The following is a 279,615-nucleotide window of genomic DNA, read 5'->3' as shown; positions in this document are numbered from 1 at the left end:
TAAAGGCGTGCGCCCCCCATGCCTGGCTTCCTTCTCTTAAGGTGTATATGTATGTGGTGCAGGCACGACACAACATACATGGAGTCAGAAAACATCTGGTCCTTCCCTTTAACCCTTTTTTTTTTGAGGCAGGATCTCACTTTGATTCGGCTTGACCGAGAAGTCACTCTGTAGCCTGGGCTGGCCTTGAAGTCACGCGGCATCTTCCACCAGCCTCTGGAATGCCAGGATTAAAGGCATGAACCAACATGCCTGGCTTTCTTTTTTGGTCCCTGAGGAGGTCACTGTAGCAGGACCACAGGTTTCAGGCTCTCCTGGCTCTGCCTTCTGCTACCACAGACGCACTGGGGTTACAAACACGTGTGCTACTTTGCGCACGCCTCTATGTGGCAATAGGAGTCAGGTGGGCAGGCTTGCACTGAGCCATTGTCCCTGTCCCCAGATTCTTTTGTTTTTCAAGTAGTGTCTCACTCTAGCCCAGGCTGACCTGGAATTCACTATGTAGTCTCAGGGTGGCCTCGAACTCACAGCGATCTCTCTACCTCTGTCCCCCCACCTTCTCCCCCAGTGCTGGAATTAAAGGCGTGTTACCACCATTCCTGGAAGATTTTTTTTTTTTTTTTGAGTCAGAGTCTCATGTAGCCCAGGCTGGCCTGGAACCCACTCTGTATTAGAAGATGATCTTGAACTCCTGACCCTCCTGTTTCTGCCTCCCAGGTGCTGGGGTAGTACCTGGCTTCTCAGCTGCTCTTGAGCAGAGCATGGAGTAGGCGCCATGCTTCTGCAGGGGATCCACCCCATGTTCTGCCCTATGTATTTGAGCCCTGGGCCTTTGTACAACCAGTCACTGACCTAGAGGGTCTCTATTGTCTACTTTCCTCCTAGCTTGGCTACGCAAGCTCAGCATTCCACTTTGTTCTTGGAGGAGTCGTCCCCAGCTCTACCTGCTGGCCTCCATACACAGGATATGCCGTGGGGTTATCTGTTCCCACTCATGCATCGGCTCCAAGAGACAGTCTGGCACTCTGCTTGCCTGAGGCTCAAGGACACCATGTCACGTTGAAACAAAAGCAATCAAAGACTGGGTGACTGGTGAGTCTCCTGTGAGCTGCTTGCAGCCCCAGACTGCGTGGACAGCTGGACGGGGCGGGCCAGTGGCAAGTGGTATGCCAAAAACTAGATGACCCGAGCCAGAATAATAAGGTCCTAGAGGTTGCAGACCTGAGGTGTCCTGGTGGGTCAGTTGGCATAGCCCCATTCAGATGCCCACTTGGGACCTCAGGGAAGTTGAGGCAAGGCTCCCAGGGCTAGAGACCTCTCCGGCAACAGGGTCTTCTTCCCTTTGAGGTTGGGACCCCAAACTTTCCTGTTCCCAGATGCATTCAGACTAATTTCTTCTGAAAATCTTCCAGAGCAGGTGTGCGGCAGTCCATACCTGGGAATCCCAGGACTTGGGAGGAGCAGGCAGGAGGATCAAGAGTCCAAGGTCATGCTTGGCTATATGTCAAGCTGGCCTTGAGCTTGGTTTTTTTCTCAAAGAGGGGAGTGCCTCCCTTCTTAGGAAGTGAAGTTTGGGCTGGGTATAGTTTTGCCCTGCAGGCCTTTCTGGGCCGTAAGACAAGTCCTGATTCCTGGCAGGGTGAAGGCCCCGAGGGCTCAGGGGAGGGAGTACTGCTCAGGGCCCAGAGGCCACATATGTAAGCCTGCTCCTTTTGGAGTGGGCTCTGTGTGACTCCCTTCATGGCTATCCTTCCACTCAGCCTCTGATGGGACTGAGAGATCGATCATTTCCAGACACTCCATGCTTCGTGGAGTCATGATTTTCTGTCAAGTGATACTTATCAGTTTCTCACTCCTCCCCCCTCTCTCCTCCCCTCCTCCCCTCCCACACTCTCTCCTCTCTGTATTTATTTATGAGAGAGAGAGGGGCAGATAGAGAGAATGGGTACAACAGGGCTCCAGCCACTGCAAACGAACTCCAGATGCATGTGGGTCCTGGGGAATCGAATCTGGGTTCTTAGGCTTTGCAGACTGTCACCTTAACCACTAAGCCATCTCTATAGCTTCTTTTGTTGTTGTTTTTTTGGAGGCAGGGTCTCACTCTAGCTCAGGATGACCTAGAATTCACTATGGAGTCTCAGGGTGGCCTTGAACTCCCAGTGATCCTCCCACCTCTGCCTCCCGAGTGCTGGGATTAAAGGTGTGCACCACCATGCCCAGCCCTATGTATTTAAGTTTTTTTTTTAAATTTTTTTAAAAATTTATTTATTTGAGAGCAACAGACACAGAGAGAAAGACAGATAGAGGGGGGGAGAGAGAATGGGCGTGCCAGGGCTTCCAGCCTCTGCAAACGAACTCCAGACGCTTGCGCCCCCTTGTGCATCTGGCTAACGTGGGACCTGGGGAACCGAGCCTCGAACCGGGGTCCTTAGGCTTCACAGGCAAGCGCTTAACCGCTAAGCCATCTCTCCAGCCCTGTATTTAAGTTTTGATACAGGGTCTTTTTCTGTATCTCAGGCTGGCCTGGAACTCATGGCAATTCTCCTGCCTCAGCCTCCCAAGTGCTGGGATTACAAGTGTTAGTCAATTCACCTGACCCTTATAGGATTCCTTTAGGACTCCTAACCTAGAAAGAAGCTTATAGTCTTGCTTCAGAGGTAGAGAGGAGAGGAAGGAAGGAAGGAGGAAAGGGGAGGGAAGGAGAATGAATGGGTGTGCTAGGACCTCTTGCTCATGTGTAGTGGAAAATCAAATCCTGGGGCAGTAGACTTTGCAAGCAAGTTTTATAAGGTTCAGGAGTGACCAGGACCATGCAAACCTCTCTGAGGCAAAGATAAAAGCTTTTATTTGGCGGGGGCGGGGGGAACATGAGCTGCTAGGACTGGCTCTCAAGAGCGGAGCACAGCCAACCTGAGATTCCAGATAGTGCGCTTTATAGGGCTCTTCATTTGGGGAAGGTGAGGAAGGGAAAAGAACTCCTGTGTTCTTTACATCAGCCATTTCAAATAGCCGGGGTGTGAGAGCAGAACAGTGAGCAGGACTTACGAGATAAGGGGGCAGGAAACCATGACCTGGGGGCATTGTGAGGCAAGGAAGGGCTAATGGCTGGGCGGTTTCTTGAGGAATGTGGATAAGTCTCTGTCACCATCCTGCTGTCCTTGGTGACTCCATTTTTGGGAGCTTGTCCTAACCTAACATTCCAGGCTTCTGTTAATGATAAGAGACGAAGGTTAATTTCTTCATGCTGACCATAGGGTTGATGAATTGTTTCGGGAGAGGCTGGATAATGTGGTCAATGGGTCTCTCTTCAGGGCAGGTGATGAGGAGGCAGTTTCATGGTGGCTAGAGGTGGCAGAATGATGAGATCAACAGTGCCAGTGTGGCATGTTGTTACGACTTGGTCCTGAGTGAAGCAGAGACTTCTCTCGTGCCATCCCTGTACTGAGCTGACTTTGGGGCAGTTGTGGGCAGACACCTGTTATAGAGAAGGTGAGGGAGATGGCTCTGTGCAGCCTGTGAGACAGAAGGGAGAATAAAGGAGCTGGCTACTCTTGTCAACAGCTATGACATCAAACCACCAGGTGTACAGGGATGATGAGCATTCAGGGGCAAGGAATAGAGGGCTTGGGCAAGAGAGAGGATGCAGAGGTGTATTTTGGAATCGGGGGAAGAGTAGGAACAGAAGAGAGTTTAATTTTGAGAGTGCCCATTGGGGTGGCTGTGTACTTATCCCTGGATGAGATAGGGTAAGAACTTAGGAAGGAGGGGGCCTGAGGAATAGCTCTGATTCTGGCTAAGGCAAGTGGAGGAGCTGGGGTCAGGGTAGGTGAAGTTAGTCAGAGACAGGCAGAGGCAGAAGACATGAGTTAATGTTCGAGTCTAATATTGTAAGTCAGCATCAGACGGGGAGCCTATTAGTCTGAATCATTGTTTATATTGTAGTTATATATTTTTTTTTTACTGGGTGATTAAGACCATGTAGGCTGCCAGAATTAACTGTATATTTTGGAGGTTAATAATGGTGCTGTAGGAGAGTCTTTCAGGGACCTGTGAAGAGTTCTACGACTGTCAGCATTGTCATCTGCTAGGATAAGTCAAGGCTGTGCTGGCCAAGTGGCCCTCTCTCTTTTGGGAAGCCTGGAGGACTGACTTCCTCTGATGTGACTCTCCTGTTGCAGATACACTGGCTTGGAGTTCATTTCTGGGTCTCCACATCCTCTCTGATCAAGAAGACAGGTAACTTACCAGAGGCTAAAAGTTCAAGAGTCCCATCATCTCCTGTGGCCTTTTGACCCAGGAGCAGGAACCAAAATATTGGTTATCCTTTTAACTCCAATGTTTCTGATTGATTTGGGCTTCAACATATGTTATTAATCACTCAGAGAGACTGTACATATCTGATTAGCAAAACAGATTAGTTAAAAGGGTACAGAACATATCTGGTTAGCAAAGCAGATCTGGTTAGAGAATGACACAATAGTTTAAAATCATTCTGACTAATATTTAAGTTTAGTTGTCAGATGACAGTGTAAGCTATATCTGGGACATGGAAAGCATACACATTCTATCTTTTAAGTATCTGTCAGTTATAAGTATAGGCAGAACATGTTAGTAGCCCTAAAAACTATATATAGGTTTTTAAATATTTTTATTTTTATTTATTTGACAAAGAAAGAGGGAGAGAGAGAGAGAGAAAACAGGCACACCAGGATATCCAGCCACTGCAAATGAACTCCAGATGCACGTGCCACCTTGTGTGTGTCTGGCTAATGTGGTTCCTGGGGAATTGAACCCGGATCCTTTGGCTTTGCAAGCAAACACCTTAACCACTAAGCCATCCATCCAGCCCTATATTTGGTTTTCTGAGGTAGGGTTTCACTCTCACTCAGGCTGACCTGGAATTCACTCTGTAGTCCCAGGGTGGCCTCAAAGTCATGGTGATCCTCCTGCCTCTGCCACCTGAGTGCTGAGATTAAAGGCATGTGCCACCATGCCTGGCTAAAAACAATTATTTTATCAATAACTTTAAGGCAATTGATTTAATCTAGAAATTGTATACCAGGAAAAAGACAAGACAGTATAAAAACTTGGCATCTGTGTTTGAAAACAACTTTGGTTAATCTGTTTAACAATGTAAGCACCAATTACCCCTCCCCCCCAACTGGAAGCAGAACAGCAATTTAAGATTATTTTTCTAGGGCAGGAAACATGTCTCAAGTATCAACATCTCTTTCTTTCTTTCTTTAATTATTTGAGAGAGAGAGAGAGAGAGAGAGAGAGGAAGAGACAGAGAGAGAGAAAGAATGGGTACACCAGGGTTTCCAGCCACTGCAAAGAACTTCAAACCCATACACCCCCTTGTGCATCTGGACTACTTGGGTCCTGGGGAATTGAACCAGGGTCCTTAGGCTTCACAGGCAAATGCCTTAACCTCTAAGCCATTTCCCCAGGCTAAGCATTAATGTCTCCATAAGCAGTGAACTTAAGAAACCAGAAATTAAGTGAAGTCTTGGCTGAGGCTGACTATACGTAGCTTGAGAATGAAATAAAACCCGGTCATTGTTGAGCTAAGCAAGCCCGGTTTTAACACACATTAGAGACAATATGGCAGACACAGAGTAATTTCTTAAATAAGTACCTTTTACCATTGTGCAGACAGCTTCAGGTTCACTGAGATGAACTTCCAGACCAGGCACAGTTATGGAGGAAGGGATATTTATTGAGGCCTACAGATCCAGGGGAAGTTCCGTAAGTGGCAGAAGAAGCCGGCCTGCCTTCACAGATCTAGGCAGAGAGAGAGAAGTACAAGCCTAAAGCCAAAAGCCATACAGCACAGCACACTTCAGGAACTCCAGCTAGGCACACTTTGCATAACTTTAGATTGAAATCTGAAACCCACCACCACACCTTAAGAGCCACCCAGTGACACTGCCTCCAGCCAGGTGGCTGCAGATGCAAACCACACACAAATGAAAAACTTAATATACTGAGGGCCATCTATTCAAACCACCATTCAACCATTGAACCATTTTAAGGCTTAACTAAAGAAATACTTATGATTGTTACATGAAGCTTAGGCAAACCCTATTGACATTGTTTACAGTGAATTTTCCTAAGACATGGAGAGCTTTTTCAGTTTTTCTAAGAACAGAATCTGTAAGACTTGGATTATAATCTCAGTGACAATCACCCAACAAAACCAGCAAGAATGATCCGAGAACCATCTTTAAAAAAATATTTATTTATTTGAGAGAGGAAGAGAGGGAGAGAGAGAGGGCATGGGAGAGAGAGAGAGAGACAGAGAGAGAGAGAGAGAGAGAGAGAGAATGGGCATGGCACGATCTATAACCACTGCAAATGAACTCCAGATGCATGCGTCCCCTTGTGCATCTGGCTTATGTGGGTGCTGGAGAGTAGAACAGGGTCCTTTGGCTTTGCAGGCAAATGCCTTAACCACTAAGCCATCTCTCCAGCCCCCAAGAACCATCTTAAAATTACAGAGTTTTAGCCAGGCATGGTGATGTAGGCTTATTGATAGCCAAACATCATGGAATTTGTATAAAACTAAATTACAATATTCTGATATCTGGAAAAGTCTGATATTAATAAAAAGTAGAGCTTACATATTTAAGGCACATGAGGCCACAGAGAGTAAACTATGAACAAAAGTTCTGCTGACAGAATTTAAAATAAATAAGAAATCTATATTATGTAGTAATGTTTATGGCTTAAATATGAAGACATGAAAAAAATTTATAATTTTTAAAGCTCATAAGAATTGGGATATTTATATATATATGGAAAGAGAGAGAGAGAGGAGATTTTATGAGGAGATAATGAGCACTTTTTTAAGATTTATTTTTATTTATTTATTTATTAGAGACATGGGGTTGGGGGAGAGATAGAGAGAGAGAATGGGTGTGCCAGGACCTCTAGCCACTGCAAATGAACTCCAGGTGCACACACCACAATATGCATCGGGCTTATGTGGGACCTGGAGAATCAAACCTAAGTCCTTAGGCTTTGCAGGCTTGCACCTTAACTGCTAAGCCATCCCTCCAGCCCAATGAGCACTTTTAAAAGCTAAATAATGTCTGGAGGGATGGCTTAGTGGTTACGGCATTTGCCTGCAAAGCCAAACGACCCAGGTTCAATTCCCCAGGACCCACGCAAGCCAGATGCACAAGGGGGTGCACACATCTGGAGTTTGCAGTGGCTGGAGGCCCTGGAACACCTATTCACTCTCTTTCTCTCTCTCCCTCTCTCTCTCTCTCTTTCTCTGTCAAATAAATAAATAAATAGAAAATATTTTTAAAAAGCTAAATAAGATGTCCACCCAGCTGGGCATGGTGGCACACACCTTTAATCCCAGCATTTGGGAGGCAGAGGTAGGACGATCACCATGAGTTCGAGGCCACTCTGACACTACATAGTGAATTCCAGGTCAGCCTTGGCCTGAGTGAGACCCTACGTAGAAAAAAACAGAAAAAAAAAGATTTCTACCCAATCTATAAGTTAGTTTCTGGAGTTAATTCAGCTATATGTAACATGCCCAAAGAAGAGAGGAATTGGACTAAACTGCCATAATCCAGTGAAAAACAGGAGGCAGGTCTCCCGGAAAAGGGAGTGAGGGAGCCGCCAGGGCCGCTTGCCGCTGCGGACAGTCTCCCAACGCGCGCTCCGCTATGTGCGTCTGGCTTTGCAAATAAACACCTTTAGCTGCTGAGCCAAAAAAATATTTTTAATCTCCTTCAAATAAATTTTATAGAAATATATTGAATTCCAGACATACAAAAAATTTTATGAAACAATCTATAACTATTCAAACCTTAACCGATTCTATAATTCTGCCTGTGATATTTTGAGAAAGACAGACAGAGAGAAAGAGGGAGAGAGAGAGAGAGAGAGAGAATGGGCGCGCCAGGGCCTCCAGCTGCTGCAAAAGAACTCCAGATACATGTGCCCCCTTGTGCATCTGGCTAACGTGGGTCCTGGGAAATTGAGCCACGAACTGGGGTCCTTAGGCTTCACAGGCAAGCGCTTAACCGCTAAGCCATCTCTCCAGCCCAAGGTTCCACTTCTTAAAGGCCCCACAACCTTCCCATAGCACCAAGTTGGGGTCCAAGCGTTTAACACATGGACCTCTGGGAGACGCTTATCCAAACTGCAGCGGCGATATATATATATATGTATATATATATTTGCATTGATATCCAGGCTGTCTATGTCCAACAACTTTATTCCCATTACTAAACCCCTCCACCCTCTTTCTCACCATCCCACGTAGACGGCAGTCCTTCCATTTACAGAGCAGAGATGACGGACAGACCTCCTACACTCAAGCAAGCATTGAGACTCTGGGCCTGTCACTTTTAAAGGGGGACACTGTGCATATTCAGTGACCGATATAAGCTGAAGAGGACTTGGGGGCTGGCTGAAGCGAGGTTCTGTGACGCCTCCTGTTTGCTGGCTCCTTTGCCTGGAGCATTTGGGTTGCTATTGTGAACCTTCCCTTAGAGCTCTTTTGCAGCCAGCCCTCCCCCGCTTTATGCAAATTTGAAAAACCCCACATCACCTGCTGGTGATAGGGACAGGGATCGCGAATGTCCCAGTCGGGCTCTGGGTTTAGCGTTCCCCATGGATCATCACCCAGTCTTCACTCAGCACCCACCCCAGCACAGCACTGGGACACCCCTTGAGACACAGGGTGCCCTGGAACAGGTCTTTGCTGGCTTGCTGAAAGTCTGACTGTGTTTTGTTGATGACTGTAATGATGTCACGAGGGAGAGCTGCAGGACAGCACCGTGACTCTAGAGAGGAGCTGTGATAATGTCTGTGTGTGTGTGTGTGTGTGTGTGTATTTTTATTTGAGAGAGAGAGAGAGAGAGGCAGATAGACAGGAAGAGAGAATGGATGCTCCAGGGCCTTTAGCCCCTGCAAACAAACACCAGACATATGTGCCCTCTTGTGCATCTGGCTTACATGGGTCCTGGGGAATCTAACTGGGGTCCTTAGGCTTCGCAGGCAAATGCCTTAACCACTAAGCCATTTCACCAGCCCGACAATGTCCTTTTGAAAGTTAAAGCTTGGGCTGGAGAGATGGCTTAGCCATTAAGGTATTTGCCTGCAAAGCTTAACGATCTGAATTCGATTCCCCAGTACACGTAAAGCCAGATGCATAAGGTGGCACATGTGTCTAGAGTTCATTTGCAGTGGCTAGAGGCCCTGGTGTGCCCATTCTCTCTGTAGTTGGGCATGGTGACACACACCTTTAATTCCAGCATTCAAAGGGCTGAGGTGGGAGGATTGCTGTGAGTTCGAGGCCAGCCTGATACCACATAGTGAATTCTAGGTCAGCCTGGCCTAAAATGAGACCATACCTTGAAAAACCAACAAAGAAAGAAAAAAAAAGAAAGAGGTAAAGCTTGTACATGCATGCGTGTGTGTGTGTGTGTGTGTGTGTGTGTGTGTGTAAGGGCATGCTTGTGCATGTGTGAACGTCAGAGGACCCAGAGCTTCTGGGTGTTGACCCTCTCCTTCCATGTTGTTTTTGAGACAAGGTCCATCTTACTGGGTTTTCTTTCTCTGCTGGGAAGGCCAGTCTAGCCAGCCCACCAGCTTTGGAGTTCTCCTGGCTCTCCCACCCACTGCTGTGGGCACATTGGGATCACAGACGCCGGTGCCACTTTGCACTGGCTTTATGCGGGCACTGGGGATTGAGCTTGGGCTGCCAGAGCAAGTGCCTTTGACCCCTGGGCCATCCTGCCAGCTGTAGACTTAAAAGGTTTAGCAGGAGAGTTGGAAGTGCTATGCCAAGGTGTTGTAGTGGGGTCCTAGGCCACAGTGGGGGTGGGCCAGGCTCCAGCAAGCCAAAGAACAAAGAGAGGTGGTCCTTTTATGAGTTCTGAGGGAGAGGTGTGTGTCTGGACACAGTCTGAAAGAAGTCACAGAGGCAGCGGAGGGGAGGGGAGGAGATAAAGAAGGTCTCTAGTCCTGTGAGGTCCCCAAGGAGGAACAGCTGTTCTGTTGCCATCCTGATCTCAGATAGGACCCAAGACCATAGTTCAAGTGGTCTTGGTTTTCCCTGGCAACATGGAGTTGGTCTTACCCTTCTGGCCTTGAACCATAGGCAACAGGCCCTCTTTTTCAAAAAAAAATTAATTTATTTTAATTATTATTTTTGGTGGGGGGGTTCGAGGTAGGGTCTCACTCTGGCTCAGGCTGACCTAGAATTAACTATGTAGTCTCAGGGTGGCCTCGAAATCACAGCGATCCTTCTACCTCTGCTTCCCAAGTGCTGGGATTAAAGGCGTGTGCCACCATGCCCGGCTAATATTTTATTTTTATTTATTTATTTATTTGTTTGAGAGAGGGAAAGAGGGAGAAAGAGAGAAAGAGAGAATAGGCATGCATGCCAGAGGGCTTCCAGCCACTGCAAATGAACTCCAGATGCATGTGCCACCTCGTGCATCTGGCTTATATGGGTCCTGGGGAATCAAACCGAGGTCATCTGGCTTTGCAGGCAAGCGCCTTAACCGTTAAGCCATCTCTCCAGCCCCAGAAGACCCTCTTAAAGGGACCATATGTGTTCTAACAATTTGATGTGACTCTGCAAAACTCTCACACGTAACAAGTGAGAAATTGCTATGGTCCACCCAATCGGTTGGTGTGGTCCATGGTGCGTTCACTCATCATGTCTTGTGTGCGGTACTCTGTATGGAGAGATCGAGACAGCCATCTCCTCCCTTTAGTCTGTCCTGACCTCACTTGTCATGACCAAGAGAATGAAGACATGGTGACATTTGGGAAGCTCTGGTCCACGTTTATAAGAAACCTGGCAGTTTCTCTATCTAATTCTTAGAAGTCAGCAACCATTTAAGAATCTAGCTGACAGGGGCTGAGAGATGGTTGAGCAGTTAAGGTGCTTGCTTGTGAAGCCTAAGGACTCATGTTTGACTCTCCAATCCCATGTAAGCCAGATGCACAAGGGCAGGGCAGACAAAAGGTCGTATATGCCCACTAGGTGGTGGAAGTGTCTGGAGTTCAGTTGCAGTGGCTGACGCCTTGGTGTGCCAATTCTCTCTCTCTCTTTAAAAAATAAAGGGCTGGAGAGATGGCTTAGTGGTTAAGGCATTTGCCTGCAAAGCGAGAGGATCTTGGTTTGACTCTCCAGGACCCATGTTAGCCAGATGCACAAGGGGGTGCATGCATCTGGAGTTCTTTGCAGTGGCTCAAGGCCCTGGTATGCCTATTCTCTTTCTCTCTCTCTGCCTCTTTCTCTCTCTCCAATAATAAATAAAAATACGTTAAAAAACTTTTTAGGGGCTGGGGAGATGGCTTAGCCATTAAGGCATTTGCCTGCGAAGCCCAAGGACCCCAGTTCAATTCCGTAGGACCCACATAGCCACATGCACAAGGGGGCGCATGCATCTGGAGTTCATTTGCAGTGGCTGGAAGCCCTTCTGCCCATTCTGTCTTTCTCTCTGTCTCTTCCTATCTCTCTCTCAAATAAATTAATAAATAAAAATTTAAAAAAATATTTTTAATCTTTTAAAAGGAAGAGTCTGGCTGACTGGATGCCACCATGTTGGGAGGAAACCCAGGCAGTTACATGGAGACAGGGATACCTGGGTGATTTGTGGCTATGCTGGCCAAGTGAAAAAAGAACATCCATTTTTTTCTACATGTATATGTGCATATGGTGTGTGTGTTTGTATATACGCATGCTCGTATGTACACGGGTGCACATGCATGTGCAGGCATGCATGATGCATGTGTGTATACGTGCATATGGAGGACAGAAGTCAAAACTGGGCATGTGAATTTTTTTTTTAGGCAGGGTCTTACTCTAGCCCTCTGTATTCCCATGCAGGGTGTGTACCCAGAGCAGGAGACGGTGGTGGCTGGCACATGCGCAGGACAGGAAGAAGGAGGCAGAGTGGGCAGGAGGGTGCCGTGGCTCAGGCTGAATCCGAGCCTGGTTTCTCTTTGCCATTTAGGGCTGGAGGGCTGCAGCCTGCCTTTTGCCTTATCCATGACAAGCAGGTGGCCAAGGCCACAGCCAGCAGCTCCCTGAGGGGCAATGCTAGGTGGCGCGTAAACAAATGATAAATTAGGTAGGACAGTTTTTTATCGGCCAGCCTGTGTGTGACCTTACAGAGTGGGAATTGTCTGATTCTGTCATCTGCCGTGGGAGGAGATGGCGTCCCGCACCCAGAGGGTCACCTCCCGGAGCTGCTGTTGTGATGTCTGTGGCGAAGACCCGCCCTGCCGGCTTGTCACGGTCACGGTCACAAGAGGCAGCGCCCGGGTCTCCACACGCTTTGCTCAAGGGCTACGAGCTGTGAGGAGCTGTGGGGCGGGGACCTGAGCAGTCCCCCTCCCTCTCCACATGAAAGGAAAGTTCTGGGGATCCCTGCTAGACCCATGTTCCATGACTTCTCCTGCACAGACACACATCTCTTCACCCCAAATAGAGCACTGACAACAGGCCGAAGAAATTATTCCACCCACAAAGGAATAAATAAAGAAGCTATTTTTTTCATTTTAAAAAAGGTGGGGGCAGGGAAAGTGGCTCAGCAGTTAAAGGTGCTCGCTTGCAAAGCCTGCATGTCTGGGTTTGATTCTCCAGTAGCTATATAAAGCCAGATGCACAAAGTGGCACTTTTGTCTTAAGTTTGTTTGCAGCAGCAGGAGGCCCTGGAGTGCCCATACTCACTCTCCTTCTCAAATAAATAAAAAAAAATTGTTTATGCAAGTCTTAAGATGGGCCAGCCAGGCCAAATGAGCCAATGGGTACAATAGTGACATATCTGGTGTGGGGGAAACCTGCTGCTCTCTAATTGGACTGGAGGCCCACTCCATGGAAGGAATACATGCCTGGCCCTGAAAGTCTATGATGAGGGAGGTCATGAGCCCTAGAAGTGCGACACCTTCTGGTGTCTGGCTAAATGCATATATTATGCTCATCAATCTGCCCAGTAAGCACTTCTCTTAATGTTTATATTCATATATTAACGCTACTCTCATGTGTTGTTAGAGAAGCTGCTCTTTTCAGATGGCAGTGACCTCTGGGATGACTCAAAATGCACCATAATGCTGAGACGAAGTGACAGAGGAGTGCTCAGCACTGAAACATCTCTATCCCACCTTCCAAGGCTCAGGGTCCACTGTGAAAGAGGTGGCAGAAGGAATGTAAGAGCCAAAGGAAGGGTAGGTCTCTTTACAACGTGCTCCTCCAGACACAAAATGGCCTGGATATCTATGACCTCACAGTGCCTGGTACTACCTACATAAGACCATCATAATAGGAGGAAAAGATGACATCAAAATAAAAGAGACTGATTGAGAGGGGGAGGGGACACGATGGAGAGTGGAGTTGTGAAGGGGAAAGTGAGGGGGGGAGGGAATTATTTTGGTTTATTGTCTATAATTATGGAAGTTGTCAATAATAAAAATAAATATATAAAATTGTCTAGAAAAGAATAATCTGGGGTTGGAGATTTGGCAAAGCCAAAGGACCCAGGTTCAATTCTCCAGGACCCACGTAAACCAGATGCACAAGGTGGCACATGTGTCTGGAGTTCATTTGCAGTGGCTAGAGGTCCTGGGGCACCCATTCTTTCTCCTACTTTCTCTGTCTGCCCCTCTCTCTTTCTCAAATAAATAAATAGAACTAAAATATAAAAAAGAAAGTTACTAATTTTTTTTTTTTAAAAAAAGAATCATCTGGGGATGTAGAGGTGGCTCGGTTAAAGCTACTTGCTTGCAAAGCCTGTTGACCTGGGGCTTGATTCCCCAGTACCCATGCAAAGCCAGGCGCGCAAAGAGGGTTGTTCATTTGCAGTGGCAAAAAACTCTGGCATGCCCATACTCTCTCTCTCTCTCTCTCTGCCTCTCTCCAATAAATAAATAAATAAAAATTTAAAAAGGAATGATCTAGCTGGACACGGTGGCGCATGCCTTTACTCACAGCACCCGGGAGGCAGAGGTTGCAGGATTGCTGTGAATTGGAGGCCAGCCTGGGACTACGTACTGAATTCCAGGTCAGTCTGGGCTCTCTTGAGACCCGACCTCAAATGACAAAAAGAGTGATCAGTTTCGGAGATGGGGCATAGCTCAGTTGGTGCGGGTGCCTCCTTAGCTCGCATGTTCGGAACCCCTGCAGCTGATCACCCGCGCTGCTGGGTACAGTGGCGTGCACCAGCAATCCCGGCACTTGGGAGGCGGAGGCAGGACGATTGTGATTTCAAGGCCAGCCTGGGCTATCTGAGAAGACCTTATGTCAAAAGACAAAACAGCCAGGCCTGGTGGCGCACACCTTTAGTCCCAGCACTCGGGAGACAGAGGTCGGAGGATCATCATGAGCTCGAGGCCACCCTGGGATAGAGTGAGGTTCTACCTCAAAAAGCAACAAAGGGCCAGGTATGGTGGCGCACGCCTTTAATCCCAGTGCTTGGGAGGCAGAGGTAGGAGGGTCGCCATGAGTTCAAGGCCACCCTGAGACTACATAGCTAGTTCTGTAATTGTAGGTCAGCCTGGGCCAGAGTGAGACCTAACCACAAAACCAACCAAACAAAAAAGGACAAGCCAATGCAGGCGTGTTGGTGCGTGAATCCTAGCACTGGGGATGTGGAGACAGGAAGATCAAGAGCTCAAGGTTAACCTTGGCTACAGAATGAGTTTGAGACCAGCCTGGGCTACATGAGACCCAGTCTCAAAAAAGTCATAATAAAAAATAGTAACAGGGATGGAGAGATAGCTTAGCAGTTGAGGCACTTGCCTGCAAAGCCCAGGGACCCCTGTTTGACTCCCCATATCCCACGTAAGACAGACACACAATGTGTGATGCAACAGTGCAAGGTTGCGCATGTGCACAAGGTGGTGCACGTGTCTGGGGTTCGACTGTAGTGACTGGAGGCCCTGGCAAGCCAATACTCATTCTCTCATAAAAAAAAAAAAAAAGAGGGCTGGAGAGATGGCTTTGCGGTTGAGTGCTTGCCTGTGAAGCCTAAGGACCCCAGTTCGAGGCTCGGTTCCCCAGGTCCCACGTTAGCCAGATGCACAAGGGGCACACGCATCTGGAGTTCGTTTGCAGAGGCTGGAAGCCCTGGCGCGCCCATTCTCTCTCTCTCCCTCTATCTGTCTCTCTCTCTCTGTCTGTCGCTCTCAAATAAAAAAAAAAAAGAAAAAAGAAACAAAACATCAAAGAAACAGGGAATGCAAAGGGACTGTGTTTTCCTATTTAGTCATGCTGATCCTGGGCAGGTGGTCTTAGTGAGGATCAAGAACAATGTCATCAACCTTTAGTCTCCACCACAGGAGTTGAGTCTCAGAAAGTCTGGACAGCAGAGGGAGGTGGTTCAAGGTAGAGGAGTGGTCAAGGTTAGGCAGTCCCTGGCCTAAACTCTGTAGTTTCAGGGTGGCCTTGAACTCATGGTGATCCTCCTACCTCTGCTTTCCAAGTGCTGGGATTAAAGGCATGTGCCACCATGCCCAGCTCTCACACCTGTTTTTTTAAAAATTTTAAATTTTAATTAATTTATTTATTTGAGAGAGAGAGAGAGCGCATGCTAGGGCCTCCAGCCACTGCAAACAAATTCCAGACACATGTGCCACCTTGTGCATCTGGCTTATGTGGGTCCTGGGGAATCGAACCTAAGCCCTTTGGCTTTGTAGGGAAGTGCCTTAACCACTAAGCCAACTCTCCAGCCGCTCCCCCTCCTCCAGGCCCAAACTCCATGCTTAGTGTGCAGTTGCACATAGTCACTCACAATTGACCTCTTCACTCAGCCTTGTCCTGAACTCCTCCAGCCATCTGGGCCCTTTATTCACAGTAACGTGTCTAAAACACCACTGTCTACGGGATAACAAGGGCAAGCCACAGACATTCACGCACACTCACAGACCATGTGCTCCACACATGCGTGCACGCAGACACATGAACAGAGGCACACACAAACCACCCAAACACGTCATGCACACACATGCGACACAAGCCACGTGTCGCGAGCACTCTCTAGATTATCACTGCACAGAGAGGATTCCGCAGATGAAGGCACAAGAGACGCTGGTAAGTTTGCAAGAGAGTTTACTGAAGTTGTTATAACACACAAGCAAGACCATATCATGCAAAAGGCAACTAAAGCCAACAACACATAAATCCAAATACTCATCCTAACATAACAATATCTTGATTAGGTCTAACATCATACGACCTGATCCCGAGTGAGGTTCGAGCTGCGACGTTCACTGTCGATTTCACCGTGGCGATGCCTCCGGCTGCGGTCTTGACCCGCCGGAGTAAGTCTTTGGATTGACTTACGGACGATCTGGAGTTTGCGTTGGTGAGCGTTCCGGATTTGGCTCGCTGATGTTGTTCTCAGTCTCGGACTAATGAGCTGCGTGTCTCAGTCAGTCATCGTGGCGAGAGAGAGAGACGCTTTCGGTTCTTCGGGTCTCTTTTTATACACTTTAAGACTTATCAATCTTAATGCACACATGTCTGTTTATCTATTATTACGTCACTGCAAATCGTCACTCATAATTTCTAACTTATCTCCTCTGGACAGGTAAGCCTGTCCTTACATGCTCATGACACCATGTATCAAATGCATACGTCCCATGTGCACACACCTCTTGCACACTAGTTGTTGACTATGCACACTGAGGCCCACATACAGATTAGTCACAAACACACGCACTGGTGAACCACATGTTGCGCATACCCCCACGGGTGCTGGGATGTGCTGGGATCCTTTCCAACTAGGTGGGTACCACATTGGCTCCCATATGCTCACTGGTAGCCCCAGGCCTTTGGATATCACCCATCCTTCTGTCACTCAGTAGCCATCATTATAGCTGCCTACATTTTTCATATGTGTGCTTGTTCTTGTGTGCATGTGTGTGTGGTGTGCTGCTGTGCACGCGTGGAGGTCGGAGGACAACGTTCAGGTCAGCCCTCGCTTTCCACCCTGTTTGAGGCAGGATCCCTAATTGTTCTAATTGTTCACTGCTTTTCCCCCAGGCTAGTTATTCTTCAATCTTCTAAGAAAGTCTGTCTCTGCCTCCCATCCCCCCCTGTTGTTTTGGGTTTATAGAAGCCCACCATAGCTTCTGGCTTTTAGGTGGTGGGGTCTGTGGGCCCAGACTCAGGTATCCATGTTTGTGTGACAAACGCCTTACCCCCTGAGCCATCCCCCCAGCCCTGTTCATTTTTTTTTTTTCCTGAGGCAAACTCGTGCATCTTAGGCTGGCGTGGACCTTGCTCTGTAGCCAAGGATGACCTTGAATTCCTGATCCTGCTGCCTCCACCTTCCGGGTGCTGGGATAGGCGTATACTGCCACACTCGGCTTTGGGCAGCCCCTTTTGCCCAACACACAAATCCTTTGTCAGAGAGTGGATTCCAATTTGGGCACTGAAAAAAAAAAAAAAGATCTTCATTAATAATGCAGAGAAAGCATAACGCCGACTGCGGAGCTGCACGCTAGGTTAGGCAGGCAGCTCCCCACGCCGGCTCTGATGGGAAAGTACCGTACACGTGCACGATCGCGTAATCCCGCGTCAGCTCGGAAGGTGGTCTGTAGCCCAATCCCTAGTTTTTCAGATTGCCTCCCCTTCCTTTTCTTCTTCTAGATTTTGGATGTGTGTGTGTGTGTGTGTGTGTACATGTGCGGGTGTGTGACGGTCAGAGGACAACCTTTGATGTCGGTTCTCCCCTTCCATCTTTTTTCTTTTTTTTTGGTTTTTCAAGGTAGGGTCTCACTGTAGCCCAGGCTGACCTGGAATTCACTATGTGGTCTCAGGGTGGCCTGGAACTCATGGTGACTCTCCTACCTCTGCCTCCCCAGTGCTGGGATTAAAGGTGCGCGACACCACGCCCAGCCCCACTTCCCTCCTTCCCTCCCTTCCTTCCTTTCTTTTTAATTTTTTTTGTTTATTTTTATTTATTTATTTGAGAGCGACAGACAGAGAAAGAAAGAGGCAGATAGAGAGAATGGGCGCGCCAGGGCCTCCAGTCACTGCAAACGAACTCCAGACGCGTGCGCCACCTTGTGCATCTGGCTAACGTGGGTCCTGGGGAACTGAGCCTCGAACCGGGGTCCTCAGGCTTCACAGGCAAGCGCTTAACCGCTAAGCCATCTCTCCAGCCCTCTTTCTTTCTTTTAATTCAGCAGAGACAGAGGAGAAAGAGACACAGAGGGAGAGAAAGACAGAGAGAGGGAGAGAAAATGAATTGGTGGCCCAGGGCCTCTTGCCACTGCAAATGAACTCCAGATGCATGTGCCACTTTGTGCATCTGGCTTGATGTAGGTATTGGGGAATCGAATCTGGACTGTTGGGCTTTGCAAGCAAGTGTCTGAACTGTAAATCCAGCTCTCCAGCCCCCTTCCACCTTTGCTGAAGTGGAGTCTCTGTGGCTCCCTGCCGTGTGTACCGGGCTCGCTGCTTCGCCGGTGCCGGGGGAACTAAGTAGCCTTCCACCTCGGCAGAGAAGCCCGGGGCTACAGATGCTCTCTCTCTCTCTCTTTTTTTTTTTTTACATTGATATTTATTTATTTATTTTTATTTTTTTAAATTTTTATTAACATTTTCCATGATTATAAAATATATCCCATGGTAATTCCCTCCCTCCCCACCCCCACACTTTCCCATTTGAAATTCCATTCTCCATCATATTACCTCCCCATTGCAATCATTGTAATTACATATATACAATATCAACCTATTAAGTATCCTCCTCCCTTCCTTTCTCTTCCCTTTATGTCTCCTTTTTAACTTACTGGCCTCTGCTACTAAGTATTTTCATTCTCACGCAGAAGCCCAGTCATACAGATGCTCTCTTATCTCTGAGCTGCCTCCCCACTCCCTCCATCTTGTCTTTTAATGACAGGGTTTCTCACTGATCTGGCCAGATGAGTTAGCCAGCCAGCCTTAGGGATCCTCCTGTCTCCACCTCCCCAGAGCTGGAATGGCAGGTGTGCGACACCACATTTCAGTTAATGAGGTGCTGGGATGAGCCCAGGGCTTCACGTAGCAGATACACTAAGCAAGCACTCCAACTGAGCTCTGTCCTCGGCCCACCTGTTTCAAAATCCTTGCCTCTCCTGGAAGGAGACTTCAAGCCCATTAGCAACGTTCCCGTAACTCCCACCACTGTGACCCACCGCCCTGTGGCTGCCGGTCGGTCCATAGCGGTTCACTTTTCTGGACATTCCACAGATACAGAATCACTCGGCATGTGGCCCACGTCTGGCTTCTTTGAGATCAGTGATGATGGTTCACTCACGTTGTAGCATGTGTCAGAGCTTTATTCCTCTTCTGTGTGTGTGTGTGTGTATGCAAGTGTGTGTGTGTGTGTGTGTGTGTGTGTGTAGCACATGTATGAGTCTGTATGGAGGCCGAAGGTCAAAGCTGATGTCTTCCTTATTTCTCCACCCTTTATTCTTTTTTTTTTTTTAAAAAAACTTTTTTTAAAAGTTTTTTTGTTCAGTTTTATTTATTTATTTGAGAGTGACAGACAGAGAAAGAGGCAGATAGATAGATAGAGAGGGAATGGGTGTGCTGGGGCTTCCAGCCACTGCAAATGAACTCCAGACATGTGTGCCCCCTTGTGCATCTGGCTAACGTGGGTCCTGGAGAATCGAGCCTCGAACCGGGGTCCTTAGGCTTCACAGGCAAGCGCTTAACTGCTAAGCCATCTCTCCAGCCCCACCCTTTATTCTTTTGAGACAGAGTCTCTTCTTGAATCCAGGACTCATCAATTTATTTATTGGCAGTGCGTATCTTTATTTTTTATTTTTATTTTTAAATTAAATTAAATTTTTTCTCAATTTTTTAAAACATTTTCCATGATTATAAAAAATATCCCATGGTAATACCCTTCCTCCCCCCCTTTTCCCTTTTGAAATTCCATTCTCCGTCACATCCCCTCCCCATCTCAGTAAGTCTCTCCTCTATTCTGATGCCATGATCCTTCCCTCCTCTTATGATGGTCTGTGTAGGTAGTGTCAGGCACTATGAGGTCATGGATAACGAGGCCATTTTTTGTCTGGAGGGAGCACGTTGTAAGGAGTCCTACCCTTCCTTTGGCTCTTACATTCTTTCCGCCACCTCTTCCACATTAGACCCTGAGCCTTGGAAGGTGTGATCAAGATGTTACTCAGTACTCCAGTCACTTCTTTCCAGCACCATGATACCTTCTGAGTCGTCCCAAGGTCACTGCCACCTGAAAAGAGAAGATTCTCTACCCAAAGTGAGAGTAAGGGTATGAATATTAAGAGAAGTGCTTACTGGGCAGTTTGATAAGCATAGTATATACACTTATCCAGACATCAGCAGATGTTACACCCCTAGGGCTCATAACTACCCCTGTTTTAAGTTTTCAGTATCAGGGATGTATTCCCCCCTATGGAGCAGGCCTCCAGTCCAATTGGAGGGCAGTTGGTTTCCACCATGGCAGATGTGCCACTATTGCACACATTGGCTCATTTGTCCTGGCTGGCCAATTATAAGGCTTACAGTGTCCACTGTTGAGTGTCTTCCCTGGTGGTATCTCTCTCCCATTGAACTGCATGCAGAATGGCTTCTTCCAGCTTTCTGTCAGCTGGTCTACATGGAGGAGGTTATCAGCTCAGTTCCAGCAGGATTTCTCAGTGGCCTTGCAGCCCAAGTATGTGGAGTCTTCAGCAATAAGGACTCATCAATTTAGGGAGATTAGCTAGCCTTCAGACCCTAGGGATCCTCCTGTCTTTGCCCCCCGCCAGCTCTGTAGTTATCGATTTTCACCACCATGCCCAGCATTTTAATGTGAACGCTACGGGTATGACTTGGGTTCTTGTGTTTGTGTGGCAAGCACTTTACCAACTAAGCCATCTCCCTAGCCCTCAAGACAGGGCCTCTCATTGGCCTGGCGCTCACCAGGTAGGCTAGATGGGCTGGCCAGCAAGTCCCTGGGATCCTCCCTTGTCTGTCTCTCCTTGCCTGGGGACAGACTTGGGTTCAATCCCCAATGACCAGAACAACAAGAACAACAACAACAAAAAACACCAAATACCTCATACCATTCTGTGTACAGGACCATGTTCTCTGTCATCTTTGGGAAGCCAGAAGTCTCCATCCTGCCCTGGAGACAGGCCGTCCAACGTGTTTGAAGGCACAAGGGCCACAAGGCCAAAAATAACAGAGCAGGCACTCCCCGGAACACAGACTTGGGGGCTTGTTTGAACAAGCTGGGTTTTCTCACAGGGTGCTGCAGCCATCACCGGCCCCGGCCCTGTCTGCTCTCTGCTTCAACAAACAAAATGACTTCGCTGGCCACAGCAATAGTTAACATTTAAGTGCTGATGTAAATGAAGACATAAGTGACCTGGGCTGGCAAGAAGCAGCCTGAGGGAGGACGAGGCACAGCCAGGGTCATCCTGGATCGGCTGTGCTCCTCTCTTGGGAGCCATTTGTCAGTGGAGCCTGGGCCAGGGAGGGTGAGGTGTCTGGGGCGGGAGGCAATGTAAGGCTACAGCTCTGGGGCATTTCTGGGTTACAGGAAGTGCCAGGGAAGCCAGGGCTGGGGGGTGGGCAGCAAGGTGCCAGCTTCCTGCTGAGGGTGGCAGGGTCTCCCTTGTGCTTCTGAGCCCAAATAGAGGCCTCCTGGCTGGTACTCCAGCTCTCCTTCCCAGCACCTCTCACCCTGCCCCTGCACTGGACACTGAGAACCCCCCCCCCCTTCCTAGGCCCTACAAACCAGTGACTCCCTGCGTTACCTTGCCTAGGAGGGCAGCTGTGTTTCTACCACCTCTCAAAATAGCACCACCGCTGGGACCAAGTGTTGAGGCTGCACAGGACACCCTAGATCAAATCCTCATGTGGGTGAAGCGCTGTAGTCACACCGTCCCCACCAACTCTCCCCAGAGGACAAAGCGTCCTCGGAAATTTAACCCTTGCGGAGGACGAAGTGTGAGGTAGTGAGGATGCAGTTGCAGAGTGCTTTCTTCTTGGGAGTTTCCAGACCAAGTTTCAGTAAGGTTCCTGAGGCTCGGCTCCCCAGCTTTGAGGATACCTGCCTGGCCAGGGGAGCCCTAATTGACAACCCAATCTCTCCAAACACAGGCAGTGAAACTTGCCCCACCTAATGGCTGTCGGGGTAGGGGGGAGTAGCGTAACCAGTCCACTCACCCTGAACATGGACTTGGGGACCCCTGGATACTTGCTTCCTCCTGAAGTGTTGGTGTCTGTCGAGAAGTCAGTGGTACTGAAGTGATTACATGACCTGGCCACGTCCTTACTGAGCACACTGCAACCTAGCCTCCTAACCCAGGGCTCTGCACCAGACATGAAGGATCCCATAGGACCCCAAGGACGACACACCCTGCCACAAGTATGCGGGTCACTTAGCCCAGCATATCCATATTTCCAGATGTTAGCATGCTTTGTCTAATTTTGGGCTGGAGAGATGCCTTAGCAGTTAAAGTGCTTGCCTGTGAAGCCTAAGGACACAGGTTTGATTCCCCAGTACCCACACAAGCCAGCTGCACAAAGTGGAGCATGTATCTGGAGTTTGTTTTCAGTGGCTAGTGACCCTGGTACACCCATTCTCTTTCTCTCTCAAATAAGTAAATCACACTTTTTTTTTTTTTTTTTTTAAGAAGCTCAGATTAAGACAGGCATGGCGGCTCACACTTTTAATCCCAGCACTTGGGAGGCAGAGGTAGGAGGATCGCCATGAGTTCAAGGCCATCCTGAGACTAGAGTGAATTCCAGGTCAGCCTGAGCTACAGTGAGACCCTACCTTGAAAAATCCAAAACCAAACCGAACAAACAAACAAACAACCCAGGTTAAAGTTCTAGCACCACATAAACTAGACAAGGTGGAGGAAGGAAGACCAAAGTTCAAGGTTATCCTTGTATTTGTAGCTGAGTTCAAGACTAGCCTGGGTTACGTAAGATCCTGTTTCAAGAAGTCAAAAACAACAACAAAAAATTTTCCTTTTTTAATATAGCAGAGGGCGGGCCACCCACTGTAACACAGCAACTGAAGTGACACACATTAGAAGCAGATGTTACATGAGTGACTCCTCACACAGGGTAGTGGCCAGGACAGACACTCAGGCAGCAGGGAATCTGCACCAGGTGCTCCTGGAACAGCTTGCCTGTAAACCACATGGCAGGCCACAGACAGATGCCACAAGCCTTTGATGCGTGGGAACAATCGCTTCATGCTGGAAGGGCATTTGTGATGCGTCAAGGTGGCGGGCAGAGGGAGGAGGTCCTTCTGGAGGAAGGCAGCGCTGCCATGGAAATCACTTTAATCAACCTTGGCGTGGCCCGAAGTCAGACTGGGTTGGTTGGGCCTTGTTCCACCTAGCTCAGGCTCCATCTTTTGGCGGGAGGACAGAAGACTCATCTGCAGAGCCTATCCTGCTAGTCAGAGCTCACACTCCTTTTGGGGAGGGCGAGAGAGGAGGAGCCTGTCATCGGTCCATGAAAGACAAGTCAATTCTGTAGGTAATTATACAAATTCAAGGTTCTACTCCTCCCCCTGTGTTCCCTGTAGGATACAGCTTGAACTTTAGTGCTCCTACCTCAGCCTCCTGAGTGCTGCAATTGCAGGCACGAAAAATCATGCCTTGCTGGGCATGGGGGTGCACTTGGGAGGCAGAGGTAGGAGGATCACAGTGAGTTCCAGGTCAGCCTGAGCTACAATGAGACCCAACCTCAAAACAGACAAAAAGACACTTTGTTCTTTTTTTTAATTTTTATTTTTTCTTTTTTACAGAGATAGAGAATTGGTGTGCCAGGGCTTCAGCTACTGCAATAGAATGCCATATGTTTGCACCACCTAGTGGGCATGTGCGACCTTGCACTTGCCTCACCTTTGTGTGCCTGGCTAATGTGGGATCTGGAGAGTTGAACATGGGTCCTTAAGTTTTGTAGGCAAGCTCCTTAACCACTAAACCATCTCTCCAGACCTTTTTTTTCTTTTCTTTTTGGAGATAGGATCTGAGTTGCCCATGCCAACCTTGAAAGTGAAGTGATCCTCCTTCCTCAGCCTAAAGCATGTAATCCAGGTATGCACACTAGCCTGGCTGGGCTTTAAACAGTGAAATTTACGTACTTATGAGCACAGAGTAAGGGAGCAGGGAGAGAATGAGCGTGCCAGGGTCTTTTGACATTGCAAACAAACTCCAGATGCATGTGTCACTTTGTGCATCGGGCTTTATGAGGGTATGGGAGAACCCTGGCCAGCAGACTTTGTAAGCAAGCACCTTTAACTGCTGAGCCATCTCTCTGACACAAGGTTTTAATATTTTTTTTTATTTGCAAGCAGAGAGACAGAGGAGAGAATGGGCATGCCAGAGCTTCTAGCCACTGCATATGAACTCCAGATGCATGTGCCACTTTCCGCACAAGGCTATTAATTTCTTCATGTAGTTATACAACGCTCACAGCAGCAGGGCATGGTAGCACATAGCTTTAATCCCAGCACTTAGGAGGTATAGGCAGGAGCTCAAGGCTATATAACAAGTTTGAGTCCAGCCTGGGCTACATGAGATCCTGTCACAAACAAGAAAGCCACTTGGAGTAAAATGCTCCAAACAATGAGTTTTCAGTCACATTTGATATGGGAAGTTTTGTTGTTTTTGAGATAGAGTCTCATGTAGCTAAGGCTGGCCTTGAACTTCTTTCTGATCTTCCTGTTTCTACCTCCCTGAGTGCTGGGTTCATGGGCATGTGCTGTTACCATGCCTGGCTCTGATAAGAGAATCTGTTATCAGTCAGCATGCCCACTGTGGCTCAGGGTCTCTCTCCCCACTCTGCAGCACCTGCCATAGCTTCACCTAAAAAAGCAATGTAAAGGGCTGGAGAGATGGCTTATCAGTTAAGCGCTTGCCTGTGAAGCATAAGGACCCCGGTTTGATGCTCGGTTCCCCACGTCCCACATTAGCCAGATGCACAAGGGGGCGCACGCGTCTGGAGTTCGTTTGCAGAGGCTGGAAGCCCTGGCGCGCCCATTCTCTCTCTCCCTCTATCGGTCTCTCTGTGTCTGTTGCTCTCAAATTAAAAAAAAAAAAAAAAAAAAAGCAATGTAAAGCCGGGTGTGGTGGCGCACGCCTTTAATTCCAGCACTCGGGAGGCAGAGGTAGGAGGACCACTGAGTTCGAGGGCACCCTGAGACTACATAGTGAATTCTCGGCCAGCCTGGGCTATAGACTCGGGCTGGGGAGATGGCCCATTGCTTGCAAGCCTGCTGGACCAAGTCCCATTCCTCTGTACTCATGTAAAGCTGGGCACAAAGTGGAGCCTGAGTCTGATCCCAATGCACCCCACAATGGGAGATGGAATCAGGAGGACCTGGGAGCTCACGGCCGGCTAGACAGGCGAACAAGAAGTGGCAAAAACAAAACAACGAAGACGACCCTGTCTCAAACAAAGAGGAAGGCGAGGACAGGCATCTGGAGGTTGTCTCCATACTGCACACGTGCCACGACACACACCCACATCACTGTTTAGGTGACCACTCAGTGTGACAGTAGAGGCACGAGGGTTCAAAACAACCCAACAATTGGAGCTTCAGAAAACTTACTCTTCCGAAATGATTTTCCTATCCCCACCAGGGAAGGAGAAGAGCTGGTCATGCCTATGAATCCAGTGGCATTTTTTTCCTTGTGCTTCACAAAATCCACAGGATGAAAATGGTGCAAGATGGGCCAATGATTATGATAGGGCAAGAACTTCACAATGGAATCTTCATGAAGCATGCCTCCCACACACCGATGGCTTCAGACCACGAGCTCCTCCCATCTGGAACCAAAATGGAAATCAGATGCTCCCACACTGTGTCCACCTTGGACAGAAAGACGAAGTCCATCTGTAAAAAGGCCTTTGGGGTTTCAGCTGATCAGCATCAACTGTGAGGCCAAACCATCCAGTCATTCCCTGCATGCAAAAGGAGCGCGCCACAAAGATGGAGGGGACAGAGGACAACCCCATCATGAACATCAGAGGAAGAGCAGGGTGTGGTGGTTCATGCTTGTCAGCACAGCACTTAAGAGGCTGAGGCAGGAGGAGCACGGATTTCAGATCAGTCTGGCCTACATGCAACTGTCTCAAACAACAAAAATTCCACAAGCAATGGGAGTGAACAAGAAACAAACTTCCCACGTGCTGAGCTGTGATTGACACATTCTGCCTTATTCTCAGTCCACTGCTGCCAACTCTGGTCTCCGTATGCGACCGTGAGAAGGCAATTACTCCAGTTTCGACTTTTCTTGGCAGGGAGTGTCAGCCTCGAAGCTCTCTTGTCCATGAAAGGAGCAGAGCTCCGGCTGGAGGTGGAGAAGGCAAGGGCCAGGCCCTCCTGGCCGAGCAGGGCTCTGGGATGAAGGAAGGTGGCCCTGATGGTGGCCTCAGACCTGTGGAGAATGGCCTGCACCTGGTGACTACAGTTAGGGCTAGCCGTAAGTGGCTAATCTTCCACACCATCATCTCAGGACTGTTGTTTTCTGATCTTTATTTTTACTATTAGGGAGCAAGACCTAAGGGTCAGATTTCCACTCATACCCATCCCCATTTCTCCTCTCCCACCTAGCTTTGCAGGCAGAACGCAGAGAACAGAAACATGCACTCCATTCCACGAGACATTTTTTTAGTGTTTATTGGTGCCCGCTGCTGGCCAGGCATGGTGCTGCACTCACACACCTCACAACAGCCCTGTGAGGTAGGGTTCCTCCCTCTGAGGGCCCCAGTCTGCCACTAGCTCACTGCACTAGTGGGGGGCAAGACCAGGGCCTGAGTACAGTTCTTGAATCTACACCAATCCAATTCCTGGTTCCATTATTTTATACAAATGGTTTGGTCCCAGTCCATACACACACGTTAAATTTCAGGGGTTTGTTTCCTATCCTTTGCCCCCATAATCTTAAAAAATATTTTCTTCCTTTGGTATTTTTGAGACAGGGTCTCACTCTGAAACCAGCCCAGGCTGGCTTCAATTCAGAGCAATGTTCCTGCCTCAGTCTCCCAAGTGCTAGGACTACAGGTGTGTCCCACCACACCTGGCTCCAAAATCTTCTCAGATTTGGGAAAAACTTAATTAAAAAGAGAAAATAACTTCTAGTGTAGACCTGGAGGTCACCCAGGGAGAATTCTGCTGATCCAGAGGCCCTCTTCAATTGGCCCAGGCATGGCAGTGATGAAGTGGCTCCCCTTCTCAGTATGAAGAAGAGGGGTTTCTCAACAAAGAAAATCAGGCCAGTGGTCAGCAGACAGGAGTTCTTTACACAAGTCCTCTTCCGAGGGGTGCAAAAGGTAGACCTGAGCCAGGACAGTGAAGCATACCTTCTCTGACCACATTATTTCAAGGTAGGCTCTCACTCTAGCCCAGGCTGACCTGGAATTCACTATGGAGTCTCAGGGTGGCCTTGAACTCACTGTGATCATCCTCCCTCTGTCTCCCAAGTGCTGGGATTAAAGACGTGTGCCACCACTCCTGGCCCTGACCACATTTTTAAGTAAGGAAACCAAAACCCCAAGGAAAGACGAGCAAAACTTGGCAAACTGAGCCAAGTCCCATACCCAAGTCAACAGATAACCAATCACATTCTAACCAGGTTTCAGCTCTTTGGTTTGAGGAAACCCTTGTCCAGGGCTTCAAGTCTACCCTGTGCACTGCCCAGGTCTCTTCTCATCAGCACCTCAAGTTCAATGTGGGGAAAGGCCCGTCTCATTCTTCCTGCAGAGTGCTTGCTGCACCAGCCTGCAGGGCTGCGGTCCCACACTGCCAGAGACAGGACACACAGGCAGGTTGAGTTCAGTGCACCTGGCTTCAGTCCTGCCTCACAACATACTTGGCATGACTGCTCAGTGGATCTTGCCTCCAAGCCATCTACGTGGTAGGCAGGAGCGTGGGACTTCAGGCTGTTCAGCCCCTAGATCCTGTGAACTCTCCACCTGGGATGAATGAACAGAGCTGACCTGAAGATGGCCACCTCATCTGTTCAAAGAGCCACAGGTCTGAGCCAGCTGGGTAGACCCAGTGCGTCTGACTTTTCACTTCCATCCTCAATGATCCATGTTCCAAAAGCCCTGAAGCCACTGTTCTGTGGCAAAGCTTCATCTGCAAGCCCTCAAACTGACTGACTGCGGTCTGCTTGGAATGCAGAGTCTGAGGTATGAGGTTGTCTGAGTTCTGTAAAATTGAAAAAGGAGCGGGTGTAGAGAAGCAGACTTGTAATGGCAGCTCTCGGGCACTGGGGCAGAAGGGCTGCTGCAGTTCAAGGCCAGCCTGGACGAGAGACTTTCCCACTCCTCCCCAGACAGAAAAAGAACACAGAGGCGAGGCAAACACTGCAGCTTCCAGTCACACCCTCTCGCCACCTTGCTGTACTACTTCGTGAGACTGAAGTAGAAAAGGCACATGCTCCCTTGGTAAGGGAGTGTCTATCAACTCTCTCTTAGATCTCTTCCCTCTGCTACTCATTCTGGAAAGGGGAGCAGAGCAGAGCCCATCAGTGACACTTGTCACAGCCAGCCAGGTGCCAGGGCACCTTACCTGTGCTTCCTCGGGCACAGAGGAGCCGCTAAGCTCTCCTTTAAAAACAAAACAAGCCACACTCGGGAGAGCAGTAGTGGGGCCAAGATCCTTCAGTGACCAAGTGGAGCAAGTCCCCTGGCTCCAGGTGACCCATGCATGTGAAGCTTCAGACTCACCTGCTGTCAGAAAGAAAGGCACAGAGTATCAGAATCCTCTCCTCTTTCCGATATCCCCACAGAGAGTAAAACCAGAAGCAAAGGTCTACCATGGAGGACAAGTCCCACAATGGTCCAACTTGGAGTTTAATTAACAAAATAAGATGCAGGGAAAATGGTCCATGTGGGCTATACTATCCAAGGCCGCTGTCTGCTGGTACCATGGCAGGTCCCAGAGGATGGCCCTGTCCCTGCAGAACCAGCCTCAACAACTAGAACCACTGCACGCCATGTCTTCCTCACGCATACCATTGTGACACTGTAGACATCAGACCAGACAACCGCAGTTTGCTGTGGAGTGGCTGCTGGCGCCCAGGCTGGCTTGGCACATCATGCATGCAAAGCAAGGGGACTCCATGGACTTCACCGAACAATTAATTTTGGCAAAAAAAGGAAACAAAAAATAAAAAGCTAAAATTCATAAGCAGGATTAAAAGCAACTGAAGTGAAAATGGTGTATTTTCTCAACAGTATGGAATTAGACTATCACTACAATCTTTTTTTAAAGTCTCTGCCATCCTCTCTCCCAGTTCAGGTCAAAGTTCATAGCAGCAGTGCACCAGTCCTTGGCCAGGCCGGCATCCCTGCCAGGGCTGGTCAGTCCGTCCGCAGGATCATGGGAGGGTGCTCGCTGTCTTCATCTAGGCGCAGGGCACTGGCCTCATCCTCCAGACACACACCGCCCACAGCACCCAGGTCATCTGTGTAGGCTGCAAAGAAACAATGGAACTATCTTAAGATCCGGGACAACTCCAGGCTGCGCTCAGCAATCAGCATACGGAGAGCTGTGGCCACACTAAGGCCTCCAGACTGGGAGTTTCTCAGCTTCAGGAGCCCAAGGCCTCTGCATGAACAGCGGGTGCCGAAGGCACAAGCTCGCTCTTTTGGGACCAGGTACTAAAAAGGGCTCAAGCTGGTGACACATCACTGCAGACAATGTTCCACGTGGCTGAGAGGCTGATGCACTAAGAGCAGAGGCAAGCGCAGTTTCTCCTGCGAGCAAACTCCTTTCGCGTGAGAAGCTGGCCTGCACGAGTGGAGGGGTGATGCACGGTGAGTGCGGCTGTGTGCTGCAGGTGTGGCGGGGGCCCTGAAGGCCTCTGCCCTCCCACAGCCGAGCGTCTGCCGGGGCCCGCGGACGCAGGCAAAGGTGCAGCAAGCATGGGGCCAGGTGGGGAGGACTTGATCCCCACTGGCCCCAAAGTTTCTTGCTCTGCCACCCAGCCTCTCAGGCCTCAGAAGCAGAAGTGGACAAGCATTCTAGGAAGACTGCTTCTTTTCCATGGTCAAGGGGGGTAGGAACCCCAGAAATAGCACAACACGAGGGACCCCACAACCACTGCTCAATTACCTTCTAGGTTGGCGTCCTGCCCCTTACCAAGTCTTGTCGGGGACGAGGGCACATAAGAACCTTTGGCTGCTGCTGTGCCATACGTTTGAGTTACTAAGGGGCAGTCGTGAGAGGCGGAATCGACAATCTCATTGGTTGTCTCCATACTCCCATCCAGCCTGGAGAAAAGGAACAAGGTCAGACTCAGTTTCAAGCTAGATGTGGCTCATGGAGCCACGGCACATGGGAGGCTGAAGCAGGATTCCCCTGAATTCAAGTCCAGCCAGGGCAACAGAGAAACATGTCCTGTCTTAAAACACGTCCTGCAGGTCAGCATGAGCAGTCACAGTACGGCCTCGGTGGGGTCTGAGGTGTCTGTCTAGTGGTAAGGTTTCATCAGATGGCTACTGCTACCCTCCCCCACTCCAGCCACCCAAACGACCTGCTGCCTGGGATTTTTTTTCTCTGAGGCAGGGCCTCACTCTAGCCCAGGCTGACTTGGATCTCACTTTGTAGCTTAGGTTGGCTTGGAATCCATGACAATCACCCTACCTCAGCCTTCCAAGTGCTGGGATTAAAGGTACGTACCACTATACCTGGCCCCTCTGGGATTTTTACAAGATGACTTCCTTTTGGAAGCCAGGCATGGTGGCAATGCCTTTAATCCCAGCACTTGGGAGGCAGAGGGAGGTGCATCACTGTGAGCTCGAGGCTACCCTGAGACTACATCGTGAATTTCAGGTCAGCCTGGGCTAGAGTGAGACCCTACCTCGAAAAGAAAAAAAAAAAAAGTTGTTTGGGTTGGAAAGATGGCTTAGCAGTTAAAGCTTGGCAAAGCCCAAGGACCCAGGTTTGATTTCCCAGTACCCATGTAAAGCCAGATGCACAAGGTGGTGCATACATCTGGAGTTCATTTGCAGTGGCTTGAGGTCCTGGTGCACCCATATCCATTCTCTCTCTTTCTTTCAGTGGTTAAAGGTGCTTGCTTGCAAAGCCTGCCAGCCTGGGTTGATTCCCAATACCCATGTAAAGACAGATGTACAACATGGAACATGCACCTGAAGTTCATTTGCAGTGGCAAAAGGCCCCAATGTGCCCCTCCCCAAATAAATCCAAATATTTTAAAAATGCATCTATTAGTAGTGTGTAGTGTGTGTTGTATGCCGTCTCTTGCTGCTGTAACTGAACACAAGATGTAAGCATCACCCATTATGTCAGGCTTTACAAGGATGCTGGGGAATCAAGCCCGGGCTGGCAGGCTGCGTAAACAAACACCTTCAATGTCCGAACCATTTCCCTAGCCTGAAGTTTTTTTTTTTTTTGCATAGGGAACTGGATGACAGAAGTCACACGCTCACCTCCCAACTGACATGTGAATTTCCTCTTTAAGAGGACATTGGGATCCCGAGGCAAGCAGCAGGTTCTCTAGAACATGCACTGCCCATGAAGACACTGCTGTGGCTTCTCACTGTGTAAATGAGGGGCCTCATCCTCAGGTAGGAACTGGGCACCTCTCCTCCCTCTGGATAGGGTGGGAGAATAGGAGGCATCTTGGCACCAGGAGAATGGACCTCATTGGTTAAGCAAAGTTTACAAATGGTGCAGGCCGGCAGGTCAGTGTCTGCATTACTGGTCTCTAAGAGACTGTAAGGCTGCCCACCTGCAGAGGGGCCTCACCTGTGCTGGCGCATCAGGGCACACTCGCCACCCTCCTGGGGGTCCAGGTTGTACATGTACAAGTAGCCGTCAGATGCTCCCACCAGCAACCGGGGAATCTTCTGGATCCTAAGGAGAAGAAAAAGTGTCAGGTTTAAGGCCAAGATTTCACAAATGTAGCACGGATAATAACCCACCCACAGCCAGCACAAACTGTTTACTGTACTTGGGAGTATAAACCAGGGCTAAGTGGTCTGGGTCTGAAAGCAAGTGCCGAACGGACGGTTTCTCTCTCTGGTCACCTGGGGGGCGCTGAACCGAACTTTCCGAGTGTGCTCGTACTTGCTTCAGCACCACAGGCTGGGGCTCCCTCAGCTGAGTGACTCAGGCAGCAAGGACGGAAGGTACTGCTAGCGAGAGTCACAGACCCAATGATCTGCTGCCACTGACTTTTACAGGCTCAAGCTCTGCTGCAGACGATCCCAATGCCACATGAGCCTTGTGTGCTAGGAACTGTGCTCTGGATCTCAGGATAGCCCCCACCGTGACACTGCTCCTGTGGCTCACAGGACTGGGTGGTGACATTTCCTATATCTGACGTACAAGGGAGATTTTGGGGAGAAAATGCCACAGAGGAAGCACCCAGGTCTCAGGTCTGTGGGTCGTTCCACTCCAGGCAAAATGAGATGGAATCCAGGCACGGATGTGCTGGGTAGGGTCACATACAACTTCGCAGCCCAGAAACCAGCACCGTGGCTTGGCTTCCTCACGCAGATGTGCATGGGGCCAGGGTCAGGGACGCAGGCTTCAGCCTTGCTCACGTACGTTGCTAATGAGCAGATGTTCTTGTGGCCACAGAATGGCAGGCGGACAGTGGCAAAAGCTCTGCCCTGGTTAAACATCTCGGTCACTTGTGAGGGCAGGTAGCTAGTGGATGCCATGAGCACCTTCCCAAAGTAGCCAGTCCAGGTAGTGGGCTCCTCTGGAGGTCTGGAAGGAAAGAAAACATCCACCAGCAAGCACATGAGGCTGGCTTCTCACTAGAATACCACATAGGCAGCCTGGACCCAGCCCAGCAACTTCCCACACCTCACCAAAAAGGAGGTCTGAAGAGCAGCCTCTGTGAAGGGTCAGGTGGGCACTGCTAAGCCTGGGAGCCAAGAGGCCATGTGGTTAGGGGCCACACCCTGCTCTGTAGCAGAAGTCTCCTACCGCCTCGAGTATTCACCTCAACTCATTCTCCCCTGGCCCACGGCTGCTCACCTTGCGCATGCTTGCAAGAGTGCATCAGGAGTACCGACCCTGTGTTGTAGGTGCTCCTCCTTGAACTGGGGACGGGAGGGTGAAGAAGTCTCTCTACCACGCACTCACCGCAGCAGCTGGGGACTGAAGACAGAGGCCGCCCACCTCCTTGCCTGCCTATGGGCAGGCTGGAGACACCGTATCATTCCAGGCCTCACTATACGGGGTGTGGAGACACTACCTATAAACTGCCTCAGTGGGACGGCTCTGTGCTGCACTTTGCCAATGAGTGGGGAAATTTATCAATCTCACACTTACTGTTTAGGAAGTGTGGGTCACCTAGCTCAGGGGAGACTACAGCTGTGCATGCATGAGGCCCAGGTTTGATCTTCACACCCCACGAAGGAAGAGAAAGGAAAATGTGTCTTTGTCACTCACTTCTCCCTCACAGCCTCAAGCTTGAAGATGTGCACGGTCTCAGTGTTGCTGGATGCAGAGAGGAACATGCCGTCCATGCTGAAGGCCAGCGAGCAGATGCTCACACACCTGAGGGCAGTGGGCATGAGTGGGACCCCCGCTCCACCATCATGGACACTGGTGGGGGTAGGTGCTCACACATCTGAGGGGCAGCGGGCCTGAGTGGGACCAAGCTTCATCACTACATACACTGGTGGAGGGAAGCGGAAATCCCCAGGGATTTCTAACTACAGCTAAAACACTCCTGTTCTCCTGTTGTGAGCACACGTGGACCTACTAATATCTTTTTATTTCTCTCAGCCACCTCTGTAGAAACTCTGTTGATAGAGAAACCTGTTCAAGGTGACCATCTTACTTCTGTGAGACAGCCTCTAGCATCTCACTGTGTAGAACAGGCTGGCATCAAGCTTGCAACCATCCTACCACCTCTGCAAGAGCCATTCTTTAACATGGCCTGAACCAGTCTGTCTCCCCAAAGGATTCCAATTATGAAAGGAGTAAGGGTGGAATGAGACCATTTTTAGGTGGGCGAGGTGGAGTCCATTCTCTCAGGTTGGAGAATTCCTGGTGAGGTTTTGGAGCAAAGCCGTCAGCTGGAGTCTCTACAGTGTGCCCCACACGTCACTAAAATTCTCAAAACCACTAAATAAACAAGCTTCCCTTTTACCCTTTTACTTAAGGGCAGTGTTCCCACTGTCCCCAGACTTATGGAAGCATGTACAAGATCGAGAAGGTGAGGGACAACAGACGGGCACACACACACAGCGTGGTTTGGCCAAGCCTGGGGCTTACGGCAAGGGTGTGCAGAGACCCCCAGCAGGCACTGTGCGTAGATGAGGCTGCTATCCTGTATCTTGAAGTGCTGGGCACAACCTGGCTGTTTGGTCTTGTCACCCTCCCAATGTCCAGCCCTTTTCTGTCCCCTGCTTCAGGCAGGATCAATGCCTCTTCAGAGAGATACCTGCCCTGATGAGACTTTAGGTGCAGCCTGACAGCAGTGGATGGAGGACCATGCACTTCACTGTGTTTGGCCACAGGTACAGAAACCAAAATCTAAACATCACCTCCCGGGTTTGTGTGGAGACGTGGGTACTTTACCTTTTTACTCCTCTCCGGAACTCAAAGAGTTTCTGTCCCTCTGGAATGGAAAATACTCTAATCACGGTCCCCTATAGCAAAAAAAGAAAAGAGGGAAGGAAATAGAATTTTAGCTGAATAAAAACAGGCCCTGTTTCTTTCCCATCACACTACAACTGAAGAATGTGTTCTGTTCCCAGTGGTTGCTTCCTGGCCATTCTCCTCTGAGCTCCGGCTCTGGGGTTCTGCACCACACTGCCAACGTGCCTCAATATCCCCTCATCACACTACCTGATACCACAGCCCTTCCTTAAGCACAGACCACTGTAGTTTACAGCTATTTTAGACATATCCAGCGGATGTACTGCATAACAGTCAAGGCTTAAACAAAAAGCCTCTGGAGAGTGAACACTAAGAAAACCTAGGAACTTCCCGGCTCCAGTCCTGCCGAGCACCTTCCTCTCCGCTGCAAACTGATGCAGTAATCATGGAGGCTTAGTGGGAGATGATCTTACTAATGACATAAAGGGGAAAGTCCACCCTTACATGATGATCTCTTGAACTTCTATTTCTTTCTTTTTTTTTAGTTAAGGTTTCACTCCAGCCCAGGCTGACCTGGAATTCACTATGTAGTCTCAGGGAGTCTTCGAACTCACACCCAGCTGACTTCTTGACCTTCTGATCCTCCTGCTTCCACCTCTCAAGGACTGGAATTGGAGCCATGCAGCACCAGACCTGGTCTATTTGTACTGGGGATGGAACCCAGGGCTTTCTGCAAGCCCTATCAATCAGCTCAGCTAAGCCACATCCCTAGCCCTAAAGACATACATTAATTTTAAAAATACTTATTTATCAGAGAGACAGAGTCAGACAAAGCATGGGCACTCCAGGGCCTACAGCCACTGCAAATGAACTCCAGATGCATGCACTACCTTTTGCATCTGGCTTACATCAGCACTGGGCAATTGAACTTGGGTCATTAGGCTTTGCAAGTGCATGTTTGTTTCACATGTGAGGGTGTATGTATGTGGACACATGTGGAGGCTAGAGAACAACCTCTGATGTTGCCCCTCAGGTACACCTGCCCACCATTTTGAGACAGGGCCTCCAACTGGCCTAGACTGGCTGGCCGGGATCCTCTGTCTCTGCCTCCCCGGTGCTGGGTACAGTGCGCACCACCACTGGCACTTTCATGTGAGTTCTGGGGGCTGAAAGGAGGCCTTCATGCTTGCAAGGCAAGCATTTTACTGACTATGCCACCCAACATATTTTCATTTACTTGCGTGCGTGCAACACACACACACACATGCACCAGGGCTGTTTGCCACTACAAAGGAATGCCAGATGTATGTGTTACTTTTTGTGACCTGGCTTTACACAGATAGGTACTGGGGAACTGAACCTGAGCTGTCAGGCTTTGCAAGCAAGTGTCCTTGAAAGTTGAGCCATCTCCCCAGCCCCACATGTAATGTTCATGGTGTATGTACTGGGTCACATCAGCCAGGAGTCATTTCCAGACTAGAGACAGCATCTCCTCCAAAGACTGAGTCCCATGCCCTCAACACAGTGGTGCTGGAAAGGCCATGACGGAGTAACTCAGAGGATTCTGTTTAAGTGCAAGTGAAGCCTTTGTCCTTCAGGGCACAGAGAAATAATTCTGTTTTAACTGCTCTTGATAGTCCATCAAGTGCTGTGGGAGTTTTCTAAGAGTTAATATAAAACCTAACGGAGCTGGAGAGATGGCTTAGTGGTTAAGGCACTTGTCTGAAAAAGCCAAAGAACCTATTTTTGATTCCCCAGGACTCACTTAAGCCTGATGTGCAAGGTGGCACATGTGTCTGGAGTTTGTTTGCAGCAGCTGGAGGCTCTGGCCTGCCCATTCTCTCAAATAAATAAATAAATAAATAAAGATAAAAAACCTAACACTAAACTCTCCTCTAGCCCCAGGACATTTTTTCCCCTCTCTTGAGGTAGGGTCTTACTCTAGTCTCCCAGGCTGACCTTGAACTCACAGAGATCCTCCTACCCCCACTTCCTGAGTCTGAGTGCTGGGATTAAAGACATGTGCCATCATGCCCCACTGCCTGAGGAGTTTTGAGTGCAGTGCTTGCTGCTCTAGCTCACGACGTGCACTGAGCTCCTTTGAGGATAGAAGACTCTTATCTAACTGACGGGCTGGGTAAGAAACAGACTGATAGCAGCGTCACCTGTGAACATGAGGGAGGCGTTGCCTTTGCGGTCTCGAGTCAGACTACTGGCGTGGGTACAAACAACGGCATTGACAAAATCATTCCTAAAATCTTCACAGTTCTGCAGAAATGGTTTTAACAACTGTGCTCTATTATTTAATAATAGGCTTGTGGACTGAAACATACCAGTGCTATATACAATCAGGCAGATGTGTTAAATCAGCATGTCTACTTGTCATCAGCTTGAAGAAACAGCTCTCTTAAATTGCTATTTTTTTCCCCCCAAGGTAGCATCTCACTCTAACCCAGGTTAACCTGGAATTCACTATGTGGTTTTATGGTAGCCTTGAATCCACAGGGATCCTTCTACCTCTGCCTCCCATGTGCTGGGATTAAAGGTGTATGCCACCACATCTGGCCGTAAGTCGCTATTTTTCATCAACCTATTCATTTGCACGTGTGTGTATGTGCGCGCACATTAGGGCTTCTAGGTACTTCAAAGGAAAACAAGGTGCTTGGCTACCTCTTATGTCTAACTTATGTGAGTGGCTTGGGAAGCAAACCTTGGCTAGCTAGATTTGTAAGCAGGTGTCTTTAATCATGGAGTCAAGCTTCCCAGTGCCTTAATATCCTGATTTTTTCTTTTTTGGGGGGCAGGGTCTCACTTTAGCCCAGGCTTACCTATAACTCACTCTGCAGCAAAGCCTGGCCTAGAACACCCATGGATCCTTACCTTAGCCTCCCAAGTGCTGGCACTGTGGATGTACATCACCATGTTTGGCCCAGGTTGTTTTAGAAAGCACCTGAGTGTGCTGTATTTGGAACAGCAGCTATTCAGTGAAATAGTGCTAGAAATGAACTGGACCCTACTGCTGGGTCCCAGCAAGCAACCACATCCCAGGAAAGGCTCCAGCCCAGTCATGCACACTGCAGAAGTCTCAAGGAAGCCTGAATGTTAATCAAGTTGCATTTTCACTTGACTAGAAATACAGACAGCTGGGGATGGTGGCCCTGCCAAGAGCCTGGCTACGTCCAAGGTTAGCCTGGGCAACACAGGAGATCTTAGTTAAGGTGCTTGCCTGCAAAGCCAAAGGACTCAGGCTCAATTCCCCAGGACCCACCATAAGCCAGGTGCACAAGTTGGCGCATGTGCCTGGAGTTTGTTTCCAACAGCTGAATGCTCTGGTGCACCCATTTTCTTTCTCTCAAAAAAAAAAAAAAAAAAAAAAAAAAACAGGGCTGGAAAGATGGCTTAGTGGTTAAGGCACTTGCCTGCAAAGCCAAAAGACCTAGGTTTGATACGCCAGGACCCACATAAGCCAGATTCACAAGGTGGCACATGTGTCTGGAGTTTGTTTGCAGCAGCTGGAGGCCCTAGTGCGCTCATTCTCTCTCTCTCTCCCCCCCTTGTCCCTCTTTCCTTCTCAAATAAATAAATAAAAATAAAAACCCCACAAACTCTTACAGCAGAAAAAAAAAAAAAAATCCCCTAACTTCAGAGACAAAATACCAACTCCACCCTAAAAATCCCAAACACTACATCCTTAGAATCAAAAAATGCTTACTGGAATTGTTTGTATTTACCATCAGAAATCCATATAAGAGATTTACATGAAGCCGGGCATGGTAGTACACGCCTTTAATCCCAGCACTCTGGAGGCAGAGGTTGGAGGATTGCCATGAGTTTCAGGTTACTCTGAGAATACATAGTGAATTCCAGGTCAGCCTGGGCTACAGTGAGACCCTACCTCAAAAAAAAAAAAAAAAATTTTCATGAAGCCAGGCGTGGTGGTACACGCCTTTAATCCCAGCACTTGGGAGGCAGAGATAGGAGATCACCATGAGTATGAGGCCACCCTGAGACTGCATAATGAATTTCAGGTCAACCTGGGCTACAGTGAGACCCTAGGTTATGACAGACATACCTTTTCAGAAGCAGTGGCAAGCTTGGTTCCACTTGCATCAAAAGCCAGTGCTGCTAAAGGACTGTCATGAGCTGGGATCATGTTTGCAGCTCTCTGAAACAAGAAAACCAGTAAAATGTGACTTCCACGAGGCAAGAGCCTGAATCAACCTGTTTGTTACCACTTGGCCATCACATAGAAATGGCAACTGCTGCTATTAAACACCATTACAGTCATTACAAGTATCAGATCCACTTGACTGACTGAGGAGAGGCCCAAGGAAGCTGTGGTGGTTTGAAGGCGAAACGTCCCCCCTCGCCTCAAGGCTCGGGCACCTAATCCCCAGCTGGCAGTGCTGTCTGGGAAAGGTGTGGCTCTCTGGGAGGTGAAGCCTTGCTGGAAGAAGCGTGTCATGGGGAGCGGGCCTTGGGGGTTTGGAGCCAGCCCTGCCTGCTGTCCTCAGCTCCCCACTGGTGAGATGTGACACTCTGTTGTGTGCTCCTGCCCATGCTTTCCCCACCACAATGGAAAGTCCTCGTGAAATGTAAGCTGAAGGATGTCCTTTCGTACCACGAGTTGCAGTTGGCTGTTTTGTCCCAGCAACAATAAAGGTACAGAAACACTGCTCAGACTTTACAAAAAGCAGAGCAAGTCATCCACAGTTTGCTACATTCCTGCTGACACACAGGACTGGAGTTCAGCACTGGGCACGCTGACAGGCGTGGAGGCAGGCTTAACTGGACCTGCTCTGCCACCAAGAAGGGAACGGTGGGGAAGGCTATGCTGTAGGGCCGGGGAAGCTAGAGGGCCAAGGACATTGCTGCAGTCCTTTCTAGACAACAAACATTTCCAAAAGCTGCCCAAGTACACAGGGCACCTCACCAAATTAATGGTGTCGAAGACCTGCACCTCTCCGATGGTCGCACTCCCTGGATATGCCAAATAGCAGTTGTCATTGTTTATGGACAGTGCGCACAAGCCTGTGACAAACACAAACAAGAGAATGCACATCAAGTCTGAAAGGATTTCCCTCTAGGTTGTGAGACAGAATTTAGCATTTACTTAACAAATAACGAAAAAAAATAAATAAATAAAGGTAACTTTGATAATCTCTCACTGAATTGTTTTAAGTTCATACTCCCAAGGTACCACACCCTGGGTGATGCCACTATCAAAGACAGATGAAAGGGTTTTGGTTTGAAACCATCAGCAGAAAGCCACCAGGTGTGGTGGCATGTGCCTTTAATCTCAGTACTCGGGAGGCAGAGGTAGGTAGGTATCTGTGAGTTCAAGGCCACCCTGAGACTCCATAGTGAATTCCAGGTCAGCCGGGGCTAGAGTGAGACCCTACCTTGAAAAACCAAAAAACAACCAGAAAGCCAATAAAACCAATGTGATTACATGGCCATAGCATCACGGAAAGGTAGCCCCGCCTACAATCATGGTGTTTCTGCACGCCTCATCTGTGCACAGACAGGAGGCTCTCTAACCTACAGCTGTCTTCAGTAAGAACAGACACAAAAAACCAGCACCTCTCTTTGCAGCGGCTTACCTGCAGGGTTTGGGGGTGTCTCCCGGATAGTGTGCAGTACCTTCATGTCCCTGATGTTGTGTATATACAGTGACTCTTCTAGACACACAATGAGCCTCTAGAACAGTGAGAACAAAGACGACAGTAAGAACCCAGGTCGTCTTCACATGTCCTCTACTCTGAGGACAGTACAGGCTGACAAGTGAGGCTCAGTTGGCTTCCCACTGACAATCAAGTACCATCTAAAGCCACAGCACCAGCTCCCATGACTGTACGTGTAAGAGAAACAAGGAATTCTAACTAAGAGACTTGACTCAGTACCTTGTACTGGTGAACTAGAGCTGAGCAAAGGGGGATAACAAGATCTGTAAGACAAACTGCTTAAAAAAAAAAAAGCCAGATGTGGTGGCACACGCCTTTAATCTCTGCACTCAGGAGTCAGAGGTAGGAGGATCACCGTGAGTTCGAGGCCGCCCTGAGACTACACAGTGAATTCCAGGTCAGCCTGGGCTAGAGTGAGACCCTACCTTGAAAAAAAACAAAAACAAAACAAAACAGGGGCTGGAGAGATAGCTTAGTGGTTAAAGGTGCTTGCTTGTAAAGCCTGTTGACCCAGGTTCAATTTCCCCAGCACCCACCTAAAGCCAAATTCACAAGGTGGTGTAAGTGTCTGGAGTTCACTTGTAGCAACAAGAGGCCCTTGGTGCCACCATACACACACACTCTCTCATAAATAAGAAAGACTACTTACGCAAACAAACAAATGGACAAAAAACTATGAGTCGGATCAGGTAACAGTAGCCTACTATCTATTATTCTGGCAAAAACAAACAGGGAGGGGCAGGCGACATAGTTCAGTGTAAATGAGGCCTGAGTGAGCCAAGTATTCAAGCCCAGAGTATGGGAAAAGCACAGCCTTACTCTGCACACTGCTGCTTTTGCTGCAGCGCTGGCTTGTGTTAAAGACAGGCATGCAGATCCTAGATGAACCAGCAGGGAAAACTCTCACACACAGGCTCTGCACGGTGGTTGCACATGAACGTGCACCTGGATGTCTTGAACTTAAACACTGTTCAAGCTGTTAACCTGCACTGTTGGCTGACAGGCCATTTTCCAGGTTTAGTCAGGTAAGCCAGGTGCACCTGCAGCTGACTGCTTTATAAAGCTCCCCTCAAGAATCTGGCCCCCTACTCTAAGGGATACACAGCTGCTGCCCAGGCAGTGTTCTCTGCAGGGCCAGCACACTGCTGCCACAGAAAAGGTCACAGGCCATGGCTGCCTGTGAGCACATCAAGGCCAGGAGACAGCCTTGTTAGCTTTGGAGAAAACACTAGTTAACAATTTAAAAAAGGAAGCCGGGGTGGTGGCGCACACCTTTAATCCCAGCAGAGGCAGAGGTAGGAAGATCACTGTCAGTTCGAGGCCACCCTGAGACTACAAAGTGAATTCCAGGTCGGCCTGGGCTAGAGTGAGACCCTACCTCAACCCCTTCCCCTGAAACCCCAACACTTTAAAAAAGGGAAACAGTCTTGTCTTAAAGTAATTTTATAAAGCCCATGCTATTTCTGGACGAATGTGTGGACAGACACACAGTGAGACTTGCTCCCTGGAACATGAATGGGAAGGGCGAAGACAGTCATGCATGGACTTGTCTGAACAGCAGTCAATGTGAGGTGACTGGCAGGCGGCCAAAAGCCTGACCCTCTGAGTCTTGGTAGACAACAGGCAGTGCACACTTTTTAGTGTGTGTGACAGGTTCTCATGTATTTCAGGCTGGCCTCGAACTCATTATGAAGCCTAATTCTAAGTTCCTGATCCTCCTGCCTCTACCTCCCCACTGCTGATGGCGTGCAGCGCTGGGGACCCAACCTCGGGCTTCTGGTCTGCTGGCAAGCTCTGCACCCACTGAGCCACTTCCCCAGCCCAGGCAGAGTTCACTTGCAGTGCGAGTCAGCACAGCAGCTCACCTGCCTGTTGAGCTTCACGGCCAGTATTGTGTTGGAGTAGCTGTAGTTGCAGATCTCGGTTCCCTTTTTAAAGTGGCAAACCTTCAGCTTCCTGGGCGCTTTGAGGCTAACGATTGCTACTAAGCTGCTCGAGAACAATCTTTCTACAATGCACACATCTTCAGTATCAGCTGAAATTAGGAAGGGAAAATGCACATGAGGCTCAGACATCTCCAAGTCAACAGGCACAATCTGTCCACAGATACAAGGGCATGCACACCTAGCTGGCACAGGACAGAGCACCACAGGGCATGTGGGCTGACATGCCCCCACGAAGCGTAGGGACAGTGGGGGATGAAGTTCTGATCATCTGGAGCGACCACGGTGCTGCCACTATAAATATTCAGAGATGCCAAATGACAGACTTACTCGAAGGGTTCCTTTAAATAAGCTTGACTGCTGAAGTAGATGGTGTGGCTTGAAAGCCTGCTTGTTAGTTTGGAAAGCCAGGCTACCAGATAAAGTGAAAGAACAAAGTCAGGGCCAGGTTAGGGCCCAAGCCACAGCTGGCGGGCAAAAGCCATATTCTGATTGTGAGTTTGGATCTTTCCCTGGGCTGATGCTATGCCATGCAGGATGTCCTTGTGGTGACACTGGGTGGTGGCAGTGAACCTCTGCTCCCAGTCAGCCCACCATCACCAGGTAGAAAACCCAAGCTGTTGTGAATTAAACTCAGTGGGACGGACACACACACACACACACACACACACACACACACACACACAACACACCCAGTATAGACACAGGGGTGGGGACTGGGAAGACGGCTCAGCAGTTAATGGTGCATGCTTGCTTGCAAAGCCTGTTGGCCTGGATCTGATTCACCAGTGTCCTCATAAAGGCAGATGCACAAAGTGCGCATGCATCAAGTTCGCCTGCAGCAGCAACAGGCCCTGGCATATTCGTGCTTGCTCTCACTCCTTTCTATCACAAGTAAGTAAATAAATGAATACTAGAAAAAAAACCCAAAAAGAAGTAGGACTAGTTGGAAAGAGAGGTTTCAGTGGGAAGGGGACAACAGAAGGTAAGAGGGTAAATGTGACCGAAATACATTATATAACGTATAAAGTTATCAAAACATAAACTAAGAAAGAGAGAAATCAATCAATCAATAAAGCAAGCAAACAACAACAACAAAACCCCAGGAACAATGGGCTGGGAAATGGCTTAGTTATTAAAGGAGCTTGCTTGCAAAAGACTGGTTTGATTCCACAGTACCCATATAAAGCTTAATAATGTAGCCAGGTGTCTAAAGTTCTTCTGAGAGGGCCCTGTCTCTCTCTGTCTCACATAAATAAGTTATTTTTAAAAAAGGAAAGATGGGCTGGAGAGATGGCTTAGCGGTTAAGCGCTTGCCTGTGAAGCCTAAGGACCCCGGTTCGAGGCTCGGTTCCCCAGGTCCCACGTTAGCCAGATGCACAAGGGGGTGCACACATCTGGAGTTCGTCAGCAGAGGCTGGAAGCCCTGGTGCGCCCATTCTCTCTCTCCCTCTATCTGTCTTTCTCTCTGTGTCTGTCGCTCTCAAATAAATAAATAAAAAAAAAATTAAAAAAAAAAACAAAAAAAAAACCAAAAAAAAAAAAGGAAAGAAAAATGCAGGAACCACTCCCCACCCTTAAACAAAAGCAGAAACAACTACTGACGAGAGCTCTGGGATGCAGCTTTTTGTAAGTTGTCATTCATGGTGTGGTGGACTTTTCAGTGATGCATCTGCCTTTCAGTCACCTATGTTCCTGTCACCTCAATAAACTTATTTGTTAAAAAAAGGGGGGGGCTGAAGGCCAGGAGTGGTAGCAAACACCTTTAATCCCAGCACACGGGAGGCAGAGGTAGGAGGATCGCCATGAATTCGAGGCCACCCTGAGACTCCATAGTGAATTCCAGTTCAGCCTGAGCTAGAGTGAGACCCTACCTTGAAACACAAAACCAAAAAAAAAGGGGAGGGGGTCTGGAAAGATGGCTTAGTGGTCAAGGCATTTGCCTACAAAGCCAAAGGATCCAGGTTTGATTCTCCAGGACCCACATAAGCCAGATGCACAAGGTGGCGCATGCATCTGGAGTTTGTTTGCAGTGGCTCGAGTGCTTTTAGTTCCAGCACTCAGGAGGCAGAGGCAGGAGGATCACTGTGAGTTTGAGGGCACCCTGAGACTACATAGTGAATTCCAGGCCAGCTCGGGCTACAGTGAGACCCTTCCTAAAAATAAACAAAATTAAAAAGAAAAAAAAAAGGCACACAGAGACCCAGGAATAGGAAGAAGCAACTTTCTGTTTAACATTTTTCTACTTTCTATTTTTATGTACGCACGCGCATAATGCGCATGTATGTGGGTGCATGTGCCACAGCGCATGTGGGGGGTCAGAGGACAGCCAGCCTCGGGGCGTTGCCTCTCCTTCCACCCTTCTGAGATAGCCAGTGAGCTTCACGATCGTCCTGGCTCTGCCTCCATTAACACAGGCAGGCTGGGGCGCCCTTTGCATTTGGCTTTACAAGTGCCTGCAGCTGCTGAGCCATCTCCCCAGCTCAGGAAGGAGTCAAGGATGTGGTTGAGAAATCTATAGCTAACACTATTTTTTTCCCACGGTGGTCTCACTCTAGCCCAGGCTGACTATGTAGTCTCAGGGTGGCCTCAAACTCACAGCAACACTCCTACTTTGGCCTCCCGAGTGCTGGAACTGTATGGGCCACAACACTCGGCTAACACTATTTCTTTTTAAATCTTTTATTTATTTACTTGAGAAAGAAAATGGTCACGCTTGGGCCTACAGCCACTGCAAAACAACCCTTGTGCATCTGGCTTTAGGTGGGTTATGGGGAACTGAACCTGGGTCCTTAGGCTTTGCAGGCAGGTGCCTTAACTGCTAAGCCATCTCTCTAGCCTCTAACACTATTTTTAATGGTGGAAATCTGAATTCTACCCTTGGAGACTTGAGACAAGGACACCTTCTCAACAAACACTGGAAGTCTGGTGCACTGTGACAGGGCCGGAAGGAAAGCAAGTGGAGGCTGTTAACCAGCTTTACCATCATCGTGACTGGTAAAGCCAAGTGTGTAAGCCAAAACCAGAGAGACAAAGCAGGGCAGATACAGTGGTACATACCAGGGAATCCCAGCCCTCAGAAGGCAGGGGCAGAAGGATGACAGATTCCAACCCAGCCTGGGCTACCTAGTGAAAGCTTGTCTGAAAGAAAAACAAAGACCTGAACAAGAATATTCACAGCAGCTCAATCACAACAACTAACCTGGAAGAGAAGAGCCCAAGTGACCTTAACCAGATGGTCAGCTGCCATGTTCACGTACTGTGTGTGCGTCAGACACGGTACAACAGACCTGCACAAAGTTAGAAATGTTCTCACTAGAGTAGAGGCTGTGCTTACATCAAGTCTGGGACAGGCAAACTAAGTTGGCAGGAAAAACCTAGAACCTGTGGCTGCCTCTTGGAGGCAAGAGCTACAAGCCTGAAAGGAAGGTAGGGTGTGTGTGGAGCTTTCTAGGGCCATGGGAAACCTTGACAGGGGTTCAGCATACAGCAATATAGGCATCAGTGGGCACTCACAGACTGTTCACATGGGCTGTGTGCATTATGTGGCTTGTACATTTTGCCTTACAACAAAAGCACTGAGCTTGAAGCCGGGCGTGGCAGTATGCACCTCTAATCCTAGCACTCAGGAGGCAGAGGCAGATGGATTGCCATGAGTTCAAGGCTACCCTGAGGCTACAATTCCAGGTCAGCATGGGCTAGAGTGAGACCCTACCCAAACAAAAACAAAAACAAAAACAAAAAGCACTGGGTTTGGGTGAGGACTTAGCTCAGTGGTAGAGTATTTGTTTAGTATGTGTACAGCCCTAAGTGCAATCCCAGAAATGAAAAATAAAACTTTAAAAATAAATTTTCTTTATTTATTTGAGAGAGACAGAGAAAGTGAGTGAGAGAGAATATAGCCACTGTTCTCTAGCCAATGCAAATGAACTTCAGATACATGCGCCACCTTGTGCATCTGGCTTACATGGGTCCTAGGGAATCAGACAGGAGTCCTTGAGTTTCACACCTTAACTGTTAAGTCGTATCTCTAGCCCTAAAATAAAATTTTTGCCACTGTAGAGATGGCTCAGTGCAAAGTCTGACGTGCCCACATAAAGCCAGATGCACCAAGCAGTGCATGCATCTGAAGTTTGTCTGCAGTGGTAGTAGGCCCTGGTGCACCCATACTCTGTATCGGTCTCTGTCTGAAACAAAGCAAAAAAAAAAAAAAAAAAATTAGAGCCCGAGATGCTGAATGCCACACAGTCGAGTTTCCTGGGCAGTGTCCTGCAGTGTTCTCTGTCACACACACAGAACAAAAGGTTGATGGGTGTGTGGAGGAGACTGTTCTGGAAGTGTGAATCACTCCCGTTCAGCAGTGGATAGATGGCATCGGAGGGAAGTGTCATCTTCACTGTGTCAGCGCCTTTCGTGAAGACTCCTGGGCGGTGGGGGCGGGGGGCAAATTTGTCTGCTCACCTTTCTTGCCTTGCCATGACTTTCCACGTTTATGAAAAAAAAAAAATCACAGGATATTTCCTCCAGGTTTTGTTGTTTGGTTGGGCTATTTTTTTTAAGACATGGTTTCACAAGTACAGAACAGGTCAGCCTCAAATTGTGATTTTCTGGTGTGCATCACCCAACACAGTTTACCTGAGGGGTCATTAAATATGATGAAGGGACTCTGCATATGCCCATCTAGGTTGAACAAGTAGGGGCTGGGACACGGTCAGCTGCTCAAGCGCCCGAGTTCAGAGCCCCGGGCCACGCCCAGCGGGATGCTGGGCTGTCAGCGCCGGTAGTCCCAGTGCACCGAGAGCGAAAAGGGGGACAGCTAGGCCAGCGCACACAAGAGTGGCCACGGCTGACCCTGACTCGAATGAGCTGAAGGTGAGGAAAAGCACTCAGGGGCCTCCATGACACTAGCACTTGCTACCACACATATAGGTAATCAAAAAGGAAAATCATTAAAAACAAATTGCAGATATCAGAATGTCAGGAAAAAAAAAACGCTAAACAAGGTCAAAATACAAATGGCAGCTCATAAAAAAACATTTGCAACCTACACAAATGACTCATTTGCTTTAAAATCAGTAGGAGACAAGTGATCCAATAACAAACAAAAAACAGGACTGAAGGCATGGCGCGGCGACAAAGCCCTTTCCCAGCACGTGTGAAGACCTAGCTTCAATTCCCAGTAAGGCAACAACCAACCAGCAAAAACAAAAGCTGGAGAGTTCAGTAAGCCGCTGCTGCGCGTGCACGAGGACCTGAGCTTGGATGCTCAGCGCTCACATCAAGACCCTGGCTGTAGCCAGGCATGGTGGCACATGCCTTAATCCCAGCACTTGCAGTGCTGAGGTACAAGACTCGTAAGTTCAAAGCTAGCCTGGGACTACAGAATGAGTTCCAGGTCAGCTTGGGATAGACCTTGCCTTGAGAGATGGTTAAGGGGTACCTAATGGCCCAGGTTCAATTCCCCAGTACCCACCTAAAGCCAGCTACATAAAGTGGCACTGACATCTGGGTTTCAGTGGCAGAAAGCCTTGGTACAATCATTCTCTTTCTCTGCTTGCAAATAAATAATAAAAGTATTTTAAAAACAAAACAAAGCCGGGCATAGTAGCTCATACCTTTAATCCCAGCACTTGGGAGGCAGACGTAGGAGGATTGCCGTGAGTTCAAGGCCACCCTGAGACTACATAGTGAGTTCCAGGTCAGCCTGAGCTACAGCAAGACCCTACCTCGAAAAACCAAAAAAGTAAAAAATAAATAAAAAGCCCCCAAACCAAAGCAAGGCATGCCTGTAATCCCCAGCCCTGAGGAGGTAGTCAAAGGATCCCTGGGGCAAGCTGGCTAGCTAGACTAGCTGAATGGATGAGCTCTATGGTCAGTGAAACCCTATCGGCAGGCAGAGGTCGGAGGATCGCTGTGAGTTCGCACTACATAGTGAATTCCAAGTCAGCCTGGGCTAGAGCGAGACCCTACCTCTTAAAAACAAACAAACAAACAGAGCTAATGAGGGCTGGGGGGATGATAAATCTCTGTGGATAAAGCACTTGCTGTGCATCTCATGAGGACCTGAAGTCATAACCCTGTAAAGTGTTGAAAACTGTGGAAGGCTTTTGTAATTCTACCATGCCTCGACCAGAAGGAAGGAGACAGGAGAACTTCCCAGAAGCTCACAGACCAGCAGCCAGCCTAGCAAACATAGTGACTAGCGAGAGACCAAGCCTCACACAACATAGAACGCAAGGACCAATAGCCAAATCTATCCTCTGGCCTCCACATGTGTGTATGGCATGTGTGTCTTCATTCATACACATCACATGCATGCATATGTAACTAATATGTAAACATGCAAAAGTAATTAAGTATATGAAGAGCAAAAATTCAACTCAATTTCCACTGATTCCAGGGGTCTGGCCTCAACAGAGTACTGCCTAGCATTTGCAACGTCCTACCCAGTAAAAGAAGAAGAAAAATCTATAAATAATCAAGGCAGGGCTGAAGAGATGGCCTGGTGGTTAAGGTGGTTGCCAGATGCACAAGGTGGTACACACATCTAGAGTGCATTCACAGCGGCTGGGTGCCCTTGTGTATCCATTCTCTATCTGCCTCTCTCTCAAATAAGTGAATAACTAATAAATAAATAAAAGAAAATCTCAGCTGGGCTGGGGATATGGCTCAGTGGTTAAAGGTGCTTACTTGCAAAGCTGATGGACCCAATTCAACTCCCTAGCATCCACTTAAAGCCAGATGTGCAAAGTAGCTCATGCCTTTAGAGTTTTTTGGCAGTGCCAAGAGGTCCTGGTGTGTCCATTCTCTTTCTCTCTCTACCTCAGAAATAACAACATGTTTTTTTTGCTGGGTGTGGTGGCTCATACCTTTAATCCCAGCTCCCAGGAAGATGACTTAGCTGTTAAGGTGTTTGCCTGCAAAGCCAAAGGACCCAGGTTTGATTCCCCAAGACCCACATTAGCCAGATGCACAAGGGGGCACTATGTCTAGAATTAATTTGCAGTGGCTGGAAGCCCTGGCACACCCAGTCTCTCTCCCTCTCTCTGTCAAATAAATAAAAATATTAATTTTTTTTTCTTTTGTTTATTTTTATTTATGTACTTGAGGGAGGCAGAGAGAGAGAACGGGCGTACCAGGGCCTTTAGCCACTGCAAACAAACTCCAGATACATGCACCACCTTGTTTCTCTGATTTATGTGGATACTGGGGAATTGAACCTGGGTCCTTAGGCTTTGCAGGCAAGCGTCTTAACCTCTAAGCAATCTCTCCAGCCCATTCTCTCTCTCTCTCTCTTTTTTTACATACAACTTATTTTATTATTACCAATAGCAAAAATACACTGAAGAAAATGTCTTAAGAAACTTTCTGACACATTTTTCATACCTACAAAACACTTCATAAAATTACTGAGACTAAAATAGTATAAAACTTACATAAATTGGGAATATTTTAGTGGTTTCCATACATTTGTTTATATCAACTCTGATTTGCTTATAGAAACAGCTGAATAGATAAACAATTCCTTATGTATAATATTGTTATTAAGCTAGATCCCATTACTTTTACGGGTTTAAGAGGTCAGAAATGTAGTAAGCATTGGCTCAGTTCAGCAGCGGGAACTAAATCTCTGATAACAGTACATGTTCGTGAAGGCTCAGCTGAAATTCTGGGGTGTTTTTACTCAGACTCGGAGTAGAGGCCGGAAGAGGACATGATGAAAACATGCTTGTGCAAATTCTTGTGTTGACTTTTCCCTTCCTCGTTCTTTTGCAGCTCATCCTGTCCAGTTGGGAAGGAGGCTACAACCTACAGTGCCAGAATCTTGACAGCGCAGGGGCAGGTGACATCCAGGTGAGCTCTCAGAAGCATTTCCCATCGCAGGCAGAGGACAGGAGGCTTTCTCCCTCCACAGTGAGAACAGGGCTGGGATCATATCAAGGAATTCCTGTTCTGATGGGAATGCTTGGTACCTAAAGTGTCTTCCATATGTCCACCCAAGAGACTGACTAAAAAAATGTATGTGTGAGATGGCTTATTTTTTTATTAAAGAAACAAGGCAAAAAAAAAAAAAATACCATAAGCTCCTCAAGATAGTTTCTTCTGAGCAGAGGGAACAGACAGGGCAGGATGGAAGCCAGAGAGGAAAAAGGACAGGGTAGGGTGGAAGTCTGAGAGGAAACAGGACAGATTAGGGTGGAAGTATGAGAGGAAACAGGACGGGGTAGGGTGGAAGTCTGAGAGGAGACAGGACTGGGTAGGATAGAAGTCTGAGAGGAAACAGGACGGGGTAGGGTGGAAGTCTGAGAGGAGACAGGACAGGGTAGGATAGAAGTCTGAGAGGAATCAGGACGGGGTAGGGTGGAAGTCTGAGAGGAAACAGGACAGGGTAGGATAGAAGTCTGAGAGGAATCAGGACGGGGTAGGGTGGAAGTCTGAGAGGAAACAGGACGGGGTAGGGTGGAAGTCTGAGAGGAGACAGGACAGGGTAGGATAGAAGTCTGAGAGGAATCAGGACGGGGTAGGGTGGAAGTCTGAGAGGAAACAGGACAGGGTAGGATAGAAGTCTGAGAGGAATCAGGACGGGGTAGGGTGGAAGTCTGAGAGGAAACAGGACGGGGTAGGGTGGAAGTCTGAGAGGAGACAGGACTGGGTAGGATAGAAGTCTGAGAGGAGACAGGACGGGGTAGGATAGAAGTCTGAGAGGAGACAGGACGGGGTAGGGTGGAAGTCTGAGAGGAAACAGGACGGGGTAGGGTGGAAGTCTGAGAGGAAACAGGACGGGGTAGGGTGGAAGTCTGAGAGGAAACAGGACGGGGTAGGGTGGAAGTCTGAGAGGAAACAGGACGGGGTAGGGTGGAAGTCTGAGAGGAAACAGGACGGGGTAGGGTGGAAGTCTGAGAGGAAACAGGACGGGGTAGGGTGAAAGTCTGAGAGGAAACAGGACTGGGTAGGATAGAAGTCTGAGAGGAAACAGGACGGGGTAGGATAGAAGTCTGAGAGGAAACAGGACGGGGTAGGATAGAAGTCTGAGAGGAAACAGGACGGGGTAGGATAGAAGTCTGAGAGGAGACAGGACGGGGTAGGATGGAAGTCTGAGAGGAGACAGGACGGGGTAGGGTGGAAGTCTGAGAGGAAACAGGACGGGGTAGGGTGGAAGTCTGAGAGGAAACAGGACAGGGTAGGGTGGAAGTCTGAGAGGAAACAGGACGGGGTAGGGTGGAAGTCTGAGAGGAAACAGGACGGGGTAGGGTGGAAGTCTGAGAGGAAACAGGACGGGGTAGGATGGAAGTCTGAGAGGAAACAGGATGGGGCAGGGTGGAAGTCTGAGAGGAAACAGGACAGGGTAGAGTGAAAGTCTGAGAGGAAACAGGATGGGGTAGGGTGGAAGTCTGAGAGGAATCAGGATGGGGCAGGGTGGAAGTCTGAGAGGAAACAGGATGGGGTAGGGTGGAAGCCGGAGAGGAAACAGGACGGGGTAGGGTGGAAGTCTGAGAGGAATCAGGATGGGGTAGGGTGGAAGTCTGAGAGGAAACAGGACGGGGTAGGGTGGAAGTCTGAGAGGAAACAGGACAGGGTAGGGTGAAAGTCTAAGAGGAAACAGGACGTTGTAGGGTGGAAGTCTGAGAGGAAATAGGGCGGCGTAGGGTGGAAGCCAGAGAGGAAACAGGACGTGTTTGGATGGATGTCGGAGAGGAAACAGGATGGGGTAGGATGGAAACCAGAGTGTTTTCTATGTATCCTGTCTGTACCTGATTTATGAGTATTCATTTTATATAATTATGAAATAAAAGTTTTTTAAATGCACAATAGGTTTTCTCTCTAAAAAGTTGAAACCTAGCTAAAATTAAATACACACACACACAGTTAACTGTTCGTGTTAAATAAAAAAACATGGTGTTTTTCAATAAGGAAGTGTTTTTCTCCTTATGAGACAGTGTTGGACACTGCAGGAGAAGTAAATGGTGACGAAGCTGTGCTTCATTAGTGAGGATGAACACCTTTCATTCACTCACCTCATCTGAGGGAAAGTCTTAAGATTTACCCAGTATATATTAGGTAACACTATAGTGTAAGATAACCTAATATTTATACTGCCTATTATATATTAGGTAGTGATACAGCTACACAACAAAAATTGCTTCAAGTGGCTTTAAAGCCCAACATTTTTTCCTTTTTTTTAAAAAATTTTTATTAACATTTTCCATGATTATAAAATATATCCCATGGTAATTCCCTCCCTCCCCACCCCCACACTTTCCCATTTGAAATTCCATTCTCCATCATATTACCTCCCCATCTCTCTCTTTTTTTAAAAAAGATTTTTAAAAATATATTTTATTTATTTATTTGAAAGAGAGAAAGAGAGAGAGAATGGGCTCACTGGGGCCTCCAGCCACTGCACACGAACTCCAGATGCCTGTGTCACCTTGTGCATCTAGCTTATGTGGGTCCTGGAGAGTAGAACTGAGATCCTTTGGCTTTGTAGGCAAATGCCTTAACCACTAAGCCCACTCTCCAGCCCCCCACCCCCTCTTTTGAAAAACGTATTTTTAGGGGCTAGAGAGATGGCTTAGTGGTTAAGTGCTTGCCTGTAAAGCCTAAGGGCCTTGGTTCGAGGCTCAATTCCCCAGGACCCACCTAAAGCCAGATGTACAAGGTGGCACATGTGTCTGGAGGTTGTTTATAGTGACTAGAGGCCCTGGTGCATCATTCTCTATCTGCACCTCTCTCTCAAGTAAGTAAATAAATAAAATATTTTCTAAAAAGGAAGGGCTGCTGGAGAGATGTCTTAGAGGTTAAGGTGCCTGCCTCTGAAGCCTAAGGACCTAGGTTTGATTTTCCAAGTCCCACGTAAGCCAGATGCACATGGTGGCGCATGCATATGGGGTTCATTTGCAATGGCTAGAGGTCCTGCTGTACCCATCCTTTCTTCTCAAATAAATAAATAATTAATTTAGGGGGGGAAGGGGTGGAGAGATGGCTTAGTAGTTAGGGTGCTTGCCTGCAAAGCCAAAGGATCCAGGTTTGATTTCCCAGGACCCAATAAACAAGATGCACAAAGTGGCACATGCACCTGGAGATCATTTGCAGTAGCTGGAGGCCCTGGTGTGCCCATTTTCTCTCTCTCCCCTTGCAAATAAATAAATAATAAATTAAGAAAAGGGGGAAGCTGGACATGGTGGTACTCATGTTTAATCCCAGCACTTGGAAGGCAGAGGTAAGAGTGAGTTTGAGACCAGCTGTGGGTTATAGAGTTCCAGGTTAGACTGAGCTACAGCAAAACAACAATGGGGGCTGGAGAGATGGCTTAGCAATTAAGCTTGCCTGAGAAGCCTAAGGACCCTAGTTTGAGGCTCGATTCCCCAGGACCCACATTAGCCAGATGCACAAGGGGGCGCACACATCTAGAATTCATTTGCAGTGGCTGGAGGCCCTGACGTGCCCATTCTCTGCTTCTTTCCCTCTCTGTCACTCTCAAATAAATAAACAAAAGAACTAGGTGTTTAAAAACAACAACAACAATGGGCTGGAGAGACGGCTTAGCAGTTAAGGCACTTGCCTGCAAAGCCAAGGGATGCATGTTTGATTTCCCAGGACCCACGTAAGCTAGATGCACAAGGTGGAGCATGTATCTGGAGTTCGTCTGCAGTGGCTGAAGGTCCTGGTGCATCATTCTCTCTCTCTCTCTCTCTCTAAGTAATATAAAAAAATTTAAAAAAAATGGAGAAGTGAATCCATCTGTAAACTGAAAAGAGCTTAAGACAGCTGAGGCTGTAGAGATGGCTCAGCCGTTAAGGGTGCTTGCTTCCAAAGCCTGATAGCCTGGGTTCAATGCTCTAGTACCCAAGTAAAACACATGAGTCTCTATTTGCAGTAGCAGGAGGCCCTGGCGCACCCTTCCTATTCTCTTCTCAAATAACTGAAATTTAAAAAAGAAAAGAAAAACAGCTGGGCATGGTGGCACACACCTTTAATCCTACCACTGGCAAGGGTGGGGAAGAGGGCTGAGGTAGAAGAATTACCACCAGTAGCCATCCTGGTCTACAAGAGGGATTATACAGGTCAGCTTCAAAACAACAACAACAAAAATACAGATAACAACACAGTAGCATGCACATGAATGTCCAGAGCAGTGCTATATCCAGCACCCAGGGAATGCAAACAGGGATGAGCTGTAACAACATGTCATGTGAATGAAGCCAGCCATACAAGATTGCATTTATCAGCAACATCCAGACAGCAAATCTACAGAAGCAGAAAGATGAATAGCCACGTGGGGGTGGGAGGAACGAGGAGGGACTGCTAATGGACTCAGGCTTTCTTTGGGGGATGATAAAAACGTGTTAAAATTCTATGATGGTAGGCCTGTAACTTAGCAAATACACTACAATCCAGTGGTGTCCACTTTAAACTGATTTACACATACACAGGTACATAAATTACATCCCAAAGAAGCTGATAAACACACACACAGCACAGAAACGCCTCACATGACCTACTGCTTCAGTCTGAACTCTGGCTGATGTACTCAGCTGTGATGCAAGCAGAAAGGAACTCCAAACACCAAGCTGTATTGTCCCTGAGAAAATGGGCCACAGGGACACAGAAGCTCACAGAAAACCCTATCCTTGGACCCAGGGGGAAGTCTGGATGGGTGTCAGGGGGTACTCCAGCTAATGAGTTTTCTAGGGATATAACCACAATTTTCATCTGATTTCCACAGAAGCCAATAATGAGGAAAGGTGAGGCCCTGCATAGGCAAGGGAACCACCTTCCCAACCCCCAGTGACCACAGAGATAAGGTTTTTTTTTTTTTTGTTTTTTTTAAATTTGAGAGAGACAGAGGAGAAAGAGACTGATAGAGAATAAGTACACCAGGGCCTCCACCCACTGCAAGCCAACTCCAGATTGCATGTCCTACCTGTGCATTTAGTTTACATGGGTACTGGGGAATCAAGCCTCAACGTCTGTTTTTTTTTTTTTTTTTTGAGACAGGGTCTCAATCCAGCCCAGGCTGACCTGGAATTCACTCCGTAGTCTCAGGATGGCCTCGAACTCATGGCGATCCTCCTACCTCTGCCTCCGGAGTGCTGGGATTAAAGGCGTGCACCACCATGCCCAGCAATGTCTCATTCCAAACACTCCCAGCACACCCAGAAAGATCCTTTTCCCACTCAGCTCAGCCCTCCTGGACCCAAGACGGTGGTCCAGGGGAAAGCAGAAGTAGGGCTGTGCACTCTCAGCACATCAGAGCCAGAGCACACCGGGATGATGTAGACAGGGAACAAACTTGGTGACCCCAAGAGCCATGGCCGGCCCCCTTCAGGTGGCCTTGGCCACAGTTCTGCAGGCTTCCGTCCTGGAAGTCAAGACTGGGCCCTGTAAACCGTGCCCCAGGAAACAAAGCACCTGATAGGACAGAACTCCTCCCCAGCAGTTTCCCTGGCAGCAGCAGCGCTGACCCTCCAAGGGGGAAGCAAGAACAAAGCCACTGAGTGGTTGCTCGCATACACTTCTGCACCAGACTGCAGGCTGGGCCCGGGGAGCCCAGGGGTGCCAGTGAGGAGCCAATGCTCCATTACCACAGGTTCAGACAAAGGGGGGCTACTGGGGTTTCTCCATTACCGTAATGGAGATTAACACTGCGACCCGCGCATGGCCTGTCTCACAGAAATGAAGTCAGAAAGCACCACTTCCCAGACCCGAGGTGCAGATGACAGCCCTAAGTAAACGACGATCTGTTTCCTGCCTGAGCAGAGGTTGGAAAGAAGTGCTCTGTCCACGGACGCACCTCTGACGCCAGGGCCTGTTTCCCAGGGGCACTCCCCAGTTCAGGGGCTCCCCCATGCACTGCGCCTCATGGTGGAAGGTACTGCTGCAGTAATGGGCAGTAATGGGTAAGGGGGCCACATACGGGCGCACTCCAAACCCTAACAATGAGTGTGCAGGGCAGACCTAGACACCTGCAAACCATACTCAACGTTCTTGCAGTTTTCCTTAAAGTGTGAAGCCATGCTGTTGGGAGGCAAGGCTAGAGGCGAGCGAGTTCCAGGCCAGCCTAGGCTACATAGCAAGCCCCTGTTTTAAATATGTAAACAAATTTGAAATTAGCTGGGCATGGTGGTGCACACGCCTTTAATCCCAGCACATGGGGGGCAGAGGTAGGAGGATCATCATGAGTTCAAGGCTACCCTGAGACTACATAGTGAATTCCAGGTCAGCCTGAGTTAGAGTAAGAGCCTACCTCAGAAAGCAAAAAACAAAAACAAAACAAACAAACAAACAAAAATTGAAATCACAATATTTAAGGAGAAAATTAACAGTGCTGCCAGGCAAAAGTTCGTTTTTTGTTTGTTTTAAAGCAAGGAAAAACAAGCAGTTGGTGATCTTGTTCCAGGGACTGGCTCAGGCTCATTCTTCTGATACCAGTGGCAGAGACTAATAGCAAAGATGATTTCATGCTGGGCTGCTGGGACTCATGAGGGTGTGAGCCAACCCCAGCAAGAGCTTGCACGCTGAGATGCGAAGTCGGGTTCCAGTCCCAGTCTCCCGGCAGGAGGGTGCTAGACAACTGCTGGTGCTCGGAGCTGGCTCCTATCCTGGAGCCACTTTTCATCTACTCCTGTGAGAGGGGAGAGGTTCGGAACGCTTGACTCACTGCACAGGGAATTCCAGGTCGGCGTTAACGCTATGCTCCTCTCTGTCCATTCATCTACTTAAGAGCCAAGACTCACCAAGGGGACACAGAAATCATGGTGTGGCCTTCCTGGGATGGCCAGTAGAAAAATATTCAAACCTTGAATGATGTCAAGACATCACATTCTCTCCACTAAAAACCTCTGAAAATTAAGCTACCAGAAGCCAGAGGCAAGCTCAGGCTGAGAAGGGTCAAGGGCAGGCTCAGTATTTCTTATTTCCTTTATGCACACTAGGCCTCCAAGTGGGGAAAAACTGGATGAATTTCAAAACTGAGGGCTACAGTGAGCACAACTGTGTAACAGCACAGCTGGAGCCCCCCCCCGGGATGCAGTCACTTGGGTCCTTCTTCAGAGTAGGGCCTGTGTGGAGGCGCCAGAACATGAGCCTGCACCTGAGATCAGTAAGTGCAGGTGACCCCACTTTACACCTGGAACACTGGCCTGCACCCAATATCAGCAAGCACAGGTGCCACCTGGCCACATGTCAGTTTGGCTTTGGCACGTGTCAGGAAGAGGACATCGGACACAGCACAACCTAGGAGTCAGGGAGGAGGGTCCAATCTCCCAAAAGAGTGGTAGCTACAACCCACACACCCTGGGTGGTCAGACACGCTCCACTATGGAAGCCAGGGCCTACAGCTCACCTGAACCAGGAGGCTGGGGCCCTTCCCTTCCTGTGGGCAAACCTCGGGAATTCCAAGTATGGGGACATCCCAGTGTCCTCACCAAGGGAGGGGGTGGGCAGGCAGGCAGGCATGAGCTCACCACTGAATCCCCAGCCTAACACTCCATTTAGACACAGGTGTCAGTCAGGAGGGCAGGAATACGACACTCCTCTCTAGCAACCCAAACGGTCAAGAATGTGGTGGGTCCTCAAGACTCAAGATCCAGCTAGCTCTCCTAAACTTCATGCTCACAGAGATAATCAGAAGCAGAGTCAGTCCTGCCGTGGCCTCACAGCCTGCACAACGCATGACCAGAGCACACTGGAACACTGGGCTCCTTTCTTCCCAGAACAAGGATCCTTCACTGAGATCAGGGCCACAGGCAGGTTAAGGTCTGCTCAACCGTTACAAGTCACAAACCCAGCCGAGGACTAGTATGGGTGACCCATAACTCCCAAAGGTCACCACGCAAGAAACGAACATGCTGCCTGTGGTGGTGTTCACCTTTAAGCCCAGCACTTGGAAGACCAAAGTATAAGGCATGTCCTAAGTTCCAGGCCAGCCTGGGCCACACAGTGAGTTCCAGGTCAGCTGGGGGTAGAGTGAAACCCAGCCTCAAAAAAAAACAAAAGCAAGCCAACAAGTAAGCAAGACCCAGCCTGTATGTCTTTCAGTGGGTCACTGTCACGCTGCAGAGTTCTGATGTCATTTCGCACTACTCAGCAAGAAAGAGAGGAAACTAGTGACACACTTGGATCAATTCCCAGGGCATGTGCTGGCCTAAAGTGCCAATTACAAAGTGACAGGCTTCCACTGCAGGCTGGGTATGGTTTGAGTGTGCCCCATAGGTCCCCAGGGTGGCACTACTGGGAAGTGGTGGAACTATCACAAAGTGGAGCCTGTGGTGACTGGGGGGAACCCTGGCCCAGGCAGGAACTGAAAAGTTGTTTGAAGCAGGCACAGGCCTGGCTCCATTCAGCTCTCTGGCTTCCACCACAATGTGATAAAGCAAGGACAGTCTTCACTGAACACAGAAGATGCAGGCTTCATGCCCTCACACATCCCAAACTGAGCTAAATAACCCCTTTCTTCCTAAGTTTGCTTGTCTCGGGTATTTCAAAAAACATCAACGAAACACCTGACTAATAAAACTTTAAACTTGAGGCACGGTAGCTGTTGGGTTAGCTGTGCACTTGGCAGGCTGAGGCGAGATTGAAGCTGCTCAGAGGGAAGTTAGAATAGGGCAGATCTTTTCTTTTCGGTTTTTATTTTTTATTTTATTTTTCACCACAGAGCCATAGAGGATAAAAAAAGCTTTTCTTTTCTGTTTTCCTTTGGCTTATTGAATTAGGGTCTTGCTCTAGCCCAGGCTGACCAGGAATTCACTATACAGTCTCAGGGTGGCCTCAAACTCACAGCGATTCTCCTGCCTCTGCTCCTAAGGGCTGGGATTAAAGGTGTGCGCCACCACACCTAGTCCATAAATTGTTGGGTTTTTGTTGTTGTTATTACTTGTATTTTTTAATTTTTATTTATTTTTTTTTTAATTTTATTTATTTATTTATTTGAGAGTGACAGCCACAGAGAGAAAGACAGATAGAGGGAGAGAGAGAGAATGGGCGCGCCAGGGCTTCCAGCCTCTGCAAACGAACTCCAGACACGTGAGCCCCCTTGTGCATCTGGCTAACGTGGGACCTGGGGAACCAAGCCTTGAACCGGGGTCCTTACGCTTCACAGGCAAGCGCTTAACCGCTAAGCCATCTCTCCAGCCCACTTGTATTTTTTTTTAAAGAGAGGAAGGGAGAATTGGCACACCAGGGCTTACAGCCATTGCAAGTGAACTCCAGACGCATGCACTACCTTATACAAGCATGTGTGACCTTACATGCTTATGTCCCTTGTGTGTCTGATTTGTGTGGGATCTGGAGAGTCAAACATGAGTCCCTAAGCTTTGCAGGTAAGTGCCTTAACTTCTAAGCAATCTTTCTAGCCCCATAAGCTTTTTTTTTTTTTTTTTCGAGGTAGGGTCTCACTCTAGCCCAGGCTGACCTGGAATCCACTATGTACCCTCAGGGTAGCCTCAAACTCACGGCGATCCCCCTAAGGTGTGCACCACCACGCCCAGCTTGTTTTGTTTTTTCAAGGCAGGGTCTCAGTATAGACCAAGCTGACCTCAAATTCTACATGATCCTCCTACCTCAGCCTCCCAAGTGCTACGACTAAATGCATAAGCCACCATACCTAGTATTTACTTTTTAAAGAGGTTATTTGTTTAATTCAAGCAAAGAGACAGAGACAGAAGAGAGACAGACAAGAGAGAATGGGCACACCAACGCCTCAAGCCACTGCAAATGAACTCCAAATGCATGTACCACCATGTGCATCTGGCTTACATGGATCCTGGAGAATCCAACCTGGGTCCTTTGGCTTAGCGGGCAAGCACCTTAACTGCTAAGCCATCCCTCCAGCCTTAGCATTTACTTATACAACTCCCAGGAGTCATCCTGCCTCAGCCTTCCAAGTGCTGGGATTATAAACCTGAGTCACCATGCCAGCTGCACTCTGCAGCTCTTTCTGGTGCTGGGACAGTTTGGTATTGTGATTGTGGAGATGCAGGGATTGTCACATGTGTGATGCTTCATAGAACTCAGACACACACATGGGTTCAAGTAGAGCAGAACCGTGAGCAGAGAGATGGTGTCACTATTCGGGCTGTGGGAGCACACGAAGGCTTTGCAAGATGTTACCACTGTGGACACCGGGCAAAAGGACTGTATGTGCATCCATGGTGAGCTCAGTTTGAAGTTAATGCAGGGCTTCGGAGATGGTGCAGCCTTTAAAAGGCATTTGCCTGCAAAGTCCAATGGCCCTGGTTCAACTTCCCAGTGCCCACATAAAGCCAGGTGCATAAAGGGTCATATGCATCTGGACTTCATTTGCAGTGGCAAGAGACCCTGATGTAGCCACTCTCTCTGTCTGCTTGCAAGTAAATAAAAATTCGTAAGATAAAGTCGATACACATAGGAAGAGTCCCTCCGTCATCTTACCAAAGGATCTGTAACTACTAGTGCTTTTATTTTACAGCCATTAATTTCTAATTCTGACTGCTAGCCAAAAGAAAAGCATGATTTGCTTTGCAAACAACACAAGCGAGGTGTATAGATGGAGCACTCCACCCACAGCAGTACTGGTAGGAGGCCCGTATGCTATCCCACACTGCCTGTGACATGTGGACCACTCAAGACACCATAAATGACAACCCAGGAAAATAAATTACTGCCCCAGGAGCACGTTTCAAGTTTATGGAACCTTTATCACAGTAACCCAAATTACTTAAATGACATTAGGAGGGAGAAGAGTACAGAATAATGCATATGGCAAGATACCACACGGTGAAAGATAGCCCATGAACAAAAATCTGAACGTGTATTTGTATGTATGCAAATTCACAAGCAATCTGGAGGTCCTCCACAGACTGACCTTCTGGGACAACTAAGGGAAGACAGGAGCTGGTCCAGGGGTGTGGGCATGAACCATCCACAGGTTTGAATTAAGATTTATTCCAGTTGAAGTACAGTTGGTCTATTTGGTTTTTAAGAAGGGGAAAATAAAGCAAACACTTACTGCATTCATAGATCTGTTCCAGTTTATCCACAGAAGAAAGGGAGAAAAACTTATAACCGGACTTACTACCAACAGCTAGGGACCTGCAAAAAAGCCAAATGCAGAAGTAAGAGCTGATGTACACAGACAGTGACAATGCACAGGTGGCTCCCACCTCACCCAACACCAGCAGTCAGCCCCCTCCCAGAGCCCACACTGGTGTGGCAGAGGGGCACAAGACCCCCAAGAAGAAGATGGTCACTATTCTTACTGGGTCCTGCAGACCTCTGTCCATGGGCTTGAAATGTGGCATGGCCACTAGTTAACAGAAAGGTACTATGCCCATGGACCACTGTCACCACAGACAGAGCAGGTGAGCACGTCGGGTGAGGGTTAGGCTGTTAAGCCTGGCTGTGGGACCATCTCCTGTGTGTATTAAAAGATCCTGTTGTATACCTTTATTCATTCCATCTTGTCAATTTTATTTCAAGAAAGCTGGGGAAAAGGTTAAGCTGATAGTGAAATACAAACAAAAAACCTTACAAACTTTTAGAAGATAAACATGAGACAAATGAAAAGTCATCAGCCTAAGTCAGAGTCTCCCTCAAGATGAACTGGACTTTCCCAGGAACAAGTCTGGAAGTAAGCCAGGACAGTGTTCTGAAAGTGGGAGAAAGACACTTTCAACGCGGATAGACTCGGCGTCTCTCTTCAGCTCAGTAAGTTCTCTCACCACCATGTCTCCACCACTTCTGCTGTGCTGTGGCTGAGCAGCGGGGCTACTTAAGACTCCAGAACCACAGACCAGTGTTTTTGGCTCCCACCGGACAGTCCTTGCTTGAGGTGCCACGTTCATCAACTACTTGATTTTGCTAAGAGGCTTGGTGACACCAAATAAAGGAGTTTGGGGCCAGAAAATTACCTTGCCAGAACCCAAATGACCACGGAGCAGGAATGGGAAGCCCAGCTTTCACTAGTGGAAAGGCCATGGGAAGTGGGAAGGTGTGAGGACACTGTGGCCAACTTGGGCTTTAATGTCTGGAAGGCCATGAAAACAAGCAGGCAAACGCAAGACCAGAAAGCACGAGGACAGACATTTCATCCTGCGTGTATTTGTGGATCAAGATAAAACCAGGCCCTTCTCAACAATCACATCATCATTAAAAACCAGAGATTGTGGCAGGACATGGTGGCTCATGCCTTTAATCCCAGGCCAGTCTGGACTAGAGAGAGTTTCAGGTTGGCTGGGCTAGATAATAAATAATCCCCCCTCCCTCCAGAAAACAAAACAAACAAACAAACAAAAAGCAAAAAAGCAAACCTTGGGATTGCCAGTCCCTCTCACAAATGTATGTGGAAGGAACCTATCACCAGGAGCTAGGTGTGGTGGTGCACACCTGTACTGCCATCACTTGGGAGGGAGAGGCTGCTGGAGGATCAGGTTCAAGGCCAGCCTGGGATACAAGAGACCCTGACTCAAGAAACCATGGATGGGGCTGGAGAGATGGCTTAGCAGTTCAGGCGCTTGCCTGTGAAGTCTAAGGACTCAGGTTCAATTCTCTAGGTCCCACATAAGACAGATGCACATAGTGATGCATGTGTCTGGAGTCTGTTTGCAGTGTGGCTAGAAGCCCTGGTGTGCCCATTCTTACTCTCTCCATCTGACTATAATAAGTAAATAAAAAATAAATAAAATGTTTAAAAAAAACATGGATGGGAGAAAACCAAAACAAAACCCAAGAAAACAAAGCAACATATGCCTGCAAGGAGTTCCTGGCAGCAGGGCACCAGCTTGTCTCAAAGCTGAAAGAACACAGTAGACCGTTTCTAACAGCTCCTTTAATGTCTTGTGAAAAGTAGCTCACCGCACTGACTTCTCTCAGCAATATAATCAGGTGCTGATACCTGCTAACATCTTTAGTAACAATGAAAAAACCAGTACAAATACAGGATTTTCCAGGAAGGCTAAAAATAAAATCTCAGTAACTCAGGACTTTTGGGAAATTGATGTTTAAGAAAATATTTTCCAGATAACTACAGTTTGCTATTTTAAGCAAATTTAATCCCCCTTTCCAAACTGTTTGAGTTTAACAAACAACCTAGCCATGGTGATGCACATCTGTAATGGGAGCATTTGGGAGGTGGGAACAAAAGTAAATTGTGCACTTTCCATAGTGATTTAGGTTAGCCTGGGCTATTTGAGCCCGTCTCAAACTCAAAAAACCAACCAATTATGGGGAGGTAATATGATGGAGAATGGAATTTCAAAGGGGAAAGTGTGTGTGGGGGGAGGGAAGGTATTACCATGGGATATTTTTTATAATCATGGAAAATGTTAATAAAAGTTGTGAAAAGAAAAAAAACCCAACCAATGAGACAAAGACGTTATACACACTTCCTGTCTGCATCCTCATATATGTTCTAGTTCACACATACTGCAAATAGGCTAGAGCATAGGGGAGGGGCACTGGGCTGTTTGGGAGTGTCTGTTGGGCATGGCTGAGGGCTGTTTAAGCCCTACAAACACCAATGGTCTAGTTTACACATACCACTTTGGAGATTCTGACTTCACTAATTTCCCATGGTTCTCTTGACCAGAATGTGAGAGGGGAAGCAACATGTATGCATGAATGAGATCTGCTCTAAAAAATAATCCTTTTATCATTGTTGTTGTCTGAATCAGGGTCTCACTTTAAGCCCAAGCTCACCTGGAACTCACTCTGTAGCCCAGCCTGGCCTCAAACTCATGCAATCCCCCTACCTCAGCTAGGATTAAAGGTGTGTGCTGCCATGCCCAGCTTTTAATAATCTTATTAGCAATATGTGTTTGTGCCTTAAGAAAAATAAAAAGGCTGGGACAATGGCTCTGCAAAGCCTGCGGCCTGATTCAATCCCCCAGCACTATGTCAGGCTGGATGAAGGGGAGAGGAAGAGCCAGAAGAATCCAAGCAGGTCAGCTAGTCTGTCCACCTGCACAAGCCTCTGTGACACACACACACAAACACACACACACACACACACACACACACACGCATGTGGCGCATGCCTTTAATCCCAGCACTCAGGAGGCAGAGGTAGGAGGATCACTGTGAGTTCAAGGCTACCCTGAGATTACACAGTGAATTCCAGGTCAGCCTGAGCTAGAGTGAGATCCTACCTTGAAAAACCAATAAATAAATAAATAAATAATAAAAAGTTAGAAGATAACACAGTGAAATCTTATTACTGACAAAGGCCAAAAGCAACCATTACAACAAAAAATAATAGCCAAGGTAAATACCTATAATCCCAGCACTTGGGAAATAAGGCAGAAGGATGGAGTTCAGAGCAGCCTAAGCTACATTAGACCATATTAAAAAAAAAGAAATGCTAGGGGGTTGGAGAGATGGCTTAGTGGTTAAGCACTTGCCTGTGAAGCCTAAGGACCCCAATTCGAGGCTTGATTCACCAGGACCCACGTTAGCCAGATGCACAAGGGGGCGCACACGTCTGGAGTTTGTTCGCAGTGGCTGAAAGCTCTAGCGTGCCTATTCTCTACCTGTCTCTGCTCCCCCCCCATTGCTCTCAAATAAATAAAATAAAATAAAATAAAATACTAGGGCTAAAGAGATGGCTCAGTGGTTAAGGAGCTTGCACATAAAGCCTAATGACCAGAGTTCAATTCCCCAGTATCCACATAAAGCCAGATTCACAGTGGTGCATTTGTCTCAAATTCATTTGCAGTGGATGGAAGACCTGGTGTGCCCATTTTCTCTCTCTCTTGCTGATGGGCATGATGGTATAGGCCTTTAATCTCAGCACTTAGGAGGTTGAGGTAGGAGGATCGCTGTAAGCTAGATCAAGACCCTACTTCAAAAGAGAGTAAAATAGTAATAATAATATCAAAGTTGAGTGTGGCACACACCTCTAATTTGGCAGGAGAACCAGAAGTTCAAGACCAACCTTGGCTATATAGCATAGAAAATTCAAGGCCAACCTGGGCTATAGGAGACAGTCTCACATAACAAATGCATGTGTTCAATTCTCCCATTAAGCCTGCCGCACCTGTGCCTAGTGTCCAAATCCAGAGACCAGGGAGAAGTGCCTCGATTTCTCAAACATGACAAGTGATCTTGTTTCCATCCCACCCCAGTTCCCTAGTGCTAGAGCTGTCCTGGACTGGCAGTTCCTGCCTCCACCTTCTCCACAAGCAATTCAGGATTTAGTTCTCTCTATGACTTGCTAGAATCTCCTTTCTCATTCCTCCTTTCCCGTAATGTGACCATGTTGCAGTACCTTTTTGTACTGAATGAGGATATGAGAGGAGGGACCCGCCATCTTTGGCTGGCATCTGTTACTGAATTTAAACTTCAACAGCCAACATCTCAGGCAGCCATTTCTACCTAAAACGGAGCATGTAAAGCATATGTATCTACCCTTTAACTTCCTGGCCTTCAGTCCATAAAGGCCTCCCCTTTCATCCCTCCCCCACAGAAGTGCCACACCTGATTATGAGGTTGCAGGACCAGGACCCCACCATAAACAGCAAGCAGCCTGCCCTGTGGCTGTAGCCACCTGGAAGCTCCTGGTGCCTTCCCTGCTCCATGTGCCAGGCAGGGCTTCTCCACTTCAGACCTGCAGCTGGATAAGCCCAAAGACCCTCAAGCTCATCAGCACCCCAAAAGCAGGCGTCCTTTCTTACAAACTTCCTAGGTTATCATGTTTCCCCCAGAAACCATGCCATAAATTGGGAGTCACCAAACTTTGCCTTGAAATGCATCATGCAGGTCCTGTGAGTCACTGCGAATGGAGTGCGGAGACCCTGCTGTCAACCACATCCTCCGTACAGCAGGCAAGAGGAAGGAGACTCAACTATCTTTAGGGCTGGAGAGATGCCTGAGGTTAAGGCGCTTGCCTGAGAAGCCTAAAGACCCAGGTTGATTCTCCAGAACCCACATAAGCCAGATGCACAAGGTGGCACATGCGTCCAGAGTTAATTTGTAGTAGCTAGAGGACTTGGCACACCCATTCTCTATCTGCCTCTTTCAAATAATAATAAACTTAAAAAAATATATATCTTTAGTTTCTAGGTGAGGACAAACTGGAGAGCATTACTTCTGAAATAGTTCCTCACTGGATGGAAGAGCACTGGGAGGAAGCCATGGATACTGCAGATACTCCCTAACAGCTCTCCAAAGGGAGCCCGGCAGGCCAGGCCTTTCTTCACACTCTCCCTCAGAGGAGGTTAAAACAGACATGGCCACCTCACTAACTTCCTATAATCCACCGGCCACAGAAATGACCACCTCACAGGCTTCAATCCACTGGAAAAGCTGAGTCCCTGGTGTGTCCATTCCAGAGACCAGTGAGCCTCTGCCCTAGTCACTGGTTAAGTCAACTTTGAAAAGCTTAAGTATGCACCAATATAAGCCTTCCTTGGTGTCACTTTCAGAAACAGTCTGGGCAAAAGCAAGATGACCACAACCAGCTGCTCTTCTGGTCTTTTTCACTGCTCTAGCTTAAAAACAAAAACAGGTGGTAAAAAGAAAATCAAACCAGTCACACTAAACACAGCCACTGAAATCACACTGCCAATACAAGGAAGGATAGATAAGAGAGCTATAGTTTGGTGTACAATGAACATTGTGTTGAGTATTTCAAAGGTAAACATGAAATTACTGCAGAATATACATATGTTCCATGAAGTAAAGTGACCTCTGTATGTATGTCTCTGAACATGGTAAATGTGATTCAGAAATGTTCTTTGGGGGAGGGAGAAATGGATTAGTGGCTAAGGCATTTGGTGGGAAAGCCTAAGGACCCAGGTCTGATTCCCCAGTACCCCAGTAAGTCAGATGCACAAGGCGACGCAGGCATCTGGGGTTCATTTTCAGGGGCTGGAGGCTCTGGAGTGCCATTCTCTCTCCCCTTTTCTATCTCAAGTAAATAAGTAAAATTTAAAAAATACAATAAATGTTCTTTGCTGTGATAAAAACTGCATTCCTGTTGTAAAATGAATTCTAGCGGGGCATGGAAGAACACCTGTAACCCCAGCATTGGTGAGGTCGAGTCACGAGGGTCAGGGGGCTCAAGCCAGCATTGGCTACACATGAGAATTTGCCTCAAAAACAAAACAAAACAAAACCCTAACAAACAAACAAACAAACAAACACCTTCTAAGGCTCAGGGTCCACTATGGAAGAGGGGGCGGAAAGAATGTAAGAGCCAAAGAAAGGGTAGGACTGCTTACCTTTCCAGATGCAAAATGGTCTGGATATCTGTGATCTCACAATGCCTGGCACTACCTACACAAGGCTCTCACAATAGGAGGAAAAGATGATGACATCAAAATAAAAGGGAGATTAGGGCTAGAGAGATGGCTTAGTGGATAAGGCGCTTGCCAGTGAAGCCTAAGAACCCAGGTTCAACTCCCCAGAACCCATGTAAGCCAGACGCAGAAAGTGACACATGTGTCCAAGATGGCACACATGTCTGGAGTGTGACTGCAGTTGCTGAAGGCCCTGGTGTGCCAATTATCTCTCTCTCCCCTTCTCTCTGTCATAAATAAAATTTAAAACCAGAGAAACTAATTCAGAGGAGGGGATATGATGGAGAGTGGAGTTGCAAACGGGAAAGTGAGGGGGATTGTCATGGTTGTGTGTCTATAATTATGGAACTTGTCAATAATTATTTTTTTAATGTAGCTGGGTGTGGTGGCACACACCTTTATTTCCAGCACTTGGGAGGCAGAAGTAGGAGGATTGCTGAGAGTTCAAGGCCAGCCTAAGACTACATAATGAATAGACTACATAGGTCAGCTTGGGCTAGAGTGAGACCCTACCTCGAAACAAACAAACAAACAAACAAAAAATTAAAAATCTGGATTCAGAAAAGGAGGGCAAGGTATAAGACACAAACTTTACCATTTTTTATAGCTGGAGAGATGGCTCAGTAGTTACAGGTGCTTGCCTGCAACGTCTGGGGCCCAGGTTCAATTCCCCAGCATCCATGTAAAGCCAGATGCCAAAAGCTGGAAAAGCATCTGGCATTCATTTGTGGCAGCAGAGGTGTGTACCCCCAACAAATACAAATAAAAAATATATTCAACTTTTAATATTTCCTTTATTTGCAGCTTTAAGCCTAGTTTCACAGTCCTATCAATCCGCTGAATTCTCAGTAGAACTCTCAGTATTCCTTCCAATTTATGTTTACACTGTCAAAATCTCTTGAGCAAGCCAAGTGACACAGAAACCTTGGTTTTGAACTAGTCAGTCAGGAATGAGAAATGGGTAGCTCTAAAAAGACCCCATTTCAGGCCATAATGACAGCCTTACTACATAAGGAACTTTGTAGCCTGCTTAAAATAGGAAGCAAAGGGAATGCTTTCCTCAGTTTTTTGTTTGTTTGTTTTTGAGGTGGTATCTCACTCTAGTGCAGGCTGACCTGGAACTCGCTCTGTAGTCCTAGGCTGGTCTTGAACTCACAGCGATACCCCCTACCTCTGCCTCCCAAGCGCTGGGATTAAAGGTGTGTGACGCTATGCCCGGGTGGTTGTTTTACTTAGTTTTGAGGAAGGAAAAGCTGGAAAAGACATAGAAAATGTTTTGGAAATTCTCTGGTTCTCACAAGGCATTAACACTCAAATAACTACCAATTCCTACTGGTCTCAAAACACTAAGGACTTCGAGACCAAATCATAATTGGTGTGAAATGTCTTCCTCCCCAACTCCCTTTACAACAAACCGCAGCAAGTTCTCTCCACACACGGGGTTGTGCCGGCTTGGGGCACACACAGGTGGTAGCTTTAACCTTACAGAGGGCTGCTCTCTGGTGAGACATGAACCCAGCCTCTTCAGACTGTGCTGGGGGAGCACAGAGGAACCTGTGCGCTGGAGTGGAAAGAATGCTGGGACAGGACTCTGGAGACAAGACCAACTGTCAAGCTCTGGAACTCTCTGGGGCCTGCCACCTTCTGACCCTCAAAGACACTCTGGTGCATGTCTTTGCCAACCTCGGGGATTTCGGAAGGTGCCACTGAACACCCGTTTGCCACCCTACCATTAAGTTTTTTAAAAAATAATTTTTTTTCTTTTCTTTTCTTTATTTATTTGAGAGTGATGGGGGGGAGGGGGAGAGGGAGGGAGAATGGGCGCGCCAGGGCCTCCAGTCACTGCAAACAAACTCCAGACGCGCTCGCCCCTTGTGCGTTTGGCTAACGTGGGTCCAGGGGAATCAAGCCTCGAACCGGGGTCCTTAGGCTTCACAGGCAAGTGCTTAACCGCTAAGCCATCTCTCCGGCCCTACCAATAAGTTTTAATTAGGAAAAAGGGAAATCTCATTTTCTACCTTGCTAATTCCATTCTGCCAGTGACAACCGACTACTCCGTGCCATGCCAAGTGACCCCACTACTCCTCTCTTACATCACTTCCTCTTACTCACTTCCCAAGATGGCTCTGCTCCCTTCCAGTCCCATAACTCATCCTTCCTTCTCTAGAAACCTCATCCAGGAACTATTTTCCCAGGCAGGCAGGCAGGCAGGCAGGCAGGTCATCAAGGCAGCCTTGGAATCATTAGCTTTGAAGCAAAGCGTTATGAGTTTGGAGGGAGGAATAAAAATAAATAAACAAACAAAAACTCAAACAAGCCAGGGTTCGGAGCCCACGGGCTGGCATTCAAGTGTTCTTTTGCCCCAGGGATAGGGCACCCCTCTCCTGGGTCACCAGGACTTTTTGGGCCAGGTCTAGCTCTTTCTCTGAGCTCGGTTTAGCCCTAGGGTTAAGTTGATGACATCCAAGTTACCTATCCAAATAGCACAGCCGGGGGGAGGAGAAGCCAGGGAAGGGAGAGCAAGGCCCCTTTAGGAGAAGCAGAGGCTGAGGGACCGCCCACGCCCGGCCAGGCGAGGCGCGCCGGAGGCGGAGGGCGCCGTGCCCACCTCCATCACCCCCTGCCCCGGCTCCGAGGACCCCAGCCGTGACCCCTGACCCCGGGCGTGCGTGCGTGCGTGCGTGCGTCTCCGGCCTTACGTGTTGTCCTGGTTGAAGTTGGCGAACAGCAGCTGGCCGGCGCCGGCCTCGCCGCTCTGGCTCGCCAGGTTCATGGCTGCGCGCGCGCGCGCGGGCAGGCGGCGGGGTGCGTCCGGGCCCCGCGGGCAGGCGGACGGGCGCGCGACGGCGACGGCGGGTCACGCGACGCTCAGGGTCGGCCGCCGGTCCCGCTCGCCGCTCTCACGGTCGCCGCCACTCGCTGCTGCTGTGGGATCAACCGCCGCCTCATCCCGTCCCCGCTCTCTTGTTTATGCTTCGGAGCCGGGGCGCCCTACGCGCCTGCGCGGCCCCGCCCCCGCCCGCTCGCTCCCAGAGGCGCACGGCGCAAGCGCAGTGCTCAGGCTCCGCCTCTTCACCCCGGGGCTCTGGGCTAGGGTTCCGGTTGAATACGCACGCGTGGGAGCGCGCTGTGAGTGCGCGTGCGCGGGGCGGGGAGGGGCGGGGCCTGCCTTGCGCGCTGACTCCTCCTCCGGAGTGTGCGTGCTTCCCGCTCTCTCTCTCTGCCATGGCGCGTCCCCACTTTCTCCCTCTCCCCCTCCCCCCTCTCTCCTCTTGATTCCCTAGAACAGGATTCTACGTCATCATCATTATTCTATTTAAAGTGGGGTGCTGGGGAGATGGTGCAGTGGTTAAAGGTGCTTGATTGCAAAACCAGCTGGCCTGGGTTTGATGCCTCAGCGCCTGTGTAAAGCCAGAACTCAAAAAGTGGTTCAGGGCTGGAAAGATGGCTTAGTGGTTAAGGCACTTGCACGTTCCACTCTGCAGATCCCATGTAAAGGTGAGGCAAGCGCAAGGTCACCCATGCCCACTAGGTGGCACAAGCGTTTGGAATTCAATTTTAGTGCTTGAGGCCCTGGCCTGGCAATTCTCTCTCCTCTGTCTCTCCTCCCCCACAAAAGAAAGTGGTGTATGCACCTGCAGTTCATTTGCAATGACTAGAGGTCCTGACGTGTCCATACACGCACATATGTGTAAAAATAATTGAAGACATAAAAATTAAATTAATTAATTTATGAGAAAGAATGACTGTGGCCATGCCAGGGCCTCTTGCCACTGCAGATGAACTCCAGATCAATTTGCTACATTGTGCATCTGGTGACTCGAACCCAGGCTGGTTTTGACAGCAAGTGCTTTTAAACACTGAGTCATCTTCCTAGTCCAGGATTGTAGCTTAAATTTTCCAACATTATATAGGAAGCACCCTTTTTTCTGTATCTTTTCTCTTTTTTTTCCTAAATTTATTTATTTGCACGTGGAGGCAAAGGTAGGAGAATTGCTGTGACTTCAAGGCCAGCCTGAGATTACATAGTGAATTCCAGGTCAGCCTTGGCTAGAGCAAGACCCTACTCCGAAAAACACCACCCAAAAAAAGGGCTGGAGAGATGGCTTACTGGTGAAGGCACTTGCCTGCAAAGTCTAAGGACCCATGTTCTAAGTAAGCCTACACACACAGCGACGCAAGCATGTAAGGTCACACATGCACACAAGGTGGTGCACATGTCTGGCATCCGATAGCAGTGGCTGGACACGCTGATGTGCCAAGTCTTTTTTTCCTCTCTTTCTTGCTGTCTTGCATTTAAGAAAAAAAAGGCCAGTCTCTTGGGCTTGCCTCAAAAAAAAAAATGGGGGGGGAGAGGAGACATTATTTTGAGTCATTGCTCATGGTGACACCCTTTGAATATTCAAAGCTCACCCGTTCTCCTTTTGGAGATAAGATGCCAGCTGCCTGCTCCTGCCGTGCTTACCCCGCCACGGTGCAATTTTTTCAACTTTACAGCTCCTGTTGAGCTTACCAGCCCATGTCTTGTAAGCTCATCCAATAAATCCCATTTTAAATTTTATTTATTTTTTGTTTGAAAGAGAGGGAGTGATGAACAGAGTGTGTGGACATGTCAGGGCCTCCTGCCACCACAAACAAACTTCATATGCATGCAGCACTTTGTACATCTAGGTTCATATGGGTGCTGAGGAATTGAACCAGGCTTGACAGGCTTTGCAGGCAAGCACCTTCAACTGCTGAGTCATCTCTCCAGCCCTACCCCTTATCTCCCCCGTTTTTAAATGGATTATTATTTCTTTAATTTTTATTTATTTATTTGAGAGTGACAGAGAGAGAGAGAGAAAAAAAAATGGGCACGCCAGGGCCTCCAGCCACTGCAAACGAACTCCAGACCCCTGCGCCCCTTGTGCATCTGGCTAATGTGGGTCCTGGGGAATCAAGCCTCAAACTGGGGTCCTTAGGCTTCACAGGCAAGCACTTAACTGCTAAGCCATCTCTTCAGCCCCCCTGCCTTTTTTTCTTGTTTTTTTGAGGTAAGGTCTCACTCTAGCTCAGGCTGACCTGGAATTCACTATGAAGTCTCAGGGTGGCCTTGAACTCATGGTGATCCTCCTACCTCTGCCTCACAAGTGCTGGGATTAAAGGTGTATGCCATCACACCCAACCCCTTCCCTTTTCAATACATATTCATTCCACAGGTTCTGCTCCTGTAGAGAACCCTGACTGATACACCTATTTTCTTTGCTCTATCCACTCACCGAGGCCTGTTTGTTTTTGAGTCTGGGTCTCACTAAAGCCCAGGCTGACCTGGAACTCTGTGCTCCAGAATTCATGATGATCCTCTTAAATGAGTGCTAGCATTGCAGGTGTGAGCCTCTAGTCAAAGCTTTTTTTAAAAATTTATTTGAGAAAGAGAAAGAGGCAGAGATGGGGGCAGAGAGAGAGAGAATGAATGGCTATGCCAGGGCCTCCAGCCACTGCAAACGAACTCCAGACGCATGTGCCCCCTTGTGCATCTGGTTTACATGTGTCCTGGAGAATCGAACTGAGATCCGTTGGCTTTGCAGGCAAATGCCTTAGCCACTAAGCCATCTCTCCATCCCCTCAAAGCTTTTTTTGAGGGTGTGGGTGTTATGAGTATTGAATTCAGGTTTGAATGCGAAATGACCCCCCATAGTCTCATGTGTTTGTGATTAAGCCTCTTATTCAATACCTAGATGGTGGTAATTTGAGAGGTGGAGCCTTGCTAGAGGAGGTGTGCTGGGTGCAGGCCTGGAGGTCATTAGTCCAGCCCACTAGGTGTTCAGAGCTTGCTTACTCGATTTTTTGTTTGTTTGTTTGTTTGTTTTTTCCAGGCAGAGTCTTACTCTAGCCCAAACTGACCTGAAACTCACTCTGTAGTCGCAGACTGGTCTCAGGCTCACAGTGATCCTCCTACTCCAGCCTCCCAAGTGCTGAGGTCAAAGATGTGCGCCACCATGTCTGGCTCTGAGAGAGCTTACTCTTGCTGCTGTCTCCCAGCTGCTGTGACAAGATGCGATGCCAGCCTCTCCTTTGCCATGCTGAAACTTGCCCTCGAAGCTCTAAGCTGCAATATGCCCTGTCCTCCCATGAGCTGTTTCTGCTTGTGTGTTTTGTCCTAGCAACATGAAAGCCATTGCAACCCCAGCCGCCCCGCAGAATCTGTCACCTCAGTGGTCACCTAGTGAACAGTGAGAGAGTTTCCTGAACCCCTGAGCACGAGGGCCTCTGTGTGTTGGGGAACTGCCTTCACACTGTGTTGGGGGGCTGCCTTCAGTACTCTGGCATGCAGCTTTTTTTTTTCCTAGCTTCATCTTAGCCTTCACTTTCTGCCTTGAAGCCTGGGTATGTGCGTCCCTGCACATATACATAGGCTTCTAGATTCTCAGGAACATACTAGAACCATCCAGGACCTCCTGTGGATATTTCACTCCCCAGTTCTTTTTTTTTGACTTTTTTTTATTTGTGTGTGTGGTAGTTGTGGACATGTGAGCCACAGTACATGTGTGGAGATCAGAGAGCAACATGGAGGTGTCTCTCCTCTACTTTCTTTGAAACAGAGTCACTTGCCACTGCAAGCACACTGCTAGTCTAACGGACTGTCAGACTAGCTGGCCTGGGAGCTTCAGATGCTCCTGGCTCTGCTGCCCATTGCCGCAGCTGCGCTAGGGTCACAGATGCACGGCCACGTTGTACCCAGTTTTATGTGCATGCTGGGAAATTGAGCCTGGGCCAGTACGCTTTGCAAGTAAATGACTTTAAATGCTGAGCTATCTCTCCAACTAAGTTACTCAGTCCCTTCCTTCCTTCCTTCCTTCCTTCCTTCCTTCCTTCCTTCCTTCCTTCCTTCCTTCCTTCCTTCCTTCCTTTTCTCCTCTTCTTCCTCTTCCTCCTCCTCCTCCTTCTTCTTCTTTTTCTTTTGGTAAATTTACTTGCTTATTTGAGAAAGAGAGAGAGAGGCAGAGAATGATGCACCAGGACTTCTTGCCACTGCAAATGAACTTCAGATGCATGTGCCACCTTTCACATCTGGCTTTATGTGGGTGCTGGGGAATTGAACCCAGGTCATTAGGCTTTGCAGGCAAGTGCCTTAACTGCTGAGCCATCTCTCCAGGCCCTATTTTTTTTTTAAGTTGAATATGCTTAGAAGATCTCCATTCAAGGAAAGAGTTAACTGGAACATTATAGAATCTAGGGAGCAGTTCAGACCAAAGGAAGACATGTGGGAGCCAAAAATATGGTGATATTTAAAGCCCCAGGATCAATCCAGTGCACCTGGGAATTGGTGGGGAGAGAGAAGGCACAACATTGCCTGAAACTGAAAAATGGAAGTATTCTAGAGATCCACCAACTGGGAGATTCCACTTTAAGCACAGGGAGACATCCATGCAGTGAAACCCTGTGCGAGTGCGAGGAAAGAATGCATTCAATCCAAAGTGCCTTGGTGGGCTGGAGGGGGTAGCTCAGTGAATAGAGTTCTTGTCTACATGCATGAAGTCTTGGATTAGACCCCCAGATGGAACAACACGCCATTTTGACCCAGAGGTGTGGCATACAAAGTTAGGCTGTTTTTTCTTTTAATTTAAAAAAATTAAAAAAAAAATATTTACATTTGAGAGGGGGAGAGAGTCAGATATATATAGAGAATGGGTATGCCAGGGCCTCTAGCTTCTGCAAATAAACCCCAGCAATGAGCCACCTTGTGCATCTGGTTTACGTGGGGACTGGGGAATTGAGTCTGGGTTCTTAGGCTTCACAAGCAAGCACCTCAAATACTATGCCATCTCTCTAGCCCCTTTTCTTTCTTTTCTTTTTCCTTTTGATGGTGGTTGTTTTTCAAGACAGGGTCTCAGTGTAGCCCAGGCTGACCTGGAATTCACTATGTAGTCTCAGAGTAGCCTTGAACTCACAGCGATCCTGCTACCTCTGCCTCCTGAGAGCTGGGATTAAAGGCTTGTGCCACCACTCCTGTCTCCAGCCTCTTTTTTGATTTTGATTTTCTTAGTTTTTTGATTTATGAGGTGAGAGAGAGAGAGCGGGGGGGGGGAGGAAGGAAGAGGGCATGTTCTGCAAACAAACTCTATATAGTCTCAGGCTGGCTTCAAACACACAGTAATCTTCCTGCCTCTGCCTCCCAAGTGCTGGGATTAAAGGCATGTACCACCATGCCCAGGTGCAAACAAATTCAAAATGCATGTGCCAATTTGCGCATCTGGCTACATGTGAGTTCTTGGGAATTGAACTCCAGCCAGCAGCAGGATTTGCAAGTAAGTACCTATAACCACGCAGCCATCTATCTCCTCAGACCTTTCTTTTTTGGTCTCATGTAGCCTACACTGGCTTCTTCAAGCCTTGTAGCTAAGGGATGACCCGAGTGCTGGAATGACACATTACATTTTTTTTTTTTTTAGATTCAATGGGAGACTCTATCTCAAAAAAATAATGTAGGGATGGAGTGATGACTTAGCGGTTAAGGTGCTTGCCTGTGAAGCCTAAGGACCCATGATCATTTCCCCAGACCTCACATGAGCCAGATGCACAAGGTGATGCACGCACAAGGTGGCACATATATCTGGAATTTGATTGTAGTGGCTGGAGGCCCTGGCGCATCAGTTTTCTCTCTCCCTCTCTCTCGTTCTTAAAAAAATAAGGTAGAGATGGCCGAGGAGACAGCTCAGTGGTTAAGAGTGCTTGCCAACGAAGCATGAGGACCCGAGAGGGCCTGAGTGGGGTTCCCCAGAACCTAGGGATGTGGCCATGCAGATTTGTAACACCAATTCCAGGGTTGGAGACTGGAGTAGAATCGCTGAGGCTCACTGGCCAACAACGATAGCTTCAGGGTGAGGGAGAAAGTCTGTCTCAAGGAAAACCATGCATGAATGACAGAGAAGGGCATCTAAATTTCTCCTCTGGCTCCCACATAGGCGCATCACACCCCACCCCACACACTACAAAAGAAAGAAGATTGAGAGCATTTGATGCCCTACCTCAACACTTTGTACACACACACACACACACACACACACACACACACACACACACGAAGGCTCAGGTGTGTCCTGACTCATGGCTGCTGGTGCAGGGCATCTGGAAGTGGCTAATTGGAAGTGGATCATCCTAAACTGGCATAGTGACATCTGCCTGTAGTGCCAGCATACAAGAGGCTGTGACAGGAAGATCATCATGGGTTTGAGGCTAACTTGGGCTATATGGTGAGACACTGTTTCGAAAGAAAAGAAAGAAAGACAGGGAGGGAGGGAAGAAGGGAGGGAAGGAAGGGAGGAAATTCAAATATGCTGGAGAGAAGGTTTAGTGGTTAAAGGCACTTGCTGCAAAGCCTGCTGGACAGGGTAGACTCCCCAGTACCCACATAAAGCAGATGCACAAAGTGACACATGCATCTGGAGTTTGTTTACAGTGGCAGGAGGCCCTAGTACACCCATTCTCTCTCTCTCTCTCTCATAAATAAATAAACAAACAAACAACTATCTTAAGACCCATGAATTTGAGACCACCCTGGGACTATATAGTGAATTCCAGGTCAGCCTGGGCTAGAACCTACCCAGAAAAACCAATAAGTAAATAAATAAAAATAGGGCTGGAGATATGGCTTAGTGGTGAAGGCATTTGCCTGCAAAGCATAAGGACCTAGGTTCCAGTCCCCAGTACCCATGTAAGCCAGATGCAGAAGGTGGCACATGCATCTGATGTTTGTTTGCAGTGTTTGGAGGCCCTGGCATGCCCATTCTGTCTCTCTCTCTGTCTGATAAATAAATATGAAAATATTTCTAAAATATAAAAATAAATAAATGGAATTCTGGTGGGTGTGTTACACAGGTAACACTCATGTTGAGCACCCAAACTATGAGAATACTCCTTCCGTATCTATAATCACCTTAACATGTGACAATTCTGCCTGTGGCCACCAGAGGCCACCATGGTCCAGGACATGGATGCGGGGGGGCTGCTTCTTGGATAGACAGCTTGGCCTATGGCTTCCCTCTCAGGTGGAAGATGAGGGGGCTGTTCAAGCAGCCATGCCAGCCTACAGCTCAGGGTACACAGACAGGAGCAGCCGAGGTGTCAGAGAAGGACCCAAAGAGTGGAGGGCTTGATGTCATCGTGCCTGGACGGTTCCTGGAAATACAAGCACTGAACATCCTTGTGATTAAAAATGCACAGCCAGGCGTGGTGGTGCACGCCTTGAACCCCAGCACTCTGGAGGCAGAGCTGGGAGGATCCCTGTGTGTGTGAGGCTAGCCTGGGACCAAAGAGTGAGTTCCAGGTCATCCTGGGCTAGAGTGAGACGCGACCTTGAGAAACAAACAAGAAATAATAATAATGCATGGTAGGGGGTGGGAACATGGCCCAGTGGGTGAAGTGCTTGCCACACAAGCCTGAGACCCAAGTTCTAATCCCTCCCATCCATGGAAAAAGAAGACATAGTAGCATGTCTGTAATCCTAGCATTGGGGAGGCAAAGAAAGGGGGAGCCCTAGAGTATGCTGACTAGCTAGTCTAGCTGTGTAGACAAAGTCTAGGTTTAGTGTGGGCCTAAGTCTCAAGACATAAGGTGGCGAGAGATTGAGACATTTGACCTCCATGTCTGGCCTTGACACCCACACCTACCCCCCCCAACACATATATGCATGAGAGGAACAGGGACTGATGGTGCAGATCTGCAAGCCCAACTATTTAGAAGGCTGAAGCCAGAGGATCTCAAGTTTAAAGCTAGCCTGGGCGACTTAGTGATACTCTGCCTCAATGAAAAAAAGGAAAAAGAAGGAAGAGGGTGTGGCTCAGTGGTCGAGCACTTGCCTGGAATCGCCCAGTGAGGGGCTGAGGATGTGGTTCAGCAGTAAAGTGTCGGCCTTGCATGTACAAGGCCCTACGTTCAATCTCCTATGCCACAAAAAGAAAAAAGAAAGAAAAGACAATATATATATATATATATATATATATATATATATATATATATATATATATAATTAAGAAAATTTTATGTGTTTATTTTGTTGCTCATCTTACTGCTGCTGGCCTGGAAGTAAATGCCAAAACATCACATATATGTGTATGTGTATACATATATCAATGCAGCCATATTTTTTTAAAAAATTTATTTTTATTTATTTATTAGACACATACACATATACAGAGAGAGAAGGAGAGAGAGAGAGAGAGAGAGAGAGAGAATGGGCATGCCAGAGCCTCTAGCCACTGCAGACGAACTCCAGACATATGTGCCATCGTGTGCATCTGGCTTATGTGGGATCTGGGGAATCAAACCTGGGTCCTTAGGCTTTGCAGGCAAGTGCCTTAACCACTAAGTCATCTCTCCAGTCCATACAGCCATCTTTGAGATCTGCCAGACTTCAGTCCCTGGACTCCTTCTTTCCAACTAGTCCCTCATCTATTTTGATGGTATTATCATTATTTTTTTTGCCCTCATATTATGCAGGTCTTGTGTTTGTAGCATCAACCACTGGGATATCATGAAGGCAACAGCCACTTACTGTCAGGAAGACAGTGTTGTATCATCCCTTTCCTTTGGTTCTTGCTTTATTTTCTTTTTTTTTGTTTTTGTTTTTCTTTTTTGGCTTTTTCAAGGTAAGGTCCCACTATAGCCCCGGCTGACTTGGAATTCACTGTGTAGTGTCAGGGTGGCCTCGAACTCATGGCATTCCTCCTACCTCTGCCTCCCAAATGCTGGGATTAAAGGCATGTGCCACCACACCCAGCCTAAAAATTATTACTTATTTAGAGAGAGAGAGAGAGAGAGAGAGAGAGAGAGAGAAAGACAGAGAGAATGGGCGTGCCAGGACCTTCAGCCTGCTGTGAATGAACTCCAGATGCATGCATCCCCTTGTGGTGCATGTGCGACATTGCAGGCTCACGTCACTGCATCTGGCTACATGGGACCTGAAGATTTGAACATGAGTTCTTAGGCTTCTCAAGCAAGCGCCTTAACTACTAAGCCATCTCTCCAGCCTTCACTGCTTTAAGAAAAATTTTCATTAAAATTTTTTTTACTGACAACTTCCAAAATTGTAGATAATCCATGGTAATTCCCTCCCTCCCCTCACTTTCCCTTTGAAACTCCCCTCTCCATTATACCCCTTCCCCCTCTTAATCAGTCTCTCTTTTATTTTGATGTCATCATCTTTTACTCCTATTATGATGGTCTTGTGTAGGTAGTGTCAGACTCTGTGAGGTCATGGATATCCCAGCCATTTTGTGTCTGAAGAAGCATGTTATAAAGAGTTCTCCTGGGCTGGAGAGATGGCTTAGCGGTTAAGCGCTTGCCTGTGAAGCCTAAGGACCCCGGTTCGAGGCTCGGTTCCGCAGGTCCCACATTAGCCAGATGCACAAGGGGGCGCACGTGTCTGGAGTTCGTTTGCAGTGGCTGGAAGCCCTGGCGCGCCCATTCTCTCTCTCTCCCTCTACCTGTCTTTCTCTCTCTGTCTGTCGCTCTCAAATAAATAAATAAATAAAAATATTAAAAAAAAAAAGAGTTCTCCTTTTCCTTTGGCACTTACATTCTTTCTGCCACCTCTTCCGTGATGGACCCTGAGCCTTAGAAGGTGTGATAGGGATGTTTCAGTGCTGAAAACACCGCTGTCACTTCTTCTCAGCACCATGATGCATTCTAAGTCATCCCAAGGTCACTACCATCTGAAAAGGGATGCTTCTCTAACCAAAAGTGAGAGTAGCATTAATATATTGGTATGAACACTAGGAGAAGTGCTTATAATGCAGTTTGGTGAGCACAGTATATACATTTAGCCAGACACCAGCAGACGTTACACCCCTAGGGGTCATGACTACCCATGTTTTAGGTTTTCAGCATCAGGGATGTATTTCCTCCATTGGAGCAGGCCTCCAGTCCAATTAGAGAGCAATTGGTTTCCCCCATTATAGACCTGCCACTATTGCATTCGTTGGCTCATTTGGCCTGGCTGGCCAAATTTAAGGCTTGCAGTGTCCACTATTGAGTATCTCCACTGGTGATTTCTCTCTCTCCCATTGAGCTGCATGCAGAATGGCTTTTTCTGGCTTTCTGTCAGCTGGTCTACATGGAGGAGGTTATCAACTCAGTTCCAGCAGGGTTTCTCAGTGACACTGCAGCCCAAGTATGTGGAGTCTTCAGCAACAGGGTCTTACCATCTATTCCTGGTGGGAAACCAAGGGCCTTGGCTATGGCCTGTAATTTTGGGGCATCAGGGACCTCCCTGGCCAACAACTCACCTGAAGGTATCCCATTCCTGGCACTGAAAAATTTTTAGTAACAATCTGTAGCTTCAGGTTGTTTCATTGCCCCAAAAAGTAGGCTTTCACTGCTTTTTGAAATAGGGTCTGTCATTGGCCTGGAGCTAACCAATTAGACCAGACTAGCTGGCCAGCGAGCTCCTGCCTCCACTTCGCAGCACATTATTAACACGCACCACCATGCCTGGCATTTACGTGGGTTCTAAGGATTGAATGCAGGTCTTCATGCTCACAGGACATGCATTTTACCAGCTGAACTATCACTCCAGCCTTCCTGTGGCATTTTAAGAAGTGGGGGAAGAAGGAGGAAGTGTGTGTGTGTGTGTGTGTGTGTGTGTGTGTGTGTGTGTGTGTGGTGGTTTGATTCAGGTGTCCCCCATTAACTTAAGTGTTCTGAATGCTAGGTTCCCAGCTGATGGAGATTTGGGGATTAATGCCTTCTGGAGGGAGTGTATTGTTGGGGGTGGGCTTATGGGCTTTATAGCCAGTTTTCCCATGCCAGTGTTTGACATACCCTCCTGTTGCTGTGGCCTGCCTTATGTTGGCCAGGGGGTGATGTCCATCCTCTGCTCATGCCATCGTTTTCCCCTGCCATCATGGAGCTTCCCCTCGAGCCTGTGATCCAAAATAAATCTCTTTTTTCCCAGAAGCTGCTCTTGGTTGGGTGATTTCTACCAGCAATGCGAACCGGACTGCAACAGTAAAGTGGTACCGAGGAGTGGGATTGCTGCTGGACACCCGACTGTGTGGTTTTGGCCTTTTGGAGCTGATTTTCAAGAGGAATGTGGGAGGATTTGAAACTTTGGCCTAAGAGATGCCTTGCAGTGCTGTAAGTACAGCTTGATGGACTATTCTGGTCTGAGCTGCAAGACCTGAATGCAATAAGTACCATGGATTGTGAGGTTTGGCTTATGAGGGTGAGAAAAAGCTTTGCTTGGACTGGGCTAGCAGTTTGTGTGAGAAGCTTGCTCTTATGCCCATGTCCTGAGAAGTTGTGCAGGGTTGCTTTGCGTAGAAATGAACTGGTGCAGAGGGATATGGCACAGATAGAAAAATCTTTGGGTGAACTGTTGCCCATTCAGCTGCAACTGAAAGATTACAACCTCTGAGATTGGGCCAGCTGACCTGCGCTGGGGTAACAGGAAGAATGTAGACTCTTTTGAAGGGGTCTGAGTGCTCAAGGAGTGTCCTGTTCTTCAAAGTCTGCTTTATTCCCCCCTGGATTAACAAATTGGCACCCTACCTGGTATCGTGGAGTATAAGAAATGCTGGAAAGAGGGTCATTGAGTTTGCAACACGGTCTTGTGTTTTGGAAATGGCCATGGGCAGTGTGAAGCGGGTTTGCTGGTTGCCTGCATAGAGACCCCATGGGGCCATGAGGATGAACCGCGGCTTGCAGTGGAGACCCAGTGGAGATGCCGGGACCATGATGGCTGCCAAGGAGATGCCGGCCCCCATGAAGTTTTCCAGGACTGTGAGTAGCCTAGCTGGAGGGGCAGAATTGGAATGCCAGAGACTTGTTGCTGGTTGGAATTATCGGACTTGGAGATTTGTCACTGGCTAGAGTTGTTGGATTTGAAGATACAGAGTTTGGTGTTTGTCCCTGGTGTTTAAATCTTGTATTGGTTGAATGTTTCTTTGCTATGCCCAATGTCATCTTTTGCAGTGTGAATATTTATTCTGTGCCATTATGGGTTTTTGAGGTTATTTTTTGGTATTGTGGCTCAGTTAAAAGATCTTGGACTAGGGCTGGAGAGATGGCTTAGCGGTTAAGCGCTTGCCTGTGAAGCCTAAGGACCCCAGTTCGAGGCTCGGTTCCCCAGGTCCCACGTTAGCCAGATGCACAAGGGGGCACACGCATCTGGAGTTCGTTTGCAGAGGCTGGAAGCCCTGGCGTGCCCATTCTTTCTCTCTCTCCCTCTATCTGCCTTTCTCTCTGTGTCTGTCGCTCTCAAATAAATAAATAAAATTTAAAAAAAAAAAAAAGATCTTGGACTATGGGGATGTATGAACATCATTGGGATTAATAAAAACTATGGGGACTTTTAAAGTCAGACTGAATGCATTGTATTTTACATCATGTGTAGGTATCAGTTTATGGGGGCCAGGGGAGGAATGTTGTCGTTTGATTCAGGTGTCCCCCATAAACTTATGTGTTCTGAATTCTAGGTTCCCAGCTGATGGAGATTTGGGGATTAATGCCTCTTGGAGGGAGTGTATTGTTGGGGGTGGGCTTATGGGCTTTATAGCCAGTTTTCCCATGCCAGTGTTTGGCACACCCTCCTGTTGCTGTGGCCCGCCTTATGTTGGCCAGGGGGTGATGTCCACCCTCTGCTCATGCCATCATTTTCCCCTGCCATCGTGGAGCTTCCCCTCGAGCCTGTAAGCCAAAATAAGTCTCTTTTTCCCAGAAGCTGCTCTTGGTTGGGTGATTTCTACCAGCAATGTGAACCGGACTGCAACAGTGTGGCTCAGTGGTAGAGTTTACCTAACATGCCTGAGGCTCTGAGTTCCATCCCTAATATTGCAAAGGTCACCTTCATATGAATTTAGGTGTGATTGAAAGGGGCTTGTCACAAAGAATAATGACCTTTCTCCTTTATCACTGCTGAGAATCACAAGAGTTTTAGGGGATCTGTGCCAAGGGCCAGGAAAAAAGAGCAAGTGTATATTTCTTACCCGGGTATGATATTTCAGATCAAAGGAAGGTCTGGCTTTTACCCAGTTCCCCTTTGGGAGTTAAGGAGCTGGGCTGTGGCTATAACTCAGAGGTCCAGCATTTGCTTGGCATGCACTGTGCCCTGGTTTCCACCTTCAGTCCTGGGGGCAGGTAGGAAAGTTTTCTCCAAAATATTAAAGATAGGGATGAAGAGGTGGCTTAGCAGTTAAGGTGCTTGCCTGTGAAGCCCAAGAAGTCATATTTAAATCTCCAGATCCCACGTAGCCAGATGCCCAGTGACACAAGCACGCAATTTTGAACAAGCGTCACAAGGGGGCGCATGTTGCTGGAGTTAGTTTGCAGCAGGCTGAAGGTCCTGGCACATCTATTCTCTCTCTCCCACACACCCACCCCCCAAATAAAATAAATAATATAGTCAAATTAGGGAACTCCTGTTTTCACATCAGCCAGTCTTCCACACCTGCAGGTTGTTTTTTTTTTTTTTAATTTCTTAGGAGAGAGAAAGAGGAGGGAATGGGCATGCCAGGGTCTCTCACTGCTGCAAACAAACTCCAGATGCATGCACCACTTTGTGCAACTAACTTTGCATGGGCACTGGGGAATCAGACTCAGGCCGACAGGCTTTACAAGCAAGCGCCTTTATCGCTGAGTCATCTCTCCAGCCCCACCCTGCAGGTTTTATGAGGTGGGATCAACCAGCTTCAGGTTGGGAGGTTGAAGCAGGAGCAAGTGCTACAAGTGCTTTCAGGCCAGCCTGGGCTACATATTGAGGGTTTGTTTGTTTTTTTGAGGCAAGAGCTCATGAAACGCAGGGTGGCTGCAAACTCCCTATGTAGTCAAAGATGACCTTGAACTTGTAGATGTTCCTTCCTCCCAAGTGCATTTACTAATACATGTGGTCTACATGTAGGTACTGGGGATAGGACCCAGGCTTCATAGGCAAGCACTCAATTACTGAGCCACATCCCTAGCCCACACAGTCAGTTTTAGGCCATCCTGGGCATTAGAGTGAGAGCCTGTATCCAAAACAATTAAAAAAAAAACAAAAACAAAAACAAAAACAAGGGCTGGGGAGCTGGCTTATTGGTTAAGGCACTTGCCTGAGAAGCCTAAGGACCCTGGTTTTATTCCCCAGGACTCATGTAAAGCCAGATGCACAAGGTGGCACATGCATCTGGAGTTCATTTGCAGTGGCTGGAGACCCTGGGGTACCCATTCTGTCTCCCAAATAAATAAACGAATAACATATTAAAAAAGTAAAGTGGGGCTGGAGAGATGGCTTGGCAGTTAAGTGCTTGCCTATGAAGCCTAAGGACCCCGGTTTGAGGCTCAATTCCCCAGGTCCCACGTTAGCCAGATGCACAAGGGGGTGCACACATCTGGAATTCCTTTGCAGTGGCTGGAGGCCCTGGTGTGCCCATTCTCTATCTATCTTCCTCTTTCTCTCTCTGTCTGTCGCTCTCAAATAAATAAATAAAAAACAAAAAAATTTAAAAAAAATAAAATGTATGATTCCATTCCTATAGTCTTAGAAGGCACATATCTAGAGCTGGGAGTGGTGGTTCATGCCTGTAATCCCAGCACTTGAAACGCTGAGGCAGGAGAACTGCTGTCAGCTCAAGGCAACCTGGGCCACATACCTGGGATCCCCCCTGCCCACACACAAACAAAGCAAACAAAATACAAAACAAAGCACAAAGAAAAAAGAACGAAAAAGCAAAAGACTGTGAATATTTGATAAAGTTCAAAATAAAACACCAGCAAAATTCATGGCCAGTGTGATCTGTCTTGTTTTTAAATGTGTGTGTGTGTGTGTGTGTGTGTGTGTGTGTGTGTGCAGGCACACGTGCTACAGCCTCAGGTGTTGGTCCCTGCCTTTCACCTTGTGTGCGGCGTAGTCTCTTGCTTGTCCCTGCTGCGTGCGTCCAAGGCCAGCTTCTGGGGATTCTCCTGTCTCTGCCTCCCATCCCACCACAGGCACATCTGGTTACAGACACTTGGGTATCCTACCTGGTTTCGCATGGGTGCCGTGCAACTCACACCTGCATGGCAAGCGCTTTGCCCGCTGCCTTGTCTCCCTGGGCATCTTAGAGTTGATGGTTAAATGTGACCAAATCGGGTGTTGTCCTTAAAAGGTAAGTCTTGGTCAACAACCTGGACAATCCCTGACAACTGTCCTCTACCCTTCTCTGGAAGCCTTCAAGTGCCTGCTCCCTGCAGGGCCTCTGTCCCCTGGCTCAGATGGGACCCCTGATCCTGCTCCAAATGGTAGCCCCATCTTCTCCCACCCCATTGCCACATCTTGTAGCTGGACTGAGTGTGGGCTGGCTCCCTCTCTCGCTCTCTCACTCTTTTCTCCAAAGCCCAGAGGAAAGAGGCCAGATGTGGATTTCAGGAGTCTGCGGGACCCCACCACGCTGCCCCATGCCTCTGACCTCTGCAGAGTTACCGATGCTGGGCCCTCTAACTAGAACAAGGCTGGTGCCGCCCCTCCTGACTCCTCCTCTATGGGCCTGTCTCCTCCCCTCCATGACTGCCCCACGCGCTGACCAGCCCCTTCCTCCCATGTCCTTCGAGCCTGGCTGCTTCCCCACCTTGCTGCTTCCGTCTCACCTGTCTAGCATTCAGCCAGGTTCCTGGCTTCAGCGAGAAGACTTCCTGATTTCTTTCCATCGCTAACATCAGGGAAGTTGCTCCTCTCTCCGAGGTCAGCCCCCAACAAAATTCGCTGATGGAAGCTGGGGTGTGGTGGGTGGCTCACACCTTTAATAATCCCAGCACTCTGGGAAGCAGAGGTAGGAGGATCGCTGTGAGTTCAAGGCCACTCTGAAACTACATAGTGAATTCCAGGTCAGCCTGGGCTAGAGTGAGTCTCTACCTCGAAAAACTAATAATAATAATAATAAAATAAAAATTCTCTGATGGAACCCCGGCCAGACTCTTGCGAGCCTCTTCCCAGCTCAGCCTCAGCCTTGCCTTACACTCACAGCTGCTGGCAGCTCTAGGCCTCATCCTAGGATGACTGGAGAGCCTCTTAACGTGCCTGCTTGAGCAAGGTCAAGGCCAAACAAAGAACTCACAATTTGTTCCATCGGGCATGGACAGCAGGAGCCTGAGATTGACCAGCGGGATTGCACAGACTCATGTGTGCTTTTCTTCTCTTTTCCCTGACTCTACCAAGCCCCTTCCCACCTACCCTGAGGCCCAGATTTTTTTCCTCAATTTTTATTAACATTTTCCATGATTATAAAAAATATCCCATGGTAATACCCTCCCTCCCCCCACTTTCTACTTTTAAATTCCAGTCTCCATCATATCCCCTCCCCATCTCAATCAGTCTCTTTTATTTTGATGTCATGATCTTTCCCTCCTCTTATGATGGTCTTGTAGGTAGTGCCAGACACTGTGAGGTCATGGATATCCAGGCCATTTTGTGTCTGGAGGGAGAACATTGTAAGGAGTCCTACCCTTCCTTTGGCTCTTACATTCTTTCCGCTACCTCTTCTGCATTAGACCCTGAGCCTTGGAAGGTGTGATCAAGATGTTACTCAGTACTCCAGTCACTTCTTTCCAGCACTATGATATCTTCTGAGTCATCCCAAGGTCACTGCCATCTGAAAAGAGAAGATTCTCTACCCAAAGTGAGAGTAGCATTAATATAAGGGTATAAATATCAAGAGAAGTGCTTACTGGGCAGTTTGATAAGCATAGTATATACATTTAGCCAGACATCAGCAGGTGTTACACCCCTAGGGCTCATGACTACCCCTGTTTTAAGTTTTCAGTATCAGGGATGTATTCCCCCATGGAGCGGGCCTCCAGTCCAATTAGAGAGTGATTGGCTTCCCCCATAATAGACTTGCCACTGTTGCACCCATTGGCTCATTTTGCCTGGCTGGCCAATTATAAGGCTTTCAGTGTCCACTGTTGAGTATCTTCACTGGTGATTTCTCTTTCTGCCATTGAACTGTGTGCAGAATGGCTTCTTCCAGCTTTCTGTCAGCTGGTCTACATGGAGAAAGGTTATCAGCTCGGTTCCAGCAGGATTTTTCAGTGGCCTTGCAGCCCAAGTATGTGGAGTCTTCAGCAATAGGGTCTTACCATCTATTCCTGGTGGGAAACCAAAGAGGCCCAGATTTTTTTTTTTTTTTAATTTATTTGAGAGTGACAGAGACAGAGAGAAAGACAGATAGAGGGAGAGAGAGAGAATGGGCACGCCAGGGCTTCCAGCCTCTGCAAACGAACTCCAGATGCGTGCGCCCCCTTGTGCATCTGGCTAATGTGGGACCTGGGGAACCAAGCCTCGAACTGGGTTCATAGGCTTCACAGGCAAGCGCTTAACCGCTAAGCCATCTCTCCAGCCCAAGGCCCAGATTTAATTTTTTTTTTTTTTACACTCAGGAGGCAGGGTAGGAGGATCGCCAACCTGAGACTACATAGTGACTTCTAGGTCAGCCTGGGCTAGAGTGAGATCCTACCTCAGAAAACCAAAAATAAATAAAGAAAAAAAAAAACAATTTAATTGAGAGCAGAGCAAGAGAGAGGAGAGAGAATGGGAATACTAGGGCCTCTTGTTGCTGCAAAAGAACCCCAGATACATGCACCACCGTGCACCTGGCTTTACATGGGTAGTAGGGCATGAAACCTGCACAGCAGACATTGCAAGCAAGATCCTTTAACCTACGCTAAGCCATCTCCCCAACCTCCTCCTCCTCCTCTTCTTCTCTTTCTCCTTCTTCTTTTTCGAGGTAGGGTCTCACAGTAGTCCAGGCTGACCTGGAATTCACTCTGCAGTCTCAGGGTGGCCTTGAAGCCACAGTGATCCTCCTACCTCTGCCTCCCCAGTGCTGGGATTAAAGCTGTGTGCCACCACGCCTGGCTCCCTCTTTTTTGAGATCCAGTTTCATGTGGCCCAGGTTGGCCTCAAGCTCATTACATAGCTGAGGATGACTTGAACTCTTGATCCACCTGCCTCCACCTCCCAAGTGCTGAAACTACACGCATGTGACCCTATGCTTGGCTCCCCTGCTCCTTACTTTTAAAGTGTTTAGAGCTAGCCAGGCATGGTAGTTCACACCTGTAATCCCAGCACTCGGAAGGCTGAGAGGCAGCAAGATTTCAAATACAAAGCTAGTCTGGGCTACATAGTGAAGTCTTAAAAAAAAAAAAAAAAAACTGGGGTTGGAGAAATTACTGGATGCCTAAGAGTGAGAGGGCCTGGGCAGGAGAGATAGCTTAGTGGTTCAGCTGCTTGCCTGCGAAGCCCAAGAAGCCATGTTCTACCCTCCAGATCCCACGTAAGCGAGACGCACAAGCTGATGCAAGCGTGCAAGATCACACATGCACACAAGGTGGCTGGAAGCGCTGGCACACCAATTCTCTCCCATTAAAAAAAAAAAAAAAAATGAAGCCAGTCTGTTGGACTTGCCTTAAAAAAAAAAAAAGAGAGTGAGAAGGCCTGAGATTGAGTTAGATTCCCACAACCAGCTGAGAACATCTGTAACCCCGGCCCTGTGAGGAACAGATCAGGGCATTTCTGGGGTTCATGAAAATGACAAGCTCTGGAATCAGTGAGACAGACCCCCAAGTCAAGGCAACACATGGATGAATGATGAGGGAGGACACCCCACATTCTTCTCTGGCCTCTGCACGCGGGCGCATGAGGTAACCCATCTATACATACGTGTACGCACATACATGTATGCACACACCATACCACACATACTACGCACATGCCAAAAATAAATAAATAAAATAAACAAGGGCTGGAGATGTAGCTCAATGGTGAGTGCTGACTTAGCATGTTTAAGCTCCCAGGTTCCCCTGCAAATAGACAAATGCAAAACAAGACACCCGGACACCTGTGCATGGCTTCGGGATGAGCTCAGTTCTCGCTGGACTTCGCCCTGTTGCGGTAGCTGCTGCTGATTAAAATCTGTCCTGCCCACAGTGCCTTTGTTTACTTTTGATACTCTCCCCCACCAAGACCTTTCGTGGCCCTACATTGATGCCAGCTCTTGTCTTCCCCATTCACCTGTGAGCCCCTCAGGAGTGCCCAGCCGGAGACCTCACCCACACAGGCGGCTGGGACGCAGCAAGGGGAGGTTTTGTTGTGTTTGTGGTGCTGCGGATGGAGCAGAACGCCTTGAGCATGCTGGCAGCCACGCTGTCACCGAGCCACATCCCAGCACCTGCAAAGGCCTTGTGAGGATGAGTTAGGCAGTCTGCAGGGAGGCAGGCTGAGGGGCCAGACATGGCTCCTTTTTCATGTCAGTAGTCGTCTCTTGGAGCCTCAGTTTGTCTTTCAATCAAATGGAAATCATTGTCTGGTTGTTGAAATGATGAATGAGCTAACGTCTGTAAAAGCCTATGGGTGGGGCTGGGGCTCAATAGTAGATAGAGCACTTGCTCACACTTTCCCAGTGAGGGGCTGGGGGTGTGGCTCAGTGGTAGAGCTCCTGCCTAGAATCCCCCAGTGAGGGGCTGGGGGTGTGGCTCAGTGGTAGAGCTCCTGCCTAGAATACCCCAGTGAGGGGCTGGGGCGTGGCTCAGTGGCAGAGCTCCTGCCTAGAATCCCCCAGTGAGGGGCTGGGGTGTGGCTCAGTGGTAGAGCTCCTGCCTAGAATCCTCCAGTGAGGGGCTGGGGGTGTGGCTCAGTGGTAGAGCTCCCGCCTAGAATCCCCCAGTGAGGGACTGGGGTGTGGCTCAGTGGTAGAGCTACCGCCTAGAATCCCCCAGTGAGGGGCTGGGGTGTGGCTCAGTGGTAGAGCTACCGCCTAGAATCCCCCAGTGAGGGGCTGGGGTGTGGCTCAGTGGTAGAGCTCCTGCCTAGAATCCCCCAGTGAGGGGCTGGGGGTGTGGCTCAGTGGTAGAGCTCCTGCCTAGAATCCCCAGTGAGGGGCTGCGGTGTGGCTCAGTGGTAGAGCTCCTGCCTAGAATCCCCCAGTGAGGGGCTGGGGTGGGGCTCAGTGGTAGAGCTCCTGTCTAGAATCCCCCAGTGAGGGGCTGGGGGCGTGGATCAGTGGTAGAGCTCCTGCCTAGAATCCCCCAGTGAGGGGCTGGGGTGTGGCTCAGTGGTAGAGCTCCTGCCTAGAATCCCCCAGTGAGGGGCTGGGGGCGTGGCTCAGTGGTAGAGCTCCTGCCTAGAATCCCCCAGTGAGGGGCTGGGGCGTGGCTCAGTGGTAGAGCTCCTGCCTAGAATCCCCCAGTGAGGGGCTGGGGCGTGGCTCAGTGGTAGAGCTCCTGCCTAGAATCTCTCAGTGAGGGGCTGGGGGTGTGGCTCAGTGGTAGAGCTCCTGCCTAGAATCTCTCAGTGAGGGGCTGGGGGTGTGGCTCAGTGGTAGAGCTCCTGCCTAGAATCCCCCAGTGAGGGGCTGGGGCGTGGCTCAGTGGTAGAGCTCCTGCTTAGAATCCCCCAGTGAGGGGCTGGGGCGTGGCTCAGTGGTAGAGCTCCTGCTTAGAATCCCCCAGTGAGGGGCTGGGGGCGTGGCTCAGTGGCAGAGCTCCTGCCTAGAATCCCCCAGTGAGGGGCTGGGGGTATGTCTCAATGGTAGAGTTTTTGCCTAGAATCTCTCAGTGAGGGGCTGGGGGTGTGGTTCAGTGGTAGAGCTCCTGCCTAGAATCCCCCAGTGAGGGGCTGGGGGTATGTCTCAATGGTAGAGCTTTTGCCTAGAATCTCTCAGTGAGGGGCTGGGGGTGTGGCTCAGTGGTAGAGCTCCTGCCTAGAATCCCCCAGTGAGGGGCTGGGGTGTGGTAGAGAGCTGATTTAGCAGTGTGGGTGCCATAAATTGCACTGCCAAAGAAAAAAACAAAAGGAAACAGGAAAGTGACAGGGACTCAAAGTCATTGACAGAACCAATGAGCAGATAGTTTGCAGCTGTCCCAGCCACAACATGACGTTGTTATGAAACTATTGTTGAACTACAGGGCATCGGTTAGCCCTTTCCTAGAATCCCTTCGTGAGGGGCTTGGGGGAGCGAGCTGGGTTCCATGCCCAGCCCTGTCAACATAACCATCTCTGTAAGGTCACATGGTAGTTGTTGCCAACAAACTGGACTTCACTGGGTCAATTACACTGGAATGATTCTCCCTCTGTGGCCAGGTCTATGTGGTCCTAAAGCCTGTTGAACACACATTGATTTTGCCCTGACTGTATTCTGGGATCTGGGGAGAGAGGGAAGGCGGGAAGCAGGTGTTTAGATAAAGCCCTCTCTGCCGCCCCAGCTTCCCAGCTCCTCTCTGGGACCCCTATCATGTCCTCACTCTATTGTCGTGAGGCCAGACTCCGCCACCCTAGGACCTCACGGCACCCTCTAGCGCGATTCTCCTCCTCAGGTGGCTTCAATCTCCAATCAGCAGATACTAAATGGGTGTCTACTATATTCCTTCCAGTATCTGGGAACTAGAACAGACCACAAGAGGCCCAGCCCATGGCCACCTGGAGATTAGTATCTAGAAAGAAGAACATGGTGGTAATGAGCATTCAGCAGGGCTGAGGCAGGAGGATTGGCACAAGTTCAGGGCCAGATTGTGCTACCTAGGGAAATCCTGACTTCAAACAAAACAAAACACCAAGATATAGGGGCTGCAGAGATAGCAGGCACAGAGTTTAACATTCCAGGTTCAACTCCTTAGCACCCATGTAAAGCACCCATGTTTTGATGTACAAACTATAGCATTGTCTGAAGTTCATTTGCAGTGGCCGGAAGCCCTGTTGCGCCCTCTCTCTCTCTCTCTCTCTCTGTCTCTCTCCCTGGCAACAAATAAATAAATAAATAAACCATTAAAAATATATATAAACAGGGCTGGAGAGATGGCTTAGTGGTAAAGGTGCTTGCCTGTGAAGCCTAAGAACCCAGGTTCAACTCCCCAGATCCTCCATAAGCCAGGCGCACAGGTGGCACATGGGCATGGCCGTACCTGTGCACAAGGGGGCGCACACGTCTGGAGTTCTATTGCAGTGGCTGGAGACCCTGGTGCACCAATTCTCTCTCTCTGTGCCAGGGCCTCCTGCCACTCAATCAAACTCCAGATGCTTGCACCACCTAGTGGGCATGTGTAATCTTATGCTTGCTTCACCTTTGTGCATCTGGCTTACATGGGATATGGAGAGTAGAACATGGGTCCTTAGGCTTTGCAAGCAAGTGCCTTAACTGCTAAGCCATCTCTCTAGCCCTATCTTGTTTTTGTTTGAGGTAGGGTCTCATTCTAGACCAGACTGACCTGGAATTCACTATGTAGCCTCAGGGTGGCCTCAAACTCACGGTGATCCTCCTACCTCTGCCTCCTGAGTGCTGGGATTAAAGGCGTGCACCACCATGCCCGACTCCATCTTGTTTTTTGAGTGGGATCTCTCTCTGAACGTGGTGCTCGCTGATTTGGCTGGACTAGTTAGCCAGCAAGCCCCAGGGACCACCTGTCTCCGCCTGCCCAGCTCTGGGGTTACAGGTGCATTACTGGCGTTCCTGTGTGAGTGGTGGGGACCTGAATTTGGGTCCTCATGCTGGCATGGAAAGCAACTGAGCCCTCCTCCCAGCCCTTCTCATGACTATTCTGCCCTGCACACCATGTGCCCTCAGGAAGGTTTCTTACTCCCTCACTCTCAGTTTCCCTTTCCCGTACCAGAGTCAGGAGAGACTGCCACTGATCCATAACTCACTGTTTTTGTTTGAGGGGGTAGGGAGTTTGAAATAGGGTTTTGCTTTGTAGCTTTGGCTGGACTTGAACTCATGATCCTCCTGCCCTGTCTCTTGAGTGCTGGGATCATAAGTCTGCACCACCATACCTGGCCTCCTCACTCAGTTTCAGCTGTGAGCTGATGCACGAGCCTCCCTCCCAACAAAGACAGACACACGGTGGAACACGCCTTCTCCTCGTGTGTGCAGACACGGTGTAACACGCCTTCTCCCCGTGTGTGCAGACACACGGTGGAATACGCCTTCTCCTCATGTGTGCACACACGGTGGAACACGCCTTCTCCTCATGTGTGCACACGCGGTGGAACACGCCTTCTCCTCATGTGTACAGACACGGTGGAACACGCCTTCTCCTCGTGTGTGCAGACACACGGTGGAACACGCCTTCTCCCCGTGTGTGCAGGCACACGGTGGAATACGCCTTCTCCTCATGTGTGCACATGCGGTGGAACACGCCTTCTCATGTGTGCACACACGGTGGAACACGCCTTCTCCTTGTGTGTGCAGTGCTTCCTAGCCGGTCCTTCTGCATCGCTGTAGAAATTGTTTTTTAAAATTTCATTATATTTATTTGAGATAGAAGGGATAGAGAAGAGAGGAGAGGAGAGGAGAGGAGAGGAGAGGAGAGGAGAGGAGAAGAGAAGAGAAGAGAAGAGAAGAGAAGAGAAGAGAAGAGAAGAGAAGAGAAGAGAAGAGAAGAGAAGAGAAGGGAGGGAAAAAAAAAGACAGGGTCTGGAGAGATGGCTTAGCGGTTAAGGCACTTGCCTGTGAAACCTAAGAATGCATGTTTGAATTTTCAGATCCCATGTAGCCAGTCACATAGTGATACAAGCATGCAGTGTGTGCACATGCTCACAAGGGAGTGCACATGTCTGGAGTTCATTCACAGTGGCTGAAAGGCCCTGGTGCACCATTTTCTCTCTCTCTCTCTCTCTGCTCTTTCTCTCTCAAAAAATAAAGCAATAATAAAAAGGAGAAGAGAGAAGAAGAGAGGAGAGGAGAGGAGAGAATAGTGTGCTAGGTTTTCTTGCTGCTGCAAACAAACTGCAGATGCATGTGTCACTTTGTGTGTCTGACTTTACGTGGGTACTGAGGAATGAAATCTCTGCCAGCAGGCTTTGTAAACAAACACTTTTGACCACTGCTCAGTCTCCCCAATCCACCCTGTATGAGTTAATTTTTTAAGATATATTTTATTTATTTATTTGATAGAAAGAAAGAGGGAAAGAGACAGAGAGAGAGAAAGAGAGATCAGGTGCACCAGGGCCTCTAGCTATTGCAAAGGAACTCCAGACCCATGCGCCCCTTTGTGCATCTGGCTTACGTCAATCCTGGAGAATTGAACTGGGAGCCTTCGGTTTTTCAAGGAAGCTCCTTAACCGCTAAGCCATCTCTCCAGCCCATGAGTTAATTTTTTTTTAAATTTTTATTTATTTTATTTATTTGAGAGCGACAGACACAGAGAGAAAGACAGATAGAGGGAGAGAGAATGGGCGCGCCAGGGCTTCCAGCCTCTGCAAACGAACTCCAGACGCGTGCGCCCCCCTGTGCATCTGGCTAACGTGGGACCTGGGGAATCGAGCCTCGAACCGGGGTCCTTAGGCTTCACAGGCAAGCGCTTAACTGCTAAGCCATCTCTCCAGCCCCCATGAGTTAATTTTGAATAGCATTCAAAAGGATTTTTTTGTTTGTTTGTTTGTTTTCAAGGTAGAGTCTCACTCTAGCTCAGGCTGACCTGGAATTCACTATGTAGTGTCAGAGTGCCCAGAACTCATGGTGATCCTCCTACTTCTGCCTCCTGAGTGCTGGGATTAAAGGCATGAACCACCATGCCCGGCCTTCAAAATGAATTGCATTATGACATTTTCATAGATTCATTTTTATTCCTGTAGACTAGGGATTGAACACAGGGCCTCATGCATGCTAGGCTAGTGTTGTACCACTGAGCCACACCCCCAGCCCCTCACTTGGGGGTTCTAGGCAGGAGCTCTACCACTGAGCCACACCCCCAGCCCCTCGATTCTAGGCAGGAGCTCTACCACTGAGCCACACCCCCAGCCCCTCACTGGGGGGTTCTAGGCAGGGGCTCTACCACTGAGCCACATCACAGCCCCTCACTGGGGAATTCTAGGCAGGGGCTCTACCACAGAGCTATACCCCCAGCCCCTCACTTGGATGCTAGGCAGGAGCTCTACCACTGAACCACACCCACAGCCCCTCACTGGTGGATTCTAGGTGGGAGCTCCATCACTGAGCCACAACCCCAGCCCCTCACTGGGGGATTCCAGGCAGGGGCTCTACCACTGAGTTATATCCCCCACTGAGTTATATCCCCAGTCATTTACTTATATTTGAGACAGGATCTTGCTAAATTGTCCAGACTGGCCTTGAACTAACTGTATTCCAGGCAGGTCGTGGGCTTGAGCTCCTCTTACCTGTCTTCCCAATGCCAGGATGACCATGCTGGGCCTTGTACTTCTGATTCAACATGCAGGGCTAGGGGTCTTAACTTCTAAGTACCCCTGGGTCCTTCCTCTGGCCTCCACCTCCTGCATCTTCCCCTCCTTCCTCTTCTTCCTCTCCTCCCCCAGCACCCTGCCACACTCTTGCTGACAGTGTCCTCTGGTCATCTGGAGTCCTGATGTTCCTCACCAGCCAGGATTATGTATGTGGCCAGCTGGGGCCATATCTACTTTTTGGAATGCAGAAACACATTAGATGGCTGGGCTGGAGCCATGGCTTATAGGTTATGATGCTTGCCTGTGAAGCCTAAGGACGCAAGTTCAATTCCACAGTACCCACATAAGCCGGATGCACATGGTGGCAAATGTTTCTGGAGTTTGTTTGCATTGGCTAGAAGCCCATTCTCTCCCTCCCTCCCTCCCTCCCTCTCTTTGTTTTTATGTTTTTCGAGGTAGGGTCTCACTGTAGCTCAGGCTGACCTGGAGTTCACTCTGTAGTCTCAGGGTGGCCTTGAACTCATGGTGATCCTCCTACTTCTGCCTACCGAGTGCTGGGATTAAAGACATGTGCCGCCACACCTGGCTCTCTTTCTCTTAAGTTAATTAATTAATTAATTATTTTAAATTAGATGCTGCCTTTTGTCTTTTTGCTTCTTGTTCCAGCTCCCTTGAAGCCAAAGGTGTAGATGGCAGTAGTTTCCCAGTGTGCAGCAGAAAATCAAACAAGTATTGTTTACTTTTTTTTTTTTTTTCCGAGGTAGGGTCTCACTCTAGCCTAAACTGACCTGGAATTTTTTTTTTTTTTTTTTTTTTTTTTTTTTTTTGAGAGTGACAGACACAGAGAGAAAGACAGATAGAGGGAGAGAGAGAGAATGGGCGCGCCAGGGCTTCCAGCCTCTGCAAACGAACTCCAGATGCGTGCGCCCCCTTGTGCATCTGGCTAACGTGGGACCTGGGGAACCGAGCCTCGAACCAGGGTCCTTAGGCTTCACAGGCAAGTGCTTAACCGCTAAGCCATCTCTCCAGCCCTGACCTAGAATTTACTATGTACTCTCAAGGTGGCCTCAAACTCACAGTGATCCTCCGGCCTCTGCCTCCCAAGTGCTGGGATTAAAGGTGTGCACCACCATGCCTGGCTCTACTTTTTAATTTTTATTTATTTATGTATTTGTAATGAGAGAGAGAGAGAGAGAGAGAGAGAGAGAGAGGGGGGGGGGAGAAGGAGAGGTCTGGTCACTGCAAACAAACTCCAGATGCATGTGCCACCTTGTGCATTTGGCTTTACGTGGGTCCTGGGGATTCAAACTCAGATGGTTAGACCTTGCAGGCATCATTTGTCTTAACCAAGCCATCTCTCCAGCCCACTTATTGCTATTATTATTTATTTTTGCTTTTTCCAGATAGAGTCTCACTCTGGCCCAGGCTGACCTGGAATTCCCTATGTAGTCTCAGGGTGGCCTCAAATTCATGGTGATCCTTCTACCTCTGCTTCCCGAGTGCTGGGATTAAAGGCGTGTGCCCCCATGCCTGGTTTATTTATTTATTATTTATTTATTTGAAGAGGGTCTCACTGTAGCCCAGCCTGACCTGAAACTCACTTTGTAGCCCAGGCTGGCTTTGAGCTCATGGCAATCCTCCTGCCTCAGCCTTAGCCTCCAAAGTGCTGAGATTAAAAAGCGAGTGACACCACACCTGTTCAAACATTCTACTGAAAAGATCCGAGTGTGATCTGGTGGCACAGATCTGCAATCCCAGCTACTCTGTAGGCTGAGGTAGGAGGATTACAAGTTCAAGGTCAGCGTGGACTACAGAGTGAGTTCAAAGCCAGCCTGAGTATTTTTTAATATTTTATTTTTATTTATTTATTTTACAGATGGTGGGGGGAGAGAGTGTGACAGAGAGACAGAGAATGGGTGCACCAGGGCCTACAACCACTGCAAATGAACTCCAGATGTGTGCACCCCCTTATGCATCTGGCTAACGTGGGTCTTGGGGAATCAAACCTGGGTCCTTTGGCTTTGCAAGCAAATGCCTTAACCACTAAGCCATCTCTTCAGTCCCAGGCTGAGTAATTTGACCAGACTGCCTCAAAAAATAAAACATGAAAGCCGGACGTGGTGGTGCACGCCTCTAATCCTAGCACTCAGGGGGCAGAGGTAGGAGGATTGCTGTGAGTTTCAGGGCACCCTGAGACTACATAGGGAATTCCAGGTCAGCCTGGGCTAGAGTAACACCCTTCCTCGAAAAAACCAAATATATATTTAATTAAAAAATAAATAAACTAGGGCTGGAGAGATGGCTTAGCGGTTAAGCGCTTGCCTGTGAAGCCTGAGGACCCAGGTTGGAGGCTCGATTCTCCAGGACCCACGTTAGCCAGATGCACAAGGGGGCGCATGCGTCTGGAGTTCGGTTTGCAGTGGCTGGAGGCCTTGGCGCACCCAATCGCTCTCTCTATCTGCCTCTTTCTCTCTCTGTGTCGCTCTCAAATAAGTAAAAATAAAAAAAATAAATAAATAAAAAAAATAAACTAAAACATGAATAAAGGTCAGGGCTGTAGCTCCATCACAGCGGACTTGACTAGCATGTCTTGAGGCCTTGGCTCCCATCTCCGGTATCAGGAAACAATAACTAACTACACTGAATGAATGAATGAATGAATGAGTGAATGGGATCAGGGAGTTGTGGTCTTAAGAAGGGCAGGTGTAAGCATGTGGTGGGAGAGGCCTTCCAACTTGAGGGCCAGACCTTGGGTCTCTCAGGTGGAGCAGACATTTCTTCCACTTTAAGGCCATTTTCCCTCCAGCGTCCTTCCCGTCCGTCCGTAGCAGACTGATTTCCCATAGCCCACAACCGGCCAAGGTTCCTCCCCCCCCGCACCCCGACACCCCGAAAGGAGAAAGGTGGATTTTGTAGAGGATGCCAGGATGGGGTAGAGAACGCAGATCCTGGTCACACTGGAATGTCGCTCCCTGGGGTGGGGGCGATCTCGAGCGTGCCCAGAGCCGCCCGGGACAGAGCAGGGGAAGATCCCGGGCCTACGCTCCAGGCCGGGCCGTACAATGGGCAGCGCGAGCCACAAGTGACTGGGGGACACCACGGGGGGGGGCGCAGGGCGGAGGCGCGGGCGGGCAGCGCCCCCTGCGGCTGGCAGGAGGGGACAGGCGGCAGTTCGGGCAGGTCCAGGCTGTCTTCTGGTGGCTGGAAAAGCTGTGGGGTGGCGGGGACTGGGAGGGAGAGAAGGAGGTAGGCAGGGAAGGAGGGGAGGAACCCGGGGGCCCGCGCGGTTGGTGGCGCGCGCCCGAGCCCCCCTCCTCCTCCCCGCGTCCCGCCCCCGCCACCATCTGCTCGGGATTTGGCATCCGCGACTCCAGCGGGGCTCTTGGGCACGGGGCTCCCTCCGGGAACCTATCGGATCTGCTGTGCTTCGGAGCGCCAGCCCACCCCTTCATCCTCCCCCCCCCCCCCCCGCTCCCCAGCCCCGGAGCCCTCCAACCTGCTGCGCCTCCGGCCGTGGCCCGCCAAGTTCCCGCCGCGTCCCAGCCCCGGGCCGGGTGCTGATGGAACCGCCGAGATGTTCGCTGTGGCCCGGCTGCTGGATTTCCAGAAGACCAAGTATGCCAGGTGAGCTGTGTGGTCACGGGGGAGGGGCGGGGGGCATGCTGGGGGAGGGGCGGCCCGGGGCACCGGGATCTCCAGCTCCTGTCCCCGTTGCCTGTGGGTGACACTGGGACTCCGCTGCGTCCAACCCTTCCCCCCGCCCCCCCCCCCCCCCCGGTCCAGAAACCAGCCTGCATCTCCCTCGTTACTGACTGGTAATCGACACCCGGCTGGAGCGCGCCGGACTTGGTAGCAGCAGCCGCCGCTCCCCAGCGTCTCCCCGTTCTCCCTCCGGCGAATCGCTTCGCCTTTCCAAACCCCACGTTTCCACGTTTGCAACGCGGGGGATCGTGAGAGTCCCCCACGGCTAGGGGTCATGGGAGGATTAAGACAGCTGATCCCTAGACAGCACTCTGCGCTGTGCCCCGGTGCTGATGATCGCTCCATTGCAAGCCGTGCTTAACCTTAGAGGGTCTTTGCGCACCAGCTCTGTCCACCCTCCAGGCAAGGCAGAGGGATTATCAGGTGGGGAAACTGAGGCTTAGGACACGAACCTGTAGGACGGGTCTTCTCCGGGGTGTGAACTCAAGGATTATGTCTGAGACCTTCTCTCTCTCTCTGTTTGCACAGCGTTATGAATTCAACATGTAGTCCATACAAATTACTTGTGAGATATTTTGCTCTTTTTCCATTAAAAGTCTTTAACATCTGGTGTGCATTTGGTACATACCAGTCATCTGAATTTGGGACTAGTAGATCCCACATGCCCGCTGTGTCTACCATGTTGAATGGCAGGAATATCCTCAAATGAAGAGATCGTAGTCAAATGCTGTGTGACCCCACCACAGATCGTCTCCCTTTCTGGCCTTCTGTTTCTCAATAGATGGTTACAAGGCAAGAATGGTTTCTTGAATGAATGGGGTAAACAACTGATTATCCAGATAAAATTGGAGCTGTACCTCACACAATCCAGAAATGACGTTTCCAGGCACATTAATGATTTAAAAATGAAATTAAAAACAAAAACTATGGGTGGCACATGCCTGTAATCCCAGCACTTGGGAGGCAGAAAGATGAGAGTTTAAGGTCAGCTTCTGTTAAATAGTGAGTTCTCAAACTCACATTTAACCACCCTGAGCTACATCAGACCCTTGTCTCTCTTTTTTTTTTTTTCCTCTTTTTGGCCAGGCATGGTGTTGCAAGCCTTCCCAGCACTTGGGAGGCAGAGGTAGGAGGATGCTGTGAGTCTAAGGCTAGCCTGAAACTACAGAGTGAGTTACAGATCAGCCTGGGCTAGAGTGAGACCCTACATTGAAAAACAAACAAACAAAAATGCCCCCAACCCCAAACAAAACAAATTAAAAAAAAAGTCATGACTCATGTGGTATCTCAAACCGTAATCCCAAAACTCAGGAGGCTGAGGTAGGAGGATGGTCAGAGTTTAAACCAACCTGGGCTATGGAGAACTGTCTCAAACCAAAACCAAACCAAACTAAAAAAGCTTCCAGTAACAGCCAATAGTATGGAAATAAATCTCATGGACATTTTGCATGGCTGCAAAACACTCAATTTGGCATGTTCCAGGCCCATGAGAGACCCTGTCTCCAAAGAGGTGGATAGAGCCTGAGGAATGTTACCTGAGGTTGTCCTCTGACCTCCCCATGGGTTTGCACCCGTTTGTGCTTACCCATGTGCATCTGTGCACACACACACACACACACACACACACACACACACACACACCACAATTTATTTGCATCTTCAGTTTAATGTAGCCCAGTGGTCCATCTCATTGTTGTACCCCACCTGATTGTATTATTTCCTACTCTTGGCTGCCAGGCACACCTGCACAGCCATGTTCGGGAGAATTTGCTGTGTGCTGACATACATATTACACTGTTGATTCTAGGCGTGATGAGTCAGGTCATGGGGTCTCCAAGTTGCATATCCACTGTGACCCAGCTTGAAATGACCAGATCAAGTGGCCCCACAGTGGAATTTTTTGGTGTGTGTGTGATGGTGCATGTGCATGTGTGTGCTTGTCTGTGTGTGTGAATGGGGCATGTGCGTGTCAGTGTGCATGTGGTGAGAGGGTGACTTTTGGGTGTGGGTCCTCGAGTTCCACCTTGTTTGAGGCAAGGTCTCTGGCCTACAAGCTTCCTGGGTCGTCTCCTATCTCTGCCTCCCATCTTGCTTCAGGATGCTAGGATTACAGATCCATACTACAGCATCCGTCTGTGTGTGTGTGTGTGTGTGTGTGTGTGTGTGTGTGTGTCACATGCCACAGCGTGTGTGTGGAGGGGGAGGTCCAATGACAAACCTCAGGCTGTCAGTCTTCTCCTTCAAGCTTGTTTGAGACAGACAAGGTTGTTTCTTGTCATTTGACACTGGGAAAGGCAGATCACTGGTCAGCGAGCTCCAGGATTTTCTTACCTCCCTCGGCTGTGGACGTGTTGGATTACATATGTGGGCTCCGCTTTGCTTCCCGTGGCTGCTGGGGCTATGAACTCTGGTTGGCAGGCTTGCAGAACAAATGTCTTTGACCACTGAGCCATCCCATAGCCCTAGCATCCAGCTTTTTTTTTTAATTCTTTTTTTGAGGTCGGGATTTCACTCTAGCCCAAGCTGACCTGGAATCCACTATGTAGTCTCAGGGTGGCCTCCAATTTAGGGAGATCCTCCAACCTCTGCTTCCCAAGTGCTGGGATCAAAGGAATATGCCATCATGCCCAGCTTTTTAATTTTTGAAAAATTTATTTTATTTATTTGACACACACACACACACACACACAGAGAGAATTGACATGCCAGGGTCTTCAGCCACTGAAAACAAACTTCAGACACATGTGTCACCATGTGCATCTGGCTTACATGGGTTCTGGGGAATTGAACTTGGGTCCTTTGGCTTTGCATACAAGCGCCTTAACCTCTAAGCCATCTGTCAAGCCGGCATCCAGCTTTTTAATGTGGGTTCTGGGGCTCCAAACTAAAGTTGCTCAGGCTGGCACTGCTATATCTCCTGAGCCATTTCCCCACCCCTTGGAATTTCACTTCTGGCCTCCCACAGGTCAGGTCCCAGGCTGCGCCACAGAGGGATGGACGGGGGAGTTGGGAGCTGGAGTCACCTCTGCCCTCACTGTGCAGTGTTTGTTCACAGAGCTGCTGCACGCGGCTGGTGGCACTCATGGCAGCCCAGGTCAGGCCTCTGTAGATTTACGTCCCCACCTTACACCCCAAATTCTTCATTACCGCTTTGATGTGGGCTGGGTTTGCAGCTCAGTGACTGGAGTGCTTGCCTAGCATGCGTGAAGGCCTGGGTTAGCCCCAGTAGTGCACAGGCTTGGTGTGGGGGTGCACACCCGCAACCCAGTAGTACACAGGCTTGGTGTGGGGGTGCACACCCGCAACCCAGTAGTACACAGGCTTGGTGTGGGGGTGCACACCTGCAACCCAGTAGTGCACAGGCTTGGTGGGGTGGTGCACACCTATAACCCAACACGTGGGAGGATATGTGACACTCTTGATTTGCTTATTTAACATTTTTAAAAGTTTTTTGTTTATTTTTATTTGTTTATTTGAAAGTGACAAAGAAAGAGGCAGAGAGAGAGAGAGAAAGAAAGAGAGAGAGAGAGAGAGAAAGAGAGAGAGAGAGAGAGAGAGAGAGAGAGAGCGCGAATGGACGCACCAGGGCCTCCAGCCATTGCACATGAACTCCAGACGCATGTGTCCCCTTGTGCATCTGGCTAACTTGGGTCCTGGAGAGTCGAACCAGGATCCTTTGGCTTTGCAGGCAAACGCCTTAACCGCTAAGCCATCTCTCCAGCCCTTATTTAACATTTTATATTTATTTATTTGAGAGAGAAAGAGAGACAGAGACAGACAGACAGATATATAGAGAGAATGGGTGTGCCAGGGCCTTCAGCCACTGCAAACGAACTCAAACTTCAGGTGCATGCGCCACCTTGTGCATCTGGCTTACATGGGTCCTGGGGAATTGAACCTGGGTCCTTTGGCTCTGCAGGCAAGCACCTTACCTGCTAAGCCATCTTTCTAGCCATTTATTTATTTATTTATTTATTTATTTATTTTTGCATTTGTGTAGAGCTAGAGTAAGACCCCCACTATTTAATTTTGAAACAGGATCTCTCTTTCTCTCTCTCTTTTTTTTTTTTTTTCAAGGTAGGGTGTCACTCTAGCCCAGGCTGCCCTGCAATTCACTATGCAGTCTCAGACTGGCCTCGAATTCACAGTGATCCTTCTACCTCTGCCTCCCAAGTACTGGGATTAATGGCGTGCGCCACCACGCCTGGTGAGACAGGCTCTGTTTATGTGGCTAGGAGCTCACCCTGGAGCCCAGGCGGGCTGTGCTCTTGCATTCCCCTTGCCTCAGCCTCCTGGGTAGCTGGAACGATAGGCCTGAACCACCTGTCCTGGCCAACAGAAAGGTTATTTATGTTATTATCGCTTACAGCCTGTCTCTTTCCAGAAGTGACAGGCGCAGTTTGCGAAATGCTACTTTGTCAAGGTCAGTGGGCCATCCGAGAGTGAGAGATCCTTTCCTCTCGGCAGGCATGCCCGCCCGGTCTGGAGTCTGCGGGTTTCTGTGTGTGTGGAGAGCAGGTAGCAGCAGGTGGAGGTCACCTGCCTGCCTCGCTAGCTTGTTACAGTTGGTCACACACAGGGCTTGCTGGCATCAAGGTAAGATGCAACATCACCATGTGCCCTGCACTTGCCAACATCACCCTGTCTAATTCTTTTTTTTCAAGGTAGGGTCTCACTCCCAGGCTGGCCTGGAACTCATAGCAATCCTCCTACTTCTTGCCTCCTGAGTGCTGGGATTAAAAGTGTGTACCACAATGCCTGGCTCTAATTTGGTTTTTTGTTTGTTTGTTTGTTTTTTTGGTTTTTCAAGGTAGGGTCTCACTCTGGCCCAGGCTGACCTGGAATTCACTATGTAGTCTCAGGGTGGCCTTGAACTCATAGTGATCCTCTTACCTCTGCCTCCCGAGTGCTGGGATTAAGGACGTGCGCCACCATGCCCAGCTAATTTGTTTTTATTTTTGAGTGTACATATGGTGTGTGTGTGCAGGCATGGGTGCACATACATGTGTGTACATGGGGAGGCCAGAGGTCAACATTGGGTGTCTCCCTCAGTTGTTCTCCATCTTATTCTTTTTAAAAATATTTTATTATTTATTTATTTGAGAGAGGGAAAGAGGGAGAGAGAGAGAGAGAGAGAGAGAGAGAGAGAGAGAGAGAGAGAAAGAGAGAGAATGGGTGCACCAGGGCTTCCAGCCACTGCAAATGAAGTCCAGATGCATGCACCACCTTGTGCATCTGGCTTATGTGGGACCTGGACAATCAAACTGAGGTCCTTTGGCTTTGCAGGCAAACACCTTAACCACTAAGCAATCTCTCCAGTGCCCCCCCCCCACACACTTAGAGAGAGAAAAAGAGGGAGAGATGGAAGGAATGGGCATATCAGAGCCACTTGCCCCTGCAAATGAACTCCAGACACATGCACCACTTTATGTATCTGGCTTTTATGTGGGTACTGGGGAACCAAACCTGGGCCATAAGGCTTTGCAAGCAAGCACCTTTAATTTCTGAGCCATCTCTCTAGTCCCCATTTTATTTTATTTGAGAGAGAGAGAGAATGGGCACGCCAGGGTCTTCAGCCACTGCAAACGAACTCCACATGCATGAGCCCCATTGTGTGCATGTGTGACATTGCGCGCGTGTGCCTGGCTTACGTGGGACCTGGAGATTTGAACATGAGTTCTTAGGCTTTGCAGGCAAGTACCTTAACTGCACGGCCATCTCTCCAGCCCCCCGCCCCATTGCATTTTTTTGAGCCAGGAGCTTGTCGATCTGGCTAGCAAGCTCTAGGGATGCCTCCGTTTCCACCTTCTCAGCCCCGGGGTTACCCGTCATGCACCACGACCAGCGTTTTCCACGGGCGCTGGGGATCTGCACTGAGGCCCTCACGCTTGCGTGGCAAGCCCTTCCCCCACCGTGCCGTCTCCAAGCCCCATCCAGCCAATCTTTCCAGCCGTTCTGCTGCGAGGTGTATTTTTGAAATCACCATTTGGTTTGCCCGGTTCTCAGAGCAGGCGGAGGGACTCACATCTGGCTCCCCTGCTGCTGCCCTTTCTTTTCTGCTTCCCACGTGCATCACCCCCCCCCCGCCCCCCCGCAACCAGCAGCAACGCAGCGCCCGGCGCAAGGATAGATAATAGCAATCCCCATGACGGAGCACGTGGCCCACGCGCCAGAGCTCACTCCCTGGGCACAGGCATTCAGAATTGGGATCAGAGTCTTCCTCCGGGCCCATGCCTGGACATGGACTGGCAGTGTTCCCAGCTCAGATGTCTGCTGGTCAGCCCTTCATTCATTCATCCACTGCTGTCTGCTGGTCAGCCCTTCATTCATTCACTGCTTTTGGTCCAGGTCAGCCCTTCATTCATTCACTGTCCTGAGGGTCTCATTCTTGCTGCCAAGTCGCTTGTCCTTTTTTTGCAGCTGGCACAAATGTGCCTATGTTTTTGCTGAGCTTCTGTTTCATAAATAAAGTAAGTTTATGGCAAAAGATGAAAAATGATCTTAATTTACTGTATATATCTCATGTGATTTTTAAAAAATTTTTTATTGCATGGATATTGAACCTAAGGCCTTATACATACTAAATATGATGGTTAATACTGGTTATCAACTTGACAGGATGGGATATCAGCTAGGGGACAAATCTGTGGGCATGTATGTAAGGGACATTCTAGATTAGGCTACTAGAGATGGGAAGACCACCCTAACTTGATGGCACCATTTCATGGTCTGGGGTCCAAGCCTGAATCAAAATCAAGGTGGGGACAAGCCCTCATCTCTTTGCTTCCTGACTGTGGACGCCACGTGGCCAGCGGCTTCTGCTCCTGTCACCAGGCCCTCTCCACCAAAGTGGATTGTAGATCCCCTAACTTCAGGCTGAAACAAACCATTGCTATCCCAAGTTGTTTCTTAAAAAAGTATTTATTTCGGCTGGAGAGATGGCTTAGTGGTTATGGCGCTTGCCTTTGAAGCCTAAGGACCCAGGTTCAGTTCCCCAGTTTATTCATATAAGCCAGATGCACAAGGCAGTGCATGCATCTGGAGTTTGTTTGCAGTGGCTAGAGGGCCTGGTGTGCCCATTCTCTCTCTCTCTCTCTCTCTGCCTCCTCTCTTAAGTAAATAAATAAAATTTGTTATTTACGAGAGAGAGCAGGGTGGGCGGTGTCAGGTGTCAGGGAATGAGCATGCCAGGGCCTCTTATCAGTGCAAATGAACTTCAAATGCATGCACCACTTTGTGTATCTAGCATTATATGGGTCCTGGGGAATTGAATCTGGACCAGCAGGCTGTGCAAGCAAGTGCCATTAACCACTGAACCATTTCCCTAGCCTTTAACTTGCTTTTTGTGAGATATTTCATCATAGAAACAGGGAAACAAATACAATGGGACCCTCCCCGCCCCCTCCAGTGAAAGGTTCTGGCATGGCTCAGTGGTAGAGCTCTTGCCTAGAATCTCCCAGTGAGGGGTTGGGGGTGTGACTCAGTGGTAGAGCTCCTGCCTAGAATCCCCCAGTGAGGGGCTGGGGATGTTATTCAGTGATAGAGCACTGCCCAAGGCTGTGGGTTCTAGCCACAGAACTGCTAAGATTGAAAGCACAAGTAATTAAATAAACAATCTAAATAAAGCCAAAAGATTTCTCTGACACCCCTATTGGGTCTTGGGAATTGAAAGTGCTCCACACGGAGCCCTGCCTGTCCAGTTGGTGTGAAGGAGGGAAGTGCTTTCCTGAATGTTATGTCCTTCCTGCACACCACCCACTCAGAAGTGAAGGCATGTGGTTATCACAGTGTTCCGGGCAGTGCACCTCTTAGAAGTGACTGGGGCTCTGCGTGAGAGCCTCTGACCTTTCGACTGCGATGGGAAGAGGAAGAGCAAGGATTCCAATCCACAGGCTCACTAGGAGGTGACATGTTCTTGAGCAGAGAAACCCATGGCACTCATTCTACCCAGGAAGGTCTGACCGAGAAATCAGCTGGTCATCACTTTCCCAAGTACTTCCGTTGCTCAAATCCCATCTCCAAAGTCATCTGGGGTACATCCCACAAGCCCACACTGCATTTGGGCTGTTATTGTTTTATTTTGTTTTTTTTTTTGTTATTGCCATGAAATGTATACAATGCAAATGGATTAGCTTAAACATTTAAAAAAACATTTTTATTGACAGCTTCCATAATTATTATTAACAATAAGCCATGGTAATTCCCTCCCCTCCTTCACTTTCTCCTTCACAAATTCACTCTCCATTATATCTCTTTCCTCTCTCAATTAGTATCTCTTTTATGTTGATGTCATCATCTTTTCCTCCTCTTATGACGGTCTTGTGTAGGTAGTGTCAGGCACTGTGAAGTCATGGATATCCAGGCCATTTTGTGCATTGTAAGCAGCCCTACCCTTCCTTTGGCTCTTACATTCTTTCCGTCACTTCTTCCACAATGGACCCTGAGCCTTGGAGGGTGTGATAGAGATGTTTCAGTGCTGAGCACCCTTCTGTCACTTCTCAGCACTATGGTGCCTTTTGAGTTGTCCCAGTGGTCACTGCCATCTGAAAAGAGAAGTTTCTCTAACCAAAAGTGAGAGAGTAGCATTAATACATGGGTATGAACACTAAAGAAGTACTTACTGGGCAGTTTGGTGAGCTTAATATATGCATTTAGCCAGATGGCAGCAGGCATTACACCCCTAGGGCTCCTGACCTCTCCCATCATAGGTTTTCAGTACTAGGCATGTATTCCCTCCTGTGGAGTGGGCCTCCGGTCCAAGTAGAGAGCCATTGGTTTCCCCCATAACAGACATGCCACTATTGTACCTGGTGGCTCATTTAACCTGGCTGGCCAAATTTATGGCTTGCAGTGTCCACTGTTGCTTATCTCCACTGATGACTTCTCTCTCCCACAGGGCTGCACCTTAAACATTTTTAAGTGCTCAGTTCAGCGGCATTAAGCACATTCAGACCATGCTACCATCCACTTCCAGAACTTCCATCCTACCAAAGTGAAATGTCCTCATTAAGCACCAACTCTCTCTCACCCTTCTTTTTAGCCCTTAGCTCTCTCCTTTTCTCCTTTTTTGATTTTGTGTTTGTTTATTGAGGTAGGATCTTGTTCTAGCTCAGGCTGGCCTGGAATTCACTATGGAGTCTCAGGGTGGCCTTGAACTCATGGCGATTCTCCTACCTCTGCCTCCTGAGTGCTGGGATTAAAGACATGCGCCACTAGCTCAGCCCTTTTCTCTATTTCTGTCTCTCTGTCTATCTGTCTCTGCCTCTCTCATGTGCATGGATGCTATCTCTGTCCCAGATTGGTCTCTAACGCCACCCTCCTGCTGCTGCCTGCAAAGTGCTGGGGGTACAAGGGTCCACCACCACGTCCAGCCTCCGTTATGTCTTTATGATCTTTTAAAAAAATATATTTTATTTATTTATTTATTTGAGAGAGAAAGAGGGGGGGAGAGAGAGGGAAAGAATGGGCATGCCAGGGCTTCCAGCCACTGCAAACAAACTCCAGACGTGTGTGCCCCCTTGTGCATCTGGCTTATGTGGGTCCTGGAGAATCAAACTGGGATCCTTTGGCTTTGCAGGCAAATGCCTTAACCGCTAAGCCATATCTCCAGTCCTTATGTCTCTATGATCTTTACGACCCTGGGGACCTCATGTGAAAGGAACCATGCAATATTTCTTCACTCATGTTCTGATGCATGACAGAATTATGAGTGTTTTCAAGCAAGTGCCTTTAACCACAGAGCCACCTCTCCAGCCACACCTGCTTTCTCAAAGCTGAATTATATCCCACTGTGCAGATGTGTGGTCTTTTTTGTTTCAAGGACAGAGGACAGAGACATGGGGAAATGCTTCCTTGGCTGTGCCTCGTGCTGGTCATGGAGTGGTGTTTAGGGATGCACGTCCGGCTGTGCTAGTGAAGGGTACAGGGTCCCCAGTGACCACAGTGTGCAAGACTCTTTTTGTGTATTTGTATGTGTGCATGTTCAAGGGTGTGTGCATGCTAGTGTGCACATGCCTGTAGATGCTAGAGGATAACCTTGGGAATTGTTCCTCAGATGACATCCATCCTTTCTTATTTTTTGAGGCAGGGTCTCTCTGTAACCCAGGCTGACCTGGAATTCACTGTGTAGTCTCTGGCTGGCCTCGAACTCACAGTGATCCTCCTACCTCTGCCTCCTGAGTGCTGGGATTAAAGGTGTGTGCTACCACACCCGGCCATCCATCCTTTTTTGAATGTGTGTGTGTGTGTGTGTGTGTGTAACACACAAGTTATGTGTGGGTGGGCATGTTCCACATGTACGCGTGCATAGCCACGTGTTTGTGCAGATGGGTGTGTCTCACATGTGTGTGCAGAGGCCATTTGCTTTTCTGCCCCACTTCCCTGAGTCAAAGTATTTCACTGAACCAGGAACTCTATTTTTTAAAATATATTTTATTTATTTGTTATTTGCAAGGGAAGTGGGGGAGAGAAAGAGAGTGAATGGGCACACCAGGTCCTCCAGACACTGCAAACAAACTCCAGATGCATGTGCCACCTGGTGCACCTGGCTTTCTGTGGGTACTGGAGAATCGAATCTGGGTCCTTAGGCTTTGCAGACCTTAACCATTTAGCCATCACTTCAGGTCCCTCCCTATTATTATTTTTTTTATTAGACTGGCTGACCAGTAAGCCCCAGCAATCCTCCTGTCTCCACCCACCCCTTAGTTCTTGTTAGAGGCATGGGTGGCCATGCCTTTTTCTTTACGTGGGTGCTGGGTTCGAGCTCAGGTTTTCATTCTTTTTTTTTTTTTTTTTTTTGGTTTCTCGAGGTAGGGTTTCACTCTAGCTCAGGCTGACCTGGAATTCACTCTGGAGTCTCAGGACGGCCTCGTACTCACTGCGATCCTCCTACCTCTGCCTCCCGAGTGCTGGGATTAAAGGTGCGCACCACCACGCCCCGCAGGTTTTCGTTCTTATTCAGCATCTGCTCTTACGCACTGAACCATCTCCCCAGACCCTACGTTTTTTTAGAGACAGGGTCTCTCGGTGGCCTGGAGTTCACCAAGCAGGCTAGACTGGCTGGCCAGCGAGCCCCAAGGATCTTCTTGCGACCCTCTTCACAGCTCTGGGATTACAGGCATTTGCCACCATGCACAGTTTTTTTTTTAACATGGGTTCTGGGGGTCAAATGCAGGCCCTCGTGCTTGCCAGCTAAGCAGTAAGCCATCTCCCCAGCCCTCCAAGACGACCGGCGACAGCTGGCTTCTCTGTACTCTGACCTGCAGTCTGCCCCGTGGACTGGCAGCTTTGATGTCTTTCTGTACGGGCAACACTTTTTTTTTGTTTTTGTTTTAGAGAGGAATTTCTTTAGCTCAAGCTGGCCTCAGACTTGCTATGCGGCTGAGGATGTCCTTAAACTCGCGATCCTCCTGCCTGCGCGCTGCTGACACCCGGGGGTGGGCTTCTCACACATCACGGGTCCTCGACTCGCCGTGGACGCCGTGGTCCTGCAATTCAGCTCAGCTCTGAAAGCTACTATGGAGACTTCCCGCGACTCCGCAGGGTGAGGACTCGGTCCCACAGACTGTTCCCACTCTGGCTGCCAATTCCAAATTGCCAGTTCCCAAATTACCTCTGCCGCGTCCTACTTTGCCACACTTCTAGGGTTTGCAGGGCAGGGAAACGCGTTACTTCTGTCTAGCATTTATTATAAATGGTATTATAAAGGTGTAACTGAATAGCGTGTTCTTTACGACAGGAACCTCTGTCCCCATGCAGTTGGGGTGGCTACCTTCTGGCCATCTTCTCAGATTTATCCTGAGCCCCAAGTGCCAGTGCACCCAGGCTGAAGGTCAGGCCACAGCGCTGGGCCTCTGTCATGTAGACAGGTCCCACTAGACAAACAGAAGTAGCGCCTGGGGTAAGAGGGCAAGTGACAGGGCCAGGGTCCTTGGGGATCCTGTAGGTCAGATGTTAATAATTACTAGTTTAGCAGGTGGGGGAGGGGCGGGAAGGGGAGGGGAGAGAAGTCGGGCCACGCTGCGATTATGTCTGACCTCAGTGAGGACCGTTTAGAAGACAGTCACGGGCTCAGGAGATAGCTCAGCAGCTGAAAACGCTTGCTTGCAAAGCCTGCCAACCCTGGTTCAGTTCCCCAGAAACCGTGTAAAGGCAGAGAGGCACACGGCGTCATACACGTCTGGAGTTTGAAGTGGCAAGAGGCCCTGGCGCACTTGTATTCTCTCTCTCCTCACAAATAAATAAATAAATAAGCATATTTTTAGAAGGAAGAAAGGCTGTTCTATTGGTAAGTGCTTGCCAGCAAATGTGATAACCAGAGGTCAGACCCTTACTGGCCACATCAGTGCTGAGTGTGGGGCTGGGGAGATGGCTCAAAGGCACTTGTTTGCAAAGACCCCTGGTTGAGATTCAGTTGCCTAGTACCCACGTAAAGCCAGGTGCCCAGCATGGTGCATGCACCTGGAGATTGTTTTCAGCAGCAAGAGGCCCTGGCATGCCCATTCCTTCTCTATCTCTTTCTCATAAATAAATAAAAATATGCTTTAAGGGCTGGAGAGATGGCTTAGTGGTTAAGCACTTGCCTGTGAAGCCTAAGGATCCCGGTTCGAGGCTCAATTCTCCAGATGCACAAGGGGTGCATGCGTCTGGAGCTTGTTTGCAGTGGCCAGAGGCCCTGGCGTGCCCATTCTCTCTCTCTCTCTTTATCCGCCTTTCTCTCTCTCTCTGCCTATCGCTTTCAGATAAATAAATAAAAATAAACAAAAAATATGTTTTTAAAATGCTGGGTGTGGTGATGGTGTGCCTGTAATCCCAGTGCTTGGAAAGCGGAGATAGGCAGGACCTCAGAGCAAGCTGGCTAGCTAGACTAGCTGAAGTGGTGAGCTCTGGGTGCCCTGAGAGACTCTGTCGCAGTAAGTGGTGCGAGAGTTGCGGATCATAACCACTAGATGCCCAATAGGGTGGACAGCAACTGAGGAAGACACCCGATGCCAACTTTTGCTTTTGTAATTTATTTTTTTTAATGAGAGAGAGAATTGGTGCGCCAGGGCCTCCAGCCACTGCAATCAAACTCCAGATGTGTGTGCAATCTTGCGGGCTTGTGCCACTGTGTGAGTCTGGCTTATGTGAGACCTGCAGAGTTGAACATGCGTCCTAAGGCTTTGCAGACAAGCACCTTAACCGCTAAGCCATCTCTCCAGCCCCTGCTTTTTAAAATTGTGTGTGTTAGGCTGCAGGGATGGCTCAGCAGTTAAAATTGTGTGTGTGTGTGTGTGTGTGTGTGTGTGTGTGTGTGTGTGAGAGAGAGAGAGAGAGAGGGGGGGGAGGTGGTGTGGCTCCTCATACACTCGCCTGAGGCTGGTGTTGGGGGACACTTGCCTATGGTGGCCAGAGCAGAACACCAGGTCCTGCTCCATTGCTCTTCCTCGTGGTCTTGTTTGGAGCCAGAATCTCTTTACTCATTCCAGAGTTTGTGGGGCTCCTGTGATCCTCAAGTCTCAGCTCCTTTGTGGGACTGAGGTTACCGGCACATGTGGCCATGCCCAGCTGTTTTACGTGGGATCTGGAGATTCAAACTCTTTCAATCTCGGGCCCCCTCATTTCCTCATGCCTGTGCTGGAAGTGCACTTAGCCACTGACACATCTCCCCAGCCCCCTCACTTCCTTCCTTCATCCCTTCCTCTCTCCCTCCCTTCGTTTCTTTTTTGCTTCCTGTGTGTATGTTTGTGTGTGTGTGGGTGTGTGCACATGCCATGGTATGTGAGGAGATCAGAGGACAGCCTTGGGCGTTGGCTGTCATCTTCCACCTTGTTTGAGGCAGGGTCTCTTGCTCAGCACTGTGCACACCAGGGTAGCTACCCCGTGAGCTTCCAGAGATTCTCCTGTCTCCACCTCCCATCTCCCTGTAGGGGCATTGGGATTATAGGCACCTGCTTCTGTGCCTGGATTTATGTGGGTGCTGGGGATATCAACTTGGGTCTTCATACTTGCATAGCATGTGCTTGACCCACTGAACCATCTCTCCAGCCCTCATATCTTTTTGAGTTCTTGTTACATATCCCAGGCTAGCCTTGAACTTGTGATCCTCAGCTTCAGCCTCTTGAGTGCTGACATTACAGCCATGAGCCACCACACCCACCTTGTGATAGGTATTTTGCCACAATTGCAAATTATTATTGTTATTTTGGTTTAAAATTTTTTTTTGTCTATTTATTTATTTGAAAGTGACAGAGGAGAAAGAGGCAGATAGAGATAGATAGATAGATAGATAGATAGATAGATAGATAGATAGATAGATAGGGAGAGAGAGAGACAGAGAGAGAATAGCTCACCAGGGTCTCTAGCCCCTACAAACGAACTCCAGATGTGTGCGCTCCCTTGTGTATATGGCTAATGTGGGTCCTGGGTAATCGAGCCTTGAACCGGGGTCCTTAGGCTTCACAGGCAAACACTTAACCGCTAAGCCATCTCTCCAGCCTGTTATTTTGGTTTTTGAAGGTAAGGTCTCACTCTAGCTCAGGCTGAACTGGAATTCACTATGTAGTCTCAGGGTAGCCTCGATCTCACAGTGATCCTCCTACCTCTGCTTCCCAAGTGCTGGGATCAAAGGTGTGCACCACTACATCTGGTGCAAATTATTATTTTTAAAAATATATTTTTAATTTATTTGCAAGCAGGGAGTGATACTGAGAAGAGAGACAGATGGAGCAAATGGGCGTGCCAGGGTCTCCAGCCACTGCAAAGGAACTCCAACTGCATACACCACTGTGCGTCTCTCTTTATGTGCATTCTGGAGACTCGAACTGGGGTCATTAGTTTTTGCAGGCAAGCATCTCAACCTCTGAGCCATCTCTCCAGTCTGGGAACAAATTATTTTTAAAAAAATATTTGAAAGTGGCAAATGATATCGCATGCAGGGGCTGGAGATGTGAAAGAAAAATAGTAAAAAAAAAAAAAAGGGGGGGTTTATTTATTTATTTATTTTTTTGACAGAGAAAGAGAGAGATAGAATGGACATGTCAGGGCCTCCAGCCACTGCAAAGGAACTCCAGACGCATGCACGCCTTTGTGTATCTGGCTAACATGGGTCCTGGGGAATCAAACCTGGGTTCTTTGGCTTTGTAGTCAAACGCCTTAACCACTAAGCTGTCCCTCCAGCCCCCTTTTTTTCATATTTTTTCTTTCTTCCTTTCCTCCCTTCTTTCCTCTTTCCCTCCCTCTCTCTTTTTTCTTTTTTTCCATCCTTCTTTCCTTCCTCCCTTCCTTCCCTTTCCCCTCCTTCTCTCTCATACTTTCCTCCCTTCTGTCCCTTTCCTTCCCTTCCTCCCTCCCTCTTCTCTTCCTCTTCTTTTTTTTTTTTTTTTTTAAATAGGGTTTCACTGTAGCCCAGGCTGACCTGGAATTCCCTATGTAGTCTCAGAGTGGCCTCGAACTCAGAGCAATCCTCCTACCTCTGCCTCCCAAGTGCTGGGATTAAAGGCGTGTGCCACCATGCCCGGCTTTTCTCGCTTTTTAAAAAATTGAATCATGTTTAATAGTTCAAGCACCATGCCTCCCCTTCCTCCTGCCCAGGCAGCAGCAGGGGTGGTGCAGTGGCTGGGGCAGACACCCCCAGCAGCGAGGACGGCGGTTCCAAGAATGATTTTCAGGAAATATAAAAGGACCCTAGGGGCAAGAGGTGGTGCCTGATCTCCGAAGACACACCAAATTTCAAGACTTTGTATATAATATCTCTGTGCCCTAGGGGGAGGAAAGGGACACTTGGCAGCGCCTTGGGAGGGGCAAGGCAGCCCCAAGCTACCCTGCCTTGAATTCCAAGTTCTTCACCCTGAGTGCTGGAAGAATAGAACACCCAGCTTCTCTGATTTATTTTTAATGAATTGATATTTAATTAGCCACATGTGGCCAGTGGCTCTCATCTTCATGCTATAAGGCTCAGTGGGATTCAGGACTGACATTTTGGGTGAAAAAGCAAAAAAAAAGAAAAAAAATACATTATAGAATGTATAGTACATTTCACACATATCTCATCACAGAGCAGATAGTCAACCTGTTTCTGATGATGCCACATTGAGGAATGGGGCCTGTGAGATTACACTTGACTCCCTTTAAGTATCCTGTTGCCTGGCAACCTTGCATCCACTGGTCCCTGCGGCCATTAGTTATTGGGGTCTGCATCAACTGTTTCATTAGGAGCTGCAGTCTTGTGATTTTTTTTTTAAATTTCTTAATAAACAGGAGCTAGCTTTCCTCTCCACATCCCTCTTCCCACAAAGTCCCTGCGTTCAATATTCCGACGTGCTTGGGTGCAAGATAAAACTAAGATCACACTTCCTTCAAAGAAAGACCTCAAAGGGAAGTGAATTGATCGAAATGTATTTGGAGCAAGGATATTCTTAGATGTGTGGATGGCGTCTCTGCTTGGTGAAGCCCCTGGGATTCTGTGTCCAGTGTGTGTGTGTGTGTGTGTGTGAATGCGTGCGCGTGCACACGCGCAGTTTGACCTAGAATGTTTGAGTCTGCAGGGAAATCTGTGGCTGCATTGCCTGTCAGCGTAGCTTTATCCTGTCCTAGAACAGCCCTGCTCTGGATTTTTAGTTTTGTCATTATTTTTGCTTGTGCATATGTGTGTGTGTGCAGGTATGTGTGCATGTGGAGGCCAGAGGTTATGTGGGGTGTCTTCCTCAATCACTTCACTGTATTTATCTATTTTTATTTTATTTTTTAAAAATATTTTATTTAACTGGGCGTGGTGGCGCACACTTTTAATCCCAGCACTCGGGAGGCAGAGGTAGGAGGATCACCATGAGTTAGAGGCCACCCTGAGACTACATAGTGAATTCCAAGTCAGCCTGAGCTAGAGTGAGACTCTACCTTGAAAAAACCAAAAAAAAAAATTATTTGAGAGAGAAAGAGGCAGATATATGTATATCTGAGAGGGAGGGAGGGAGGGAGGGAAGAAGGGAGAGAGAGAGAGGGGGGGGGAGGGAGTGAATAGGTGCATCAGAGCCTCCAGCCACTGCAAACAAACTCCAGATGCATGTGCCACCTTGTGCATCTGGCTTACATGGGTCCTAGAGCATCGAATCTGGGTCCTTAGGTTTCACAGGCAAGTTCCTTAGCCACCAAATCATCTCTCCAGACCTGTTTTGATTTCATTTTAAGTGTTTTTATCTATTTACAATGGGGGGTTGCGCACCAGGACCTCTTGCCACGGCAAATGAACTCAGATGCGTGTGCGTCCGGCTTTACATGGGTACTGGGGTCTAAGTGAACCGGGGCCATTGGGCTTTGCAAGCAAGTTCCTTAACCACAGAGCCATCTGTCCAGCCCTCCATTTTGTTTTTTGAGATGGTGTCTTTCACTGAAACTCACGGAATCACCTAGCAACAAGGCCCAGGGACCCCCTCATCTCATCACTTCCGGTATTACAGGCGTGTGTGTCCCGTGTCATGTTAACATGGGTTCTGGGGATCCGAACTCTGAGTCAACTCCTTAATGCTCTGTTTTTTTTTTTTTTTAAATTTTTTTTGGTTTATTTTTTTATTTATTTATTTGAGAGCAACAGACAGAGAAGGAGGCAGAGAGAGAGAGAGAGAGAGAGACACAGACAGACAATGGGCGCGTCAGGGCTTCCAGCCACTGCAAACGAACTCCAGACGCGTGCGCCCCCTTGTGCATCTGGCTAACATGGGACCTGGGGAACCGAGCCTCGAACCGGGGTCCTTAGGCTTCACAGGCAAGCGCTTAACCGCTAAGCCATCTCTCCAGCCCAATGCTCTGTTTTTAAAAATATTTATTTGAGAGAGAGAGAGAGAGAGAGAGAGAGAGGAGAGTGTTTGTGGGGGAGGGGAGGGAGCCAAGGTCTCTTGCTGCTGCAAAGGAACTCCAGATGCATGCTCCATCCAGCGCATCTGACTCCAAATGGGTACTGGGGAATTGAACTCAGGTTGGCGGGCTCTTGCAAGCAGTGCCTTTAACCTCTGAGGCATCTCCTCAGCCCTAGGCTGTTTTGTTTAAAAATTTTTTTTCATTTATTTATTTATGAGAGAGAGTGAGAGAGAATGAATGGGTGTGCCAGGGCCTCTAGCCACTGCAAGCGAACTCCAGACGACGCATGCGTCACCATGCGCATCTGGCTTACGTGGGTTCTGAGTTCTCAAACCTGGGTCCTTAGGCTTCGCCGGCAAACACCTTAACCGTAAAGCCATCTCTCCAGTCCCCCAAGGCTGGTTTTTAACTCATTCTGTAGCCCAGGAAGGCCTTGAACGTACTGTCTTCCTGCCTCAGCCTCCCGAGTAGCTAAGGATAAAAGGCCTACACCCCCAGGTCCTGCTTGCCTGGGGCTTTTGATGTCATGATCAGTCCCAGGTGGCCTACATCCAAGGACTCTTTTCCCAGACACCGAGCCAGGACTCTGTGGACCTCGTGGGAGGAGCCCTGAATTCATGAATGGACACAAAGAAACAGCTCCAGGGCTGCTGCAGAACGGGAGAGTCCTTCCCAGGGGCTGCTTGGCCCTGGCTTTTGTGGGACAGTTGGACAGATCCCCCTTTGTTGGGAGCATGGGCAAATTTCTTTAGTCTCTTGTCCAAGGGACTCAGGGTCGCCAGCGACAGGCACTGGCCCAGTCAGGGAGAGGCGGTGTCCCCAGCAGCTTTCTTTCTTTGGGGTGGAGGGTGGGAGTGGGGAGGCTTCAGATGCCCCTAGTGGCAGGCCAGAGGGAGATGGGGGGACTTGCAAGAGCTAGGTTCAGCTCCTAAACCTTTTCCTTCTTCCTCCCTTGGTCACTACTGCCTCTCTTGGTCTAGGATGGCCACTCCTGGACTCCAGTTGCTTGCTTTTGAAACTCACAGAAGTACGCTTGCCACGTGTGCCCCCCTTCCCCCCGCCACCTTCAGCATCACCTACTGTTCATCACATTTCTGTGTGCAGCCCTCCTTCCTGACACTGAGGAGGCTGTGGTCTGAGCATCCTGTCATTCACCCCCCCACTTCTCCTGTGCATGGGCATCTGAGTGTTTGTGGACTGCATGTTTAGCCAGTGCTTCCCCCTCCCCAGCTCTGGTTTCTGCTGATTTCAAACTTGGATCTCAGGGCTGAAAATGTTTCCGTGTTATTAGCTCTAAAAATATGGCTGTATATACACATACACATATACACATACATATACATGTATATATATATATATATATATATATATATATATATATATATATACATGTCTTGCAATACTGGGTATTGAACCCGAGGCCCTCGGACATGCTAGGCAAGCATTCTACCTTTGAGCTAGAGCCCCAGCCCTGTTTTATTCGATTTTTAAAAGGATCGTTAAGGGCCTGAGGATGTAGCTCTGTGGGAGAACATTTGTCTAGTACGTACAAGGCTCCATCCCCAAGCCATGAGATAACTAAATGCATAAACCAGGAGGAGTTGGGGTGTTGTTCAGTTGGTGGAGTGCTTGCCTAGCATGCACAGAGACTTGGGCCCAATCCCTAGCACAGAATAAATTGGGTGTGGTGGCACATGCCTGTAATCTCTGCACTGGGGAGGCAGAGGCGAGAGGATGAGAATTCAAGGTCATATTCAGCTCCAGCTCCAGGCTAGACCCTGTCCCAAATAGATAGATAGATAAAACTTTAAAAATCACTAAAGTAGCAAAGGAACATAGCTAATCAAGTAACATAGTTATAAAGAAATCAGAGCCGGGCATGGGGGCGTACGCCTTTACTCCCAGCACTCGGGAGGCAGAGGTAGGAGGATCGTGTGAGGTCAAGGCCACCCTGAGACTGCATAGTGAATTCCAGGTCAGTCTGAGCTAGAGTGAGACCCTACCTCAAAAAAAAAAAAAAAAAAAAGAAAGAAAGAAAGAAAGAATGAAGGAAAGAAAGAAATAAATCAGGGCTGAAGAGATGGCTTAGCAGTTAAAGGGCTTGTCTGCAAAGCCTAAGTACCCAAGTTTGATTCCCCAGGACCCACATAAGCCAGATGTACAAGGTGGTGCATGCATCTGGATTTCTTTTGCAGTGGCTAGAGGCCGTGCTATGCCCATTCTCTCTCTCTATCTGCCTCTCTCTCAAATAAAAAAAAAATATATATATACATATTCATATATATACCATATATATGTATATATAAAGAAATCATATTACTCAGTCTATAATGCCAGCACTTGGAAAACAAAAGCTGGAGGGTTGCTCTGAATTCAAGGCCAGCTTACACCCACATGCACATGACTAAACATTCACCTGAACACACATGTGCCTACACACATATGAACACACACACACCACCACCACCACTAGACATAGACTAGCAAAAATAACGAAATGAATGGATAAATCAAAAAAAAAAGGATGTGGCTCCACTGGGCCCCATCTGTACAAATCCAAGTCTTAGACATTTCTGTAAAGGCATAATAATGGATTGCTGAGATCATGGATTGTTTCCGCAGTCACCAGGCTTTACCTGTTGCTGATCTGGCTCTGATGGAGAGCAAGAAGATGACTTTGGATCAGGAGCAGTCCCCAGGCTTGCAGCTCGGGGACAAAAGCAGACTCAGGACCACACAGACGTGAGGGTTGCATGCCCAGCTGTAAGTCTCTGCTGGAAAAACGGGAAAGGGAATTCGAAGCAGGAAGCAGCATCTGGACAGCAATGTTAACTCTGGCCTGTTCTCCAGACCATTCATTGGTTGTGCAGCCGAGCCTGGGGTAATCTGGGAATTCTCATGTGTATAGGAAAGTTGGGTGAAAAATCCAATGGACATCCAAGGGCCATTGATGTAGAGTCTTCAGATTCTCAACAAACCTTATTGATTGCTTTTAAGTTTGCAGACACCTTGTGTATTAGTCAGGGTTCTCTAGAGGAACAGAACTGATAGAATGAGTTGTATTAAAAGGGATTAGTTTACGACAGTCCAACAACAGCAGATCACAGGCCTGAGTGTCAAGGAACCTGGTAGCTGCTCAGCCCACGAGGCGGGATGCCTCAGCTGTCCCAGTCTGGCATTGAAGGCCTGGGGGCTTCCTAGAGAGACACTGCTCTGCAGTCCACTCTGGTCTTCAGTCCACACTGGAAAGCAGCAAGCAGCACCGGCAGCCAGGTGGCGGGGAGGAGAAGACCTTTCTTCCCAGAGCTTCTTTTGATAAAGCCTCCCCTCCGACGGGGTTCACCCACTCTGGGGGCAGGGCTCACCCTGGGAGAAGGATTCCTCATCTAGTTAACCTTTAGCTAATCCTTTCTGGAAACAACCTCAGAGACCCGCTAATGAGGAGTGTCTATGGATTCCTAAACAGATCAAGTTAACACAAATTTAGGCATTTCAGTCTTTCTTGTCTGTCTGGCTGGGGGCAGTGAACTTTATTTGGTGGTAGTGACAGAAAAGGGTTCCTTAACCCCCTCTACTTCTTCAGGGTTATCTGGGATGGAAACTGAGGCAGGGAAAGCTCAATATGTTGGGGGCTGAGTTGAGGCAGGGACTCCCCAGCCGCAGAGGCCTCTCCTGGGGCCTGTCTTCCTCTCATGTTCTTGTTGGGGTGGCTCCTTGCTCCTTGGAGGCCATGTGAACTGTGAGGTCCACCACCCTGTTGCTGTACGCACATTTGCTGTCATACCAGGTAATGAACTTGACAAAGTGGCCACTGGGGGCAATGCCAGCCCCAGCATCAAAGGTGGAAGAGTGGGTGTCACTGTTAAAGCCGCAGGAGACACCCCGGTCCACCGTGTAGCCCAGGATGCCCTTAAGGGGGCCATCCGACGCCTGCTTCACCACCTGCTTGAGTCATCGTATTTGGCCGCCTTCTCCGGGCGGCAGGTCAGACACGTCGGGGGTGGACGTACGGAAGGCTCCGCCAGTGAGCTTCCCGCTCAGCTCTGGGATGACCTTGCCCAGCGCCTTGGCAGAGCCAGTGGATGCAGGCGTAATGTTGTGGGCAGCCCTATGGCCACCATGCCACAGTTTACCAGAGGAAGCATCCACCGTCTTTTGGGTGGCAGTGAGAGCGTGGACTGTGGTCACGAGTCCTTCTACAGTGTCAGAGCTGTCATGGATGACCTTGGCCAGGCGGGCCAGGCAGATGGTGGTGCAGGAGGCGTTGCTGACAATACTGAGTGAGTTGCCATACTTCTCATGGTCCATGCCCATCACAGACATGGGGGCATCAAGCAGCAGAAGCACAAATGATGACCCTCTTGGCTCCACCCTTCAAGTGAGCCTCCGCCTTCTCCACGCTGGCGACGACACCGGGAGACTCCGCAACATACTCGGCGCCAGCGTCACCCGTTTTGGTGGCGGGGTCTGGCTCCCAGAAGATGGAGATGGCCTTCCCACGGGTGACAAGCTGCCTGTTCTCAGCCTTGACCGTGCCGTGGGACTTGCCGCGGGTGGAATCATAGTGGAACATGGAGACCGTGTAGTTGAGGGGTCATTGATGGCAACAATATCCACTTTGCCAGAGTTGGAGGCAGCCCGGGTGACAAGGAGCCCAAGTCGGCCAAATCCATTCACCCCGACCTTCACCAATGTGCCTTGGAACACAGCTGGCACTGCATGGGAAGAACCTGCCGTGGTCGGTGGGATGGGAGGAGCAAAAAAACTCTTTTTCCTCCTCTTCTTCCTCTTTAAGGCAGAGGTTCATTTTAAAAACTTTTTTTTGTTTATTTTTATTTATTTATTTGAGAGCAACAGACAGAGAGAGAGAGAGAGAGAGAGAGAGAGAGAGAGAGAGAGAGAATGAGCACATCAGGGCCTCCAGCCACTGCAAACGAACTCCAGATGCACGTGCCACCTTGTGCATCTGGCTTACATGGGTCCTGGGGAGTCAAGCCTCGAACTAGGGTCCTTAGGCTTCCCAGGCAAGTGCTTAACTGCTAATCCATCTCTCCAGCCCCAGAGGTTCTTTCTGTTTGTTTTGTTTTGAGGTAGGTTCTCACTGTAGCTCAGGCTGACCTGGAATTCTCTATGAAGTCTGAGGGTGGCCTCAAACTCACGGTGATCCTCCTACCCCTTCCTCCCGAGTGCTGGGATTAAAGGCGTGCGCCACCACGCCCGGCTTTAGCTTAGGCTGCTGACCTGGAACTCACTCTGTAGCTCAGAATGGCCTCTAACTCATGGCAAGCCTCCTAGTTCAGCCTTCCGAGAGCTGGGATTACGGGTGTGAGCCATCACACCATCCTCTTCTGGTGCTGGGATCAGGTTCCGGGCCGCGTGCGTGGTCTGCAAGCACTCTTCCATCTGAGCCCCACCCCCAGCCCAACACTGAGGCTTAATTCATCATCGTCTTCCCCAGGCTGGCTTTGAACTTACCAGAGGTCCAAGCAGGCCTTCAACTCATGATCCTTCTACCTTAGATTCCCAAGCGTAGGATGGAGAGCTTAGGCCAGTATACCTAGCAAGACTGCCTTTGCTCTATGCGTGTGTTCATGTCCCAGGTAATTTTCGCCATTGTTGTTTTGAGATAGGGTCTCAAGTAGCCCAGGATCACGTCAAAGTCACTATGTAGCTGAGGCTGGCCTTGACCTACTGATCCATCCACCTCCATCCCCCAAGTGCATCCCACAGCATGTCTGGCTCAAGTTCTTTTTATTTTTTTCCGCACATGGAGTCTTGGTGATTTGTAATGTATGACCAAGTTTGAAAACCAATGGCTTAATAGTTATAGTGGCTTGTTCCAGTTGGGACACTATGAACTTCAGCAGGACGCTACAGGCATTAAGTGAGGCCCTGGATGCAATTACTGCAACAGATGGGGGCATCTGAAAGAAAATGGTGCCAGGGCTCTTTGATGGAACAGTCTGGAGTGAAGTGGAAGGGGAAAGTTTTGAACACCCATTGTGTCTGGTGCCACGTGTATTCTTTTTTAAAAAATATCTATTTATTTGCAAGCAGAGAGAGACAGAGAAGAGAGAGAGATAGAGTGAGAGAGTGAGCCAAGGCCTCTAGCCATGACAAATGAACTCCAGACGCATATGTCACTTGGTGCATCTGGCTTTACATAGGTACTGGGGAATCAAACCCAGGTCATTAGGCTTTGCAGGCAAGCTCCTTAAAAGATGAGCCATCTCTCCACCCCCCATATGTAGTCTTTAAAAAATTGTTTTGGGCTGGACAGATGGCTTAGCAGTTAAGATGCTTGCCTGCATAGCCTAAGGACCCATGTTCAACATCCCAGATCCCACGTGAGTCAGACACACAAGGTGATACATGCACAAGATCGCTCATACTCACAAGACGGCTCACGTGTCTGGAGTTCGATTGCAGTGGCTGGAGGTCCTGGCATACCAACTCTCTCTCTCTCTCTCTTTCTCTCATAAAAAGGGCAGTCTGTTGAGCTTGCCTAAAAAAATGTTCTGTTTTTCTTTTTCAAGGTAGGGTCTTACTCTGACCCAGGCTGACCTGGAATTTACTATGTAGACTCAGGTTGCCTCCTGAATGCTGGGATTAAAGGTGTGTGCCACCACGCCCAACATTTAAAAAACATTTTATTTTTATTTATTTATTTGAGAGGGAGAGAGAGAAAGAGGCAGATAGAGAATGAGCACATCAGGACCTCCAGCCACTGCAAATGAGTTCCAGATGCATGTGCCATCTTGTGCATCTGGCTTACATGGGTCCTGAGGAGTTGAACCTTGGTCCTTTGGCTTTGCAGGTGAGCACCTTAACCACTAAGCCATCTCTCCAGCCCTTTTTTATTTTTATTTTTTTTGAGACAAGGTCTCACTATAACCCAGGCTGACCTGGAAAAAGTCACTCTGTAACCCAGGGTGACCTCAAACTCATGATGATCCTCCTTCCTCAGCCTCCTGAGTGCTGGGATCAAAGGTGTGTACCACATGCCCAGCTTTAAAAAAAAAATTAATGTATGTGCATGTTTATGTGCAGGTGCACATATGTGTGCAGGTACACATGTGTACAAGTGAGTGTGCATGTGTATGTGTGCATGTGTTGATGTGTGTGCATGTGAGTGTGAAGGTGCACACGTGTGTGTGTGTGTGAGTGGCAGCCAGAACACACCCTCAGGCCTCTATCTTCTTAAGCACAGTCTACCTCTCCTTTGAGTTTGATTTTTGTTTTGTCTGGGGGGCAGGATCTCACTGGAGCCCAGGCTGACCTCAGACTCGCCACACTTCTCCTAAATCAGACTCCCAAGTGCTGGGATTAAAGACATGAGCCACCACACCAGCCTCCTCCGCCTTGTCTGAGATACGATTTCAGCTGGCCTGGAGCTCACCAATTTGGTTAGACTGGCTGGCCAACCAGTCCAGGGATCTACTGTTTCCACCTCCCCAGCACTGTGCCCCACCATGCCCTGCATTTTTATTTGGGTTCTGGGGCTCACATTCTGGTTTTCAGCCAGGCATGGTGGGGCACACCTTTAATCCCATTACTCTGGAGGCAGAGGTAGGAGGATCCCTGTGAGTTCGAGGCCACCCTGAGACTACATAGTGAATTCCAGGTCAGCCTGGGCTAGAGTGAGACCCTACCTCAAAAAAAAAAAAAAAAATTCTGGTTTTCATGCTTGTGAGGTAATTACCGAGCAAGCTGTCTCTGCAGCCCCCACGTGGCTTCTTGAGCTGTCTCACGGGAGCTGGAGGCCGAGCACTGTCGCCCCAAGAAGCCGCAGCCCACAGAGGTTTGGTGCTGTGTCAGTCCACGAGGCAGCAGCTTAATGACCCTGCAGACTTCCTATGCTGCTGTGTCCAGCTTTGAAGCCCGACTCCCCGAGCTCAGGAGGGGATCCAGCACCCTCTATTTCTTGCCAGTGTTTGACTCTGGTTCTTGCCTCTGGGAGTTCGCCAATGGGCTGTGGCCACATGCTCACCAAAGCTCCAGTGGTTGGCAACAAGTTGGGGATTTTTTCTTTTTTCGAGGTAGGGTCTCACTCTCGCCCAGGCTGACCTGGAACTCGCTATGTCGTCTCAGGCTGGCCTCGAATTTACGGCGATCCTCCTACCTCTGCCTCCCCAGTGCTGGGATTAAAGGCGCGCACCACCACACCTGGCCAAAAAAGTGGAAATGGTTTATTCTCTAGAGAGGAGGGAGAGAAGACCAGCTTTCCCCTTTACTTAGATTCACGTAAGCTTGCTAGAAGCTTTGGCTCTTTGAGAGAGAAATTCCCAATATCTTTATTTATTTATTTATTTTTGAGGCAGGCTGGATTTGAATGCATGATGCTCCTGCCTCAGTCGCCCGAGTGCTAGGTGACAGGTGGGCACTGCCATCCATCTTCCTGCAGTCTGGGGTTTGTCTCTGACTACCAGGTCTGTTCTGAACCGTCTGCTCTTTGTCTGGGCATTTTGTCTGTTAAAGCTAAGCTCTGGGGCTGGGAAGGGGCTCAGAGGACAAAGTGCTTTCGATACAAGGGTGACGACTGAGTTTGGATCCTCAGAACGCACTTAGCACCAGACCTCCTAGCCCATGGGCCTGTGATCATGGTGTGGTGTGCCTATCCTAGAAGCTGGCCGGCTAAAGCCTGGCATATACAGTGGCAAATGCGAAGACTTTGTCTCAAAACTAGGCGGGAAGCTGGCCTTTTAATTCCAGCACTTAGGAGGCAGAGGTAGGATCGCCATGAGTTCGAGGCCATCCTGAGACTACATAGTGAATTCCAGGCCAGCCTGGGCTAGAGTGAGACCCTACCTTGAAAAACAAGCAAACAAACAAACAAAAATTTTTTTTTCCTATCTCTTTAAATGCCTTTGTAGAGGTTTACGAAGCCAGACATTGAAGCTACAAAGAGTTAAGGGAAAAGTTTGCGGGTCTTTGGGGTGATGGGAACTGTTTCTTGTAGCTTTGCCAGGGCCTTTGGGCCCCGTCTCCAGCGCCCTTTCTTCCCCTTCTCTTGCTTGCATTCAATTGCTGCAGCCTAAAGGAGAGACAAGGGGAGTTTTGTGGAGGCCAGAAATAAATAAATAACTGCCTGTCTCAGGTCGCCACGGCAACCGTGACATCACCCTCAAACCCATGTGGCTGGCACCATGGGTGGCTTGCTGGTGTTCATTAAAGACACAGAGGAGGGAGAGTGGTGCCTGGTGACAGGTGCAGAGGGACTCCCCTCCCCCCCCCCGGCAGCTCAATGTAGGGTTGCCCACCTTGTTCACCCCTACGAGGTGGTCCACTCACCCCCCAGCTTAGGTGATGGCGGCTTCAGGCAGAGCCTATTAACATGCACGCTGTGTGCACTGGGGCCAGTGGCCTCCGGCTGCAGGAAGCAAGTATCCCATACGTGGCAGCTGAGAACATGGGTATTTAGTCTTTCACCTTTCTGACCAGAATTCCTGTTAAGTTATAAACCACAGCGGTTCTTTCTAGAAGCTCTGCAGCTTCTCGCACGCTTGTAGATGCACTGTTTTCAGCTCTGCCTCCATGGCATGTGGCCATCTTCTTTCTTTCTTTCTTTTTCTGCTTATTTATTTGAGTGACAGACAGAGAAAGAGGCACATAGAGAGAGAGAGAGAGAGAGAGAGAGTGAGAATGGGCGTGCCAGGGCCTCCAGCCACTGCAAACAAACTCCAGACGCATGCGCCCCCTTGTGCATCGGGCTAACGTGGGTCCTGGGGAATCGAGCCTCGAACCGGGGTCCTTAGGCTTCACAGGCAAGCACTTAACCGCTAAGCCATCTCTCCAGCTCCCCCCCCCACCGCCCAGCATGTAGCCATCTTCTTATGACCCTGTCTTCCTATGACAGTCTCCTTTCAGCGTCTCCTCCCTTTCAGAACATTTATGGTGGTTGGAGAGATGGCTTCAGTATTAGGTCACTTGCCTGCAAAGCCTAAGGACCCAGGTTCGATTCCCCAGGACCCACATAAGCCAGATGCTCAAGGTGGTGCATGCGTCTGGCGTTCAATTGCAGTGGCTGGAGGCCCTAGTGCGCCCATTCCCTCTCTTTCTTTTTTTTTTTTTTTTTTTTTTTTTTTTTTTTTAATTTTTATTAACATTTTCCATGATTATAAAATATATCCCATGGTAATTCCCTCCCTCCCCACCCCCACACTTTTCCGTTTGAAATTCCATTCTCAATCATATTACCTCCCCATTACAAGCATTGTAATTACATATATACAATATCAACCTATTAAGTATCCTCCTCCCTTCCTTTCTCCACCCTTTATGTCTCCTTTTCAACTTACTGGCCTCTGCTACTAAGTATTTTCATTCTCACACAGAAGCCCAGTCATCTGTAGCTAGGATCCCCATATGAGGGAGAACATGTGGCGCTTGGCTTTCTGGGCCTGGGTTACCTGACTTAGTATAATACTTTCCAGGTCCATCCATTTTTCTGCAAATTTCGTAACTTCATTTTTCTTTACCGCTGAGTAGAACTCCATTGTATAAATGTACCACATCTTCATTATCCACTCATCTGTTGAGGGACATCTAGGCTGGTTCCATTTCCCAGCTATTATAAATTGAGCAGCAATAAACATGGTTGAGCATGTACTTCTAAGGAAATGAGATGAATCCTTTGGATATATGCCTAGGAGTGCTATAGCTGGGTCATATGGTAGATCAATCTCTAGCTGCTTTAGGAACCTCCACACTGTTTTCCACAATGGCTGGACCAGATTGCATTCCCACCAGCAGTGCAGAAGGGTTCCTTTTTTTCCACATCCCCGCCAACATTTATGATCATTTGTTTTCATGATGGTGGCCAATCTGACAGGAGTGAGATGGAATCTCAATGTAGTTTTAATCTGCATTTCCCTGATGACTAGTGACGTAGAACATTTTTTTAGGTGCTTATATGCCATTCGTATTTCTTCCTTTGAGAACTCTCTATTTAGCTCCTTAGCCCATTTTTTGATTGGCCTGTTTGATTCCTTATTAGATATCTTTTTGAGTTCTTTGTATATCCTAGATATTAATCCTTTATCAGATATATAGCTGGCGAAGATTTTTTCCCATTCTGTAGGTTGCCTCTTTGCTTTTTTCACTGTGTCCTTTGCGGTGCAAAATCTTTGTAATTTCATTAGGTCCCAGTGGTTAATCTGTGGTTTTATTGCCTGAGCAATTGGGGTTGTATTTAGAAAGTCTTTGCCAAGACCAATATGTTGGAGGGTTTCCCCAACTTTTTCCTCTAGCAGTTTCAAAGTTTCCGGTCTGATGTTAAGGTCTTTAATCCATTTGGACTTAATTCTTGTGCATGGCGAGAGAGAAGAATCTATTTTCATCCTTCTGCAGATATTTATCCAGTTTTCAAAACACCATTTGCTGAAGAGGCTGTCTCTTCTCCAATGAGTATTTTTGGCATTTTTATCGAATATCAGGTGGCTATAGCTACTTGGGCTTACATCTGGGTCCTCTATTCTGTTCCACTGATCTACATGTCTGTTTTTGTGCCAGTACCATGCTGTTTTTGTTACTATGGCTCTGTAGTATAGGTTAAAATCAGGTATGGTGATACCACCAGCCTCTTTTTTGTTGCTCAGTATTATTTTAGATATTCGAGGTTTTTTATGATTCCAAATGAATTTTTGGATTGTTTTTTCTATTTCCATGAAGAAAGCCTTTGGAATTTTGATAGGGATTGCATTAAATGTGTAGATTGCTTTAGGTAAGATTGCCATTTTCACTATATTGATTCTTCCAAGCCAGGAACAAGGGATGTTTCTCCACTTTCTAGTGTCTTCTGCAATTTCTCGCTTGAGTGTCTTAAAGTTCTCATTGTATAGATTCTTTACTTCCTTAGTTAGGTTTATTCCAAGGTATTTTATTTTTTTTGATGCAATTGTGAATGGGAGTGATTCTCTGATTTCATCCTCTGTGTGTTTGTTGTTAGCATATATGAAGGCTACTGATTTCTGTGTATTTATTTTGTATCCTGCTACATTGCTGTAGGTTTTGATTAGCTCTAACAGCTTGCTAGTAGAGTCTTTAGGGTCCTTTATGTATAGAATCATGTCATCTGCAAATAATGATAGCTTGATTTCTTCCTTTCCAATTTGTATCCCTTTTATGTGTGTCTCTTGCCTTATTGCTATGGCTAAGACTTCCAAAACTATATTAAATAGAAGTGGAGACAGTGGACACCCTTGTCTTGTTCCTGATTTTAGTGGAAAAGCTTCCAGTTTTTCCCCATTTAGTAATATGTTGGCTGTAGGCTTGTCATAAATAGCCTTTATTATATTGAGATATGTTCCTTCTATTCCCAGTCTCTGTAGGACTTTTATCATGAAGGGATGTTGGATTTTGTCAAATGCTTTCTCTGCATCTAATGAGATGATCATGTGATTTTTGTCCTTCAACCCATTTATGTAATGTATTACATTTATAGATTTGCGTATGTTGAACCATCCCTGCATCTCTGGGATAAAGCCTACTTGGTCAGGGTGAATGATCTTTTTGATATACTCTTGTATTCTGTTTGCCAATATTTTGTTGAGAATTTTTGCATCTATGTTCATGAGGGAGATTGGTCTGTAATTTTCTTTTTTTGTTCTATCTTTGCCTGGTTTTGGTATCAGGGTGATGCTGGCCTCATAGAAGGAGTTTGGTAGGATTCCTTCTTTTTCTATTTCCTGGAAAAGCTTAAGAAGCAATGGTGTTAGCTCTTCCTTAAAAGTCTGGTAAAATTCAGCAGTGAATCCATCCGGGCCTGGGCTTTTTTTAGTTGGGAGATTATTGATAACTGCTCGGATCTCCATGTTTGTTATAGGTCTATTTAAGTGATTAATCTCATTTTGATTTAATTTAGGTAGGTCATATAGATCAAGGAAATCATCCATTTCTTTCAGATTTTCATACTTGGTGGAGTATATGCTTTTATAGTATGTCCCTATAATTTTTTGAATTTCTCTGGAATCTGTTGTGATGTTACCTTGTTCATCTCTGATTTTATTAATTTGTGTCTCTTCTCTCTTTCTTTTGGTCAGATTTGCTAAGGGTTTATCAATCTTGTTTATCCTTTCAAAGAACCAACTCTTTGTTTCATTAATTCTTTGGATTGTTCTTTTTGTTTCTATTTCATTAATTTCTGCCCTAATCTTTATTATTTCTTCCCGTCTACTACTTTTTGGTTTGCCTTGTTCTTCTTTTTCCAAGGCTTTAAGACGAAGCATTAGGTCGTTTACTTGCGACCTTTCTAATTTCTTAATATAGGCACTTAAGGCTATAAATTTACCTCTTAGAACTGCCTTCATTGTGTCCCAGAGATTTTGGTATGTTGTGTTCTCATTATCATTTGACTCTATAAATTTTTTGATTTCCTTTTTGATTTCTTCATTGACCCACTCATCATTTAGTAGTGTATTGTTTAGCTTCCATGATTTTGTGTATGCTCTATAGCCTTTCTTGCTACTGATTTGTAGTTTAATTCCATTGTGGTCAGATAGAATGCAAGGAATTATTTCAATTTTCCTGAATTTGTTAAGATTTGCTTTGTGTCCTAATATATGGTCTATTTTAGAGAATGTTCCATGTGCTGCTGAAAAGAATGTATATTCTGCAGCCTTTGGATGAAATGTCCTGTATATATCTGTTAGGTCCATATCTTCTATGACCTCATTTAGTCCAGATGCCTCTCTGTTTATTCTTTCCCTGGATGACCTGTCAATTGATGAGAGTGGGGTGTTAAAGTCACCCACCACCACCGTGTTTGGTGTTATCTGTGACCTTAGTTCTAATAGTGTTTGTTTGACGAATTTGGGAGCCCCCATGTTAGGTGCATATATGTTTAGGATTGTAATGTCCTCCTGTTGGAGTGTGCCCTTAATCAATATAAAGTGACCTTCCTTATCTTTTTTGACTAACTTCGGACTAAAGTCCACCCTGTCTGATATTAGGATAGCAACCCCTGCTTGTTTTCTAGGCCCATTTGCTTGAAACACCGTCTTCCAACCTTTCACCCTAAGATAATGTCTATCCTTTGTACCATTCCCTCTCTTTCAAATAAATAAATAATAAATTTTATGGCACTTGGGCTTGAACCTGGGCACAAGCTGAGCTATACTCCTCGCTACTGGGCACTAGGCAGGAGCTCTGCTGATGAGCCACGCCCCCAGCCCCTCACTGGGGGATTCTAGGCAGGAGCTCCACCATTGAGCCACGCCCCCAGCCCCTCACTGGGGGATTCTAGGCAGGAGCTCTACCACTGAGCCACACCCCCAGCCCCTCACTGGGGGATTCTAGGCAGGGGCTCTACCACTGAGCCACACCCCAGCCCCTCACTGGGGGATTCTAGGCAGGAGCTCTACCACTGAGCCACACCCCCAGCCCCTCACTGGGGGATTCTAGGCAGGGGCTCTACCACTGAGCCACACCCCAGCCCCTCACTGGGGGATTCTAGGCAGGTGCTCTACCACTGAGCCACACCCCAGCTCTCTTTTGACTATTTATTTTGAGACATGCTCTCACTAAGTTGCCCAGCCTGGCCTAGGGCTCACTCTGTAGCCCAAGCAGACCTTGAACTTGCTATCCTCTTGCCTCAGCCTTCAAACTAGCTGGGATGACAGGCCTGTGCCACCAGGTTGGGCTGTAAACTCTGGCTGGGGGGAGGGGGTTGTGACTCAGTGGTAGACTACTCACCTGCAGAGGCACCCCAAATCATGGCATGGGAAACTGGCGGTTGGCTGGCATGGGACCAAAGCACTGAGCCTTGCAGCCGAGGCTCTTAATTTTCTCATCTGCTTAGTGGGACGAGCATGGTCTTGGAGTAAGTGGGCAGGTGTGTGTGAGGACTCCATGCGGTCCTCTGGACTCATCCGGGTGTCAGTAGAGTCAACTCACTTTACAGGGGTCCCCGAGCAATCATGGCATCAGCGAGGGCAAGCCCCCACCCCAACCTTTGTTCCCCTCCTGCCACACGAGCAAACGCGAAGCTACTGTACAGAAGGCACTCCCGAAACTGAGCGCTCCTGGAGCGTTCCTGAGCAGGAATCCAGCACACAGGAAATGCCCAATATGCGTGCACGAGTTGCACCTCACGTGGAGATAGCGCAGAGAAGGCGGCTCGCCCACTCCCCGCCCACTGCGCCAGCTCGGGGCAGCGCCCTAAGGGCACTCCGTGAGTGCTCAAGTGCCCAGGGAACCATGTCGCCTCAAACTCTTTCTTCCGGACACACTCATGTCTTGTTTTGCAGGCGAGGGGAGGCTCTGCATAGTGGCACTTGGGATCTGTGTGCATGCGTGTGTGCATGCGTGTGTGCGTGCGTGTGTGTGTGCGTGTGTGTGTGCGTGCGTGCGCGTAGGGGATAGATGGCAATCTTGAGTGTCATTCCTCAGGCATCGTGCACCTTTATTTATTTATTTATTTATTGGTTTTTCAAGATAGGGTCTCGCTGTAGCCCACGCTGACCTGGAATTCACTATGTAGTCTCAGGTTGGCCTCGAACTCATGGCGATCCTCCTACCTCAGCCTCCCAAGTACTGGGATTGAAGGTGAGTGCCACCATGCCCAGGTGCACCTTTATTTTATTTTATTTTATTTTTATTTATTTATTTGAGAGCGACAGACAGAGAGAGAAAGAGGCGGATAGATAGAGAGAATGGGCGTGCCAGGGCCTCCAGCCACTGCAAAAAAGCTCCAGATACATGTGCCCCCTTGTGCATCTGGCTTATGTGGGTCTTGGGGAATCGAGCCTCGAGCCAGGGTCCTTAGGTTCACAGGCAAGTGCTTAACTGCTAAGCTATCTCTCCAGCCATTAATTAATTTATTTGAGAGAGAAAGAGAGAGGGAAAGAGGCAGATACAGAGAATGGGTGCAACAGGGCCTCCAGCCACTGCAAACAAACTCCAGACACATGTGCCACCTTGTGCATCTGGCTTATGTGGGTCCTGGGGAATTGAAGCTGGGTCCTTAGGCTTTGCAAGCAAGTGCCTTAACCATTCAGCTATCTCTTCAGTCTTCACCTTTCTTTCTTTCCTCCCCCCTTCCTTTCTTCCTTTCTTCCTTTTTGAGAGAGAGAGAATTGCGTGCCAGGGCCTTCAGCCACTGCAACCCAACTCCAGACATGTGCACCAACTTGTGCACCTGTGTGCCCTTGCACGCTTGCATCATCTTGTGTGTCTGGCTTACATGGACCTGGAGAGTTGGACATGGGTCCTTAGACTTTGCAGGCAAGCGCCTTAACTGTAAAGCCATCTCTCCAGCCCCCTATCTTCCTTCCTTCCTTCCTTTCTTTCTTTCTTTCCCTCCCTCCCTCCCTCCCTCCCTCCCTCCCTCCCTCCCTCCCTCCCTCCCTCCCTTCTTTCTTTCTTTCTTTCTTTCTTTCTTTCTTTCTTTCTTTCTTTCTTTCTTTCTTTCTTTCCTTCCTTCCCTCCCTCCCTCCCTCCCTCCATCCCTCCCTCTCTCCCTCCCTTCTTTCCTTCCCTCCTTCCCTCCTTCCCTCCCTCCCTCCCTCCCTCTCTCTCTCTCTCTCTCTCTCTCTCTTTCTTTCCCTCCCTCCCTCCCTCCCTCCCTCCCTCCCTTCTTTCTTTCTTTCTTTCTTTCTTTCTTTCTTTCTTTCTTTCTTTCTTTCTTTCCCTCCCTCCCTCCCTCCCTCCCTCCCTCCCTCCCCTCTCTCCCTCCCTTCTTTCCTTCCCTCCTTCCCTCCTTCCCTCCCTCCCTCCCTCCCTCCCTCCCTCCCTCCCTCCCTCCCTCCCTCCCTCTCTCTCTCTCTCTTTCTTTCTTTCTTTCTTTCTTTCTTGAGCCAGGGTCTCTTACTGGCCTGCAGCTTGCTAGGTAGACTAGACTGGCTGACCAGCAAGCCCCAAAGCTCCACCTGTCTCCACCTCCCAATTGCTGGGACTACAGGATGTCTTTTCTTTTTCTTTTTCATTCTTTTTTTTTTTTTTTTGAGGTAGGGTCTCACTCTAGCCAAGGCTGACCTGGAACTCACTGTGTAATCTCAGGGAGGCCTTGAACTAACAGTGATCCTCCTACCTCTGCCTCCCGAGTGCTGGAACTAAAGGCGTGCGTCACCACGCTCGGCTTACAGGATTTCTTTCATGGGTGCTGGGCATCTAAGAGCCAGGTCCTCATACTTTTGAGGCAAGCACTTTGCCCACGGAGCCAGTCTTCCAGCCCGTGGTAATTGGGATAGTCTTGGTGTGTTCGGGTGGGGTCTGCCTCCCTCTGGTGGAGGATGCTGGGTCAAGCCCCGGAAGGACGCCCCCTCCCCCACCTCATTCTGTACCTGGGTGAGTCACTGTGTGGCTCAGTGGTCCTGGAAACCAGGTGCCTGCGGATGTCGCCTCCCTCTTTCCTGCCCCAGTGGCACACGTGCCCACTTCTTAAGTTTCCTGCGCAGTAATTTCGCGGTACAGCCTGGCATGGAAGTCAGCCAGGCCGGGTTGGAGTCACCTTCTCCTCTACTTCTCCACGCTGTGCTATGGAGAGGATCAAACAGATGCGAGGATTAAAGAGTTCAGACGCTGAAACATGAGGGGTGTTTACATCAAAGAGAAAATCAGGGGCTGGAGAGATGGCTCAGTGGTTAAGGCACTTGCCAGCAAAGCCTAACGACTTGGGTTAGATTCCCCAGTAACCATGTAAAGCCAAATACGCCAAGTGGCACATGCATCTGGAGTTCCTTTGCAGCAGCTAGAGGCCCTGGTGCACCCACTCTCTTTCTCTCTCTCTCTCTCTGCTTGCTAAATGAATGAATGAATAATTTAAAAGTATTTTATTTATTTAGTTGAGAGAGAGGAAAAAAAGAAAGAGAGAGAGAGAATAGGCATGCCAGGGCTTTCAGCCACTGCAAACAAACTCCAGACGCGTGTACCCCCTTGGGCATCCGGCTTACATGGGTAGTGGGGAATCGAACCTGGGTTCTTAGGCCTTGAAGGAAAATACCTTAACTACTAAGCCATCTCTCTAGTTCCAATAAATAATTTTTTAAAGGGCCTAAGAAGTGGCTCAGTGATTAAGACACTTGCCTGAGAAACCTACAGAAAGAGTTTGATTCCCTAGTACCCACATAAGGTCAGATGCACAAGGTGGCACCTGCACTTAGAGTTCATTATCAGTGGCTAGAGGTCCTGCTGCACCCATTCTCTCTCACTCTATCTGCCTCTTTCTCTTTCTCACTCTCTCTCAAATACATTTTTAGTTAAATATTTTTAAAAATAAAAAAAGAAAGCCAGGCATGGTGGCGCACACCTTTAATCCCAGCACTCAGGAGGCAGATGTAGGAGGACTGCTTTGAGCTCAAGGCCACCCTGAGACTTCATAGTGAATTCCAGGTCAGCCTGGGTTAGAGTGAAACCCTACCTTGAAAAACAAACAAGCAAACAAAAATAAATAATAATAATAAAATTAAATTTAAAAGATAGGCTGGAGAATGGCTTAGTGGTTAAGGCAATTGCCTATGAAGCCTAAAGACCCAGGTTCACTTCCCCAGTACCCATGTAAATCAGATACACAAGGTGGCACAGGCATCTGGAGTTCATTTGCAATGGCTAGGAGGCCCTGGCACACCTATTCTCTATCTGCCTCTTTCTTTCTTCCTTCCCTCTCTCAAATAAATAAACAATATACTTAAAAAAAATAAGAGAAGAGTAAATCAGGGCTGGGGATGTGGCTCGGTCGGTAGAGAGCTTGGTTAGCATGCAGGAAGCCCTAGATTTGAATCCTAGCACCCCATAAACCAGGTGGTTGAACACCTGTAATCCCAGCACTTGGGTGGTGGAGGCAGGAGGATCAAGAGTTCAGTATCACCCACAACCACTTAGCAAGTTTGAAGCTAGCCTGGGCAACATGAGATCCTGTCTCAATAATAATAATAATAATAATAATAATAATAATAATAATAGAAAAAAGTTACAACGGAGCACTTACCCCTCAAGTGGGAGTACCCGAGTTCAATCCCTAGCCCCACATAAAAAGCCATGTGCTGGGCTGGAGAGATGGCTTAGTAGTTAAGCGCCTGCCTGTGAAGCCTAAGGACCCCGGTTCGAGGCTCGGTTCCCCAGGACCCACGTTAGCCAGATGCACAAGGTGGCACACGCGTCTGGATTTCGTTGGCAGTGGCTGGAGGCCCTGGCGTGCCCATTCTCTCCCTCTCTCTCTCTCTTTCTCTCTCTCTCTCTCTTCCTCCTCCTCTCTCTGTCACTCTCAAATAAAAAAAAAAAAAAAAGCCATGTGCTGTGCTGGCTTCTGTAATCTGAGCACACTGATACTGAAGATGAGATAGAGGCAGAGTTGAGAGAATTTTCCAGATGCTTGCTGTGAGCACAGCAAAGAAAGCCCAAAGCACCTCACAGCAGGTAGAAAGGCAGAACCCAGAAGTTGTCCTCTGGCTCCATGCAGATGTCTACTCTCTCTTGCTCTCTCTCTCTCTCACATACACACACATGCCCACACACAACCACACACAAATAGATAATAATAATAAATTGAGGACTGGAGAGATGGCTTAGACGTTAAGGTGCTTGCCTGCAAAGCCGAAGGACCCAGGTTCAATTCCCCAGGACCTAAGTAAGTCAGATGCATAAGGAGTTCATTTGCAGCTGCTGGAGACCCTGGTGTGCTCATCCTCTCTATCTGCCTCTTTCTTGCTCTCTCTCTGTCTCTCCCCCTCTCTCTCTAAGTAAGTAAAAGAAATTTTTTTTTTCAAAAATGCAAAGACAAAGTCATCCATTAATTGCACCATGTAGACCACGCAGAAACTGATTACGTGTATTAGTCAGAATTTTGTTACCTGAAAACACACACGCAAACAACTTAAGGAAGACTCACTGGTTAGCTTCTTGTTGCTGAAAACAAGTATCGTAGCTGGTCACAGCTCAGCCAGGAAGAAGAGGACAAACAGGAAGTGAGACCGCACCTATGAAATCTCAAGGTCCACCAGCCAAGGACCCACTTCCTCCTAAAGATTCCACAGCTTTCCCAAACACAGGTGCCAGCTGGGAACCAAGTGTTCAAACACATTAGCCTGGGGAGGACATTTTATATTGAAACCACAATAGGAGGAAAGATTTCTTGTAGCGTCTGTTTCTGGCCATCTTGGTGAGGCAGGTATGGTAGAGAAGAGAGGCTCATACCGTGGTGGCCCAGAGGTGGAGAGAGGTCTGTGCGGGCAGGATTCCTCCTTCTTTCCTTTCCTCTTTCATTCCATCAGAGCTCTCAGGTTATTAAATGCATTTTTGACTTATGATAGGCATTTTTTTCTGCGGGGGGAGATGACACCATGTTGTAAGTCAATAGACTTATATTTAATGAAGCTGCTGTTTTGTGACAGGGTCTCATGTAGCCCAGGCAGTACTTGAACTTACTGTATAGCTGAGTGAATTTCTTTTATTTTTTAAATTTTAGAGAAACATGGGGGGGGAGGGGGCAAGAGAATTGGCATGCCAGGGCCTCAGCCACTGAAATCAAAAGCCAGATGCTGTGCCACCTAGTGGGCATATGCAACCTTATGCTTACCTCACTTTTGTGAGTCTGGCTTACATGGGATCTGGAGTTGAACATGGGTCCTTAGGCTTTTCAGGCAAGTGCCTTAACCACTAAGCCATCTCTCTAGCCCTTAAATACATTTTTGATTTATGATATATTTTTTTTGCGGGGGGATGGAACCATGTTCCATAAGTCAACAGACATCTATATTTAATGAAGTTGTCGTTTTGTGACAGGGACTCATGTAGCCCAGGCAGGACTTGAACTCACTGGATAGCTGAGTGAATTTTTGTGTGCGTGTGCATGCACATGTGTGCTTGGTTGTATGTACTTAGATGCACATGCATGTGTGTTTGTGTATGTGAGGAGTCAAAGAATTGCTTTTTACCTTTTTTTCTCTTTCTTTCTTTCTCTTTTTTTTTTTTTTGTTTTTTGAGCCAGGGTCTCCCACCAAACCCTGAGCTCATCACCAATTAGGCTAGACTAGCTATCAGTAAGCTCCAAGGATCCCACTGTCTCTGTTTCCCCAGCACTGGGATTACAGGCATCCCCCACTGTGGCTGGTTTTTACATGTATGCTGGGAATCTGAATTCAGATGCTTATGCTTGTGGGTCAAAAACTTTACCTGTTGAGCCATCTCTCCAGCCTTATCTTTTTTTTTTTTTTTTTTTTGAGGTAGGGTCGCTCTGTAGCCCAGGTTAACCTGGAATTCACGATGTAGTCTCAGCGTGGTCTCAAACTCACAGCAATTCTCCTACCTTTGCCTCCCAAGGGCTGGGATTAAAGGCATGCGCCACCACAGTTGGCTTTTGGTTGTTGTTGTTTGTTTGAGGTAGGGTCTCACTCTAGCCCAGGCTGACCAGGAACTCCTGGCCTCGAACTCATGGCAATACACTTACCCCCACCTCCAGAGTGACGGTGTTAAAGATGTGTGCTGCCATGCCTGCCTCCCCCCAGCCCCGTCTTGAACTCCTGGTCCTCCTGTCCTCACCTCTTGAGGACTGAGATTACGGACACGTCCCACACGCCTGGATTATATGGTGCCGAGGACCAAACCCAAGGCTTAGGGCATGCTGGGTGAGCACTCTGCCCACTGAGCCGTATCCCCAGCGCCAGTAGTTTTTCTAAATATCTTATTGTTTATTTATAAGAGAGAGAGAGAGAGAGCGAGTGGGTGCATCAGGGTCTCTTGCTGCTACAAATGCACTCCAGTTGCACGCGCCACTTTGTGTGTCTGGCTTTATATGGGTACTGGGAAATCAAACCTAGGCTGCCAGGTTTTGCAAGCAAGCGCCTTCAACTGCGGAGCCATCTCCCCAGCCCTAGTTCTTATTTTCTTTTTAATAAGTATCGCGTTGAGGAATAAACACAGAGTATTTAGTGGCCAAAACATTTAAGACTCAGAAAGCGAGCGAGAGAAAGAAGGAAGGAGGGAGGGAGATGGAGAAGAGGCTGGATGGTTGAGGTGTTTGGGGCTCCTGACTCAGTCTTCCTGAAATTCTCATTGCAGGTTTATGAACCACCGGGTCCCCTCCCACAAGAGGTACCAGCCCACGGAGTACGAGCACGCTGCTAACTGTGCCACCCATGCTGTGAGTTGGCACTTGGGGGGTCGGAGGTGGGCTGATGGCTGGGGTGAAGGCACTTTGGAGTGGGGGAGGGGAAGCAAGTCTTCCAGTCTGTTCTATCCTGTTAGGGGCCTCTAGTAGGGTGGACAGGGTCTAGAGGAAAGGCCAGTGGGGTACCATGCACTATAGTTCTAAGCATGCCTCTCTCGCTCTCTCTCTTTTTTAAAATTTTTATTTTAATTAATTTATTTATTCAAGAGTGACAAAGAGAGAAAGAGGCAGATAGAGAGAGAGAATGGGTGCACCAGGGCCTCCAGCCACTGCAAACGAACTCCAGACGCGTGCGTCCCCATGTGCATCTGGCTAATGTGGGTTCTGGGGAATCGAGCCTTGAACTGGGTCCTTAGGCTCCACAGGCAAGCGCTTAACCACTAAGCCAGCTCTCCAGCCCTCTCTGTCTCTTTCTGATTTTGATCTTTATCTCATTGTTGACAACTTCATACATGTTTATAACGTAATCTGGTCACGTTCACTCCATTAACCTCTCTTATCCCTCCTTTTCCTCCTCCTAAACACTTTCTTCCCAACGAATCCTAATCCCCTCCTACTCCCGTGCCTTTTTTCGCAGCCCACTAAGTTAGATCAGCATGGGTGAGGGAATCAGTCAGGTCTCGGGCCCTTTCAGTTTCTGATGCTGTAATTGCTCTTACCTGCTGACCCATCTCCTCAGCCCTCAATTTTCTTTTTTTTTTAATCTTTTTAGTATTTATTTATGTTTTTATTTTATTTATTTATTTATTTGAGATAAGGTCTTGCTTTAGTGTAGGCTGACCTGGAATTTACTCAGTAGTCTCAGGGTGGCCTTGAACTCACAGCAATCCTCCCACCTCTGCCTCCCAAGTGCAGGGTTTAAAGGTGTGTGCCACCACGCCCGGCTATTATTATTATCTTTAATCAGAGAGAGAGAGAGAATTGGCGCACCAGGACCTCCAGCCACTGTGATAGAACTCCAGATGTGTGTGCCATCTTGTGTTCATGTGTGACCTTGTACACTTGCCTCACCTTTTGTGTCTGGCTTACGTGGGACCTAGAGAGCCCAACATGGGTCCTTAGGCTTTTCAGGCAAGTGCCTTAAGTGCTAAGCCATCTCTCCAGTCCTCAGTTTTCATTTTTAATTCAGAGTGTGGCACTCTGCATCCCAGGCTTATTGGGAAGCTCACTATGTAGCCCATGCTGGCCTTGAACTTGTGGTAATTTTTCCTGCTTTCCTAGTGCTGGGGTTACAAGCATGTGCCACCATGCCTAGCTTGAAATTTCAATATGAATACATGAGACAGGAGCTCAAGTAGCCAGCTTGCTATGTAGCTGAGGATGATCTTGAACTTCTCTTTTCTTTTGAAAGCATTTTAATTTATTTGCCAGCAGAGAGATAGATAGAATGAATATGATAATGGGCATGCCAGGGTCTAGTGCCACTTTGTGCATCTGGCTTGACATGGGTACTAGCAAATTGAGCCCAGACCATCAGGCTTTGCAAGCAGATGCCTTTAACCACTGGGCAATCTCCCCAGCCCAGTGATCTTGATCTTCTGATCCTCCTGCCTCTTTGTCCCAGTGCTAGAATTGCAGACATGCACCATCCCAGTTTCATGTGGCGCTGGGGATGGAACCCAGGGCTTCCCAAAGGCTAGGCCAGCACTCTGCAACTAAGCTGTATGCCCACCCCCTGAATCCATAGGGTACTGCGCATTTCAAAAAGCTAGAAGGGGGCTTGGGGAGATGGCTCCCACGGTTCAGGCACTTGCTGCAAACCCTAATGACCCAAGTTTCATTCCCCAGTATCTAAGTAAAGTCAGCAGATGCACAAAGACGCGCATGCAACCTGGAGTTCATTTTCTGTGGCTAGAGGCCCTGGAGCATCCATTTTCCCCACCTCTCTTCTCTCTCTGCTTGCAAATAAATTAAAAAAAAAAATTCTTCAAAAAAGCTAGAATCGAAGAATGTAAATCAATCGGCAGAGTGTTTGTGTAGCATTACACTCTGGGTTCCATCCTCAGCTCACACACACTTGCTAAAGCTAGAATATAGAGTTTTTTCACCCTAGCAAATGATAACTATTTCAGGAGATAGATATGTTTAACCTGAGGGCTGGAGAGATGGCTTAGCAGTTAAGCACTTTCCTGTGAAGCCTAAGGACTCTGGTTCGAGGCTCAGTTCCCTAGGACCCACGTTAGCCAGATGCCCAAGGGGGCACACGCGTCTGGAGTTCATTTGCAGTGGCTGGAGGCCCTGGAGCACCCATTCTCTCTCTCTCTTTTTCTCTTTCTCTCTATCACTCTCAAATAAATAAATAAAAATAAGCAAGATAAATTTTAAAAAGGCTTGTTTAATCTGAGTTAAACATTATATAAACATCAAAGCATTGCACGGAGGTCAGCATGTGGCCCACACCTGTACTTTCTTGGGATGCAGAAGCATGCAATTACCAACTAGAGGCATGTTATCTCACTAATATGTACAATTATTATGTTTTATGTATAATTAAATTCTTTGAATTTAGTTTTTTTTTATTTTTTATTTTTGAGAGCGAGAAAGAGACAGAGAGAATGGGCACACCAGGACCTTCAGCCTACTGCAAAAGAACGCTAGATGCATGCGCCCCCTTGTGGCACATGTGCGACATTGCATGCTCGCAGCGCTGCGCATCTGGCTATGCGGGGACCTGAAAATTTGAGCATGAGTTACTAGGCTCTGCAGGAAAGCGCCTTAACCGCTAAGCAATGTCTCCAGCCCAGATTTAAAACAAAAGTTTATTTGCAAGTGGGATTGAGGGGGAGGTCATACTAAGGCCTGTTGTCACTGCAAATGAACTCCAGATGCATGTGCCATTTTGTGCATCTGACTTTATGTGGCTACTGGCGAATGAACCCAGGCTGGCAGGCTTTGTGAGCAAGAGCCATCTCTGCTGCGCCACTTCCCCAGGCCCTCCCCAGTTTTTTTTTTTGAGGTAGGGTCTCACTCTGGCTCAGGCTGACCTGGAATTCACTATGTAGTCTCAGGGTGGCCTTGAACTCATGGCGATCCTCCTACCTCTGCCTCCCAAGTGCTGGGATTAAAGGCGTGCGCCACCACGCCCGGCTGCCCAAAAATTTTTAAATGAAAGTAAATTGAATCAGGCTGTAGAGATGGCTTAGCGGTTAAGGTGTTTGCCTGCAAAGCCCAATGATCCCGGTTTGATTCCCCAGGACCTATGTAAGCCAGATGCACAAGGGGGCACATGCATCTGGAGTTTGTTTGCAGTGACTGGAGGCCCTGGCAGGGCCCATTCTTTCTCTCTCTCATATAAATTTTTAAGAAAAGGAAAATAAAATTGAACCCATAATCATGAATAAAATGAGTCAGTTCTTCACTGTACTGCCACCTTTCAAGGGCCTGGTGGCCACCATGTCAGGGCTCTGTGCTGTCCTGGGCACTGCTCAGAAGTCTGGGTCTCTAGCGTCTGCTCTCCTTCCATCTAGTTCTGGATCATTCCCAGCATCCTTGGTAGCTCCAACCTGTACTTCCTGTCTGACGATGACTGGGAGACCATTTCTGCCTGGATCTATGGCCTTGGCCTCTGCAGCCTTTTTGTGGTGTCCACCATTTTCCACACCATCTCCTGGAAGAAAAGCCACCTCAGGTACTTCCTGCACAGCCTTGCGGGGGGGACTCAAGCCCTCGGGAGGGAGAAAGACACTGAGTTTGCTGGGACATGCTTGGCAAGCAGGAGAGTGTCAAGGTTGCGATGGGCCCTGTGCTATTTCTGAGGAGGAGGAGTAAGCCCCGACGTGGGACCTGAGGCTGCGTCCCTTCCTCCACAGAGGAGCCCGGCACAGTGGGTTCCTATCTCACTGAGCGCAGTGTGCACGGCAAAGGAAGAGGAATGGAGGTTTTTATAGGTGTGGTAGGTAAGCAGAGCACAGGAGTTATTTCAAAAATAGTGCCTTCCTGGGAGAAAGGTAGCGCGGGGGATTTTACTCAGGGAGTCTGTATATAGTTATATAAGAAAGCATTTAGGGGCTGGAGAGATGGCTTGGCTGTTAAGGCTCTTGCCTGTGAAGGCTGAGAACTCAGGTTCAACTCCCCAGGTCCCATGTAAGCCGCATGCACAGCAACTCAAGCATGCAAGGTCATATACTCACACCAGGGGACACGGGCACCTGCAGTTTGATTGCAGTGACTGGAGGCCCTGGCATACCAATTCTCTCTCTTTCTCACTCTCTCATAAATGAAAGACAGTCTATTGGGCTTGCCTCAAAAAAAAAAGGAAAGTGTTTGGGAGTTGGGGATGGGCACATTCTTGAGCATGCTCAGTTTAAGGCATGGTTCATGAAGGAAAGATGATGGACACAGTTTCAGTCATGCTTAGTTTAAGGACATAGGACACAAGTTTCCAAGGTTAAAATGGCCAACAGGGACGCCCAGCTTGAGTGGTAAAGATGGCTGAAAAGAAAGCCTCTGTTCATGCCTCAGCTGGAGTGGTAAAGTTGACTGACAGAATCACCTCTTGGCATGCCCAGCTTGTGTGGTAAAGTTTGCTGACAGGAACACCTCTTGGCATGCCCAGCTTGTGTGGTGAAGATGGCTGACAGGAACACCTCTTGGCATGCCCAGCTTGTGTGGTGAAGATGGCTGACAGGAACACCTCTTGGCATGCCCAGCTTGTGTGGTGAAGATGGCTGACAGGAACACCTCTTGGCATGCCCAGCTTGTGTGGTAAAGATGGCTGACAGGAACACCTCTTGGCATGCCCAGCTTGTGTGGTGAAGATGGCTGACAGGAACACCTCTTGGCATGCCCAGCTTGTGTGGTGAAGTTTGCTGACAGGAACACCTCTTGGCATGCCCAGCTTGTGTGGTGAAGATGGCTGACAGGAACACCTCTTGGCATGCCCAGCTTGTGTGGTAAAGATGGCTGACAGGAACACCTCTTGGCATGCCCAGCTTGTGTGGTAAAGTTTGCTGACAGGAACACCTCTTGGCATGCCCAGCTTGTGTGGTGAAGATGGCTGACAGGAACACCTCTTGGCATGCCCAGCTTGTGTGGTGAAGATGGTTGACAGGAACACCTCTTGGCATGCCCAGCTTGTGTGGTAAAGTTTGCTGACAGGAACACCTCTTGGCATGCCCAGCTTGTGTGGTGAAGATGGCTGACAGGAACACCTCTTGGCATGCCCAGCTTGTGTGGTGAAGATGGCTGACAGGAACACCTCTTGGCATGCCCAGCTTGTGTGGTGAAGATGGCTGACAGGAACACCTCTTGGCATGCCCAGCTTGTGTGGTGAAGATGGCTGACAGGAACACCTCTTGGCATGCCCAGCTTGTGTGGTAAAGATGGCTGACAGGAACACCTCTTGGCATGCCCAGCTTGTGTGGTAAAGATGGCTGACAGGAACACCTCTTGGCATGCCCATCTTGTGTGGTAAAGTTGGCTGACTGGAACACCTCTTGGCATCCCCAGCTTGTGTGGTAAAGATGGCTGACAGGAACACCTCTTGGCATGCCCAGCTTGTGTGGTAAAGTTTGCTGACAGGAACAACTCTTGGCATGCTCAGCTTGTGTGGTAAAGATGGCTGACAGGAACACCTCTTGGCATGCCCAGCTTGTGTGGTAAAGATGGCTGACAGGAACACCTCTTGGCATGCCCAGCTTGTGTGGTGAAGATGGCTGACAGGAACACCTCTTGGCATGCCCAGCTTGTGTGGTAAAGTTTGCTGACAGGAACACCTCTTGGCATGCTCAGCTTGTGTGGTAAAGATGGCTGACAGGAACACCTCTTGGCATGCCCAGCTTGTGTGGTAAAGTTTGCTGACAGGAACACCTCTTGGCATGCCCAGCTTGTGTGGTAAAGTTTGCTGACAGGAACACCTCTTGGCATGCCCAACTTGTGTGGTAAAGATGGCTGACAGGACCACCTCTTGGCATGCCCAGCTTGTGTGGTAAAGTTGGCTGACAGGAACACCTCTTGGCATGCTCAGCTTGTGTGGTAAAGTTTGCTGACAGGAACACCTCTTGGCATGCCCAGCTTGTGTGGTTAAGATGGCTGACAGGAACACCTCTTGGCATGCCCAGCTTGTGTGGTGAAGATGGCTGACAGGAACACCTCTTGGCATGCCCAGCTTGTGTGGTGAAGATGGCTGACAGGAACACCTCTTGGCATGCCCAGCTTGTGTGGTAAAGATGGCTGACAGGAACACCTCTTGGCATGCCCAGCTTGTGTGGTGAAGTTTGCTGACAGGAACACCTCTTGGCATGCCCAGCTTGTGTGGTAAAGTTTGCTGACAGAAACACCTCTTGGCATGCCCAGCTTGTGTGGTAAAGTTTGCTGACAGGAACACCTCTTGGCATGCCCAGCTTGTGTGGTAAAGATGGCTGACAGGAACACCTCTTGGCATGCCCAGCTTGTGTGGTGAAGTTTGCTGACAGGAACACCTCTTGGCATGCCCAGCTTGTGTGGTAAAGATGGCTGACAGGAACACCTCTTGGCATGCCCAGCTTGTGTGGTAAAGATGGCTGACAGGAACACCTCTTGGCATGCCCAGCTTGTGTGGTGAAGATTGCTGACAGGAACACCTCTTGGCATGCACAGCTTGTGTGGTAAAGATGGCTGACAGGAACACCTCTTGGCATGCCCAGCTTGTGTGGTAAAGATGGCTGACAGGAACACCTCTTGGCATGCCCAGCTTGTGTGGTAAAGATGGCTGACAGGAACACCTCTAGGCATGCCCAGCTTGTGTGATAAAGATGGCTGACAGGAACACCTCTTGGCATGCCCAGCTTGTGTGGTGAAGATGGCTGACAGGAACACCTCTTGGCATGCCCAGCTTGTGTGGTGAAGTTTGCTGACAGGAATACCTCTTTGCATGCCCAGCTTGTGTGGTGAAGATGGCTGACAGGAACACCTCTTGGCATGCCCAGCTTGTGTGGTGAAGATGGCTGACAGGAACACCTCTTGGCATGCCCAGCTTGTGTGGTAAAGATGGCTGACAGGAACACCTCTTGGCATGCCCAGCTTGTGTGGTAAAGATGGCTGACAGGAACACCTCTTGGCATGTCCAGCTTGCACTATAAAGATGGCTGACAAGCACACCTCTTGGCATGTCCAGCTTGCACTATAAAGATGGCTGACAGGAACACCTCTTGGCATGCCCAGCTTGTGTGGTGAAGATGGCTGACAGGAACACCTCTTGGCATGCCCATCTTGTGTGGTAAAGATAGCTGACAGGAACACCTCTTGGCATGCCCAGCTTGTGTGGTAAAGATGGCTGACAGGAACACCTCTTGGCATGCCCAGCTTGTGTGGTAAAGATGGCTGACAGGAACACCTCTTGGCATGCCCAGCTTGTGTGGTGAAGTTTGCTGACAGGAACACCTCTTGGCATGCCCAGCTTGTGTGGTAAAGTTTGCTGACAGAAACACCTCTTGGCATGCCCAGCTTGTGTGGTAAAGTTTGCTGACAGGAACACCTCTTGGCATGCCCAGCTTGTGTGGTAAAGATGGCTGACAGGAACACCTCTTGGCATGCCCAGCTTGTGTGGTAAAGTTTGCTGACAGGAACAACTCTTGGCATGCTCAGCTTGTGTGGTAAAGATGGCTGACAGGAACACCTCTTGGCATGCCCAGCTTGTGTGGTAAAGATGGCTGACAGGAACACCTCTTGGCATGCCCAGCTTGTGTGGTGAAGATGGCTGACAGGAACACCTCTTGGCATGCCCAGCTTGTGTGGTAAAGTTTGCTGACAGGAACACCTCTTGGCATGGTCAGCTTGTGTGGTAAAGATGGCTGACAGGACCACCTCTTGGCATGCCCAGCTTGTGTGGTAAAGTTTGCTGACAGGAACACATCTTGGCATGCCCAGCTTGTGTGGTAAAGTTTGCTGACAGGAACACCTCTTGGCATGCCCAACTTGTGTGGTAAAGATGGCTGACAGGACCACCTCTTGGCATGCCCAGCTTGTGTGGTAAAGTTGGCTGACAGGAACACCTCTTGGCATGCTCAGCTTGTGTGGTAAAGTTTGCTGACAGGAACACCTCTTGGCATGCCCAGCTTGTGTGGTGAAGATGGCTGACAGGAACACCTCTTGGCATGCCCAGCTTGTGTGGTGAAGATGGCTGACAGGAACACCTCTTGGCATGCCCAGCTTGTGTGGTGAAGATGGCTGACAGGAACACCTCTTGGCATGCCCAGCTTGTGTGGTGAAGATTGCTGACAGGAACACCTCTTGGCATGCACAGCTTGTGTGGTAAAGATGGCTGACAGGAACACCTCTTGGCATGCCCAGCTTGTGTGGTAAAGATGGCTGACAGGAACACCTCTTGGCATGCCCAGCTTGTGTGGTAAAGATGGCTGACAGGAACACCTCTAGGCATGCCCAGCTTGTGTGATAAAGATGGCTGACAGGAACACCTCTTGGCATGCCCAGCTTGTGTGGTGAAGATGGCTGACAGGAACACCTCTTGGCATGCCCAGCTTGTGTGGTGAAGTTTGCTGACAGGAATACCTCTTTGCATGCCCAGCTTGTGTGGTGAAGATGGCTGACAGGAACACCTCTTGGCATGCCCAGCTTGTGTGGTGAAGATGGCTGACAGGAACACCTCTTGGCATGCCCAGCTTGTGTGGTGAAGATGGCTGACAGGAACACCTCTTGGCATGCCCAGCTTGTGTGGTAAAGATGGCTGACAGGAACACCTCTTGGCATGTCCAGCTTGCACTATAAAGATGGCTGACAAGCACACCTCTTGGCATGTCCAGCTTGCACTATAAAGATGGCTGACAGGAACACCTCTTGGCATGCCCAGCTTGTGTGGTGAAGATGGCTGACAGGAACACCTCTTGGCATGCCCATCTTGTGTGGTAAAGATAGCTGACAGGAACACCTCTTGGCATGCCCAGCTTGTGTGGTAAAGATGGCTGACAGGAACACCTCTTGGCATGCCCAGCTTGTGTGGTAAAGATGGCTGACAGGAACACCTCTTGGCATGCCCAGCTTGTGTGGTGAAGTTTGCTGACAGGAACACCTCTTGGCATGCCCAGCTTGTGTGGTAAAGTTTGCTGACAGAAACACCTCTTGGCATGCCCAGCTTGTGTGGTAAAGTTTGCTGACAGGAACACCTCTTGGCATGCCCAGCTTGTGTGGTAAAGATGGCTGACAGGAACACCTCTTGGCATGCCCAGCTTGTGTGGTAAAGTTTGCTGACAGGAACAACTCTTGGCATGCTCAGCTTGTGTGGTAAAGATGGCTGACAGGAACACCTCTTGGCATGCCCAGCTTGTGTGGTAAAGATGGCTGACAGGAACACCTCTTGGCATGCCCAGCTTGTGTGGTGAAGATGGCTGACAGGAACACCTCTTGGCATGCCCAGCTTGTGTGGTAAAGTTTGCTGACAGGAACACCTCTTGGCATGGTCAGCTTGTGTGGTAAAGATGGCTGACAGGACCACCTCTTGGCATGCCCAGCTTGTGTGGTAAAGTTTGCTGACAGGAACACCTCTTGGCATGCCCAGCTTGTGTGGTAAAGTTTGCTGACAGGAACACCTCTTGGCATGCCCAACTTGTGTGGTAAAGATGGCTGACAGGACCACCTCTTGGCATGCCCAGCTTGTGTGGTAAAGTTGGCTGACAGGAACACCTCTTGGCATGCTCAGCTTGTGTGGTAAAGTTTGCTGACAGGAACACCTCTTGGCATGCCCAGCTTGTGTGGTGAAGATGGCTGACAGGAACACCTCTTGGCATGCCCAGCTTGTGTGGTGAAGATGGCTGACAGGAACACCTCTTGGCATGCCCAGCTTGTGTGGTGAAGATGGCTGACAGGAACACCTCTTGGCATGCCCAGCTTGTGTGGTAAAGATGGCTGAAAGGAACACCTCTTGGCATGCCCAGCTTGTGTGGTAAAGATGGCTGACAGGAACACCTCTTGGCATGCCCAGCTTGTGTGGTGAAGTTTGCTGACAGGAACACCTCTTGGCATGCCCAGCTTGTGTGGTAAAGTTTGCTGACAGAAACACCTCTTGGCATGCCCAGCTTGTGTGGTAAAGTTTGCTGACAGGAACACCTCTTGGCATGCCCAGCTTGTGTGGTAAAGTTTGCTGACAGGAACACCTCTTGGCATGCCCAGCTTGTGTGGTGAAGTTTGCTGACAGGAACACCTCTTGGCATGCCCAGCTTGTGTGGTAAAGATGGCTGACAGGAACACCTCTTGGCATGCCCAGCTTGTGTGGTAAAGATGGCTGACAGGAACACCTCTTGGCATGCCCAGCTTGTGTGGTGAAGATGGCTGACAGGAACACCTCTTGGCATGCACAGCTTGTGTGGTAAAGATGGCTGACAGGAACACCTCTTGGCATGCCCAGCTTGTGTGGTAAAGATGGCTGACAGGAACACCTCTTGGCATGCCCAGCTTGTGTGGTAAAGATGGCTGACAGGAACACCTCTTGGCATGCCCAGCTTGTGTGATAAAGATGGCTGACAGGAACACCTCTTGGCATGCCCAGCTTGTGTGGTGAAGATGGCTGACAGGAACACCTCTTGGCATGCCCAGCTTGTGTGGTGAAGTTTGCTGACAGGAATACCTCTTGGCATGCCCAGCTTGTGTGGTGAAGATGGCTGACAGGAACACCTCTTGGCATGCCCAGCTTGTGTGGTGAAGATGGCTGACAGGAACACCTCTTGGCATGCCCAGCTTGTGTGGTGAAGATGGCTGACAGGAACACCTCTTGGCATGCCCAGCTTGTGTGGTAAAGATGGCTGACAGGAACACCTCTTGGCATGCCCAGCTTGTGTGGTAAAGATGGCTGACAGGAACACCTCTTGGCATGTCCAGCTTGCACTATAAAGATGGCTGACAAGCACACCTCTTGGCATGTCCAGCTTGCACTATAAAGATGGCTGACAGGAACACCTCTTGGCATGCCCAGCTTGTGTGGTGAAGATGGCTGACAGGAACACCTCTTGGCATGCCCAGCTTGTGTGGTGAAGATGGCTGACAGGAACACCTCTTGGCATGCCCATCTTGTGTGGTAAAGATGGCTGACAGGAACACCTCTTGGCATGCCCAGCTTGTGTGGTAAAGATGGCTGACAGGAACACCTCTTGGCATGCCCAGCTTGTGTGGTAAAGATGGCTGACAGGAACACCTCTTGGCATGCCCAGCTTGTGTGGTGAAGTTTGCTGACAGGAACACCTCTTGGCATGCCCAGCTTGTGTGGTAAAGTTTGCTGACAGAAACACCTCTTGGCATGCCCAGCTTGTGTGGTAAAGTTTGCTGACAGGAACACCTCTTGGCATGCCCAGCTTGTGTGGTAAAGATGGCTGACAGGAACACCTCTTGGCATGCCCAGCTTGTGTGGTGAAGTTTGCTGACAGGAACACCTCTTGGCATGCCCAGCTTGTGTGGTAAAGATGGCTGACAGGAACACCTCTTGGCATGCCCAGCTTGTGTGGTAAAGTTTGCTGACAGGAACACCTCTTGGCATGCCCAACTTGTGTGGTAAAGATGGCTGACAGGAACACCTCTTGGCATGCCCAGCTTGTGTGGTGAAGATGGCTGACAGGAACACCTCTTGGCATGCCCAGCTTGTGTGGTAAAGATGGCTGACAGGAACACCTCTTGGCATGCCCAGCTTGTGTGGTAAAGATGGCTGACAGGAACACCTCTTGGCATGCCCAGCTTGTGTGGTGAAGATGGCTGACAGGAACACCTCTTGGCATGCCCAGCTTGTGTGGTGAAGTTTGCTGACAGGAACACCTCTTGGCATGCCCAGCTTGTGTGGTGAAGTTTGCTGACAGGAATACCTCTTGGCATGCCCAGCTTGTGTGGTGAAGATGGCTGACAGGAACACCTCTTGGCATGCCCAGCTTGTGTGGTGAAGATGGCTGACAGGAACACCTCTGGGCATGCCCAGCTTGTGTGGTGAAGATGGCTGACAGGAACACCTCTTGGCATGCCCAGCTTGTGTGGTGAAGATGGCTGACAGGAACACCTCTTGGCATGCCCAGCTTGTGTGGTGAAGATGGCTGACAGGAACACCTCTTGGCATGCCCAGCTTGTGTGGTGAAGATGGCTGACAGGAACACCTCTTGGCATGCCCAGCTTGTGTGGTAAAGTTGGCTGACAGGAACACCTCTTGGCATGCCCAGCTTGTGTGGTAAAGATGGCTGACAGGAACACCTCTTGGCATGCCCAGCTTGTGTGGTGAAGTTTGCTGACAGGAATACCTCTTGGCATGCCCAGCTTGTGTGGTGAAGATGGCTGACAGGAACACCTCTTGGCATGCCCAGCTTGTGTGGTGAAGATGGCTGACAGGAACACCTCTTGGCATGCCCAGCTTGTGTGGTGAAGATGGCTGACAGGAACACCTCTTGGCATGCCCAGCTTGTGTGGTAAAGATGGCTGACAGGAACACCTCTTGGCATGTCCAGCTTGCACTATAAAGATGGCTGACAAGCACACCTCTTGGCATGTCCAGCTTGCACTATAAAGATGGCTGACAGGAACACCTCTTGGCATGCCCAGCTTGTGTGGTGAAGATGGCTGACAGGAACACCTCTTGGCATGCCCAGCTTGTGTGGTGAAGATGGCTGACAGGAACACCTCTTGGCATGCCCAGCTTGCACTATAAAGATGGAAGACAAAGACCCCTCCAGTTATGCTCAGTTTTCTCTGAAAGTTTTAGCTGACGGCTGATCAGTATCTTAACTTGTCCCTCATGGCGTCTTAGTAGGCCAGCTCTGGGAGGGACTTCAGGGACCAGTGCTGCTTGAAAGGTGCAGGTCTCCAGGGAGCAGGTTGCACTCTCCTTTCCTGTGCCCGTTCTTCTCCTCTTCTGAGGTCTTTCTTGAGCCCCACTGATGAGTGTCCTGTGGCTGTCATAATAAATGTCCAAGCACCAGAAACATCCCATAAAACCTCAGGACTCCACGGAGCCTGTGGGAAACTGCTACTCCAGTCCCGACCGGGTGGGGAAACTGAGGCTGTGAGGGTCTTGGTATGGTTGGCCCTGGGAAGTGCTCTAGGCACCTCTGCGCTTCCCTGCTACTCTGGGAGTGTGACCCCAACATCTTTCCTCTCTACCCCAGGATGGTGGAACACTGCCTGCACATGATTGACCGCATGGTCATTTATTACTTCATTGCCGCCTCCTACGCGCCCTGGTGAGTACCACGGTCCTGCTGGTGGGGTGGGGCTTCCCCGCTCTCTCTTGCCTTCATGTTTCTCTCGGCCTGATTAACTTGCTGGCTGAAGACAGGAGGGAAGCAGCGCAGAGAGACTCCCTCAGCTCTGCTCTGCTCTGCCGGGGAACAGCCACTTATACCACGTTTCATGCATCCTTCTAGAGCATCAAATGTGCGCTATAATCATATGCAAATGGTATGCACATATTTGCATGTATAAATAAATGTCTATAGGTATATACATATGAATATACTTGCACATATATCCAGAAATAGTTGGGTGGTTTTTGTTTGTTTGTTTTTGTTTTGTTGTTGTTGTTTTTCAAGGTAGGTCTCACTTTTGCCTAGGCTGACCTGGAATTCACTATGTAGTCTCAGGCTGGCCTTGAACTCATGGTGATCCTCCTTTCTCTGCCTCTCCCTCCCCACCCCAGCCCCAACACCCCCTCGGTGATTTGAATGTGACATGTCCCCCACAGCCTCAAATGTTTGTGACTAAGCCTCATACTCAGTCCCCAGCTGGTGGAGCCTTGCTGGGGGAGGTGTCACTGGGGGTGGTCCTTGACGTTTATTCATTAGTCCATCCCATGGGGAGTTCACTAGACATCTTTGCTGACTGCCCCCTGTGGCATGATGTGACGCCCAGCCTCTGCTCTGCCATGCTTTCTCCTCCACGACGAGACTTCCCCTCAAGACTGTAAGCCTGACATGAGCCTCTTCCTTCCATAAGCTGCTTCTGGGCAGGTGTTTTGTCTCAGCAACGAGATGGTAACTGCAACACACACCCTGTGTATGTGACCAACAAGACAGGGCCATGCCACAAACGAAAGGGAGATGTGTCAGAGGCAAGTAGGACACAGAATCTGCCTTCATCTTTCCTTAAGAAAGATAAAGCAGGGCTGGGCGTGGTGGCGCACGCCTTTAATCCCAGCACTCGGGAGGCAGAGGTAGGAGGATTGTCGTGAGTTCAAAGCCACCCTGAGACTCCATAGTGAATTCCAGGTCAGCCTGGGTCAGAGTGAGACCCTACCTTGAAAAACAAACAACAAAAAAGATAAAGTTATGAATATAAAAAGATAATGTTGGGCTGGAGAGATAGCTTAGCGGTTAAGCACTTGCCTGTGAAGCCTAAGGACCCCGGTTCGAGGCTCGGTTCCCCAGGTCCCACGTTAGCCAGATGCACAAGGGGGTGCACACGTCTGGAGGTCGTTTGCAGAGGCTGGAAGCCCTGGCGCGCCCATTCTCTCTCTCTCCCTCTCTCTGTCTTTCTCTCTGTGTCTGTTGCTCTCAAATAAAAAAAAAAAAAAAGATAATGTTATAAATATTGTGAGGGCAAAACCTAAACTCTACCATAAGCTACACAAGGAAGAAGACAGCCTAATGCTGTCTAATGGGAGAGTCAGAAAGTTCTGGAGCAGAGGGGAAGGCCACAGGGTGCATCCTAAACCACCTTGCTTCCTGTACCCATGGAGAGAATTCTCACCAACAACCCAACTCAGTAACCCACACACCTGCAGAGGGAATCCCAGCCTTTCCTCTCCACTGACTGCAGGATACTGGAGAAGAACACCTGGGGAACATGTGAGATGAGATGACCAGAGAGTTGGCTCCATATATGGTGACTTTGGAGCATGTCTGTTTCACTAATTTTCAGTATTTTCGGGAATGGTTCCAAGTGAGAAAGTAGATATGAAACGGCGCCCTCTAGTGCGTCGTATCGGGACTGCTGTTTGCATCCACCGGGCCTATGAAGCGGAAGCAGAACAGCGCCCTCTAGCATGGGTTAATCTCATGCACCGCTTGTGCGGAGTCTGGTTCACAGCTGGTATTCACGTGGGCATGTCTCTATGGCTCTAAGTAACAAATCTTACAGTAGCAGTGTCTTTAGATTGGCTTTGGGGTCAGGCACCATGGGTCACTAGGAGTTAGGCTCTGAATGTTCAAGATATCACAAGTTACTGGGGATCCAAGTAGTTGGGGGGTCTGATGGTTAAAATGTGGGGATTTTTGCTTTTGGTCTTCTTTGTCTCTACATAATGTATTGTGTTTTATACCCACCCTTTCAACCACGGGCCTATTTTAGAGTCTGCTTAGAAAGATCTAGGATTGAGGCTGGGGACATAGCTCGGTTGTTAGAGTGCTTGCATGGAATGCAAAAAGCCCTGGGTTTGATGCCCACCACTGCATAAATGGGTGTGTGGTGGGGCATGCCTGTAAACCCAGCACTTTGGAGGTGAAGGTAGGAGGAACAGAACTGATAGAATGAATATATGTTATAAAAGGAGGTTGTTAGAATTGGCTTACGGGATAGGGCTGGGTAGTTGTAGCAGACAGCTTCAGGTTCACTGAGATGAACTTCCAGACCAGGCACAGTTATGGAGAAAGGGACTTATTGGAGTTTACAGATCCAGGGGACGTTCCATAATGGCAGAAGAAGCTGGCCTGCTTTCATAGGATGAAACACAGAGAGAGAGAAGCGCAAGCCTAAAAGCCAAAAGCCACACAGCACAGCACACTTGAGGAACTCCAGCCAAGCACACTTTGCATATCTTTAGATTGAAATTCCAACTCCACCACCACACCTTAAGATCCACCCAGTGACACCACCTCCAGCCAGGTGGCTGCAGATGCAAACTACAAAATAATAAAAATAAACTGAATATATTAGGGGCCATCTAGTTAAACTACCATAGTAGGCTACCAGTGGTTATCTACAGGCTGGGGAGGCTGAGAACTCAGTAGCTGCTCAGCCCATAAGGCCAGATGCCTCAGCAGTCACTCCCTGGTGCTGGAGGCCTGGGGCTCCCCAGGGAACCTCTGGGGTCCGATCCACATTGGAAGGCTGGGGAAGCTGGAGTCTGTTTGTTGATGATGGTGGTGGCAGCTACAAACCCAGATACTCAGGAGCAAAGAGGCAGGTATCCCAGTGAAATTGCTTCACCTCAGAAAGTGCTGCCTGCCTGGAGGGTGGGTCTCCCCCTCTCAGTAACCCTCTCTGTATCCTCACAGACACACCCAGAGAAGCGTGTCTCCTAGGTTGGTTTAAAGTCCTGTCAAGCTGACAATTAAGACCATAGTGCATACCACTTCTCTTACTACTTGGGAGTCTGAGGCAGGGGGATTATGAATCTGACACCAACCTGGGTTACATAGCCGGACTGTTTAAAACAAAAATCAGGGTGTTGGGATAAAGCGCTTTATGGGCAACCATGAAGACTTAAGTTTGGATCCTAGCACCCATGTATATGCTGGGTGGGCATGGTGGTCACACCTGAAATTCCAGGCTTGGGAAGCCAGGATGGGTTCCCCAGGGCAATCAGGCTAGCAAGATTGGCTGAACTGGTGAGCTCTGGGTTCAAGTGAGAGACCCCACCTCAGTCAGTCAGGTAGGGAGAGATTGAGGAAGACAGACACCTCCCATCAACCTCTTGACTCCATGCATGCCCACCCACATGCACACTCACCCACATGCAAACATACACACGCACACACCACACGCCCATATACACAAGCGTTCTCGTCAGGCTGTGTGCATAGGCTATATAAAGACACAAAAATGAATTTCAAGCTTAAACTTGGGTCTTACCCTCAAGATAATCTCATTATGGATATGCACATACCTCAGAAATCTAAGAAATCCGAAACCCAAAGCACAGAATTCCTAAGTATTTTCAAAGTTTTTTTTTTTTTTTAAGTTTATTTAGTGTGCACCTTTAATCCCAGCACTCAGGGGCATAGGTAGGAGGATTGCTGTGAGTTCAAGGCCATCCTGTGACTACATAGTGTCATTTCAGGTCAGTCTGGACTAGAGCAAGACCCTATCAAAAAAAGAAAAATGGGAATTCCAGGTCAGCCTGGGCTAGAGTGAGACCCTACCTCGAAAAAACAAAACAAAACAAAAAAAGGGGCCGGAGAGATGGCTTAGTGGTTAAGCGCTTGCCTGTGAAGCCTAAGGACCCTGGTTCGAGGCTCGATTCCCCAAGACCCACATTAGCCAGATGCACCGGGGGCGCACGTGTCTGGAGTTCGTTTGCAGTGGCTGGGGGCCCTGGTGCACCCATTCTCTCTATCTGCCTCTTTCTCTGTCGCTCTCAAATAAATAAATAAAAATAAACAATTTTTTAAAAGTTTACTTATTTGCATGTGCACGTGTGTCTGTGTGTATGTGTGTGCACGTGCGCTCACGTGTGTGCACATGCATGGCTGTACCAGGACTTCTCACTGTGACAAATAAACTTCATACACGTGTGCCACTCTTTATGTGAGTACTGGGGAAATGAACCTAGTACGCAAGCAGACGCCTCCAACCACTGAACCTTCTCCGCAGCCCAGTCCCGAGCACTTTGGATAAGGGATCCTCAGCCTACACTTGCTTGCTCTTTCAATTTTGGGAGGATGGTGCTTTGTTGTATATGTAGCCCAGGCTGGCCTAGAACTTGTGCTCCTCCTGCCTCTGCCTCGCAAGTGCTGGGAGTTCCTGTGTATGTGACCACGCCCAGCTTTGCTGTTCGGTTGGTCTCATGCCCTTTCTGCCTGTCCACAGTATTTCTGTGAGAGCCCTACACCCAGCTATGCCAGGATCTTTCTAGGCTCGGCTTCCGGTGACAGGCTGGTCACAAAGGGCTGGGTTGTGATGATCTTCTCAGACTCGCCCTTGGCTCTCTCTGCCCCAGGCTGAACCTTCGGGAGCTGGGCCCCTGGGCCTCCCACATGCGCTGGCTAGTCTGGATCATGGCTTCTGTCGGCACAGTCTACGTCTTTTTCTTCCATGAACGGTGAGTCAGGGCTGGTGGATCTCATATTGGTGGGGTGGGTGCCCCTTAATCCCCCAGTAGGGCATTCTCAGCACCCTAGGCAGGTAAGGAAGGCCCTGGGGTGATGACAGACGCGGGAGGCCGTGATTCTCTCTCCATCTCAACGTGGAGGCCCGTGACCCAGAGGTCCAAGCTGAAGCAAGTTTCACAAAGAGACAACTCGGGCTGGAGAGATGGCTTAGTGGTTAAGGGGTCTGCCTGCAAAGCCAAAGGATCCCAGTTCGACTCTCTAGGACCCACGTAAGCCAGCTGCACAAGGGGGTGAATGTGTCTGGAGTTCGTTTGCAGTGGCTGGAGGCCCTGGCATGCCCATTCTCTCTCTCTCTCTGCCTCTTTCTCTCTCTCAAAGTTAAAAAAAAAAAAGAGAGAGAGAGAGACAACTCAACAGGCAAAGTGCTTGTCTTGAAAGCATGAGAATGCGCGTTCGGTCCCCAGCACCCATGCACACATGCTGCGTGTGGTGGTGTCCCTGTAGTTTCAGCACAGGGTTTGGGGCAGACAGAGATGGATCCCTGGGGCTTGCTACCTAGCTAATTCTAGCTGAATTAGTGAGCTGGAGGTTCAGTAAGAGATTCTGTCTCAGGAACAGGGGAATGTGGGCTGGAGAGATGCCTTAGCAGTTAAGGCACATGCCTGTGAAGCCTAAGGACCCAGGTTCAATTCTCCAGATCCCATGTAAGCCAGATGCACATGGTAGCACATGCATCTGGAGTTTGCAGTAGCTAGAGGCGCTGGTGTGCCCATTCTCTCTCTCTCTCTCTGTTTCTCTCCTCCCCCACCCTTTCTCTAATAAATAAATAAAATGCTGGGTGCAGTGGCGCACACCTTCAATCCCAGCATTCAGGAGGCAGAGGTAAGAGGATAGCTGTGAGTTCAAGGCCAGCCTGAGACTACATAGTGAATTCCAGGTCAGCCTGGGCTAGAGTGAGACCCTACCTCAAAAAGCCAGTAAATAAATAAATAAAATATAATATAAATTTTTTTTAAAAGATTAAGAAAAACAGGGGGTGTCACTACTGAGAGAGATGCCCGAGTTCACACTGTGGCACTCACATGTATTTGCACACACTGCACACACAGTTGCACACGTAGGAACATGCATTCACACACATGTTAAAGTAGGGAAGTAGAAACGTAAGACATCATAGCTTAGCATCACCTGTCTTCCCTGGGAAAGATCTGAGAGAGCCACAACCCCTGAATCCTTTTCTTTCTATGGGAATAATTAAAGTGGGAAGAAAAGGTGGCTGCAGAAGCAAAAGGAAATAATAGTCTTGGAGTCCCAGAGCCCAACAGGCCTCTAGGAGGCCTTCAGTCCAGGAAGACAAGTAAGGTTCAGTTGGTGGAGCAATTTGGCTTGACTGAGCTTTGCTGCTTGGACCCTTTGGGAAAAGATGCTGGAATTGATTAGTAATGTCTGCCATGGGCTGAGCATTGGAAATATCCATGCGCTTGCTATGCCCAGTATTTGCAATCCAGCCTGCCACTTTGCAGATTTAGAAGTTGAGTCAGAGAGGGAAACAGACCTGTATCATTTGCCTATCATCTGATGGTGTTGCTGGGTAAAATATGAGCTGGTGGGGGGGCGGGGGCGGGTAGTGGCAGGAGAAATAGCTTAGCAGTTAAGGAGCTTGCCTGCAAAGCCAGAGGGCCATGGTTCAATTCCTCAGGACCCACATAAGCCAGATGCACAAGGTGGCACATGCATCTGGAGATCTTTTGCCTGGCGTGCCCATTCTCTCCCTCCCCCACTCTGCCTCTCAAATAAATAAGTAAAAATAAAATATTGTTTAAAACTATGAACTGAGGAGTAGCAACACAAGGAGACTCCCTCTTCTCACTGTTCTGGTCAGGGCATTGCTGCCTCCCGGAGGCCTCACGCTGTGTCTTCCTGCCAGGTACAAACTCCTGGAGCTGCTGTGCTATGTGGTGATGGGCTTTTTCCCCGCCCTGGTCATCCTCTCCATGGTAAGTTCCACTTGCCCAGCTCCCATTTCCTGGAGGGGGAAAATGTGTCTGAGATGGACTCGACTCGAGACTGTCAAGTCAAGTCTTCGCCTTTGGAAACTGAGGCCCCGTGGGTCAGCACGTTTGTCAGAAGGGACAGAAGGACATGGAGGTTAGTGAGGCTTCTCCCGGGCCTGCCTAACCCTGAGGTGAGGCCCCCAGGTACCGTGAAGGTGACACTATACAATTCAAGTGAGGCATTTAATGTGGTGCCAAGCCCAGAGGAAGCACCAGAAACACTGGGAGTTATTGTTATTATGTGACTTTTTCTATTTCTAAAACTGTAATTTGAAAACATATTTATATATTTATTATTAGGGAGAGAGAACAAAAGACAGAGAGGAGACTGGATGGGTGTGTGAGGGCCTCTTGCTGCTGCAAATGAAGTCCAGACACGTGCACCATTTTGTGCATCTGGCTTCAGGAGGGTACTGGGGAACTGAACCTGGGCAGCAGGCTTTGCAAGTAAGCGCCTTTGTCTGCTATGCTGTCTCCCCAGTTCCCCCATTCTTCTTGTTTTTTTATTCCAGAAATCTTTTTTTTTAAGCCAAGCATGGGGTTGGAGAGATGGCTTAGCGGTTAAGCACTTGCCTGTGAACCCTAAGGACCCCAGTTCGAGGCTCGATTCCCCAAGACCCACGTTAGCCAGATGCACAAGGGGGCGCATGCGTCTGGAGTTCATTTGCAGTGGCTGAAGGCCCTGGCGCTCCCACTCTCCTCTCTCTCTCTCTCTCCCTTTTTCTCTCTCTATCGCTCTCAAATAAATAAATAAAAATAAAATATTTTTTTAAAAGCCAGGCATGGTGGTGCATGCCTTTAATCCTAGCACTTGGGAGGCAGAGGTAGGGAGATCACTGTGAGTTCGAGGCCACCTGGAGACTACATAGTGAATTCCAGGTCAACCTGGGCTAGAGTGAGATCCAACCTCGAAAAACCAAAACCAAAACCAAAAAACCCCACAGAAATCTTTCTTTAAATATATATTTTAAACTTTTATTATTATTTATTTTGGGAGAGAGAGAGGCAGAGAGAGAAAAAGAGAGAGAGAGAATGGTTGTGCCAGGGTCTTCAGCCACTGCAAACTCCAGACACATGTGCCACCTTGTGCATCTGGCTTGTGTGGATCCTGGGGAATCAAACCTGGGTCCTTTGGCTTTGCAGGCAAATGCCTTAATTGTTAAGCCATCTCTCCAACCCCTTACTCTTTTTTTTTTTCAAGGTAGGGTCTCACTCTAGCTCAGGCTGACCTGGAATTCACTATGTAGTCTCAGGTGGCCTCAAACTCCGTAATCCTCCTACCTCTGCCTCCCGAGTGCTGGGATTAAAGGCGCGTGCCACCACGCCCGCCTACAGTCCCTTATTCTTGTTTTTATAATTTTTTTTTTATTAGAGAGAGAGATTGGGAGAGGAGATTGGCACGCCAGGGCCTCTAGCCACTGCAGTTGAGCTCCAGACACGTGCACTATCTTGTGTGCATGTGTGGCCTTGTGTGCTTGTATCACCTTGTGCGTCTGCCTTACGTGGGATCTGGAGAGTCAAACATGAGTCCCCAGGCTTAGCAAACAAGCACCCTAACCGCTGAGCCATCTCTCCAGCCCTATTCTTGTTTTCTTATGGCTAAATAATGGCCTCCTTTTGTATGTGTGGTACTCAGATTGAACCTCAGTTCTTGCACATACTGGCAAGTGCTTTGCCACTTAGCTGCTTCCCCAACCCCCCCTCCTTTTGGGGGTCTCAATTTATAGCTCAGGTTCACACTTTGAACTTGCTATGTGGTCTAGGCTGTACTTGAACTTGTAATTTTTTCCAGGATTATAGACACCACACCTGGTGTCTTACTTTTTCATTAATCCATGATGGGCACTGAGGTGGCCTCTACCTCTTAGCTATTATGAACAATTCTGTATGGAGACAGCTGTGCAGACATCTGTTGCAGTTGATGCTTTCATTTCTCCAGCTATAGAGCCAGATGTGTACTTGTTTTTTGAGGTAGGGTCTCACTCTAGCCCAGGCTGACCTGACACTCACTCTGTAGTCCCAGGCTGGCCTCAAACTCGCAGCAATCCTCATACCTCTGCCTCCTGAATGCTGGGACTAAAGGCAGGCGCCACCACACTCAGCGTAGATGGGTACTTTTTAGAAAAGATAAAACTCTGAATATCTTTGAGATATTTTTGTTTGCTTTTCTTTGAGACAGTGTCTCATGTAGCCTAGGCTGGCCTTGCACTCCTTATGTAGACCTAGATGAACTTGAACTCCTGATCCTCCTGCCTCCACCTCCTCCCAAATACTGGGATCAGTCATGGACTATTATGGCTGGCCTCTGAGATTCTGGAACTAATGTGGAGAGACTTGATAATGTCACGGTATTGAGACGCCCCAGGGGACTTTGGGCTGGCTCACCACTTGTGTGTCTTTTTGGTTGGGGGGTGGCTCTTGGTTAGCTGTTCTGATCTGTGCCTTATCCTGTCCTTGTCAACAGCCCAACACTGACGGCATCTGGGAGCTGATGACTGGCGGGGTCTTCTACTGCTTGGGAATGGTGTTCTTCAAAAGTGACGGGAGGATTCCCTTCGCACATGCTATCTGGCACCTCTTTGTGGCATTTGGTGCTGGTACCCACTACTATGCCATCTGGAGGTACCTCTACCTGCCCAGCACCCTGCAGACCAAGGTGTCCAAATGAGATGGTCCAGACTCCCCAAGAGTCATTTGGAGTAGAGCATCATGGGAAGTGATCAGTGAACTATGACCCAGAACAGGGCACCAAGGCCTGTCCGCCTCTCCCTGAGTGGACTACGTCATATGTCTAGGATCCCTTCCAGTGACAGCCAGACCATCCATGGGATCGCCAGCAAGAAAGAAAGCATTTAGTCATTTCCATGGAGGATAAGTTAACTCAATAATGTGTTCTCTATTTTAGAAAAGAGTCCTGATATAACCAAAACATATTAATACCTTCAAAAAAAAAAAAAAAGGGCAAAATGGGGAATGATGGACCAAGGGGTATTTTCTAAGGTCCTGAAGGTCTTGCTCTCTGTTGTCAAAGTTCTGGCTTGGGAATTGTCCTCTGCTAGGGGAAAGTCACCCAGCTCGTAGGTAGCATATCCATGACCATAGCAGACATCAACAATCAACTGCAGCATGTACACACTGTCAGAATTCAAAACAGTGCCTCAGATAGGCATTACTAATCTATTTTGTGCTGAAGATGGGACCTTTTGGCTTGGTTGGCCTGTTGTGCTCTGAAACAGGGTCATGGCAGAGCACTTAAAAGACACCATAGGGCTGTGCATCATGGCGCATGCCTTTAGTCCCAGCACTTGGGAGGCAGAGGTAGGAGGATCCCCATGAGTTCAAGGCCAGCCTGGGACTACAGAGTGAGTTTCAGGTCCACCTAGGATAGAGTTGAGACCCTGCCTCAGAAAAAAAAAAAGAAGTCACCATGGAGAGAGACATGCTTATCTCCAGAGACTAATGCCTTCTGCCCCCTTCTCTTTTCCCCGCTTTGGGGGAACACTTAGAATGGCCAGGTTGGAGCCAGGGGGACTGAGGCAGGCACCCCAACCACCCACTGGCCCTCTTCTGTGTAGCTGGTTCTCAGGATGACAGGAACGGACAGTGAGGAGGAAGATATTGCTGTTTAGCCTTTTCTTCTCATCTGAAAAGTCCAGAGAAGTGATGAGACTGTTCATCAGAGGGCTCCCGCGGGCTCGCTCCCTATTCAGGGCTCAGGATGACAGCATTCAGATGTTCTCTTGGTGCACACGGCTGCTCCCAGAGGCCCTCTGGTGGGCCCGGGGGCACAGTCTCTGCCTCATCAGATCACGCAACATGTCTGTGTCCCTTATTTTCTTAAATGTCTCATCGTTTAACATCGTGGCTGCCTGCATTCACCCACTTCAGGGCTGGGCCAGTCTCTTCCTATGTTGTCTCTTGGGCGTTTGCTGAGGACGGAGCAGCAAGCCTGGCTGAATTGACATCTCAGAATCTCTGGATACAGTCAGTCCTAAATCCCAACCAAGGTCCTTATTCTACAACTCCCAGCCACACAGGTGGGCAAGGGTGGACCAAGACAGGGTGCCTTATACTTTGTTCTAGCACATTCCAGGGTATTCCAGGGCTCTGGCACCTGGAGCCCCAAATGTCCAAGCCAGTATTAAATCATATCTCAACACATTCCTCAGAAGATGGCTTCAGAGCTCAGGAGTTTGGGACTGTTTTTTGTCTACCTGCCTAGTGTGCGTGAATATGTGGGTGTGAGCATGAGCTTGTGCACGTGTGTGTGTGTGTGTGTGTGTGTGTGTGTGTGTGCATGCAGATAAGACCTTTAGAAACTGTCTTGGGTGCCGCGTCCCATGGACCTTACCTGGTATTTTCTCCAGCTGGGGTCAGAGCTATGTTTCAGAGGAGTGTGTCTGGGGAGAGCTGCCTTCCAAACTGGGGCTTGGACACTAGGACTAGGCCTCCTGCTAGACCCGATGCTGGAGAAGCGGGGGCACTGGGGGTTCTGGAGTTCTGTTTTTACCAACTCTCCACTGTGGCACTAAGCCAGGCCAAGAAAATCTCCTGACCCCAGGAGGTTGAAAGGACCAGGCCAGTTCTGGAGAAACGTGCTGGGTACCTGGAACCAGTGACTTGGGACTTCCTGGTGGCCACATGGGGCTTGCTGTACTCCCAAGTCGAATGTCTCCATGTCCTTGTCGCCCTCACTGGGTACCTGAAGTGACTTTCCGCCAGACAGCCACCCGGTATGCCGTCCCTCTCCTGGGGACATTGTTCACTTCTTCAGCCAGCCAACTCCTACTCACCCTTCAAAGCCCGGGTCAACCCTGAAGGGCTCCAGGGCTTCGTCTGACTGAGGCGCCTCCCTGTTGCCATCACTCTGCTCAACCTGTGGCCAGCTCAGAGTTCCATCTGCCACCCAGGCGACTTCCGCCTGCTCCTGGAGGGTGAGACTGTGTCTGGAGAGACCTGGGATCAGATATGGCATTCTTCAATGGTGATAGCTCAGATCTGTCCCTGCCTTCTGCAAGCCTCAGCGTCCCTGACTGTAAAGTAGTTCACCAGGGCCTGGTTCTAGGTTGAGGCACAAGTGACGGAGAAAAGGGCTCATTAAAAAAAATTTTTTTTTTGAGGCAACCCCCACAGACTGGTCTCTCTCTCTTTCTTTCTTTCTTTTAATAAGAGAGAGAGAGAGGGAGGGAGAGAGACTTGACGCAACCATAGTAATTGAATTCCAGAAGCTTGTGCCACCTTAGGCTCATGTGTAACCTTGTGCGCTTGCGTCACCGTGTGCATCTGGCTTACATGGAACCTGGAGAGTTGAATATGGGTCCTTAGGCTTTGCAGGCAAGCGCCTTAACTGCTAAGCCATCTCTCCAGCCCTCACTCTACTTTTAAGCAGGTGTGGTGCACACACCCGTAATCCCAGCGCTTGGAAAGTGGAGGCGGGAAGATCAGAAGTTCAAAGTCATCCTCAGCTACATGGTGAGTTCCAGGCCAGCTTAGGCTCATGAGTCCCTGTCTCAAGAAGCAAACTATCAAACAAATTCCATTCCATACTATCTGTAATAGACAGCCTCAGGTCCCCGAGATGAACTTTCAGACTAGGCACAGTTATGGAGGAAGGGATCTTTATTGGAAGCTCACAGATCCAGGGGAAGTTCCATAAGTGTTTTCACAGATCCAAGGAGAGAGAGAGGGAGAGAGAGAGACCACAAGCCAAAACCGAAAAGCCACACCATACAGCACACTTAGGAATTCCAGGCAAAGCTCAGGCACTTTGCATGTCTTTTACATTGGAATTTCAAATCTATGTCCACACCTTAGGGCCAGAACCTAGAATCTGCCCAGTAACACTTCCTCCAGTCTGAATATATTGGGGGCAATCCTTTCAAACTACCACACTATTTGAAGCCTTTGGTACACACTATGTTGAATGTCTCCACCGAATGGTCATGCCATGATTTACCTAACCATTTTTCAATTGAGGATATATATGCATGTCTGTAGATATTAATATACAGTCTGCAATGAGGACCATGTAACATAAAGATCCCTTCCACTCTCATATTGAGGGCAACTTTTCCTTGGTCACTTCATTCTATCTACTCCCCAGCCATGACCACCAGTCTGCCTCCTGTCACTGGATGGAGCACGCCCCACAATTGGATGCTGTTTCCATCCCTGGGGAAGCCTGGATATCCAGGGACCTGCTGTCCTGATGCTACCAAAGGGACTGTTTTGAGCTGGAGGGATAGCTCAGCGGAGGGTAAGGTGTTTGCCTTGCAAGCTCAAAGAGCTCAGTTCAATCTCAGAACACATACGTACATACATACGTATAGATAAAAGCCTGGATGTGGGCACTTGCAATCTCAGCACCGAGGAGGTGGAGACAGGAGGATCGCTGAGATTCACTGGCTGCCTAGTCCAGCTTCATTGGTGAACCCTGGGGACAGTGAGAGACCCTGTCTCTGAAAGAGGTGGACAGTGTTCTTGAGGATTACACCTGAGGCTGTTCTCGGGCCCCCCGCGGGCACATACACGCACACGCACGGCCACGAGCACGCATGCACAGGTGGTTTCTCTGGAAGGTGCCTTCTAGTTAGCTCTTGCACAGGGTCTGAGGGGAGGAGGGATGGGGGACACACACTGTCCTGCAGGTCCTTTGTTGGTGGCAGGAGAGGAGGAGGAGCGGTGGAGTGCCCGCTGCTGGGGCAGAGCCTCACAGGAGACCACAGCGCACTGGACGTTGCTGCTCTGCTGGTGGGAGCTGAGGAGGCCTGGGGAGGGTGGCTGTGTTCTTTGTGCACCCTGGGGACCCAGTGCTAAATCCTCACCAACTCTGTACGGCCTTAAGTCAGTGCTGTTATGAAATGAGCCCAGGCGGGGGCTTCTATCAAGGTAGTTGGCAAACGCTGTAAACCAGAGCTGGGGGTCTGGGGGAGAGCTCATTTTCCAGCAGATGCCGCTTGCAGCCTAAGTACCCCCCGCTTTGCAACCCATGCACCCTGTTGTAGTCCAGCGACCCTGACCGGCACGCTGTCCCTTCTGCATCAGTAAGACAGACCGTATAAACACTTAGGAATGTGTCCCCAGTCACACTCATGTTACATATGTTCTGTCCCCTGTACTGGTTAATAATTTTTTTTGTCCTTGTGACCAAATACCTGGACAGAAATGATTGAAGGGAGGAGAACTGTATTTTGGTGCAAGGTCCCAGAGCACATGCCTGGTGGGGTGGGCATGATAGAGGGCTTGGTGCATGGCTGCCCTAGGGTGTGACAGGTGCTTGTTGCAAAGCAGAGCCCTCAGGTCAGAAGCAGGGCCAGTCTAAGACCCTCAAAACCATCCCTTCAGTGACCCAATTCCTCCAGCTAGGCGCCACCTCCTGGAGGTTCCACAACCTCCCAAAACACTCTGCTCATGGCCAAACAAGCCTGTGGGGGACATTTCACATTCAAAACACAATCCCCCAAACCCGGCAAGATGAACACAGGGAACTGAGGCTGTAGGGAGCTGGGGAGACAGCGGGTACTCAGCGTGCAAGCATGGGGACCTGAGTATCTGACCCCTGGAATTCACATCAAATCTAGGCGAGGCAGTACGCCCCTGTTGTCTGGAGCTGCGGAGGCAGAGACAGGAGGATCTCTGAGGCTGGTTAGCTAGCTAGTGGAAGGGAATCTGAGCTCTAGGTTCTGTGAGAGACCTTGTTTCAAGACAGTAAGGTGGAGGATGACTGAGAAAGAAGACCCCTGGCATCTGTGATCTCAGCACCTCCTAAAGGCCCTCCTCCCTTCCTTTTTTTCTCCTCTCTTCTTTTCTGCTGCTTTCCCTTTCTCCTTACTTCTCTCTCCCTTCCTTTTTCTTTTTCCTCTCTTGCTCTCCCTCCCTCCCCTCCCTTCTCTCTCATATTCTGGGAATGGAACTCAGGACCTTGCAGAGTTTAGGTAGGTGCTTTCCCACTGAGCCACATGTCCAGCCTCTCACTGGGGCATTCTAGGCCAGTGTTAAAGCACACTCCCAGCCAAGGACCCGTCTCTAAAGGATATGACCTCGGGGTTAGGCTTTGAAGTACAGTTTGGTGGGACATAAGGCTCAAACCATGAGATCCTCTTACTCTGTCCTTGTACTCCGACCCACCCCAGCCTATCCTGGGTCTTTCTTTTTTTCTTTTTAAATAGGAAACGCTTCACGAATTTGTATGTCATCCTTGAACAAGGGCCATGCTAATCTTCTCTGTATCATTCCAATTTTAGTATATGTGGTGCTAAAGTGAGAAACTGAGTCTTTTTAAAAAAATATATTATTATTATTATTTTGGTTTTTCAAGGTAGAGTCTCACTCTAGGTGAACTCATAGTGATCCTTCTACCGCTGCAACTTGAGTGCTGGGATTAAAGGTGTGTGCCACCATGCCTGGCTTATATTATTTATTTATTTACTTTTTATTTGAGAGACAGAGAGAGAGATAAGAGGCAGATAGAGAGAAAAATGGGCACACCAGGGCCTCTAGCCACAGCAAACAAACTCCAGATATATGTGCCACCTTGTGCATCTGGCTTACATAGGTACTGGGGAATTGAACTTGGGTCCTTAGTCTTCTCAGTCAAGTGCCTTAACTACTAAGCAATACTATCAGCCCCTATCCTGGATCTTCTTGTTTTCCCAGTTGTGCCTTGACACTGTCTAAGTCAATCTTATGACTCCAAATAGATCTGAATTCTGGGAATAGCTCTTGGTAGGGTGCTTCTGGAGGCCGTTCTGATAGCTCCTGGCTGCAAGGCACCTACTTGCCACATACCTCGGGGTGTGGGTGTCCTCAAAGCCACCTGGGGAACGGATGGCGGAAATAAATTAGAAGCCTTCAGGACACAGGGGCTGCTGGCTCCACCCACCTGCAATGCCGCCTCTGCTCAGATGCGAGTGACCGGCTCACAAGCTGAAATCCTCAGCCCTGGCCGCTGCTGTAAGCATGGCCGGCAGGTACAGCCTCCTGCTGCCCCAGGCTGAGCAAACCTTCAGTTATGACTAGACTCTCTTTTCTAGCGCCTAAGCAAGAAATCAAACAACAACAACAAAACCCTGATCTTAAAGGACAAGTCAACTTAGCACCTTTCATTCAAGTCTACTAGCCATCAAATGTATTTAAATTTTTGTTTGTTTATTTTGTTTTTTGAGGTAGGGTCTCACTCTAGTTCAGGCTGACCTGGAACTCACTATGTAGTCTCAGGATGGCCTTGAACTCATGGCGATCCTCCTACCTCTGTCTCCCAAGTGCTGGGGTTAAAGGCGTGTGCTACCATGCCTGGCTCAAAAATATTTTTATTGGGCTGGAGAGATGGCTTAGTGGTTAAGGCGCTTGTGGTGAAGTCTGAGAACTCGTGTTCCAATCTTCAGGTCCCACATATCCAGATGCACAGTGACGCAAGCACACAATGTTACACATGCCCACAAGAGGGCGCAGGTATCTGGAGTTTATTCACAGCGGCTGAAGGCCAAAAGCATGCCATTCTGTCTCTCTCTCCAAAAGAAAAGAAAGAAAAAGAAAATTATTTGTTTGCAAGCAGGGAGAGAGAGAAAGAGAGACACATAGGAAGAATATTAATGGAGCACCAAGGCCTTTTGTCACTGCAAACAAACGTCAGATGTATGCACCGGTTTTGTGCAGCTGGCTTTATGTGGGTGCTGGGGAACTGAACCAGCGCTGTTAGGCTTTGCAAGCAAGTGCCTTTAACTCCTGAGCCATCTCTCCAGCCCCCAAATGTACCTTAAAAAAAACTTTAAGAAACATTTTTTAAATTTATTTGCAAGCAGAGAAGAGAGACAGACAGAGAAAGAATGGATGTGCCAGAGCATCCAGCCACTACAAACAAACTCCAGATGCATGCACCACTTTGCGCATCTGACTCTGAGGGTACTGGGGAATCCAACCTGGGTCATTAGGCTTTGCGGGCAAGTGCCTTAAGTGCTAAATCATCTCTCCCACCCCTGAAGACTTTTTAAGTTGATAATTTCCATATATGTACATAAAGCATTTTGATCCTAACTCCTTCCTACGACCTGCTTCTGTCTTCTTTCCCCACCTCCCTTCCACTGCACCTCTTCTTCCCTAGCAGTCCTGATTCCGTCTTGATGTCTTTCATCTTTCCCTCCCTCCACCATCGTCCTTGACTCAGTGTTGACGGACCCAATATTACGCAGGTCTTATGCAGTAATGCCCACTGTGAGGACGTGAATGTCATTGCCACTTCAAATCTGGAAGGGAGCTTTATCCTCTCCTCTTCTGCAATGCTCCCTGGGCCCTGGAGAGGGTGACAGAGATGTCTCAGTGCTGAGCTTTCAACACCAAACATCATTATTTCAGTTTCTCATAGAAGCTTCTGAGAATCTGGCAAGTCAGATCCCGACCCCACTGACAAACACGGAACCAAATCCCGAGGTCTTTATCTGGCAATAGCCACATGCTCCAAGGGGCCTCTGGACTTAGGGCTCTCAGGTGGATAGCATGCCTGGGCCTAAGTAGCATAAATTCAGCCCGAAGGAGGCAAGAGAGATGAATCCACTCCACCCAGCTTCAGAAGGGCTCATCTGCCTCTCCAGGGAATTTACAGCCTGGCTTCTTGCTGAACAAACTGGCAGCCAGCCCTGTGCCCCTTCCGGGTCCCACCCCAGGGCAGGGGCCCTGCTGCTTCTTTACGCCTTTCTTGGGAGAAGTAGAGCTTTCTTAGTGTTTATGACATGTGTCATGGCATGCGTGAATTAAAAAAAAAATGTCCTTCTATGTGTGTGAAATCGTTTTTTGTGTTACACACAGTATTTATTCTATACACATTTGTATTAAGAGAAAAGAATATAGCTTAAATTGGGCCTGCTGGAGCACGCCTTTAACTCTAGCACTCGGAAGGCAGAGGGAGGAGGATTGCCAGGAGTTCAAGGCCACCCTGAGACTACAGGGTAAATTCCAGGTCAACCTGGGCTAGAGTGAGACCCTACCTCGAAAACCAAAAGAGAGAGAGAGAGAGAGAGAGAGAGAGAGAAGAATAATAATTTTTCTGGTGGATATTGTTTCCAGTGGCATAGAAACAATTTAAAGAAAAGTCAAGATGTTTCATTCTGGATGATTCATCTTTTACTTTTAAAATATATTTTACTTATTTGAGAAAGAGAGAGAGAGAGAATGGGCTCATCAGGGCCTCCAGCCACTGCAAATGAACTCCAGACGCATGCGACCCCTTGTGCATCTGGCTTGTGGGTCCCGGAGAATCTAACCAGGATCCTTTGGCTTTGCAGGCAAACACCTTAACCACTAAACCATCTCTCCCAACCCTACCTATTTTTTTTTAAATGCTAGGGCATGTAGCTCAATAGTAGAGTGTTTGTCTATTATGCATGAGGTTTTCCAAACTCCAGCAAAAAAGCAAAACAACACATACACGTACACACACACACACACACACACACACACACACACACAGGCGTGGTGGTGCACATCTGTAATCCCAGAATTTGAGAGGCTGAGACCAGTGAATCAAGAATTTAAGGCCATGGGCTGGAGAGATGGCTTAGCGGTTAAGCGCTTGCCTGTGAAGCCTAAGGACCCCGGTTCGAGGCTCATTTCCCCAGGACCCACGTTAGCCAGATGCACAAGGGGGTGCATGCATCTGGAGTTCGTTTGCAGTGGCGGGAGGCCCTGGCGCGCCCATTCTCTCTCTCTTTGTCTCTTTCTCTCTCTGTCTGTAACTCTCAAATAAATAAATAAAAATAAACAAAAAAAAAGTTAAAAAAAAAAGAATTCAAGGCCAGCCTGGAATACAGAGCAACACCCGATTTCAAAACTGAACAAAACAAAACAAAGAAGCCAGAAAGAGAGAGAGAGAGAGAAAGAGAGAGAGAGAGAGAAACACATTTGGATATGTGAGGTGGTCCACATCTATTACAGTAGCACTTGGGAGACTAAGGCTGGAGGAGGACTGGGAGTTCAAGGCCAGCCTGGGCAAAACATTTTCTCAAAAAACAACAAACAAACAAACAAAAAAACCAAGCAAACAACAACAACCCTCCCACCAAGCAACAAGGAAACACTTGCTAATTCTTGTTTACAAAAGCAATCTCTAGTCACTATAAAACACTTGGAACATTTGGGGCTAAAGAGATGGTCCAGTGAGTTTAGCAGACAGTTCCACAATGCTGGGATGAACATCCAAACCAAGCAGGGTTAATGGGAGGAACGGGGTTTATTTTAAGCTTACGGATCCAGGGGAAGTTCCATTAATGGAGAAGCAAGCTGGCTCCGTTTCATAAATCCAAGCAGAGAGAGAAAATACCACCAGCTGGCAAACACCAAAAAAAGCAGCAAGAACAAACTGGCAGCAAGCTGGACCCCCGGAACTCAGACCTCTCTAAATACCTTTGGAATTCAGATCCACCCCTAAACACACCTTTGGGCTGAGCCCCAGGATCCACCCCCACTGACACCTACACCAGCCAGGTGTCTGGAGAGCCGAGTTACACAATTTAATAGAACACCTGAGTTTATGGGGGACACACAAACTACCAGAGAGAGGAAGAAGAAGAAGAGAGTAAGGGCATGGTGGCTCATGTGCCTTTAATCCCAGCACTTGGAGGTAGAGGTAGGAGGATGGTCGTGAGTTTGATGCCACCCTGAGACTACATGGTGAATTCCAGGTCAGCCTGGACTAGAGTGAAACCCTATCTTGAAAAACCAAAAGTAAATAAATAAAACAAAAAGAAAAAAAAGAAGCATTGGGGTGCAAGCATGTAACGTCAGCTCTGGGGAGGCAGCTCAGGTGAACTCTGGGTTCAGAGGGAGACAATGTTTCAAAAATAAGGTGGGCATACTGGAGAGATGGCTTAGTAGTTAAGGCACTTGCTTGTGAAGCCTGAGGACCCATGTTTGACTCTCCAGGTCCCACGTAAGCCAGATGTACAAGGTGAAGCAAGCGTGCAAGGTTGAACATGCGCACAAGGCGGCATGTTCCTTTACAGTGGCTGGAGGCCCTGGTGTGCCAATTCTCTCTCTTTTGCTCTCTCACATGAAAAAAGAAGGCCAGTCTATTGAGCTTGCTTCAAAAAGAAAAGAAAAGAAAGAGAGAGAGAGAGAGGGGGGGGGGTAGGAAGGAAGGAAGGAAAGAGAAAAAAGAAAAGAAAGAAAGGGAGAGAGAAAAAGAAAAAAATAAGGTGGAATGCTGGAGAGATGGCTTAGTGGTTAAGGCACTTGCCTGAAAAGCAAAGGACCCAGGTTCAATTCCCCAGGATGCACATAAGCCAACTACACAAGGTGATACATACATCTGGAGTTCGTTTGCAGTGGCTAGAGGCCCTGGCACGGCCATTTTATCTCTCTCTTTCTCTCAAATAAATAAAAGTAAAATATTTTTAAAAAGAAAAGAAAAAAAGGCGGAGTGATTGAGGAAGACACTGATGTTGACCTCTGGCCTCCACAAGCACATGCACACACCTGCACACATGTGCTCCCACACACAAACAAGCATGCTTACATACATGTAGGCTCCCCCCCCCCCCACATAAGCGTAATAAGTAAGTGGACCTGTCATGATTTATTTTATTTCTTAAATTCTATTTGACTTTTTGAGGCAGGGTCTCATGTAGCTGAGTCTCAAACCCATTACATGTAAATCTCAACTGCATTGTATCAAAAAGTGGTCACTGTCTAGCATGGTGGCTCGCACCTGTAATCCCAGCACTTTGGAGGCTGAAACAAGAGGATCACCATGGGCTCAAAACCAGCCTGCGCTGCCTAGTAAAATTTCGAGACCCTGTGTCAAAACAAGCAAGAAAACAATAGGATCTCTTTCTACCCTTGGATTCACGGCCCACCCCTTGCTCCCCAGCTGGAGCTGTTTCCTTTCACTTCCTTGCTTGTCCAGGTCAGCAGTCTGGGTGACTGTCCCCCTTCTCTGACTCATGAGCAAGAACAATGATGGATTCTTAGTGTAGGCCCCGAGTGTTTGTTACACAGCATTACTGCAGCATGGCTGACTGCTACACAGTAGGTAGCACACTGTATTATAATGAGCTCTTCACTGCACACCAGTGTGACTCTCTTGAGGGTGCCTTGCTCATCTTTGGAACCCTGGTATCCATTATCTTACCAGTGCCAGGAGGTGATAGATTATTAACCAAATATGCCTGATGCCACCTGTCTTTCTTCTCTTCTCCACCCACTCTCCAGAAGTCCATTCACTGTGTGTTTGGAGCAGCCATCCTTTGGGAACACACTATTTGACCTTCATCAGAGGCTTCACCTTTGGGCTCCATTGGGCCATTACTGGCCCCAGGGTCCTGCTGACCTCTAATGATGAAAAAGGGCAGCTCAATAGTCTTAATTTTTTTAGAAATTAAAAAAATTTTTTTTTTGTTTTATTTTTATTTATTTGAGAGCAACAGACAGAGAGAAAGAGGCGGTGGCGGGGGAGACACCAGGACCTCCAGCCACTGCAAAGGAACTCCAGATGCATGCGTCACCTTGTGCATATGGCTTATGGGGGTTCTAGGGAATTGATCCTTGAACCGAGGTCCTCAGGCTTCACAGGCGAGCACTTAACCACTAAGCCACCTCTCCAGCCCTAGAAATATTTTTAATATTTATATATTTGAGACAGAAAGAGGCAGAGAAAGGGGGAGAGAATGGGCACACCAGGCCTTTCAGCCATTGCAAACAAACTCCAGATGCATATGCCCCCTTGTGCAGCTGGCTTACATGGGTACTGGGGAATCAAACCTGGGTCCTTAGGCTTTGCAGGCAAACACCTTAACTGATAAGCTGCCTCTCCAGACCTCTTAATTTTTTCTTTTCTTTCCTTCCCTTCCCTTCCTTCCCATCCCTTTTTCATTTCCTTTATCTGATTCTTTTTAATTTATTAATCTGAGAGATTGAGAGAGTATAGGAATACCAGGGCTTCTTGCAGCTACAAATGAATTCCAGATGCAAGCGTCACTTTGTGCATCTGGCTTTATGTGGGTATTGAGAAATCAAATCCTGGGCCAGCAGGCTTTGCAAGTAAAGTATCTTTAATCAGAAATCTCCCCAGCCACATTATTTTCAAGGGATGAGTGGAAATTATCCAGCTGATGAAAGTTGGTGCCAAGAACTGAGTAGTATGCCCCTCCTAAAATTAACATGCTTAAAGCCCTGATTCCCACTACTTCAGAATGTGGCTGGAGGGAGGGCCTTCAAAGAGATAAGCAAAAAATGTGGTGGTTACAGTGGGTCTTCATTCAAGAGGACTGGAATACACCAAGGAAATTGGACACACCAAGAGACCCCAGAGAGATACGTGCAGAATAACATGCTTCACAAGAGTTGGTATGAACTGGTTTAGGAAAAGCTAGGGCCTGGCATAGAATCTGAGGTCCAGGAATGTCTGGCCTTCAAACATGGGCTCATTTTTATAAAGCATTATACCCCACTAGCTGTTAACAAAAAAGTGCATGTCAAGAGTTGGAATTCTGAATTCTGAATTTTAAATTTTTTTTTTTTTTTGGTTTTTCAGAGTAGGGTCTTGCTCTAGTCCAGACTGAGCTGGAATTCATTATGTAGTCTCAGGGGGGCCTTGAACTCACGAATTCTGCATTTTGAGACCATATGAACCTCCTAGGTCTAGGTCAAAATAAACCAGAGTTACCGGAGCTGACCTGGCCCCTTTATGAATGGTTTTAAGCAATGATCTGGCTGATCTTTTAAAATTCTAGCTGCTGAGGTCTAGGAATACAGTTCAGTTGGTAGAGTACTTGCCTAGGCTGTATGAAGCCTTGGATTTGAGTCTCAGTGTAGCATAAATCAGGCATGGTGTTGCACACTCAAAATCCCAGCACTCAGGAGGTGGAGGCAGGAGAATCAAAAGTTCAAGGTCACCAGATGTGGTGGTGTACGCCTTTAATTGCAGTGTTTGGGAGACTGAGGTAGGAGGATTGCTGTGAGTTCAAGGCCAGCCTGGTACTAGAGTGAGTTCCAGGTCAGCCTGGGCTAGGGCTGGAGAGCTGGCTTGGTGGCTAAGGCACTTGTCTGTGAAGTCTAACAACCCAAGTTCGGTTCCTCAGAACCCATGTAAGGCAGATGCACAAGGTGGAACATGCATCTGGAGTTCATTTGCAGTGGCTGGAGGCCCTGGTGTGCCCATTCTCTCTTTTTCTCTGTCTCTAATAAAAACAAAACCAAAACAACAACAACAACAAAACAGTTCAAGCTCACCGCTGGCTACATAGCTTGAGACCAAGCTGGGCTGCATGAGATCCAGTCTCAAAAATAATAAAAAATACAATTGTGGCCAATGAGGGAGAGGGAATTGGCTTCCTTTGTCCACCTCCAAGGTCCATAAATCAACAGACACTCCCTTGTCCCGTCCATCCTTGTCCACGTATTGGGTCGGAGCCAAAAAACTGCCTACAGAACCTCAGAGCACACTACCATCGGCCCCGCCCTTGAATTTCCTTTAAGCCACGCCCCTCCAAAAGGCCACGCCCACTTAAGCTTCATTCCCCCCGACTATTGGGTGGCCGGCAGGTGGCGCCAGCGCACAGCCCGTGCTCCCACGCAGGCCAGGTCCCCCAACCCTCTCCGCACGACCCCGCCCACTCGAGAACCTCGCCTCTGCCTATTGGTCGCCGAGGTGTCAGGTTACAGCCCCGCCCTTTCAGGCCACGCCCACCCCGAGACCACGCCCCGACCGTTGCGCGGCCGGCAGGAGGCGCCGCAGCACGCGCGTGTCGTCGCGAGTACCCGCTCCGCTAAGGGCGGGCGCGGGGACGGGACGGGACGCGACGGGACGGGACGGGGCGGCGGGCCGCGCTGAGGTGAGTGCGGGGTGCGCGAGGAGAAGCGGCGGAGGCGGGGAGGGTCCTGGACGGTGCTCCGGGGCGGCTGCGGGGACCCTGGGGCGCGGAGAGGCCGAGGGGCGGCGAGGCGCGCGCTGGAGGTGGGGGCCGGCTGGGCCGCGCGGGTCGCGGTGTCCCGTCCCCCTCCCACTCCACCCATACAGACACCCTCGGCGAATCCGGGCGCTCGAGGCCGGCTTGCTCGGTTGCCATGGAAACCGGTTATCGCTGGGGGCCTGGAGCATCCCGGGAGCTGCACCCCAAAGGCCGGTGGGGTGCAGGTGGCCTGGTCCCGTGGAACTTCCAGTTCCGATCCCCAAACCCGGGAGGTGTGTGTGGGGAAGGGAGTGATGACTCGGTCCTCAGTTTCCCTGACGGTGCTTTGGGAGATACAGTCTGGCCTGGGGCAGTAAAGGAAGAGCTCAGCAAGGGAGTCCCACCCTCTTCTCTTCCAGGAGCGACGTGACGCCCCCCGCCCACACCCATCCCTCTGCGAGGCACGTTCCCAGCACCCGTATGCCCGTGAAAGACATTGTTTCCCGGCTATTTCTGTACCATTTCCAGCTATCTCCCACCCTACCCCACCCCCAAGTGCCTGGGTCTGAGACAGATGCTGAGCTGGAAGCTCAGGGGCTGCAGAGAGATCTGGCTTCTGTCCCCTGGGCAGCCTGGGCTGGGGCCTGGCAAACTGCAGACTTGCCTGCCCGCCCTCTGTCGCCTTGTCAAGTGTTTGGTTAATCTGAATTGCCAAAAAGAATTTGATTACCGGGTGTCTTGGTGCTGTGAGGCCACCTCTTGTGCATTCCAGCGTGGAGCCGCGTGTTTAATTCCACTGGGAGAAGTCAGTCCCTTGCTAAGAGACTATCTGGGCAGAATGAAACCTGATTGAATTATGTTCCCATTTAAAGCTTCCCTCCAGCCTGGATTTGTAAAGATAGGATTTATGGAAGGGGGGTGGGCAGCTAAGTATGCAAAGTTTACAGTTCGTCTTCCCTCCTGGTGGAAAGATAATGTGTTCCACATTGTCCTGTTGGAACAGAGACCTCCCTCCACCCATGTCAGCAGAGCTGACCTCACTCCCAGCCCTGCCGAGGTGGCTTGGGCTTGTTTTTCCATCAGAAATGGAATTCTTCCTGGAGAAGAAGAAAGAGGCAGACTTTCTCAGAGAGCGGCCCCAGCAAGCGCCCTGCATGTGCCCTGGCACTCTGTCCCCAAGTGTTTTTGTGACAGAGGCGAGAATTGGGCAGAAAGGAAAAGACAGGTCACACTTCCAGAAAAACAGATCTGGTTACCAAGGGCGTGCTCAGCTCAGTAGGACTTTCCTGCACTCAGTGGCCTTTTAAGAAGCAAATCTGTCCCCTTTGGACAAACAGACTTCACTGTGCTTTCTGTGGTTAGGAAAGGAGGTGGTGTGAGCAAGTGGACATCATCCTTCTCCAGCGGCCACAAGAAGGGCCATAAGAAAGCTTTCTAAAAGCCTCAAAATAGCCCAGCATGGTGGCGTACACTTTTAATCCCAGCACTCAGGAGGCAGAAGAAGGAGGATCACCATGAGTTTGAGGCCAGCCTGAGACTACATAGTGAATTCCAAGTCAGCCTGGGTTAGCATGAGACCCCACCTTGGGAGGAAAAAGACCCTCAAAATAGCTATGGCTGAGGGTTATCAGAGACTTCTTGTGGTTAACAAGGAATTAGTGGAAAGGTGTGAGTCACTTCGTCTCCCTGTCTTTCATGATTGTCCTAACTCGGTCTTAGAATCAGGATGGACGGGAGGGAGGGGCCATCTTGAAGGTCAAGCCCTCGCACCTCTTGTTTTGGAGGCCTTGGGAGGAGTCTTGGTGGTTACGTACTTGTACTTTTCCATTTCCTTTCCCTCTTTCTTTCTAAAATAGTTTCTTTTAGTGTGACAGGTTAACTCAGCCAGGCTTTATACTTGTGGCAATCCTCCTGTTGCAGCTTCTTGAGCGCTGGGATTATAGGAAACCACCACACAGGGCTTCCATTTCTTGTGCGTGAGTGTGTACATTGTGTGTTTGTGTGATGTTTGTGGATATGTGTGTGACTGTGGCATGTGCATACCATGGAACCCACAGAGGGCAGAGGACAATTTAGGATGTCAGTTCCCACCTTCCACTTTGTTTGAGGCAGGGTCTCTCCTTCACCACTTCATTGCGGCTAGCTGACCTCCAAGCTTCTGGTGGATTCTCCTGTCTCTGCCTCTCTTCAGGCCATATATATGGTGGATTTCAGATGCTCAAGCACTGTGTTGAGCTTTATGTGAGTGAGGAGGATCAGAACTTGGGCCCTTATCCACTGAGCCATCTCCCTAGCCCCCATTTCTTTGAGTGAGTGTGTGGAGGCCAGAGGTTGATGTTGGATGTCTCCCTTACACTCTCTTTACTTGATGGAGGCAGGGTCTCTCACCTAAACCCAGAGCTCACCCATTCAGCTGGTCTGTGTAGCCAGCTTGCCTTAGGGATCCCCTGTCTCTGCCTCCCTCAACTGGGATTATAGACACCCTGTTAAAGGTACTTGCTTACAAAGCTTGCTGGTCCCAATTCAGTTCCTCAGTACCCACATAAAGCCAGATGCACAAAGTGCAACTGGGATTATAGGCAGCTGCCATGCCCACCTGGCAGTTACCTGAGTGTGGGGGATCTGAACTCCGGTCGTCACACTAGTGCAACAAGCTTTTTATCCCCAAGTCATCTTCTATGCCCCCATTTCTTTTTTTTTTTTTTTTAAATTTTTATTAACATTTTTCATGATTATAAAATATATCCCATGGTAATTCCCTCCCTCCCCACCCCCACACTTTCCCGTTTGAAATTCCATTCTCCATCATATTACCTCCCCATTACAATCATTGTAATTACATATATACAATATCAACCTATTAAGTATCCTCCTCCCTTCCTTTCTCCACCCTTTATGTCTCCTTTTCAACTTACTGTATGCCCCCATTTCTTATTTTTTTTTTAATTTTATTTTAGAGTGAGAGAGAATTGGTGCACCAGGGCCTCAGCCACTGAAATTGAACTCCAGATGCTTGTGTCACCTAGTAGGCATTTGTGACCTTGAGCCTGCCTTGCCTTTGTGCATTTGGCTAACGTGGGATCTGGAAAGTCAAACATGGGTGCTTAGGCTTTTCAGACAAGCACCTTAATTGCTAAGCCATCTCTCCAGTCCCATTTCTTACTTTTATTTATGTTATGTTATTTATTGATTATTTATTTGAGAAAGAGAGAGAGTATGGGTATGCCAGGGCTTTCTGCCCCTGCAAATGAACTCCAGACACATGAGTCACTTTGTGCATCTGGGTTTTCATGGGTACTGGGGAGTCAACCCAGGTCATCAGGCTTTGTAAGCAAGTGTGTTTAATTGCTGAGTTATCTCTCTAGCCCCCATTTCTTTTATTTATTTATTTACTTTTGAGGTAGAGTCTTGCTCTCATGTAGGCTGACCTGGAATTCACTTTGTAGTCCCAGGCTGTCCTTGAAATCATAATGATCCTCCTACCTCTGCCTCCCGAGTGCTGGGATTAAAGGTGTGTACTACCATGCCCAGTCCTATTTCTTTAAAGAAATGTTTTATTTGTTTGCAATCAGATGGGGAGAGGGAGGGAGGAAGAGAATGGTGTATTAGGTTCTCTTTCCACAGCAAATGAACTCCAAATGAACACACCACTTTGTGCATCTGGCTTTATGTGGGTACTGAGGAATTGAATTGGGACCAACAAGCTTTGTAAGCAAGTACCTTTAACTGCTGAGCCATCTCTCCAACCCCAACCCCACATTACTTTTTATTAAAACAAAAGCACCCAGGGTGCTTTAGTTTTTGTTTTTTCACTGGTCTAGGGCAGGTTGACTCCAGGTTTGCATTTCTGTCTGGACACCATCTCCACAGACCAGGGCAGTGGTGGCCACAGGTTACTGGAGGCTGCGGCCGTCACCACTTGGGCTGGGCTTGGGACCCTGGGCATCCTCTGATGAAAATGTCCCTGTGCTCCACAGAGGGGCCAGGAGGCTACGTGTTGGGGAGGGCCAGGTGTTCTGAGGACGTGCTGGCCTTGAGGCTGCCAAGCCAGGGGTAACTGGAGAGGGAGGCACATGGGGAATTTCTCTAACAAGGTTGGTGACCTCAGGGATGGTCAGGGTGCCAGTTACTTTCTTGTTGCTGGGTTAAAATACCTGACCAGAAGCACATAATGGAAGGAAAAGGGGTTAATTTGACTTACAGTTCCACAGAGTAGAATTCTCCAGGTGGGGACAGCATGGCAGGAGCAGGAAGCCAGGGTCACGTGTCTTCTCAGCAGGGAGGAAGTCGGGGAGTTGCAGGCTGTTCGCAGCAGTAACACCTCGGGGCCTGCCCTCAGGTCACACGCTCCGCCTCCCGAAGGTTCTCCGCCTTCCTGCGCAGCACTGTCAGCTGGGCTTTCAGTGTTCAGACGTGTGAGCCTCTGGGGCCCTGTTACATTCAGACCACCACAGCCAGGAAGTGCAGATTGCAGAGGCTGAGCATGGCGGGCGGGGTCATGCACTCTTCTGGGGTTATTTAAGCTGCTGGTGTGGTGTGCAGATACACAGGCACCCATCTGTGATACGTGTGCTCTGAAAATGCTTTTGTTGCAACTTAAGTGACAGATCCGTGAAGAGATGTTGTCAGTTTGGGGGATTCAGGATTTGATGAGGGCACTTGTCACATAGATCCAGGGGAGGAGAAATAAGGTCTTTTTCGTTTTGTTTTTAAGGTAGGGTCTTACTCTAGACCAGGCTGACCTGGAATTGACTGTAGAATCAGGGCAGCCTCAAACTCACGGTGATCCTCCTACCTCTACTTTCTGAGTGCTGGGATTAGGTGTGCACCACCACGCCTGGCTCAAGGTCTGTGTTTTGAGAACTGAGGAGATGGTTTTGGTAAACTGCTTACCTTGCAAGCATGAAGACCTGCGTTTGTTCCCCAGTACCCATGAGAAAAAGCTGGGAGTGGAGGTGTACCCTTGTGACCCCAGTGCTGAGGAGGTGGAGACAGGCAGCCCCCTGGCCAGCCAGTCCAGCCTAAGAGGCAAATTCTAGGCCACTGAGAGTCCCTGTGTCAAGAAAAGTTTTAAAAAGGAAAAAGGTGAATGGCACCTGGGAGTAACACCTGAAATTGTTCCCTGTCTTACACACACACACACACACACACACACGCGCGCGCACAATGTCTTTACTTTGATCCCTCCATATCTTGCCTTACCAAGACCCAAGAGAACCTTTTGGACACAAGGACTTTGTAGGCACGTTCAAATTTCCAGAAAGCAAGTTCGTTATGAAGGGCCTTGTGCTGTAGTGGCGGCTGGGTGAACAGGAGAGCGGCACGACCGCACAGGCAGGCAGGTGCTGGGGTCACAGCTCGCAGTGCCGGAGGAGCCACAGCAGGCGCCAGCAGACCCAGAGCAGAGGTGGGCTTCTCAGCACACGGGGCTGCAGCCCCGAAATTCCTGCTGTCACTTTGGAGGCCCAGAGAGTCCCATTGTTTGGCTCCATGGGGGGCTTTGTTTGCACTTGTTTTTGTTTTAAAATTTTATTTAAATGCTTGTCTGGCTTTATGTGGTTAGCTGGGGAATTGAACAAAGGCTAGCACATGATGCAAGCAAGCACTTTTAACCACTGAGCCATCTCCCCAGCTATTTGTTTTGAGAAAGGATCTCACTGTGGTCCAGGCTGGCTTTTAACTTGGTATGTAGCTCAGGGTGGCTTTGAACTCAGTACTCTCCTGCCTCAGCCTCCCAAGTGCTGTGACTATAGGCTGCATCATCACATCCAGCTGCCTGAAATTTGTTGTTTGCTTATTTGAAATAGTCTCATGTAGTCCAGGCTAGCCTACAAGTGTTTCTTTTTTTAAAAATTATTATTTGCAAGGAGAAAGAGGTGTGCCTAGGTCTCCAGCCACTGTAGACAAACTCCAGGTGTATGTGCTACTTTGTGCATCTGGCTTTATGTGGGTACTGGGGAATTGAACCTGGGTCATCAGGCTTTGCAGGCAAGTGCCTTAACATCCGAGCCATCTCTCCAGCCCCACCTTTCCAAAAGTCTTTTCTAGCTCATGTAGGTGCCTCAGCGGAGCTGACTGGCTGGAGTCAGGGTAGCTGGTGATGGTGCATTCAGTGGGTCCTGGGCCACTCTGTAGAAAACAGTCTTCTCAATCATGGGCCTGTCCACCTTTGTCTGTGGTGAGAATGTGAACAAGAAGTGAGGTGTGATCACTAGGACAAATGTGAGCAGCTTGTCAGAGTCGCTTTGTCCCCTCTCTGTTCTATCCAGCCCTGCCAAGATTGTAGGGTTGACAGATAATTCCACCTGTAAACCTCTAATTCCAGCAAGGACTTCGGGATTAGGATTCTGCCTACCCAGAGGCATCCCAGGGCCACTTCCTGCTCCCAGGGAACTTGCCTGTTTGGCCTGGAGAGGGCCCTGGCGGCTGGATGCTGGGGGTGGACTGCACACATTCCAGGCATGTTTCCACCACTGGAGGAGCCATTGTCTTCCCTGGCCTTATGGAAGTTCTGAGCCTCAGTCCCAGGAAAGCGGCTCCTTCGAGTCAGGACTAGTCTCTTTTGCCAGGTCATGGGGAGCAGTTACCTTGGGGTTCTTCTTTTCCAGTGGCTCTTGACTCTCAGTGTGCTTATCCTGTTGGCCATTTCCCTGTCTTGGCTTGTGTTTGAGTTATTTCCACTTTATTTATTTATTTTTTTTTTTTGGTTTTTCGAGGTAGGGTCTCACTCTGGTCCAGGCTGACCTGGAATTAACTCTGTCATCTCAGGGTGGCCTTGAACTCATGGCGATCCTCCTACCTCTGCCTCCCAAGTGCTGGGATTAAAGGCGTGCGCCACCACGCCCGGCTATTTCCACTTTTTGTACCGAGGTCTCCGAGGGATGAGTCTTTGTCCCCCTTGAGTTGTGTATTGCTTCTCTGACTGTGCCATTGATGTGGGACAGGGAGCCCCGCCTTCTGAGACTGAGAGCCCATCCCACACTCTGCTGGGCCATCACTGTTCTTTGCTCAGTGTCCAGCATTCCCAGAGGTCAGAACCTACAGTGAGAGTGTTCTACCTTTGGTGACCTCACTGTGGTCCTAGTGGCTTTCCCTGAAGGGCACGTTAGCCTGCTTTGTCCCTTGTAGCCCTCAGGCTTTCCTGCCAGCTAGGGTGCTCTGCTGAGGTCTGCCTCCTGGGATGCCCAGGGGCTGCTCATCCACTGAGATGGACTCCCATCTCATTCACCCTTGACGCTAACCTGTGCCACTTTGTTCTCCCAGGCCCTGGCTTTCCCCCGGTCACTGGCTGAAGACTCCACTTGTCCATGAAGACGTGCCCACCATGTTTTATGGTACTCACTTTATCATGTCCCCTCCCACCAAGAGCAAGCTGAAGAGGCAGAGCCAGCTGCTGTCCAGCATGCTGTCTAGGACGCTGAGCTACAAGTCCCGGGACCTGGATTCTTCCTTCTGCAGCGTCGGTGCCAGCGATGACCCTGCGGAGCTTTCCACCCAGCTTTCGGCCCCTGGAGTACTGAAGGTGTTTGGGGACAGTGTCTGCACAGGCACCCACTACAAGAGTGTCCTGGCTACTGGCACCTCCAGTGCCCGCGAACTGGTCAAGGAGGCCCTGGAGCGCTATGCCCTGGACCCTGAGTGTGCTGGCCAGTATGTGCTGTGTGACGTGGTGGGCCGGGCCGGAGACTCCGGGCAGCGATGGCAGGCCCAGTGCTTCCGCATATTTGGGGACAATGAGAAGCCCCTCTTGATTCAGGAGTTATGGAAACCCCGAGAAGGCCTTTCCCGGAGGTTTGAGCTGAGGAAAAGGTCAGATGTGGAGGAACTGGCTGCCAAGGAAGTGGATACCACCACAGCAGGTGAGGAAAGGGCTGCTTGGAGTGTGGAGACGCTCTCGGGTGGCAGGGAGAGGCGGGTGTGTAGAGGAACACGTGTGAAGGCAGGTTTGCTCTGGTGGGCCAGAGGGGCTGCAGCAAGCCTTCGAAGACTCCGGAAACCCACGGGTAACCTTTCCACTGGGAGGTGAGGGTTGATGTAGAATGTCTGATGGCGCACTTCACTCGTCCCTGGAAACTTGTCACCTGTACTAGGGCAGATCCATCCTTGTGTGGGGATTAGGCCATTGTCCAGCCTATTAGCCCAGGGAGCAGTGGGCTCAGGGTTCTAGAAGTGCAGAGTCCCTTCTGAGATGATTGGAAGGAAGACAAGGAAGCCTTCACAAGCCCGCATGGCACTGTGCGCTCCCGGGCTCCAGCTCCGAGCACTGCACGGGTTGTGCGGTGGCTTTGTGGGAGTTTGGGGGGTGGCCAGAGGTGGTGTGGAGGAGGACGTGACTTAGAAGCGGTTGGTTGTCTCCTGTCTGCACAGTGCTGGGAACAGGGCTGGGCTTGCCTGCCTTGGACTTAAGGATGTGGCCGGCCTGGGGCCCACTGCTTTGTTAGTCAGTTGGTGGAAAGAAGTTGTTGTTTTTTGTTTTTTTTTTTTTTTTTTTCGTTTTTAGTTTTTCGAGATAGGGTCTCACTCTAGCCCAGGCTGACCTGGAATTCACTGTGAAGTCTCAGGGCGGCATCGAACTCAAGGCAATTCTCCTACCTCTGCCTCCTGCGTGCTGGGATTAAAGGCGTGCGCCACCACGCCTGACAGAAGTTGGTTATTTTTAACAAATTAGTTAAATAAAAATATTTTCTAGTACCCAAGACTTTTCTTCTTTACATGTGTTTGTGTGTGTACTGTGAACATGTGTGTATATCTGTACTCGTGTGGGAACATGTGGATGCACATGCATACACGTGTATTTGTATGTGTGTGTGTGTGTGTGTGCATACACATGTTCACTTGTGGAGACCAGAGGTGAATGTTGGGTATCTTCTTCAGTCCTTCTTCCACCTTCAAGTTTTCTTGTGACAAGATCTTTCACCAAACCTGGAGCTCATAGACTCTTCTGGACTAGTTGACAAGTGAATCTTGAGGGTCCTCCTGTGTCTGCCTCTCTGGCACTATAAGTGAGCGTTGCCACACCAGCTTCTGGTAGGTGCTGGGGGTCGAAACTCAGGTCTTCATGCTTGCTCTGCAAGCACTTTACTGACTGAGCCATCTCCCCAGCTGAGGAAGGCCCTGGTGCTAATTCTCTTTCTAAAAAAAAAAAATTTTTTTTTTTTCTTTTTCAAAGTAGAGTCTTGTTCTAGCCCAAGACTGACCTGGGATTTACTATGTAGTCTCATGGTGGCCTTGAACTCACCGCGATCCACCCACATCTGCCTTCCAGATGCTGGATTAAAAGTGTACGTCACCATGCCTGGCTTCTTCTACTTTTTAAAAAATTTTATTTATTCGTTTGCAAGCAGAGAGAGAGAGAGAGAGAGGGAGGGAGGGAGAGAATGGGCACACCAGGTCCTTTAGCCACTGCAAACAAACTCCACATGCATGCACTACCTTATGCATCTGGCTTACGTGGCTGCTGGGGAATTGAACCTGGGTCCTTTGGCTTTGCAGGCAAGCACCTTAACCTAAGCCATCTCTGCAGCTCTTGGCTTCTTTTTTTAAAATTAAAATTAACATTTAAAAATATTTATTTATTTGAGAGAAGAAAAGAGAGAAAAAGAGGTAGATAGAGAAAATGGGCATGCCAGGGCCTCTATCTACTGCAAACAAACTCAAGATGCATGCATCACCTTGTGCATCTGGCTCACATGGGTACTGGAGAATTGAACCTGGGTCCTTAGGCTTCTCAGACAAGTGCCTTAATCACTAAGCTATCTCTATATCCCACATTTTTTTTTAGCCAGGGTCTCATGTAGCCCAGGTTGGCCTAGAACACACTATGTAGCTGAGGATGACCTGTGCCCAGCTGGGGTGGGGGTAGACTGGACAGTGGGCGCATCCTTCTGGTGGGAGACTTCTGTCATTGAAATTGTTTAGACTTGCTGTCCCAAACAGGAATGAAAAGCATATCAGTTCTGCTTATAGCCTGCATGGTCAGAAAAACACCTTTATTGACCCTGACGTATAATGATCCAAAGGACATCAGTCCCCTCAACACACTGTTCTAAGAGACTTCCTATGGGGAAGGAGGATGGAGAGTTTGAAGCCAGCCTGGGCTTCAGAGCAAGATCCTGTCTCAAGGTGGGAAATGACCTTCCATAAGCTCAGGAAAACTTTCAAGGGAAGAAAGGGTGCGGTACGGAGCCAGGCTTCTGCATATATGCATGTGTGTGTGTTGATGTGCACATATGCACACAGAGCCCTGATGTATGGACCAGCATTTTGGATATGTCTCTGCTCAGTGGACAGCTCAGAGCAGGCCAGACAGAGGGCCATCCTGGGGCTGCTGCTGCCTGATCCTGCCTGTCCTGAGGCCACTCTGCTGTGTTACCTGGGTGAGGTGGAGCCTTGGAAAGCCTACTCTGCTTGTGGCAGAGTTCGTGGCTCTGGCTGTGGGAGCCTGTTATGTTTATTACATCCAGTGCTGTGTGTTCACACCAGGCAGGACAGGGGAAGTGCCCCAGCTCAAGGCCTCTCTCCCTTGATGGTTTCAAAAGCTTTCCTATAAAGTGTCCATTGAGCTGACATGGTCTGGAGTGGGTCATGTTACTGCCCAGACAGGCTCAGCTCTGGGTACATCTTTCCTGGCTACTGTTGTTGGTCTTTGTGCCTCCTGGCCAGTGGCAGAAATTGTGCTGGATCGGTGGTTCCAGGCATATGCAGGATTTGCTGTTGTAGGTTGAAGTTATATTTTTACATCATGGTGTGCTGTGGAGCCTCTGCTTAGGACTGCGTGGAAGGTTCAGCCCTGGGACACCGAGACACAGAAGGAGAGCAAGCCCTGAGGACGCTCTGTGGACACTGGTATCAGGCCCCTCTCAGATGGCCCGATGACAGGGCAGCTCTCATGTCGAGCCCAGACCCCTGGGTGGGAGTCTTCTCTTTCTTGGCTGTTCTGTTGAATAATGCACATGAATGTTCCCACAGGTGCGTGGTGATGTGGGCACAAGAGTGTCCCTGTTTGTGTGTCATGATGTGTGCACACGCAGACACGAGAATGCCCCCACAGGTATGCACTCACCCTCTCACTTGTTCACTTGTTCCCTGGTAAGGAATCCGCTGCAGCTGGCATTGGTAATGCAGGTCCAAAGTTGTAGCTACTAAGGAAGTTGGGGCAGATGGATTGCAAGTTGGAGGCTAGGTTGGGTTACATAATGAGTTCAAGGCCAGCCTGGGCAACTAAGTGAGACCTTGCCTTGAAATAAAAAGTAAATTGAGGTATGGAGAGATGGCTTAGCGGTTTTTTGGCCTGCAAAGCCAAAGGACCTCACTTCAATTCTCCAGGACCCACATAAGCCAGATGCACAAGGTAGCACATGAATCTGGAGTTTATTTGCAGAGACTGGAGGCCCTGGCATGTCTATTCTCTCTCTCAAATAAATAAATAAAAATATTTTTAAAAAGTAAAATTAGGGGCTGGAGAGTTGGCTTAGTGGTTAAGGTGATTGCCTGATAAGCCTATGGGAAGACCCAGGTTCGATTCCCTAGTACCCATGTAAGTCAGATGCACAAGGAAGTGCATGTGTCTGGAATTCATTTGCAGTGACTAGAAGCCCTGGCACACCTGTTCTCTCTCTACTTCCCTCTCCCTGTCTCTCTCTTTCTTTCGTAAATAAATTTAAAAAATAAAATGAGGACAGGGGTTACAGCTCGGTGGTAAAGCCCTTGTCTAGCATGCACAAGGCCTTGGGTTCCACTCTCAGTACTGAAGAAAATGATCCAGTGTAGCCTTTCTGTACTTTGGGACTTAGGCTGACCTTTCCAATGCTGCCTGGGTCCTACTCTGGGGAAGGAGCAGACCATGGCTATTACTGTGTCCTCACCTCCTGAGTCCCAGTGTCTCTCTTGTGGGAACCCCTCATATAAAAGACCCTGAGTCTCTGTGACGAATCCACAAGAAGCACAAGGGGTGTTTACTGCAGAGCCTCTGTGACTGTGTTACCCTGACTCTATTGTTAAGGCCTCTGGTGTGTGGGTGTGGGGGAGGGAGGGTTTGCTCAGCATGCCTGACCTGCCATGTCCCCGTCCATGCCTTCTGGCAAGCCTGTCTTTAGAGTCCCAGGGTAAAGATGGAGTCGTGATGCCGGATGGTCCTCAGAGGTCAATGCCCAGCATGGGCCAGCGTGTCACTGTGTCACTGCGGTGGTGTGTGCTGTAGCGTTGTTTTTGGCAAGATGGAAGGAAAGGTGGCACCCACCACCACAGGGCAGCCCAGAGATTTCCTCCCCTTCATTCTTTACCTGACAGATGGAAGATGACACTGTCCCTACCCCCAGTGACAGAAGAGTCTGACCTGTGGAAAAGCACAGGACTGGCTGGGTGTGGCGGCTTGTGCCTGTGATCTCGGCACTTGGGCAGGCTGAGGAAGGAGGATCAGAGCTTGACCAGTTTGGGCTACGTAGTGACTTCAAGATCATGTCTTGGAATTAAAAACACATGAATGGGGCTGGGGGGATGGCTTAGCAGTTAAGACCCTTGCCTGCAAAGCCAAAGGACCCAGGTTCAATTCCCCAGGACCCACGTAAGCCAGATGCACAAGCTGGTGCATGCATCTGGAGTTTGTTTGCAGCGGCTGGAGACTCTGGCGTGCCCATTCTCTCTCTCAAATGAATAAAATAAATGCATAAAAATATTAAAAACACATGAATGAGCTGGGCATGTGGTGTACGCCTTTAATCCCAGCACTTGGGAGTCAGAGATAGGAGGATCACTGTGAGTTTGAGGCCACCCTTAGACTACATAGTGAATTCCAGGTCAGCCTGAGCTAGTCAGACTCTACCTTGAAAAACAAACAAAACCCCACAAACCATGAATGAATTAATAGACTTCCAGTTAGTATGCACCTATGTGCATGTGTGTGAGCATGCTTATGTGTTTATGCGTGTGTTGCCTTCCCAGGTTCAGGTTAGTGATTACTGTAACCCCAACTTATGGGACTTGTGTTCATGTTCTCACGGTAGAAATCTCCTGTGGGCTCTTGGGAGCTGTTGTCCAGACCTGCTGCAAGCATTTAGCAGTGCCAGGCCCGTGTCTTAGAGGATGCCTGAGGCTCCAGCACCTTGCAGGCCTGGCTCCCGCCTGCTCACTGGGTTCCCCCACAAGCCAAAGGATGAGGGAGGCTACTGGGAGCTACACAAGCTCACCCGGGATCGTGCAGATCTCTTGGGGTGGGGAGGTTGCTTTGTACCCATGGGAATGGTCTTAGACATGTTTGGGTTCTGTTTTCCATAAACACGGCTTTTTTGTGCTGCCAGTTTCCTCTCATTTCCAGCCTATCAAAATATAGGCTGTGGTTGTGGGAGGGGCACAGTGGAGGTGGGGTGTGCTGGGCTGGAAGGCAGTTCTTGGTAGATTCCCAGGTCCCAAGCCATGAGGATAGGCCTGCATCCTGTCAGTGAGATAAAGACAGCCATCACTTACGTGCACTGTAGGGAGGGTAACGGCAAGGCCGTGTGGTTTCTGTCAAACTTTGGGAAGGACGAGGGACAGGGTTGTTTGTGTGCACAGGAGGAATGAGTATGAGGTTAGCATGAAGGCTTGGGAGGTATGTGTGTATGTGCCGTACATGTGTGTGTGTGTGGTACTGAACATTGAAACCAGGGTCTTGTACCTGCTAGGCAAGCGCTGTTAGGTCTAAACCATGCCCCAGCCCCTCACTGGGGGATTTTACCATGATGTCACTGAGCCATGCCCCTCTCCCCAACACCTCACTGTGGGATTCTAGGCATGGGTCTACCACTGGGCCACACCCCAGGCCATGCTATATTTTAGAGACAGGGTCTCATTAAGTCACCCAGACTGGTATTGATCTCACTGTTTGTTGCCCAGGCTGGTGTTAAACTCACTATCTCAACTTTGCGAGTCACTCAGATGACAGGCTCGCACCAGCATGCCTAATTTTGAGGAGGTCTTTCTGTCCCTCTTCCTCATGGAGAGCGCAGTCAGACTCCATTCTCCACCTCAGCTGCCTCGGCATTTTCCAGCTGGAGAGCACCTTCATGTGGGAGGCGTCCTGATGCAGTGTGTGGTGCGGCTTCCTGATCCCCTGCCCCTCTCCCTGAGATGTAGCAGTCACAGGTTCCTCCAGATACTGTCACATGGCCCCTGCCTGGTGAGGGGCAGACCTTCCCTTTACTGGACCTGTTGCTTTGGACCTTGAGGCCTGTGCTCGGGTCAGACGAGTGGCACTAGCCTGCTCCGTCGGTGGCCAGTGGCTCCATGCACCTCTCCCAGGCTGCTTGGAAACTTCAGCAGCGCAGTGTCTTGAGGAGGGGGATATGTGGAGCTGCTGCTTGTTCCAGGGGTGTCTTCCTGCGCAGCTTCAGTGTTGCTTTCTTCTTGGGGTGGGGCACCTTCTGTACATTGGGTGCCTTCTTCACAGAAGGCGAGTGCGGCCTGGGGAGAGGCTCAGTGGGTAAAGAGCTTGCCATGCGCGCATGAGGACCGAGCTTGGACGTCCAACACACATGTGAGACGCAGGCATGGCGACGTGTGCCTGTGGTGCTGGAGTGACGGAGACAGGCGGATCCCTAAGGTCTCACTGGCTGGTCTAGCTGAAGTGGTGAGCTCAAGGTACAGTGAGAGACACTGTCGCAAAAAAGTAAGGATAGCCAATGTGGGGGTGATATTTTCATTCCAGCACTTGGGAGGTAGGACTAGGAGGATCGTTGTGAGTTTGCGGCCAGTCTGGGGATACAGAGTGAGTCTCGGTCATCCTGGGCTAGATTGAGGCTCTGACTCGAAAAACAAAACAAAACAAAACAAAAACATAAAGAGAGTGAGTAAGACTTCTATGTTGACCTCTGGACTTCACATGCCTGTATAGTTGCACTCACACATGCACCCACATACACCACACATGTACCAAACTGTGTATTTGCACACACATCCACTTATACCACCATGTACCAAACTGTATTCCAGCACACACATGTACCCACATATACCACACACATACCAATTTTATACCTGCACATGCACACACCCACATATACCACACATGTACCAAACTGTATACTGGCACATACACACGGTCACATACACCACACATGGACCAAACTGAATACTGGCACATGCACACACCCACATACTCCACACATGTACCATCCTGTATACTTGCACACACGCACATAAACCACACATGCAGTGCACATGCAAGAATGAAAGACTACTATGGAAGGCTTTTGAGGACACTGCAATTTGAAGTTAACTTTGCAGGCTAACAGAGGCCATAGACGCTATATGGCAGTCCTAGGACCTGTGACTAGAAAGCACAGTCAGACGTCTGTGGTGGCAGCTGGCATTCATCATGTGTAGGAGGAGCAGAAGCTTCCATGTGTGCCCAAGATTCCAGAATTCCAGATTGGGATTCATTCTCTGCTTGGAGAGCTGGGAGCTGTTAAGACATGGGCTACTCAAGAGTGTCTCACAAAAACGTGCCCTTTGGAATTGGAGGTGGCAGGTGGTGACCGACCTGTGTCGTTGCTGAGTGCTGGCTCTGTGTTTGTGTTCTCACACACGCTTTGCCATCTGTGGACAGGCTGCACTTCTCTCACCCCAGGACTGCAGCAGCATGTCCACAGGAAGCCACTGCTCTCTCCACATGCCAGCTGCGTCCTGCGGACAGTTTCTCTCTCTCTCTCTTGTGCTTGTGTGTATGTACTGTGTGTGGTGTGTAGTTAGTGTGTGTGTGTGGTGTGTGTGTGGTGTGCATGTAATGTGTGTGGTGTGTAGTTTGTGTGGCGTGTGTGTAATGTGTGGCGTGTATGTAATGTGTGTGGCGTGTATGTAATGTGTGTGGCGTGTATGTATGTGTGTGGCGTGTATGTAATGTGTGGTGTGCATGTGTGTGTGTGCCGTGTATGTAATGTGTGGTGTGTGCATGTATGTATGTGGTGTGTATGTAATGTGTGGTGTGTGCATGTATGTGTGTGGTGTGCATTTAATGTGTAGTGTGTGCATGTATGTGTATGGTATGTGTGTGTGTGTGGCATGTATGTAATGTGTGTGGTATGTGTGTAATGTGTGGCGTGCATGTATGTGTGTGGTGTGTATGTAATGTGTGTGCTGTGTATGTATGTGTGTGGCATGTATGTGTGTGTGGCATGTATGTAATGTGTGTGGCGTGTATGTATATGTGTGATGTGTGGTGTGTGTGTAATGTGTTTGGTGTGCATGTATGTGTGGTGTGTGCTCATGTAAGTGCTCTTTCAGTACGCCATGCGGTTGCCTGCAGCTGGGGACACTTGCCTGTGGTGGGTGGAGCTGAGCAGCAGGTGTCCCACGCCATTGCTCTTCCTCCTGTTGTTATTTGAGCCGGGGTCTCTTACTGATACTGGAGCTTGCTGCTTTTCTGTGAGCCCAGATGATTCCCTGTCTCTGCTCCTCGTTGCTGGACTGGAGTTACAGGGCATGTGGCCACACCCAGCTGCTTACATGATGTTACAGATGGGACGTGGAGATGGGAACCCAGGCCCCCTCAGGCCCTCATGCTTGCACAGGGAGCACACTTAACCACTGAGCCATCTCTCCAGCAGCCCTCTCCCCCATGGTCATTTTCGTTTGGGATATTTTTTTTTCTGCTGTGAATCTGGTTTCTTTCTTCTTGTGTGTGTATGGTAATGTGTATATGTGGGTTTCATGTATGTGTGTGGGCACACATGGGTGTGGGTTCTCATGCTTGTGTGTGCATGTGGAAGTCAGAAGCCAGCCTCGTGTCGTTGCTCAAGATCTGCCGTCTCCCCAGCACTGGGATTACGGTGTGCGTCAACAGGCGCGGCGTCTTAGTTACTCGTGCTCCAGCTAGGTCCTCATGCTTGCAAGGCATGACTGCTGATGGAGCCACACACCAGCTTGTTCTTTTTTTTTTTTTTTTTTTTTTAAAGACAGGGTCTCATACAGTTCAAGCTAACCTTGCTAAGTATTCAAGGATTACCTTGAGCTGCTGATCCTCCTAATTCCATCTCTGGAGTGCTGGGGTGACAGGCATGTGCCACCTGCTCCCTAAATCTGACTTTTGAGTACTCGCGCCTCTGAGTGAAGGAGGGAACTGGGTTGTTCACTTTCTTTTCATCTTGGAGTTGCTGTCTCTCACTGAGTGTTCCTTTGCAGTGAGTGCTCCACAGTAGAAACATTGTGAAAAACATTTATTTTATGTGGTTTGGGCTAAACCAAACAAACTGAACCGTTTTTTGTTGTTGTTGTTGTTGTTTTGTTTTTTTCCAGCCTAAAACTTGTGAATCCCCAGGAACGGGGTTTTAGTAGTCTCTTGGACATAGGTTTGTGAGATGATCTCCCTTACAATACTCTCAATTTTATTTACTATTGTTTGGGTTTGACACAAGTGACTTCATTTTGATTTTGACAGTTTCACCCAGAGAAGAATTTTAGCCTGTGAGGAGGGAAAAGTGTGCTTGTGGAGTGGGAGTGGGCTGCATTGGGGGGAGGGGTTCTAAGCCCTTCCTATGTGTTTGAACACAGGCTTGGAAGTGGGAGATGCCAGCTGAGAGCATAGGTATGTTGTGTGGGAAGAATACCAGAGATTCCTCACCCTCAATTTCTGTCATACCAAGTTCAAAATTTTCCTGTTTCCTTAGCACTTGGCCCAAGTTGTGATACTCACACTCAAAACGTGCATGTGTCATGAATAAACTAGTGACTCTATAAATAAAATGACTCTTAACACTTGCTTTATTTCCCTCTTACTGACTTCATGACAGTGATTTAACAATTGTAGAAGTGAATTTTAAAAAATTTACTACTGAGCATTTGTCTTGATAGTGTAACAAAATGGCTGGCTTCTCTGTGGTGCTGGGGACCAAACCCAGTACATAGAGGTAAGGGCTTTACCAGCTGCACCCAGCTCAGCGGCCTGTCCTGATAACTTCATGCTGTGTGGATTTCAGTAAAGGGAATTAGCCTCTGCAGAGCTGTCTCAGAACGGTGATGTGAGAGCAATGTTGTGAGATTGGGTAGGTAGAAGTGGAGGCTCCTTGGTCCTGTCACCAGTGTGCAGTATTTCCAAGGAGCACTAACAGTAGCTCTGTTCCTCCTCCATGCAGTCATGGGATTTTCTGCTTGGTCTCAGTGGTGACCTACACTGGTGGTTGGAAGATTCTTAGGGTTGTGTTTAAATCACATCATGTTGAGTAATGGCTTGTGGTTTCAGATAATATACTAACATGAAAATGCTTACCATGTATATTTTGTTTTGAGAATTAAAGTGGGCCTGTGGAGGTGGCTTGGTTGGCAAAGTGCTTGCTATGCAAGTGTGAGGACCTGAGTTCCCCAACATTGAGCATGGTGGAGCATGCCTGCAATCCCAGCGCTGGGGGTGCAGAACAGGAGACTCCCTGGGGCTAGCTGGCTAGTCGAGACAAATTGGTGAGCGTTAGGCTTAGTGCAAGGTCCTGTCTCAAGAAAACACAGTGGATCTCTGGCCTCCACATGCACACCCATGTGCACATGCACCTTGCACACACACGTGGCCTGTGCACATACAAACACATATACACGTGCATACTCCACATAGATGTCCACGCAGAAAGGGGTTAAAGTGGCAGGAGTGTTCCCAGAGGGTTGTAGGTATGTACAGAGAAAAAGCAGGAGAGGAAACCCGAGTGGCGTTCTTGCTCAGGCTCAACACCTTGTGGAGATGCTGGGGCCGATGCAGCCTGACGAGTAGTGGGAAGAGGGCCGGCCTCCCCCAGGCAGAGCGGCTTTTACAGCCCTGCTGGTTGGAGTTAGCGTGTCAGGGGAAGGAGCAGACCAGGAACAAAATACAGAGGAAAGCAGACCTAACACGCCATGGGAATGAGCTGTGATAAAGAGAGCATTGCAGATGGGGAAAGGATTTGCAAATGATGCTGCAAGAGTTGGCTTCAGTTATATGGAGAAGATTGAATCATTAATGCAAATACATTATGTTGGGCTGGGGTGATGGCTCAGCAGTTAAGGGCACTTGCTTGCAAAGCCTTCCAGTCCAGGTTCCATTCCCCAGCACCCATGTAAACCCAGGTGTACATGTGGTACGTGCATCTGGAGTTTGTTTGCAGTGACAAGAAGCCCTGGCGCACCCACCCCACCCGCCCCCCATACACACACTTACTTTCTCTCCCTCTCTCCTCATAAATAAGTAAAAATATTTTTTTAAAAAACCACTGAAAAATATAATTACAAGTTGTTTTAGAAGCCGGGCGTGATGGCACATGCCTTTAATCCCAGCACTTGGGAGGCAGAGGTAGGAGGATTGCCGAGAGTTCGAGGCCACCCTGAGACTATAGAGTGAATTCCAGGTCAGCCTAAGCTAGAGTGAGACCCTACCTCGGAAAAAAAAAAAAGTTGTTTTAGAGCTGGGGTGAGCTCAGTGGTAGAGCACTTGCCGAGAGCATGCATGGCCCTAGGTTCAATCTCCAGCACTTCCAAGAATTGTTTATGTGTGATGGAAGAAAAACCATGTAATTTAGCATGGGTCTGGTGAGGTGAACTTTAAGCCAGTCTCAAAGATAGTCAACTACAGACTAGCCAGGTGAGGAGCAGTGGGCCATCAGCAAAGCAGGAAGAGAATGTTCTGGACAAAGGAGCAGTATTGCTCTGAGACCCAGCCATGGGGTAGAAATAAACAAACACATCCACACCAAAAGAAGCCATAGTCACTGGCATCTGAGGGAGGGTGTATTAGTCAGGGTTTTCTTGAGGAACAGAACCCATAGAATGAACTGTATTAAAAGGGGATTTATTGGATTAGTTTACGGCAATCCAACAATAGCACATTACGGACCTGAGAGCCAAGGAACCCGGTAGCTGCTCAGTCCACAAGGCTGGATGCCTCGGCAGTCTCAGTCCGGCATCGAAGGCCTGGAGGTGTTTAGAGTCCAGGTAATGGAGGAGGAGCCAGCGAGTTAGGTGGTCACAGACCTAAAGACTGAAAAGTGTGCTGCCATGGAGGTTTCTATAAGTCAAGAAAGATGAGACCTTTGGGTTTATGGGATTGGACAACATGGAGGTCACCAAAGACTTTTTGATAACCCTTTTTCTGGAATGTTGACCATGGAAGCCAGTGAAATAGGTTGAAATATAGGATTTGCATTTCTGGCAAGATGCTGGCTTATTCTTGAAAACCTCTATAAAGAATCTGGAAGTGCTGGGTGGATATTATGAATGCATAGAGGAGTACCCACCTCTCAAATGAAGGACATTTCTGGGGTGAAGAAAAGAGGTACCTTAAGCCACAGGGTCTTAATGGATTGTGAAACTGTAACTGTCTTGAAGGCACTTGCCAGTTTTGACAAGTTGAACAGCTTCCCAAGAAGATACCGAAGGTTGAGAAGCCACCAAAGCGTTGTCACCTGCGCTGGTTGAGAAGGCTCCCTAAGTGGGGGGAGTGGGGAGAAGGTGGTCAGCCGCTGCAGCCATGGAGTCCAACTGGACCTGTTCCTGGATCGTGAAGCCTCTCATCAGCAGCAGCAGGCTGCACAGAAGAGCAGGCAGCCCCTCCTGAGCTCTGCTGTGGAGCCCCTGATCAGAAACCATTGCTTCCAATACCAGCGATGCGGAAAGCTCACACTGCACTGAAAACACTAAAAGATACCATTGGATTAACAAAGAAAAACCCAAAACTTCGTATGTGTGCACTTATTGCAGTAAAATATTCAGGGACAGCTGTCACCTGAGGCAACAGTCCTGCCGTCCAGGGGTCAAGTTGGTGTCTCGGGCAAAGACAGCCATCACCACGGTGGTGCCCTTATCTCCACCATCGCTGGAACAGCCCGCAAACTTCGTTGTCGCAACCACTGCAGGCATTTACCAACAGTCACTACGTCTTCGTCGGGCACCAACCCCAGTAGCAGTGCCAGCACCACAGCTGTGCCTGTAGCTCAGACTGTCAAGAAACCCAGTAAGCCCATCGTGGAGGTTTGATTCAGATGTTCCCCTAAACTTAGGTGTTCAGAATGCTAGATTCCCAGCTGATGGAGATTTGGGAATTAGCGCCTCCTGGAGGTGGTGTATTGTTGGGGGTGGGCTTATGGGTGTTATAGCCAGTTTGCCCATGCCAGTGTTTGGCACACTCTCCTGTTGCTGTTGTCCAGGAGGTAATGTCACCCTCTGATCATGCCATTGTTTTCCCCTGCCATCATGGAGCTTCCCCTTGAGCCTATAAACCAAAATAAACTTTTCCCCCCCACAAGCTGCTCTTGGTCGAGTGATTTCTGACAGCATTGCAAACCTGACTGCAACACCCATCAAGAAGAACCACGCTTATAAGATGTGTGGGAAGGCCCTCGGAGATGTGTACACCTCAGTCGGCACAAGCTCTCCTATTCGGACAAAAAGCACTTTGAGTGGCCTATTTGTAATCAGCGCTTCAAGAGGAAGGACCAGATACGACTTACCATGTGAGGTCTCACGAAGGTGGCATCACCAAGCCCTATACCTGCAGTGTTTGTGGGCAAAGCTTCTTGAGGCCTGACCACTTCAGCTGTCAGTAAAACCCATTTGTTCAACAGAAAGACTGACTCTACAAATGCCAGACATGCACTGCTCCCTTTGCCACCAAAGACAGACTACAGACACACATGGTGTGCCAAGAAGGCAAGGTTTCGTGTAAGATCTGTGGAAAGCTCCTGCGTGCAGCAGACATCACCAGCCACTTAAAGACACATGGGGAAAGCCCGAGTATGAGCTGTGACACGTGTCAACAGGGCATCAGCACAACACACAAGTGAAGACAGCAGTCAGAAGCAGCAGCAACCACCACCTGTGGCAGGCTGTCCAGGGAAGCAGGTGGAGTAGTCACAAGTGCAGTTGGCATCACCAGCCCAGTGAATGTAGGACATCCTGTAACTATAACCAGTCCATTATCCATGACCTCTCCTTTAACACTCACTTCAGTCACCTCCCAACCTGTGGAACTGCCCCAATGAGTATAGCACACCTTGTCACCATCACATCTTCATGAACCTGCCCACACCTATGACACTAGCTGCTGCTCTCAATATGGCAGTGAGGCCTGTAGGAAGCATGCCACTGCCTTGGTAAACAGTATTACAAAATCAAAGTTTGGGCTCAAGTAAATATTTACCAGCAATTTGCTTTTAGTTGATTAAAGCAAAACACAAACCATGAAATTGGAAGGTTTTTATTACACTAGTTAGTAAGAGTGTAGTAGCATTCTGCTCCAATTTGGCTGGGTTTGTTCAAAGTAGGGTGTATATGTAACTTATCACTGGACCATTTTAGTCTAATCAGAAATTCCTTTTAGGTGACAGCATTGCTTAAAGAGCATAGTAGTTGGCAAGATGAAATGCCAGAATTAAAAACAGTCATAAAAAGGCAAAACCCATTTCAAAATGCAAGGGGAAAGCCAGCTTTATTGTTTCTAATCCCAAGAAATCATTTTATTCTAAACACTAACTGAACTCACCTCTGTACAAAGTATACAGGTAGCTTATTTTAACCTGAAATTCTAAATTCACAGATTGAGAGTTAGTGTAGAAGTGTCTGAGTTTTTTTTTTATGACTGAATAGATGCATTGTCATAATAAAATGCATTTCAGAGAATATGCATTTTACCTTTGGGAATATGTTAATTTTGGGCAGCATTCCCTATGGGAAAGGTGATAGCAGCTCTGATATACAGAGCATATGATAATTTATCATTCTAACTTCAATATATAGTAGGGATTGTGACCTGATATTTGCAGATGTAAATATTGCTCAGCTTATTAGTATTGATAGAATATAGTATTTTACTTGACTTTTAGAAGTTTTTTTTTTTAAATACAATTTGCGTTTTGATACTGTGTCAGTACAAACATCAAAATACTGAGGCAGACTTCCTACATCAGGGACAGATATGTGTGTGTGTGATTATACAAAACAGTTCTAGGGGGTTGAACTACATAGTGAAAAAATAAATAGTACTTAGTGTAAAATAAGTGATCTTTTGTACTTTAGGCCATTAAATTGTAGAACTTTTTTTTTTTTTTTGGCATTCACCATGTAGTCTCAGGCTGGCCTTGAACTCATGACAATCTTCTTACCTCTGCCCTGAGTACTGGGATTAAAGGTGTGTGCCATCACATCCAGCAAATTGTACAACAAACAAAATGGACAGTTGGAAGTAAAAGTGTCTACTACTCAAGAGAGAGTTGAAATCTTCAAAGTATGCTGTGTTGTAAAGATGGAATAGGAGGACTTATCTGCCTGGTAAAAGAATATGACAAAGTTATCTTGATCTGGGCTCTGGATGAATTGAAAATCACACATGTATTTGGTGTTCAGAGTTGCACCACCAGGGTCTGGATTATACCTGGATAAGACATCAAGTTACAGTATAGTCAACTTTATGTACAAGGGCATCTGGCAGAAACAATGGCAATCTTTGGTAGATGCATCCTTCACACAGGCATTCCATGCCTCTTTAGAAATGAGTGCACAATTCCGGATTACAAGACAGGAGAGAGAATGCCACCCTCAAAAGATAAACTATAGAGCTAGATCCTCAAGAGTATTACTGGTTGTAGAACACCAAGATGTTTTTGTTCCTGTTTTGTTTTTTTTCAAGGCAGGGTCTCACTCTGGCCAGGAGCTCACACTGTAGCCCCAGGCTGGCCTCAAACTTCAGTGATCAGTTATCAGTCTCCCGATATGAGCATGCAACAACCAGGCCTGGCTTTCAAGATGTTTAAAGAAATGTTAGCAAGAAAACAAGAAAGGTCCCAATATTATACTCTCCTCAAGTAGAAGCTGACTTGAAAAGAAAATACTGCTTCTAGTAACAAAAGTTTTAAAAAGGTCACTTCAGCTCGTGGTATAAGGTGCAAGGCTCAGTCAGTCCCCAGCACAACAAAGAGAAACCATTTCAGGCTGCATGAGCAGCAGACTAAACACAGCTGGAGAGAGAGAGAACGAGCTGGGAGGGCCCGGCATGGACACAGAATGAGAAGTTCCTAACGCGTCTCAATAAAGGGAGTCAAGAGCGTGCCAGGCAGAAGACAGTCAAGGTCAAGCGTGGGGGCATCTGGGGGTCATGAAATGAAAAGGATCCTCTTCGGATTCAGGAACCCGGGGAGCCCCGTGAGGATGCGCAGGGTGGCGTGGAACGCGGGCTTAGGATGAGACCTGCGGAAGAGCACAGTTGGGCCCGTGCAGGATTCTCAGCGCCAGCAGCAGCAGCAGCGACAGATGACAAGTGTCGCCAGAGAACCACGCAGAGCGTCTTTGGTAACCCGCTGGACAGAAGACAGTGGATCTATGCCCCAGATTCCGCCTGGCCAGGCCTAACTACCGCGTCGCCTTCCGGGAGCGAGTCCTCCGAGCGCGCTGGTGCGAGGGCCGGGAGCTCACCCGCTCCCGCCTGCTCTCGCGAGAACACCGGTGCAGCGGCGGTGGCCGGTGCGCAGGCGCGCGCGTGCGCGCAGCCCGTCTGGAACTGGACCGCTGGGGAGCTGGGCGCCATGTTGGCACCGACAGGAAAGAAGGCAAGTGCTTGAGGCGGCGGGCTGGGAGCGGAGCGGGCCAGCCTGCCGGTGAGGAGCTCGGCCCTCCCGCCTACGGATCATGAGCCGGGCGGCGGCCGCCGAGCTTGCGGTGGTGGGGCCGGTGCCCGGGCGGCGGCGCAGGAGCTAAGATGATGCCCTTCGCAGTGACCACCCCAGCCGCTCCCCCGCAGCCCCCCGCGCAGAAGCACTACGGCATCTCCTCCCCCATCAGCCTGGCCGCCCCCAGGGACACGGACCGCGAACTCACCCAGAAGCTGATTGAGACCCTGAGGCCCTTCGGGGTGTTTGAAGAGGAAGAGGAACTGCAGCGCAGGATTCTAATTTTGCAGAAACTAAATAATCTGGTGAAGGAATGGATCCGAGAAATAAGTGAAAGCAGGAATCTTCCACAAGCTGTAATAGAAAATGTTGGCGGGAAAATCTTTACCTTCGGCTCTTACCGACTGGGAGTACACACAAAAGGTGCTGATATCGATGCGTTGTGCGTTGCACCGAGACATGTGGATCGAAATGACTTTTTCACCTCATTCTATGATAAGTTGAAACTACAAGAAGAAGTAAAAGATTTAAGGGCTGTTGAGGAGGCATTTGTACCAGTTATCAAACTGTGCTTTGATGGGATAGAGATTGATATTTTATTTGCAAGATTAGCATTGCAGACAATCCCAGAAGATCTGGATTTAAGAGATGATAGTCTGCTGAAAAATTTAGATATTAGATGTATAAGAAGCCTTAACGGTTGCCGGGTAACTGATGAAATTTTACACCTAGTACCAGATATTGACAGCTTCAGGTTAACACTGAGAGCCATCAAATTGTGGGCCAAATGTCACAATATCTATTCCAATATATTGGGTTTCCTTGGAGGTGTTTCCTGGGCTATGCTAGTTGCAAGAACGTGCCAGCTGTATCCAAATGCAATAGCATCAACTTTGGTACGTAAATTTTTCTTGGTGTTTTCTGAATGGGAGTGGCCAAATCCAGTGTTACTGAAAGAACCTGAAGAACAGAATCTTAATTTGCCCGTATGGGACCCGAGAGTGAATCCCAGTGACAGATACCATCTCATGCCTATAATTACACCCGCATACCCACAGCAGAACTCCACATATAATGTGTCTGTTTCAACCAGAATGGTTATGATTGAGGAGTTTAAGCAAGGGCTTGCCATCACACATGAAATTTTACTGAATAAGGCAGAATGGTCCAAACTTTTTGAAGCTCCAAGCTTTTTTCAAAAATACAAGCATTATATTGTACTTCTGGCAAGTGCACCAACAGAAAAACAACATTTAGAATGGGTGGGCTTGGTGGAATCCAAGATCCGAATCCTGGTTGGTAGCTTAGAGAAAAATGAGTTTATTACACTGGCACATGTGAATCCTCAATCATTTCCAGCACCTAAAGAGAATCTTGACAAGGAAGAATTTCGTACAATGTGGGTGATTGGGTTAGTGCTAAAAAAGCCAGAAGACTCCGAAATTCTCAATATTGATCTTACCTATGATATTCAGTCTTTCACAGATACAATTTATAGACAAGCAATAAATAGGAAGATGTTTGAGATGGATATGAAAATTGCTGCCATGCATTTAAAAAGAAAGGAACTTCACCAGCTACTTCCTCATCACGTTCTTCAGAAAAAGGAAACACATTTAATAGAAGGTGTAAGATTGACAGCTGTGAATGACAGCAGCCTTCACTTGTCTGTGGACAGTGAAACCAGCATGTCTGTGCCTTCACCAATGGGCACTATGAAGATTGGCCCACTCACTAACAACCTTCCTGGCAGAAACAGTCCTGCACTGGCTGTAATGGCAGCGTCTGTTACCAACCTACAGTTTCCTGAGGTTTCCTTGCAACATATGAATTCCACAGAAAGCTCAGGGATTGCATTAGGTGAAAACATTCCTCAGATTCCCTCACAACCTACCATTTCTCCACCACCAAAGCCTACCGTGACCAGAGTTGTTTCTTCAACACATCTGGTAAATCAGCCACCTAGACCTTCAGGAAATACAGCAACAAACATACCTAACCCTATACTAGGAGTCTAAAGGACATTCTTGCCCCATACAGACGAAAGGGCCACAAAAATGGACTGAAGGGGAGCCACTGGATAGACAAGTACAGCTCAGCTAGAAACTATTCAGAGCAGCTTCTCTGTGACTTCAGGAAACACCTGGGAACAGATAAACCCGGGATTCTTGTTTTTCCTGCACATCTATTCCTGCTGTCAAGCGTTCAGTGAGACATGGAATGGATACAACAACCTCAAGAGTCCATAAACATTATCTGCAAATTCACAGCCCTTTGTCTCAGATGCTAAAGAAAAAGAAAGGTATCAGACTAGACAGGACTCAGCAGACTCACACTCACTGCTCTCGTCCAGATGAGTGTGAAACCAGAAGTGTTGTCAATGCTTGGGGTGGTGAATGTGAGGCAGCAGTTGTACTAACTGTTTCAAAGGACTACTACCCGGAACAGTTCCCTCCAGCTGTATTTGTATCCATGACTCACACCAGGATTTGCAGTAGTATCAGAATTCTTTACATTAGTGATGCATTTTATGGTTTTTTCCTTTTTCTTTTTTCTTTTTTGTTAGGAACTAGAAGTAATTTTGGATTTTTTTAACTTGGTGAATTTTAGTGTCTTTTTATTTTCCTGAAGAGGTTTCTTTACTATTAATCTTAAAGTTAGATGCCATTGTGCAGTAGTATACTTAAGAGAAAGCACAACAGTACATGTACCTCAGTTCCCCTGAGATAGCTGCACCCTTTAAAAGGAAATGTCAACCCTTAGGGCATATACTTGACATCAAAACCATAATTAATACGTCTTTGCTTTTAGTGGGACATGATCAAGCAATGATACATTGGTTTTATCTTTTGGAGAGTGTATAATCAGCGATTAGATATTTTCTTTGAGCTAACTGAGCTCCATGTTCTCTTGTCCTCAATCATCTGTCCTGAAATGAAATGCCCTTTGCCTCCACCCTCTTCAGTGTTTGCACACAGTATGCTCGAGAATGGTGTGAAACTCACAGTTTTTGACTGCATGGCATAAAACAAATTCTGACTCCATGGCTAATATTTCAGTCAAACCTTAGTAAAACATTATGTATATGAAAATCGTTTCTGATCTTGGATAGCCATTTGATCTCTCTCTACCAAACATTATATACCACAAATTGTCTGTTTGATAAGGAAGCCAATTTCCAATTTTAAATGTGTAGGCAGAAAGGCATTTTATCTAAGAATTTTAAACCAGTTTTTATTTTTTAACCACTTGTCAAAATTTATTAGTATATTTTACCTACACAGTCATACAGAAATTGCTACAAAGCATACGGCATCTAGTCTATTATCTTCTACTCTTAATTATTCTGCTCTTTTACCACATACTAGGAATGCTTTAAGGAAGTGAAAAGAACTTTTTTAATAAGCAGCAGCATATATGCCCATGTGTTGGAGCCAACAGATGTCAATGAACAAAGCGTAGTCTTTCTTAAGCTGCCCACAGCCAACTGGATAGGTCTTCCAAGTAGCCTGGCTCTGTCTTCATCCCTCCAAACTGTGTTCCTTTTTACTGTGCCCATTTCCTTTCATGTTAAGCTACAATAATTTAAACATTTCCTGTCCTAGATTGATTGGAATGTAGTCTTCTTCCTTTTAAGCTATCCAGTTGAGACTTTCTGTATCTAGGATACAGTGTTTGTGTTTCTCACGTCTTTGCCCTGTGCAAGTCACCTAGCCCTGCTGCCGTATTAATAATCAGGTGAAAAGCACAGTTTCTGCATTTTGAATGCTATGGTGTTTGGTTGCAAAGTACCAGGCACATATTTTGTCCTGTCATTTTGTTTATGCATTGGGAAGATTTGTTTATTAAAATGCTCTGTGTGCTTGTGCCTGTTTCACCAAGCTGGAAACTTGGGACTTTTTAAGTCTAGTTTTTATTACCTGACTGTCAGACTATTTTTTCATGTGATGTACTAGTGTCTCCTGGCTGGAGTTTGCTCTGTTCTATCGTATCTGTACTCCTTGTATTTTCAAGTACTATTTTAAAAACAGATAATGTATTTCTCCATTAAAAACACAATAAAAATAAATGGCAAACAAAATGAAACTAAAATACTGGCCCATAATGTTTTGATATAGTAGTAAGAATTCTAGTTTTATGAAGCCTGAAATGTACTGTATGATGTTAGGGGAAACACAAAAAATTTAAAATTTCAAATCAGTAAAGATTTTAAAATGGAGTTACAGTGTCATATAAGGCTGGACAGATGGCTCAGTAGCTTAGGCCACGTCCTACACAAGCATGAGGACCTGAGGGTGTCCCAGACCACCCAAGTTCAAATCTCCAGAAAGCAAATAAACAGCTGGGTGTGGCTATGTGTGCCTGAAATCCCAGCCCCACAATGGGGGAACAGACCCACAAATCACCCAGACTTGCAAGCAGAAGCAGGCCCCTGAATCAGTAAGGGACTCTATCTCAAGCAAGAATGAGTGGAAGAGTGATGGATGGGACATCTGATGTTCTGCTCTAGCCACTATGGGTGAGTACCCCACCCTGTTTATGAGCGCCTGGGTGGCCACAAGGGCACATAGCTGTGCATACACCACATCACACCATACATACAGAAGCACAAAAAAGAAAAAAAAATTCTCAAGGTAAGATCTCACTCTAGCACAGGCTGACCTGACACTCTGTAGTTTAGGTTGGCCTTGAACTCAACTGGTAATCCTCCTACCTTAGCGTCTTGAGTGTTGGGATTAAAGGCACACCTAGCAAAAATAAACAGCGAAACAAACCTTCACACAGAAGATGAAGCCAGGCTTGGTGGTGCCATATCTGCAATCACTGCACTCAGGAGGCTGGGGGGGGGGGACTACTGGAGCCGAAGAATTGGAGTCCATCCTGTGATTAGTGAGACTGCATGGAAAAAGGAAGAAGAGGTATGAGACAAATGAAGAGAAAAAAATGGAGAAGGAAACCATATATATCCATTACCATATTAAATGGGCTGAGCTTCTAGTTAAAGGACAGAGGTGTTAAGTGTCTGTGAAAAGGTCAAGCCCAGCCCCATGCTGCTTTACTTCAGAGAAGCTCCTCTCACACGTAAGGAAAGGAAACGAAAGCAGAAACGATTCGCTCGTGGAAAGAAGCTGGTGCAGTGACAGCGACAGGAGGGCCACAGATGCTGATGGTGGAAGAGATGATGCATCAGTAAAATTGATAACTTCCTTACCCCGGATAAGTTAACTTCCACAGAAGATAAAAAAGCTGAGGTGAATAGATATTTTTAGGTGTGCTATCAATGACATAAATGTTGCACATAAGCCGGGCATGGGGGTGCTATTGGTCAGCCTGGACTAGGGCAAGTCTCTACTTCTGAGAAATAAAAACAAAAAGAGAAAATAGGGCTGGAAAAATAGCTTAGAAGTTAAGGCTCTTGCCTGTGAAGCCTAAGGACCCAGATTCAATTCCCCAGAACTCATGTAAGGCAGATGCACATGGTGGCACATGCATCTGGATTTCATTTACAGTGGCTAGAGACCCTGGTGTGCCCATTCTCTCCTCTCTCATAATAAATAAAAAGTTAAAAAATATTTTAAAAGAAAAAATACAAGGAGATGGTTAAGCAAATGAGAGTGCTTACTATTATTAGAACCTGAGTTCAGGAACTGGAGAGATGGCTTAGCAGTTAAGGCATTTGCCTGTGAAGCCTAAGGACCCATGTTCGACTCTCCAGGTCCCACGTAAACCAGATACAAAAGGTGATGCAAGCACGCAAAGTCACACGTGTACAAGACAGTGCACACATCTGGAGTTTGATTGCAGTGGCTGGAGGCCCTGGCACCCCAGTTCTCTCTCTCTCTCTCTCACTATCTCTCATAAAATAAATAATTTAAAAGTAAAAAATGAACCTGAGTTCAATCACCCGCACCCACATCAAAAGCCAGGCAACCACAGTTTGGTGACTGGTAGAGACTGGAGAACCTAGCATAGTGGTCCAGTTTTTTTCTGGAAAGGGTTCAGCTACTAAATATTTTCAGCTTTGTGAGGCCATATAGTTTCTGTCAGAACCACTTACCTCTGCCCTGTGGAGTGAAAGCAGATAATACGCCAGCAGATGGCCAGGGCTGGATTTGCCACCCACCCCCCTGCGGCAGTTGTTTGCCATCAATAATCTCATGGGCATTTATTACAGAGCCTTCTACACAACAGTTAGAAAATGGGCATGTATAAAAGCCTCATATTAGGTCAAAAGGAAGTCTAGACAGATTTCTTACTCTCTTAAAAAATTTTATTGACAACTTCCATAATTATAGACAATAACTCATGGTAATTCCTTCCCTCCCCCGACTTTCCTCTTTGCAACTCCACTCTCCATCATACCCCTTCCTCCTCTCAGTCTCTCTCTTTAAAAAAAATATTTATTTATTTGAGAGAGAGAGGGAGAGGGAGAGAATGGGTGAATTAGGGCCTCCAGCCACTGCAAACGAACTCCAGATGCATGCGCCTCCTTGTGCATCTGGCTTACAGGGGTCCTGGGGAATTGAACCGAGGACCTTTGGCTTTGAAGGCAAACACCATAACTGTTAAGCCATCTCTCCAGCCCCAGTCTCTCTTTTATTTTGATGTCATCATCTTTTCCTCCTATTATGATGGTCTTGTGTAGGTAGTGTCAGGCACTGTGAGGTCATGGATATGCAGGCCATTTTGTGTGTGGAGGAGCATGTTGTAAGGAGTCCTACCCTTCCTTTGACTCTTACATTCTTTTTGCCATCTCTTCTGCAATGGACCCTGAGCTTTGGAAGGTATGATACAGATGTTTCAGTGCTAAGCGGTCCTTTGTCATTTCTTCTTAACACCATGATGCCTTTTGGATCATCCCAAGGTCACTGCAATCTGAAAAGAGAAGCTTCTCTAACCAAAAATGAGAGGCATTAATATATGGGTATGAACATTACGACAGATGCTTACTGGGCCATTTGGTGGTCACAGTATATACTTTTAGCCAAACACCGACAGATGTTACACCCCTAGGGCTCATGATTCCCCCTGTTGTAGGTTTTCAGTATTAGGGATGTATTCCCTCCCATGGAGCAGGCCTCCATTCCAATTAGAGAGCAGTTAGTTTGCCCCATAAGAGACATGCTGCTATTGCACCCATTGGCTCATTTGGCCTGGCTGGCCAAATTTAAGGCTTGCAGTGTCCACTGTTGAGTATCTCCACTGGTGAGTTCTCTATCATTGAACTGCATGCAGCATAGCTTTTTCCAGCTTTCTGTCAGCTGGTATACATGAAGGTCTATTCTCTTTTTTGTGTGTGTATATGTGTATGGTGTGTATATGTGCCTGTGTGCATGACTTATTCATATGAGTGCATGTGTGTGTGCATGTGTTGGCCAGAAGTGGACATCAGGTGTCTTCCTTAATCCATCTCCACCTTATTTTATTTATTTATTTTTATTTTTTGTTAGTTATATACACAGTGTGTATACACTCATGTTGGTACCATTGTTAGCCTCCTCCTTGTCCTCCCTGCTTGTCAGGGACACTCCTCCTTGGGAAATATGGGTTGTGAATTGTGGGGTTAGCCATCAGTTATGGGTAAGAGGCAATGAATTCTTAAAATTTTTATATGTTATTTATTTATTTGAGGGGAGGAGGGAGAGAGAAAGAGAATTGGAATGCCAGGGCCTCTAACCACTGCAAATGAACTTCAGACACATGTACTATTGTGTGCATCTGGCTTTATGTGGTTACTGGGGAATCCAACCTGGTTCTTTTGTCAGGGAAGTGCCTTAACTGCTAAGCCATCTCTCCAACCCTCCACCTTAATTGTCCTAAGATTATGAATTATGAGATTTATTGTAGGGGGAGTTAAGAGGGAAAAACAAAGCAGAAGGCCAAGTCAAAAGAAATTCAGCTGGGGGTTGGAGAGACAGTTTTAGCAGTTAAGACACTTGCCTGCAAAGCTAAAGGACCCAGGTTTGATTCCCCAGGACCCACATAAGCCAGATGCACAAGGTGGCACATGCATCTGGAGTTTGTCTGCAGCAGCTGAAGGCCTTGGCATACCCAGTCTCTCCCTCTCTCTCATAAATTAAAAAATATATATTTAAAAAAGGAAAAGAAATTCAGCCAGGTGTGGTGGTGCACACTTTTAATCCCGGCACTTGGGAGGCAGAGGCAGGAGGATGGCTGTGAGTTCTAAGCCACCCTGAGACTATATAGTGAATTCCAGGTCAGCCTGAGCTACAGTGAGACCTTACCTTGAAAAAAAAATAAAAAAGAAAGAAAGAAAAGAAAAAAAAATCTTTCTTGTCAGGCTGGGAAGGGGGAAGGGAGATGGAAAAGATCCCTCACACACCTAAGGAAGGAGGGAAGGGGGCAAAAAGAGAGGCTTCACACCTGTGGCTCAGGTCCAATTATTTGAATCAGGCTTCCTATTACAGTGAGGCTCATCACCAGACTCAGGTGTGTACTGGAGGGACCTGACTGGTTGGAGAGCTTATGAGGCTAACTCATGAAGGGCCAGCCCACTGGTGCTTAGCCTGGGAAAAGTTGAGAAAAGTAGAAAGCTGATACTGGAGTTGTTGCTTGCAGCCATCTTGAATAAGACTGGATTAAATGCATGTTCTGGTCCTACCAGGGAAAGCGAGGTGGCATCCATGTTCTCATGGGCCATTCTGTTAGCCAACTACCTACAGTGAGAAATACTGCCTTGATCCCAGTCCAAATCATTGCCCTTTCCTAAGATAAAACTCTCACTGCTTTAGGGGAATAGGGCAATGGCTGCTCTAATTTCTTCCAGCTGAACAGGGGAGAAGACCATGGCCATTAGAGCTCCCCAGGAGTGAGTTCATATAAAGGCCTATGATGGGTAGAGGGCTTTTTCATTTCTTGTAAACCATCTGATGTCTCATCACCATCTCTGCATATAGGTCTTTTACTTTGGTACATTCTTTTGAACCTAGGGTAATATTTATAAAAGATAAACAGTTGAGAATATTATGATCATCACCAAGGCAGTAAAAGAGGAGAGGATCTTGTCCTCCTGGAAGGAGGACAAGTTAATATAACTGTGTAGCATTGTAAGCCATAAGCATATGACCAGAGAAGTGGGTATCTGTATTTGACATCTGTGTAAGGGTTCTCTAGAGGAACAGAACTGATATAATGAATTGTAGTAAAAGGGGATTTATTGGATTAGCTTACATCAGTCGAACGATAGCAGTCAGCAGGCCTGAGAGTCAAGGAACCGTTAGCTGCTTAGAACATGTGGCTGGAGGCCTCAGCAGTCCCAATTTAGCATTTAAGGCCTGGAGGCTTCCTGGAGGGCCGCTGGTCTTCAGTCCACACTGATCTTCCATCCATGCTGCTCTTCAGTCCACACTAGAAGGCAGCAAGCAGCACTGGCAGTCAGGTCGAAGAAGGGATTCTTTTCTCCCAGAGCTTCCTTCAATAAAGTCCTCTGAGAGGGAGCGTTCAATCTGGGGCGAGGGCTTACCCTGGGGGAAGGACTTCTGTTTCAGTTGATGCTTCCTGGAAGCAACCTCAGAGGAATTGTCTGGATTCCTAAACATATCAAGTTAACAAAAGAACTAACCAGCCTTTAATCCCAACACTTAGGAGGCGGAGGTAGGAGGATCGCCATGAGTTTAAGGCCACCTTGAGTCTCCATAGTGAATTCTAGGTCAGCAAGACCCTACCTCAAAAAAAAAAAAAAAAAAAAAAAAAAAAGAATGTAACCATCACAAGTCCACTCCTTGTTAACTTGACACCAAACCATATTGCCTTACATCATACTTAATTTCCAATTGAAGACAGTAACAAGGTCACAATTTCACATAACATGATGTAGCTATCTCACATACAACCAGAAACACATAATCTCCACCCCCTCCAACACAAGGTAAGATCCCTTGAGGAATGCTTAGTGTCTGATATAATAAGTTAAATTATAAATTCCACAACATTTAACTAGTGATATAATCTCAATCAATATTAATTACATAGTAGAGAAATAGAGGAAAAACAAAAGCATCTTAATATTGGTATACATATGCAGAATGTGGTGGTTTGATTCAGGTGTCCTCCATAAACGTATGTGTTCTGAATGCTAGGTCCCCAGCTGGTGGCAATTTGGTGGTGGAGTCTCCTGGAGGTATTGAGGGTGGGCTTAAGGGTATTATAGCCAGCTTCCCTTTGCCAGTGTTTGGCACATTCTCCTGCTGCTGTTGTTGGCCAGGTGATGTCCACCTTCTTCTGCTCATGGCATTGTTTTCCCCTGCCATCATGGAGTTTCCCCTCAAGTCTACAAACCAAAATAAACCCTTTTATCCCACAAGTTGCTCTAGGTTGTGTGTTTTCTGACAGAAATGTAAAGCTGACTGCAACAGCAAAAGCATCAAACAGGGAAGACAATATAATATTTCTTGCATAGTGTTTAATACCATATAAGCAGCCAAATGTAATTACATTACAGTTTCAAAGGTCCGTTGTAGCTCTGTAAGAGTGACTCTTGGGGATCTGGGAGAAGCTCTGCGGAGCCTCATAATTGTGTCATCGGTTCAGATGCATCAGGGCTGTGCTGACACCATCTCCCCTGGAAGCATTCTTCTGTTGTAACTCTCCTTGTGCAGACTGCACACTGATAAAGAGTCCAGTCTCTGGACCACTGTGTCCACCCTGGCCAAAAAGACAGGTGGCTTCCCAGAGTTGTAGGACATGCTAGGAGTGTCCTTCCATCTCCTGTGATTTTTTTTTTGACCTGGTAAAGGAACCAAAATCTTAGTTTCCTCTTAGGTCTGGTGCCCGCAGTTGGCTTTGGTATGTAAATATGGTCATTAAGCACTCAGGAGGACATTTATACCAGTCTTGTAGAAGAGCACATCTGACTAGCAAAATAAATCTAGTTAAAGAATTGCACAAAAGCTTAAAGCCATTCTTTCTAGCATTTGGGTTTAGTTTCTTAAGTGATATTGTAAGCAATATCTAGAATATAGAATGCAGGTATGCATAATCTTTTAAAATATATAATAGCTGTAAGTATAAGCAGAACATATTAACAACCCTAGAATCATATTTTGTAACCAATGTATCTAAATCAATTGATTTGATATAGAAATTGGTTTTTCAGGAAAAGGTAATTAAGACAGCATAAAATCTTGGCATCTATTTGGAAACCTCTTTGGTTAATCTGTATACCTTTTTAGGTACCGTTTACTCAGAGAAATCTGGAAGCAGAGACAATTTAATCTTTGAGTTTTGGGAACAATAGAGTTCAAGATAATTTTTCTAAGATGAAGACCACTGTTTGAGTGTGAGGCTGTACCCTACAGCAGGAGATATGGCTTGAGAATTGGTTTACTTTTAAGCAATGAGCTTAGATATCAGAACTAAGAGCCTCTTAAGCAAAATCTTGACTAAAACTGTTTAGTTTCACATAGTTTAAGAGTAAAGCAGAGCCTGTCATTGATGAACTAAAGCAGCTTGGTTTTAAAATAATCCTTTTTGAGGGATGGAGAGATTGCTTAGTGGTTAAGGAGTTTGCCTGTGAAGCCTAAGGACCCAGGTTCCTTTCCCCAGAACCCCTGTAAGCCAGATGCGCATAGTAGGGCATGTGTCTGGAGTTCATTTGTAGTGGCTAGAGGCCCTAGCATGCCCATTCTCTCCCCTGTCTCCCCTCTCTTTATCTCCAATAAGTAAGTAAATAAATAAATAATAACCCTTTTTGTCTACATTGGACAAATAATGTTCTTTTTGTAATCCTGAAAGAGAAATCCAAAGCCATCAATGTGAATTATATTAGGGGTACTTTAACATAAAGCAGTTTTCTGTTTTGTCCATGACTGTTAAAAATGGATGAAGCTTAGGCAAGACATCTAACAGTTTATGTCCAAACGGTAACAACACTGTGTACATAACAGGTTCTAGTGTTACAACTTGGGTTTAACTCCCTTTAACTCAAGAATTGAGGGTGGAGGCCCTCTAGAATGGCTTCAAATACAGAGGTTATCAGAATGTGGAGAGTCCCTTTAGCTCTTTTAAGAAAAAGTCACAATGACTAAAATTAATTTTTGTTTTGGTTTTTTTGAGGTAGGGTCTTGCTGTAGCGCAGGCTGACCTGGAATTCACTGTGAAGACTCAGGCTGGCCTCCAACTCAGGGCAATCTTCCTACCTCACCCTCCCAAGTACTGGGATTAAAGGCTTACACCACCACACCTGGTTTGAAATTAATTTTTTTTTTTTGCAAAACTTAAATGATAAACTCAGATGATATATTTGGCAGAATTAGCATGAACAATATGGAAAATCAACTATCTTTAAAAGTTACAGTGTTCTCAGATATATTTCTTTGTTTTATGAATCAGTGAGATAGGAAGGCTTCCTTTAAGTTTATTTATTTATTTTTAAAATTTATTTGTTTATTTTTACTTATTTGAGAGTGACAGACAAAGAGAGAAGGGGGGAGAGAGAGGGAGAGAGAATGGGTGCACCAGGGCCTCCAGCCACTGCAAATGAACACTGCAAATTCCAGATGTATGTACCACCTTGTGCATCTGGCTTATGTGGGACCTGGAGAAGGAAGCCTGGGTCCCTAGGCTTCACAGGCAAGCACCTTAATTGCCAAGCCATCTCTCCAGCACCCTTCAGTTATATTTCTAATAGAAAAATAAACCTTGATCATAAAAGACTCTGTCTCCTCAGAAATCAAAGGCTTAACAGGTAGAGGAATATATAACTAAGTTGATTAAAGCCAGATTTTTGAAAAAAAAATTTTATTTGCAAGGAGAGAAAGAGAAAGAAAGGAATGGAGGGAAGGAGGGCAGAAGGAAGGGAGAGAGGGAGGGAGGGAAAAATGGGCTCATCAGGTCCTCTTGCCACTGCAAACTCCAGATGCATATGCTACTTTGTGCATCTGGCTTTACATGGGTATTGGAGAATCATACCCAGGCCAGCAGTCTTTGCAAGAAAGTGCATCTAACTACTAAGCCATCGCCCCAGCCACTACAGCTAGTTTTTATAACTTTTATCATGAATAAATTGACATCACTGAAGTTTTAATTTTGACATCCTGAAGCCTGGTGACACAAGCAGACTTGTAGCCTGACTGGCATGACATCCTGTAATGAGCTAGGACTACTTGTTTTAGCCTAGTGTAAGCCTTAGACAAGCTTGCTGGTTGCCTTTTGTATTTTAAGGGACTTGTTATGTTGTCCTGCTGCCCTTTAACTGCTTGTTCTCCCTTTCCTTGTCCTTGAGCCAGACGCCAGTCCGCTTTAAGAGAAGGAAGTCTTGGAGAACGTATGACTCAAATTAAATCAGTTTGGATGTGAGGCAGAAAGTGCTTGACCCTGAACTCACAGCCAGCTTGTAACATCTTTAAACAACAGATGACAGTCTATTAATGTAGTGTACATTACCAAGAGCAAGGAAAAGGTAATGGAACAGAGACCCAAACGTCTGAGCATGTTAACCTTGCAATTTCAATTTTGAACATAAAAGCATTTGACTAGGAGAGATAAAAATGGTTAACTTTTGGGCTGGAGAGATGGCTTAGTGGTTAAGTGCTTGCCTGTGAAGCCTAAGGACCCCGGTTCGAGGCTCAATTCCCCAGGACCCACGTTAGCCAGATGCACAAGGGGGCGCACGCATCTGAAGTTCGTCTGCAGTGGCTGGAGGCCCTGGTGCGCCCATTCTCTCTCTCTCTCTCTCTCTCTCTCTCTCTCTCTCTCTATCTGCCTCTTTCTCTGTCTGTCACTCTCAAATCAATAAATAAAAATAATAAACAAAAAAATGGTTAACTTCTTATATTTTTATATACCAGTCAAGCAGCGGAGCAAAGAAAGGTTCAAAACTTTCTTTAGGCTTTGAGGACCAGAGGAATCTCAATTCCTGTTGTAGTCAGGTTTGCATAGCTGGCAGAAATCTCCTGACCAAGAGCAGCTTTTGGGAAAAGGGGGTTTATTTTGGCTTATACACTCAAGGGAAAGCTCTATGATGGCAGGGGAACTGATGGCATGAGCAGAGGGTGGACATCACATAAAGTGGACAATAGCAACAGGAGAATGTGCCAAACACTGGCAAGGGGTCGCTGGCTATAACACCCATGAGGCCACCCCCAACAATACACTGCCTCCAGAAGGTGTTAATTCCCAAATCTCCATCGCTGGGAACTTAGCATTCAAAACACTTAAGCTTGTGGGGGACACCTGAATCAAACCATCACATTCTGCCCTGGCCCCCATAAACTGATAACCATCCATGATGTAAAATGCAGTACATTCAGTCCAAGTTAAGTCCCCGTAGAGCCGTGTGTGGTGGCGCATGCCTTTAATACGGGAGGTAGAGGTAGGAGGGATTGCCATGAGTTTGAGGGCACTGAGACTACATAGTGAATTCCAGGTCAGCCTGGGCTAGAGCAAGACCCTATTTCCAAAAAAAAAAAAAAAAAAAAAAGAAGTCCCCATAGTTTTTATCAATCCTAATGATGTTCAAATGTCCCCATAATCCAAGGTCTTTTAACTGAGCCATAACACCAAACAATCCCCACAAAACCCATAATGGCACAGAATAAACATTGACACTGCAAAAGACGGCATTGGGCGTAGCAAAAAAATATTCAACCAGTACACAATTTAAACAGGGGAAACATCAAACTCTGTAGCTCCAAGTCTAACAACTCTAACCAGTGACAAATCTCCAAGTTTGATGATTCTAACCAACAACAGGTCTCTGGAGTTCCAATTCTGTCCCTCCAGCTAGGCTACTCACAGTCCTGGAAAACTTCATCCGGGGTTGGCAGCTCTCCTTAGCAGCCGTCTCGTGGTCCTGCATCTCCACTGGGTCTCCACTGCAACCATGGTCCATCCTCATGGCTCTTTCAGGTCTCCATGCAGGCATCCAGCAAACCTGCTCACATTGCCCATGGCCATTTCCAAAACACAAGACCACATTGCAAATTCAGTGACCCTCTCCTGCATTTCTTATACTCCATAATACCAGGTGGGGTTTGTTAATTTGTTAATCCAGTGGGGAATAAAGCAGACTTTGAAGAACAGGACACTCCTTCAGCACTCAGGCCCCTTCAAAAGACTCTGCATTCTTCTGTTGTCCCAATGCTGGTCAGTTGGCCCAATATCAGTGGTAATTTCTCATACAATTACAGCTGAGTGGGCAGAAGTTTTGCCCAAAGAATTCTTTCTGTGCCATATCCATCTGCACATACCAGTACATTTCTATACAATGCAACCCTGCACAAATTCTCAGGACATGGGCATAACACCAAGCCTCACACTCAGACTGCTTCTAACCCAGTCCAGCAAAGCTCTTTCTCACCCTTATAAGCCAAACCTCACAGTCCATAGTTCTTACTGCATTCAGATCTTCCAGCTCTGACCAGAATAGTCCATCAAGCTGCACTTACAGCACTGCAAGGCGTCTCTTAGGCCAAGGTTTCAAATCCTTCCACATTCCTTTTGAAAATCAGCTTCAAGCTGGGCATGGTGGCACACGCTTTTAATCCCAGCACTCGGAAGGCAGAGGTAGGAGGATCACCATGAGTTTGAGGCCACCCTGATAATATATAGTGAATTTCAGGTCAGCCTGAGCTAGAGTGAGACCCTACCTCAAAAAACATAAATAAATAAATAAAACAAAATAAAGTAAGAAGAAAGAAAAAAAGAAGAAAGAAAATAGCTACAAAGCCACACAGTCAGGTAGGTGTCTAGCACCAATCCCACTCCTCTGGTGCCAACTTCACTGTTGCAGTCAGGTTTGCATTGCTGGCAGAAACCCAACCAAGAGCAGCTTTTGGGGGAAAGGGGTTTATTTTGGTTTTCAGACTCAAGGGGAAGCTCCATGATGGCAGGAGAAAACGATGGCATTAGCGGAGGGTGGACATCACCCCCTGGCCAACATCAGGTGGGCAATAGCAACAGGAGGGTGTGCCCAACACTGGCAAGGGAGAGCTGACTATAACACCCATAAGCCTACCCCCAACAATACACTGCCTCTCGGAGGTGTTAATTCCCAAATCTCCACCAGCTGGGAACCTAGCATTCAGAACTCCTAAATTTATAGGGGACAGCTGAATCAAACTACCACCCCTGTTTTGGGGATTGCGCTGAGACAGGCTGGTTGCTGTGTTGTGGGACTGACACCTATTCTGAAAAAGAAACTTAGGGATGAGGAACACTTTTCATCATTCTTGTCCTCTGTAATCCTGAGGTGTCCCGCAAAGCTAGGGTTCACCAACACATTCCTGCAAACAAAAACTGACAGGAATAGCCAGGTTCACCATGCACTGGAATTTTTCAGCCCTGCCATAAGACTTCCTTTGTCTACATCTGTGCCCTCCTTCATGGGATACCTGTTGGGCCAAGAATAGTAGCTATTATGCGAGCTCATAGTGGTACACCAAGATGACAAGTTTTTACCTGTGTCTAATCTGAAACCATTCTCCTTAGTTCCTTCTAGAAAGAATTTGAATCTAGATTGCTTTGGCCATCACCTTTTCAGATTTATGTATTTTTTAAAACTCTGTAATGTTTAAATTCTCATATTTTATTGAAGATTAGGGACAAATGTAGAAGAGGAGGAAATAATTTGGGGGACCATAACACAACACAATCTCAGACAAACAGAATTTGTAACTGAATGACTCATAACATCTTGAATTTTAAAAGTATTTTTCATGGGCTGGAGAGACGGCTTAGCAATTAAGGCACTTGCTTGCAAAGCCAAAGGATCCAGGCTCAATTCCCAGGACCCTGGTAAGCCAGATGCACAAGGTAGCACAATGTGTCTGGAATTTGTTTGCAATGGTTAAAGGCTCTGATATAACCATTCTTCCCCTCCCCTCTCTGCCTCTTTCTCTTTCATTAAAATAAATAAATTAAAAATAAAAATAATTTTTTTTTGTTTTGTTTTTTGAAGTAGTGTCCCACTTTGGCCCAGGCTGACCTGGAATTAACTATGTAATCTCAGAGTGGCCTTGAATTCATGGTGATCCTCCTACTTCTGCCTCCCAAGTGCTGGGATTAAAGGCATGTGCCTCCATGCCCAGCAAAATAAAATATTTTTTAAAAAGAATAAAACAGGGAATATATGAATACATCATATAAAAGATTAACGAAATGTATCTATTGCTGGGAATTAGCACCATGCTACCAAGGCAGGTGTGCAGTGGGTTAAAAATTGAACTTTGGGCCAGGTATGGTGACACACGCCTTTAATCCCAGCACTTGGGATGCAGGGTAGGAAGATTGCTGTGAGCTCAAGGCCACTCTGAGACTACATAGTGAATTCCAGGTCAGCCTGGACTAGAGCCAGACTCTACCTCAAAAAAAAAAAAATCAACTTTGGACTGGGCAGATAGCTTAGCAGTTAATACGCTAAGGACCCATGTTCAATTCTCCAGGTCCCACACAAACCAGACACACAAGGTGATGCAAGTGTGCAAGGTCACACATGCGCACAAGGTGGTGCACATAATCTGGAGCTTGATTGCAGTGGCTGGAGGCTCTGCTGTGCCAATTCTCTCCCTCTCTTTCATAAAATTAATTCCAAATAAATGCAGCTCTGAATTCCAACAATATTTCTATTTATATTTCTGTTTAAACTTACCTTCTACATGTTTTTACGTTAGGATTTATATAACCACTCTAAAAATACCTTTATCAACCATGCCTCTTTACAAACAACCTGGCATCCATCACTCAGAGTTCCTTCTAGTTTACCATCTAACCATTCTGTCTCAGTGTAGAGTCATAGAGAACCATGAACACAACTTTCTTTTCAGCTGTCTCTTTTTACTTTATATCAGAACCACTTCAAAAGCCATTCTTGGGTTGGAGAGATGGCTTAGCAGTTAAGGTAGTTGTTGGCAAAGCCAAAGGACCCAGTTTAATGCTCCAGTACCCACATAAAGCCAGATACACAAGGTGGCACATGTATCTGGAGTTCGTATGCAGTGGCTAGAGGCCCCAGTGCTTCCATTTTCTCCCTCCCATCTCTACCTGCCCCTCTCTCTCAAATAAATAAAAATATATAACAATCCGTTCTTTATTAAACATCTCATTGATTTTATAATTATTTTTTATTGTTATGTACTGTACAATATGAACATATTGCACACTGGCCCTGTTCCCAACAGGTTACACTTATATTCTCTCTTCCAACCCCATTCCATTGAGGTTCCTCCTTAGTGGGGTTGTTGGTGTTCGCTGTCAGGTCATGAATGCACCAGTCATAAGCCGGGTGTGGTGGTGCATGCCTTTAATCCCAGCACTCGGGATGCAGAGGCAGGAGGATCACTGTGAGTTCAAGGCCACCCTGAGACTATATAGTGAATTCCAGGTCAGCCTGGACTACAGTGAGACCCTACCACCTACCTCAAACAAACAAACAAACAAACAAACAAACAAGTGAATGAATGCACCAGTCAGTCTCATTGTGAGGGACAATGTCACAGGATAAAACTTCCCACCCTGTGGCTCTGACATTCTCTCTGCCTTCTCATCTGCAATGTCCCCTGAGCCTTGACAAGCATAAGTCTCCTTTAGTCTCGAGCTCTCTGCCTCCTCCGAATTCCTGCTTTCATGAGATTTGAGTCTGCTCAATGTCTACTGCCATCTCCCTGGAGGAAGCTGTCAGGATAGCAGTGAGATCAGCACTCGATTAAATCGCCACTTCTTCCCAAAGGTCTCCTGGGCTCTGGCAGATGGGATAGAGATGACTCAACTCGTGTGCTAGGCAGTTGGCATCTTGTCATATTTATGGATCTTGGTTCTGCCAGGTATTTGCTGCCATCTGGGCCCTGGCCACCCAGGGCTACTCACTGCCCCTATCTCATTGATTTAATCTAGCATTTAGCACTAGATTTTCTTGGCATAAGCATTTAAAGTTCTTTTTATTATCTTTACGTCATCAAGAAGCTCTGTACAATGAATGTCATTAAAATATTAGCCCAGGGAAGTGACAACCAGACCTGACTTAAAATATTTACCCAGTATATACATACAGACTTTATCATCTGCTGGCTCTTTTCCTGCATTTATCAGGAAAGCAGGTTGGAACATTAGAATATTAAGCCCCAGAGTATGTTGAAAGTCTCAGAACTCTCTGGCCTGGGGAGAGAAAGGGGAAATATGTTCTAGTAGCAATTACTGCCCATTGTAAGTTTTTCCTGCGTAAAACTCCTAGAGGCAGGGCGGTGTGCACCTGCCCACGATCAAGCCTGCAGCAGCCTGGGTGGTCTGCAGGCTGAGACCAGTGGCGCACGCTCACGGGCCGGCTCAGGGACCCCGCCTCCTGCAGCTGTTGCAGCTTGCTGGGGCAGTAACATCATAGTATCGTGCAAATAGCAACATTTCCTTAAGGTCAATGTGATACAGGAACCAGCCAACCTGCCAAACTGTATTTATCAACTTGTTTAATTTTGCTTGCAATGTGTTCAAGCTCACAGCACTTGGGCAGCCTGGAAAAGGGAATTCACATTTTAACTGGGAGAGGCCTGCAGCTAGCAGCAGCGATCTTAAGGAGGTAGCTGGTGTGAGGGCACCTGAGTGAGTCAGCTTTCAGGGCACATGCTCAAATTCTTTTGAGTTTGTCTCTTGCTGTCCTGAGCCACAGTTTTGAACCATATGATTACAGACAAAAAAACATCATAACTTGCCACTTCTCATAAGGTCCCTTCATGATGTTACCAGAAGTGATGTGGAAGTGGAAGAGAGCTCTGTGAGATAGGAATTCCCACGCCAGCTGCTCTCAAGTCTTGGGTTCTTATCCACGTTAATAAGGAGTGGAGAACACAGACTCAGAGGAGGGTAAATTATGAATTATAGGATTTATTTTTAGGAGAGTTAAAAAAACAACAACAAAGGGCTGGAAAGATGGCTTTACGGTTAAGGCGCTTGCCTACAAAGCCAAAGGACCCAGGTTTGATTTTCCAGGTCCCATGTAAGCCAGATGCACAAGGTGGCGCATGCGTCTGGAGTTTGTTTGCAGTGGCTGGAGGCCCTGCTGTGCCCATTCTCTCTCTCTCTCTCCCTCTCCCCCCCCATGTCTTTCTCTCTCTCAAATAAATAAATATAAAATATATTTTTTTAAAAAAGCAGAAAAACCCAAGCCAGAAGAAATTCTCCCCTTTCCCAGCCAGAACATGCCCCTCACATAAGCAAGAAGGGTTAGGGGCAAAGAGCTAGCCATCTCCACCTTATTTCTCGAGACAGGTCTCTCATTGAACCCGGAACTCTCGATTCTGCTGAACTAGCTAGCCAATGAGCTCCAGGGATCCTCTTGTCTCTGTCGCCCTAGAACTGTGATTACAGATATGTGCCACCATTGCTGACTTTTACATGGGTGCCGGGATCTGAACCTGCGTCCTCATGCTTGCACAGCTACTGACTGAGCCATCTCCTCAGCTTTCTCAACACATTCTAAGAATTTAACTGTAGTATTGTAAGTTATAAATCAGTAAGGAGCCAGCTTTGGCAGCCCACATCTGTTATTTCAGCACTTGGGAGCTGAGGCAGGAAGATCAAGAGTTCAAGGCCAACCTCAGACATGAAACTCTGTATATAAATATAAAATCATGGAATGACATCATTTTCACAGGTACAGTTCACAGTCCAATATGGAGATGAAGTCAAGTTATTGGGAGTCATCGTCAGTTCTGATGACCACGGTCCACCCCTTGGTTGCAATGAACTATATCTTTGTTCACATGCAAAATGCACTTACCCCACATCAGGGTCGTCTGGTCTCCTCAGTTCACATCGAGAATCTCAACAGCTGAATGACTGGGTGCGGTGTGAAGGAGACCTGGTCAGTCATCAAGTGCAGTCCTGGGGCGCAACTTTGACCACTATGAACATGTGAGACTAAGTCATCTGTCCAACACTGCTAGCCTACAGTGATTGGGACAGGCACAAGTGATGGTGACCAGCACCCACCACAGATGATTCTTTTTGCCAAATCATAAAAGTTTTTTGCATCTTTTCTTAGTAGACTCTGTGAAAGTCTCTCCACATCATCTGTTTTGGTGCCAGCTTACTTTTGAAGGATATGGACTATTTCATGGCATGGATAGAATACCTTGTATATTTTGGGATTATTAAGAATAATTTTGGGTTGGAGAGATGGCTTAGCGGCCAAGGCACTTGCCTGAAAAGCTAAAGGACCTCAGTTCGATTCCCCAGGACCCACGTAAGCCAGATGCACAAGGGAGTGCATATGTCTGAAGTTCGTTTGCAGTGACTGGAAGCCCTTGCACAAGCCTACTGGCCTGAGTCTGATTCCCCAGCACCCACTATGCTGGACAGAAAGTGGCACACATGTCTGTAATCCCAGTGCACTAGAGCAGTGGGAGTTAGAGCCAGGGTAATTTGGATGCTCCCTGGGCCAGCTAGACTAGGGCACACACAGTGGCATAAACAACAAGGGAGACTTTGTGTCAAGTGAGGTGAGAGGAGAAGGTCTTCAGATCTCCACATGCAGCATGGCGTGTGTGAGCCCATACATACATCATGCACTGCCACACATGCATGCACAAGTGTACACACACACAGTGAAGGATTATTTTGCACATGGTGGCTCATGCCTATAATCCCAGCACTTGAGCCATGGAATCAGGAAAATCAGGAGTTACAGGATGTCCTTCTCTATGTAGCCAGTTGGAGGCCAGACTGGGCTATATGAGACCCTGTCTCATAGTAAATAAATAAATAAATAAATACTAAATAGTAATAAAAGAACAATTTTGCTATGCCAGGCATGGTGGCACATGCCTTTAATCCCAACACTCTGGAGGCAGAGGCCACTCTGAGAATACATAGTGAATTCCCAGCCAGCCTGAGCTAGAGCGAGACTCTGCCTCAATAAAAGTAAGAAAAAAAAAAAAAAAGAACAATTTTTGCAACACACATTTTAAGCAAAAGGTATTACATGTATGATCTAGGATTTACATACTATAGATAAAAAATGGTGTAGGGCCAGGGTGTAGCTTAGTAAGAGTGCTTACCTAGCAGGCCCCATGTTCTGTCCCAACTCCATCGTTCAGAGTCAATTGGATTAACATAGTGAGTTCTAGACCAGCCTGGGTTACAGAGTGAAAGCCTGTCTCCAAAACAAAGCAAAAGAAAAACAAGCCCCATACAATTTAAACCAGGAAATAATTCTTACTACTTCTACTCTCCTAACCACAGAGATGTTTATTTACAAGTGTAATTCAGTCTGTGTTAGTTTAGAGGTTAGACACAGTGGAGGATGAATGAGGTAGATTTGGAGTCCAAGGCTTTGAGTGCGTGCGTGCGTGCGTGCGTGGGGCCAGGGCTAGGCAAGCACTCTGCCATTGAGCCGTGCTCCCAGCCCCAAGGCCACACCGCACACACAGCTTCGTCCTCGCTGTATTACTAGTAACTCTGCACCCCCAGGGTCTTGGGGTTTGCATCCAGGCTGCTGGCACACGTTCTGGGAACTTGTAGACAACCAGAACTCGCATTCGTCCTTCATGTCCCTATGTGACCGGAGCATTGTGGATCCCCCCCAACACACACACACACACACACACACACACACACACCCCTCCCTTGGGACTCCTAGCCCAGATGTCGCATCACAGCCATTGCTGGGCTGATGGTGAGCTTAGGGTGTGTCCCAGCTTCAGAGACGCGAGTGTGTCAAAGGATGTGTCTCACCACCTTGAGTTCTCTCCTTAGCATGTCTCTCTTTAACAGCATGTCCTTCAAACACTCTGATTTCTGCTAGTTCTCTAAACGTGCGGTTGAAGCAGTACTTTCTCATTGCTGCTTAAAACAAAACAAAAACAAACTGCCGGCTCCCTGCCAACAACCCTCCCTTCTCCCCGGTTTTCTTCCCAGTTTTACTGTCCCCAGAGGCCACCATGTTCAGCTGAGAGCTATTTCTTTTTGGCGTGTAACTCCATCTTTTCAAATGACAAATTTGGCCTGCCACTTCTTGATTTTAAAACTTCAGACATCCAGTGACTTCCTGCCACAAAAGACGGGAGTTTGCGCCAGACCTCCCTCAAGGCACCCAGTTCTCACTGCCCTCGCCTCATGGCGTTCAGGGTTTTGGTTGAGTTGAAAGCCAAGTGTTTCAGGGGCAGGGGAGATGGCTCAGAGGTTAAAAGTTCTTGTTGTAAATATATGGTTGGCATTCAGAGACCCAGCACCCACGAAAAAGCCAGACGCAAAGCAGATGAAGTGCATGCGTGTGCAATGCTGATGCCCCTATGGCAATGGGAAGTGGAGTTGGGAGAATCCTGAAGCTCACGGGGCCAGCTAGGACGGGTTCTCAGTGTCTCAGACAAGTAGAAGAGTGACACCCCAGAGTCGTCCTAGGACCTCCACATGTTTGCTGCAGAGTGTGCGCATCCATACACTCCCATCATCATGTGTTCACACTCAAGTAAAATGTAAACACAGTTTTAGGGCCTGGGGATATAGCCCAATTGATAGAGTGCCTGCTTAGTACACATGAAACCCTGTCAATCCTCACCTGCAATCCCACTACTCAGGAGGCGGGGGCTGGGAGATCAGAAGTTCAAGGTCATCCTCAGCTACATAGTGAGTTCAAGGCCAGCCTGGGCTACATAGTGAGACCCTGTCTCAAAATCAAAAGCAAAATATCAGGGCTTCCGGTTTTATTACCTACATACGGCATTACAGATGGGAAGAGTGGATCGTGCAAAGACTGCTTCCCTGCATGTGATCTTTCATTTTCTCTGCAATTAATGGTTGTCATTCTGGCTTGTTTGTTCTCTCTGCATTTGTCATTAAGAAGGGACCTAGACATTCATTTTTATTTTATTTTTATTTACCTGAGAGCAACAGACAGACGCACCAGGGCCTCCAACCATTGCAAACAAACTCCAGATGTGTGCGCTCTCTTGTGTATCTGGCTTATGTGGGTCCTGGAGAATCGAGCCTCAAACCGAGGTCCTTAGGCTTCACAGGCAAGCATTTAACCGCTAAGCCATCTCTCCAGCCCTTGTTTTCTTTTTAGTTTTACTTAATTAATTTATTTGAGAGAGTCAGAAAGCGGCATACAGAGAGAGAGAGAATGGGTGTGCCAGGGCTTCCAGCCACTGCAAACAAACTCCAGATGCATGCATCACCTTGTGCATCTGGCTTATGTGGGTCCTGGGGAATCGAACCGAGATCCTTTGGCTTTGCTGGCAAGCACCTTAACTGCTAAGCCATCTCTCCAGCCCTGGGGTTCTTTTTAGACAGAGTCTCACTATGTAATCCCGTGTGGCCTGGAACTAAGTATGGCCTGGAACTCATGGTAATCCTCCTGCTTCATTTTTTTTATTTTCGAGGTAGGGTCTCACTCTAGCCCAGACTGGAATTCACTATGTAGTCTCAGGGTGGTCTTGAACTCACAGCAATCCTCTTACTTCTGCCTCACAGGTGCTGGGATTAAAGGCATATGCCACCTCACCCGGGCGGGGAGGAGAGAAAGGGCATCCAGCCCCCGCAGTGAACTCCAAACACAGGTGCCACTGTGTGTGCATCTGATTGCATGTGGGTACTGGGGAATTGAACTCAAGTCATTAAGCGCCTTAATGCTGGGCCATCTCTGCAGTCCCAGAACTTGTATTTTTTTAATTTTCAATTTTGTTTTTGAGGTAGTGTCACTGTAGCCCAGGCTGATCTGGAACTCACTCTGTAGCCCATGCTTCTTCCCACTCACAGTGATCCTCCTACTTCAGCCTCCTGAGTGCTGAGATTAAAGACATGTGCCACCGTGCCTGGCCTCTCCTAAGTTATGGACACGAGCCACTGCCCAGCCAGTACTTGTCACCATTCAGTTTGTTCTCTCTCAGCTATCCTCCCTGTCTGCAGGACGCTCAGAGATACTGGGCATCTATCTTATCACTTGCAGCCTCTTGCTGCCTTGCTTGTTGTGTCAGTCTGGGGTGACTGAGATGTTATCTACTGAGATACCATTGTATGATGAGGTCTCATTTTTGTACCATCAATTCATCTGATTTTATTGTGTCGTTCGACGAAGTTTTAGTACATTCACAGAAGTCCGCACTCCTCTTCACAATCCAGTCTTAGTGTTACCAGTCTACTGGCTCAGAGCCCTTTTGCTCCAGCTCGATAGGAATTGCAGGTGGGCAAGGAGGAACTCTTGGAGGGATGGCGTTCCGCAACCTTGAGGGCGCAAGGCCTAGAATTGGGACTGGGAGACCCAGAGGCTTCTAGACAAGGGTTGCGATAGCTGCTCAGCTGGGTTGCAGGTGACTAAAGCCCCGAGTCATGTTCCTCCCAGGCCTCTGTCTTCTAAAGCCTGGGGAGTAGGCCAGCAGGCTTCCTGCAGCCACGCTTGCCAGCTGCTGTTACCTCTTCTGAATGGGCCCCAGGCACTCAGCCTAGACTGTGTCCTCCTGGAAATTGCCAACTACCAGGGTTTGCTGTTTCCTGTCTTGTCTGTCTTTCCCTCCCTCTCTCCCTTCTTCCCTTCCTCCCCTCTTCCTTTCCTTCTCCCCCCCTTCTCCCTCCCTCCCTCCTCCTTTTGTCCTTCCTTCCTTCCTTCTTTCTTTCTTTTTTTTCTCTGTTTTTTGAGGTAGGGTCTTGCTCTAGTTCAGTGCAAGCTGACCTGGAATTCACTATGTAGTCCCAGGGTGGCCTCAAACTCACGGTGATCCTCCTACCTCTGCTTTCTGAGTGTTGGGATTAAAGGTGTGCACTACTATGCCTAGCTTTTTGTCTTTTTAAAAAAATATTTCATTTATTAATTCCATCCACTTACAGAAGAGGATGCTGAAGAAGAGGTAGAGGCTGAGCTCTATATATGATCCTATGAGTCAATAAAGACTCCTGTCCCATATTTTTGTTTTTTTGGTAAATGATAAAAATCTTTCAGGTAAAACAGTAGTTCTACTAACTGGAAGGCTATATCCGTCATATTTTTCAGGCCAAATAGTTTTTACTGTGGGGCAAATAGGTTAAAATTATACTATATGATAATTGCATTTAGGTTCTAAAGAAAAGAATCTATAGAGAAATCTATGCAATATATAATTTGTTCAGATTAATTTTCATTTGAGGAAAGGAAAAGAGTTCTGAAGCATCTCAAAGCAGTTTGCTCATTAATTGGAAGTCTTCCAATAAAATAACTATTGGGAAACAGTGGTGTATGGTGGTGGAAAACAAAAGCTCCCTCAGTTTTTGGAGGGAAAACTTTAAAAATACTTAAATAGCTAAGTTTATTTGGTGCAGTTCAGAATTAAACTTGTCAATTTTAACATTACTGTTACATCTGAAATAAACTTATGTGATGTTCAAAAAAAAGAGATCCAAAGAGAGATTGGGCTTCCATTCTCTGGCTTTTCGAGGGTACTGGGGAATGGAACCTGGGCCATTAGGCTTTGCAAGCAAGTGCCCTTAACTACCGAGCCATCTCTGCAGCCTGAGGTTTGCTGTTTCTTGCCTGTGACTCTTCACAGCCTTCTTTCTTCCTTTAGCCTCCACTCTAGGCCCGCTCTTGCCAAGGGGTGTGGCGAATCCGCTTACCCCATCACAGTGGTTCTTCATGAAACCGGGGAGGTGCCTGGGTCACAGTAGCTGCCAGGACTCGCTAAGGTGTATGATGGTCCAGTGGTGGGGTGGTGCCTGTGGAGCCAGCAGCTATGGTTAGCGCGAGCTTCCCCAAGGTGTCTGCAGGGTTCACGGCAGCCAGCAGACCTGAGGCCTGTAGCCGGATGCTTGGTTGGTAGCCCTCCTCTCAAGGCAGCCAGGGCACTGGGAAGGGTCTAAGGCTGCCATTCAGGGTGTCAAGTCACTCCGTCCCAACATTACTTACCACAGCAGGGGCGGTGCGGGACAGAGCTCTACTCTAACAACCACTCGGGGAGAGTGGCCCGTGTGTCTTGAGGAAATTTTTATCATGAAAAAGGAACAAAAAATAAAATATCCCTTGAGCCTGTTTACGGTCAACCTGTTCTTAACCCTGATCGCGGGCAACCACTAGCCAGTTTTCTGGCTTTATAATTTCTTTCTGGACATTTCATATAAATGGAATCATCCAGTGCATGAGTGTTTCTTTAGTATTGATTTATTTATTTTGGCTTGTGTGTTTGTGTGTGTTTATACTGTGGTGTTTGTGGTGTATGTATGGTGTGGTGTGGTGTGGTGCACCATATGCTGGCTCGTGGCCTGTGGATGGAGGCACTCACCTATAGGAACATTTGGTGCCCCCCACCAAGCCATACCCTATTTTGTTTTCTTTGAGGCAGGGTTTCATATAGCTCACACTGGACTGGAGAGATGGCTTAGCAGTTAAGGCACTTGCCTACAAAACCAAAGGACGCAGGTTCAATTCCCCACGACCCATGTAAGCCAGACGTACAAGGTGGCACATGTGTCTAGAGTTTGTTTGCAATAGCTGGAGGCCCTGGTGCAAACCCATTCTCTATCTCTTTTTAAAAATATTTAATTAATTAATTAATTTGACAGAGAGAGAGAGAGATAGAGAGACAGACAGACAGACAGGCAGACAGACAGACAGACAGAGAAACAGAGAGAATGGGCACACCAGGGCCTCCAGCCACTGCAGACGATCTCCAGATGCATGAGCCACCTTATGCATCTGGCTTACATGGGTCCTGGGGAATCGAACCTGGAACCTTTGCTTTATTGACAAGCGCCTTAACCTTCAAGCAATCTCTCCTCACCTCCATTCTCTCTCTTTCTGTGCTTCTTTCTCCAAAATAAAATAAAATAAAAGTAGTTCATCATAAAGACATGAATGTTTTAGTTTACCTGTTCACCAGCTGTCATACATTGGGTTACATCCACTCTGACTAGGACATACTGCTGCCTGCTTCAAGGATTTATGTACAAACTTTTCCAAGCAAAAATATTTATTTTGTTGGGTATTTCCATAGCTGTGGTAAATTTATGTTTGGCATTTTCATAAACCAGCACATTGTTTTCTGGAGTGGTCATCCTATTTGATATTCCTATATTCCCACTAGCAGTATGAGGGGTCCAACTCCTGAACCTCCTGGCTTGGTCTATTTTTTTTTTCGAAGTAAGTTCTTACTCTAGTCCAGGCTGACCTGGAACTCGCTCTGTAGTCCATGCTGGCCTCAAACTCACAGAGATTCTTCTACCTCTGCTGGGATTAAATGTGTGTGCCACCGTGCCTGGCTTTGTCTACATTATTTTCAAATGTTAGTAACAATATCTTCTTTAAAATCTGTGTCTACATTTTTTTATGATGACTACAATGGTGAGTTTTTTCTTTTTAAAGTTTTAAAAAATATGTATTATTTATTTATTTGAGAGAGAGAGAAAAGAGGCACAGAGAAAGACAGAGGGAGAGAATGGGTGCTCCAGTGCCTCCAGACACTGCTAACGAACTCCAGATGCATACGCCCTCATGTGCATCTGGCTTACATGGGACCTAGAGAATCGAACTGGGATCCCATTGTCTTTGCAGGCAAATGCCTTAACTGCTAAGCCATCTCTCCAGCCCTCTTTTTTTAAAATTTTTAAAAATTTATTTGATAACTGGGTATGGTGGCACACACCTTTAATCCTAGCACTCAGGAGGCAGAGGTAGGAGGATCACCATGAGTTTGAGGCACCCTGAGACTACATAGTGAATTCCAGGTCAGCTTGAGCTAGTGAGACCCTACCTCAAAAAAGCAAAACAAAAAAAAAAAAAATATTTGAGAGAGAATGAGAGACAGAGACAAACAGAATGGGCATCCCAGGGACTCCAGCCACTGCAAACAAACTCCAGATGCACCATCTTGTGCCTCTGGCTTACATGGGTCCTAGGGAATTGAACCTTTGGCTTTGTAGGCAAGTGCCTTAACCACTAAGCTATCCCTCGAACCTCTTTTTTTTCTTTTTTTGCATGTGCTTGTGTTCAGTGTTGCATGCATGTGCTCATATGTGTATGGTTATACATGTGTGCACAGGTGCATATGCATCAGCATGAGGAGGCCAGAGGCTGATGTCAGGTATCTTCCTCAATGTCTCTTTACCTTGTTTATTATTATTATTATTATTATTTTAGTAAACAAGAGAATTTATTTGGAATGTAGGATATGAAAGGCATGATTCTAACATTGATTCAGAATATTAAACTTAGAAAAAGTTATGAACTCCAGTAAAGGCAGGGATTCTGAAGATGCCTACAAACAAGAACCCACATTTCTTTCATGCAGATAAGCTCTAAGGAAAAGAGCACAGGAATGTGTACAGAAGAGGCCACAGCAAATACCCTGAAAATTTATATAAGAAACTGTACATAAATGGAAAGATAAATTAGGTCATTTACAAGAAGTGTTTTACAGGTTATAATAGGCCATAACTTAGTTTATTTTGCATAAAATTTATAGCGCATCATACATTGTTACATCACAGAGTCAATGTAGCAGAGCTCAGACATGACAAAGCTTGGACCTGACAGGAGTAATGCAGCACAGAACAAGGCAGCGTACACTGAGGTGGTGTGTGCATAAAACACACCCAAACCTGCCAAGACCCCTCACTGGGACATCAAAACATCAGGTACGACCTGACCAGTAACTGGGCAGAATGGAGGCAAATGCCACTTACCTAAGTCTGTTAAGGCGTCTTTACCTTGTTTTCAAGACAGGGTCTCTCCCTGGAGCTTGCTGATTTAGCTAGACTTGCTGGCCAGTGGGCTCAAGGGACTCTCCTGTCTTGACCTTCCCAGTGCGGGGATTGCAGGTGCATGCACCACACCCACTTTTTTCATTGCAATTTTTTTTTTTTTTATGAGAGAGGGAGAAAGAAAGACTTGGTGCTCCAGGGCCTCCAGCCACTGGAAGCAAACTCGAGGTGCAGGTGCCCCCTTGTGTGCATGTGTGACCTTGTGTGCATGTGCGACCTTGTGTGCACGTGTGACCTTGTGTGCATGTGTGACCTTGTGTGCACGTGTGACCTTGTGTGCATGTGCGACCTTGTGTGCATGTGCGACCTTGTGTGCACGTGTGACCTTGTGTGCACGTGTGACCTTGTGTGCACGTGTGACCTTGTGTGCATGTGTGACCTTGTGTGCACGTGTGACCTTGTGTGCACGTGTGACCTTGTGTGCACGTGTGACCCTCTGTGCTTGCAGCACCTTGTGCGTCTGGCTTATGTGGGATCTGGAGCATTGTCGAATATGGGTCCTTAGGTTTCACAGGCAAGCGCCCTATCCACTAAGCCATCTCTCCAGCCCCACACCCAGCTTATTACAAAATATTTTATTCGTTTAGTTATGAGAAGAGTGAGAGAGTGAATATGGACACATCAGGGCCTCTTGCCACTATACATGAACTTCAGATGCATGTGCCACTTTGTACATCATGCTTTGTATGGGGACTGGGGAACCAAACCATAGCTCGCAGGGCTTCGCATGCCTTTAACCGCCGAGCCATCTCCCCAGCCCCACTCCCAGCTCGGATGTTGTTGACGGGGATCTGAACTCAGGTCCTTATGCTAGTGCAGTAAGCACTTTACCCTCTGAGCATCTCTGTTATTGTAGTTTTCATTTTGTTTTGATTTCACAAGTAACTAGCGATATTTAATTTTGGGGTTTTTAAAAATTATTATTATTATTATTATTATTATTTATTTTTGGTTTTTCAAGGTAGGGTTTCACTGTAGCCCAGGCTGACCTGAATTTCACTATGGAGTCTCAGGGTGGCCTTGAGCTCACAGTGATCCTTCTACTTCTGCCTCTGAGTGCTGGGATTAAAGGCATGCGCCACCACACCCGGCTGATATTGACTGTTTTTGATGTTCTTATTGGTCATTTGGAAAAAAGGCTGTTGGGTTCCTTTCCCAGCTTGACAGTTGTATTTGGTCCGCAGGATCAGGAGAGCTGGGATCTGCTTTAGGACAATGGGATGGGACGCCACACCCAGTGCAGTATAGGGACGATAGTCGGCTCTTGTCTCTGGTTAAAGTGAAGAGACTCAGGAGCTGGTAGAAGACTGTCAGCTGTAGACGACCATGGAGCCTGGGTCCTGTGAGCTCCAGGAAGGGCTCTCTAGCAGGGGCCCCCACAGCTCCCTCTACAGAGAGCCTGTCAGCCTGCTGGCCAAGGTCACCTCCAGAAGGGCCTCGCTCACCTCAGTGATCAGATACAGACTTTGGTTGTTGACTGCAGAATTGCAGGATAGCGAGTGGGGGACAGGGCACCCACATTCCATTGCACACGTGTAACTGCTGAGTTGGCCCTTGCCTTCCAGCTTGTTGTGAAACAGGATCTCCCCTGTTGTTTGTAGTGGTCCGTGTAAGATGACCACCCCCGGGTGCGTTTGAATACTTAATCCTCAGCTGGTGGTTGCTGTTCAGGAAGTCTGTGGAACCTTTAGCAGGTGGAATCTCATTGAAGGAAGTGGGTCCCAGTGGGGGCTGGGGCTGGCCGTCGCAGCCTGCCCTTGCGCTGTCCCCCCTCTCTGCTTGCTCCTGCTCCTGCTGCACCTTCCTGCCATGAAGACCATCCCTTTGGGACTCTAAGCCACCTTCCCTCAACTGCCTCTGGCCAGGCCTGCTGTGCCGCCAGGAGAAAGAACATGGAGCAGTGTTTTCTGCAAACAACAGACCAGCTGCTCCCCACCCTCTGGGGCCTTCTGACCCCACCTCTCATGGCCACGGCCACGGGCGTGCTGGGATTACAGACGCATGCACGCTTGCCCCTGGCTCGACTGTGTTCTGCGGTCCTAACTTCCTTCAGACATCAGGCTCATGAAGCAAGCATTTTTAGCCACGGGGCCATCTCCCTAGATCAGAACCACCCCCCACCTTTATTAAAGAAAAGGTCTGGCTGTGTGTAGTCCAAACTGACCTTGAGGTCCTGATCCTCCTGCCTCCACCTCCCAGTGCTGGAGTTTCACGCATGCACCGCATGCACCGCCAGGCTCGTTTCAGCTCAGGGCTAGTCTTGGTTGTGCCACACGATGCTTGCTCTGGGCAGTCCCGCACGCTCTTTCTGCCCGTGACTCACAAATTGCTTAAGCATTTTATCTCCTCAGTTACCTCATTGCCTTTCTAGTTGCTTCTCAAAGAGGGATGCTAAGCATTTTATCTCCTCAGTTACCTCTTTATCTTCACTGGGTTTCTAGTTGCTTCTCAGACAGGGCGCATTCCCTGCTAGGACTCTGATTGGTGTGAGAAGATCCAAGTTTTATCACGGAAGTAATACACATCAGTGGCTTAAAACAATAATTTCATCCCCTACTGAGAAATAGAGCCTTTCTATTGTTGAAAATCTGGAAGATAACGGAAAATATGAAAATTACTTATAAAATCACTACATAGAGAGAGCTGCTTTGAACAGTTTGACATGTCTTATTCTGGCCTTTTCAGAATATGCATTTTATTCTCTTTCTTAATTTCAGTCAATCTATGTAGGAGCCTGATGACTGCACTTAGTGGTAGGTTCCCTCTGGTTTGGATTTTCAATATATTTTGAAGTGAAGTCTGGCTTCCAGTTCACGATGTAGCTGAGGATGACTTTGAATTTGTGATCCTTCTGTCTCTTCCTCCTGAGTGTTAGGATGGTAGAAGTGTGCCGTCCTGCTCAGTTTTACCCAGTGCTGGGAACTGAGCCCAGAGCCAGGCACACACCCTACCCATTGAGCCATACCTCAGTCCTGTCCTCTGTGTTTTTTTTTTTTTTTTTGAGACAGTGAGAGAAAAAGGGGGAGAGATAGAGAGAATGGGCACACGCTAGGGCCTCCAGCCACCACACACAGACTCCAGATGCATGCGCCACCATGTGTGTCCGGCTTACGTGGGTACTGGGGACTCAAACCTGGGTCCTTAGGCTTTGCAGGCAAACACCTTAACTGCTAAGCCATCTCTCCAGCCCTCTTCTGGTTATTTTGAGACAGGGTCTGACTGTATAGTTCAGGCTGGTCTCTTAATGCCTTATGTAGCCCAGGATAATCTGTGAAATCATTTGGAAATTATGGAGACTTACTTTATGGCCTGGATCAGCTCCATTTTTGCAAATATCCCAGGTGTGCTTAAAAGAATGCTTTCTGTAATTTGGAGATGTAGAGTTCTCTGGTCTGGAATTATTTCAGTTTAACTAATAATGCCTAAATGTGACCAAAGATAATTTTTTTTTTTTCCAGTTTTCAAGGTAGGGACTCACTAGCTCAGGCTGACCTGGAATTTACTATGTAGTCTCAGGGTAGCCTCGAACTTTCAGCAATCCTCCTACCTCTGCCTCCCGAGTGCTGGGATTAAAGGCGTGCACCACCATGCCTGGCTCCAAAGATAATATTTTTAATCTACCTTTTTTTTTTTTTAAATTTTGAGAGAGAGAGAGAGAAAGAAAGAGGTGGTGGAGGGAGAGAATGGGTGCGCCCAGGACCTTCAGCTGCTGCAAACAAACTGCAGACGCATGTGCCCCATTGTGTGCGTGTGCACTTGTGTCACTATGCGTCTGGCTGACGTGGGACCTGGCGGTTCAAACCTGAGTCCTTAGGCTTCGCCGGCAAGTGCCTTAACCACTGAGACAGCTCTCTAGCCCGTTGTCTACTTTTATAAGTTTCTGAAGGAGGAATTTTAAAATCTGCTTTGTTTGTAAATTGGAATATTTACACTTTTTATTCTTTTGACTTTTATCTACTTTAGTATCATTCTCCTAGGAATATAAAAATGTAGGATATGTATGTCTGTAGTATTAGAGCTTTTATCATTATGAGCCCCGTCAGCCATCAGGCTTTTTTACTGTAGAGAGTTCTTGTTGGGTATTAATATACACTTGCTTGCTTTAGGTTAGTTTTTAAATTTATTTTTATTTAAATTATGCAAGTATAATTGGCATAAGATCTTTCATCTTTTTTCATGTCTCATAAAAATCTGTTTTTTAATGTTGCTTGACTAAATAGTGGGGGATATGTGTGGTGCAGTGTGTGCTATGATGTGTGTTATGGCCTGTGAATGCATGTGTGCAGCTACACGTGCCTCGTGCATGCCTGTGTGGAGGCCAGAGGAGAATGTCGAATGTTCCCTTCCATTGCTCATCTGCATGTTTCCTTGAGATGGAATCTCACACTCAAATTTGAGCGGCTGTCAATCAATGAGCTCCAAGAATTCTCCATTCTGCCCTCCCCTGCACAGAACTGGGATGGCAGATGTGTGGCCACACCCTGCTTTTTACATGGGTGCTGGAGAATCAAACTTGGGTGGTCTCAGGCCTTCTCAAGCTGTCATGTTGTGTGACAAGCCCTCTTACTCAAGCCACCTTGTGCATCTGGCTTTATGAGAGTACTAGGGAATAGAACCTGGGTTCTTAGGCTTTGCAGGCTACCATCTTAACTGCTGAGCATCTCTCTAGCCCTTTAATTTTATTTGCTTATTTATTTGAGAGAGAGAGAGAGAAAGAGAGAGAGAGAATGGGAGTGCCAGAGCCTCTGGCCTCTGCAAACAAAACTCCAGTGCATCTGGCTTTATGTGGGTACTGGGGAATTGATCTTTAGGCTTCACAAGCAGATACCTTGGCCACTAAGCCATCTCTCCAGCCTTTCACTTTTTTTTTTTCTGTCTGACTTCATGTGGGTGGATTGGGGACTGAATCAAGGAAGGCAGGCTTGGCAAATAAACAACTTTAACTGCTGAGTCATCTTCCCAGCCCCTATTTATGCATTTATTTTTCATTATTTTATTTCTTTATTTGTAGGAAAGAGAAAGAGAATGAGAGAATCAATGGGTGTGCCAGGGCCTGTGTTGAACTCTACATACATGTGCCACTTTGTGCCATCTGGCTTTATATGGGAATTGGGGAACTGAACCTCTGTCATTAGGCTTTGCAGGCAAGCACCTTAACTGTTGAGCCATCTCTTCAGCCCTTTATTTATTCATTTAATTTACAAGCAGAGAGGGGGATGGAGATAGAGTATGTGTGGTGCACCAAGGTCTCTTGCTATTGATAACAAACTCCAGACGCATGTGCCACTTTACATCTGGTTTTACATGGGCACTGGGGAGTTGAACCCAGGCTGGCTGGTTTTGCAAGCAAACACCTTTAACCACTGAGCCATTTCTCTCTCCCTATTTATTTTTAAGATAGGGTCTCATGTATTCTCAGGCTGGCTTCTAAGTGGCTATGTAGCTGTGGATGACTTTGAACTTCAGACCCTCCTGCCTCCACTTCCCACGCACTGTGAGTACAGGCATGTGGCCTCACACCCAGTTTTATGTGGGTGCTGAGGATTAAGCCCAGGGTGTCCTGTGTGTTACTTACACTTTACCAACTGAGCCCTTAGTTGCCAGCTAACAATTAAGTGTAGAGATTTCTCTTATTCTGATCTTCATCAGAGCTCATGGGATCAGTAGCACAAGTGACAAGGACAGGGCTGGCTCTTCAGGGCAGGCATCTTCATGCACCCACCTAGGTGGGCTCTTAGAAGATGAAAGGTTAGTCTCGCACACAGGAGAGCAGGTGGCTTCTCCTGGAAGACGGGGCCCCCTGGACGCAGGCTCAAGTCCTCCTCTTTACTAAGCCCATCAGGACTCCCTGCGTCAAGTCCAGGTCCCACAACTCCCAGCACCTCTGAACTCATTCTGCAGCCCCCAGTGTCAGATTGGATGTCCAGTATAAAAAGACTAGGAATTCCTTTAGAGTCACTGTAGAAGGCCTGGTTCTGGCTATAGTGAAGGCTATTTAGAGCTGTCCTCGACGTACACTCCCTCATCCAAATTTTGAATGAATTTTTTGTCCAGTTTTTAATTAGTTTTTCTTTCTTTGTTTTTATTTTTTATTGTATTTGTTGTATTTTTTTTTTTTTGGAAGCAGGGTCTCTCTCTAGCTCAGGCTGACCTGGAATTCACTATGTAGTCTTAGGGTGGCCTTGAACTCACAGGGATCCTCCGACCTCTGCGTCCCGAGTGCTGGGATTAAAGGCACACACCACCATGCCCAGCTGTTTTTAAAACTCAGCACTTTCATATGTGGACATGCCTTAGTTTGGTTGTGCTCCTGTCATGTCCTCTTTTGTACCCCCTCCCCTGCCCCATTCCCTGAGGACCCGCCTTGTCCCAAGTTGTCCTTCCTCCATTTGTTTCCTTATTCCTTTTGTCCTCTTCTGTCCTCCATGTGAAAATGGTGATGGGCTCATAACAGTGCAGGTCTTGTGGGGTTGTCGGTAACCACTGCGGGGGGCAGGGAAACACACCAGGCGGTTCATGTCGGGAGGACAGTGTGCCATAGTCAGCCTTCCCACCCAGTGGCTCTTTTATTCTTTTTGCCCCTCTCCCCCAGTGTTCCCTGAGCCTGGGAGGCATGATAGAGGTCTCCTTCAGTGCTGAGCTCCCCGTAGACTCTTATTTTCAGCTTTCATGAGTTTGAGTCTCCTCAGCGTCTGTCTCCTACTCCATAAGAGATGGCTCTTTGGCTAGCAGTGAGATCAGCACTCCTGTTTAGTCACCACCTTCTCTGCAATGTTCCTTGGGCCCTGACAGGTGTGTTAGAGATGACTTGTCCAGTACTAGGCGCTGGGCTTCTCTTCTTGTCATTTTGTTGAGTCTTGGGACTCCGTGGTGTTCATTGCCATCTGTAAAAAGGTTCCCTAACCCAAGCGAGAACAGCATTAATCAAAGGGCATAAACACATACGTATACATGTAAATATAGAAGACTTTCTAGATTTTATTTATTTATTTACTTAAGAGAGGCAGAGAGAGGGAGAGAGAGAGAATGGGCGCACCAGAGTCTCCAGTCACTGCAAACCAACTCCAGACACATGCACCACCTCATGCATCTAGCCTATGTGGGTCCTGTGGAATACAACCTGGGTCCTTTGGCTTTGCAGGCAAGTACCTTAACCACTAAGCCATTCCTCCAGCCCTGACCAAAGGACAATGGAAGATTCCTTCTAGGGTCTATGACTATTCAAGTCATAGGCTTTTGACTCGGTTCTTAGTCCAGGCATGAATTCCTTCCCGCTGGTGTGCCTCATGTGTGATTAGAGAGCAGCTGGTAACCCCCGTAAGCCGTGCCTCGCTGCCGCGCCTGTGGGTGGGTGCTGGCGGGTTGGTTTTGTAGCTTGCGGGATCCACTGTGTGTTCACTCTTCATGACTTTTCTCCCCCAGCAGCTCACAGCGCTTCGCAGCACTCGGAGAGCTAGCCAGCAGGAAGATGGCTTCCATCTAGGTTCCAGTTTGATTTCCCAGTGTTTTTCTATCACAGCTTGGATGATTTTACATCAGAGGCTGCATAACTGATGGCACTTCATGCTTTTCTGGCCCAGAAAAAGGTATTCCAGTGAAAAGGAGACTTGACACAGGTGCAGCCTGTGGACTTGCAGCAGATACTGAGTTTATTTTCAAAGAGTGTCTGTAGCAGTTACAGTCACTTCACATGGACGGTCTTCCTCACTTTAGTCAAAGCCCTGGCACAGGGATGCTGTGTTGCCTACCCTTCTCCAGCATGGTTGCCTCACTCAGTCCCCACCAGTGCATCTCTTAGTTGTGTGTTGTTTCAAACCTTAGAGCAGGGAGGGATGAGAGAACAGGACCAGGATGGGAGATGCACAGGGCGCACTCATGGAGGAAGTGGTGACGTCCAGGAAGAGCTGTGTTGCTCTTTCCAGGGCTGTCTGAAGCCAGAGCCACACCACGCTGGCAGCTCTGATGACTGTGACCGGCCCTGTCAGAACTGACCTTGCCATTCCTGGTTCACTCAGTGTCTCCTGGCAGAGATGTGTTAGTGTCGGCTGCCTTCTGTGGAGGAGGCAAGAGGGTGGCCCGTGGTGTCACCTGCTCCTCGCTCCAGGAGTGTCTACTGGGAGTGGAGGAGTGGTGTCCCAGGCGGGTGAAGAGGCCAGTGGCGGGGGATGGGGCGCAGCACTCCCACGCTTTGCATGGAAGGACACCAGTGTACACACGGTCTGTGCCACAGCTGTGCTGTGCTCCTCCCCGGTCCAGTGTCAAAGGGGCTGTCTCTCTGGGTCAGGGCTGCCCGCTCAGCTGTCTCCTTTAGGGTGTTGCGGATCTGTGGGAGGAGGACGCCCCCTGAGTGCAAGCATGGTGTTCTCGGACTGGTGGGAAGTGTTTCCTTTGCTCTTGGATCTGGATGTGGACTGCTGAGGCATGTCTTCAAGTATGTCCTCCGTGTGGGTCAGTGAGGGTCCCCCACGTGTTCTCAGGTGGAAGAGAAAGTCTGGTTGGCTGTGGAGAGAGCCTGGAGTCCCTCCGCAGCCTCGGGCTGAGCTCAGCTACAGTGACCCTGATCAGAGCTGCGGTGGCTCTGACGTGGTGCGTGGAGTGACGGAATCTCTCTTTCAGAAATTGGAGAGTCTCAGATCTTTGGAACTGCCACCCCCCGAGCCCCCCTGGTGTTGGGCCTTGCCTCCTCTACCTTGTCTCAGGGAGGAGACAAGTCAGAAAGTCACACGAAGCCTGTGGGACCGTAAAACTTCCATGGGTGTTCTATAAGAACAGTCTTTTTTGCTTTTGCACGTTGGCGCAGTGCCCCTTGCGCGCCCCGTGGCAGAGACACTCGCCTCCGGTGCCAGAGCAGAGCGCCACTGCCTGCTCATCACCCTGCTACCTGGTTCTCCTTTGAGATGGACGCTCCTTTCTGACACCAGAGCTTGGGGGGCCCTGACGATTCACAGGTCTCTGCCCTTCTGTGGGACTGGGCTTACAAGGTCCCGCTGTTTCTGCGAGATCTGGAGATTTGAATGCTGGTGGTCTCAGACAGCCTCAAAGCTTTATGCTTGCACAGGAAGTACATCAACCACTGAGCTGTCTTTTCATCCCCCAAAGAACAGCTGCCAAACATGGCAATGTAGTCTTGTAATCCTGGTACTTCAGAGGCAGAGACAGGAGGGTTTCTATTTATAGGAAAGCCTGGACTATGAAGGAAGATATTATCTCAAAACAATAAAATAAAATAAAATAAGCAAATACATAGAAAAGCTCCAGGCATGGTGGCACACGTCTTGAATCCCAGCACTTGGGAGGCATAGGTAGGAGGATCACCGTGAGTTTGAGGCCACTCTGAGACTACATAGTTAATTCCAAGTCAGCCTGGGCTAGAGAGCAACCCTACTTTGAGAAAAAAAAAGAACAAGAAAAAGAAAAAGAAAAAGAAAAAGAAAGAAAAGAAAAGCACAAAGAGTTGCATTTGATCGACACCTGGGTATCTATCTGCCTCCTAGATTTAGCAGATAAGGACTTTCTGTCACTTCTTTTTAAAACTATTGTTGTTAGTGTGTGAAGTGTGTAAATGATGTGTGATGAATGTAGGCACGTATGCCGCAGCATGCATGGGCAGGCAGGGGACAGCCTCAGTGTTTAGGCAGGGTCTGTTTTGTTTGCCACTGCAGACAAGTTTTGGGGTTCTCCTAACCCCATCACTGTAGTTGAGTTGGATTACCGATGTGTGTACCACTTTGCATATTGCTTTACCTGGGTGCTGGTGATAGGAGCTCTGGTCAGCAGGCTAGTGGAGCACATGCCTTTAACCACTGAGCAATCTCCCCAGCCCCCCTTTCAGAGTTTTAGAAGATAAAATAAGAAAGCTGGGCATAGTGGCTCACTCCTGTAATCCCAGCAGTGATAGCTGAAGGTAGGATCAGAAGTTCAGGGTCATCCATAGGTATGTGGTGAGTTGGAGGCTACCCTGGGATACATAAGACCTGTCTCAAAATAAATAAAAACTCACTCTGTAACCCAGGCTGGCCTTGAACCCACAGTGATCCTCCAACCTCAGTCTCCTGGGTGCTGGGATTAAAGGCATATGAGCCACCACACCTGGTCTAAAAAAAAACAAAAAACAAAAAAAAACAACTATTAGTTAAAATAAGTAGGGCTGGAGAGATGGTTCAGCAGTGAAAGCACTTCCTGTGAAGTCTGAGGGCCCAGGTTCTATTCCCCCATACCCATGTAAGCTAGATGCACATGGTAGCACAAGCGTCTTGGAGTTTGTTTGCAATGGATAGAGGCCCTGGTGCACCCATTCTCTCTCCCTCTCCCTCTCTTTCTCTGTCTGTAATAAATAAATTAAAAATAAAAATAAAATATTTAGCTGGGCATGTGGTGCATGCATTCCTTTAATCCCAGCACCTGGGAGGCAGAGGTAGGAGGATCACCATGAGTTCAAGGCCACCTGAGACTACATACTGAATTCCAGGTCAGTATGGCTATAGCAAAACTCCACCTTGAAAAACCAAAAATAAATAAATATTTTAAACAATAAGTGAATGGAGCTGGAGAGATGGCTTATGGTTAAGGCGTTTGCCTGCAAAGCCAAAGGATCCCGGGTTTACTCTCCAGGACCCATGTAAGCCAGATGCACAAAGGGGTGCATGCATCTGGAATTCATTTGCAGTGGCTAAAGGCCCTGGTGTACTCAGTCTCTCCCTCTCTGTCTCTGCCTCTTTCTCTCTCTCAAATAAATAAAAAAAAATATGTTTAAAAAAGTTAATGAGCCAGGCGTGGTGGCGCACGCCTTTAGTCCCAGCACTTGGGAGGCAGAGGTAGGAGGATCACCGAGAGTTGGAGACCACCCTGAGACTACATAGTTAATTCCAGGTCAGCCTGGACCAGAGTAAGATCCTACCTCGAAAAAAAAGAAAGAAAGAAAGAAAAGAAAAGAAGAAAGAAAAAAAAAGTAAATGAGCAGAAAAACTACTAATTAAATCACCATGCATTTTATGATATGTTACACAGAAGACAGACCCAGTTAAATACACACATCTATTGCAACATTACATTTGCCCTCTTCCTCTCTGTCCAGGCTGTCCCTTCTCATCTGTGAGTACAGCCATACTATGACCCCCTGGGGCGTTTCCTGTTTTAAAACATGGCTTTGGGCTGGAGAGGTGTGGTTCAGTGGCTAAGGCATTTGCCTGCAAAGCCTAACAACTTGCTTTCGATTAAATATTTTGCCAGGAGTGGTGGCACACCTTTAATCCCAGTAGTCGGGAGGCAGAGGTAAGAGGATCGCCGTGAATTTGAGGCCACCCTGAGACTACATAGTGAGTTTCAGGTCAGCCTAGACTACAGCGAGACCCTACCTTGAAAACCCAAAACTGAAAATAAAATCAATCAATCAATCAATAAATACTTTTTGTAATTTTTTTATGAGAGTGAGAAAGAGAGAGAGACTTGGTGCACCAGGGCCTCCAGCCACTGCAGTTGAACTCCAGACACGTGTGCCACCTTGTATGTATGTGTGATCTTGCACACTCGCATCACTTTGGGCGTCTGGTTTATGTGGGACCTAGAGACTTGAACATGGGTCCTTAGGCTTTTAACCACTAAGGCCTCTCTCCAGCCCAAAATATTTTTTTCAAAGAACCCAGCCTTGGGTGCACTTCGCAGACCCCACGACGTGGGAGCTGCACCTGCCGTGTCACAGTGCTGTCATGGCGCCCGTGTCTCTGCTGCGCCCTTGCGTCTCATCTGCAGACCTTGTACCCCACCAGGCACCCCGGTAGGTGGGCCAGCGCAGTAGTGAGGCAGGTGGTGCTGCAGCGCTGCCCTGGTGAGGGCTGCGTGCCCGTGTGTGTGTCCGTCCGAGTGTGTGCACACACGCGTGCATGTGCGCACACATCCTCCTAGCTGTGCTGCAGCAGGAGGTGGAGGAGGAAGGAGGTCCTGTAAGATGGTGGTCCACACTGTGTCCTAGTGGCCCTGCCCTTGGGGCTGCTTGTGTGCCACTTGCTTTGGACACTGTCCCAACCACGGCTGACCAGAGCAAAGACCTGGCTCTCTACCCCTGGCCACAGGCTGATGGCCCTGCCAGTCCAGATAGAACCAGGGACAGTACTTGGGGTGGTGCAGGCAGTCACTGGCAGGTTAGAGGGAGACCAGGGTCCCAGGACAATGGCAGGGATCCAGCTAGCTGTGAGCCTCCTTTGTGGGACCGCAGCTTGTAGGGCCTTGGCCTGGAGCCCCAGGTCCTCTTGGAGCCCTGGGAGGCTAAGAGGAAGTGCCACCCTTAGCTCAGCTGCCGCCTGCAGCCTCAACACTTCTGAAGGGTCCCTGGGGAGGCATCTTCTCTCCTGCAATCTAGCTCTGGATTTGGGGGCATCTGGCGAGCATTATTTTATACTGCACTTTATTCTTTCATATATGGCCCCATATTTGCACAGTGAGGCCAAGCCAACTGAACAGCTGCTGCTTTTGTGGAGTGGGGGTGGGGCAGGGTAGGGGCTCCAACCCCACCTCCTGGGCACCTGCCTTTTGCTTGCCAGGCTGGCCGGGCCCTGCAGCGGGTGGATGGGGCTGCTTTGCAGCCTGGCACTGCTCTGCGGCTGGCCGGCCTCCCTGCTGCAGCCCTGGCCCCCCACGGGCTGCAGATGCGCAGGCAGCCTTCTGGAAGGAAGGGCAGAGCTCTGAGCCGGCCGCTAGCTCGGTAAGGCACCCCAGCCTGTCCGTGGCCTCCCTCCTCTAGCTTTTGTCTGGCTTTGTTTGTGATGGCTGGAGGAAAGGATGCCACAGCTGGGAACAGGGCTGCATGGAGGGGACTCAGCAGAGGGTGCGGGGAAGAACGCGCCGGGGTCAGCTGGGCTCCATCCGTCCTGCTGTCAGCTTGCCCAGCCGCGGTAGTTTGCAGACTATTTCCTGCGTGCTTGAAAGCATTAGGATTTTAGTGTTTTGTGGGGTGTGTTATTTCTGGACAGTGTGCGTGTGTCTGTGTGTGTGTCGCTGGGGGTGCATATGCATGTGTTCGCATTTCTGGACCTGTGTGTTGTGCTCAGGGGTGTGCAATGCCGGGTAGACATGTATGTTTGGGGGTTGTATGCATTTGTGTTAGAGTGTTTGGGCATGTGTGTGTTTGTGTGTGCATGTATATGTTTGAATTTGTGTGTTGTGTGCATTTGTACATGTTATCTGTGTGCCTTTGTGTACATGCACTTGCACGCATGTGTGCATTGGTATTTATGTGTGTCATGAGCTAGAGCGTGTCTGCTCTGGCCTGTCACTTCCAGGACAGACTTGGGAAGAAGGAAGGCAGCCATGTTGTGACAGAAACAGGCCAGTGGGTGACTGGCAACTTGACCACTTTTTTAAAATGACTGTCTGGCTGGCTCACCCCTTCTAGCTGAAGCATCCCGAGCTGTTTAGCCTAATACACAAGCAGGCTAGGAGGACAGGACAGGACAGGACAGGACAGGGCAGTGGTGACACAGTGGCCCAACACAGGCTGGATGCTGCTCTGGAGAAGCGTTGGTGTTTCCTGTCACTGAGGGGTGTGTGTCATGGCTACCTTGGAGCCACAGCCGATGATCATTTGGCTGCCTGCTCTGGAGGTGCCTTTCTGAGGGCACCTTGACAATCCCCAAACTTCCAAAGGGCATGCCCACTGGGTAGAGTCCTCGAGCCTGCTCTGCACCTGCTTTGATAGGACAGTGACGGGCATCTAATGGCTGGCTCAGTGAGAATCAAACTCAGGACCTTCTGGGTGCGGGTCACGAGACTTTTAATTGTTTTTCTGCGATTCTGTTCCAGGGATAAACGCCCAAGCCAGGAGGCTGCAGCGCGTCCGCGCCAAGGGAACCCCGGCCCTGGCCCCTGGGACTGCCCAGAGCTCTCCTCTGCCCCGGCTGCGTCGCACAGTCAGCGAGACCAGTTTGAGCTCAGCACGCACCTTGCCCGACGCCCCCCAAAGCCCTGAAGAGCCCAGCCTAGACACCATGCGCTACTCCCTCTTCCAGTGCCCGCACTTGCTGCTTCTGCAGGGCTACAGCCAGCAGCATGTGAGGCAACCCCACAACTGCCTTGTGCCACCCCGGGACTCCTAGATCAGGCGTTGTCTCGCCCCCAGCAGAGGCAAGGTGGCTGTGAGCTCTTGAGGCTGCAGGCCCCTCTCACTGGGCTGAGGCTGTGGAGGTGGGGGCCGCTGGGCGCCTGCAGTGAGCAGCTGGGCGCTGGCCTGATCCCTTAGTGGCCACCTCTGAGAGGGTCTTTGTGGGCCCCAGGCACTATGTGGAGAACTCTCACCCACTTCCCAGCTTGTTTATGAGGCCTTTGAGGAAGGGGTGGGGCAGGTACCTGGTGGTTGACCCGATAGGCCTTCTTGCTCCTTGTCTAGAACTAGTGGGAGCTGAGTCACAACTCGGAGACTGCTTTCTTCACGCCCTGTCTCCTTCCCTCCCTCTCTTCTGTTTTGAGACACCATCTTCCTTTGTAGCACAGGCTGCTCTAAAACTCACTAGAAGAACCCCAGGGAGGCTTTGAACTTATGATTCTCCTGCTTCTGCCTCCTGAGGGCTGGGATTATAGGCCTGTGCCACACGGTCTGGCTCCCAGAGCCATTCTGTACATCTGGCCCCTAGTGACCTTCTGTCTAGCAGTGCCACGCTGTGTCTCGCTCCTTCTTTCCCTCTGCCCTCCCCACCTTGTCCATTTCCTGAGCTTTGCACAGTGCTGCCGCTCCTGGGCTCAGCTGTGCGAGATGTCCCATGTTGAGCTGGGAACCCACAAGCACAAGGCCTATGTCACTTTCTTTTCTGAGGCAAACCCAACAGACTGGCCTTTTAAAATATATATATATAAATTTTTATTTATTCATTTATTTGACAGAGAAAGAAGGGGGAGAGAGAGAGAGAATGGGTACTCCAGGGCCTCCAACCACTGCAAACAAACTCCAGATGCGTGCATCCCCTTGTGCATCTGGCTAATGTGGGTCCTGGGGTATCGGACCTGGGTCCTTTGGCCTTTGCAGGCAACCGCCTTAACTGCTAAGCCATCCCTCCAGCCCCCTCCCTTTTTTAATGCAAGACCGTGAGAGTGGGAGTGGGAGGGGGAGAGGTGGTGCTCCAGGGCCTCCGGCCACTGCAGTGGAGCTCCAGACACGTGTGCTCCCTTGTGTGCACGTGCGGCCTAGCACACACTCATCACTGTGCGTCTGGCTTGCGAGGGACCTGGAAAGTCGAACGTGAGTCTTTAGGCTTTGCAGTCAAGCGCCTTAGCTGCTAAGCCATCTCTCCAGCTCCCATTTTGTTTCCTTGTGGGGGTGCCTTGGGGAGTTTGGCAGCCCTTAGCGTGTGACAGTCAGACTAGCATCAGGTTCCAGGTCAGCACTGTCCTGGCCTTTTGATGACTTAAAGCTGCGGTCACTTTTAAGCAGGAAGGTTTTCTCTGGGACAGTTTGGGGTGCCCAGGGGTGGGTTACCAAGTGCTGCTTGTGACTTCTAGGTGCGTGTCCTGGGACATGTGGAGTCCCAGGAACAGCTTAGGAAGACCCGGCTTGTGCTCTTGTGGCCTGGCTGGCTTGGTGAGTAGCCTGAGCCCTGTGTCTGTCTTTCAGGACAGCTTGGTGTATGTGCTGAGCCGGGAGAGGCACACGGTGGGCCAGCGCACACCGTCCAGCAAGCCCAGCATTAGCCTGTCGGCCCCTGACATCCTGCCCCTGCACTGCACCATCCGCCGTCACCAGTCCCCAGACGGTGGCCAAGCAGGAGCCAAGCTGGTGCTGGAGCCCATCGCCGGGGCACCAGTTTCCGTCAACTTCTCTGAGGTGGGCCGGAGCCCCGTGGCCCTGCAGCACGGCGACCTGCTCTCTCTGGGCCTCTACTACCTGCTGCTGTTCAAGGACCCGGGGCAGGCCCGTCCTCTGCCTGCTGGGGCCCTGGCCTGCCTCAGTGCTGTGCCCCAGAGCTGCAGGATGTGCGGGGCAGCGCTCAGGGCCCACGGTGCCTCCTCCATGCCAGCAGTTGTGCCCAGGCAGTGGCCACTGCTCCTGGAGTTTGAGCCCAATATGGAGGACATGCTACTGCAGAGGATCATGACGTTGATCGAGCCGGGGGGCGATGGCCACAAGCTGACACCAGCCTTCCTCCTCTGCCTCTGCGTCCAGCACGCGGCCACCCGCTTTGAGCCTGGCGCGTTTGGGAATCTCCTGCTCAAGATTGCCAAGAGCATCCGCCACACTGTCTGGGTGCGTATGGGTGCTGGGTGGGGCACTGTGTCCAGTGTCCTCAGGTGTGTGGGCGAGCTGGCCTGGGCTCTGCCTGCCACCACTCTGGTGCTCCACAGCGGAGTCAGGCTGACCTCTCCGCCAGTACCTCCCAGCCCATTAGGCTGCTGGGATGGACATGACAAGCATCGGGTGTGTCTGGCTGCTGCAGGTCAGCTGTCACTGTGAGCTCTGGCTTGTGGTCCTCCTGGTGCTCAGCCTGGCCTGGCACGACCATGTGCCCAGGCCCAAGGGGACCTCAGGCCCCTGTGCACAGACTGGGTGCCCTGTGCTGTCCCTGGGGACGGATGAACTGCTGTCCAGTGAGCCTTGGGTCAGTTCTGTGTGCACCTACAGGGCATTTTGCTTTTCTCACTGCCACTTTCCCTCAGGCCAGAGTCTGTCAACCTGTGGGTGGAGTCTTCTCCGTGGGCTCGTCCTGGGCATTGTAGAGCATATAGCAATGTCTGTGGCCTCCTTCATCACAGACCAGTCCCTGTCCAGTCACAAACACACAGGGGCCTCTATGGCCTCCTCTCGCTGTAGCCAGTCCCTGGCTGGCCACACACACATACAGGGTTCCAAGCATTGTCCAAGGGCATTAACCTGACAGTGCTGCTTGTGGGCTGGGCAAGCGCTTGCACAAGCCGCCTCAGGATGGCTCCCATCCCAGCCCCTCTGCCTGCCTGCTCCTGTCCTACATTGACCTAACTCCCAGAGACCCCCAATGCTGGCCATTAATTGCTCAGGGTTACGGTCCTGATCATTGTGGCCTTGCTTATCCCAGGCAGTCATGGGAAAGAGAGGCCTGGCCATGTAGAGTGGTGTTAGTGTCTCGGGATCAACTCCACATTTAAAATGTCTGAAACTTTCAAGCTGGGCCCAATGACAAAGGCCCATCACCTCTTCTGTCTGGGAGGCTGAGCGCAAGGTCCTGGGTTTAATGCTGAAATCCCAGCACTGCAGAGGAAGAGGACGAGGCAGGAGGATACCCGGGGCTCACGCACCAGCCAATTTAGCTTATTTAGCAAGCTTTAGGTCAGTGGGAGACCCTGCTTCAAGAAAAGTTGATGGCACCTAAGAAGAATGACACTTGCAGTTGTCTGCCATTTGATCTCCACACACATGAATGCACATGCGTGCATGCGTGCACACACTCTAAAACCAAACGGGGGGCTGGAGAGATGGCTCAGCGATTAAAGCACTTGCTTGCAAAGCCTGATGACCTGGGTTCAGTACCCAGTACCCACATAAAGCCAGCTGCATAAAGTGGCGCGTGCATCTGGAGTTCATTTGCAGGGGCTTAGAGGCCCTGGCGCTCCCATCCGCTTTGTCTGCTTTCTCTCTCTCTGCTTGTGAATAAATAAATGAAAAGGTTCTTTAAAAACCAAACTGAAAGAAATCAAACGCTAATGCTAACTGTGGCCCACACCTCTGATCCTGGCACTCCGGTGGGGGGAGGGAGAGGTAGCAGAATTAGTAGTTCAGGTCCATCCTTGGCTACATATGGAGCTTGAGGCTAGCCTGGGTTAATGAGACCATCTCAATACTAATAGCCAGGTGTGGTGGTGCACGCCTTTAATCCCAGCACTTGGGAGGCAGATGTAGGAGGATCACCATGGGTTCGAGGCCACCCTGAGACTACATAGTGAATTCCAGTTCAGCCTGGGCTAGAGTGAAACCTTACCTTGGAACCCCCCCCCCCCCAAAAAAAGGTAATACTAATAAAAAAAATAATGTTTGGAACTTGAGAAGCAAAAACCGTAAAGGTGAGAAGCCTCTCTTTGGGCTCCCAGCTTGAAACTTGACGTAAAGACCCTGTGTTGTAACCATTCACCCTTTTTAAAGTGGGGTGCCCAGGCCAGGCCAGGGCCAACTGCCTGTTTTGTGGGCTGCCATGACCAGGAGTTCCCTGCAGGTCAAGAGTTGCCTGCTGTGGCCCAGGGTTCGGCGTGTGAAGCACTTGCTGAGCAAGCCCAAGGGCTGAGCTCAGCTCCTTAACCCCACATAAATGTTGGGCATGGCAGCCTGTGCCTGCAATCCCAGCACTGGTGAGCCAGAGACAGGAGGATCATTGGCTGGCTAAATAAAGTGGAGAATGACTGAGGAAGTCACGTGTTTTGACCTCTGGCCTCCACATATGCATGCCAACGTGCCCACATACATATATATAAACATGCATATACACATATATGCACACCACACACAAACACACAAAAGATTTCCCTGAGTGTGTGCTGGCCAGGTATTCACTAGTGCACCAAACACTCTTTGATCTAATCCTCACTACTACCACGACTACAGATGCCTTAGCCCACATTGCAGGTGAGGAAACTGAGACCAGGAGGGCGTGAGCTGCTTGCAGATGGAGAGCCACGTTCCTTCTGGGTCTGGGCAGGGTCCACAGCCACATCGTGCTCCTGGATCCACTGACACAGCACACCTGGATCCAAGCCTGCCGTGCCACACGGGCTGGGAAACGAGGCTAATGGGTGAATCCAGGGCTCGGCCTGTCCAGCAGTGCCTGCTTTCTGGGAGCATTAGAAACCTCTCTGTGAGCTTTCTGCTTGCCAGGCCCCATGCTCCATCTCTTACCCAGTAGATGGGCAGATGTGTGGCCATACAGGAACAGAACACCAACCTCGGCAGAGCCAGTGCTAGCTTTCCATTTAGTGGGCATGAATTTGCTGCTGAAGCAAGAAAGAATTTTAAAATTTATTTATTTATTTATTTGCAGGCAGAAAGATACAGACAGACAGTGTGAGTATGGGCACACCAGGACCTCTAGCCCAGCAAGCAAACTCCAGATGTTTGCATAACTTTGTGCAGCTGGCTTTACGTGGGTACTCAGGAACTGTTAGGCTTTGCAGGCAAAGCGCCTTAACTGTTAAGCCATTTCTCCAGCCCAAGATTTCTTTTTTTCCCCCTTTTATTGATAGCTTCCATACTTACAGACAATAAACCATGATGATTCCCTCCCTTCTCCCACTTTCTCCTTCACAAATCTACACTCCAGCACATCCCCTCCCTCTCTCCATTGGTCATTCTTAAATGTCATCATCTGTTCCTCCTATTACAAGGGTCTTGTGAAGATAGTGGTAGGCACTGCGAGGTCATGGACGTCAAGGCCAGTTTCTTTCTGTCTGGTCAATTGCATTGTAAGCAGTCCTACCCTTTCTCCTGACATTCTTTCCACCACCTCTTGTGCAATGGACCCTGAGCCTTGGAAGGTGTGATAGGGATGTTTCAGTGCTAAACATTCCTCCATCATGTCTTCTCAGCACTATGGTGCCTTTTGGGTCATCCTAGTGGTCACTGCCATCTGAAAAGAGAAGCTTGTCTAACCAAAAGTGTAACATTAATATATAGAAACGAACATTAAGTGTTTACAGGGCAGTTTGGTGGGCATAATATATGCATTTAGCCAGACAAGAGCAGGCATTGCCCTCCTAAGGCTCATGATCTCCCCAACCATAGGCTTTTGATTAGGTTTTCAGGATCAGGCATGTATTTCCTCCAATAGAGCATGTCTCTAGTCCAGTTATAGAGTAGTTGGTTTTCCCCATAACAGACATGCCACTATTGTTCCCATTGGCTCATTTGGCCTGGCTGGCTAAACTTGAGGCTTGCAGTGTCCACTGTTTTCACCACTGATGGCTTCTGTCTGCCATAAGATGGCATGCAATGTAGCTTTTTCCAGCTTTCTTTCAGCTGGTCTACTGGGAGAAGGTTTTCAGTTCAGCCCCAGTTTGATTTCTCAGTCACCTTGAAGCCCAGGTATGTGGAGTCTTCAGCAATAAGTCCTTATTTATTCCTGGTGGGAAACAAAGAGCCTTGGCAATTGTCTGTAATGTTTTGGAGGCATCAGGGATCTACCTGGCCAACAACTCCACTAGAAGGTATACCATCTCTGACACTGAAAATTTTCTAGCAACAGTCTATGGCTTCTGCAGCCCAAGATTTCTCTGTTGTTTATGTGTGTTTGTGTTTAGCGTGTTACCCGGCCTGGCCTCAAGCTCCTGATCTCTCTACCTCTGCCTCTTTTGCAATCGCCTGCTGGTGTGCACCGTCGCAACTAGCTGGTGGTGGTTTTGAGACGGGGGTATCCCAGCTGGCCTCAAACAGGATGTGTAGCAAAGGCTGGCTTTGAGCTGGCGATCCTCCAGCATCTTCCTCCCAAGTGCTGGGATTATAGATGTGTGCCATCACCATGCCTGGCCAAGAAGGAGTTCTTGATCGAAAATGAAAGAAAGCCAAATGTGGTCACATATGCCTTCAGTCCCAGCATTCAGAAGGCCAAGGGACAAAGATTGTAAGTTCAAACCAGCATGGATTATAAATTGAAATGTTATCTTAGGCTGGGGAGATGCTTAGTGGTTAAGGTGCTTGCCTATGAAGCCTAAGGACCCAGGTCTGATTCCCAAGGATCCACATAAGCCAGATGCACAAGGTGGTGCATGCATCTGGAGTACATTTGCAGGGGCTAGAGGCCTTGGCATGCCCATTCTCTCTCTCTATCTGCCTCTTCCCCCACCCCAGCTTTTTCAAATAAATAAAAGATTGAAATGTTATCTCAAAAATGTCAGCTAAGGGCTAGGGAGGTGACTCAGTCAGTTGAGCACTTGCTGTGAAAGTGTGGGGACCCGAGGGCAGACCCTCAGCGCGCAAGCTAGTGATCCCAGTGCTCGGGAGGCAGAGATGGCGTGTGTGGCATTGTGTGGACTGGCCGGATCAGTGAGCTCTGGGTTCAGTGAGAGATGCTGTCTCAATAAATAAGGTGGAGAGCAACTGAAGAAAACACCTGACATCAACCTCTGGCCTCCACAAGCACATGCATATGTTCCTGCATGTACACATGTGCCCACAGACACGCTAATGTGTATATGATGCACACACCACAAACATGCACATGCACACGCACAGTATCGACTAAGCCTAGTTCCTGTAGAAAGCTTAAATATGTTTTAGATACTCAAGCCTCATGTTATCCCAAAACTTGGGAGGAAGAGGCAGGACGATCAGGCGTTCAAGGTCACGTTCACCTACATAGAATTCAAAGCCAGACATGGTGGTGCACGCCTCTAATCCCAGCACTGGGGAGGCCAACATAGGAGGACCGCCATGATCACATCAGCCTGGTTAGAGTGAGACCCTACCTTGGGGGGAAAAAAAGTTTGAGGCCAGCCTGGGCTACCAAGAGCTGTCTGGAAAAAATAAAAAGAAAGACTCTTCAAGCTTGTGTGTTTGTTGTTGCTGTGGCTGGTGTTGCTGTGTCGTTGACAACATTTAAGCATAACAGGAAGTGCGATAGTAGATGCCTCGTTCCCACGTTTGTAGAAAGTTTGTCCCATTTCCACTGGCATCTAAATGGTCGCTGCTCTGTGAGCTGAGGACCATGGCTATCTCTGTTGCAGGAAACTTGTGGGCCATTCAGCAGTAGGATGGGAAGGTACCTCAGCCAGTGGAAACTGCTCTTTCCGATGTAGCAGGGCACAGTGCGTGGGCTCATGGAGACCTGGAGTGATGTGTGTCTGGATGTACCGTGTGCTGTCCTGCTTTCTCATGGGTTCTTTTTCCTTTGTAGGAGAAGACCAAAGAACTAGCGGAAAAGCAGGCGCAGCTGTAAGTGTGGCCCAGTCACCGTCCCTTTTTGTAGCACCAGGGTCCCTGCTGCTTACTTGGGTCAGCCCTAGACTTCAGCCACTGTCCTCCTGCCCATTTCTTTCCTCAGCATAGAAGACTCTGTGGGGAATTCCCAAATCTGTCATTCCAGCTGCTTGGGAGACAGGCAGAAGAAAGGGTTGCAAGTCCAGGTCAGCCGAGGTAACTTAGTGAGATCATGACTCGGAATAAATCAAATGAGGGCCATGGTTGGAGCTCAGTGGTAGAGTTCTTGCTTAGAAGCTCCCAGTGAGGGACTGGGTTGTGACCCACAGGTAGAGCGCTTGCTAGCATGTGCGAGGACCTGGGTTCAATCTCCAGCATTGCCTGAAAATTTCAAGCTGGGTGTGGTGGCGCACGCCTTTAATCCCAGCACTCAGGAGGCAGAAGTAGGAGGATTGCCATGAGTTCGAGGCCACCCTGAGGCTACATAGTGAATTCCAGGTCAGCCTAAGCTAGAGTGAGACCCTACCTTGGAAAAACCAATAATAATTAATAATAATAATACCAAATTTTCCACTAAGCCCGAGAGGCAAGGTCCTTGCTGATCCTTCCCCCCCTTCCTCCCCCGACTGCAGTGTTAAAGCTCCCCAGCCTCCACTGCTTACGTGGCTTGTGGGACTCGGCACATTGTCCTGGACTGTCTGGCAGATGCGCAGACGCTGAGGCCCACAGCCCTTGCTGCATGGAGACCCTCTTGCTGAGCGCCCTTCCTGGGTGGTTTGGAAGGGCAGCAGTGCAGTGTCTGGACATGGTGTGCCGTGGATACTGCAGAGTCCATGAGCTGAAGCCACCGGCTCTCCCAGTGTGGTATGACTGCAAAAGGGTGCTCTAGAAAGCCCTTGCAGGCTGGGGAGACGGCTCAGCGGTAGGAGCACTGGCTGGGCAGGCATGAGGGCATACGTGCAATCCCAGTGCCCATGTGACAAGCCGGGTTTGGGTACACATGCCTGTAACCCTAACCCCAGTCCTGATGGGAGAATGGCTGGGGCTCACTGATCAGTCTGGCCGAAAACAGCAGCTTCAGGTTCAGGGAGAGACTGAGGAGAACAGTGGTAGAGGAAAACACCTGATGTTCTTCTGTGGTCTCTGCACGTGGGGTTTGCACCTCTCAATGTGTGTGTGCACACTATACACAGCACACATACATGCACACCCAAGGAAGAAAAGCCCTCAGACAATTCCTGGGCTTTGTGTGAGTCTGCACATGCATGTCAGCGATGTCCTCAGCAAAGCCACACCCACCTGCTAACACCAAACCGCTAGGGACAGGATTGGACACGCGGGGACCCAGGGCTCCACCTGCTGGCCATCTCTTCCTTACATCAGGCCACTGTGCCCAGAGGTTGGATCCATTCCCATCTATGCCTGGCCCATCAAAACCGAAGCATGTGCTGCTTGTTTGCTTTTGCATGACCCGGCGTCCTGCAATGCGATCACTGTTGTCCTTATACGGCGGGAGATGAGGACACACAGACTGAGGCCTCAGAGGCCAGGGTCCCACCGTGCACACTGCCCTCACCAGGGGAGTGGAGCTCAGAATGCCTGTGCCCTGGTACCTGATGATGTCACAGCCTCAGATCTGGCCCTGTGTGTGGAGGTCTGGCTCTGCCTTCTGGCCTGACAAGAGCTTTGCAGAAACCAACCCGAGGCAGCATCAGCATCTGCATCAAAAGCCAATTGACAACTTGGCAGATCCCAGGAAGTTTCCAAAGGCTGGAGTCAATATAACCCAGTTACATACTTAGAGCCTGGGGGGGGCTCTGTGCTGTGGAGTTTGAGGGAAGGAGTCAGGACTGGCCCCGGTGGGGGTGTAGGGCCTCTCAAGGGACCTGTCCTTGCTTTGTTCCAGGATAGCCAGGTTTCTGGGGTTAAGGAAGTGTTGAGATGGTAAAAGTGGGCTGGAACTTTCCATTTCAGGGCCTGTTTTCTGGGGTGGCCTGTGGCACCTCTGAGCTAAATCTGGGTACAGGGTGGGCCCAGCTTCCTTGTTGACAAGAGGAGATGCTCTTTAGTATTGGCTACTCCTGCTGTATTTCCAGAATTTTCAGTGTTAAGGTTTAAAAATCATCCTATTTCCATCCCTAATGCACGCCATGGCATGCTTATTTATTATTCATTCCCCCCCCCCTTTTTTTTTTGTCTCTCTCTCTCTCGTCCAAGCTGACCTGAAATTCACTATGTAGTCTCCAGGTGGTCCTGAATTCACTGCAGTCCTCCTACCTCTGCCTCCAGAGTGCTGGGGTCACCACTGCTGGCTCCTTTGCCCTTTTAAGCTCATGAACCATCCCCAAAGTGCACGGCAGGTTCCAGAAGGCAGCACCAGGAACCCACACCTGCCTAGAGCCACTCACACCCCACCAGGCTTCCCTCTCGCCTCTGTGTAGTAGTGAGTGCCTTTGAACATCCCCACACGTCTGATACGTGTGGCATTGACAGTCGTGACCCTCGCTGGGCTCTGTTGATGGGGTCTGCCCCCTGGCTCCATTCTGCCTGCCTCCTGGGCAGAGCCCTTCATGCTGAGCTATGGTTTGTTCTGTGCTGGTTCATTTTTGTCGCAATAACAAAATGCCCAAGAGAAGCAACTTAAAAGGAAGAAGGGAGATTTATTATGGTTCACAGTTCCGGAGGTTTCAGTTCCTGGCTGGCTGGTTGTCTTTAGGCTGTGGTGAAGCAGACTGTTCTGGATGTGTGGGGGAGCAAAGCTGCTGGCCCCATGCGGCCAGGGAGTAAAGGGCGGGAACAGCTGGGCTGGCAGCCTTCCTCTTTCCCTTTGATTCCCTCTGAGTCCTCAGCCCGTGGGACATTCAGAGGGGACCTGCCCATCTCCTCATCCCTTGAGAAGTGTCCTCATGGACACATCCAGGGGTGTGCCTGACTTACTTCCTAGGTGCTTCTCAGTCTAATCAGGGTGACAGGTAAACCAGCACATTTTGATGTTTTGGTGTTTTTTTTTTGTGTGTGTGTGTATGTAGTATGGTAGGTATGTATAGCATATGTGTGTGTGTGTGGTGTTGGCATATGTACTATGTATAGTGTATGTGTTGTGTTGGCATATGTATGTAGTATGTATGATGGGTATTATAGTGCATGTGTGTGTGCGGGTGTGTGTCCCTGAGCACGCATGCTGAGGCCAGAGGAGAACAAGCGGGTGTCCTTGTCTGTCACTCTCCCACGTTGTTTCCTTGAGACAAGGTCTCTCACTGAACCTAGAGCTGCCTGTTTGGTCAGACTGGCTGAATAGCAAGCCCAGAAATCCTGCCATCTTCCCCATCACAAGACTGGGGTTTCTGGGGTGGGGGTGCTAGGGATCACATGGGCTTTCTGTAGCCCTCATGCTTGCCTGGCAAGTGCGCTTACCTGCTGGGTTGGTTTGAATGAAGTGTTCCCTGTAGGTTCATGTGTTTTGAAAACTTGGTTCTCAGCAGGTGCAATTTGGGAAAGTTGTGGGCCATCAGGGAACAGATCCCTGTGGGAGGCAATGTGGGCGCGTTTTGGGGTATCATAGCCTGGCTCCCAGCTCCCAGTAGTTAGACCACTTCATTCCCACTGATGTGGAGACATGATCCAGGCTTCCTGCTCAAGCCTGTCACGCTTTCTCTACTTTGAAACTTCCCCTAAAGACTTGAAGCTGAAATAAACCCTGCCCCCCTAAGCTGCTGCTGGCCTGGCGTTTTGTTCCAGCAGTAAGAAGGTGATTGCAACATTGGTTGAACATCTTTCCAGCCCTTGATCTTTTTTTCCTTTTCTTTTTTTTTTTTTTTTTTAGGGTTTCACTCTAGCTCAGGTTGACTGGATTCACTATGTAGCCTCAGGGTGGCGTAGGACTTACGGTGATCTTCCTACCTCTGCCTCCCGAGTGCTGGGATTGAAGGCATGCCACACCATGCCCAGCTCTATTATTTATTTATTTATTTGAGAGAGAAAGAGGAGGGGAGAGAGAGGGAGAAGGAGGAAGAGGGAGGGAGGGAGAGAATGGGTGTGTCAGGGTTTCTAGCCACTACAAATGAACTCCAGACTCAGGCACTACCTTATACCTCTGGCTTTACATGGGTACTGAGGAATCAAACCTGGGTCCTTTGGCTTTGTAGGCAAGTTCCATAACTGCTAAGCTATCTCTCCAGCCCTGGCCGGCTCGCTCGCTCGCTCTCTCCCTCCCCCTCCCTCGCTCTCTCCCTCTCTCCATCTCTCCATCTCCCCCCTCTCTCCCCCCTCCTCCCTCTCTCTCTCTCTCCATATATATAAATATATATATAAATATATGTATTATATATATATATTATATATATAATTATTTATTTATGCGAGAGAGTGAGAGGGAGCATGTGGGTGCATGCACAAGAAAGAGAGAGAGAGAGAGAGAATTAGCACACCAGGGCCTCCAGCCACTGTAACCAAACTCCAGATGCATGCGTCCCTTGTGCACATGTGCGACCTTATGTCACCTTGTGTGTCTGGCTTACATGGGATCTGGAGAGTTGAACATGGGTCCTTAGCCTTTGCAGGCAAGCGCCTTAACCATTAAGCCATCTCTCCAGCCCTTGGCTCTATTTTTTTAACAGATAAAGTAGATAATATTCTACCTGTCTCCCATGTACCACATGGTGTTTGTGGGAAGACCAAATCTAGCTGATCTGTTCCTTCTTTTTTAAAACTATTTTTGAAACAGGGTCCCATTATTTAGTCCTGGCTGATCTGGAACTCACTATATTGACCAGGCTGGCCTTGACCACTCTGCCTCCTAATTGCTGGAATTATAAGCACGTGTCTTCACACCCAGAAAATTTAGGTAATTACCATGCATGACTTCACATCAATGAGGACATTCAGCACTTTTCTTTCTTCTTTCCTTTTTTTTTTTTTTTTTGAGGTAGGGTTTCACTCTAGCCCAAGCTGACCTGGAATTCACTATGGAGTCTCAGGCTGGCCTTGAACTCACAACAATCCTCCTACCTCTGCCTCCCGAGTGCTGAGATTAAAGGTGTGCACCACCATGCCCGGTAACATTTCTCAACATAATATTAATAGTGTTACTCACCAGGGGCTGGAGAGATGGCTCAGTGGTTAAGGCACTTGTCCACAAAACCTAACAACCTGAGTTCAGTTGCCCAGAACCTTCAGAGGAAGTCCTGCCACGGTCATTCTCTCTCTTCCGCTCTCTGCCAGGCATGGTGATGCACATCTTTAATCCCAGCACTCGGGAGGCAGAGGTAGGAGCATCCCTGTGAGGTGAAGGCCAGCCTGAGACCCCATAGTGAATTCCAGGTCAGCCTGGCCTAGAGCAGGACCCTACCTCGAAAAACCAAGACAGTAAAAAATAGTACTGCTCACCAGAGCGTACATGTCATGTAAAAGTCGGCTGGCCCACATCTCTTTTCCCAGCTTCTGTGACGTCACCTTTTCAGACCCCACATCTAAGTGAGAGGCTGTGGGGCTTGTCTTCCTGTGCCTGGCTTGTGCCTCCTGACACCGCGCCCTCCAGCTGCATGGTGACTGGGGCTGTGGTGGGTAGGGGTCTGCGTGCACCACACCTCCAGAGTCCGCACACGGGGATGGGTACTGGCTCACCCCGTATGTGGCCTGTGACTAGTTCAGTGATGGACGTGGGGACGACGTCTTCCAGACACGCTGTGTGCACCCAGCAGGGGATTGTTGGGCCTGGTGGAGGGTCTCTTTTTTGTTCTTTGAGGTTTGCCACAATGGTCGTGCACATTCACATCTGTGCCATAAGTGGGTGCCACCCCCCATCCTCCACAGCCCTTGCTTTTTCATCCTTGATCCTGGCTTCTTGGGAGGCGGGGCTGCCGTGGCTCTCGTCTTCCCTGACGACTAGGGTTGTTGGTCACTGGGGCTTTAGTGCTGACTCTCCCATGTGAACTCACAAGTGAAGGGTTTGCGTGTTCCCTTTTTGGTGTTTCAGTCTGAGGTTAGTAGTGAGGGACATGAGGAGCAGGGGAGCCGGCTCTGCTCCAGTTGTCCAGGCCTCATTTTCTAGGGGGGCTGTGCGACCTTTGCTGGCTTAGAGCCTCTTGAGATGGAGACCTGTGTATGGTGAGGCTCTCTTTAATGTTATTGGTTGATCCTGGCTTATTTGAGAGAGAGAGAACGGACATGCTAGGGCCTCCTGCCACTGCATATGAGGTCCGGATGCATGCACCATTTTGTGCCTCTGGCTTTATATGGGTGCTGGAGAATCGAACCTGGGCTTAGCAGGTTTTGCAAGCAAGTACCTTTAACCCATTGAGCCATCTCCTCAGCCCCCTAGTTTCTTTTTCTTTTTTTCCCTTTCCCTTTTTTTTTGTTCTAGGGATTGAACCCAGGGCCTTGCACAATGGTAAAGAATCACTGTAGGGCCGGAGAGATGGCTTAGCGGTTAAGCGCTTGCCTGTGAAGCCTAAGGACCCTGGTTCGAGGCTCGATTCCCCAGGACCATGTTAGCCAGATGCACAAGAGGTTGCATGTGTCTGGAGTTCATTTGCAGTGGCTGGAGGCCCTGGCACACCCATCCTCCGTCTCTCTCTCTCTCTCAGTCTGCCTCTTTCTCTCTGTTGCTCTCAAATAAATAAATTAAAATTAACAAAAAGAATCACTGTACCACTGAGTTCCGTTTTCAGCCCCTTGTTTGTTTGAAACAGGAGCTCACAGTGTAGCCCAGGTTGTCTCAAGTTCCGTGCTCCCAGGTTGTCTCAAGTTCAGTGCTCCCAGGCTGTCTCAAGTTCCGTGCTCCCAGGTTGTCTCAAGTTCCGTGCTCCCAGGTTGTCTCAAGTTCCGTGCTCCCAGGCTGTCTCAAGTTCCGTGCTCCCAGGCTGTCTCAAGCTCAGTGCTCCCAGGCTGTCTCAAGTTCCGTGCTCCCAGGTTGTCTCAAGTTCCGTGCTCCCAGGCTGTCTCAAGTTCCGTGCTCCCAGGTTGTCTCAAGCTCAGTGCTCCCAGGCTGTCTCAAGTTCCGTGCTCCCAGGCTGTCTCAAGTTCCGTGCTCCCAGGTTGTCTCAAGTTCCGTGCTCCCAGGCTGTCTCAAGTTCCGTGCTCCCAGGTTGTCTCAAGTTCCGTGCTCCCAGGCTGTCTCAAGTTCCGTGCTCCCAGGTTGTCTCAAGTTCCGTGCTCCCAGGTTGTCTCAAGTTCCGTGCTCCCAGGCTGTCTCAAGTTCCGTGCTCCCAGGTTGTCTCAAGTTCAGTGCTCCCAGGCTGTCTCAAGTTCAGTGCTCCCAGGCTGTCTCAAGCTCCGTGCTCCCAGGTTGTCTCAAGCTCCGTGCTCCCAGGTTGTCTCAAGCTCCGTGCTCCCAGGTTGTCTCAAGCTCCGTGCTCCCAGGTTGTCTCAAGCTCCGTGCTCCCAGGCTGGGCTGCGCTCAGGGTTCTCCTGTCTGTCTCCCAAGTGCTGTGATTACTGGCACCACCACGCCCAGGTCTTGTTGCATTTTATTTTAGAGTATTTATTTGAGAGAAAAGGAGAGGGGGGGCCGGGGGGCACACCAGGGCCTCTTTCTGCTATAAACGAACTCCAGATGCGTTCATCACTCTGTGTGTCTGACTTTATGTGGATACTGGGGAATTGAACCCAGGCTGCAGGCTTTTCAAACAAGTACCCTTAGCAACTGAGCCATCCCCCCCAGCCCTTGTTTTTCCATTTTTGTTTGCTTGTTTTGTTTTTTGAGGTAGGGTCTCTCCCTAGATCAGGTTGATGTGAATTCACTCTGTAGTCTCAGGGTGGCCTCAAACTCACGGGGATACCTCTTCCTCCTGAGATTAAAGGCATGCGCCACCACCACCATGCCCTGCGGTTTTACTTTTTGAAAGCAATTGTTTATCCAGCCCGCTTCTCTTTGTCAGTGGGAAAGTTTAACCCGTTTATATGCAGTTCATGTTTACTGATGACAGGGCCTAATTGGCCCATAGTTTGTTCCCCAGCACTCATATGAAAAAGCTGAGTGTGGCCACACATTGGTAACCCCTGTCCTGGGAGGGGGGCAGGAGAATCATGGGGGCTTACTGATCAGCCAACCTAACCAAAACCAGTTCTGAGTTCAGAGAGACTCTGTCCCTAGGAGACAGCACAGAGGAGGATACTCAGTGTGCTCTGGCCAACCCATGCGTGCACACAGGCAGGCAGCTGTACACACACGTCTGCGCCACACACCTTACCACACGTACTGCATACATACACAGAGGCGTGTGTTGCGCATACAAGTTCATCTCACCGTACTGACGTCTTTTGCTGTATGCATACTGTCTGAGACAGCTTGTCCCCTGTCCCCGCCTCCTGCTTCACTTTATGGCTTGCTTTGCTCCTGTTTCAGCCTTGTTATTTCCCTAGTCATTCTGTCTCTTGATTTGCGTTTACAATCTGTGTTTATCGTGACTGGGTTGTGTTTTTTATTAGCAGTGTTCTCTCTCATCACCCTTTCCCAGGCTGCTCCCTTACTGGGGACTTCCTCCCCTGGCTGATGTCCCGGAGTGGCTCTTCACGCAGCTCTGTGGTGACCCGCCTCTTGGTCCTGGTGTCAGAAAATTTGTCCTTCTGCCCCATTCAGTGTTTTTGTTTTCATCTTCCAGCCACTGAAGACGCCATTGCTCCGCGGTCTCCCGTCGTCTGTCCCACCACCCGCGCCTGTGCCATGCTGCTGTCGCCCTTGCCCAGCCCTGTCCCCGTGGCCTCGGTGTGAGCGGCCTCGGGAGTTTCCTTGTGTAGGGCCCTAGCCCTGTGCCCGTAGTAGGAGTCCCTGCAGTCCAGGGCCTGTCGTGCAGCTCTGGCCCTCCCCTGGCCAGGTGGCCCTGCTTGCAGTGCAGGCAGAGGCGACAGCTCCTGTAAGGACCTTTAATCCCCTCTCCTCTGCCCACAAGGGGGACGGTGGATGGCAGAGGCCTTGAGCTTCATGAATGTGTGGCCTCACGCCACCTCTCTCATCCCAAGGCCGCACTCTAGTTCCTGGTGCCATTTCCCAGAGCATAGAGCTAGTCACTGAGGCCAGAGGTCAGGTTGAAGGTCATCTGCAGTGCTCGGGCTCGATGTTCTGTCTTCCTGGTGCTGAGCTGAGCTCAGGAAGTGCCTGTTTCTCCCAGTCGCATGTTGGGCCCTGCATGGTAGATCTGACCTCCTCTCCTGTGCACACACACACACACTTGTTGCTCTTCCCTGGCTCTCCGTCCCCAACTCCCTCTTGCCTGAACATAGGCTTGTCTCTCTGCCCCTCTATCCAGCTCCCTCCCTCGGAGACTCCTGTCCACTGTTTGCATTGGTCACCTTGTCTGTCAGGCTGCTTGGACTTCCTGAGGTTCTGTCTGGAGTATTAGCTCTGGTCATCTCGCGTCCTTTGACCCCATCTACTTCCTCCTATAACAGGGTGCTCAGGGTCCAGGAAAGCCCTTGAACCCCAAACCCTAGGTTCATTTCTAATTTTAATCAAAGAATTGAATAAAACAGACTGAGAAGGGCTGGCTTAACAGTTAAAACATTTGCTTGCAAAGCCTAAGGACCTATATTTGACTCTACAGGTCCCAAGTAAGCCAGATGCACAGTGACACAAGCGCAGAAGGTCGTACATATGCAAAGTGGTGTATGCGGCCCTGTGTGCTGATTTCTCTCTCCCTCTCTCTCCCTCTCCCTCCCTCCCCCTCTCGCTCTCGCGTAAAAAATGACTGAGAAGGGTAACTATTAAATCATTATATCTATTGAGGGAAGTACAGAGCCAAGAAAAGGCACCCATGTGGCTAGAGATCTCATGTGGAGGCCTGGGAAAACTGGGGAAAAAAGAAAAGAAAGTTTGAGTTCCTACCATGTGGGGATCTTGAGGGGATAAAGAGCCCATGTGGAGAGTAAGGGCTAGGGGGCTCTCCCTTTAGCTGGCCTAACTCAGCACAGGCCCATCCAAGGGAAAACTCACCCACAGTTGGAAGTTCCCAAGTGGTCAGGCTGCTCTGAGAGCATGCCCTCCCCTTGCAAAGGTGTTTACAACCTTTTAGTGGTGGGCTTTGTTCACTGGCTCAGGTGAACCAGAGGGTCAGCTGGTTGGTTAGGGCTAGGGGCTGTCTCAGGAAGAGGCTAGCCCTGACACCAAGTTTGGGGGGCTGAACTTGACCAACCACAATGTTTAAATCGTACAAAAGACCTTCCTCCTAGGAGGGGTTCAGGTTGTAGAAAAACAGGTCTAGGGAACTAGGCAAGAGATAAGAAGTCAGATCATCCTTGATTTCTAACAAGTGCAGACATTCCTGTCTTTTTACTTTCAGGGGTCCAGTCACCCTAACTGCCTACTCCCTCTCATTCCCCACTGTCATGAGAAGACACTCTAACTGCTGTTAGAGAAAAGGGGATAATGGCATCAGATCTTGAACTACTTTCAGCTGAGAGGGGGTGTAGAAATACGGCGGTTAGAGAGTGTTTCCTAGAGAGCAGAACTACAGAGAGAGCCAGGGTTATATGCTGCGCGTCACTCCCTGTTCCTTGTTAGAGACAGCTGGCCATTTTGTCTCTGGACAGGTACTGGAGGACACATGGCTTAAGCCTTCATGGGGTCTGAGATAAAGGGGCCACCATCCCTTTTCAGAGTCCAGCTTGCCATGACTTTAAATAACATGTAACAGTAAGCAAGAGCAAAAGAAAGTGACAGAGCAAAGAGCTAAGCATCCTGACATTTCTTGTCCTGTTTTGAAATTATTTGTTTTTACCTAGGAAATTTATTTTACCCATTTGTAATACACAAGGTGATAGGATCTTGTCTGTGTCTAACCTGGTTAGACCTCCAAACAATGTGAACTACATATGTGTTTATGACTTTGTGACCCACCCAGGACAGGACATCACCTGTATCTAATGTAAGCAGAATTTAGATTAAGTCTATGTCCCTATATAAAAATTGTAGAGTATTCTTAAGAGTTGGTAAACTTGGGCTGGAGAGATGGCTTGGTGGTTAAGGCACATGCCTGTGAAGCCTAAGAGCCCAGGTTCGAGTCTCCAGGTCCCACGTAAGCCAGATGCACATGGTGGTGCACATGTGTGGAGTTTGTTTGCAGTGGCTGGAGGCCCTGGTGCGCCCTTTTGTTTTTCTCTCTCATAAAAAAAAATAAGCGTCGGTAAACAGTTGAAAAACCCTTAATTTTAGGCATGGTGTTTATCTATGTTTATCATGAAAATTAGCTCTTTGTTCCTTATAAATTAATTTTAGGTGAAATTTGATCTTTTTAGACAGGCATGGCAGTGCATGCCTTTAATCCCAACACTCAGGAGGCAGAGGTGGGAGGATTGCTGTGTGAGTTCAAGACCACCCTGAGAGTGAATTCCAGGTCAGGCTGGGCTAGAGCGAGACCCTACATTGAAAAAAAACAAGAAAAAAAAATTAATTGGTCTTTTTAGATCTCCTGTATCCTTTCTGCATATGTGTACCTTCATCCGCATATTTTAACATTGTGATTTAAGTTCCACTCAAAAAAAAAAAAAATTCTTCGCAAGCACTCCCAGCCCTGCCTTCCTCCCTCTGCAGTTTGAGTACCCCATAACTTGTGGTTCCCCACGTAGTCCCCCAGCAGGCTTGTCTGTCGCTGCTGCACAAACACGGCGGGAACACGTTCTCACCGTGATGCTGACGCCCACTCCGCTGTCTGGTGGGAGGTCGTGCGCCCCGCCCAGGCCCCCAGCCCCTCTGGCAGGCGGCCCTCCCGCCCTCACCGCAGCATCTCCAGGGGGGTCCCCGAGGCTTAGCCTTCTTTTCTGAGGTGCTCCGTGTTCTGGCCCTTCTCTTGCTGGGCACGTCTGGTCGTATCTAGGTCTTGTCCCCACAAGCAGCGCCACCGCAGTGTCCCGCACCCCTCGCAAGCCATGCGATGTCGCCAGAGCCCTGCGTGCCAGGTGTGGTGCCACTGAGCCAGTCACGCCGTTGCTCACCTGGTCCCGTGGCCCAGAGGTACTCGACCTTCGACCTGTGCCCTGTGGGTCCCGGCGAGCCGTGAGCCCTTCACACAGCCTCCCACAGCCTCCCTTGCTCTTTGGTTCCTGTGTGACTTGCTGTGGCCCGTAGGGTGTCTCTTTCCCTCCAGTCCTGTTCTTGCCCTCCATAGTCGTGAGTGAGAGGGGTGAGACTCCTGGGGCCCTGGGGATGGGTGTCCTATCCATCCCTTCAGGTGTTTCGAGAGGCCACTGGGGACAATGGAAGAAAGCTCAAGTGACAGAGAGTGACTGACACCCATACACCTCCTGAGGCTAGTGTATGAGACTCGGGAAGGATGGCGTAGGTAGTCCTGAGCATGAGGGGGAAGAGAAGCAGGCGCCCCGCGTTGCACGGCCTCCTGAGAAGGCCAGAAGCCCCTTCCCACCCTGGTTGTGGGAGGGTCTGAGCTGCCCGAGGGCCTCCCTTAGTGCTGCTCCTAGTGTCTGTCACCTTCCTCACTGTGAGAACAGTGCCCAGTGTGGACAGAGCAGCCCACTGCGTAAGGGCATGTGGCACCATCCTGGCTGCCTGTGGGTGCAGATCGCAGGGGAGACCTGTCGTGAGGCGTCCAGTTCGGATTATTTTCTTTTCTTTGTGCGTGTTGGGGGGCACGCGTGTTTGTGCAGGTGTGTGCGTGCAGGAACTCTCTCTTTTGAGAGAGGGTCTCTCATTGGCCTGGAGCTCACCAATTAGGTTAGACTGGCCAGTGATCTCTAGGCGACCTCCTGTCCCTGCCTTGCAGCGCTGGGATTGCAGACGTGCCCTGCCACGCTGGTATTTTACGTGGGTTCTGGGGACCAAACTCGGGACCTCATGCAAGGCAAGCGCTGTGCCACTAAGCCGCCTCAGTCCCGCCCCGGTTGGGATTTCCTAATGGCTGCCTCCGGGTCTTTGAGGAACATGTGCTGATGGCCACCCCGTCTTTCCTTCTTGCGGTGCTGGGAATTGAAAGTAGGGCCTCCTTGGAGTGTCCCCTGTCAGTTCTGAACCTCTGAGCTACACCGCCAGACAAGACAGCTGTCTCTTATTAGTCACCTACAAATTTCTTCCCCTGACTTTCTGTCCTGATAAAGTGTATTTGGTCCCCACATAGTCTTGTTATTGTCTGTTTCCTCTGGGAATTGCCTTCCGGTAAATGACCCAGCAGTGCTCCTGTTCCCGTTCCTTAGACACACTCAGAAATGCTTGACCGTGTCTCTCCACACACGTGCGGCACACATACACTCTCTTCCTTAGCAGCCACACCTGCTTCGTTGCACACTGCACCCCGTGCACATGGGTGTGTGCGCATAGTCTCTCCTTTAGTCTTCACACCTGCCTCATTATCTGGTTATAGAGGAGGAGCTCGTAAAATTAATTAGCAGAATCCTTTCCCACAGCCGCAGTGCCCGGCTGTCCTTCTTGCTAGGGTTTGGAGCCTCTTGCTGCCTGGTGGGCAGGTGTCAGATGTGTTCCTCACCGCCCACCCTTGCGTTGTGAGTAGCCCTTGGCACTTGCTTCTGTCCGCATCCCCGAGGACTGCTGTCCCGTGTGGGTAGAGTGTGTCGTGGACTCAGCACTCACTCTGAGCCTCTCTCTCTCGGTAGTCAGGAGCCCATCTCCTGGGCCAGCTTCTCCATGGCCGACCTCATTCCGGACCTGCAGCATATTCTGTTCTGGATGTCCAACGCCATTGAGATTCTGTATTTCATCCAGCAGAAGTGCCCGCTGTACATGCAGAACATGGAGGAGGAGCTGGATGTCACAGGTGCGTGCCATGTGGGCCTCCAGCAGGGTGCTGTCCTTGGCACAGTTGGCATTGGCACAGGAATGCCTTCATGTCAGCACATGTGCCAGTTGTTTGGGAGTCACTCATGAGGCTGGCGCTGGTGGCTTGAGTTGGCCTGGTACCTCAGGGGCACAGCCTGCACTGGTCTCCATCATGTACCCATGAAGTGAAGGCATGTCTCTGTAGCCGGCTCTGTCCTGCGTGCAGAAGGCTGGGGCTGAACAGGCCACGTGGTGGGGACAGACAAGCCTGCCCTGAGCTCAGAGTGGGGTTCAAGACGCACTGCTGTTTCAGAGTGCTGCCGTCATCGTGTCAGAGATGACACCTATGGAGTGTGCCTATGGAGTGTGCATTTCCAAAACACAGTAGGAAGTATTCGCAGACTACTCCAGAAGGGGGTGACTAGGGTGATTCTGGGGGGTAGTATCAGAGGAGTGTAAGAAGGTGACATTTCAGCCGGCCATGGTGGCACAAACCTATAATCCCAGCACTGGGGAGGAGAAGACAGGATGATCATGTGTTTAAGACCAGCCCGGACTACATAACAAGACCCTCTCTCAAGTAAGCAAACAAATAAAAGGCGGCACTGGGACCAGATAGGCTTCAGCTGATATCTTCTGAGGGCTCTGTGGGGGCTGCAGGTGGTTTGGAAGACCCTGGATGGAGTCGAGAGGGGTAAGGACATCCCTCAATAGGACCATATTTTGAGCCGGCCCTCCCTCCCCCCTCCCCGGGGAAATGGGGCCAGAGCCACCCATGGCCCTGATACACGGGCCAGCACTTGGTTGCAGAGACTATGAGGTCCCCATGGACTGGGCCTGGCAGACACTGATCATGGCTGTGGCTCCATTGGAAAGAATTTCAAGAAGTCAGAGCCAGCATGGGGTCTTGGGCAGGCCGCACCCATGATGCCCCTGGGTAGATTTACTGCAAGGAAGTACACTCAGGTGGCCAAGATGAGGGGCTGAGCATCCACTCATGACTGAAAGGGTCCAGTCCTTGGACAGGCACTTGCCCTGCTTTGGGACCCTCCCTAGGCTCAGGTGGAGAGGGGTCTGGGCTGTGGAGACCAGCTTGGACCACTGGCCTACAAACCTAAAGGACTAGGCCTGCCTGGCTGCCTGGGCTGGGCTCTGAATATCGGGGTGGGCCGAGGAATGCCTGCCGACCCTGCTTGTTAAGAGGCTGAGCCCCTCCAAGGTCCTCGGCCATGGCTTTCACTAGAGGTTCCCAACACACAGATCTGGTCCCTGGACCAGCACAGTCTAAGCTTCCCTGAAAGTTGTTGTATTACCTGGTGGCCTAAATCCTACCTCCAGACCCCTTACCCTACTGGGGTGGCCTACTCACTGATGATGTTTTCTACTGATCAAATAAAATCAAACTTTGGTTATGAGAGAAAAAAAAAAGAGGCTGAGCCCACGATGGCTTTCCCCTCCAGTTCACAGTCAGGAGGCCCTTGTGCAGGGCTCCCAGGCCTTTAGTGCGGGGCTTCTGTGTGTGTGGAGACACAAGCCCTTCCCCTTACTGCAATCCTTCCATGCCCATAGGGCATCTGAGACTGTGGCCTTGCCCCTGGCCCTTTTGGTGGGCTTTAAAGGTGGCCAGCCAGACCTTCAGGGAGGGATGTTCTCTTCCTGCCTACAAGGCCTAAAGATGGAACTGACCCTCAGCCCGCCTGCCTCAGAGGCTCCTGGGATCCTGTGCCTGTAGATGCCACCCTTGTCCCTTCCCTCAGCTTGATCCGGCTCCCTCTTGAGTTTCTGGCACCTGCACCCGCCCCTGGCTGCCTGGTGAGTGGTGTCGCCTAGGCAGGCAGGCTCTGAAACTCGATGCTGCTCTAGCTGGGCTTGCTGCTGGCACGGGGCTGGGACGAGCCGTGCCTCTTGTTCTGGCTCCAGCAGAGAACCTCCCAGGAGCCGTCCTGCCTGCCTGTGGTGGATCACTGCTGACGCCTCTCCCCGTGTGGTGCCCTCAAAGCCGGCGTTCAGAGGTGCAGCCTGGCAACACTGGGGCTCGCACAGCGACCCTCTCAGGCAGCAGGGGTCAGAGCCTGCGTGCTGCCCGGCTGGCCTCCTGCGCGCGGTGGCCGTGGGAAGACTGGCATGTTCTGAGAGCTGGAGCGATTGCTCTTGACCTGATTTTCTTCCCAGGAGACACTGATGCCTCTCAAGGGCCCAGCTCATTGTGTGCACTTAGGACCCTGAACCCTCGTGTGGCCTTCTCCGTAGAGAACAGCCTGGTTTCCTCAGTGCCCAAGGGGCACCAGGTTTTAGTCCTCTGAGGCTTTGTGGCCACTGGTCGCCATCTCAGGTGTTTCCCTGGGACGACGCAGACCTCCATGTGGATGTGTTGGTGCCCGCTACGAGGCCTCCTCCTCCTGCTTCTCCTCCCGTGCCCACAGGCACGCTGCCCGCTTTCTCGTCCACCAGCCCACTCTGCCGTTTATTTTAGGCATGAGAGGCTCTTGAGCCTCAGGCAGAAGGTCAGGAGCACATTGTCTTGGCCAGTGCCATGTTTTCCTCCCTTGGTGCAGTCAGTGCCCAAGCCTGGGCTGCACTCATGGGCTGGTGGTTGGGGCCAGCAGACCTAAGTGCAGGCTGGGGCACGTGGAGATTGGGTGATTCTTTTAGGAAGGGTGTTTTGGTTCCACAGTGATGTGATAGCCTCCCTGAGGGTGTCTGTGCTAGTTATTTGACCCGTGTCCCCCCGTGAGAGGTGACCTTCCGAGCCAGGTTAGGATCCACCACAGTGGGGTAGCCACTTTTCATGGAGAGCACAAGCTGGTACACAGATCTGTCATCCCAGCTACTCAGAAGGCTGAGGAAGGAGGGCTGTGAGCTCAAGGCCTACCTGAGCTACTTAGTGAGTTCAAAGCCACTTTGGGCAACTTAGTTGGGACCCTGTCTCAAAATAAGAAGCAAAAGTAGGGCTGGGGGTAGGGCTTGCTTAGAGCTGGGGTATTCGCCTTACTTGTGTGAGAGCTGAAGGGAGGACAGGAGGAGGGAGGGACTCTGCACTCCAGCTCAGTGGCATGAAGACCTTGAGCCACATGACTGGTCTCCTGCTCCACCTGCCCTGTGTGGCAGTCTGGGCACGTTTGGGTTCACCATGGCTCAGAACCCAGACAGCAGCCCTGGGCAGAGTGCTCAGCCAGGAGCCAGCTGACTGCAGAGCGCCTGACGGTCAGTGTGCGCCCCGCAGGCTCCAAGGAGTCGCTGTTCTCCTGCACCCTGACGGCCAGCGAGGAGGCCATGGCGGCCCTGGAGGAGGTCGTGCTGTACGCCTTCCAGCAGAGCGTGTACTACCTCTCCAAGGTGCGGCGCCTGCGCTGCTCGAGGGGGGAGGGGGGCTGGGGGAGCTCACCTTCTGCTGGGAGGAAGTGTGGTCCCCTCCTGTCCTGGGTGTGCCCCTTGCTCCCATTTCCAACTCAGTCTGCCCTTTGGGGTCACCATGCCTTTCACCAGGAGCACTCTCTTAGCCACATGTCTGAGTCGCAGCCCACTGCTGTCCTGTCCCTCCTCCCAGCAGTCCCTGGAGGCGGCTTCTGCTGTGGCCGCCCCAGCCTGCTGTTCTGATGAGGCTAGGGTGGAGCATGCGGGGAGGCTGCCCTGCCCAGCCCCTGCAAGTGGTTGTTGGGGTTCTCTCTCCCCCAGTGCCTGTATGTCTGCCTCCCAGCCCTCCTGGAGTGTCCCCCATTCCAAACGGAGCGCCGGGAGAGCTGGCGTTCAGGGCCCGCGCTGCCCGAGGAGCTGCGCCGCGTTGTGTCCGTGTTCCAGGCTGCCTCGGACCTCCTGCAGCGGCTGCAGCTGCACCCTGAGGTCGCCTCCCAGATGCTCGCCTACCTGTTCTTCTTCTCCGGCACGCTGCTCCTCAACCAGGTCCTGGACAAGGGTGAGTGGGGCTCACAGCTGGAACGCTGGACCTGCCTCCTGAGGGACCACCGTGCCGTGGCCACGTGCTGGGCGCTGGATAAGCTGAGGCAGGACACGTCCAGACCGTGCATCGCAGGAGCTCTGGTGCCTGCTGCCAGGCTTGCAAGAGGCCAGGCTGAGATGGCTGCCCAGGTCCTCGCAGTGCCCACGATGCAGAAGCTTTCACCCTGACCCTCTTCACAGGGCCGGTGCTCCTCCATCTCCTTCTGGGATTTGGGGTGCCAAGCACCAGCACACGTGTGGCATGTCAGGTGACAGGACAGGAGGCAGTGGCTGTCGCAGCTCTTCCCACCCTGGGCCCTGCCTCCTCCTCCTCTCGTGCCTGGGAAGAGGGTGTTGCCTTGAACCTGAGGCAGGATGTTGTCAGTGTTCTTGGGACACAGAGTGTGCTCTGGGGACCCTAGTGCCTGTCCCACGGTGCTGGGAGGCCCTGGCCTCAGCTCCACTTCAATCCCTAGGTCCCTCCCTGAGTTGCTTTCACTGGCCCAGGGGCGTCCAGGCCTGTGCCCGCCTGCAGCAGTTTCTGGAGTGGGCCAGGAGCGCTGGCCTTGGGGTGCCTGCAGAGTGCTTCTTCCGGAAGCTCTCCTGTACCCTGCACCTGCTGGCCACGCCCAGCGCCCAGCTTGTCCAGGTAAGAGGACCCCATGGCACAAATGTGGAGGAGGGGACCATGTGCTGTTCTGCTTACAAACTGGGTGACAGACAGTTCAATTCCCCAGTGCCCTCATAAAATGAAACAGGGCTGGAGAGATGGCTTGGCTGTTAAGGCGCTTGTCCCCAGTACCCACAAAAACCAGATGCACAAGATGGTTCATGTGTCTGGAATTTATTTCCAGTGGCTAGACAATCTGGCATGCCCATTCTATCTGCCTGTCTCTCTCAAATAAGTAAATAAATTAAAAAAGAAATAAAGTCAAACAGGCATTCATTTGCAGCAGCAAGAGGCATGAGTGCACACACACACACAAATAACTTTTTTAAAATACAGGGTCTACTTTAAATTTTTTTCTCATAGACTGACTTACTGAACCAATAGTTTCTAAAATTTTATTTAAAAAAAGTAACTGGGTGTGGTGGCACAGGCCTTTAATCCCAGCACTCAAGAGGGAGAGGCAGGAGAATCACCGTGAGTTCAAGGCCACCCTGACACTACTTAGTGACTTCTGAACCAGCCTGGGCTAGAGTGAGACCCTACATCGAGGAAAAAAAAAAAAATCTTGGCTGGGGAGATGGCTCAGCAGGCACTTATTTTCAAAAGCCTGATGGCCAGGGTTCAATTTCCCAGGGTCTCCATAAAGCCAGACGGCCATTAGTTTGCAGCAACAAGACACACCAGCACGAACACAGAACACACACATGTAAATTAAAACCATTTTTTTAACCTCGTAAACCATTCTCTTGGAGTGTGGTAGTGCATACCTGTAATCCCAGCACGACAGAGGCTGAGGCAGAAGGATTACAAGTTTGAAGCCAGCCTGAGCTTCACAGCGAGATGCTGTCTTAATGAACAAAGCAAGAATTCTTAGAAATCAAAAGCAGAAAATGGCCGGGCATGGTGGCGCACGCCTTTAATCTCAGCCCTCGGGAGGCAGAGGTAGGCGGATCACCATGAGTTTGAGGCCACCCTGAGACTCCATAGTGAATTCCAGGTCAGCCTGAGCTAGAGTGAGACCCTACCTCGAAAAACAAAACAAACAAACAAACAAAAGGCAGAAAAGGAAAATTCAAATTGCAGAGTTGAAAGATAGAGGAAAGTAAAGTGCCTAAAAAATAGAACAAAGACCACAGAGGTAGCCGCAGGGGCAGAGAGGGGCCGAAGGAGGAAAAGGAGAGAGCTGGGTTGCCACTGGTTCCCCTTCTGACATGACACCAGCCTGGAGGTGAAGGGACAGGGTGTCACCGCCCTAGGAGCTCCAGACACTGAGAAGAACTGGACTGAGACTGAAGGGTGAGGGGATGCCAACAAGAGGGTGTGGGCTTGGGGTCGGCTCCTGCCCTCCCTCAGCAACACTAGACTCAGGCTGTCCGGGGGCACGGACACCAGGTGGTCAAAGCCCAGGCCTGGGGGTGTCAACAGTACTCAAACATGGGAGAAACAGGAAGAGAGGCAGAGAATTACGGACAACTCAAGGACCAATCAGTAAGGCTTGAGAGCAGATGGAGGAGAAGCTGGAGGTGACCTCAGGCTGTCTCCACCCTGGCTTGAAGCCGCTTTACCAAGATGGTGTCATAGAACCTTGGCATAGTGGACAGGGACACCCAAAACCTCTGGAGCAGGAGTCAAACAAGACGCACCGAGAGGGGCACTTCTGAAGAGCCATGGAGGTGTCAGGCAAGCGAGCTGCCCGAGGCTGAGCTGCTCCATGCGAAAGGAGGGCTCCCGGCGTGCTCCCAGCATGCACCTCTCCTTTGCCTTCCGTGGGAAGCTGGAGAGGGGCTGACCAGGGCCTCGCGAGGGGCCCTCTAGAGCAAACAGGTTCAGCCCTGGAAAAGAAGCACCCAGCTTGGGGAGAAGAGGGGTTGATGGGGAAGGGCAGGTGACCAACGATGTGGCTTGTTTGCCTTCAGTCCTGAGTGGACACGGAACACCCCACCACCATTGTGCATGCATACCTAAGGGTTTGTGTGTTATTTTTTGTTTTTGTTTTTCTCAAATTGCGACAGTGTCTCATGTAGCCCAGGTTGGCCTTGAGGTCCTGATCTCCTGCTTCCCGTCTTGAGTGATGCAACTATAGGTGCACTCTCTGGACCTGGCTCTCCTCTTGGCTTAAGACAGTCCATGTTCCCGTCCTGAGCTCAGTCAGTTCTCACACCATCTAGATGATGAGGCTTCTGCCTTTTATACCCAGATCTGTCTGTCTGACTGAGGTAGGGTTTCGCTCTAGCCCAGGCTGACCTGGAATTCATTCTGTGGTCTCAGGATGCCTCAGAACTCACAGCAATACTCCTGCCTCTGCCTCTCGAGTGCTGGGATTAAAGGTATGTGCCACCATGCCTGAAGAGAGGCAGAGAGAGAGAGAATGAGAGAATGAGAATGGATGTGCCAGGGCCTCCAGCTGCTGCAAATTCCAGATGCATGTGCCACTTTGTGCATCTGTTTTTATGTGGGTCCTGGGAAATTGAACTCAGGTCATTAGGCCTTGCAGGCAAGTGCCTTAACTGCTGAGCATCTCTCAGTCACATCTTAACATGAGTTTATGCAAAGTGACACCTTTCTTGTGGTGAAGGACATGCTTACTGGTCAGAATGCCCTCTTCAAAGTGCCATCTGCGATACTGTCCCCTCACTGACCTCCCTGCTGCTCCACTTGGCTCCTGCTGGGAATGCAGGGGTGGGGAGGGGAGGTGGTTCACTTGCTGGGCTAGGAGCCCCTGTCGCTGCAGCTGTTGGTGGGGACTGCCTTCTACCCCTGGAGGACCCTGACCCCAGCTCCCCCTCATGCCTAGATGAGCTGGGCCACCTTGCGGGCCACATTCCCTGCCCTGGGTCCCGCTCAGCTGCACCGGCTGCTCACTCAGTACCAGCTGGCCTCGGCCATGGGCCCCATGAGTGCCTGGGAGCCAGGAGCACAGGACAGCCCGGGAGCCTTCCAGTCAGGTGAGCCGTCTCAGGGGTCGAGGACTGCGGTGGGGGGCTTCTTCCCAGGCTCAGAAAACACCAAAGTAGCCCACAGACACCAGACCATGAGAGGTGGGAGCACAAGAGACCCCCCCCCCAACATCCAGCACATCCATTAGGGACCCACTCTGCTCCTGCCTCAGGATTGGGAAACCACACAGCTGGGGTGGTCCCGAGACCCAGGGGCCCATGCCCAGTTCGGAAGCCCAGGCTCGAGTCGTTCAGCCTCAGGTGGCAGCCAGCTGACCTGACCGGGAAATGAGCAGCAGGGTGAGGTCAGCTAGCCCTGAGAAGGAACGCCACTTGTGTATGTGCCCACTGTCACACACGCGGCTCTGCATGGAGCATGTGGTTGTATGTGGCCAGATGCGTGCATGCGTTTTTATTTTTAAGTCATGCACACATCTTCATGGGTTTGGATTACAACAGTAAGCCAAGCAAAGGGAGGGACCGAAGATGAGGCGTAAGCAGGAGCTCCCCTGCTTTCCCCGCCCTCTGGTCACTGCTGGCTGGGTTGGGCGCTCCCCTGAACTTACTGATAGGTGTGAGAAGCCTGCCTCGAACCAGGATCTGCTGGGAGCTCAGAGGCGACTTCACAAGATGATTCTTGCTGTCCACCCTGGATTTGTACATAGTGACAGCCCAGCGTGCCCCAGAGGCGCACAGCTCCTGGTGACATGCGTGGGAATCTGGTCACCTTGGGCAGTCTGCTGGGGATTCAGGGGGAATGAGACCGGGCTGGGGTTGGTCGGCCTGCTGGGATCCCAGTGTTTCGTGTGTGCAGTGGGTGGGGATCGAGCGCAGCCTGCCTGTCCAGTGCTCCCAATCTGGGCTGGGGGAGCAGCTCCGTGAGGGGCGGACAAGGCCCCAGGTAGGTTCCAGAGCTCCGGCTTGCTCTCCTGCAGAAGACGTCCTGGAGTCCTATGAGAACCCCCCACCCATTGTTCTGCCAAGCGAGGGCTTCCAGGTGGACCTGGAGGCCGACCACCTGGACAGCAGCGTCTACCAGCACTTGCTCTACATCCACCACTTCCTTGGGGGCCTGCGGGGCCAGACCAGTGCCAGCAGCATGGGCATCGAGGTAAAGTGGCATAGAGAGGTGGGTGGGGTGAGATGAAGTCACACGCAGCCACCGGCCGCCATGAAGCTAAGGCAGCTCTCACGTGGCATTGAGGTGGACGCAGGCACAGGCCGGGCGTGACACTGACCTCGCTTCTCTTACCATTTGAGACGGCACAGACCCTTGGCCTTCCTTGCTTATGCCTGGTACCCTGCACAGCCTGGCAGGCCAGTGTCCTGCTGGTAACTTGCAGGTGTGCCCCTTCCTTACTGGGAGGAAGCATGCCCACCTGGCTAGCCCTTCCTCCACACCTCAGCTCGCATCCTTCTGTCTCAGGGCGTGTACCACATCATGCCAGAGGGGCACCTGGAAGGCCAAGGCTGTCCCCTGACTAACAGAGACCCCAGCAGAGGAGCCGTCGACATCGCCCCTGCACACGCTCTTCCTGCTCCCGGAGCTCCCAGGGCACAAGGTCATCTAGGAAGGCATCCTGGCCGAGGGGGCCACAAGAGCACCCAGGCGGGTTCCCTGCACACCGACTCCTCCTGCCTGCTCACGCCTCCCAGCACTCCACGGGGCCTGGAGTCAGGAGGCCCCACCTGGCCAGATGCCGGTGGCCCCTATGGAAAAGCCCTTTCTGAAGGACAGGGGAATGGGCTGAGCAGCTCCGCTGCTGTGGGTGTAGAAGGTGAGGCCTGGTTCGCTCACTTCTGGCCCTAGGCTGTACCTCGCAACTTGATGGCAGGTGCCATTGGGGGCTTTCCATTAAAGCCTGCCCCCCAGTGCCTCACTGGAGATGGGGGGATGTGGCACACGTGCACAAATGCCCCTGGATAGCTGTGTGCCAGCAAGTGCAGGCATGTGAACACGTGCACACATGCAGCAGGGCCCCCCAGGGCCCACTTGACCTCCCCACCCGATTCCATGAGAGCCCAGTCCTGTGTCCTTGATACTCTGCTGAGTTTGGAGGGATGGGGGCAGGGGCCACCTGGCAGAACAAGGCCAGGCCAGCTACCTGCTCAGGTGCCTGAGACAGGAACTCAAAACAGGTCCCCACCCGGGCACCTCAGAGGACACTAGAGCTGTCACCGAAGAAGGCACAAGGCCTCTGGGTGTAAACTGGAGCTGTCTTTAGAGGTGTGCAGGGCGAAGCATGAGGGCAGTGCAGTGACAAGACAGTGCGTGAGGCTGTGCCAGGCCCGGGCCTCCGGGGGACACAGCTTAAGAGGGACCAGTGTCCTGTGGCAGCCACGGAATGAGTGTGGCTTACAGATGGGCCTGTCCTCGACCTTTGCTATCGAGTTCTGCCCAGCTAGTGTCTTCCTGGGGCTCCAGAAATACTTCCTGTCCTCCATGAGGTTCCTGTGTCCTGACTTTTGGGGTGGACACTGGCCTTCAGTCCATGACCACCTCACCCCTCTTGCCCACCCAGGAGACACTGTCACAGCCACAGATGAACCTCGTCTGGATTCCTCCAGCCACAGTTCGAGCCCCGAAGACTTCTGCTACGTATTCATGGTGGAGCTGGAGCGAGGCCCCTCGGGGCTGGGGATGGGCCTGATTGATGGCATGGTGAGGACTTGAGGACCTCAGTCCCCTGGCCCCACCCTGCTGGCTCCTACGAGGAGCCTCGGCTGTGCCTCCCTACTCAGTGCTTCCTTTGTGGGGTGCGTGGGGACCACGCTCTGTGAGCCTGACTGGCTGCAGGCATGGGTCCCATAGGTTCCCAGAGTGGGGGTGTCAGAGGCCTTGCCTGAGACAGCCTGAGTCAGCGCTGGCAGAGTCCTGAGGCCCCTGCTTTTCCCCAGCACACGCCTCTGGGTGTCCCCGGGCTTTACATCCAGACCCTGCTTCCCGGCAGTCCTGCGGCGGCTGACGGGCGGCTGTCCCTGGGAGACCGCATCCTGGAGGTGAATGGCAGCAGCCTGATGGGCGTCAGCTACCTGAGGTACCTGCCACACTTGGTGCGTGCCACCGGGGGTGTCAGGGAGGGCCACCAGCAAGCGGGGTGTGCTCTTTTGGGAGGGAGAGAAGTAGGTATGCCCTCCCCTGTGCCAGACCCGTCTCGCCCTGTGCACGGCGCCCAGTGTGAGAGGGAACAGAGGCGGAAGTGTCGGGCCATGCCCTCACCTGGCTATTCCTAGCCCCTCTCACTTCCGTTACTGATTTCAGAGCCGTGGATCTGATCCGACAGGGGGGCAAGAAGATGCGGTTCCTGGTTGCCAAGTCTGATGTGGAAACAGCCAAGAAAATCCGCTTTCGCACACCACCTCCCTAGTGGGCCTGAGGTTTGTTGCCTCGACCACTAGAACCTGCCTCATTCATCGGCCAACTCACATCAAGCCAGTCCTTGGTCTTCTAAGCTGACCAAAGTAGTTCTCGTGTTGTGACCTCACGTTGAGGACCTATTGCTAGTGTACATCTTACTGTATATTTTATTTATATGAGAGATGACACTAAGTTGTTTTTCTTACAGAGCTTTTGTTTAAAGATTTTAATGGAGAATTTAGATTCAATAAACTATCTTTCATATTCTTACAGTGGGAATGTGAGGATCTGCTTTCCTGGCCCCGCACAAGTGGACAGCACGGAAGGCCACTGGGGTTCCCTCCTTGCCAGCACGAGAAGCCCCGAGTACACTCGGGCATAGGACAGGGTGGGGGTACAGTGTAGTTTTCTTTGCATTTCTAGGGATCGAAACCAGGGGCCTTGAACATGCTGGGCAAGCATTCTACTTATAGCCATTCCCCCAACCTCTCACTGGGGGATCTAGGCAGGAGCTCTACCACTGAGCCACACCCCAGCCCCTCACTGGGGGATTCTAGGCAGGAGCTCTACCACTGAGCCACACCCCAGCCCCTCCCTGGGGATTCTAGGCAGGAGCTCTACCACTGAGCCACACCCCCAGCCTCTCACTGGGGGATTCTAGGCAGGAGCTCTACCACTGAGCCACACCCCCAGCCCCTCACTGGGGGATTCTAGGCAGGAGCTCTACCACTGAGCCACGCCCCCAACCTCTCACTGGGGGATTCTAGGCAGGAGCTCTACCACTGAGCCACAGGCAAGTGCTGTGTTGCTGAGCCATATCCCTAACCCTATTTTTACCTTTTGTTTTTTTTTGAGACATCACTAAGTAGCTTAAGTGGCCTTGAACTCACTCTGTAGCCCAGGCAGACCTTGAGCATTCTATCCTCCTGCCTCAGGCCTCCTGAGTGCTGGGATTACCAGCATAAGCTGCCATGCCTAGCTCCTATATTTTTAAACTCTTTTCTTGCTTTTTGTTTGAGTGAAGCACAGTCTCACTCTAGCCCAAACTGACCTGTAACTCACTCTCTAGTCTGGTCTTGAACTCATGTTAAGTCTCCTACCTCAGATTCCCAAGTACTGGGATTAAAGGCATGATCCACCATGTCAGGCTAGGTCCAATTTAGTATTTTTTCTTCTGTGTGTGTGTGTGTGTGAGTGTGTGTGTGTGTGAGCGAGAGAGAGACATGGGGGGAGAGACTTAGCACGCCAGAGCATCTAGCCACTGCAATCGAACTCCAGACATATGTGCCACATCGTGAGCATGTCACCTTGTGCGTCTCACATCGGTTCTGGAGAGTCGAACTTGGGTCCTTAGGTTTTGCAGACAAGCTAACCTTAACCACTAAGCCATCTCTCCCGCTCCAGCTCCAATGTTTCAAACACAGTGCTGAGTATGTCCTCAAAAGAAATGCTCTACAACTCTGAAAAGGGCTATGTGCCTGGACTGACTGCTCCCAGGACCTGAGCCTCTCCTGCATTCAGCTCTATCACCAGCTTGGAGGCCCAGCTCTTTTCCCCAGCTGGCGTTCTCCTGGTCACTGTCCCTTACCTTGGCAGGCAGCCAGCCTCCTCTAAACACAAGCAGAGCTGTTTTGCTGTTGTGGGGTTGCATACCTGTTGGGCACGAGCACAAATTGGACCAGGCTGGACATCTTTAGCAGAATCAGCAACTCCATGGCTCTGGTACCCATGGCTTGTGGGGTCTTCATTGTGCAGGGAGCTGGAGGCCAGGCCCTGGGCCAGGATCTTCATCTTGGACAGGAGCAAGGCTTTAGGAATAACGAGGTCCCAGTCAGTTAACTGCAGAACACCCCTCACATGGGAACGAGTATCTGTGGAGGGGTCAGTCCACTGTCCTGTGTTCTCACCATCACTGGGCCTCGGGCAGCTCCACGCTGCCCCCTTGTGAGCTCCTTCAGGCATTGCAGTGTATCTTTTCGGCCCTTCCTAGCTGTGGCTGTTAGTGTAGATACACCACTCCAGTCTGAACACGGGACCACCTCACCTTGGGTGCCATTCCTCAGGTGAAGTCATCTTTTGAAAAACATTATTTTACTTATTTGTAAGCCAAGAGAGAGAAAATGGGCATGCTAGGGTCTCTAGATACTGCAAATGAGTTCAGGATGGATACACCAGTTTGTCCATCTGGCTTTATGTGGGTACTGGGGAATCGAACCCAGGTAATTAGGCTTTGCAGGCAGGCATCTTAACCTCTGAGCTGTCTGTCTGGCTCCTTTGTCTACCTTTTTTGATAAAGGATCTCTCACTGGCATGGATGTGCTGAGTAGTAAGTAGGCAGGCTGGTCAGCAAGCCTCAGGGATCCCCCTTAGCCCACTTCCATAACACTGGTTTGACGAGTGCACCACGATGCTGGCATCTTTCTTTACACAGGATCTGGGCTCGAACTCACGGCCTCATGCTTGCCAGACAAGCACTTCACTGCCTGAGTTATCTCCTCGGTCCCTACTTTAAAAAAGACATTTTGTGTCTTATTTATTGGGAGAGAGGGAGAGAATTAGGGTGCACCAGGGCCTCTAGCCATTGCAAACTCCAGGTGTATGCACCATCTTGTGCCTCTGGCTTATGTGGGTATTGGGAAATTGAACCTGGGTCCTCAGACTTTGAAGGCAAGTGCCTTAGCCGCTAAGCCATCCCTCCAGCCTAAAAGGTTATTTTAAATGCATTGCTTGATTGAGACAAAAAGAAATCCTAAGGGTCCAGAATTAAAGGAGAGGCTGCGGCTGGCATCGATGTTGGATGACAGG

The 279,615-nt window shown here is 48.9% G+C and overlaps 4 protein-coding genes, 1 non-coding gene and 2 pseudogenes across 7 annotated transcripts; 4 read left to right on the top strand and 3 right to left on the bottom strand.

Annotated features, from left to right (window-relative positions):
- Positions 1-28,813: 28,813 nt before the first annotated feature.
- Positions 28,814-70,264, bottom strand: Wipi2 (WD repeat domain, phosphoinositide interacting 2). 3 transcript variants are annotated; one of them, XM_045143644.1, is made up of 12 exons: positions 70,172-70,264; positions 61,187-61,269; positions 42,118-42,287; positions 40,172-40,268; positions 39,502-39,599; positions 38,641-38,733; positions 34,548-34,618; positions 33,411-33,518; positions 32,556-32,720; positions 31,752-31,859; positions 30,096-30,253; positions 28,814-29,454 (listed from the first exon to the last, which is right to left on the bottom strand). In XM_045143644.1, exons 1-12 carry the CDS (start codon positions 70,243-70,245, stop codon positions 29,342-29,344), a joined length of 1,338 nt encoding a protein of 445 aa, XP_044999579.1. In that variant the 5' UTR covers positions 70,246-70,264; the 3' UTR covers positions 28,814-29,341. The 3 variants fall into 3 exon arrangements, with proteins under 3 accessions (XP_044999579.1, XP_044999581.1, XP_044999580.1); XM_045143646.1 differs by lacking the exons at positions 61,187-61,269; positions 70,172-70,264 and adding an exon at positions 45,398-45,485; XM_045143645.1 differs by lacking the exons at positions 42,118-42,287; positions 70,172-70,264.
- Positions 70,265-99,068: 28,804 nt separating this feature from the next.
- On the top strand, positions 99,069-164,350 carry Mmd2 (monocyte to macrophage differentiation associated 2). The gene is made up of 7 exons (XM_045142508.1): positions 99,069-99,216; positions 139,114-139,195; positions 142,690-142,850; positions 152,284-152,358; positions 157,053-157,154; positions 159,092-159,161; positions 161,683-164,350. Exons 1-7 carry the CDS (start codon positions 99,167-99,169, stop codon positions 161,884-161,886), a joined length of 744 nt encoding a protein of 247 aa, XP_044998443.1. The 5' UTR covers positions 99,069-99,166; the 3' UTR covers positions 161,887-164,350.
- Positions 120,814-122,526, bottom strand: LOC101602276 (annotated as a pseudogene).
- Positions 164,351-167,378: 3,028 nt separating the features above from the next.
- LOC123459008 lies at positions 167,379-167,486 on the bottom strand. Its single transcript, XR_006635940.1, has one exon. It is a non-coding gene; the product is annotated as a U6 spliceosomal RNA (small nuclear RNA).
- An 8,523-nt stretch (positions 167,487-176,009) lies between these two features.
- On the top strand, positions 176,010-277,080 carry Radil (Rap associating with DIL domain). The gene is made up of 15 exons (XM_004671322.3): positions 176,010-176,038; positions 183,359-183,954; positions 244,138-244,385; positions 245,939-246,568; positions 252,171-252,208; positions 265,748-265,908; positions 269,134-269,246; positions 269,586-269,823; positions 270,323-270,495; positions 273,311-273,461; positions 274,388-274,563; positions 274,879-275,230; positions 275,975-276,114; positions 276,351-276,490; positions 276,715-277,080. Exons 2-15 carry the CDS (start codon positions 183,420-183,422, stop codon positions 276,818-276,820), a joined length of 3,201 nt encoding a protein of 1,066 aa, XP_004671379.2. The 5' UTR covers positions 176,010-176,038; positions 183,359-183,419; the 3' UTR covers positions 276,821-277,080.
- LOC105944973 lies at positions 196,548-200,699 on the top strand (annotated as a pseudogene).
- On the top strand, positions 200,766-202,694 carry Papolb (poly(A) polymerase beta). The gene has a single exon (XM_004671310.3). It carries the CDS (start codon positions 200,766-200,768, stop codon positions 202,692-202,694), a length of 1,929 nt encoding a protein of 642 aa, XP_004671367.2.
- Positions 277,081-279,615: the final 2,535 nt, after the last annotated feature.

Source organism: Jaculus jaculus, chromosome 2 (assembly GCF_020740685.1).
Source record: "Jaculus jaculus isolate mJacJac1 chromosome 2, mJacJac1.mat.Y.cur, whole genome shotgun sequence".
NCBI classification, from domain to species: domain Eukaryota; kingdom Metazoa; phylum Chordata; class Mammalia; order Rodentia; family Dipodidae; genus Jaculus; species Jaculus jaculus.
The sequence above is the reverse complement of the archived record's forward strand: the minus strand, read 5'-3'. Positions and strand labels throughout refer to the sequence as shown.

What these genes read in the sequence shown, in the direction of transcription:
- Wipi2 (XM_045143644.1), bottom strand. Translation starts at nt 70,245, where the DNA reads ATGAACCTGGCGAGCCAGAGCGGCGAGGCCGGCGCCGGCCAGCTGCTG. An exon ending in TTGCCACTGCTTCTGAAAAG is followed by an intron (nt 34,619 to 38,640) that starts GTATGTCTGTCA and finishes TTTTTGCTATAG; the next exon opens with GGGACCGTGATTAGAGTATT. An exon ending in GCAGGACGCCAACCTAGAAG is followed by an intron (nt 29,455 to 30,095) that starts GTAATTGAGCAG and finishes GTTTCTTTGCAG; the next exon opens with CCTACACAGATGACCTGGGT.
- Mmd2 (XM_045142508.1), top strand. Translation starts at nt 99,167, where the DNA reads ATGTTCGCTGTGGCCCGGCTGCTGGATTTCCAGAAGACCAAGTATGCC. An exon ending in TGGAAGAAAAGCCACCTCAG is followed by an intron (nt 142,851 to 152,283) that starts GTACTTCCTGCA and finishes TCTCTACCCCAG; the next exon opens with GATGGTGGAACACTGCCTGC. An exon ending in CCCTGGTCATCCTCTCCATG is followed by an intron (nt 159,162 to 161,682) that starts GTAAGTTCCACT and finishes CCTTGTCAACAG; the next exon opens with CCCAACACTGACGGCATCTG.
- Radil (XM_004671322.3), top strand. Translation starts at nt 183,420, where the DNA reads ATGTTTTATGGTACTCACTTTATCATGTCCCCTCCCACCAAGAGCAAG. An exon ending in AGTGGATACCACCACAGCAG is followed by an intron (nt 183,955 to 244,137) that starts GTGAGGAAAGGG and finishes ATTCTGTTCCAG; the next exon opens with GGATAAACGCCCAAGCCAGG. An exon ending in AGGGCTACAGCCAGCAGCAT is followed by an intron (nt 244,386 to 245,938) that starts GTGAGGCAACCC and finishes TCTGTCTTTCAG; the next exon opens with GACAGCTTGGTGTATGTGCT.
- Papolb (XM_004671310.3), top strand. Translation starts at nt 200,766, where the DNA reads ATGATGCCCTTCGCAGTGACCACCCCAGCCGCTCCCCCGCAGCCCCCC.